The 287,856-nt window shown below is 48.7% G+C and overlaps 1 protein-coding gene across 1 annotated transcript; it reads left to right on the top strand.

The window, feature by feature from the left end:
- The first annotated feature begins 46,704 nt into the window (after positions 1 to 46,704).
- F2R (coagulation factor II thrombin receptor) lies at positions 46,705 to 197,015 on the top strand. Its single transcript, XM_086960755.1, has 2 exons — positions 46,705 to 47,044; positions 192,863 to 197,015. Exons 1-2 carry the CDS (start codon positions 46,960 to 46,962, stop codon positions 194,059 to 194,061), a joined length of 1,284 nt encoding a protein of 427 aa, XP_086816881.1. The 5' UTR covers positions 46,705 to 46,959; the 3' UTR covers positions 194,062 to 197,015.
- Positions 197,016 to 287,856: the final 90,841 nt, after the last annotated feature.

Raw genomic sequence — 287,856 nt, 5'->3', positions numbered from 1 at the left:
CATAAGGAATCGCTATTACAGACTCGCAAAACGGGATTCATGTAGGAATCGCAAAATAAATTGCGATTCCTACACATTCCTTATTTGCGATTAGCAAATTGCTAATCGCAAATAAGGAATACTCCCCATTCATTCCTATGGGTCTAATGGCTAAAGGCCCATAGGAATGAATGGGGAGTATTCCTTATTTGCGATTAGCAATTAGCTAATCGCAAATAAGATAGCGATTTCAAGGGTACCAGGGGTGTCCAAAGGACACCCTGTAGCACCCCTGAAATGCAAATTTAAACAGGTGTTGCCCACACACATGTCTAAAGGGCATGTGTGTTTGTAACATGCAACAGAAAAAAATGCACTAAAGTGCTTTTTACTATTTTTTCGCTATTTACCACGAAGTCAGACTTCGTGGTAAATAGCGACCAAATATTGCGAATTCGCAATTTCAAATTGGTTAATGAATTGCATTTAAGGAATCTCTAATAGAGATAGACAAAACCCTCTTTCCTGCCCTAGGTAGTCAGAGGAAGGTAGTTACAGCCTTCCACATCGGGCAGTCCATCACCTTGCCCACCTTCTTTCCGCCTCCGCATCCCTCAAAGGAGGTGGAGCGGCTCCACCGTCTGGACCCAAAACGTGCGCTCTTTGTTGGTTACGTGGGCACTAAGAAAGGACGGGCGGTGCACAAACGGACCATCTCTCGGTTGATCGTGTTGTGCATCCAAGCATGCTACTCTTTGGCTAAAATGGAACCTCCTGTTGGGCTGAGGGCCCATTCCACTCGGGCCACGGCAACTACTACTGCCCTGGGCCGGGGAGACCCCTTGCAGGACATTTGTCAGGCAGCAACGTGGGCCTCGCTGCACACGTTCGCAAGACACTACTGCCTGGACAGCCAAGTCCGGAGGGATGGCTTCTTTGGCCAATCCGTCCTCCAGGACTTTCTGGTGTGATTATTGGTTTGCAGACCCACCACCGGGGTTGTTATTGCTGGGGTATCTATTCTAAGGTAAGGAATCTATCACTAACGTGTCTCTTTCAGATGCACAAGTTAATACTTGTGTAATGATATATCTGTAAGAGACATTAGTTAGTGATAGTATCCTTACCGACCCACGCATCCTCCCAGTTCTGCGAACCGATATCTAGGGTTAAGGTCATCCCCTTTCAGGGCCCTAGTTTCAATGGCACCAGTGTTGGTTTTTAACATGGCTCTGCATTTATGGCGCGGAAAAGCTGTGTCTAAGAACTGACGTCAGCACACGGAGGCGGCGTCTAAGTACTCCGACGACATCATCACGGCGCCCACAACGGACGTGGAGCCGCAGACGACGCCTACCGACACGCAAGGGTACTACTACGCAAAAATTTCCGCATCCAGTCGGACGCTTGGGGATATTCTAAGGTAAGGAATCTATCACTAACTAATGTCTCTTACAGATATATCGTTACACAAGTAGTAACTTGTGCGACAGTGTCGAAGGTTGTGGAGAGGTCTAGTAGGATGGGGCAGCAATGTGGCCTTGGTCGAGGAGCTTGCGGATGTTGTCTGTGGCACAGGGCCATTTCTAGGTGTTTTGCCGCCCTAGGCAACAATTGAAAAATGCCGCCCCCTCCCATTTACTACCATCACTCTCTCCCCCTGTCATCCAGGCTAGAGAGGCACACCCTCTACTGTCGAACCCTTCTATGTTACTCTCATTTACTATCAGGAAGCACGATCACAACAGTCAGTCCTGCAAACGACCTCAATGAAAGGCCCAAGCCAGACCGTTACGGTAGCCATACACTCACAGAACTATTTACATGGATGCCCATTAGCCCCTTGTGTTTAAATACCACCGAGGCATCAAGTGCACCTCGTTTTCAAAACCAGAAACAAAAAAAATAGTAACTTGCATTGCTCACTCACCCAGTACCTGTCCTCAGTACCCCTCAGTGAACACAGTCTTCAATGCTCACTCCGTCAGTACCTGCCCCCAGTACCCCTCACTCAACACAGTCTTCAATGCTCGATTGGTCCGCATCAGTCCTAAGAGACCCTTGGTGAGTATCAATCCTTAGTGCCCTTCGCTCGGTGAGTACCAATCCTTAGTGCCCTTCGCTCAGTGCCAGTCCGCATAATCTCTCTTCAGTGACTCCTTAGTCCTTAGTGTCTCTCTGTTAATTGCAGTCCACAGCGCCAGTCTTCGGAACACCTCACTCAGTACCAGTCCACAGTGCCCCTCTGTGAGCACCAATCCTCAAGACAGTCTGTGAGTACCAATCGTCGGTGCCAGTCCTCAGTGCCCTACACTTAGGGTGACCAGGCATCCCGGATTTGCCCGAACGGTCCCTGTTTTTCACCGGCTGTCCCAGAAGATTTCATGAAATTCAGCTCATGTCCCGGTTTTTAGAGAGGGTCAGCTGATAACTGCAATTGTGCATTTTTAGGTTTTACAGTGCAGGAATAGTTAGCAGTTGTTTCAAGAAAGTAATTTAATTACAAGGCAAGCTTCTTGGTTTAAAAATGGCTTTTATGTATGTTCTAACTGCCTGTTCTGTAATTCGCTGCTGAGGAGCGCTGTCATTATGTATGCTGGCTTGAAGTAAAACTGCAGTCCTTCTTCTATTTTAGTGAAATGTCCCGGTTGTTGGCTTAAAAATTCTGGCCACCCTGCCTACACTATCATTCAATCAGTGCCAGTCCTCAATGCCTCTCCGCAGGTAGTACCCCCTCAGCACCTCTCTCTAAGTGACAGAATGTTCGTGTTTGTGAGATGTCTTGTATCACCAGTACTTTTTTCGAGTTCAACAATTACCCGTGCTAAAGCACACTTCCTCTTCTGACGCATTAGGTAGTGGTAGTCAGTAGCGTGCATGGCCTATTCACCATAGAGCATTTACATTTTGGTGTATATATATAGATTTTTTTTGTTTTATAACAGACTGAACTAATGCATTTTTCTTCTATTTTATTATCAATTCTAATTTGTTTAGTAATATTTAAAGAGGAGCTGGCTAAAATTAACAAATTATGTTAATTTCTGGCGGAATTATTCGGAGTTCTGAGCTTTCCGTGCGAGAGTAGAGGTTTTCGCTTTACACTCAGGGATTTGTAGTCCTCCTGTTGAAAATGTGGACTGGACTATCTACTCTCTAGATATATCCATCTACTCTCGACTCGAGGCATGCCCCCCCCCACCCAACAGGCCATAAATGCAGCAGTTTTGTAATTAGTCAACTGCACATTCAGTCCTCCTTCACATGTACTATCGCATATGCATATCTCCACAAAATAATTACCCATATCAAACACATGCAGTCCTTGAATTTGCTGAAGAGTTTGTGCTTACTCTGATAAATTTGCCACAAGAAGCTAGAGCCTGTTTTTCTTATACCCGATGCATAACAAGGATTTATCTAGACTCGTGTTATGTTTTAACATCAACAATCATGTGAAGGTGGCGTGGTCAATAAATATGGCAGCGTAGACGTGCCATGTTAAAGCTCCCAATGTGGAGGCCCAAATATCTGATCCATCCTGCGGCCCTGGTTGAGCAAAGTCCCTGCAGAGTGTGACATTACACCCCTGCACTCCGCCTGCATTTAGGGACAGAGCCTCTGAAGCGGGCCTGTGAACGGTCCTGAGACTGGGCCGCGGGTACAGTCTGGTGCGGCACTGTGCTATCGGGGGTCGGCGTTCTCCGGGGACAGGCTGGAGTGCCTGGAAGTGAGATGCTTGCGCTGAGTGCCGAGAGGTGGCACCTGGGCTATTGGTGGGCTGATGCCCCAGCCGCTGAAAACAAAGGATAGGTGAGGCTGAGGCAGGGGCTGTGCTGCAGTGGAGGAACAGGGAGGCAACTCGGGTGAGTTCTCAACGGGCAGAGGACAGACAGGGAACTGTGGAGCTCCGTTATTTATACTGTGCCTCTGCCCTATTCAGAACTGCCTCTCGCCTGGAAGGGGGCGTGGATGGCTCCCAGACACAAACAGATTGGAGCCGGCTGCATCGGGTGCCGGTGGTAAGCCTGATATGGCCATACGCAGCCCAGCGAACCGGCTTCAGCATTGTATTACCCCCAACCCCTGCCACCTTCTTGTATCTGCTGGGGGCAGGGCCGTTTCTACCATTAGGCAAGACTAGGTGGCCGCCTACCTTTACTTTCGTAGGTTCAAATTAAAAAGAAATCCCCCTTTTGCCGCCCTAGCCTTTTTGCCGCCCTAGGCAGCCGCCTAGTCTTGCCTAATGGTAGAAACGGCCCTGCTGTGGCAGCGAGGAGGACGGTCTCGGTGGTGTGGTTACTGTGAAATCCAGATTGGGAAGAGTCAAGGATGGTGTTCTCTTCGATGAAGTTTATCAGCTGGCCGTTGACTATATTCTCAGTGTCTTTGGTTGTGAAGGGAAGGAGAGCGATGGGTTGGTAGTTTTTCAGGTCTGTAGGGGGTTTTTCGAGGAGGGGCTTGACTTCTGCTAGTTTCCAGTCATCGGGTAAAGTGTCGGATTGGAAAGCGTTGTAGCTCGGGGGCTATGGCGGCGGCGGCTCTGTGGAAGATTTGTGGCAGGACGGGGGTCAGTTGGGGCTCCTAAGTGAGTATTCTTCATGGTCGTGGAGGTATCTTCGATTGTGACCGCAGTCAAGGCGGTGATGGTGGATTGACTGTCATTGCTGGAGGAAAAGGTGGTTTCTGGAGTCTGTTCGCTAAAGTTGTTGTAGAGGGCCTTGATTTTCAGTTGAAAGTAGGAGCCGAACATGTTGCAGAGGTCCTGGGAGGGTGTGATGTCCATGGCTTCATTGGGGGTGAGGGGGTTGGTGAATTTCTAGATGATGCTGAAGAGTTTCTTCGAGTTGCTGGAGTTGGTGAGTATTTTGTTCTGGATGAAGGTTCTTTTGGTGGATCTTATGAGTCGGTGGTATTCAGTCATGGCGTTCTTGTAGGTGGTCTGATCTTCAGTGGTTTTGCTATTCCTTCATCGTTTTTTGAGGCGTCTGGATTAATGGAGGTCGGTGGTGAACCAGGTGGCCTTCACAGATCTGAATGTTTAAAACCTCTGGCCAGATACCCCAGCATCAAAGGAATCAGGTGCAGACGAAATCTCATCAAAATGAACTGATGGGCTGAGAACAAGACCTCAGCTAAATAAGAAAACTCATTATCTGCCAGTGGCGGGGTCAGTGAGGTGCCGGGTTTTTAGGAACCCGGTGGTGCCAGGGGATAACACCCGAAGACCTCTGAGTTCTCCCTGTTCCGGACCACAGAAACCAAGAGTCTTCTAGGTGAAGTCAGAGATCGAGTTTTATTGGTTGCAACCAAGTAACATGCGTCCTAGAATTACAACAGCACGGGTCGTAAGTTCTCAGGAGACTGTTCGTTTTTACAGAACCAGCCTTCTCCTTTTATACGAAAATAACAGCTGCAGGCAAGAATTCTTGAGTTTATGATACGGTTATACACATATTTCTATAACAAGGCAAAGAGCGAAGTCATGCTGGCCAACCCATATTTTAGATGTCCAGTTTGTGATAGATTACCCAGCCAGGCCCAGAACTCCCATCAGATATCGATGAAACCCCAATAAAACAGGGCACCTCCTTGTCGTAAAACTGGCCATAAACAAGGAACATGGACAGGTGTATGTGTGTAGAAAACATGGTCTGTAGGTAGTGAATGGTTTATGGCATGTTATGCATTGATGCTATCTTATTCGGCCACTGGGTGAGGGGACTGCCTGAACAGGTTTGGCTGGAGGCAGTGGAGTCAGTTTGGCCAGGTCATGCCGAAGTCAGCTAAGGTGGACATTTCCTTTTAGATCAAGCTCGGCCTCAATCAATTGACTATATGAGGGCAAGCCATAAGATGGATGCCGTTCACAAAATGGAGTCCGAGGGTTCAGAACGGAAACCATGATTTAAGGGTGTTAGCATCGCTCAATCATGACGCAAATGCATAGGGATAATGTCCTAATCATTACCGGTCTGCCGATACCAAATTCGTCATGGTACGATGATATTTTGAGACACGAGTGTTGGACCTCGGTACCGGTATTACAGCAGGGCCCAGAATTCCAGAACCACAGCCCCTCCTTTTGCCCTCATATTAGGCAATAACTCATGCTAATCTGAGTCCAAATCTGTATTAATGAATTCATGGAGATGCTGCTGTAGCATCATTCTGTTGCTCAATTCGTCCCTTGACACAGGCTTCCTTACACATGAAGTAGCACAGAGGCCACATATTGCAGGAGTGCACTGCACAAACAGGCAGAACATAAACAGAATGGCTAAGATCATCCCAATGAAGATCAGAGTTTTCCATCCCTAGGCAGATAACAGTTCCCAGAACCACCCTAGCAAGGACCAATCCCCTTTTTCCACGTGAAGGGAATCAGAGATTTTGTGTAGTTTGGAGATGGCCTGGTACACTGTCGGAGCATTATCAGGGATGAAAATGCAGCAACTGGATTGGATCACTCTACATACACCACCACGGTCTGCAAGTATGACATCTAGGGCGACCCTGTTCTGAAGAGTCATAAGTCGGTCCGATTGAAGCTCAGCTGTCAAGTTACTAAGGCCACCGGCCGTTTCGGTCACGGCGGATTCGACTATCCTTGTTAACTGGCCTGATCACTGACCACCCTGCTCCACGCAGAAACGGTCGCTCCCCTCACCTCCCTCTCCTGGTGGTATTGTATACATTACTGCTAATCCACTAGCTGTTCTGTTTATATTCCATTCGAATAGCATTGTGCAGCGCTCGTGACTTCTGTTTATATTTCATTTTAATAGCATTGTGCAGCGCTCGTGACTTCTGTCTGTATTTCATTCTGATAGCATTGTGCAGCGCTCGTGACCTACGCGCCTCATATAGAAATTTAACAGTTGTATTTGGGCTTTCTGTGCAGCGCTCGTGATGGTAGACAACTGACATTGATAACAGATAGCTCTGGGTATAACGCTACTTGCCTCACATTAAACTCCGCTAGCGCTTTCATGGTAGTGCACCTCGAGGTGTGTAGCGCTTTGGATAAATAACTTTCGTGCATTTGTTTACCCTGCAGCCATTTTGTATTAACCCCTTGGCCCGTCCTAGACCCTCCCTGCACCTAGATCCCGCCTCCCAGCTGACCCTCCCACCCACAGAGGTAGAGCCTGCGCTTGCCCTCGAGTAGAGCTGTGACCACCCTGCTCCACGCAGAAACGGTCGCTCCCCTCACCTCCCTCTCCTGGTGGTATTGTATACATTACTGCTAATCCACTAGCTGTTCTGTTTATATTCCATTCGAATAGCATTGTGCAGCGCTCGTGACTTCTGTTTATATTTCATTTTAATAGCATTGCCCAGCGCTCGTGACTTCTGTCTGTATCTCATTAGCATAGCATTGTGCAGCGCTCGTGACTTCTGTTTATATTTCATTTTGATAGCATTGTGCAGCGCTCGTGACTTCTGTCTGTATTTCATTCTGATAGCATTGTGCAGCGCTCGTGACCTACGCGCCTCATATAGAAATTTAACGGTTGTATTTGGGCTTTCTGTGCAGCGCTCGTGTTGGTAGACAACAGACATTGATAACAGATAGCTCTGGGTATAACGCTACTTGCCTCACATTAAACTCCGCTAGCGCTTTCATGGTAGTGCACCTCGAGGTGTGTAGCGCTTTGGATAAATAACTTTCGTGCATTTGTTTACCCTGCAGCCATTTTGTATTAACCCCTTGGCCCGTCCCAGACCCTCCCTGCACCTAGATCCCGCCTCCCAGCTGACCCTCCCACGCTCCGCCCCCTCCACTCTCCATTTATGCCAGATGTCCCAACGCGCAGCGTCCACGCGCTACGGCCGCGCCGAAGGTGCGCCAAAGGTAAGCCCGTCTACGCCCGTCCGCGCCTGGACCGCGCCCAGCGCCAGACCCCCTGGCCCCCGTACCTCCCACACCACCCGCATTACATACGACGCCTCCACCCTCCTTGCCCTTAACCCCGGCCGACTCCCCAACTGCGCCCAAGCCGCTCCTGGACACACCCATGGACCCTTCTCCTGCAACTCCTGCAAGTTCGACGGCACCAAGCACATCTCCTCATCCACGAACACACAACAGATAACTGACTCCAACCACCTAAAATGCATCCTGCTCAACACCCGCTCAGTCCACAGACACGCCATCGACCTCTGGAACCTGCTAGACACCATTTCTCCCGACGTCGCCTTCCTTACAGAAACATGGATGAATGCCTCATCAGCCCCAGACATCACCATTGCCATCCCGGAAGGATACAAGATCATCCGTAAGGACCGCACCGACCAAACAGGAGGAGGCATCGCTATCGTCCATAAGAACTCCATCCGGATCTCAACCAGCTCAGACGTCAACCTTGCTAGCGCCGAACACCTTCACTTCCAGATCCACACCGACCCCAAGACCACAATCAGAGGCACACTCCTCTACCGACCTCCAGGACCCCGTGCACAATTCAGCGACGTTATCACTGACTTTATCACCCCACACGCCCTCCCCTCCGAGGAATACATTCTACTGGGAGACCTCAACTTTCACCTGGAAAAGAGCAATGACAGCAACGCCACCTCCCTTCTGGACAATCTCGCCAACCTCGGACTCAAACAACTTGTCACTACGCCCACCGACATCGCAGGTCACACACTCGACCCTATCTTCACCTCCAGCAAACATGTCTCCTTCAGTCACACCACTTCTCTCCATTGGACGGACCACAGCTGCGTACCCTTTATCTACAATAAGACCACAACTCACAACCATCCTCAACCTACTCTGCGAAGAAACTGGAACAAAATCACCATCGACCAGATCTCCTCATCGCTTCTTCTAAACCCTCCTGCCCGCTCTTCAAACCCCGACCAAGCAGCCATTAACCTCACCCAATGGCTATCCAACAGCGCCGACATCCTAGCACCGCTGAAAAAACGTCAAATCAAACTAGGCAGCAAAAACGCCTCCTGGTTCAACGATGATCTTAAGAAATCGAAGAAACTCTGTCGCTCCCTCGAGAAGGCCTGGAAAAAAGACCCAAACACCAGCACCAGGGACGCCTTCAAAAACGCCACCCGCATACACCACCAACTAATCCGAGCTGCCAAGAAAGCCACATTCAAAGACCGACTAGACAACAACGCCCACAACAGCAAGGAATTATTCAACATCGTCAAAAAATTTACCAACCCCTCAGCCAACTCCCATGATATCACCCCCTCTCAAGCCCTCTGCGACTCCCTAGCTTCGTCTTCCACAACAAAATCGCAGACATCCACAACAGCTTCGACAACCGACCCGGAGACCAACCCACCCAACCTTCTGCAGGACCTTCACCCCCCTTGAACATCCTTAATGACTGGAACCCAATCTCCACTGAGGACACCATCCACCTGATGACTCCATCCACTCAGGATCCCCCACAGACCCCTGCCCTCACCACATCTTCAACAAAGCAGACTCCATCATAGCACCACACCTCCGAGACGTCATCAACTGCTCACTCAGCTCCGCCACCTTCCCAGAAAGCTGGAAACACGCAGAACTTATCGCCCTTCTGAAAAAACCCACAGCGGACCCCACCGAACTCAAGAACTACCGCCCCATCTCGCTCCTTCCATTCCCGGCCAAAGTCATCGAGAAAGCCGTCAACAACCAGCTCGCCGCCTTCCTCGAAAGCAACAAATCCCTCGACTCCTCACAGTCCGGCTTCCGAGCCAAACACAGCACGGAGACTGCCCTCATCGCAGCAACAGACGACATTCGAACTCTACTGGACAATGGAGACACAGTCGCCCTCATCCTCCTCGACCTCTCCGCAGCCTTCGACACAGTCTGCCATAGCACCCTTCTACAGCGCCTCAAAAACATCGGAATCCAAGGAAAAGCACTGGAATGGATCACCTCGTTCCTCACCGGAAGAACCCAGAGCGTCTGCCTCCCACCATTGAACTCAGAGGCCTCTGAAGTCATCTGCGGCGTACCCCAAGGGTCCTCACTCAGTCCCACCCTCTTCAACGTTTACATGAGCCCCCTCGCGGCCATCTCACGCCAACACAACCTCAACATCATCTCCTACGCGGATGACACTCAACTGATCCTATCACTCGCCAAAACCAACCTACATGAAGGAATGAAAGAAGTAGCCGAGTGGATGAAGCACAGCCGTCTGAAATTGAACTCAGACAAAACAGAAGTCCTTATCTTAGGTACCTCCCCCTCCGCTTGGGATGACTCTTGGTGGCCAGAGGCCCTTGGAAAAGCACCCATCCCAACGGACCACGCACGGAACCTGGGCGTCATCCTGGACTCCTCACTCTCTATGAACAGACAAGTCAACGCTGTTTCATCATCATGCTTCAACATTCTTCGCATGCTCAAAAAAACATTTCACTGGATCCCCACCGAAACCAGAAAAACAGTCACCCATGCACTGGTTACAAGCCGCCTGGACTACGGAAACACCCTATACGCCGGTATCACCGCAAAACTCCAGAAAAAACTCCAACGCATCCAGAACGCATCAGCCAGACTCATACTAGACATCCCGCGTAAAGACCACATCTCTAGTCACCTGAAAAACCTCCACTGGCTCCCCGTCAATAAGAGGATTACTTTCTGCCTCCTAACCCACGCACACAAAGCACTTTACGATCTTGGACCCGAATGCCTCAACACACGACTTTCCTTCTACACCCCCTCTCGCCAGTTACGATCTTCCAACCAAGCCCTTGCTACCGTACCTCGCATCAATAAAACCACCATGGGAGGTAGATCCTTCTCCTACCTCGCAGCTAAAACCTGGAACTCACTCCCCACTCACCTTCGTCTCACTCAGAACCACCTTGCATTCAGAAAGCAACTTAAAACTTGGATATTTGACAAGTAATCCCCCCCCTTCTTCAAGCGCCTTGAGACCCTCCGGGTATGTAGCGCGCTATACAAATCCTTTGACTTGACTTGACTTGACTAACTGGTGAATGTTCCTGCTGTTCACCATAGGCCCCCAAAACGGCAGAAAACCCTTTGCGAAGTCCCCAAACCCTTGACCCGCAGTGTCGTCTTGACTCACAACACCCCTAACTGTCCTTGTCCGATGGTAATCTGCCCCGGCCGTGTAGGTGGGTGGCAGCAGAAACGAGATAAAACATGTGCCCGAGAAGTCAGGGGGCAACCATGTGTATGCTTTGTCATGGCAGACGAAGTATGTACCCTTAGCCGCTAAGAATGGAGGGGAAGTTCGGGATGCGAACACATACGTTTCCGTGCATACGCTCTTTCCCAACTGTGCTTTGAGATCCCTGCCAATACCTTGCAGACATAGGTGACCTCGGTGGGGTACTATCCAAACCGGGGAGGATTTCTGTGTTTTCTGGCTCTTACTCAAAGAAATCCCATACTGAGTGCTGTTCCATCTACTGTACGGGGTAAACTCATCTTTGGGAATTGTCCGATACGTGTCAATATCCCTGCTCATATTCCTTATTCCTGCCACTAGTGCCTTGTTGCTGGAATTGCTCCCTATGGGACGCGGGGGATATGGTTCTATGGCAAACAGGAACATTGTCTGGAAAGCCCACAGAGAACCATAGTAACTGAATGGCAGGACGAAGTAAGGGATGCCCTTATCGGTTGTGTGCGGCATAAGTCCACATATCCAACAGTTTGATGTGTTCATTATAGATTGGTGTTGGTGTAGGAGTTGGATGAATGAGTTATTTACAAATTCTAGTCTTCTGGCAGACTCGTGTTCTGGTAGGGGGTGAAAGGAGTGCGAGGAAACAGTAGGAGGAGGTGTGGGCTGAGTGTTATGTACAAAGGTAACTCGAAACGTGAACAAAGTATAGCCAATCAAGAACATCATTATGCTACACAACATTAAAACACACGTCATCAAGAATCTTTTTCTGGTTATCACAGTGCATATTTTCCTCTCAAAGTTCGTGGGTCTAGCAGGTCTCTCTACCCTAGGAAACTCCATCCTCTAGTTGCTGCCTGTGGTGGGAGATTGATTCTGCCAAGGAGTGCTTTCCGTTTGGTCCGGGGTAATTCCCTCAGACCAACCAGAACCGTTGACCTAAACGTCCCCAGCTGCACTCCCCAGACCGTCAACCGCGACCCTAGCAGCAGAACCGGATGGCGGTTCGAAAATCAAAAATGAGCAAGTTCCCTGGGCGAGAGAGCTGTAAAATCAAAAATAGTTCTTGGGGGAAAGGAGGATCGTATTAATTTGTTTTTATTAGTCTCTTGTTCTTGACCTCAGATTATATCGTCGTTTCCCAGGTACGGTGTGGTCTTCAAACAACGTTTCAGGTTCCGTAGTGTCCAACTGCATTGACGGTGGCACAAATCCTTGCAAAATACGATCACTCTCCTTTTCTGTGCCAGTTCCTTTCAATCGTGCATCGCTGAAGGGCGCAAAGCGCGGTACGGATTCGGTCTCAGAGTCAGCGATTCCCTCCTGGACCCATCGGTCATATGGAAGGGACAACGGGACCCGTTTGCAATGGGCGCCGTGCACCCAATGTTTCTTGCCGTGGACATGTACTGCAGAGCGGGGTAGTTAACAGGACCTGGAAAGGTCCGGTCTAGCGAGGCTCCTCGTTCTTGGTTCGCCTGAAGTTCCGGACTAGGACCCAGGAGCCAGGTTCAATGGCGTGGCCTGGATCGTCAGACGCTGGTGGAGAGGAGCTGTGGACCTGTTGGTGAAAAACACGCAATTTAGTTGATAATTCACACAAATAGTCAAGCAGTACAGGGTGCTCTATTTCACCCAGTTTCTTTGGCCTTGCCACTCCCCATATGTTTGCGGGGCGCCCAAACACGATTTCGTAGGGGCTAAGTCCTAGTCTAGAGTGGATGATCATTCTGGTAGACAGGAGTGCTAAAGGCTGGGCGTCAGGCCATTTAAGACCTGTGCTGGCTTGGATTTTGGCTAGTTTTAACTTTAACGTGCCGTTGCAGCACTCTACTAATCCCGCTGATTGGGGGTGATTTGCAGCGTGGAATTTCTGGTGTATGCCTAGACACTCACACACTCTCTTCATCACTCGTCCCACAAATTCACTTCCGTTATCACTCCAGACAATTCTAGGCATGCCAAATCTAGGGAAGAATTCCTTGACAAGGGCTTTGGCAGTTGACAAGGCGGTGTTGTCCTTAAGGGGATACGCTTCCACCCACCTGGAGAAGGCGCAAACAATGACAAGCACGTATTTCAGGTTGTTGCACCTCTCCATGTGGATGAAATCGAGCTGCAAAACCTCGAACGGATATGTTGGAGGCGCAAAATGACCAGCTGGAGTTGGGGTTCCCTTACCGGGATTGTACTTCAAACACACCATACAGTTCCTGACCAAATTCTCCGCGCATTTTGGGATACCACTATTCTGCCATACAGGGGCCAACAGTTTACAGATTCCTTTCACACTGATGTGCGCCATTCCATGGGCCATTGTCACCACTGCAAGTACATATGCGTCAGGTAATAGCCAACGCTGATGTTCTGACAATTCGACCCAACAACCATTTGCATCCAATCTACCCTTGCTTTCTCTCCATTCGTTCACCTCTTTCTCAGTGGCATCAGATTGTATAGACTTCACACTTTCAATAGTGTCCTCACACATACCCACATCAGTAATTCATCTCGCAGGACCTACAACGTACATTCGACTCATTGTGTTCCTTGCAGTCTTTTTCGCAACCTCGTCTGCAAATGCATTCCCACGACCAACATCATCTTGAATCTTTCTGTGTGCACTGCATTTCACAATCGCAACTTGTAGGGGCAAGGTCAGTGACTCGAGAAGCTTGTTAACTAATTGACCATGTTGGATTTTTGCACCATGTGACGTCAGGAACCCTCGTTCACGCCACAATCTTCCAAAACTGTGGGCCACGCCGAAGGCGTATTGGCTATCAGTATACACAAGTAGAAAAGGGAAGGGAGGTCTCCTTTACTATATAATAGGGGACAAGGAGAATAAGTGGGAAGAACAAGGAAGGTCCCTGAACCATTCAGCGTATAAGAAACCCAAATATAGTACTCATATACCTCAAAATGCCAGACTTTGACTTAAAATATGTACCCTAAACAGAAAAAAGAACCTTAGAAAGTGTGTTTGTTATCAAAAAATATACAATTTATTACAATTCAACGGGTTAAAAACATTTTGCACAATAATAGTGCCCATGGACACCCATAGTATTAAAAACATTAAAACATCACAATTTGGTTTCAAACAATAAATGCCAGGGTTCACAGTTTTGTTGTTGTTGTCGACGCAGCGTTTCGGTGAATCAGTGATAACACCTTCTTCAGGACAAACAATTCTGTGTGTGACTTCTGCAGATTCCTCTCTCATTCAATTTAGAGGAATATTTTCATTCGAAATGAGTTATGTAGAGCTTCTGGTGTCTTACATTCCAGTTAGCAATACCTTCTTCTATTTGGAGCTCTGTATTGTAGAGGGTACCGGAGGGGGGCCACCGTATTGTATGTGGAGACCACTATATTTAGGATTGTTTATAATCCTTCTTTTTGAATATAAAACACGCCACTGGATGCCTTCAATTATGTCCGCAGCGTGGAGTAGTGTCGATCACGGTTGTTCCTAAATCCAACCTTTTGACTTGTAACCGGCCTCCCTGCTCCCCTCTCGGTCCTTTCCGCATCCGATGGCCTAGACGATCAGCCAAGAATATTCAATATTCAAAAAGAAGGATTATAAACAATCCTAAATATAGTGGTCTCCACATATTCCTCTAAATTGAATGAGAGAGGAATCTGCAGAAGTCACACACAGAATTGTTTGTCCTGAAGAAGGTGTTATCACTGATTCACCGAAACGCTGCGTCGACAACAACAACAAAACTGTGAACCCTGGCATTTATTGTTTGAAACCAAATTGTGATGTTTTAATGTTTTTAATACTATGGGTGTCCATGGGCACTATTATTGTACAAAATGTTTTTAACCCGTTGAATTATAATAAATTGTATATTTTTTTATAACAAACCCACTTTCTAAGGTTCTTATTTCTGTTTAGGGTACATATTTTAAGTCAAAGTCTGGCATTTTGAGGTATATGAGTACTATATTTGGGTTTCTTATACGCTGAATGGTTCAGGGACCTTCCTTGTTCTTCCCACTTATCAGTATACACATTCACTCGCTTTCCTGTTGCCAGCACACACGCTCTTGTAAGTGCGATTAACTCTGCTGCTTGCGCAGAATTGTGGGGAATGCGTGCGGCCTCTACAATCGTGTGCAATGTCGTTACGGCATATGCTGCAGTCGTATCACCATTTGGAAACTTGAAACATGAACCATCAACCCATACATTATCATTACATTCAGGAAGGGGAGTGTCCTGCAAGTCTACTCTCCCTTTTGTCTCTTCTTCTGTCCTAAAGCAGCAATCATGTTTTTCAACCTCATCTGTCTCTGCTGAAAAGGGTAATAACGTAGCAGGTTGAGTGTATCACACCTCTTTATGTGTATGTGACTCGCTAAGAGTGTCAACTCATAGCTGGACAGTCGAGCACTAGTTAAATGCTGTGTTTTTGTTCTGTTTAGTAAAATGTCTACTGCATGTGGGACCATAACGATCAGAGTATTATTCATGACTAACCCAGCAGACTGTTGAATACAGACAGCTGCTGCAGCAGTGGCCCTCAAGCAACTTGGTAATGCCTTAGCCACAGGATCTAGAGTCGCTGGGAAATACGCACATGGGCGCTGTTTGTCCCCAAAGTATTGTCAGGACTGATAATGCGCAACCTTCCTTCTCATGGACATATAATGTAAAAGGCTTACTGTAGTCGGGGTTGCCCAACACAGGAGCCGAACACAATGCATCACGCAACTCGTGGAAACTTGTCTGACAACCTTCAGACCAGGGCATAGGATCGGGTGTGTCTTTACAGAGTAGTGCCAGCAAAGGTTTAGCCAGTAGTGAGAAATTCGGTATCCATTGTTTACAGTACGATGTAATGCCCAAGAAAGCCCGAACTTCTCTCTGTGTCCTGGGGCACTCAATCTTGCAATTGCCTGTATTCTTTCTGGGGTCAGTCTCCTTCCCTCCTTCGATAAGATGTGACCTAAGTAGGTCACTTCTTGTCGACAAAATTGCAGTTTTGAAAGAGAGACTTTGTGCTTCATGTCACATAAGTGACGCAATAACGACAATGTGGCTTGCTTGCAAATTTCTTCAGTGTCTGCAGCGATCAGCAGATCGTCCACATACTGTATCAGAGTTGCACCATCAGGTAGAACAATCGTGTCTAGTTGTGTTTTCAGAGCCTGACTGAATATTGATGGACTTTCGCAGTAGCCTTGAGGAGCGCGCTTGAAGCAGAAGCTTCGTCCTCCTAGATTGAAGCCAAAAATATCTCTGCTCTCCTCAGCAATCGGGATGCTGAAGAAAGCGTTCTTCAGGTCAATCACCGAAAACCAAGTGGCTGAAGCTGGAACCATTGTCAATAAGGCAGTAATGTCGGGGACAACTGGAAACTGTGGTACAACAATCTTATTCACTTCTCTGAGATCAATCACAAACCTGTACACAGGTGGCTGCGAAGGATCAGTACGCTTTAAGACAGGCAAAATAGGACTGTTACAAATGTTGCCTGTTGTCTCTTCAATGACATCTTTCTCAATAAGATCGTAAATAATCGTCAACAATGCTTTCTCACATTCGCTAGAGATCTTGTATTGGGGAATACGTGGCAACCTAACATTGGCTTTCAATGTTATGACATACGGTGCTATCTCCAAACGACCTACATCATTAGAACCACTAGCCCAAAGTATATCTGGAAGAGATGACAATTCAATTGGAATATTCTCCTTTGCCAAATACATTGGAGAAATCACTTTCTTACCAAGTGTAAGTTGTACTCCAGAAGGAGAACAGTACAAAGTAGCATATAATCTCTTTAACAAATCCAAACCTAACAAATTTTCGCCACAACCTGTTGTAAGGATGAGGGGTGCTTCTAATTCGCATTGGCCAACAGAAAGGGGCATAGGAATAGAGATCGGGTTTCTAACCGGGGCGCCAGAAAAACCTACTGAAACATTCATTTCGCCAGACAAAGGTGCGCCAGGAAGTTTTGAGTGCATAATCGAACTTTTTGTAGCACCAGTATCCAGCAGAAATGGCTCTGACACTCCTTATGTAATCACCTCGACATAAGGTCCATTCTGATCTACTGGAACTGAAACAACTCCCTCTCTTTGTCCATGGCTGTCCTAGCAATTATTACCCTCATTCTCGTTTTCTGCGTAATAGTCATTAGCATAATACTGAGCTGACCTAGAGGATGCATTATTTTGTTGATCAAAGCTATTCATAGAATTCTGAGGCGGAAAGGAAGCGGTATTCTGGGGGAAATTTCCACGGCCCCTACCCCTAGGAGCCTGTTGAACACCTCTACCTCATGCACCGGAAACACCATTTAGACGTCGCGCTAGAGCTGGACAATTATTTTTGAAATGACCCTCTTCTTTGCAATAGGCACACTGATTCGGGCCATAAGGCAAACGCTGATGGGAAAACTCGTTCCCTTGCGGGTTTCTCGAATACTGCTGTGGTTGTTGATAATTGGGCTGACTAGGAGTGCGAGGCGGATAGGCTTGCTGGAGAAGAACTTTAGTTTTTAAATCTTTAGTCTTTTTGTCTGCCTTATCTAGCTCGTCTTTGCGCCTATTTTCGTAGTACTGGGCTGTGGCTAAAATCTGCGCTGACGTGGAAACAGCCCAAGCACTCTCTGAATCTTTCAGTTTATTGCACAGTTCAAGAAGCAAATTATGTACAAATCTGTCTACAAACAATCTTTGGCCACCCTCGGTAGCCATATCCTGACCACTATGATCGACGAAAGTCTCTTCAAACCTTGTGAAAAAGTTAGACACATTCTCATCTTTCTTCTGCTTGCACGCAGACAACTTGTCCCAATTAACAAGCAATTCAGGCATTAAGGTCTTCATGTATGTGATGATTCTACCAGGAAGTTCAGCTACTAAAGGCTCAGGTTTAAAACCACCAATTTGTCTAGCATCTGTAGCAGTAATATTAGCCCATGTGTCGCCTAGTTCTTGATCATGATCTGTATGACGAATTTTACTCCATAGAGGCTGCGGAACGACGTTCCCAAACAACATGTCTACATCTGCTAAATTCATTATACATGAGCTGGCAGTCTGTGATAACTCCTTATAGTACCCTGCAGGATTTTTACGTGGATCAGGTAATGTCTGCTTGAGTGCTAAAACTTCAGATCTTTTCCATGGGACATGTACCCATACACGCTGGAAATGCGGTGGAACGGGTGGATGTGCATTCGCATCACCTTCCCTCCAAACTGGAGGAACTTCTCTCATAGGGTACTGTCGCGCCTTTTTCCTACCTGACACGTCATCTTCGTACAATGATCTAGAGACATTTCCTTTACTCCTATAGGATAATAACAGATCTATTGCTTTTTCAACGTCGGCACCTACAATCATGCCTTCATAGAACTTAAAACGCATACGAAATAATTCCTGCATTTTGCGTTTGGGATAATTTGTCTCCAAGTCTTCGCAAAGGTATACGCACATTTCCTCGAATACATATCTCTGAGTGGGTGCATCCCATTGTCGGAAGACCTCCATAACAGACTGAGCATCGTATCTAACAGTGTCAGTAACCCATTTGCGCGCTAACTCATTCAGCACTTCTCTTTCCTCGTAATCAGGCAGTTGACTACGCAACTGTCTACGTCCTGTTTTAGGGGTCGTTTTAGGCGACCCAAAGAAAGGTGAGAACAGACCAGTGACAGTACTTGCCACTCTCTGTCGAACAGAAGGAGAAGCTTGCGGAGAGGCAGATGTGCCGGAAAAGACAGGCTGATGTAAAGAGGAAGTCGAGGCAATAGCAGAGGAAGTCGAAGCAGTGGCAGAAGTAGTATCAGGATAAACAGTTGGAGCAGTAGGCAAAGTTGTAGAAGAAGTAGATGGAGTATGTAGCAAAGGCGGCGGCCCTTGAGAGGGCAGCGCCGGAGAAGTAGGAACCAGCTGAGGAGGAGCTGGTGCTTGTGCAAGAGCTGCATTTCGTGCGCCGGGGCGCGGTATAACAAAACGCTTCAGGGGTCCAGTAATACTCGATGTATACGGGGGTGGTGAATTCAATAAATGGGACATTAATGGATCTTTCTCGGATGTTCCCTTTGAATCTTGTCCTTCATGGGGCAACATCGGGTAGCATTTATCTACTGCTAATTTCTTGCTTCTGAGCATTTGTTCACCTTCCTGCTCTCCCTCATTATCCCTGTATGCAATGGCAGCTTGCACCATTGACATACCTCTTTTATTTTTCTTAGCTAATTTCATTTCTTTCTGTTTGGCTTCTTTGAGCCATAAGCGAAAAGAGTCAAACATCGCCGGCCGGGCTTTCTTCTTGAATAGTTTGACCTCGAGGTTATCTAAAATTTCTGTGTCAAAACTACCATATTGGGGCCATTTTAAAACACCATCCTTGCGGGTGTATTTTATCCATACTTCATTATACGTGATAGGACCTACTCCATGCTTTATGTACAGTTCATATGTTGGAGTCCCAATCGGAGGAACCGGACACGAATCCTCTAATCGGGAGTCCTTACGACAACCAAGACAAAACAAGTTTCCAAGTCTGCTAAGACCAGGCATCTTCGCTCACTGGTCTAACTTCAAACTTCAAGGGATTATCGAATACGATATTCTCGTGAATACACGAATCTCTCGGTTTTGGCGCTTGCACGTTCCAAACAAGGTGTACCTCAAGGATACCAAAACTAAGAACAAAACTAAGGACTGGGAGACGCTCCACTTATACTTAACTGAAGTATTGATGATCGATGACGTCACTAGAAGACTCGTCTATCGTTTCGCTCTACCAAGGATCACTGGGTCCAAAACAGGGCGATAGTCAGGGCAGCAGTCCTTCGTAGCCGTCGGGACGCGGGGAACCTTGCAGCAAAGACCTTCGGACCCACGTCGACATACAGGGGTCGCTGAAGTGGCTGGCCGTCCTCCGGAATTTTCACACGAAGCTCCTCACGAACATCTGGCTTGGACCGATGCCGCTTGATACCGCCCCGAGTTGGGCGCCAACTGAGGTGCTGGGTTTTTAGGAACCAAGTGGTGCCAGGGGATAACACCCGAAGACCTCTGAGTTCTCCCTGTTCCGGACCACAGAAACCAAGAGTCTTCTAGGTGAAGTCAGAGATCAAGTTTTATTGGTTGCAACCAAGTAACATGCGTCCTAGAATTACAACAGCACGGGTCGTAAGTTCTCAGGAGACTGTTCGTTTTTACAGAACCAGCCTTCTCCTTTTATACGAAAATAACAGCTGCAGGCAAGAATTCTATGGCAGGACCGGAGGCTCAGATTATGCTTTTCTTTCTTCGCATTTATTACAAATTAGAAAACACAGCAGCCTTAGAAAAGCTCATAATGCAGAGAAATGCTTCAAAACCAACAATAAAGCATTTTTTGTCATATAACTCAAGGAAAACAATGTCTCTTGGACTACAACTCCCATCACAATAATATAACAGTCCGAAACAGAGTCCTTCCTCTATGTCCACAATCCATAGATAGGCAGTCCTCTCTCCCTGTTCCTCCTCTTTCTTCGCTGCTTCCGCAGCCAGTTAAGTGTTTTTTGCTTTCCCTCTCACAGTTGTTGTTGTTAGGGGATTTTGTACAGTATTCATGCACTGTAATGTTAATTTTTCTTGGGGCTATGGGTCTCTGGTGTTTTCTTTCATTTCAGAGCCCCATTTAAGTCGCGGAAGCGCCGTTTCGCTTCCTTCGCGACTGTTCCCGGTGTGTGTGTTGCGGTGCGCAGTCGACCGCTAGGGGGCGCGGCCGCGTCTCGTTGGTCTCCAGCGCGAGTTTCTCCTCACTGGGGAGCCGCGCTGAGGAGACCAACCGCCGCGGAGCCGAGCCCTCTAATCTGCCTCATAAAACGCCCGTATACCGGGTCTGTACCTTCTTGCCCCATATGTGAACGCCCCGGTGGGGGTCTGTACTGCGGTGTTCTACCGCGTTGACGCCGACTTGGCAGGTTTTGCACTCGTGTTAAATTGGTGTGGCAGCGCGCGGTGAGGCAGCTGACCTGGTCCCCCTGGGGTGGGTCTGCGCGCTGGGGGTTGTGAGTGCACCCTAATTTTGCCAGTCCCTGGCAACCAAAACTGCTGCAGTCCTCCGGTCTGCCCTAAATTCTCAGTGACACCCAAGCTATTGGGTAGAGTGTGAACCCCCTAAAGCTTCCTGTGTACAGCATGGAGGACGACTATTATGGGGGTGATTCTCAGTCCTATCTGCAGGATGAGGAATTCTACCAAGCAGTTGACAGCTCCATCTACCGCTGCGTGACAGAGGTAGTAACCCCTATGGAGGAGCGTCTTTCGGCGCGCATAGTTGAGGAGTGCGCCAAGTTAGCGCAGGCGCAGTCGGGAATCCCTTATGCCCTCCCAGGTTCATCAGGTGAGGGCCCCCCTGCTCCTAAGAAACCCTGCAAAGGGGGGTTGTCGGAGGGTGCTCAGGGGGTGGACAAGGGTGCCTTTGAACGTCTGCGTGACGCATTCTTGGCTAAGGCGACCGAGTCCCCACCTGACCAGCCTGCGGCCCCCGCCTCGGTGGTGGCTACTGGGACTGCCCCTTCGTCTCCGAGGGACTCCCAGGATTCGGACGGGGACGAGGAATCGGTGCGTTCCTGGCGACCTTCGAGCTCGGCCACTGAGTTACCGCGGGACAGCTCAGGTATGCTGGACCCGGATGAAATAATGCATCCGCGGTCCGCAGCCTGGGCCCCGGGCGACAAGGTGGCAAAGTTCGTGGCTAGTCGGTTGCGCAAACCTCTGGAGCAGGAAGCCAGGGGATGTCTCCGTGGGGAATGTCCTAGGCCCACCTTGGAAGGAAAAGTTGCCATGACACCGGATTTAGACGCAAAGATGGCAACGTTTCTGGCAAAGTTTATGAAGGATCCGCGTAGGGGCATTGACAGATCCTGGCGGTCATGCCAAGACAAAATGCTCGACGCAGTAGGGCCCATTACTAAGATCCTTGACATGGCGGAGGAGGCTAAAGTTACTGGCTCCGCCATCGACCCCGACGTCTTGTCAAATTGGGCGCAGAGGGTGATTGTTTTCTTGGGCAATGCCAACTGCGCCCTTTCCACCGAACGGCGGAGGTCCTTCCTAATTAAGCTAGATCCTAAGTTAGGAGACTTGGCCTCTTCAGAGGCAGGAGCGGTTGCCCAAGGTGGTCTCTTCGGAGAACCGTTCATTAAAGAGTTAGGGAAGTTCGTGTCTACCTTCACGTCCCTTGACAGAGCTCAGTCCAGTATCAAACGCGTGTTCCAGCAGCGTTTCTCTCAAGGGGCCGGTCGCGGTAGGGGCCGCGGGACCGGCCGTGGCGGGCAGAATGCCGGCAACAGAGGGCAAGGCTCCGGGCGAGGTCAGTACAACACCTCAGCCAACTTCAACTCCTTCTATCCTACAAGAGGGCAGCGTTTCGGAGGTCGAGGCTTCAGAAAGAACTCCAACGCTTCCAACACACACGGTGAGTGTTATCCCCGCAGAGCAGGTTCAGATTGGCGGTCGACTAGCGGCCTTTCGGAGGGCGTGGGTGGAACTTACGGCGGATGCTTGGGTGCTCCAAACTATCCGCGGGTTTCATATCGAATTCTACGATCAACCTTTTCAGGAATGCGCCCCGCGCCCTATAACCTTTTCAGTGGCCGATGCCCAGTTGATAGACGAAGAGGTCGCGGAACTTCTCCGCAAAAGGGCCGTTCGCCAATCAACTCGGCATCCGTCGGGCTTCCTCAGCAATCTTTTCCTAGTGGACAAACCCGGTGGAGGTCGTCGGCCGGTGATCAATCTCAAAGAATTCAATGGGTGGTTGGTCTATCATCATTTCAAAATGGAGGGAATTCATCTCCTTCGAGATATCCTCCTTCCACGGGATTGGTTTGTACGGTTGGATCTCAAGGATGCTTATCTTGTGGTTCCAATCTACCCTCCTCATCGTCGCTTCCTCCAGTTCCTTTGGCGGGAACAGGTGTTCGAATTCACGGCTCTTCCGTTCGGTCTATCCTCGGCCCCGTGGTGTTTCACCAAAGTGTTACATCCCGTGGTGGAGTTCTTGCGAGCGCAGGGAATTCGCCTAATTGTCTATCTAGACGACATTTTACTGATGGCGCAATGTCCACACAGCTTGCTTTCTCAGCTGGACCGGACGGTCGACCTACTCCAAGAGCTCGGTTTCGTCATCAATGGAGACAAGTCGGTTCTCGTACCCTCTCAGAAAGTAGAATTTTTGGGGTTTGTCATAGACTCCGTCGATGCTTCCCTGAGTCTTCCGCCCCGGAAGATGTCCAAGATCAAGCACGTCTTGCGACAGACAATTGCGAGGTCTCACACGTCGTTGCGTCAAGTTGCCAGAGTGGTGGGCCTGCTGTCGTCCTCGATTCAGGCCATCTTTCCGGGCCCTCTGCACTACAGGGCCCTCCAGCGCCTCAAAGCTTATCATCTACGCAGGGGCGTGTCCTACGACCAAATGGTTCCCCTATCGGAGGAGGTCAAGGAAGAAATGTTGTGGTGGCTTACCCACATGGAAGCCTGGAATGGTCGGGCAATTTTCGGATCTTCCCCGGACCTCGTCATCGAATCCGATGCCAGCAGAGTCGGTTGGGGAGCGCGCTGTGGGGATTTTTCAACAGGCGGCACTTGGTCCTTGGAGGAACAGAAGTTGCATATCAACTGTCTGGAACTTCTGGCGGGTTCCTTTGCAGTACGCTGCTGGACCAGGGACTCAGTGAAGTCGTGCGTACTATTGAAAATGGACAATGTTTCGGCAGTGCGGTACGTGAACCACCTGGGGGGCGCGAGGTCCCGTGCACTGGCGAATTTGGCAAAGCAGTTCTGGGATTACTGCCTAGATCATCACGTATCGGTGACGGCGGAGTACCTGCCGGGTCAGGCCAACCAGGTGGCAGACTGGCACTCCAGGTACCTTCGAGATTCCAGTCTGTGGATGTTGGATGTCCAGGTCTTTCGCTGGCTCAACGGGCTGTGGGGTCCTTTCTCACTGGACCTGTTTGCGTCCCGCTTGGATCACCAACTCCCGAGATTCTTCAGTTGGAGGCCGGATCCGCTGGCAGAGGCCACGGATGCGTTTCTCCAGGACTGGAGCAAGGAGAAGCCCTTTGCGTTTCCACCTTTTTCGATGGTGATGCGAACGGCAGCGCAGGTTCGCCGGCAGGAAGTGGAGCTGGTGTTGGTGACGCCGCTCTGGAGGTACCAAGTCTGGTTTCCAGTTCTTCTGGAACTTTCCTGGGATTCTCCAATCCTACTCCCCCGGTCTCCTCACCTGCTCCTCAATCCGGATCGGGATCCTCATCCTCTCATTGTTCACGGCTCTCTCCGCCTCATGGCATGGAGGCTTTCAGGAGACGTTGGTCGCTCCCGGGCCTTTCGAGATCAGCTGAAGGTCTGTTATCCAAGGCCTGGGCTGCCAGTACGTCGAAGCGCTACAAATCCGCTTGGTCTAAGTGGGTGCGTTGGTGTCTTCGACGGAGTTTGGATCCCTTGGTCGCAGGACTCGTACCCGTGCTGAATTATTTGACGGAATTGGCCGTGGGTGGTTTTGCCTACCGCACGATTAATGCTGTGCGTTCAGCTATATCGGCGGCGCATCACCCAGTTGACGGTGCTCCGATCGGAGTACACCCTTTTGTATGCCGACTTTTGCGGGGCGTCCGATTAGCGTTGCCACCAGAGCCCCGGTACTCAGTCCTTTGGGACGTCAATTTGGTTTTGAATCTTTTTCTGTCCTGGCAACCTAACAGGTACCTATCGGTCAAGGAACTCTCGGCGAAACTGGCTATGTTGCTGTGCTTGGTGTCCTGCCGGAGAGTGTCGGATGTGCGTGCTCTAGATGTCTCAGCACGAGTGTTCTCACCAGATGGTGTCACATTCACAATTGGTCGCCGCACAAAGTCGGCTTCTAGAACGATTTCGTACCCGGCTTTCATGGATGTCCCGAAGCTATGTGTTGTTCAGTGTCTGAAAGCTTATGAAGATATGACTTGGGACATTCGCCCTCCTCCGGGCGAGAGACAATTGTTAATTGCCTTGCGTAAACCACACCATGCGGTCTCTTCCCCCACCATAGCCAGGTGGGTGCGTTGGGTCATGCAAGAGGCAGGTATTGATACTAAACGTTTCGGAGCTCACTCTGCCAGAGGGGCCATGGCCTCTAAGGCTTTCTCTGCAGGAACTCGTTTAGAGGATTTGATGCGGGCCGCGGACTGGTCCTCCGATTCCACCTTTAAGAGGTTTTACTTTAAGCCGGTGGTAGATATTGCAAGTTTGGTGGTAAGTAAGCTTTGAACTAGCATAATCTGAGCCTCCGGTCCTGCCATAGAATCGAAATTTGCCTAGCATTTGTAACGGTAAGTTTCAATTCTATTAAGGACACGGAGGCGAGGATTATCCCACCCAGTATATCGTCAAGCGACACCCCCCCGTATGGCAGTAAGTAATCAGGTTTTGAAGTTTTCCATCATGGTTAAATCTGAAACCTTGCATAGTTGACTCAATTGTGAAATCCAGGGTGGTGTGGAGTGCAAAATAACGATGGATTTAGGCCCAGATCCTTGGACTGGGGTGAGTGTGTGACATTGATCCACATTCTGTCCATCACTTGTTGTGTTTGCAATTTCCGCCCAGAATTCCAGAACCACAGAAGTTGATACAATGAACCATCTGTGCTCGTTAGTTCCTCTCTCTATGATTGTATTGGGTCCTCATCTTAAAAGTCTCGACGAATCTATGCCTGGAAAATTTCTTATACAAGTCGGGATCATTGAAAAGATGTGACAAACCTAAAGCATTAAATTCCAGCTCGACATATTTTAACCTTCTACTCTTGCTGTGGTTTTCCAGATTTAGCAAATCGCTGATAATCCTTTTGTTCAAGGGGACTGAATCCCTACACCAAATTGAGAAACACAGCAGAAGTGGGGCTATACGAATTGAGTCCGTAATATATGGGAGACCCAATTCCAAATGGGTAAAACAATTTGAGTAAGATTGCGGGAGGGAGGTCAATGGTTTAAAAAGTTTGTTTTTGATTGACTGGAGAGTGTCTACGAGGACCACCCCCCATACCCCTGCCCCATAGGTCACAGCTGATATTGTCTTAGATCACTCTGGGGGATACCGACTCAGGGCCAAGCAAAGTCTAGCAAACCTTCAAGATGGGCCAAACTTCTGCTACAAGAATTAGAGCATTTAAATTTAAGAGCACTGAATGGCCGCTTCTTGGAGGATACTCCACCTGTTGCTACTTTTCACTCCTCAAAAACATCCTCCTATCTAGACTATACGTTTGTAACACTAGCCATGTTTGATAAAATAGAATCCTTTAAAATAGGTGATAATGTTCAGAGCGATCACCTCCCACAAGAAGTATTGCTAAAGGCAATGCCAGCTGCCACACCAGACATCTGGAACTCGATTGAGATCGAAGAAGTTTTGAATTTAAAGCATTTAAGGTGCAATGTCAACAATATTGAAGGCCTATCGGCCACCGCCAAAACTTTATTTGAGCGAGAAAAAGATACACGAACTACAATAGTAACAGCATGGGAAAACTTTATTAAGACCTTCAGCGGCAACTTTGCGACCGGGAATAAGCCACGAAAATTAGATGTACTAACAAAAGAGAAATTCAGCCCGGAAACTAAGAGCCTCAAACGCACTGTAAACCAAACACTTCGACAACTGCGAAAAACACCAGGGAGTTGCAGCTTACCCTCCGACAAACGAAGGTGCTATTGAGAAGGAGGAAGTGGAGAAAAATAAGGCCAAAAAACTACAAAATATGGGCTAAATGATTGTATGATGCCAAGCAACACAATAGTGCCAAGTTCTGGCAAACAATCCATAAGTTAGAACGACCGTACCACCTAGGAATCAGCTCCAATATAACAGAGTCTGTCTGGGTAGAGTACCTCTCCGCTCATTTTAACAACAAGGAAGGGAATCTAAATAAAAGCGTGTGCACCGCGGTATCGGACATCGAACCCCCCAACAAGGGAAATGCGATACAAAAACGTACCACCGAAGGTCACTTGGTCAGTAGTAATAGCATCCATAAACAACAGGGGTCCCTGTCGGCTGGTGATTTAGACTCTACAGGCTCCGTCGATGATGAAGGATATGCTCCAACAGAAAAACAGATAAAAGGCTTAATAGCCAAGGGTAGAGACACAGGAGCAGCCGGTCCAAACGGGATTCCACCGATATTGTATAAACATGACGCCGTCTTTTGGAGCAAGGTTCTACTACCAGTCTTCAAGGGCTTAAACACCACAGTCACCATTCCGGAATCTTGGAAAGGATCAATTATTAGCCCAATTTTGAAACAAGGCAAAAGAAATGACCCGAATAACTATCGACTAATTGCCCTTCTTGATATAAATGCCAAATAATACGCCGGAACACTCAGGGAGGAGCTATCATCCTGGGCTTCAGATAACTTCATTATCCCCACTAATCAAACTGGGTTCTGTAGTGGCCAAGGAACCACAACTAATATACTGGCTCTCACGTTATTAATGGATGCAGCCTAAGTATCAAAAATGCCTCTCTTCCTGTGTTTCATTGACTACACTGCTGCGTTCGACCACGTTGATCGATCCAAACTCTGGGAAAAACTGGAAAAGTGGGGTCTACCAAACACACTTTTGGAACAGCTAAAACAGCTGCACACAAACACATGGATCAGGGTCAAATTAGGTACAGGGACGCAAATCTCTTAACGAATCATGATCTCGTAAGGCCTCAAGCAGGGGTGTGTCCTTGCCCCGATCCTTTTCAATCTCTTCTTGGCTGACCTATCTGGACAGCTGGACGGTTGTGCATCCCATGCACCAAAACTGGGGAACAAGCTAATGTCAAACCTATTATATGCTGATGACTTGGTTCTAATTAGTCGGACACCAATTGGCCTTCAGCACCTACTAAATACAACAAGCCGCTTTTCTAACCGGAACTCTCTTAAAATCAACCTCAAGAAGACCAAAATCATGGTAGTTAATTGCCATAAAAAGAAGACCAATTGCTGGATCCTAGATGGCCAACGTCTGGAACAAGTACAAAGCGATAAATATCTGGGAATATTAATGGATGACAAATGTTCATTCAAACCTCAGCTAGAGGCCATGCGAAGAAAATGGACCACAACGTATCTATCATTGAAGTCACTGAAGAGGCGGCTACCCGATCTTATGCTTGATCCCTTCCTACAGGTCTTGAGAGCTAAATTGCTACCGACATTGTCATATGGGAGCGAGGCCCTAATGGGCAAAGATGCAGCCGTTTTAGATGTCATAATAGCCAACTCATGTAGAGCTTTTTTCCATCTCCCTAAATATGTCTCTCCGGCTCAAATCCGGCTAGAATTTGGGATTCAAAAACAAGTGGTGTAAAGAAGGAGCACCTACGTTAAATGGTGGCATAAAATCCGAAACAGTGAGGCAAGATCTTTAAATTCCCATCCCTGCACAATCAAGAAAGATGTCCAGCAAGGGATTATCTGTTTCAATCGATTGAACTACTGGGCCTGTCCGAACTCTGGGCCGGTCCAACGGATCACCTAACCTTTAAAAAAGCAGTGAGAAAAACAACATCTATGCTATCAGTTTTAGAAGATAAAGCAAGTCTCACTAAAAGGCACACAGCTGGATAGTGCTCAGTGACTATTTAAGGCTGAAACCCCAAGCCTCCTTGAGTGCTGGATTTAAGACAAGCAGAAAGGAAAACTTTCTAAGACTGCGCTTGGGGGTAATTGCAATTAAACCCCATCTTCCACCATGGGAAAGGAAAGGAGGCACCCAGACTTGTCGTCTATGTGGTAGCGGGAAGGAAGACATTATTCATGTCATCTGCAACTGCTCCAACTGAAAGGACATAAGATGCACCTTGTTACGTCCTTTCTTTAGGTATTACGGTATCCGGTCATGTAGGCAGGCAGTAAAGCTTTGTTTTAACCCTACTGACGTCCAGCTCAACTGTCGGCTAACAACATTTTTTGAGATGGCAACGAAAAGATTTAAATCCCTGCTGTTACCCGAAACTCGCTAATATGCTTTCAAATGTAATATTAATTTCCCATCTCGCTTTAGTCGTACTTGCACTTCCCCACTAAACCCCTAACTTGGACAATGGACTTGGTTAAGCTGTGCCGTGTGCCCTGAGAAGTTGTGGCAGTTACTGTCAGTATTAATTAAGATGTAATACATCTTAATGAGAATCTCCTTTAAAAGCAGCTAAACTGTATACATTAGGAATATTCAATTGACGACCTTGTTTTAATATTATGTGGTTTTTAAATCTTTTTTAATTGTATTTATCTATGGACAAATGGGAACTTTTCGTTATGCATTTGCAAAGATTTTAATTAATCAAGCAAAAAAAAAAACTATCTATATCTATATCTATCGATATTGTCTTAGCATGATAGATCTTATATGATTGTTAAACAATGCAATCATTTTCAATTAAAAAATAGTTATTACTTAATTCTCAGCCCACACTATACCCCCACTAACCTAGCAGCCCACCCATAAAATATAACTAAATAAGTATAATACAATTGACACAATTAATAAGCAATTAAATACTTACTATTAAATTAATGATGCACCTAATATATAACTTTTAAAAAACATATTACACAATTTACATAATTCATAATCAATTAAATGGTGAACAATAAATTAATAATTAATTATTACATATTTACGACTTAACTTCCCAACCTATACCTAGTGCTTAGTTTGTAAAAGAATAAGTGTCAGGGTCTTTGCCCTGCACCGCCCATTGCCACTGCAAGGACTGCCAACGACAGTACATACACAACTACTACAGACTGTTTGAGGCCCCAAATCTATAGGAATGGCTTGGGAGGCAGGTTTTAGTTGTTTTTATTTTATAATTAATAAACAACTGTTACTCTGCTTATCTCTAGATTTCACATACAGCCACCATAATGTGGCAGCTGTCATAAGTACTGGTGTTGACAATTAAGTGCTGGTCCTGAGCACTGGACACCACCAGCTCAAATTAAACTACCTATTCCCCTACAAACCCTGCAACCAGCACCTAAAATATAAGTTAAACTCTAATAATTACACAATTTGCATAATTAATAATCAAATAATTAAAAAAATTACTAATTAATTGTTAATTTTCACCTAGTTGACTTCCCACTCTACACCCTAGAAAACCAGCAACCCACACCTAATATATAACTAAACAATATAATATTACACATTTTTTACAATTATTATTATTATTATTTTTATTGTTTTTATTTATTGCAAGAGGAGAAATAAACATAATATTGAAAACACATTAGTTGTACATATAAATATGGTTATCTATACAATTTAAGTCTTTATGTGTAAAGGAAGAAAAGAAAAAGAGACAGGAGATTACAAAATAAATATTCACAAGGTTCTAAAACAGCAAAAAAAAAAAAAATACTAAAAGAAAGATTAGCATGCCGGTCACACAATAAAGTCCTCTGTTTAGTCCATAAATGTTCCCCATATTTTTTCCCTTCCTTTCAGTGCTTTTGGGCCTCTTAGTTTAGCCAATGAAAGCTCCATGGTATATATTTCGTGCATTAGATACCACCATTCCATAACACTTGGGGGGGTCTGTTGATATCCAGGTCCGCGGAATGGCCAACCTGGCACAAGCAAATATTATTGTTAGTAAGTCGTTGAAGTTGCTACTGGTATCTTGTATATCTAACAGAACTAAGTGGGCGGAGAGAGTGGGTGATATTATGTGTTTTTTGTTTAGAACCTCGGTTATTCCTAGACAACAAGTCGAGAGTTTCGGACAGTGATAGAGCATATGTTCTATGCCAGCAGCTTCCTTATTGCATTTTAAACATTTGGTCCGTTCATTAGAAATGTTGCCAGAGGTCCATCTAGCGATTCTTTGCGGTGTGTAGAATATTTGAGTAATTGTCCTAAAAAATTGTAACCTTAGATTTGAAGAATGCACCACCTGATTTAATTGTTTAAGTGAGCCCGCTATCTGGCTAGGGTTAATATTAATACCCAACCTGTTGGTCCATTTGTCCGCCATTTTCCCACAGTCACCCACTTGTCCTTTATTTAAAAGAGTGTAGCTTTTGCTAATGAGAGATTTAGTGTAATTCGAATAGATACATTGGAGATTATCTGATCGCTCAACTGTTTCAATTTTCATTTTATTAATCAAGAAGTCTTGTATCTGCATGTATTTGAAATATGTAGTATCTTTGATTTTATAGAGTAATTTTAATGTATGAAAACTTAGGAAGCCTTCCGGGCTGTAGAGATCTCCTAGGGTGTTAATACCCTGATCTATCCATTGGGCACAAGCACCGTCAGAGAAAATGTTTGGCATCCCTGGGTTCCCCCATAATGGCAATTCGGCGTTAAAAAAAGATATTTTATCGATGTCCATAATTTGTTCCCAAATTCTTTTGATTGCTCTAGCGGTCTTGAATGTAACTCTCTTGTAGTAATTTAGATCATGTACCCGGAATAAAAACTGATTGCTTTGTGGGCCTAGCATGAATTGGTGGTAGAATAGAGGAGCTTCTTTGGACAAGAGACTACGTATGCGTTGAATAAAGGTGGCAAAGAAGTAGATTTTAAGATCTGGGAAATTAAGTCCCCCTTTTTCGATTGGCAATTTAAGTGCTGTCATTGACCTACGATTCAGAAAAGGGGGTGGTGATGGACAGAGTATCTGAATTCAGCAGAACACTCCTACCCAGTCAACAGATCAGGGCTTGATCCATCACTGTTTTTTAGCTCACTGCACCATCCCAGTTCAGAACCTGGCTACATGCAAATTAGTCTATCCCTGGCCCAGTGCATCATGGGAACAGGGCAGACCAAACTACCAAGCCAATTCTTTTACTGGAAAGGAAACAAGCTTCCGGGGACCGGTTTCTGGCATTACAGCCGTCTTCGGCCCGGCTTGCTTGAATCCTGATGGTGCAGTGAGCATGGGACTCATGTCTGAGCATACCCTTCCACGCTTATGGTGGACAAAATGATTCAGAAAAGGGGGTGGTGATGGACAGAGTATCTGAATTCAGCAGAACACTCCTACCCAGTCAACAGATCAGGGCTTGATCCATCACTGTTTTTTAGCTCACTGCACCATCCCAGCTCAGAACCTGGCTACATGCAAATTAGTCTGTCCCTGGCCCAATGCATCATGGGAACAGGGCAGACCAAACTACCAAGCCAATTCTTTTACTGGAAAGGAAACAAGCTTCCGGGGACCGGTTTCTGGCATTACAGCCGTCTTCGGCCCGGCTTGCTTGAATCCTGATGGTGCAGTGAGCAAGGGACTCATGTCTGAGCATACCCTTCCACGCTTATGGTGGACAAAACGATTCAGAAAAGGGGGTGGTGATGGACAGAGTATCTGAATTAAGCAGAACACTCCTACCCAGTCAACAGATCAGGGCTTGATCCATCATCGTTTTTTAGCTCACTGCACCATCCCAGTTCAGAACCTGGCTACATGCAAATTAGTCTGTCCCTGGCCCAGTGTATCATGGGAATGTTAGGAATTAGCCGATTTTCTTCCTTCTTTGCCTGTGTGTGTATGGTGTTCCCGGTGTCCTCTTTCTGTTTCTTTCTTTTTCGGTAGCCTCCGCCCCTTTTTTCCCCTCCTTCCTTATCTGGGATCCAGCGCCAGTGTTTGGTGCTTGGTTTCTAGCCTGGTTGGTTTTTCGCAACTGGCCAGAGTGAGTTAAGGGGAGTTAGCGTTTTCTCCCTCTGGGTTTTTTCTTCCGCGTTCAGTCTCTAGACGCTGGGAAGCCTGCCGTGCAGAACGAGGCTTCGTTCTGCCTTCTGGATTCGGTGTGCGTCGGACGCCTGCCATTCAGCTGTTCTCCCTCGGAGTTACGTTGTAGTCTTGATCGAGGGCGTACTGGTAGGGATCGGGACATTTCTCTTTGTTTTTGGATCAAGTTTATTTTCCTTATTGGGTGACCCTCGGCAAAGCCGATTTCCGGGTTTGGTGTAACCTTATTCACATCGTTATGTGAATTGTTTGGACTATTTTTCGAAGCAGTTTTGCTACTGGCGTTTTTCTATGAACGCGCTTTAGTTTGTGGCCACAAGTAGGAAAAACGCTATGCAAATACAGCGTTTTCGCTGTTAATAGCCTTTCAAGGGTTTTTTTTTATCAGTATCATGATTTTTTCCCCTCTTTAAACAAAACGCTGGGCAACAAGGAGTCTGTTGAATTCAGTTTGTTTGGACAATTCCTCCACAAGGCTCCTTTCTGAAGATTCTTCTATGTCGCACTGGTAAGGAGAGGAATTGGGATGTGTTGGGCAGTATAAGGGTATAGGAGGATTCAGGTAACAGGACACTGGGAATTGAAGTGACTTTCTGTGTTCTCTTTTGTTTCTTCTCTTGTTTTGCTGCAGGTTGGAAGACCTATACATATAAGCAAGAACTGGGTCTGCCTAGCTGAAACATAGAAAGAGCCTTGGCGTTTTCTCTTTCTTTTTGTTTTTTCCTACCTTCTCCCTTTGTTCGGTCCGCTGTCACGCTGTGATACGTATGGGCGTGTGGCGGTCCGAATAGGGGTAGAGGATTGGGGCCATCCTCGCTTCTGTGGTGTGGGTCAAGCTGGGTGAAATCCAACAGGGAACAGGGCAGACCAAACTACCAAGCCAATTCTTTTACTGGAAAGGAAACAAGCTTCCGGGGACCGGTTTCTGGCACTACAGCCGTCTTCGGCCCGGCTTGCTTGAATCCTGATGGTGCAGTGAGCAAGGGACTCATGTCTGAGCATACCCTTCCACGCTTATGGTGGACAAAACGATTCAGAAAAGGGGGTGGTGATGGACAGAGTATCTGAATTAAGCAGAACACTCCTACCCAGTCAACAGATCAGGGCTTGATCCATCACGTTTTTTAGCTCACTGCACCATCCCAGCTCAGAACCTGGCTACATGCAAATGAGTCTGTCCCTGGCCCAGTGCATCATGGGAACAGGGCAGACCAAACTACCAAGCCAATTCTTTTACTGGAAAGGAAACAAGCTTCCGGGGACTGGTTTATGGCATTACAGCCGTCTTCGGCCCGGCTTGCTTGAATCCTGATGGTGCACAGGCCTGGACTGGCTGTAGCGGGCACCGGGCAATCCCCCGGTGCGCCGCTCGGTTGGGGGCCGGTTTTGGGCCCCTGTAGGCCGTTTTTGTTACAGGGCCGTTGCAAAATCGGCCAAAAACCGGCTCTGGCAAAGCGCTGGGCGGACGAACCTCCTCTGAAACCCCCCCCCCCCCTCCTTAGGAGGGGGGGGGGGGGCGGACGAGCACTTTTCCAGGGCCAGGGCCGGTTTTGGTTCCCAGTCCGGCCCTGATGGTGCAGTGAGCAAGGGACTCATGTCTGAGCATACCCTTCCACGCTTATGGTGGACAAAACTATTCAGAAAAGGGGGTGGCGATGGACAGAGTATCTGAATTAAGCAGAACACTCCTACCCTTTCAACAGATCAGGGCTTGATCCATCACCGTTTTTTAGCTCACTGCACCATCCGAGCTCAGAACCTGGCTACATGCAAATTAGTCTGACCCTGGCCCAGTGCATCATGGGAACAGGGCAGTCCAAACTACCAAGCCAATTCTTTTACTGGAAAGGAAACAAGCTTCCGGGGACCGGTTTCTGGCATTAAAGCCGTCTTCGGCCCGGATTGCTTGAATCCTGATGGTGCAGTGAGCAAGGGACTCATGTCTGAGCATACCCTTCCACGCTTATGGTGGACAAAACGATTCAGAAAAGGGGGTGGTGATGGACAGAGTATCTGAATTAAGCAGAACACTCCTACCCAGTCAACAGATCAGGGCTTGATCCATCACCGTTTTTTAGCTCACTGCACCATCCCAGCTCAGAACCTGGCTACATGCAAATTAGTCTATCCCTGGCCCAGTGCATCATGGGAACAGGGCAGACCAAACTACCAAGCCAATTGTTTTACTGGAAAGGAAACAAGCTTCCGAGAACCGGTTTCTGGCATTACAACCGTCTTCGGCCCGGCTTGCTTGAATCCTGATGGTGCAGTGAGCAAGGGACTCATGTCTGAGCATACCCTTCCACGCTTATGGTGGACAAAACGATTCAGAAAAGGGGTTGGTGATGGACAGAGTATCTGAATTAAGCAGAACACTCCTACCCAGTCAACAGATCAGGGCTTGATCCAGCACCGTTTTTTAGCTCACTGCACCATCCCAGCTCAGAACCTGGCTACATGCAAATGAGTCTGTCCCTGGCCCAGTGCATCATGGAAACAGGGCAGACCAAACTACCAAGCCAATTCTTTTACTGGAAAGGAAACAAGCTTCCGGGGACCGGTTTCTGGCATTACAGCCGTCTTCGGCCCGGCTTGCTTGAATCCTGATGGTGCAGTGAGCAAGGGACTCATGTCTGAGCATACCCTTCCACGCTTATGGTGGACAAAACGATTCAGAAAAGGGGGTGGTGATGGACCCCCTTTTCTGAATCGCTTGCTTGCTCACTGCACCATCAGGATTCAAGCAAGCCGGGCCGAAGACGGCTGTAATGCCAGAAACCGGTCCCCGGAAGCTTGTTTCCTTTCCAGTAAAAGAATTGGCTTGGTAGTTTGGTCTGCCCTGTTCCTATGATGCACTGGGCCAGGGACAGACTCATTTGCATGTAGCCAGGTTCTGAGCTGGGATGGTGCCGTGAGCTAAAAAACAGTGATGGATCAAGCCCTGATCTGTTGACTGGGTAGTAGTATTCTGCTTAATTCAGATGCTCTGTCCATCACCACCCCCTTTTCTGAATCGTTTTGTCCACCACAAGCGTGGAAGGGTATGCTCAGATGTGAGTCCCTTGCTCACTGCACCATCAGGATTCAAGCAAGCCGGGCCGAAGACGGCTGTAATACCAGAAACTGGTCCCCGGAAGCTTGTTTCCTTTCCAGTAAAAGAATTGGCTTGGTAGTTTGGTCTGCCCTGTTCCCATGATGCACTGGGCCAGGGACAGACTAATTTGCATGTAGCCAGGTTCTAAGCTGGGATGGTGCAGTGAGCTAAAAAACGGTGATGGATCAAGCCCTGATCTGTTGACTGGGTAGTAGTATTCTGCTTAATTCAGATGCTCTGTCCATCACCACCCCCTTTTCTGAATCTTTTTGTCCACCACAAGCGTGGAAGGGTATGCTCAGATGTGAGTCCCTTGCTCACTGCACCATCAGGGTTCAAGCAAGCCCTGCCGAAGACGGCTGTAATGCCAGAAACCGGTCCCCGGAAGCTTGTTTCCTTTCCAGTAAAAGAATTGGCTTGGTAGTTTGGTCTGCCCTGTTCCCATGATGCACTGGGCCAGGGACAGACTAATTTGCATGTAGCCAGGTTCTGAGCTGGGATGGTGCAGTGAGCTAAAAAAACAGTGATGGATCAAGCCCTGATCTGTTGACTGGGTAGTAGTATTCTGCTTAATTCAGATGCTCTGTCCATCACCACCCCCTTTTCTGAATCGTCATTGACCTACAAGCTTTTTTGTATCCCCAGATGTAGTTGCTACAGATGCTTTCTATTTTCTTGATGTATTATTTGTTTAATTGTAGCGGGATGGATCTGAAAAGGTAAAGTATTTTGGGTATTATCTTTATTTTGATTGTATTAATGCGTCCGATCAGGCTAAGTGCGATTGTATGCCAATTTTTGAGTATAGACGTAATATCTTTAAGAAGAGGATCATAGTTTATTGGAATAATTTTGTCGATATTAGAGGTAAGTTTTACCCCTAAGTAGGTAGCATTAGAGCATAGCCCTATTATTGGATGTAAAGGTTGATAGTTGGCTATCACTTGAGTTTTATTAACATTTAGCCGATAGCCTGAGACATCTCCAAAATCGCTAGCTTCCTTAATTACATTGGGTATAGCTTGTACCAGGTCAGTGGTGTAAATAGCGATGTCATCGGCGAAGGCGGTGATTTTTAAGCACTTGCCTTCATGTTCTATTGGGGTAATATGCTCTTGAGCTGTTAGTGCATTTAGGAAGGGTTCTAAAGCTAGAGCGAATAGCAGTGGTGAAAGAGGGCACCCATATCTAGTGCCCCTGCTTATTAGAAAGTTATCCGAATTATTTTCAAGATAGCTAACTATGGCTGTTGGTGTCTCATATAGAGATTGGATCCATCCCAGATATTGACCCCGTATGCCAGTTGACTTTAGTGCTGCCCATAGGTACTCCCACCCCACTCGGTCAAATGCTTTCTCTGCATCTAGCATGACCATTCCGAGTGGTGCAAGAGTGATAGACGCAACATCAAAAGCAGTTACCGTGGTGTTAATGTGGGCAGTGGTGTCTCTCCCCACCATGAATCCGTGTTGTTGGCAATTAACCAAATCGGGCATTATAGGGGCGAGACGATTGGCAAGTATTTTGGAAAAAATGTTTGCGTCGGTGTTCATTAATGAAATTGGTCTATATGATCCCTGTTCTTCCGGTGTTTTTTTTTTTTTTTTTAAAGAAAATTATTTTAGCAGTGCGCCATGAAATAGGAGCACTTCCTGATTCCCCAATAGAGTCTATCACCTGTTGGAATAGAGGGAGTAATTCTTGTTCACAGATCTTATAGATCTCCATGGGTAAGCAGTCTTCTCCTGCGGCCTTACCTAGGGGAAGTGATGGTATAGCCTTGCTTATTTCCTCAGTAGAGATTTTAGTACCAAGTTGATTGGTTATTTCTTGGTCCATTATTTCGGGTTTATGTGTTTCTAAATATAGTTCTATTGCTTCTAGAGTGGATGTGTTCTCTGGGGTATAAAGATGGCAATAATATTTAAAGATGGCAATAATATTTAGCAAATTGTTCCAAAATCTGCTCTGGTTCGTTGTAATTTTTAGAATCTAATAATTGTATTGTTTTTATAGTAGTTTTAGCCTTCTTGTCAGCTACTTTGTAAGCCAGAATTTTTCCAATCCTGTTTCCCCCTTCATATTGTGAGAGCTTATATTTGTGCATTTTGCAGCTATATTTTTCCCTGAGAGTCTTCTTTAATGCTTCTCTTAATGAAACTAATATTAAACTTAAATCTTTGGTGTTTGTTTTGCCTTGAATAATAGCATCTGAAAGTTGTTGTTCTGCTATTAGGATATTAGATGTGACAGATTTTACTACCCCTCGCTTTTCAGCATTGTTCCGAAAGATATATTGTTGTGCGTAGCCTCTAATGCTGCATTTACATGCATCCCATACGTAGTTAAGAGTGGTAGAATTGATATTTAATAATATATATTCCTGTATGTGATTCTTAATACCAAGGATGAATTTAGGGTCAGAAAGTAGATATCTGGGAAATGTGAATTGCCGGGTAGTTTGTTTGGAGTTCAGAATTTTAAATTCAAACAGTATCGGATTATGATCTGAGGTGACTTTAGGGCAGATCTCTATTTCATAGTTTTTTAGAATGTTAGCTGTTGTCCATACCATGTCGATTCTAGAAAGAGTTTGATGTGGGGATGAATAAAATGTAAAGCCGGGAATGGTAGGGTGTTTGGTGCGCCAAGCATCTTTCAAATTGTGCACCCTGGCTAATTCCTCTATAGCGGATCTCACTTTAGCCATTCTATTTCTAATTCCTTTACTAGTAGAATCTATAGCGTAGTTCATGACGCAGTTAAAATCTCCCATTATTAACAATTCCCCTTCCCAATCGAGTAGCTCAATAGTCAATTTTTCATACAGTTTGGGAATATCAACATTTGGTCCATAGATAATACAAAATACATAGCTTTTTTGGTTAAATTGTAGTTGAGCTGCCTTTATCATCACCAACAGTTTTAGTAACATTCATTTTTAGCCATTTTTGTTTCAGAATAGCAACTCCTCGAATTGATGCACCCATGGTAGAGCGAACAACAAGGTCAACAAGGTGGAGAAGTGTGGCTCAGGGGTTAGAGGCGGCAGACCCGGAAGCTGAGATCGGTCCTGGACCAGGGTTCAATTCCCCGCCTCGGCGGGTCTTGGGCTCAAAAATTCCACAGACTCGATAATTCTCGTTCCGGTGCCTACTTGACTCATGGGTTCACACTCTGCGACTCTGGGCAATAGCTTGCTTAATCTCCACTACGGCCCCTCGTGGCGGGATGCCTGACTTTCACCTTGTGGATACCCTGCTGTGGTTATCTCACAGGGGAATACCAGGACGGGTTCCCAAGGCAAGCGCCTTGATGCCTTCGGGTGATACGTGCGCTATATAAATCGCAATACATTTACATTTACATTTACATAGCCCATTTGTGATAGTAGTTTGCGGTCATGATATCTAATATGCGTTTCTGTAATAAATGCCATATGTGGTTTGTATAAGTTCATTTCTTCTTGTACCAATTTTCTTTTACATTTATTGTTAAGACCGGCAACGTTCCAAACCATGCATCTAAGAAAAGACATATCTTATATTAATATCGTATAATCTCCTTCGCATAATAGATTCAATAGTATTGTTGCAACTTTTTGTGCGTTTTTCCCCCTTTTCTCCCTTGCAATAATTTTTTCCCCTTTTTTAACCCCTTCCAACCCAAGGAGTTCAAACCCACCCAACCAGCCCCCCGTCTGAAAGGCCCCAAGGGGGGAGCACCCCTCTATCCCTTGCTGCCGCTGAAGGGGCAGCATAGTGAAGTTGTGAGCATGGAGTCTACTCCTTTTCAGAAGTGCTTAAAGGTGCATATCAATCAAAAAAAGCTAAAGAAAGAAAAAGAAAAGAAGAGGGGAAGAAAGAAGGAGATATAAAGAAGAAAAGAGGAGGAAAGAAGCCCTAGAGAGATATTTAGAGTAATTATATTCTAGTCCAGATGCATCGCCATTAATAATTGGGTTTCAAATAGACACGCGTTGAATTTATATCTTGTAGAGTCTAATTGATTCTAGTTAAATATTTTTCACATTTTTTTTTTAGACTTTCTCTCTCGTGAGTTTTTCCAAAGTTTAGTGGCTTCATCTGGGTCCGTGAAAAATAGTGACTGGCCATTCCTGATTACTTTAAGGCGAGCTGGTTCCTGTAAGTACACAGTGCAACCAATGGCTTTAAAAGAGTCTATTAGTTTGCGGAGTTCCCATCGCCGGTCCATTGTGGCCTTACACAGATCAGAGCGTACAAAAAAAGTAATGTTGTCTACAGTGACTGGGTTATTGACTTTAGCTTTGAGAGCAACCGCTTGTCTTAATAAGAAGTTCCCAAAGTAGATTAGAAAAGGTCGAGGGAATTTGTTATTTTGATTCCTATGGAAGGAGGGTAGTCTATGTACCCGTTGGAGTTGGGAGTCCCAATCCCAGTCAGAAAGGTCGCAGAAAGCTTTTTGGAAAAGTTTCACAACAAAAGATCGGAGGTCACCCCCTTCGACACCCTCAGGGACCCCAAAAAGACTTAAATTGTCTGCATGCCCTATTCTCCAAATCTTCGACCTTGGTTTCTAGTTGAGAAATGCGGGCTGAATGAGTTCTCGTAGTTTCTTCTGAGCGTGAGGTACCTTCTTCGACTCCCACCACTCGTTGGTTCAAGTCCTCCATCTCTTGTGTGACTCCACCAAGTTTCTGACACACTTCACTCATAAAGGCCTGTATTTTTGTATTGTCCTCTCTCAGTTGTAAGTGTTGTTGGTGGCTTTCTTGCCTCTGTGCCATAAGAGTTTGCATAATTAGACCCATAGAGATATTATCAGTTTGGTTATAAGTCTCTTCCCCTAGCTCAGATATTGAACTTTGTATTTGGTTCATCCTTTGACTGGATTCTAGTGCTGGAGTCAAGGCATTGGTGACCCGTGAGATCTGGCTAGGATTTGAAGTCATTGTCTCCGTCATGTGTTCAGAAGAAACAACATTTGAAACCTCCAGTGGGTGGATGTCAGTTTCAGTCAGTATTGACCTTGTGCTAGCGTCTATTAGAGCGGTAGGTGAATCAACAAGCTCTCCTTAGTCGAGTTATCAGATAAAGGAATTATCGAAGTATTTGGAGCAATAAGTTGTACAAAAGTTGTAGTTTCGTTGGTAATCAAGCTATTCCCAGTTGTTAAAGTTGGTGTGGTTGTTACATCTGGTTTTAGTTTTGTGTTTTCCATATTCTCTTGTCTAGGGACTACAATTTTGTCATGTACATGTAAGTCGTCAAAACTTGCTCCAGATAACCTCAACGCCCTGCCCTTCACTCCTCCCTTAGCTTCAATCCATTTCCTCAATGGGCTATCATCTACAATGGCCTTACGCTCTTTTTTATTGGAGGTCGTGTCTTTGGTCAATAATTTGCGAGTCGTGAGTTTTAGCTTGGTTTTAGCTTTAAGTTTTGCTTTTCTTGTGATTGAAGCTTGTCCAACGTTGTTTCTATTGGGAGGTATCTCCTTGTCTTGCTCGCCCTCTTCAGAGATTTCTTCGTATTCATATTCGTAGTTGGAACTTTCTTCTGCCGTTTCATTTTCCTCGATTAGTAGCATATCATTCTTTCCAGTTAGATTGTCCGCCACTGATTTCTCAAATATAATTTTACTCGTAATTGTCTCAGTCTCAGTCTCTTGTGTAAGCGGTGAATTGCAAGTTTGTATGCTCATTTCAACCTCATTCCCCAGATTTAGGTTTGATATCTGAGGATTAGCAGTATTGTCAGTGTTATCAGTATTAGAAGTATCTCCATCAACAGAGTCATTAGTATCAGTATCGAGAGAATTAATTATTTTGTCTCTCTCCATAACATTTACCCCATCAGTTACCGAAATAGAGTCTTTATTGGCATGGGTGTTTGGTTTATCGGTTTTATCAACGTTCACGCTTTGATGTTGGTTTTTCTCTTTATCCTCCACTGTAGTGCCGGCAGAGCTGGAGTCTGAGTTGTGGGTATTTTTAGCTATATTACCGGTAATATTTGATTTTTTGATGCCTATCTCAGCTAGATCTTTTGGGGAGGAGAAATTCTGTGAAATCTGTGAATTTATATCCCCCGTTTGAAGACTCATCGATTCAGTGGTCTTGCTAGTGTTATCATTAAGTATCGTCACATAGAGTGTTTGCTTTGCTGTCTCAGCTTCTGCCGAGCTTTTTTCCCCTATTAGGACAGGGGTCGGAGCTCCCGCCATAAGTCCCATAGCAGTCTTAGGTTTGATAGCGGACCCCCCCCCCCCGCAGGCATACCTGGTTCGTCATGTTTCCTTATTTTGCCCGTCCTGCCGGTTCTAGTAGAGCGGGGTGCCTGTCGTGAGGTCATCAGCGCGGCAGCGGCAGCAGCAAGGTAGCCTGAATCTGCTAGCGGCGTGCAAGGAGACGCCGTCTGATCCTCGGCGAGTACAGGCAGCTGTGCGAGGGTTAGTCCGAGGCCCGCCCTGTAGCCCGTCAGACCGAGCACTCGGAGGGAGCCGGTGTTTCGGAGTCTCCAAATCGGCACCACCCCTCTGCACAAATGGTGAATGAACTGCAGCATCCAGGTTAATCCACAGCTCCGACCACGGTGCTCCCGACGTAGCAGGTAAGCGCTGTACAGAAAATGCGCTAACAGTTTGATATCACTCCGGTATGCTTAGAAACGCTGCTCGTGTTCACAGGCATTCAAAGTATTACAAAGTCACTTTATACGCTCTCCCGGCTCTTTCCTTCAAAATTCTCCCCAGAGTACGATATGGAGCGACTCCATGCAAGCTCCTTCACTCGGCAGCTTCAACCCGCCATCTTGGCCCCCGAATTATCCCTCATGCTGCACACACTTTTAACAACTAAACAGTTAAATCATTAAAAATAAATATATCATTCACTGTTAATTATCACTAAATTAACTTCCCACCTAGACCCCTACAAACCCAGCAACCCACATCTAATATATAACCTACAAAATGTAATGAATGCACAATTTACATAATAATCAATTGAATAATAAAAATAAATGAAAAATGTATTGTGAATTAATTATTACTTAATAACCTTCCCACTCTATACCCCTACAAACCCAGCAACTCACACCTAATATAGAAGTTGAAAATATAATTATTACACCCTTTACTTAATTATTAATCAACTAAATTATTAATAATAAATAAAACATTGCTTGTTAATTAATTATACTTAATTAACTTCCCCCTGTATACCCATTGAAACCTAGCAACCTGCTACAACACTGTAAACTACTATTAGCAATTAAATTACAAATTATAAATCATTTACAATTACAAACTTTATTTAAAAATATTATTAACAATTATACAATAATGCATAAAATATTATATGAACTAAAACACAAAGATAATTAAAAACAATATTTTTACTTTTTAATTTTTTTTAAACGATATAAACAACAAAGATATTCTTAAAAGCTATATTACTTACCTGAAAAATTGATATTCCATGGCAACAATATTTCTGTATCATTATATTTTTGTATCACAATATTTCTTTTCGATATTTTATCTAAAAACCATTATATCCGAAGATGTTCTGTTGAAATGTGTGCCCTTTTGCTCTGGTTTAGACATGAAAATGTTGTCCATCACAGTAGAATACTGAACAGACGCAACCCAAGATCTCCCCACCCCTGGGCCTTGCGGCCATAGTCCAGCACTGTGAGGCCTAAAGAAATGGGTCGGTTAGTGAGCCTGCCTCACTGCATTAATGATTTGCCAGGGGCTCTATTATGTATAGGGCGCACTATCCCTGTTTGCGCCACGGTGCAACTTCAAACAGGCGCAAACAGGGAAAGTGCACCATATAAGGTTGAATGTGCTGCCCTCAGAGCAGTCGCGAACTAGTGCTGCCCTTGGGGCAGCGCATGCAAGTGAAATATGGAGCGGCTGCTTCAAAGCCACTTCGTGTTTCACTGTGCAGGCAGCACTCACCTGTACTTTAAAGAGGGGAGAGGGATCCCCTAGTAGGCGGGTGTAGTGAGTGACTGTACCCGCCTGCAAGGGGATGTGTGGGTGATCCATAGGGCCCATTATAGAGTGCTGCCATAAGGGAGCGCGCTGACAGTGTACCAAATTTTTTGTGAAGCACTGCCAGTGCGCCCCCTAACAGCTTATTTATCTTTGCGCCCACGTCCATAGTACGGGGCGGATGCAGAGGTAAAGAGATTCCCTCATTTGCATGGGGCCATGCCCCCTAGCAAATAAGTGACCGCCCTGCACCACCGCTGTCCGTGTAAGTCTGCAGCCTCTTCTGCAATACCAAACTGCCCTGGGGTGCAAAAAGCGTTCGCAAACACCTGTTGAACCACCGGGGTCACTTCTGTAATACCCGCACAGGTGTTCTGCATATAGCAGAAATTGTCATATGCAGGTGAAAGAAGATGCATCTCAAAACTGTAGAGTGATTCTGCATCATTCTAATTTGCAAAAGGAAATGCACTCTGGAGCCATTTACGTGTACACTAATAATTAGTATCAGAACATTTAACGGCTTTAGAGGGCATTGATAGGGGTGTTGTAGTCATGGCTCATGGCACGTTTTTAGCCTACATATGATTGTATTCTGGTGGTTTCTGGTGTTTTACAGTGACTTGGTTGATGTCTTTAAAAGAAGTAAAGCTATTTTCAACAGTTTTATTTGCTTTGATATCTTTTTTACACATACCTTACCTTGTTCTGGGTATCTGGGAAACTATCTACCACACTACACCCCTTAGGTCATTCTACATGCTGCAGCATACCTCACTAGGGAATGAAGGAATTTGATCACATCATTCTAGGTGATGGAACTCCACAGGTTCCCCTTATCAGCCCCCATCTTGAAACCCAGCTTCATCATCTATAGTGCCACCACAATGGGGTTTGGGGAGGCAGCCGACCACATGGAAGTCGGACATTGGGAGGGTGGTGTAGTCGAGGAGACTGCCATCTTGTTCGGGCTCTATAACCATGTTTATGTAGCCCAATGGTTTTGTAATGGGCTATTTTGGTCTCCCTGCCACCATTTTAGGTACAGGTGACCTGGTGACTGGTGGCAGGGAATCCTAGTCTGGTATTTTTTGTGCCCACCCGGCCCCATGGTCACGTTTTCCTGGGGGGTTTTCTCCTGATTCGTTTTTTTCCTTTTTGGGCTTCTGGTCGGGACTGGTGCACAATTGAGGGGCCGTTGTTTGTAAAAATGTTTAACGTTTGAGGCAGGTGCTTGTCAAGGGCCTGGAAAGTTTTGCATGAGTTTAAAGAAGTTTGATGATTGCCATTGCCGAACCACATGGAAAGGGAGTGGGTGAATAACTTCTCACCTGGAGTAGGCAATAAGTTAAAGGTTGGGTATAGGAAGTTCATTTGGTTAGATGTTAATACATCCAGCCATAGGCTGTAATGAAAAGTTTAGGTTTCTAACTGTTGAACTGCAGTAAAATAGGTAGTGGATTGTTGTGGGTGGGGTAGGTGGATGGGACGGTAAGCGTGGGGTAAGGAGAATGGATAGTTTAGTTGATGTATAGCAAGGCTTTAGTTTTGTAAGGAGGATTGCCAGCGGTGACTCCTCCTTCATGGCGAATTTCGTAGCGCGCCCTGCATCGCATTTTGCGATGCAGGGCACGGAACGAAATTCGTTTTTATTAATTTAATTGTTTACTTACCTGCAATCATCCATATTCCGGTGTTTATCACCCCCCACTCTGCCCCTCCCCCGCCCCGTCTGTCTGCCCACCCGGATCTCCCTCCACGGGCTGCGGCTGCCTTTTGGCTAAGTTTGTACTGAAGAAGATCCATATATACACTACTGACGCCACTGACTACTTGGATGACAATCTTACCATTATAAGTGGCTCTCCATACACCCACAGCAGGGACCTTTTTAGACAGAAAAAGAAGTCCTAAAGAGAAAATAATTAAAAGGCCTTTCCCATCTATGCTCTACGGATTTGGACCAATATCCCCATATCGGACAGCCCAAACCCAGCTTCAAATGTAATTAGCAAACATCTGAATACTGAACTCTTTAAAATAAAAAAATAATAATAATAATACATCATTTTGTAGTAACAGTCCATAAACCATCTATTCCTCCTATTACATGTTGATTGTGTCAGGCTCTGACCCTGTATAGAATTCACAGCCTTTCAGCTAGTTTTGCACTATATAAATATTGCATACATACATACATATATACCTAATGCAACCTGTAAACAAATCGTTAACATGTATTAAAGATATATGTTTTGAAGAGACATAGATCAAACTTTTCCAACTGGTTTGATAAATAATATATTTCCAGTTGAGAGAAATGTAAAATATATTTGCTTATTTTATTATTGTAAATATGTATGCTTTTATTGTGTTAATGATATTCACACCTAGAAAGTTGCTTTTTGGGAAGCCGCTTTGGCAATAGTCATTACCTGTGATTTCACCTTGTTTGCAAATTAGAGGGGGCTCCCCCAGTCCCTTTCTGCCCAGGACCCCAAAAGTCCTAGAACCGGTCGTGCCTGTTTCTGGGAAGTTTGGGGTTTTACTTGCTGCTGCAGGTCACGCTCGTCACCCCTGGCTGGTATTTTTCACAAACACAATTGCAGTAATTTAATTTTTCACTTCTGGTCAGAGGCTCCATTCCGAGACCCCAGAAGGGGGCGGGTGGACGGCGGGTTTCCCACCACGCCCCTGCTCCGCTCTGGCGCGGTATCCGTGCACTTTCAGTTCTCGCCGTGAGTTGGCAGCGGGTCGGCGCTGTTTGTCAGTCGGGAAGGACACCGCTCGCGCCCTGTCCCTGCGGGCATCCTCCCGAGGCGCTCGCGCTGCTCGAGGCTGATGGCGGGAGGCTTCTGCGGCGGCAGTCCCCGTGCCTGAGGCGGCTCTCCCTGTGACCCGTGCTTACGAGGCGGTCAGGAACGAGAGGTTCAGGCAGGTGTTAGGACAACACAAGGAGGCGAGATGGAGGCCAGGCTGCTGCTGGTGGCCGCCCTGTGCTGCGAGTACAGCCTGATCACACCCGGCTGCTGCGCCATGAGACCCAACGGTGAGACCCGCTCTGCTGTTCCCTGCGCCATAGGCGTTCCTGCGGCCCCTTTGTTCAGCAGCCTCCGGTGTCGGCTGTGTGCGAGCTGCGCAGAAAGTTGTCCACAGGAGACTGGGCACACGTCCCTTCTCTGTAGTTCGCATCGCAGTAGTTGGTAATTCTGCAAGAGTACATTTGGAAGTAGTTTTAGCAGCTTGGAATTTTTGTTATCTTATCTAACTGCCTGTGGCATTTCAACATTTATTTTTGAAAGAGGGGCAAAAGCGAGTTGTGGGATTTGTTTTGCCTTTTTGCATGCAGCGATGACCGTGAAAGAGCGGTCACCCCCCCCCCCCCCCCCCCAAACACCGAAGCAATATCGCCTGCTGTTGCTTCAGGGAACCGTCAGGAGTCTCAGATTTGATGGGTGACAGTTGCATGTTTAAAAAAATATATTTATATATTTATTTATTTATTTAAAATTGTGACCTGGAACAGTAATAATGTCATTACTTTTTTAAATTTGATGAAGTGCCTTTAATCATACTCGTCGGTTACGCAGCATTTGCTAGGATATTTATTTGAGTGGGGTTGCAGGATGATGTGATGTATGTTCATTCATAGGAACACACAGCTTTGCATTTACCTGTTCCCTGCTGATTGTGCATGTGTTTGGAACTACTTCATTTTATATGGCACATGCCATTGTGTTCTTGACAAACACAACATATTAGCATTCAGACCCTGAGGTTCCACAGAAGATACTTTCTAGAGTTTGGAACCAGAAGTTAATGTTTTAGAGAACAATATTTCATCCCATTGAGACTCCCTTAAATCCAGGGGGCATATATGCTGCTTTGTAAAACCCAAGGCCCATCTCATAGTTGGTCTTCCTTTTCGCATGATTCAAATTTATAAAGTCCAGAACTTTTGCCATATACCTGAATCTGGCTTCCATCTAAATGCCTTCCTCAGCATCTCAAACTCTCATATATCTGTCCTTGAACAATATCCCCAGCAGTTTACATCCAGACATTTCTGTGTCCTTAAGGGTGTGTTTTCTGCTCTGTCAAATGTACTGCATCCACTGGTCTGGGAAATTTGCATGAAAACCTCCTCGTCTTATAGCCATCCACTAAATCTTCATGTGGTCCCTATAGTTTGGCGTATTGCATTGCAGGTCTGTCCTCAAACTTCTGGGTGACATCGGCCAGGGTTTCTGCATCACATCTTGTTTATCATATAAGTTTCCATAGAAGCCGTATCCGTTTTTACCATGTTAGTAAAAAAATTGTATCTGTTCTATGTTGTCTCAGAAAAACGAAACTGAGCAGCCAGGCCTTGCCTCACATGCTATTGCAATTTGACTTAATGAAATCCTAAACTGCGTTCATTCCAAGACTAATGACACATTTTTAGGTCTGGCGTTAGACAAGATCTTTTGATTTTATAAAAATATGTTTAATATACTTACATATTGGGGTTTTCAGCCACCTCCCTTCACCCATTGGTCTGTTGTGTCCTACACATTTTGCTTCTGCCCACTACAGTATACAGATGGGGGCAATGGGTCAGCCTGCTTCAGCCACTAATAAAGTCAATTTTGAGTGACTGTATTTTGTTGTCTCACAAGAAGCACATCCACACACAAGCTAGTTACCTTCAGTACCGGTGTTTTTGTTTTTAATTTATAATTACTTCAGTGTTGCCTTTGTGTTTACAGTCTGATGTGATAGTAGGACACTTCTGATGTACATTCCATCTTTATCTAATTGCATCAACTGCCAATGCTGTTGTAAATTTCTTTTGGATTGTTTTTACTTTTCTAACTGCTGCTATTTCACAGCATATCATTGCATCCATTTGAAACGGTTCTGTATTAAGTTTTCCTCCTTAGTCGTCGTCTTCCTCTTTTTCCTTTCTTTCTCTTTTTTAATTCTTGTCTTTCATTACCACATTTTTTCTCTTTCCTTCCACTTGCTTTCCCCTTTCCTTTTATCATTTCCTTTTTAATTCCATTTTCTTTCCTTTCTTCTCTTTCCTTGTTTCGTTCGTTCATTTCTTCTTTCTTTCCTTTTCTTCTCCCTTTTTTCTCTTTCCATTTTTTCATTTTTTTACTTCCTTGTTTCTTTCTTTCCTTATTTAATAGATTTCCTTGCCTTCTTTTAATTGCTCTTTCTTTGTTTGTTTTATTCCAGACTGATTGACGTTTTAACTCTTTCGATGCTGGTGACGGAACCGCTCCGTCATCAGCTGCAGTGGCGCTGTGCTGATGACGGAGCGGTTCCGTCATGGCCCGCTCGCCACGCCTGCGCGGTGCGGATTCCACGCCTGCGCTGGGCGTTCCATTGAGCGGGCGGGGCCATGACGGAATCGCTCCGTCATGAGCACAGCCCAACCGCGGCTGGTGACGGAGCGGTTCCGTCACCAGCATTCACTCGCCGCGCAGCCGCCCCGCCCCCTTAGCGCTGCGGCCGAATCGCCGCCGCAGCAATGTGGTTAAGTAGTTCCATTCATTGCCAGGGAGTTCTCTGTGTGTGTGTGTGTGTGTTTTTAAGACAAAAAAAGTTTTTGGCCGGAAACAAATAATTTATTTTTGAAGATTGATCCCAAACAATAAAGTTAATCGAAAACCATGACAAAATAAACAAAAATTGCCAACAGGCTAGTGACTGGCCAACACCAGACCTAAAAGGCTTTGTCAATGCTTGTTTTATTCTGTGCTATGAAATATAGAGTTGTCACTATTAGTAGATGCAAATTTGACTACTTAGGCTGACAACTTTCAATTGTTTATACTTTAAAGGAAGCCATGTGAGAGTGCACATAGGCTCACATAGGTGGCCCTCTTCAAAGTGCTTGTGTATTGATTTAATTAAAAAAAAACATTTACAAGTGACTAACTGTGTGCATGTATGGGTAGCTATGTTCATAATATTTTATTACAAAATAAGCATTGGTAAAGCATAGAAATTGGCAGCCAATGCAAAACTTACCAGCTTCACCAAAACTTGTTACACCTAGGTGTTTAGAAAACAGAAAATGGGTCCAGAAAAGTAGCATATTGGCTTGTGAATTAAAAAGCAGACAAGCATTGGTGAAGCCCTTAGACTGGCGTTATTGTAATGCATTTAAATAGAAGCATGCATATACAGAAAACCATCCACACATGCAGCCAGAACAAACTTTACAGTATACATGCACACTAAGGCCAGCATTTAGGGTGTTACCGACTCAGAGACAGACATAGATTCATGCTCACAGAAAAATTACATATAGCCAGACACCCAAGTACACATGCAAATGGAAAGGCACATAGACAACTAACTCGCAAGTAGGCACACAGTCACTGAGGGTATATGTGTCCAAACAGATGTACTAACTTATTGTCCTCTTTTCTGGCCTCCCCCTTGTACTAATTCCCTTTCTATCCCCTATCTTTCGTTTCTCACATTTCTTTCTCTGCTTCTTCATTACTTTATTCCGTTTCCTGTTTTCCCCGCTTTAACCTAGAAATACCACTACTCGAAGTTTAGCCAGTGTTTGTTTTTGAATGCAGGAGATTGTAATAGGAAAACTGCAATACTATTGTAGCGTCTCAGACTGTGATTGATGTACTTATGGATCGTTATATTTATTACTTTTACTTATTTATTACTTTTCTTCTAATTCAGCATATCCAATGCACTACCCTATTTTTCACCATATACAGCTCTCAATATTTCATCTAGCTCAGCTCTGAGTTATCTCAAACCTCTTTCTACTACTCTTTCCGATGCATTTCCCTATTGCCCACCCTATACTTCTATCAATATATCAATTACTTCCACTCTCTTTCATACCAAACCCCATACCACAACTATGAGCCCCCAAAATAACCCTCTCGAGACTCTTCCCTACTCCACCCCGCACCATCTCATGCCTCTTTTTACTATTCCTATCCCCCAAAACAAGCCTTTCTAAACCCTCCCTTTGACTCTTCCCCCTCCACCTCCCTTTTACTCATTCCAAGCTTCCTCCTACTGCTAAAAGATCAAAAACAAGCCATAAAAAAAACTCAAAATCCTTCCCTTCTATCCCTCCACTATCCTTTTCATTCCAAATAACAGACTAACTTTTCCACCACGCAAATGAATTTCAGATTTCACTATACTAATTCACCACTAATCCTTTATGGGTACCCGTGTAGTGTGCTACTCACCGAAAATGCACTTGAACACCTCATCAAGGGTTGCAAGCGCTATATAAAGGCAAGCCTTTTTCCCTCTTCTATCCCTCAGCTATCATTCTCAATCCAAATAACTAACATATCCGCCACTCAAATAACTTTCATATTTACACTATACTAATTCACCACTAATCCTTTATGGGTTCCAGAGTAGGGTGCTACTCGCCAATAAAGGACTCTGACGCCTGTTCAGGGGTAGTAAGGACTATATAAATGCAATTACAATACACTGTTTGTGGCTTCATTCATGCTGTACTTTAAGGAATTAGCATAATTTCATATAAAGTCTGCACAAAGCCACTACGTAGAAGAATAAGGGATGTCACTGTTGCAATGGTACGGTAGTGCTCCCAAGTTATTTCTTTGCTGTTGTGTTGACTACCATGTTGACTACTATTGGAGAATCATAAATCGCTATGGGGTAACCCAGTATCCCTCAGAACCTGGGCAAAACAGTTTAATATATACAATGGTTCTGTCGGGTATATAGATTGATTACTTCAAAATGCATATTCATTTTACAAAATTATTTTCTTCTATTGGAGAATGACAATTGTTCTTATCGGTACTACATTGTTAAAGTGAGAATTGGGTTTTCCCCAATACTTTAGATTTTGACAAGGTGCCTCCTTTGAACTGGCCTTCGTGAAAAACTTTCAGCACAGATGTTGTTCTCTGATGTCCTGTCATATTCGGAACCTTCCACATTTTTTTCTGGGCGTTACCCTCATGCTGTCCGTTCCATCCAGCACTGGTGGACTGTTTTTATCTATAACCTGTGTAACATACTAACGATAGAACACACTGCAACAAGTGATAAGCAGATGCATTTAATGTGTGCAACACACCAGCATAGGACACACTGCAACATTCGGTAAGCAAACTAATTCAGTGTGTGCAGCATAACAAGGATAGGACACACTGCAACAAGTAAAAATCAAGCACATTCAGTGTTTGCAACATGCCGACGATAGGACAAATTGCAACAAGCGGCGGGCAGGTGCATGTAGTGTGTGCAACATACCAGCGATAGTATAAAAACTGAAACCAGTGACGGCGGGCAGATTCATTCAGGGTGTACTTTTCTATTCAGGCACGCAGCCAGCAGGGGTTTGGGGGATTTGAGGCTCAGTTCCGTACTATTACCCTGTACTATTAACTCTAAATGTAATCTGTAATACCCCAGTCTGAGTTGTTGTTAGGTTGGGAGCATGCTTCAAGGTTCAAAAGCAAGCTAGTCACTGTGCACCTTACCGTCAGACCCCGCAGCCCATCAAGAGAACAGATATATACTCCGTCATTTCACGAGTTGGCCTAGAGTTAAACTGAGACATGAAAGTATTGTACTTTCTCAAGCTTTGCATTTATTTATTGAATTTATAAAGCGCTCTAACACCTAACAGGCATCCTGGCAAGGTGTGTAGATGTACATATGTACTTAAACTAATAAAGACTGTTTTTGTTTTTTTTGTAACTAAATAATGGTATTAATTACTACCAAACGCTCTCATTTTAGCAAATACCTCGTACATATTCAAACGTAAATCTCCCCATTTGCATGGAGATGTTTGCTCCAAAGACATAGCCCACTGCGTTATTTTGCAAGGACTGGAACTTGTTACCTGCAATTACAACAAGAACCCCTGCTATAAACAAATTATCCCTCTGTGGTATCTTCTCTAAATTCAGTGATCGCTTCAGGTTATTCACAACCCTCGGTATCAATCAGGCAAGTTAACTGTAAGCTGTGTCTGAGACCTGTGGCCAGAGGTCAGGCGCGCACACACATTTTCTCTCATATATTGCGCGCATTAACCTCATGAGTTATCCTGTCTGAGCTTTGCTTGATACCCCTAAATGTCTTGAGCGTGTTTCTTGACCCGCAGAGGGCGCAGGCTAGAGGCGATAAGTCATGTTTACGTTTACAGCACTAGCTGTGTGAATTTGATTGTATGGGGGTTTTGGTCGGTGGGCAACTGGGCCTCGGTGTGGGTGACCCAATTTTAACGTAAAAATCCACACGCAGCAAATTTGGCTTATTTCTTTATCACCCACACAATTCTCGACTGTTCATCAAATAAGCCTGGTATCTTTTCTGGGCAACCACGACTTCCGAAAAAACAAACTATTGACATGATTTGTCCAAACAGGCCACCGGTCCTCCTCTGCGAACTTGACTCTGAGCTGTGGGACTGTGTAGCTCTTCTTTCTTTTTCTGCTAAAAGTAAACCGCCTCAGACTCACTTCCTGTAAACAACCCGCGAGACTTCACACCTCCCAGGGTGAATAAAACCAGTTTTGCATTCACGCCTCTAATCCAGAAGATACGAGTCGGGGAGCTTCTTCGTACAAGTTGGGCTACAAACTTCTTTTCTATCGATTGCTTGAGTTAGAAGTTCTTTTAGCGTCTGAACTATGTGGCGGGCCACACGGCACCTACTCTGGCGATTTATTAATTCCTACATACGATTAATATGTGAATTATGAACCTCTGCACATTTTCAGCTGCTAGCTTGTAAACGAAGCCTTAACAGAGCAGTGATTTAATACAGCAATGAAGAAACGTCTAGTATAATAAGTCACTCTTCCCTGATGTGGTTTGTGGTATGGCTTGCTGCTTTCTCCATAAACACAGTTTGGGCAAGTGTGTGTGATTATGGGTGTGCTTTGTGGTAACTACCTGATGCCCAATGTGCGTGCTTAGCCACATGCTTTCTGTTAACTCTTTGATATGCCTGTCTTCCTCCAAGAAGATTTAACCGGCAATGTTTGTTTTACCCGGTTAATTTCTTACTCTTCCCCCGTATTTTGTCTGTGGTGTACCACCTTTCATCGGGTTGCATGCAGATGGAGGACGCTGTTAATGGAAGGTGGATGGTTGTGTCGCCACAGGGCGACATGACTGGGGCTGGTGCTTAATGTTTCTCAAAGCAAACACACCAAGATTATGGACGGAGGGCAGAAACTTTTCAACCATTCCCCCACAGTCTAGAGATCCGGGTTAAATCCTTTGTTCTTTTGCTCACTTCGCCACTCCAGTTTGGACCCAGCCATAGGTAAATCAGTCTTGACCCTGATCTTCATGGGAACTGTCCAGCCCAAAATGCCAGGCCAGGTTCTCCCTGACCAGAAACAAGCATCCTGCGACCAGTTTTGTGATAACAGCCCTCATCAGCCAGGGTAGCTTGAATCCGTTGGCACAGTGAGCAATAACGATGGATTAAAACCAGATCTGTGACTGGGGGTGAGTGGTTGAAAAATGTCAGCGCTCCATCCTTCATCTTGTTGTATTAGCTATGTTCATACTAAGTTGGCAGGGTATGCCCAGGCGTGCTTCCCATGCTCTCTATGCCACTGGATTCAAGCTAGCCTGGAGGGTCAAGGCTGATTTACATATGGCTGGGTCCAAACTGTGGTGGCGGAGGGAGCTAAAGAAGAATGGATTAAACCCAGGTCTATGACTGGGGTGAATGGTTGAAAAGCTTCAGCACTCCGTCCATCATCTAGTTATGTTTGTTAAATGTTACTCACCAGCCTTGAAATGTTAAGTACTTTTCCTCTTCATCACCACCAGAAACTCGTGGCCAGAGTAGGATCAGCCCCAAAGGCCTGTGTGCTAGTGACATCCGTGCCATGCGGGGGTGGTAGTTAAGAGGGATGAAAGGTTCCTTCTTTGCAATGAGGGAAGTGTGTTTGTCATTCTACTGGACATGTGTGGAGGGGCATATAATTTACCTGTAATACTGGTTGGTGGGAGTCTGAAATGGGCCCACCATTGCAGGGTGTACGGTGTATCCCCCCACCCCCCCTCCCCCATCCCAATAAAATGTGACAAGCGCTGGCGAGGTGTATTATGAGGATAATGGTTTTAAGGAGGCTGTGTCTGGTGCCAGTGGGATGTGGGCCGTATTCTGGACATGAACAGCATTCTTGATGTCATGAAGGGCTAGAACCATTGACCACAACACAAGAAAATCCGATTGAAGCTGTTCTGATGCTACACTCTGTTAGCAGAACTAGTTAGCAGCCTGCCTCCAAGGTCGCGATACGTAATGCGTCTACCCCTACTTGCTAGAATTTATTATAGACCAATGTTTGCTAAAGAGGGATTGATGGGAAATATAAACAGATACATCTCTAAGCATCTACTCTGGGAAACGGCCTATACAAGAAGGTGGTTACCATGCATATACCTTTCCCACACAACTTTACAACAAAAATATGCTCAGTTTGCAGGTAAGGGTGAGTGATATATCTATTTTAATTCTTCGCTTTGGTCCCTCAATGAGGATGGGTTTGGCTCTCGCTTCTCCGTAGGGCCAGGCCCTTCTCACTAGCAGGGCCATGCCTGCAACTATTATCAGAGTTTCGGTTGCTGCGGTGGCTAAGATTGAGAACGCACTCACAAAAGCTTTTCTCTTCTTTGCGTATTTCATACAGGTACCAATGCTCAACAAGTTTCTGTCTGTGCTTGGACATTGATCACGGGTTACATTTGTTTTGTCCCTCACCATTGTTTATTCCCCTTTGCGATGTGGTCACGTCTGTATTGTACCCATGGTGTTATGGGAGATGAAGTTCATTCAAATGTCCTCAAAGGACTTTGTTGCAAAGTCCGTTAGTGCTCATGTGCAAATATCATCACAACATGTTATTAATTCAAAGTGCTCGTGCTTAGTGTAATGGGTGAAAGTTCCTTAAAAACAAATTAAGAGCTCAATTACAGGCATTCCACTCAGTTTTTAACTAAGCATATTTTGTAAAACAATGTAATTCTGAGGCTGTTTCACATATATTTTTAGGTTTCGCTGGGGGGCGGAGCCGTTAGGCTCCTCCTCCAGCGAAATCTGTAGTTTCTAGTATGGGTGACTTTAACCCGCCTCTCTGCTTCATTGGCTAGCTCCATAAATGGAGGCTAGCCATTGGAACAGAGAGGCGTCCGTCAATGCCGGACCAGACACGGGGGCGTTCCCGAGATTCTTTGGCTTTTGCCGACGTCACGCGACGCCGGGAACGCCCCCGTGTCTGGTCCGGCCGGGCCGTGTTTGCTGTTCCCTCCTCCCTCCCGACGTCCGTGTCCTTTCCCGCCCCCCTCGTCCTCTCCCGCCCCCTCGTCCTCTCCCGCCCGCCCCCCTCGTCCTCTCCCGCCCCCCCGTGTCCTCACAAACAAATATTGGTATCCCGTCCCGCCCGCGGGTTTCTTCAGCCGGCCGGCCAATCCCAGCGCGGCCGGCCGGAAGTGCCCGCCCCCCCCGCCGCCCAGCGCGAGAAGAGGAGCCACGGCGAGCGCTGAAAGTCTGCGCTGCTCCCGGCCGGGTGACAGCAGACTGGGAGCCCAGAGAGGAACTCCCGCAGCACCCGGGTGAAGCGAGGCGGGACTGGCCTGCAGCGCTGCCACCCCGGCCGCCTCACTTGGAAGGAGGAAGAAGCGGGCGAGGGTGGGGGGCTAACCGGACAGGAGCGGAGGGCCGGCCAGCCGAGGAAGTCCAGGTGAGTGGTTCCTTTCCTGTCCCCCCTCCGCTACTGACGCTATAATTTAAAACTTTCAGTGCCAGAATGCATAGTGGGTTTGATAAGAGTCTGATTTTTTTTTAACTCTGTTTTTATTGTAGGTTTAAAAGACATGAGCATATCCATCAATGAGATTTAAACATACAAGATGGCAATACAGGGTAGTTCAGTACAACATCTTACTAGCACGTCCAACAGCGCTAGTTCGCATCAGTCCTACAGCTAATTGCTCCTTACATAACAGGATCAATCCCAACGCATGTTAACATATTTCAGCATAATACAAAAAACAATAACACCCATCCCTCTCCCCCCAGCACGCCCTGAAGCAACCCAACCCGGAAATAGCTAACCCACTCTGACTATACCAAAAGCATATTCCTGCACTCTCTTACCCTGTTACTCATCTCTTTATCCATCGGGTATTGTGTGTAGCAGCACTCACTCTACACCATCCCTCCAATGCAGTCATCATCCAGTCCTTGGGAACACTCGCCATCCGTGGAGTCCCCTTCTCCAGGCAGGTGGTGAAGCATGTCCGCCCAATCCCTGGGCTCTTCTTTTACCGTATCATCTGTGCAAACCTGCTTGTTTATGTATTTGCTTAGTCTTGGTGCTTTTGATAAAACCCATTTTGCGTGTAAATGGCAGTGTCTACCGAAACTCTTAGGTTTCATTAGGAGTTAGTTACAATCTAAGACCGAGGTCTATATGTTTGATTGTGGTTGAGAGTTTGCATCTACCTGGCCTCTTGCTCCCTTTTTTTTTGCATGTGCTTGTTTTTCAGTCTGCTATGTTAGAACTGTAAATAAAAAATGACCGTAATGAGTCAGATTGCTTGCACGCATAATGAAGAACACCTCACAATGCATGTGTTATAATCAGAGGCCATCGTGAAATGGGTCTTCTTTATGATTGCTGGACTTGCATGCGACCTATAAGCAAATAACTCCGCGTTCTAGAGCAAAGACCGATTTGCTTTGCCAATGCCTGTTCTTTTAATTAAGCATATCGGTTGCGGAAGTAGCATTTCTACAAAGAGAAACTCATTCTATTACTGTCCATTCTGTATCATATGCTTAATAGTCTTTTGCCTTTTTAGTGTCGTACGTTCCACGGACATATGTGTATTCTGACTGTTACACATGTTATAGTATGTGTTATTTAGCCTTCCTTGTCATGCCCACAAATTTGAAGACCAGGTCTGCAGGTCAGAGCAATTAAACCTGATGCCCAGTTAGTGACCGAAGCAAGTTCCTGTCGCTTTGCCTTTGAATAGTAGTTGTTAAATCGGAGTAAGAAGTTTTTTCTGTTTAATTTTTACTTCACCTGCTCTGCCTGCAGTCTGTATATGAGATAAATGTAGTAAAATATTTGCATATTTTTATGAGAAATTGTCTTTGGCGCAGAAGAACTGGCAGGGCATGTTTGCTGTCTTAAAGCACATTTTGACTCCTAAGGTAGAGGGTTAATGTGCGTGTTTCTGGTCCAAGGAGGACCTGGCCTGGCCTGGTAGTTCGGGCTGGATTGTTCCCACAGGGAACAGGGTCAAGACTGATTTGCATATGGCTGGGTTTAAACTGGGCTGGCATGGGGGAGCAACAAAATGATGGCGTTAGGCCCTGATCTCTGTACTGGGGTGAATGTTTGACATTGTTCAACATTCTGTCCATCAATTCTTCTTTCAGCTTGTTCTCTGTGCATAGCCTGCCATCCCCATCAATTTCAAAAGGATACCACATGTTTGCAGATGCTCTAAGACGATGCTCTTTCTTTGGCATCAGGCAGTGCAGCAGCCAAAGTAACTCGTGCCAGTACAGTAGGCATGGTGGATCTGGGGCTTTCAACTTAGTATCCATATTCTTTCTCTTCTGCCCCACACACAAAACTGCTTTAGCTCATTCCTGAAGGAGTACTAGTGGCCTGTGGGAGCGAGAGTGTCTTACCACCTGTCAAATTGACAGGATTTCTTGGTGGACTACTGGGTTCTTCAAATAGTGTGTTCTCTTTCCAGGAGTTTGCCTCTCACCAGTTCCTTCCGTCTCCTATGCCACTTTGGTCAACCTTGCCCTCATTCTGCAGCAGAAGGTCTCAATTCTCTTGAACAAACAAGTTGTGGAAGTCAGCCTGCAGAACACAAAAGTTACTCTTTTCTTTCTTTTCCCCAAGAAAGATGGAGGGGTTTCATCCCATTCTCGACCTTGGTTTTGAACAACTTTCTCCACAAGTAAAAATTCTCATCAATACACGTGTTCCTCGGGCTCAAGAAAGCAAAAGTATAAGGCTTTTCTGCCCTCTTCTCAAAAGGTTTTATCTACTATTCCGGGGTGCATTCTGGCAGCCAAATGGGTATTGGTGTGTACGTTTAGTTACACTATTGGTATTCATGTGTTTATGTACCTGTTCGTAATTCTCAGAGTTGCCTACCCAGAACTGTAAAGTTCACTTTCAAACACTAAAAGTCACAGCCTTATTTTGGGGATTCAGTCATGAAACCTACACCATCTTGCTTTCCGCGATTCATTATTTCATATTTCAGGGCTTCTTTGGTCGTGGTCGAGTTCTACGAACACATTTCAGAGACGTGCTCCTTTACTGAGTTTTCTAGTACTAAAATCAGAAGATGCTTTGGGCGTCTGCTATGATGGAGTAAATATTTGTTGTTGATGTGATGTCTAAGTAATAAACGCAGCTAGATCAGATTAAACCAGGGAAAAACTGGATACAGTGCCTCCTTTTTTAAAAACATACTTTATTAATTTTCATGCTTAACAATCCGGCGCGACAGCGAATCATAAATTGTAGGGTTCATATAGTTGTACCATACTGTAATCACAGGTTGATCGTTACAACTTATACAGTCTACAGAAGGTGTATTCACAGTAGGAGCAGTGGTAGCAGGATTTTAAATTGCAGTAACAGTATTTGTAGCGAAGGTATATTTATAAATTGTATGCCAGAATAACATGCCCCCCCCCCAACACCTCCCAGGAACTAGCATTCTAAACATTCCCACCCCCTCCTCACCCCTGTCCTCTCCTAGGCCAATAAATCGAATGGTTTTGTTTCTGTTCACACATATATATATATATATATATATATATATATATATATATATATATATATATATATATATATATATATATATATATATATTCCCAAATGCATGGCTTGCAGCTGTGCGTGTATCTGATTTGTTAGTTTTGGACTGATAGGTGAGTGTTTATACTACAGCGTCTCAATGTGATGAAGGTTCAGAGGATGTAAAAAGTTCTAGCATTGTGTCACCCTCCAATGAAATTGAGTTCTTCCGTAAGCCCTAATGTCTACCCTCCTTATTACCATACTTTCAGCCCTTCACCGTGCCAGTTGAGCACTGCAGGGGGCAGCGTGGATTTCCACCGCATCGTGATTGAATTGATACAGTGCCTCCTTAGTCTAGACTTGCTGTCTACCTTAGATTTATTCCCTACACCCTCGAGGTAGTTTCTCATCCTTGGATCAATGTCACTGTAAACCTTTTCCTTAACCCCATAGTTCATGGCAATTAGTACGTGTGGAACTAAACACTTGATATGTAGCTGGTTGGCTTGCTTTCAAGAGTGCCACCACCAAACTCCACTATCGAATAATGCTGTCTCTACTTGCACATCTATACTTGTCTCTATGTAGTACCTGGGGACAATTAGCCCAGATATATGCCAGTCCTCTGGTATTTGTTTTATGCTTCCTTCCGGTACCATCGTGCTTGAGAACACAGGTAACAAGCATTTACAATGCAACGGTTTCGGGGGGCTCTTGTGTGGTGTGTGTGGGGGGCTCTTGTGTGTGTGTGTGGGGGGCTCTTGTGTGGTGTGTGTGGGGGGCTCTTGTGTGTGTGTGTGTGGGGTGCTCTTGTGTGGGTGTGTGTGTGCAAATGCAATACGTCTTGCATTTGCGACAGAGTAAGCTATTGGCATTGTAAATGAGAATGCCATTTATTTATCTGTTTTCAAAACCAACACATAAATAAAAAGTTTGCCATTTACAATGCCAATAGCTCAAACTTTTCCGAAGGCGAAACCGTTGCATTGTAAATGCTTGTTTTAACGTTATAAACCTGCTGAGACTTTTAAGAAATTAGAAATTTTCAGGTAAAACTATATCCCATTTTTGATGCATCGCCAACCTTGCATTTCTAAAATTATTTGCCCTTCAGCGGGCTGAGTCTAATGTTCAGTTGTTGTTTCCTGTCATGTCCTCTTCAAATCGTTTTTGTTCTTGCCCAAGAGTGATTGATTGATTAAGCCAGGCACAGAATTTACCGATTTTGTAATTTTAACGCTTTCTTGCCCTCCATTTGGCAGCAGTTATCCAAGAATCACATTTTTATGAGCTGCTGATTATCTTCATTTTTATTGTAAATGTTTTAATGCTGCAGAATTTTGTTTTTAAAATGTGTTGGTGTTGCGTCTCTCAATCAGGTTTCTTGTCTCTTGAGATTATTCTATTGCAGTGATTTACTTGAATGCCGAATATACATTTCCATTTGTTCAGTTTAATTCTTTGTGGTGATCCTGCTATTTTTCTTGACCTCCAGTGTTTTTACTTATATATTTTAAGCTTTTCAATGTAATCTATATTCATTCTAATGCCCATTTCTCCTTTTTGGACTCTTCTGAGTTATGAGATTTTTGAAAAACAGAGTCGATACATAAAATAATATAATCGAGGGACCCGTGCCCCACTAGCATGCAAATTGATGACAGGAGCACATAAAAACATAATAGCTTCCGTGAATTTCAGGGTGACAGTGCAATGTACAGCATGCACATTCCATTCTAGACAGTTCCTTTTCAAAATACATTGTACATCAAAACGGGATAGAGGAAAGTACATACTGGATACATAAGATAAAAGAAATTGGGGACTTCTTTATTTATGTGACAAAGAATACTGGCCATTTTGCTAATTGCCGTGAAGTATGTTAATCCTGAAAGTTGCACATTCCGGTAATATACTGGTCAAGTAACCTAATACATAAATAGATGCATATCTGATATTTACATTCCATTGTTCCCAGCCAAGTGGCTAAACCTGTACATCCCCTATTTAAGCATCAAACTTAAACACACTAGCATTGCTACTCATTATTCTGAACCAAAGCCCTCAACATCAATGCATACTTCCTCCAAACGTGTGTAGGAAATAATTGTGCAAGCTAATTCATGGGGAGGTCTGTCTACTCAAATTAGTCAAACTAACATTTAGGTTAAGGAGAGGTACCAGACAGGGATGTCCATTATCCCTGCTGATATTTTCTCTCATGTCGGAACCCCTTGCGGCATGGGTGCGCCGAGATGTTATGGTGCGGGGGCTGTGGTGGGAAGATGATGTGGAGGATCGTATATCCCTGTATGCTGATGACATACTGTTCTATCTAGCCTCCACATACAAGTCTATACGTGTAGTGCTTGACATCTTCACAAACTTTGGGAAATATTCTGGATATGCGATTAACTGGCATAAGTCCATGTTGTTTATGCTGCGGGCCAGGTCCCCCGGCTCCCAGTTAACTGCACCATAGCGGTGGCGGAGGAGGGGTTTCGATATTTGGGGGTCTTTGTCACTTCTGAGCCGGTTCTTTTTTTTATAGCTCCAATTTAGCTCCCCCACTTGCTAGACTACGCGCTGACGTGAAGCACTGGAGGCCCCTGCCTCTTTCATTGTTGGGTCGAGCTGCCCTCTTTAAAATGTTGGCTCTCCCTCGTTTTCTGTACATTCTCCATAATTGCCCTCACAGAGTTCCAGATTCTTATTTTAAAGCAGTAGAGAGCGAAATCTGCACACTGTTATTATTAATTATTAATGGCGTTTTGTTAAGCGCATACTACCCGGAGGCCTCGTAGCGCTACATTGTTGAATCATGAAAAGACACAGAGCCAAGTTTAGGTGAAAAGAAGCGTTTTCAGTTCCTTACGGAACTTCAGCAGGTTAGGTTCGCCACGGAGGGTGTCAGGCAAGGAGTTCCAGGCTCTCGCGGCATTCCAGGAGAAGGATCGTCCACCCCATCTTGCCCGTTTAATTCTGTTGACGATGGCCAGGAAAGCTGAGCTGGATCTCAGACTTCGTTTAGGAAGATAAGGGTTTGCAAGTGAGCAAACCATGGCTGGTCCAGTTTTCCACATGGCTTTGTGCATAAAGCACATGGATTTAAACACAATTCTGGCCTTGATGGGCAGCCAGTGCAGTTTCTTTAATGCAGCTGTGCCAGAATCTCGTCGGCCCAGATTTAGGAGAAGGCGAGCCGCTGCATTCTGTGTAATCTGCAGTTTTCTGGTGGTGGAGACAGGGGCTCCTAAGTATAATGAGTTTCCGTAGTCCAGACGAGACAGGATAATGGCTTGCACCATGATTCTACGTGCCTGGAAGGGTAGAAGAGGCAGCACCTTCCTGAGCATCCGCATCAGGCCAAAGCAGGTGGCGGATAGGGTAGTAGCTTGTTGCTTGAAGTCCAACTTAGAGTCCAACCACATGCCCAGACTCTTTATATGGGTTTTAGGTTGAGGTGGGGTCCCCATACTGGGGGGCCAGTCGAGCATAGGGCTCGGAATTGGTGAGTTGCCCAGAATCATAAGCTCGGTTTTCTCACCATTGAGCTTTAGGTGAGAGGATGTCATCCAATGATTTATTGCTACCATGCAATTCATGAGATTGGGGGGGGGAGGTATTAGTCTGATTCATGGATACCACTAGTTGTGTGTCGTCGGCATAGGTCACGATATCTAGGCCATACGAACGCACAATATCTGCCAGAGGTTGTAGGTATACTTTAAATAGAGTAGGGCTCAAAGACGAGCCCTGTGGTACACCTTGCTCAAGAGGCCAGATTTTAGAGTGGGCATCATTCTCGACTACCTCGAAGGAACGGTCCTCCAGAAAAGATTGGAGCCATGTTATGGCCTTCCCTGTAATTCCTATGTGACGTAGGCGGTCAAGGAGGATGCTAGTGTTGACGGTATCGAAGGCGGCACTGAGATCGAGCAACATAATTGCTACAGTGCCGCCCTGATCCATTTGTTTCCTAGCCATCTCCGTCACAGTCAGAAGGGCCGTTTCTGTGCCTAATTTTGGGCGAATGTTGTGGGATGTTGTGGGATGGAAGGGCCCCCAGGGTGGCAATCAAGAAACTAACAAAAGGCTGGTACGACGGGGGCATAGCACTGCCTGACCTGCACCTCTATTATTGGGCGGCTCAGCTGGTGACTATTAACCATTGGCTATATCACCCCCCTGATGACCCGGCATACGTTCTTGATAGGTATCAAACCGATCGCACCGGTTACCTTGGGGCCTTATACTCCAGCGATCGGAAGAACAAAAGGAAATACTTTGGGCCCACATTACATACACTAGAAATATGGCGCATAGCAAATTCTCGTTTGGGTTGGGTGGGCGTCCTGTCTAGAGCAACGCCATTGTGGCATACACAGAAGCTGGGCATGCTGTGATATCAGCCTGGGTTCGACAAATGGGACCTCATAGGTATCTCAGCAGTGAAAGACCTGGTGAAAAAGAGTTCTGTACTTACATTTGGAGACCTTCAGAGCCAATATCACCTGACCTAGGGAGAACTATACAGATACTTGCAAATACGACACGCACTTCAGGCTGTATTTCCGATCCTTAAGGACATACCGGAGTAGTCCCCATTAGAGGACAGCCTGATGGACGAGCCTTTACTCTACAAAGCTATATCTCTCACATATAAAAATTGAGTAATAAATTGCCAGACACGTTTTCAAAGCGTAGAGAGTGGTGGCAGGATGACCTGGGCCTGATAAGCTACGAGGATTGGCAACTGGCTCTTATGTCCCCCAGAGAAGCAGCCATCACACTCCGATTTAGGCTTATACAACTTGGGTTACTTCATAGATCATACATGACAGGGAAGACTTTGGCAAAACTAGGATCCAGACCTAATGACCTTTGTTTGAGAGGGTGCAGACAACAGGCCACCTTTTATCATACACTTTGGAGTTGCCCAGCCATACGTAACCTTTGGGAGGAAGCCTGGAATCATAGGCAGACTGCTTTGGGAAAGGAGTTAGTTTTGACACCACAACTAGGACTGCTGAACATATGGGCGGCAACAGATCTCACTGAAGTCGAACGGCAATTAACTACATTGGGGTACACGTTGGTCAAACAGGAGCTGGCGAGAGGGTGGGGGGGGAACAAACCCGCCATACACTACCATGTGGGCGAAAGAGCTAGACAAGTGCATGTTGGCGGAGACAGAAGTCTTGGTAGATAGGGGTTGCCCCAAAAAATGGGATCGGAAGTGGTTAAAGTGGAATGTGTATCGTGGAGATATCTGTGTGCCCCCTACAGTAGAACTAGAGATGTGCAGAAATGCAGATAGAGATGGAAGTGTTTGATGTATATCTTTATTTTTAGTGCACAAATCCAGTGGTCTGTCTGTGCAACGAAGCCAGGAGTGACGGAGGTTTTGTGTATATATATATATATATATATATATATATATATATATATATATATATATATATATATATATATATATATATTCAATGAAAAAACCATAGGTTATAGGCCATATATAGTTAGGAATTAGCATTTACAAAACCTTATTTTACTCGCATAAAACCATTGAAATTCCATATATAGTTAGAAGCGCTAACTATATATCGCGCACCCGCAATCCACTGCTGATGATGTCACATATTACATCATTCATGACATGGTCAGTGACATCACTGATGACATCACTGATGACATCTCAAATGACATCACTGATGACATCACTGATCACAACATCCAGTGATTGTATGTGTCTGTAAAGTTTAAATATGTTTCACATATTGAAGAATGAGTGGATGTATAAGTGTCTGGATGAAGAATTTAGTAGGTGCATGACTGACTGTATGAGTGAGTGATTAAATGTGTCTCACTGAGTACATGGGTTAGTGACTAAACTGTCTTAATTCGTGCATCAGTATGTTTGTTGTTGTGTAAGCTGCTGCATGTGTTGATCAGTAGCTATAAGAGTGGCCATATGGGTTATTGATTGGTTGCCCAAGTATTTGAATGGGAGGCTGAGTGTGTGTGTGGGTGGCTGGGAGGTGCGTGACTCTGTGCATAGATGTGTAAGCAGTTGATTCACTAGGAGTATGAGTTCAAGAGTGCATGTGGAAACAGCTATATGGGCGGTTGACTGTGCATGGGTGTGTTGGTGAGTGAATGGATTTCTCATTGCTACATGTGCAAGTAAGTACGTATGTAAAACACAATACATGTGAGAGTTGAGATATATAAATAACTGAACATAAGAGCCAGTGAATGTGTGAGTGGCTGTATCGATCACTGTGAGCTTGTATCAGGGATTATATAAGAGAGTAAATATGTGTTATTATATGTTTGAATAAGTAAGATGTGTATAACTGTATAGTTGAGGAAATGGAGGTGTGATTGATTCTTTGCATGACTGACTAGGTGTGTGAGTAACTCCATGGATGACTGACAGTCTGTGAGTGTCTGTTTATACTGAGTGTATGTAAGGTTATATTAGAGTCTGAAGAGGTTCATTGTATTATCACATGAGTGATGTGATCAGTGATGACAAATGAGATGTCATCAGTGATGTCATTTGAGTTGTCATCAGTGATGTCATCAGTGATGTCATTTGAGATGTCATCATTGATATCATTTGAGTTGTCATCAGTGATGTCATTTGAGATGTCATCAGTGATGTCATCAGTGATGTCACTGACCATGTCATGAATGATGTAATATGTGACATCATCAGCAGTGGATTGCGGGTGCGCGATATATAGTTAGCGCTTCTAACTATATATGGAATTTCAATGGTTTTATGCGAGTAAAATAAGGTTTTGTAAATGCTAATTCCTAACTATATATGGCCTATAACCTATGGTTTTTTCATTTAATTTTCAAGGTTTTGTAAATGCAAATTCCTAACTATATATCCACTATAACCTATGGTTTTTTCTGTGAATTTCATTGGTTTTTTAATAGCAAATATGAAAAGCTTTAAAATGTCAAGTACGTGATAGATAAAAACATTTTCGTATTTATGCACGCTGATGTGCTTTGAACGCTGCACCCCCCCCCCTCCCCTCTTTTGCCTTAGTAGTACTCTCTCTTTGCAGATACTGAAGGGTAGTTAACGCAGGCCTTTACCCCCGTTGTAATCCGTCGTGCCTCCTTGTCTCTCCATTTGATTGATTGTTGTCCAAGCATTTACTGTTTTAGAATTGGTTCTCTTTGGATCATTCTCTATTTACAAACAAGCACAAAGTCGCAATACTCTGTTTAGTCTTTGCAGATAGTGAAAAATCGTGTAAAAAAATAAAAGTAATCGAGCAAAATCAGTAGGCCACTAATTGGATCTCTTTTTGACCTCGCTAAAATAGAAATATTAGGAACAACCCTTCTTGAGAAATACGAAAATAGTGAGATGAACTGAGCTCCACACCATGAGGGCTGCAAGACAGCTCGGCTCCATCACCCATCCCGCACAAAATAACGACAAACCCTATGCAAATATTAAAAATATAGACAACACACCAGCAAAGAAACAGGGTAAAACATTTTATTAAAAAACTATTTACATAACGTTGGTTTATAAGATGATGTCAGTAGTGGACCGATGTGTGAATAGATCGAAAACAGCACAAGGCTCCAAGATCCGGATAGCAAGCTCCTGGATGTTGGGTGCCATAGTTTAGAGTTCTGAATTTCAGCCTTTTTCAATGCCTGTGCTTTGTTGAATCAAAATGGCGGCTTGACACAAAGCTGACTCAAGCGTTGTTACTGATGCTATGCAGACCAAAACTGGTTTTCACTTTGTACATTTTTCTAGATTTTTCAATCCAAGTTTGGTTGACTTTGTAGAACGATGGCTTCAGATTTTCAACATACGGTGTGGTGGCGCTGACTGGGAGGGGGCGCTTCGCTCCTGCCCCCTCCCCAAGTAAGATTTTCATACGTGAAAGTACGTTAATGGTTTTGGTCCCTGAGATGCTTCGATGTCACTACCATTCTCAAATAGCATAAGTTCTGGATGTTGGGTGCCATAGTTAAGAGTTCTGAGCAGTGCTTGTAACACTGTCTGAAGCTTATTTCCACCTACTGCAGCTTCACTATTCTCAAAGTAAGTGAGTGTCGTTTGTGGACCTGACTGCATTAGAAAACAATGTGATATGTTACCTTCCTAAACAGCTTGACGGAGGCCCCTGAGGGGCGGTGTGATGGCCATGGACTCGGAGAAGACGCTTGGCTCCGACACCCTCCCCAAGTCTTATAGCACTGGTGTAGCCTGAGATCGCCCCCGACATAGGCGGCCGGCTCCCGGGGTCCGGCGGAACTTTTTGCCTTTTGATGACTCTTCAATTCTGGACCTTGTCCCACAATCCGTTTGACCTGAAGACAAGCTGTAGTGGGGCGCCCCTTTATCGTTTTAGTTGCCATTCCGCCCGCTTTTGCTACACTGTGCCTCTTCCGCCATTCAGCTGTTTACCGCCCGCTCTTGCGACTACAGCGTCTCGCTCACCATGTAGTTGAGATGCGCCCGCTCTTGCGGTGCAGCGATAGGCGGCTGCCACAGGACTCTCAAAATGGCGGCCGGCTCTTCGGTTTTGGGCCTGGTCCACTAAAATGGCCCTTGGACACCTTGGAACTCGGACGCTTGTCTGCTAGGGCTTGGGTCCCATTCTCGAAAAGCGTCCCCTCAGCCGTGAAGATTCTACAAAAGTCTTGGGGGCCTCCGACTCCCGCAGGCTTCTGGTGGGGAGCGGCTGCCATGATTGCTCGTGGAATGGCCACGATGGAGCTACGAGATGGTAGTGGTCTCATGCTGACGCCAGCTTTAGTCTGAAACATCCAGAAACACTGTAGACTACCAATTCGATCAGTTCCGGTAGCGCCCCAACATGACCCGGAAGAGAAGAACTTGCCCTCCCCTCTTTGACTGATGGTTCTTGTTGCCTGTCCCCTCTGTTGTCATTTAACAGAACTTTTTGGACTGCTGAAAGGGGTTGTGTTCTGAACGCTGGTTGGTGGAGACATTTAGACTATATTCTTGACCTACGTTGTCGCGTAATGCGTTTTATGACACGCCGCGTTAGCGCACCCGGAAGTGATCCGAGGCGCGGCGCGCAGCGCGTAACGTAAGCATAACAGGTCATGTGACTTGTTAATAAAACTTTTCATTGGTTCATTTTACTTTTGTTAATTTAATGATGAAAAGCTTGGTCATATGACCTAAAAATTACGCTTTTTATTATTTTCGAACAATATTTTTTTTTCAAACATATGTTATAATATTCCAGGCTAATGTACTTTCCCGGAAAATTTACAACTGTCTTGCAAGTAAAATATATTCCTTTTTCGAGAAAAAGGGCGTTTCTTCCTTCCATGACGGAGCCGTTGAGTAAAAGAGATTCGGCCTGCTGTCTTAGTCGCCGATACGCCTGATTATCAGATTCTTATCGATCACTTTATGTTGCAGACATGAAAAACACAACTGCCCTTGACCATTTATCTTTACTGCGTTCCTACATATTATACCTTTTATCCGTCATGTAATTGGACTGCTTTATTTCACTTGCCTTTTACTGATTCGAAAACAGTCACTAAAAGTAAAAACTTTACAAATGAAAATACTACTACCGTGTTTTGTTTTAAAAACCTTTATTGTGAAAATGTCAGTATACAAATACGGGCCTATAACCACGTGGGCCGGCCACGGAGCAAACTGAAATCGTATATGATGAGGAGACATTTACACTGTAGAAGAACGTAACGAGCGGGCCATTAGGTGACAAGAACAAAGGTGTCTAACAGTTGCGGAATCGGTGGACGTACATTTTGTAATTAAAATACGACAGGGCCACTTACAATAACATTTTCTAGATATACATTTGCGGGCAAAGAGTTACGAGTCCCATTTATACCGGCGCCATTTTGGGCGAGGCCGGGCAGGTCCAAGATATAGTCAAAATGTCTCCACCAACCATCGGCCAGACCAGAACCCCTTTCGGCCCTTTATGCTACAAGATGGTGTCTTCCATTCAGAAAATATTGGTGGCAGCATTTTGAAAGGAAACAGAAACAGCCGTTCTCCTAGTGAGTTTCACATTGTTACATTTAGGAAGAATGTTGAAGAGTAGTATGTGGAAAATCTGAAGCCATTTTTCTACAAACTCTCAATCAGACTTGGATGGAAAAAAAAAACCTGAAGAATGTACAAACTGAAAACCAATTTTTGTCTGTATAGCACCAACAGTAACGCTTGAGTCAGCTTTGTGTCAAGCCGCCATTTTCATTCAATCAATAGCGTCCCCCTGCACACATTCAGGGACCTGGTCGTGTCTTCAGATGAAACGCATTGTAGGAAAAGAAGCAGAAAGGAAAAGGAAAAAAGTTCCGCCGGACCTAGTGAAGCTGCAGCAGGTGCAAATAAGCTTCAGACAGTCTTACAAGCACTGCTCAGAACTCTCAACTGAGGCACTCAACATCCAGGACTTGCCATTCGGATCTTGGCGCCTTGTATTTTTGTTTTGTTTTTGATGGAGGGGAAACAACAAAAAACAGGCATTGAAAAAGGCTCAACAGTGCAGGGCGCCTTTTGCTGGTTCCGACCTATTCACACATCGGTCCACTACTGACATCACCTCATAAACCAACGGGGCACCCCACGCCGACTTTCGGCGCAGCATTGTAGGATGGCCACACCAGTGCGGCAATTTGCTGGACACCACCTCGGTGCCATCCAGATCTCGGCGCGTTCATTCAATCAATAGCGTCCCCCTGCACACATTCAGGGACCTGGTCGTGTCTTCAGATGAAACGCATTGTAGGAAAAGAAGCAGAAAGGAAAAGGCAAAAAGTTCCGCCGGACCTAGTGAAGCTGCAGCAGGTGCAAATAAGCTTCAGACAGTCCTACAAGCACTGCTCAGAAATCTCAACTGAGGCACTCAACATCCAGGACTTGCCATTCGGATCTTGGTGCCTTGTGCTGGTTCCGACCTATTCACACATCGGTCCACTACTGACATCACCTCATAAGCCAACGGGGCACCCCACGCCGACTTTCGGCGCAGCATTGTAGGATGGCCACACCAGTGCAGCCACTTGCTGGACACCACCTCGGTGCCATCCGGATCTCAGCGCGTTCGAGTCACTGTGCCGGAAGAGTGACCGGAACTCAGCTGAACACGCCGTCTTTCGGCGCAGCATTGTAGGATGGCCACACCAGTACGGCAATTTGCTGGACACCACCTCGGCGCCATCCGGATCTCGGCGCGTTCGAGTCACTGTACCGCAACAGTGACCGCAATTCAGCTGGACACGCCGTCTTTCGGCGCAGCATTGTAGGATGGCCACACCAGTGCGGCAATTTGCTGGACACCACCTCGGTGCCATCCGGATCTCGGCGCGTTCGAGTCACTGTACCGCAACAGTGACCGCAATTCAGCTGGACACGCCGTCTTTCGGCGCAGCATTGTAGGATGGCCACACCAGTGCGGCAATTTGCTGGACACCACCTCGGTACCATCCGGATCTCGGCCCGTTGTGCTGCCTTCGGCCTATTCGCACATCGGTCCGCTACTGACGCCGCCTCACGTGCCAACGGATTTTCTACGCTTTTTGTAGCCCTATGTCGCATAACAGGTCATGTGACTTGTTTATAAAACTTTTCATTGGTTCATTTTACTTTTGGTTTCCTAAAGATGGAAGGCTTGGTCATATGACCTAAAAATAACACTTTTCATTGGTTTAGAACATTTTTTTTTCCCAAACGATGAAAGCCCCACCTTGTTTCTGGATCATTCAGACTGAAGCTGGCGTCGGCATGAGAGCACCACCATCTCGTGGCTCCGTCGTGGTCATTCCGCGAGCAATCATGGCAGCCGCTCCCCACCGGAAGCCTGCGGGAGTCGGGGGCCCCCAAGACTTTTATACAATCTTCACGGCTGAGCGGACGCTTTTCGAGAATGGAGCCCAAGCCCTAGCAGGCAAGCGTCCGAGTTCCAAAGTGTCCCAGGGCCATTTCAGTGGACCAGGCCTAAAACCGAGGAGCTGTCCGCCATTTTAAGAGCCATGTGGCAGCCGCCTATCGCTGCACTGCAAGAGTGGGAGCAACTCAACAACATGGTGAGCGAGACGCTGTGGCCGCAAGAGCGAGCACAACTCAGCTAGATGGCCGCCACCTGGGGAGGCCCGTTCACGCCGGCTCCCCCACGCCCCTCCCCGAGCCGCCGCACGCCAATTTTCGGAGCAGCATTGTAGGATACCAAAACCAGTGCGGCAGTTTACTGGACATCACCTGGGTGCCTGTCGTACATGTTGTGTCAGCCATGTGACACTGGACACAAACCGCTACTGACGAGGCCTCCCCCCGCACCACCCGGGACGCCCCACGCTGTTTTTCTGTGCTGCATTGTAGGATCCCTAAACCAGTGCGGCACCCAGGCGACATCACCTGGGTGCCGTCCAGAACTCTGCACGTTGTGCTGCCTTGGGACTATTCGCACAACAGACCGCTACTGACGAGGCCTCCCCCCGCCCCACCCGGGACGCCCCACGCCAATTTTCGGAGCAGCATTGTAGGATCCCTAAACCAGTGCGGCACCCAGGCGACATCACCTGGGTGCCGTCCAGAACTCTGCACGTTGTGCTGCCTTGGGACTATTCGCACAAAAGACAGCTTCTAACCATTGTTGCTTTTTGTGTTGAGAAATGTTTAAATGTTTTTAGTTTTTGTTCCGTTTGTTAAAGTTAGTAGTTAATAAAGTTTTATAACCTTACTTTGTTGGAGTGTTATCTATTTTTTTAAAAACGGGTGAATGGGGCCTTGAATCGGGTTATTGTCATGTGTGGGCTTTGGAAGTGTGCTGCTGCAGGATCGGACATTTCAAACTCAAATGCACGTTCTTTTTCTTACCTTTCCGAAGCATGGAGCGCAATAGCAGGCAGAGAAAGGGTGATGCACGTGTTGAACACTACCTGACCTGGCAAGTTGCTGGCAGTGCCCCCCCGCCCGCTCCTGAAAGAGGGCACACACACACCGCCGCCCCGAGTACTTCACAAATCTTTAAAAGACCATGCGCTTGTTCATGAGGCTTAAATGGTTTATCACCTCTTCTAGAACCCCTGCATCGACCCTCTGACGTTTCATGGAAAAATTACCATGTAACACAATACCAAGCCCTGTCAGCTGAAACCCCCAAGGAATCGTGGGGCATATTATCAAGGGGGTTTATCTCCGCTTTTTTGGCTTTAAAAACCATGAAAGCGGAGATAAAATTATTTCCCTATTATCAAGCTGTCCCTAACACCAGTTAGTGACAGCTAAAAGGAGATAGCGACCATCTTGGGCCCCGCTTTGCATGTCAGTGATACTTATCACTAATGACATGCAAAGTGGCGTGCCAAGATGTTAGCGACTGGAAACAGTCCCTAACATCGCTACCTTCTATTACCAACTTTTGGAGATATTCGCGCTAAGCGCGAATATCTCCAAAATCTAACACCTGCCCTGAGCAGTTCTTAGCCATGTTATCCAATGGGAGGTGGATAACATGGCTAAGAGCATTTGCTCGATAATACATGAATATCGCTGACTTTTCTGCGATAATAGCAAGGTTTATCTGCGATAAAAATCGCCGATGTGCGGCGATAATTTTTGTCTCTAAACAAGTTAGAGACAAAAATTATCGCTAGTTGTTCGTAATATGCCCCCGGGTTTTTGCTTGCAGAAATCGGGAGGCGGGAGACTAGCACTGAAATCAGTACTCACACGCCTGAATCAGGAGGATTGGCATGTCTGAATTCTCTACAGCTGGGGCCATAAACTACATCCGCAGGGTTAGGTGATAGCCTGGAACCAGCCTGGCATCTAAAATGGCTGCCGTGCACGACAAAATTGTGGCATTCGAAAAAAGGCAAGATGGCGCAGCCGCTGGAAGAGATGTATCAACATATATCAGCCTCCTCAGCCACCCTCAGGAAACATAGGGGATTAGGATATGTCTCCCGCACCCCCTTATACCTAGTACTTTAATTAACGAAGCACAAAATGGCGAATTCCCGTTTCGCTACCAGTTTGCGGCCCAGTTCGCGGCCCGTGAAGCGCTTCTACCGTGAAAAATCATTTTTTTTTATTTTCCCCACGGGACCCTTTAATAACCCCAACAACATTCCTAGGGGGTCAAGAGGGGGATACCTTGCCCCCTTTCATTAAATTCCCCCTTAGTTTTTCACCTTTTCTTCTCTCTCGATCCTACCGAGAGACAAGATGGCGGCCGCTCCGGACTGTCACGCAGCAAAAAAAAAAAAAAGCTCACACACAGCCGCTGGAAGAGATGTATCAACATATATCAGCCTCCTCACCCACCCTCAGGAAACATAGGGGATTAGGATACGTCTCCCGCACCCACTTATAACTAGTAATTTAATTTACGAAGCACAAAATGGCGAATTCCCGTTTCGCTACCAGTTCGCGGCCGCGCTTCTACCGTGAAAAATCATTTTTTTTTTATTTTCCCCACGGGACCCTTTAATAACCCCAACAACATTCCTAGGGGGTCAAGAGGGGGATACCTTGCCCCCTTTCATTAAATTCCCCCTTCGTTTTCCACCTCTTCTTCTCTCTCGATCCTACCGAGAGACAAGATGGCGTCCGCTCCGGACTGTTTAGAATGTTGACAGACACCGGAGCACATATATTGAGACCTAGCAAAGGCACATCGGGCTAACAGTCCCTACAATTTTGCCAAGTTTCGTGCAAATCCATTCAGCCGTTCGAGCTAAAAGTGAGTCCAACCGCCCTATGGAAAAATGAATGGGAAAAACGCGTTTTGGGACCCCCCTTTTTTCTCAGCCCCCCCTTGACGAAACCCCACCAAATTTTCAGGGGCTGCTCAGAAACAAAATGTGCCATTTTCCTGAAAATTTCAGCCGATTCCGTCCACAAACGCCAAAGTTATTAGACATAGAATTTTCAAAAGTCCCATAGGGAAAAAATTCTAACTATATATACCTACTGGCGATAGCCAGTAGGTAATATATATATATATATATATATATATATATATATATATATATATATATATATATATATATATATATATATATATATATATATATATAAAATCCTTCAACGCATTGACTGCCCTGACCCAATAGTTTGTCCTTGGTACACTGGCTGCAGCGGCCATAAGGGGACACAGGACAGCGGCCGTTGATTTTCTTTCTTCCCAAGGCATTTACCTTTCATCGCCTACCTGTCAACCAGCGGGACCCACAGTCTGCCTCACTCCCCCACGCCATCAACCCAGCCGTGCCGGTACAGTGCCTCCTGGGAGTTGAAGTCCAGTGTTGCAACGGACTCCAGCAGGATGTGTCGACCACATTAGGGGGAGGAGCGTTAGGAGCTGGAACAAGATATAGAACAGGAGGGAACATTTGTGAATAGGACATGTTGCAATGCTGGGCGCTGAAGAAGGCGTGAGTTGCCGAAATGCATTCGCCGCCATTGCTGGAGTGAGAAATAAACGTGCTACCTGACCTGTAATCCCCTTGGCCCTCTGCGTTCTTCTTTGAGGGATGTTTGTGTGATATATATATATATAATCCTTCAACGTATCCGCTGAGTGGCCTCTACCTGTTTCCTGATGGAGAGGGTGTTTCTTGGATATGATTGCGTTGGCCTGAGGCACGTGGGAGGCCCCATTCCGAGAAGAGGCCGGAGCTTTACTGGCATCCGCTGCGTGCAGCTCGTGTGTTTCAAGGGATTGAACAGACTCCGGCCCGCCCCGAGGCACACGCCTTTTCCCTGGACCGCTGCAAGGAGCAGCGTGTCATTGACATGGAGAGCGGGTTCACTGCAATTCCGTTCCACGGTCCAGCCGGCACACGTGCATCAAGGCTGGAGCATCAAGGGGGACCGGAGGAGGATCGATGATTAATTCCCTGCAAAGACTCACAATTTGAATACCCTGCACCATCCCAGTATATTACCCTACATCAATGGGGATTATTCTATTTAGTCACTGCCGAGTAACATTCACTCAAGCCTACAGCATTCTTTGAGCTGTAGTTGTGGCAGAACTACAGTGAGGTTGTACACACATGACCATTGGTCGGCGGATTGCCGCCAATGGCAGTGACTCTGGACAGCTAAAGGTGGGGGTGGAGTTACTCTCTGAAATACAGCCACATCTGAGGAAGGCCGAAAGGCAGAAATGCATCATGCACACGCTGTTTAATTTTAATTAAAGATCCTTCAACGTTATCTCCGAGTGGCCTCTACCTATTTCCTGATGGAGAGGGTGTTTCTTGGATATACACAATATACTTACTGGGGAATTACTTAAATTTTTGTTGTAACGGCACCTGTGGTAAGCATTTGCATGGTAAAGATGTGTTGTAAGCCATGCGTTATTCCGTCCTACATCCATCTTCCCTGCTTTACTCGTATAACCATAAAATAACTAGCATTGGAAATGCAATAGGTCTCGCATTAGGAACGTTTGAGCGATTGGTATTGTGAACAACACTTTTTTTTTATTTGTGTTGGTTTTAAAAATAGCAAAATTAATAGCTTTGTCAGTTACAATGTCAATAGTTTTAACTTTCGCAAATGTGACCCCTATAGCATTTGTAATGCAATGTGTGTTGTATTTACGTGACTTAGATGTATTGATATTACAAATAACAATGGCTTTTAATTTTGTAAATAATTAATACTTAAATAAAAGTTATTGTAATTTATAATGGCAATAGCTTAAACGTTTGTAAATAACTTTTGTGAAGATTATGTTCAGTGTATTTTATTGTGACGAAAATCCAAGAACATTGCATTTGCACCTACACACACACAGAGCCACACACACATATAGATGTGGTGATGGTGGATCTGGGGGATGTGGTGATGGTGGATCTGGGGGATGTGGTGGTGGTGGATGTGGTGGTGGTGGTGATTGTGGATGTGGTGGTGGTGGTGATTGTGGATGTGGTGGTGATGGTGGTGACTGTGGTGGTGGTGGTGATTGTGGATGTGGTGGTGGTGGTGGTGGTGGTGATTGTGGATGTGGTGGTGATTGTGGATGTGGTGGTGATTGTGGATGTGGTGGTGATTGTGGATGTGGTGGATGTGGATGTGGTGGTGGTGGATGTGGAGGTGGTGGATGTGGAGGTGGTGGATGTGGAGGTGGTGGAAGTGGTGGATGTGGAAGTGGTGGAGGTGGTGGATGTGGAGGTGGTGGATGTGGATGTTGTGGATGTGGTGGATGTGGTGGTGGTGGATGTGGTGGTGGTGGGTGTGGTGTGGATGCGGTGGTGGATGAGGTGGTGGATGTGTTGGTGGTGGTGGATGTGTTGGTGGTGGTGGATGTGTTGGTGGTGGTGGATGTGGTGGTGGTGGTGGATGTGGTGGTGGTTGCGGTGGTGGTGGATGTGTTGGATGTGGTGTTGGATGTGGTGTTGGATGTGGTGTTGGTGGGTGTGGATGGATGTGGGTGTGGATGGATGTGGTGGTGGATGCGGTGGTGGTGGATGCGGTGGTGGTGGATGTCCCACATAGGATCAAAAGCAAGACAACCTCCATCCACCCGGTGCTTGCTCCTACTAATGTAGCTAGTCGCTTCAGAGCCCCAGAAAGGGGTGGTAAGTGCTATATAAGCGTTACTTTACCGTCTGAAACGCACACAGGGATGAATAGACTATGCAAATGAGGAAACAGGCCCTTTTCTTGCAAGTTTTTCTCAAAAGGATGTTTTCCAGATTTATGGCGCTTGAGTGAAACTGGGAGAAAGTGAAGGAGTGAAGGAGGGGGTAAAGACGGAGACGGGGGGCGAGAGGGGTCGCCCAAGAGTGAGGGAACATTGAGTGAGTGGAAAGAAGAAAGGGGGGTGAGAGCGAGCAGCCAAGTGGGGAGACCCAGAGGGCAGAGTGCTTGCAAGAATGCGGCCCCACTGGGGGGCTGCTGGGAGAGGAGGAATGGACAGGACAGCCTGACAATAGCGCAGGGAGGGGGCAGGATGCGGGGCGTGAGGGGCAGAGCGAGGGGCGCAGCGTGGCGGGGGGAGGTGCGCCTGTGTTTGCATTGTGTGTGGCTTGTGCCCTCAGCCCAGGGAGGACGAAGGACACCTCCACGCACTTAAGTCGGTTGGAGGAAGGCGCTGATAAGCGCAGCCCATGTCTTGTCTGTTAACCCTTTGCCGGCGGGGGGACAGACCGGAGGGCGTCACTCACTGACTGCGCGTGCGGCCTCTGGGGCTGGGCACCAGCGGGGGGTGACGGTGGTGCCTCCCAGCACACGGTGGGCAGCTTGAGGGGCCCCACTGTGTGTGTTTGTGACTTTGTGGTTGGTGGGAAAGCACGTTTGTGTCTCATTGCTTGTGGCAGTGCACGTGGGGTGCACATCGAAACCAGTGCGGTGGTGCCACGGTGTCTAATAGCAGGGAGAGCAGTGTTTGTGTTTACATTGCGTGTGGTTGGCCACGAGGGCTGCACCCCTTCTCCCCCCGGTTCACAGTCTCATTCTAAGGGTGGAAGGGTACTATGTTTGGTTACATTGCTTGTGGCAGGCCGTGTGTGGGCTGTACCTCCCAGCACTGTGTCATTTAAAGATGTGGCCATCTCCGTGTTTCCCTTTTGGCAGGCAGGCCATGTGAGTCTCTGGTGTGCCTGTAGATGGAGGGCAGGTGATGGGGCGCACTGAGGAATGCTTGTAGGTGTGTGTGTAGGCGAGGAGGGTGTGAAGCAGCAGGAAAAGACAGCACCAACCCTAACGAAAACGAGTTAAAAAAATAAATAAAACAAGACGGAGGGCATTGCTGTGGGGAAGGGGGAGGAGAAATGCGACATGGCGGGCAGGGGAGGGGGCGGAGCGGGGAGAGCGGCAATGAGGGTGTGAAGCAGCAGGGGCCTTTGAAGTGAAGCTAAGCTTCACTTCAAAGGTGTGGGAGGAGTGCGGCTGAGGGAACAGATGGCGATTTGATGATGTGCACGCGCATTTTAGGTCAATGCGCTTGCGCATTGACCTAAAAGCCACGGGCACAGCACCAAATCGCCCAGTTGGGTAAAGTCTGTTTAAGACGCTATAGTCTCGCTCTGCTCAATGCACATGCGCATTGAGAGGTGAGACCTAAAAAGTGATGTTCTGTACTTGAAAAAATAAAGTAAAGAGCTGCAGAATGTAACATTTTTTAAAGCATGATTTGTTTTTCTCTTTGAGAGCTATCGGAAGGTGTCAATCAGGGTAAGCACTCTGTATCGATCTGCCATGTGGTGCAGGTGTGTGTGGTTGTGGTCAGATGGCATGGTAGGGGTGGAGTAGTGGTGAAAGTATACACGGCAAAGGTGTCTGATCCAGGAGACACTCGCTCAGAGTACTGCTGATCGCTGGGGTGCCCTGCACGGAGGCCAGAATTCCAGCCGAAATTGCATTCGTTTACAGGCTGGGGGAGAACCCCCTCCCTCTAGAGAAAGGTCCTCCGTTTGATGTTGTCTGCATCTGTTTAGGTTGTTATGGCTGAATGTGTCCTCAGTGGCATGCGTTATATACTAGATCATTAGTGAGTGAGTCATGAATTTGCTTGCTTTCTCTTGTTGTCCATTGTTTACTAGCAGTCTGAACGGCAGATATTTGGTCAGGATGACTGCATGATTCACGACCCTCACGTCTCTGTGCCCTGTGCAGAACATCGCAGGAATCCGCTTGAATTTCTTCTCTACACACAGTATAATCACTCTCACATGTCTGGGTCAAGGAATGGAGGGCGTCCGATGTCTGCTGCTGAGCTTTTTAGGTCAAAGCTTCTCCTTTTCTAACAACATCTTCGGGATTCCGCAAAGCTTCCCTGGCAATGCATTCCACCCATTGCTTACTATTGGCTTTGGGGTTTGTAGCTCTCGTTTGCTTGCTTTCTATTTGCTGGCTTTATTTCTTTTAGGCTGTCCAGCCTGAGTTCGTCTCTTGCCTGTCCATAAAATATTTACTGTATTCTGCCACCACCACTGAATTTCTTCTGTAAACAAACCTTTAAATCTTGTTCTTATCTTGTCACATTTGCTGTACATTCAAAGACGGAGGTCAAATGTCAGGCTCCATCTTCCAGGAAGCTTGATGTTTGCTTTTCTTTCTGTGACTTCAAAGTGAGAGGATTTGTGTGACAATTATGCTGGCTACTCGATTGTGCTGTATAATGCTACTTTTTTCTAGAGCATATTTTTTTTAAATGTCTGTTAATTAACTGTGCAGATATATCCGAATATGAAAAAAATGAACCTTTTTGTTCATTCTGAAGTGCGATGGAAACAAATATTTTATTTCATACGATCAAAACAAATCAATACACTAGGTGATGACATTTCCACACTTTGCTTGTGCACTGTATACTTTTATCAGAAAAACTGTATGTATCTGCAAATGTAATTGCCTTTTCAATTGAGGATGTGTTTTCTGTAAAGGCAGTGCGCTACGAACCATGCATACTCCACTTTACCCCACTCCAGTCTACTTGCACCACTCCACTCTCCGCCACTGCACTCTACTCTGCACAATTCCACACTGCGTCACTGCATTCTATTCTGCACCACTTTACTCAACGCCTCTCTGCTCTACACCACTCTACTCTGCCAATGCACTCTACCCCATTCTGCACTCTACCCCATTCTGCACTCTAAGCCAACTCACTCCATGCCCCTCATATATACTCTACACCACTGCACTCTGCTTCTCTTCACTCTGAAACAATCTACTCTATGCCACTGCACTCTACTTCTCTTCACTCTGAAACAATCTACTCTATGCCACTGCACTCTAAGTCACTCTATTCTACTTTGTGCCATTCCATTGTATGGCACTGCAATCAAACCTGCTCCACCCCACCCCACTGCACTCTACGCCACTATGTTCTATTCTATGCTGCTGCACTCTGCGCCACTTTACTCAAGACCAATACACTGTACACCACTGCGCCAAATTCGCACTGCACCACTGCATGCCAGTATACTCTACTTTGCACCACTCCACACTATGCTACTGCACTCTGTGCCACTCTACTCTACGCCATTAAACTCTGTCACTTTACTGTGCACCACTCCATGCCATTGCACTTTTCAGTAATGCACTCTGCAACACAGCACTCTCTGCCACTGTAGTCTGGGACACTCTAATCTGTGCCACCCTGCTCTATGCCACTGCACCCTGTCACTGCACTAGAGCATTCTACTCGATGCCACTCTACTGCATCTTTTGCAAATTCACTCTATGCCACTCTAATCTACTGTGCAACACTGCGCTCTGTGCCACTTCATTCTAAGCTGCATCATGCCACTCTACTCTACACCTCTGCACTCCACACTGCACCACTCCATTGTGACACTGTACTCCATTAAACTGTACTCCATTCTGACACTCTACTCCACTTCACTGTACAATACTTTACTTCACTCTATGCCACTCTCCAACACTACTCCACTCCACAATGCTCTACGCAACTCCCTCTATGCCACCCCATGCCACTTTACTCCACTCATCTATGATACGCTACTCCACCCTACTCCATTGCTCCACTGAATGCCACCCCATTCCACTAAATGTCACTCCACAGCACTCTACTCAACACTCCATACCACTCCATGGCCCTCTACTCCACTCTACACCTTTCTACTCTACGACACTCTACTACCTCCACACCACTCTACGCCAGTCTGTCAGTCCACTCTACTGAACTCTACTCCACCCCATAACACTCCACCTTACGACACTCTACTCTCATTTACCCCTATAAACTTTAGCCGTGCAGCAGTCACACTGGTGAACAACATGGCTGCTTTTAACATTGCTCTGCTATTTTATACTTGTTATGCACATTGGCACTTTTGTACTCACTTGCCCGGTGACAATCTTCCCCTCAGCCGATTAGGCGGTGATCAGGTAAACGACATAGCCGCCACATTGGAGGGAGGCTGGGGTTGGAGGTCTAGTTGTTTTCTCCCCACGCCCTCCACTGCATAAAATGGCTCCACCCTCACGGCCGCGCCGAAGGTAAGCCCGTCTGCGCCCGTCGCGGCCAGAACGCGGCCGGGGCCAGTCAAGCTGTCGGGTACACTAACCGGGTAAGAACCACCTACAGTCGCAGGGAACTATATGCATTACGACCCTTGGGCTGCTCTCACGGCGGGGCCAACCTGCTGGAACCCTGAAGTGTGGATATTCTCTGTAAGCAATGTGGCTTCTCCTCAAACACTTTTAAGGATTTTAATAAGGGATTATCCTGGCCACCCTCACGGGGCCCCAAATTGACTATTCTCATTAAGATTGCACTGATAAATTGTAGGTCTTTGGCCAAGCACTCCTCTGACATTCAGCAATCCCTTTTGGATAATGATTGGGACTTTCTGTTTCTGACCGAGACCTGGCTCAATGAAGAGACTAGCCCCGCCACTACCTTGGCAATCCCTGAAGGCTCTAAAATTATTTGTGCAAACCGACAGGGCGGTAAGAAGGGGGGCAGACTGGTCATTATTTAAAAAAATAAATGGACGATCACCTCTCCGCACTTTGACCCTATTGATAGTATTGAAGAGCTTCCTTTTTGTATTAAACTTTCAGCATCAGTATCATTCTCGGGCCTTTTGCTATATCGCCCCCCTAATTCTAACCCTTCTCATCTCCCGGCACTATTAGATTACATAACTCAATCATGTTCCCGTTATGCTAATTTTACGGTCCTTGGGGACTGTAACTTACATGTTGATGATCCAGACTGCCCTATAAGCTCGAATTTCATATCTACTCTGGCTGCTTGTGAACTGCCCCAGTTAGTTGTTCATCCCACCAATAGAGCTGGACACACATTGGACTTAATCTGCTCCAACTTTTCTGACATCTCGATTGATGACCCGATACTCGTAATATGGGCGGACCATTTTCTTATCCCTTTTTCTATCCTTCTGACTCTTATTGACAGACCTTCCTTTGCCCCGAGGAAACTAGGCAGAAACTGGAGTAAAATTTCCCAGACCTCTCTCGAGGAGTATTTTAAAGATAGCTGTCCTACACCCGCTGAAGATCTGGACTCTCGCATTTCTAATCTCAATGAGTGGGTCTGCAAGGCAATTGATTCACTGGCTCCTCTTAAGCCGATAAAAACCTTTAGGGCTTCACCTGCAGCCCCCTGGTACTCGGACGAACTACGACAACAGAAATCCGCGTGTAAAATCCTGGAAAGACGCTGGAGATCTGGCTACTCTATGGAGATTAAACTAGTTTACCGTAAAGCCCTTAAGGAATTAGCCCACCAGCAAATTGCTGGTTTCATTGAGAACCATGGTCTCCTTCACCATTCCCAACATGGCTTTCGGAGAGGCTATAGCACAGAGTCAGCCCTCATTGAGATGGCGGATTCAGTCCGTTGGACATTGGATCGGGGCTTAAGGGCGGTGTTGTTGCTGCTGGATTTATCAGCAGCATTCGACACAGCCTCTCATCCCATACTGTTGGAAAGACTGAGGGCTATAGGAATCCAGGGTAAGGTCCTCAAATGGATCAGTTTGTTCTTGTCAAATCGAAGGCAACAGGTCCAACCCCCACCCCCCTGTGCTTCTACAGCTAGGCCATTGAAATGGGGTGTCCCCCAAGGCTCCTCATTAAGCCCTCTTTTATTTAATGTGTATTTCTCTCCTTTAGCTGATATGATTTCTCGGTCAGGCATCAAAACAACATCTTATGCTGACGACATTCAGCTGCTTTTTACTTTTGAGGAGCCCTCCCTTTTCACTTTCGATCCCCTTAAAACCTGCCTCAGAGAGATCGCCAAATGGATGGATCTTAATTTTCTAAAACTGAACGCAGGTAAAACTGAAGTGCTTTTCTTTAACCAGCCTTCCCCATTAAATTCGAATTTATGGTGGCCAGAAGATCTGAGCCAAGCCCCTATCCCCAAGGACTCCGTTAAAATTCTCGGAGTCCGCTGGGACCACCAGCTATCATTTGAGTGTCAGGTCCAATCAGTCTCGGCAGCCTGTTTTTCTAAGATTAAAATCTTGAAAAAACTCATAAATTATCTGCCCTGTGCTAACAGGAAAACGATAGTCCATGCGTTAATAATCTCTCATTTGGACTATGCCAATGGACTTTATCTAGGATTATCCACCGGCCTTTGCCACAAACTCCAAAGGGTACAAAATGCCGCTGCTCGCCTGATTGGGGGCCTCCCACGTAGGCAGCACATCTCCCCATATCTGCGTGAATTGCATTGGTTACCCGTGAACAAACAAATTGAGTTTAAAGCCATGACATTAGCATACCGAACCACGCAGGGCAATGGGTCTGCCCATCTTAGATCCATTCTTCGCCCCTACTGCAATGCGAGAGCCCTTCGCTCTAACACCAAATCTTTACTGGCAACCCCCAGATTCAAAAAAGTTCGCTCAGGAGGCAAAACTTTAGAATTATGTGCCGCCCAAAGATGGAACAAACTGCCGCTTGACTTGTGCATGAGTAAAACTGAACCTGATTTCCGTCGTGCTCTAAACTTTCCTATTTCGCCTGTAACTCTATGCTTTGAGAGATCCTTCTGTTAATCAATTAGCGCCGGGACACCCCGTTGGGGTAGCTCCGCGCTTTACAAAAGACACAATAATAATAATAATAATAATAATACCAAGAGAACTCTGCCTACACCTGCCATGTCCCGAGGAGGGGAGGGGGGGGGGTTAATATGGGTAATATCTACAACAAAATGGTGCAGGTAGCTGAAAACGAATGGGGAGAGGAGTTTCGGGCAGTACATGCAAATACTGAAACACACATATAAAAGACTTAAAGTAATTGCTGTTCGCCATCGTTATACCGAAATCCACTATTGTAGCAGTACTGACCACAAACAAGCGCCAATCTATTCCAGCTAAGCCCTGGAGTAAGTCAAGAACCGGACCCAGCCAGTCACCGGTGCTGCAGCACTCACATATGTATCAATGGAGGTATGGAAACATACTAACACCACATAAGGGGAAATAAAAGGAACAAATGCCACATTCCTAACCAGGTTAATAATATTTTTAAAGATTTTTTTTTAAGGCAATTTTTTGCTATAAGTAATGAAAGAAATATTGCAACAGAGCTTCAGTCGCAGGCTGCACGCCAGTTACTGCTAAGCTCACTACAAAATCAACCAGAAGTACAGTCTGCCCATGTACAGAAGCATGTCATACAGAAAAGAAAATTGGTTCACCATGTCAGGTAAATATCTTTGCTGCTTTGACCCTCATTCTGAGGAATGCTTATTTGGAGAGGACAGAGGATTCACAGGCAGAGGATCAGCGTCTTTGGCATGTCCATGGAAGTATTCACTGCTATACACCGCTTTTCACACATGTGATATTCAACATGATTGCAGAGAGGGAGTCAGTACTCCATTTACCTACAGCCTGTTCCCAGGCCCTCTTGCACATGTCAATATACTGGTTGTATATCGTTTCCTGCCCACTCGGTCTTAACAGAGGGTTAGTGGGAATAATATGAGCATCTTACAAGAAAGCCATTGACAGCGCCTTCTAATTCTCACTGGGGCTGCCTATATGCCTACGAGTGGCATTACAAAAATGGTTCTTCATAACTTCACTGATCGTGAAATACAATCCTGAGGTTAACATGAAATAAATGCATATATAGATTGCCTGCACCATTTTCAATTAAATGAAATCTCAGAGAATATGACCTATTGCAAGTGACACAAGGTTGTCCCTCCCTCCTTATCCCCTCACCCCATTTGGACAATAACCACACAGACTCAGCAGAGGTTCAACAGTGCACATATCCTTATGGAAACAATCATTGAGCACAGTTTAGGTATTTTCAGCTACTTTGACCTTATTGGGGGTGGAGATGTTGGTGTCCTAGTCCATGTTCCCTCTAATTTTTTCCACGGTGTGTAGCATTTTAAGGTCTCTGTGCGCTGCAGCCAATGTTACATGCGCCAAGAATGACTATTCACACGAGTCAAGAGCAACTACCAAAATCAGTGGCATTTGCAGAGACATTGCCTGAATAATTAAACTACACGAAGACAGAAAAGTCATGTTACAAATTATTACTGGCTTTGTTTTCTAAATATATGTCCTGTTTAGGTATTACATGTAGGCCTTTGCTCATTCCTAAAACATGGATATATGATGTTACCACGCGTACTTTTAGCACACATACCATTACCACGGATTTTTTACAACGCAGGTCATTTTACAACGGAAACCTTTACAACGCAATACACTACAACGCAGATACTATTACAACGCATACCATTACAACGTAAGTATAGGTAAGTATATAATATTAATATATAATGTAAATAATTATTTTTGTATTTAATTTTATTATTTAATTATTAAATAATTTTATTAATAAAATTACTTTTAATTTTATTATTTGTAAATATATATTAAAAATACCCCTGTACCCCAAAACCCAAACCCAGCCCTAAAACCTAAAAATACCCCTGTACCCCAAAACCCAAACCCAGCCCTAAAACCTTAAAATACCCCTGTACCCCAAAACCCAAACGCAGCCCTAAAACCTAAAAATACCCCTGTACCCCAAAACCCAAACCCAGCCCTAAAACCTAAAAATACCCCTGTACCCCATAACAAAATACCACTAATAAATGTTTTTAAAAAAAGATAAACTTACCTATAATTATACTTACGTTGTAATGGTATGCGTTGTAATAGTATCTGCGTTGTAGTGTATTGCGTTGTAAAGGTTTCCGTTGTAAAATGACCTGCGTTGTAAAAAATCCGTGGTAATGGTATGCGTTGTAAAAAATCTGTGGTAACAGTTACATACCCTAAAACATGATCAACAGGCTGTAATTCTTTTCTGTTTTAGAGGTGGCAATCCAGCCTTTCAGTAGGGGAAACTATATATAGATATTTTTATTTTTTAAGTTAGAAAGGAAGGAGACAGTAAACACATAGGTTTGTCATCTGAAAAATAGGGGCCTTTTGTTTGGAAAGTCCCAAATAATACTTACTGAATATAAAATCGCCTCAAATCATTTGGAAAATTAGCTTTCTGTAATTATTCGGCGGGGATTATTAACCTAGCCCATGAACAATAAGAAGAAATATAAGGGGAAACGCATTTAAATGTTCCTGAGCAATACTTAAAGTCAACAAGGCTGAAAAGTCATTGTAAAATACCTGTTAAGTTTTCCACCTTTCAAAGCGAAAAATACCAGTCATTGGTATGCAGAGGCCTAACGTCTATGTAAACATCTGTAGCATGAAGATTCTGCGTGGGGTTACTTTAGGTGGGTTTACTTTAGGTGGGTTTACTTTAACTATTCGAGATCACTAACGTAACCTTGGAGCAATGCATGATACGAAACATTAATAGAAAGCAAATTTAAATATGTTCTAACGCTTGTGTTAATGAACTCTGACTAATAATTAAAGTAAACAGACAGAAAATGAATAGAAAAAAATGTGTCACATTTGTTACAAATTTAAATGGCACGAGTTGGTAAAGCTGCTAAGCCATCAGTATCGGCTGCCAAGATAAGAGGTAATTAGCGGTGATTGTCTGTAACGCAGACCCTCCTTGAATGCCGCCTGCCAACCTGGATAATATAACAGCGCAAGCTGTATATGTAGGAGCCGCTTGCTCTGAACTCCGTGTGACCCTTCTGAAACTCTGAGGCCTGGAAGAAAACTTACCTGCTGCAATGTCCTGCTGCCCTCTGCAGGGATCTGCTCCTTTGCAGGGGCTGCCAATGCACGTGCTGCTTTGCTGTGAAGAATGACCAATGGTTGGCGGTGTTTGTTTTTTAAATGCAGCGCTGATGAACTCTCCTGATGCAGGCAGTGGGAGGCTGTGCCGTGCGTGCTTAGAAGTAGTGTCTGAGCGCTCTGGAAAGGTCGGGTGCTCACACCCTATCGGGAACACTGGCCCTACTACTCCTCAAGAGTACTCTTCATGAATATTGCGGTCTATTGCGTGTTTCTCAGCGTCGCCATGCGACTGGGTTTACACATAGCCCTTACCCTGAACTAAGTCTCCATCCAGGTACCTATGGTGGAACACAGAGTAGAGTCCGGATCTGCAGGTGTGTGGCCAACTGGTGGCTTCATTTTTAGGTTAAGCCTTTCTAAAGGGGTAAAACGTGTGATGGGCATAGAAAGAACATAGAGACGCTTGCAACGCACCCATTGGTTGGGTTTAATGCCACTCATTTGTGTGCTTCTTAGTTGTGCACCAGCTCGTCAATCTTGTGTTTGTCCTGCCCATGAGCATATCTCCTCTTTACCATCTCTTTTGATTGGCTGGCATGTATGTTTCTACTGCTTTCTTTTCAAGCACTCCTTGTTATTTTCGGTTAAGCACTGCATGCGAGTGTCTGTCTCCATGGTATGCTTCTCTCCCCCGGCACTCTGTTGCTCACTGTTGCCCTTGTGGTTCTCCTTACCCCTTGCATGTTGCGATATCTTGTGCCCTCCCTGCAGTTTTCTTGCCTGCGTGCTTGTCCCCAGCCCACTCCAGGTTGCTTTCTTCACCTGTTGTTTCTCTGCCTCATAACAACCCTATGTGGTGTTTGTCACCCCTCCCTCCAGGTTGCTTTCCTCACCTGAACTCTCCTTCTGTCATCTTTTGCTTCTTCTCTCCACCCCCTTCTGCATTGCTCCCCCACGTGCCCTCCCCGTTGCTTCTCTATATCCGCTATGTTTTGCTTCCCCACCTTCTGCTATTTCCACTCTTTCCCGCCACCACTCGTGCTTCAAACCAATTTTGCACATTCTTTTCTATTTATTTGCAATGTTTCTCATACCGCCCAAAAAAAGCAGCAGCACCAAAGGCTTTCTTTTTTAGGTCTCGCAGACCTGCGTTGTAGTGCGCATGCGCTGCTCGCGTCTGCTACACATATTGTGGGCGAGTATATTTCAGAAGGAGGCTTGAAGCCCCTCATTTTCATTAGGTAGCGTCACCATTATGGTAAACGGTGGTTTCCCATTGAAAATGAGGCTTCTGTTTTACCGCCCTTGGTCCTTTTTGGGACGGCCCATCCGGACTGGGTCTCCTGCTTTATGGCTGTGTGAAGCGATTTCTTATCTCAGAGGCGTGTTATGTAAACAAGCCTCTGAGATCCAGACCTGATGGCCTCCCAAAAGGCGACAGGGCGCCGCATGTTTATTTTTGCAACAAGCTTTTGCTTTCACTAAAAGTGAAAGCGCGATGCAAATATAAACAGCGCTATGGCGAGCGCGTATTCGCCCTGTCATCGAACTTTGTGCTGGCAGCAGTGTGAAGCATTATTATCCTAATAGAAACCCAGGGGAGTGGAATACTTCTGTCTTTCTCCTGTTTACCTTTCTGAAAGTAATCACATTTATTTCACCCAGGGGGGCGGGCTACAAGGTGGCTCTTGAACCGGAAGGGCTCATGCCTGCTCTTAGATTGCCTGAACTCAGTGCACCGCACCTTCCTGCAGTTTTACAATAGCTCCTTTGCCGGTGGCCCAGGGGCGCTTCCTGTGGGATGCTGTCTTCCAGGCCCTTCAGTGGGAGCTGCCAGATATAAGTCATTTTGGGTGTCTACGAGTTCCTTTAACCCCTTCCATGCGTCTGACGGCCCCCGGTCGCCCGACGTCACAGTGGGGGTGTGCGGAGGACGGCCAGGGGCTGTCCGAACCCCACCCACTTGTTATTTCGCCCGCACCGCAGCAGAATTTGCGCCGCGGTCAACGGGTTAAGAATGCTAAAGAGGAAGGGAATAAGTTGGCATTGTTTGAAAATTCTATGATGAGATTTACGGGTATGTGTTCTGGTGGCTATTCTTAGATATTCAACTGAAGAGGGAATGCATGGACCTCTATAGGAACCCCATAATGAATTGTAGGTAGATTTTTGATTCTGTCTTTGAGGGCTGAGTTATCCTTTTGTTGCTGAAGATTCAGAAGAATAATCTTCCCACTTAAAAAAGCATTTCTATAGGAATTGTGTGAATGATGTTAAGGGGTAAGGGTGCAAGATCAGGCAATACCACCGAGGTTGTGCTTCTGCTATCAGCTTTTTTAAAGGTTATTTTTCACTTATTGCTGCACAAGCTCCGTGTCTCCACTACGTCTAAAATCTTCTGCTAGTCTCTCAAAGGAAGGCTTTATTCATGGTGTGCCTCTAGTCTATAAGGTCTATAGGATCATTGCCATAAAGGGGGTTCTGTTCATAAGAAAAATATTTGGAATTTTCGCTGATTTTAAATATTGATAGCTTGAAATTAATTAATGGTATAAACGCTAACTGTGGGCTAACTGTTGTGGTGTTAGGGGGAACAGTGATGGATTAAACCCAGATCTTTTGACTGGGTGTGAGTGTTTGATTGATTCAGATGCTTCGTCCATCACCACCCCCTTTTGTACCGCTTTTGGCCGCCATAAGTGTGGCAGGGTATGCTCAGACGTGAGTCCCTTGCTCACTTTGCCACTGGATTCAAGCAAGCCGGGCTGAAGACGGCTGGAATGCCAGAAACCGGTCCTCGGAAGCTTGTTTCCGGTCCAGGGAAGACATGGCTTGGCAGTTCGGGCTGGACTGTTCCCATGAGGCACAGGGTCAGACTGAATTGCATATAGCCATGTCTGAACTGGGGTGGCAGAGTGGGCTAAAGAACGATGATGGATTAAACCCAGATCTTTTCACTGGGTGTGAGTGCTTGATTGATTCAGATGCTCCGTCCATCACCACCCCCTTTTGTACCGCTTTTGGCCGCCATAAGCGTGGCAGGGTATGCTCCGACGCGAGTCCCTTGCTCACTTTGCCACTGGATTCAAGCAAGCCGGGCTGAAGACGGCTGGAATGCCAGAAACCGGTCATCAGAAGCTTGTTTCCGGTCCAGGGAAGGCATGGCTTGGCAGTTCGGGCTGGACTGTTCCCATGAGGCACAGGGTAAGACTGATTTGCATATGGCCATGTCTGAACTGGGGTGGTGTGGAGTGCAAAAAAACGATGGATTTAGGCCCAGGTCACTGTACTGGGGTGAATGTATGACATTGTTCTGCATTCTGTCCATCACCTGTGGTTTTTGCATTTGTCACCCCGAGTGGGATGGGTATGCTCAGACGTGAGTCCTATGCACTCCACACCACTGGATTCAAGCAAGCCTGACTGAAGACGGCTGGAATGCCAGAAACCGGTCCTAGGAAGCTTGTTTACGGTCCAGGGAAGGCATGGCTTGGAAGTTCGGGCTGGACTGTTCCCATAAGGCACAGGGTCAGACTGATTTGCATTTGGTCATGTCTGAACTGTGGTGGCAGAGTGGGCTAAAGAACGGTGATGGATTAAACTCAGATCTTCTGACTGGGTGTGAGTGTTTGATTGGTTCAGATGCTCCTTCCATCACCACCCCCTTTTGTACCGCTTTGTCACGAAATACGGCATTTTTATTTTTTATTCCTGGCTGCAATTTATTCATTTTTAGGCTGCAAAATTTGGCTAAGACCTCAATATAGCAGGGAACTGTTTTCTTGGTGCTATTGCAACTTAAAACTTTAAAAAATCATCTCCATTGTTCCCCTTCTTGGATTTTTTTCATTTTGTTGACATTGTGTTAATTACATTTTACTCTATTGTTCCTATTCAATTTGGATTTTGTATTGGTTTTGCATTTGTTTATTACTGTTGTTGTACTACTTAAATACTGTACACATTGTTTCTAAGTTCAGCTCAGGTTTATTTAGTGACTAGTGGTTCGCCCTGATCTTGTGTTCTCATTTTCCTGCACTCCATCATTGGATCTGGTCAATTTCCAAAAATGTATGTTGGTGGTCGCGGAATGAATGGTTCGCCCTAGTGCGAGGGCTGGCGCCAGCAGAAGTCAGTACAGCATAGGGACCGAAGGAATGCACGACCTGTGAAGATTAGGAAATCCTCCCTAAACTGGGAGGAATGTAGAAGTGTAAAGGAGCAGCATCACCCACTAACTCAGCACACAGGGGCTTACCTTGGGTGTGCCTTCTTGCTCCCACAAGAGGGCGAGCGGCACACATTTGTCTTTTCAGGGAGAGAAACTCTTTCCACACAACCTGATGTAGTGAACCAAAGAGCAGAATCAAAGGATTCTGTGGTTCCATCTAATTCTCCATTGCTGATCCTTCTTGACCCATGCTTGCTATCACCTCTCCTTGCTTTTGCTTCCTCTCAGCACAACCCGCTTGCTATGGCTATACATATCCGTCACCTCCTAAATCTGCTTGCTCTTCTCTGCACTTGCTTGTGCTCCCTATCCCCACTTGCTTGTGTGCACCTTAATACTATCTCTCTCCCTTAATTGATATCCAGCCCACATCTAATTCTCACTTGCTCGCTCTGCCCTGTCCGTGCTTGCTCCTTTTTTCCCTGGTAGCTCTTGTCTATCCATGCTTGTTCTCCCCTGTCCATCGCCCCATCCCTACTTGCATCCCATGTCCCTAATTGGGACCTGCTTGCTCTTCGTGACCATGCTTGCTCTTCCTTGCCCCTGCTTCCTCTTCCTTGCTCTTGCTTGCCCTTCCTTGCTCTTGCTTGCCCTTCCTTGCCCTTGCTTGCTCTTCCTTGCCCTTGCTTGCTCTTCCTTGCCCTTGCTTGCTCTTCCTTGCCCTTGTTTGCTCTTCCTTGCCCTTGCTTGCTCTTCCTTGCCCACATTTGTCCCTGCTAGGTGTGTCCTGTTCCGGCTTGTTCCTCACTGTGCTTGCTTGCATTGTTCCTGTTTTCCTTCCCTGTACATGCATGCCCCCATATATGCCTTTTACTCTTACACGACTCTGTTCCTCACCCTTACAGTCTTTCCCATCTCCCGCTACTCATCCGCTCGGTTTTCACATTGACAAATGAAAGATGCAAGTCGGACCTGTTGACTTTGCTAGTGCTTGTTAGGTTTATTTTTTAATGCAGTCTTTATCCTTCAACGACCTTTGGCCCAAGATATTACGTGCCTCTTAAGACTGAAGCATCATAATTTTAGGCTTCACCCTCTGTATCATTTATATGCACTTACCTTTAATATATGAATTCAACCTGTGACTTCATTAATCTGTGTGTTTCTTTTTAAAAAGAATTGTGGTAGGCTATAACTCTTGGGCATGTTAAGGAATTATATGTAGATGCAGTGAGTGGGATAGTAGCCAATGTAACCGCATTTACTGAATATACTATAAAGTTTGCCCTATGCTATTTTCTGCCCTCTGCAAGTGCGTTATCGGGTTCCTCGTTAGTTAGAGAAAGGTTTATTTGTATTCATTAGACTGATATTGATGCCTTAGAAAGGAAATCTAGCAGCAGACGAGGAGGGGTGACTGTGAGAGGAGCCTCCTGAACCTGGAGTACTAGGAAGATGCAACTCTCAAGGACAAGCAGATATGTACCTAATTGTGTGAGGATGTGAATTTAGGGAGTTCACCGACTCCCAGTAAATATGTCCATGGGATTGGCTTTGGACTGTGAGAGCGAATATAGATGTCCTCCCGCCTTCGATTGTGCTTTTAATTAGTGTTCCATAGTTAGACAGACTTTTTCCCCCGACTCTGAAGAGAGCAGATCTCTCCAAAGGGTTTTCCCGAGTAGGAGGCTTCATACTAGACACTCCTTCCTTTCCCCTAAACTTCTACTGAGGTTCGCATTATGCTGGCAGCTTCTTATCTACGAAATCCCCAATGCTTTTTCATTGCCTTATTTAAACAGGGTATGCTTCTTTATGGAACACCTAATTTGGCTAATTTTCATTCTTTACATGTTGGTTGTTACCATGCTGTATTTTATAATGCTTGGAACATAAACCTTTATGTTTGAAACCCCTCCTATCTGTCGTCATTGTTGAGCCCGCATTGTTTTTCCCTGTCATTGAAATGTGTTTTCAGAGCAGGGGCGTAACACAGGCCCCTGCAGCCCCCGCAGTGCGGGGGGGCCTCACGCTCCAGGGGGGCCCCCTGGCCCCCCTCTCTCCCGGCAGAGGACGACTGCTACAAGCAAGGCAGCAACAGTGTGCACACGCCATGGAACAGTTACAGCCTCTATTTAAAAGTTAAATAACAGGGGCGTAATAACACAGGCCCCTGCAGGGGGCCCCACGCTCCAGGGCCCCCTCACGCCCCCCCCCCTCTTGGCAGAGGAAGACGACTGCATCACTGCAAGCAAGCCAGCCAGGTGTATAAACTGTGCCCACGGACGGTGACGTGCCGGCTTCTCTATTTCACCATTAATTATAGGGGGTATTAACACAGGCCCCCCTGCAGGGGGGCCCCCACTCCAGGGGCCCCCTCACTAGTCTCAGCAGAGGCAAGCAAGCCTATGAACAGTGAGAACACATCACGGGTGGTGTGACGTGCCTCGGGCTTGGCTCGGCCTCTATTTTTAAAAGTAATTATGGTGCCTGCGCTGTGCGCACGCCCGGACAGCCTGCCTGAGCCTTTTTCATTTTTTAAATATTTAGTGCGCACTGCACAGTACAGCTCTCTTGTTGTCTTCGTAATTAAAATGGTCCGTGGGCGTGGCGGCGCGCAGTTGTTTCTTGTCTATGAGTCTGCGCGCCGCGGTGCCGCGGTCTTCAGAGTGGGGGTGGGGCTGGTGACAAATGCGTGCTCATTGTAAAGTGCGCGTGACTTTAGTAATAGACTTCGAAGAAGGGTGCGACTGCCGTTGTCCCGTTGTTGCCCCTGCCTGGCCCTGCCCTGGTGGCTAGCCTCACCCAGGCCGGGCCCCAGTGTCGCCCTGTCTTCTGCTGCCCACAGCCCGCCCCGCTCTCCTTCAGAGCTGCAGGCCAGCCCAGGCCTAAGGAGGTGAGGAGCGATTAGTATGTGTGTCCTGCTGCTTAGGTCGGATTTTCGGAGGATGTAATTGAAGCCTGCCGGCAATGCATTCTGAGGGCGGGGCGGCATTGGTGGTATAGGAGAGGCGGGAACCGTTAAGGAAATAATATCCCTTAGCACCAGTTCTTCCAAGCTGAGTACCGGTACTCAGGGTTCTATTGAGGAGTTGCTGCCGTTGTCCCGTTGTTGCCCCTGCCTGGCCCTGCCCTGGTGGCTAGCCTCACCCAGGCCGGGCCCCAGTGTCGCCCTGTCTTCTGCTGCCCACAGCCCGCCCCGCTCTCCTTCAGAGCTGCAGGCCAGCCCAGGCCTAAGGAGGTGAGGAGCGATTAGTATGTGTGTCCTGCTGCTTAGGTCGGATTTTCGGAGGATGTAATTGAAGCCTGCCGGCTGCCGGCAATGCATTCTGAGGGCGGGGCGGCATTGGTGGTATAGGAGAGGCGGGAACCGTTAAGGAAATAATATCCCTTAGCACCAGTTCTTCCAAGCTGAGTACCGGTACTCAGGGTTCTATTGAGGAGTTGGGCACTAGACTGGTGCATGCCCTTTTTTGGCAGCATGTTGGCCGTTTACCGTCTTTCCATATTATTCAGCTGTGGCAAGCTGGCCGAAGGAGTCTGAACTACCTATTGGATGCCTGTCGCAGGGGGAAAATTGACTCTGGTGCCTCTGTACCACTCTAGTTGTCTGTCTCTCTCCTCCCCGGTGTGACTGCGTGCCTTCTCGCCCTCCGTCTTTTCTTTTATTTGTCTCTACTCTAGGACTGTCTTTTTATCTATTCCTTTTCTGTGCCCGTCTCTTCTCCATGTTACTCTTGCTTTCGACTGCCTCTGTGCTGCTCTCTTCTGTGTGCCTTGCTCTCGTGTGTGCTTCTCCCTCTGCCCCACTTCTCCCCCACTGTATCGGTCACTGATGTCTGTCTATCCTTGGTCCCTGTGTTTACCCCCCCCCTGCTGTCTCTTCTATCCCTTTGTTTCTCCTCTCTCCGTGCAGCCACTTCTCTGTGCCTGTCTCTCTTCTGTGCCTGTCTCTCCTCAGTTCTTCTGCTCCTCACACTGTTACCTCCTCTTACCCTTCATGTTTCAAGTGCAGCACTCAGCACGCCGCTCGCTTCCTCGTTCCTCTGCCACTGCCAGAGCTTAGCAGAAAGGTGCACAGGAGAGGGTGTCTCAAGAACTTGTATGACATCAGTGTTCTCTCTATTTCTCACACTTCCATCTTCCTGCCTTTCCACCTTTCCCTCCCTCTTCACATCTCATTTCTTCCTTTTCCCCCTCCTTCTGTTTCTTTATTTTTCTGTTTATTTCATTCTTTTTTGTTGTTTCCTACTCCTATTTCTTTTGTGTGTTTCTTTCTCTTCATTCCCCTTTTTCATTCTTCCTTCGTCTCTATTTCTTCCTATCACATATATTTTCCGTCCTCCTTTCCTTCTCTTCTTTTGTGTAGCACACTTTTACAACTTCTTTCTTTTTTCCATGTTCTGTGCCGGGGCTCCCTTTGTGTAGCGGCCACACTATATAAGCAGCATTCCACTCATTTGAGTAAAGTGAGGTGCACTATGAGTTCAGATTTTGAGCGGGAGGTGTCTACTTAAAACAGGCTAGAGTGTGTACAAACGCAGCAGAGCAAAGAGGCTGAAAGATTCAAACCTGGATGTGGTGCCACACAGTTTGGGAGTGGATAGTATGTGGTGGGCAGCAAAGTGTATCTAGCATGTGGGCATACAGCGAGAGCATGCGATCAGGTAAATAGGCCACACTTGTATCAGTAGTTGTTTGCAGACAAACACCAGGCATTGTGTATGAAAGAGGAGGCGAAACATTGTTTGGGTTGGTCAAAGAGGGTTTGATTGGCAAAGCTGAGGTCCTTGTCCAGTAAGGCAAGAGCATAACATGGAAGGTAGGAAAGGAGCTTTTACAGTTGTCTATTTTGCTCATTAATAAGGCATTGATTAGGCCTCTGCAGAGAGGAGGGAAGGTTTTGTGCGATTTCATGTATATTGCCTTGTATCCTGTTGCTGGGCAGTGGTGAGAGGAAAGCTTAGAAGCTTCCAGTGCTGAGTTTAACTGCACTCCTTTATTATTTACCAGTTACTTTCATTATATACTCTTCTTTTTCCCAGTCCTAAGAGTTGAGGAAGGATTGCCTTCAAACTCTCCTTCAAGGCAGCCACTAGACAGAGCTCTACCCTAAACACTTCCTGAAATTGTAAGCATAACAAAATACATCTATGCCTCTCACAACTTCAAGAGAGGGAGTAGGAATGGGGCAAAGAAACGTATACTCAGGATAATGAAAAGTGCCAGTACGTAATTAGGGCATTACTGCTTTGTAACCCCCCCTCCCCCCCCCAGCGCCTTAAGACCCTGCCGGCCGTGATTGATTGATTGATTACACTTCTTCCTCTCAGTTATAGGATTTGAGGATACAACAAACAAAAGAGACATGGTTGATCAAACAAAACAATTAATTGATGCTGCACCCATACATTTACCCTGGAAAATAAATAAAATGTGTTAATGTATTCACTGCTTCAAAGACTAAAGGAACCAACATAGCCTCAATATTTAACACATGCAAAGTGTAAAGTAAAGTGGCTGCTCAGTGCGCGCTAGACACTGAAATTCTTAGGGCCACTACCCAACAAGTAGCCATACACCTTATGGAGCAGCCCAAAATAGGAGAGATAGGAATACGTGACAACTCATTTGAGGTTAAAGTTTCATTTCATGCTCAATGACTAAAGGTAGCCACTGAAGGTTTATATTATTTTCTTACTGAACCAAAAGTCATAATAAATGATTTGATGAACGAAGTTCAGAAGTTCTCTGAAGGTAAATGCATACAGCTGTCAACATCTAGAGAGTGCAGAGGAATCTCCCCAGGTAAAGAAGTGGAAGGATAAAGACAAATAATTTCTTTTGGAATGAAAGCAGGTGAGAGACATAGGACAAGGACCACAGGAAAGAAAAGAAGGAAAAAATGTAGGGCACCAATTTGCTCTATTCTCCTTGCCAAAGGGTTGGCCTCCAGAAAAAACACCTTAGCAGAAAGGTTATTAAAAGGGGCCTCTTTTAAGGGCTCTAAATAGTCATCTGGAAAGCCTTTGCAACTAATGGAAGAGCTCGGGGAGGAACCAAAAAATCATATCTTAGGTCTTTGAAAGAAAACACTTTTAAAAAAATATATCACCATTTTGCTCCACTGCAAGGATTTCATCATGATTTATTAAAGAGACAACATCTTCCTCATTCCCACTCAGGTGATAACCAGGTTGAGAAAGCTGTTCATTTGGAATAAGACCAGGACCATGCAGATGCAGCTTACATTGGAAATACAGATCAATGACAGCATTCAGTATTTTCAATCATCAGTCTCAAAATATTTAACAGGACTAGAGTAGCAGGTGATGTAGGGAAAACAGACCAATGCTATTGCTCTCTCCTGTTATGCCTGTGTCATCTGTGTGAGTGAGACAGGCTTTCTTTCTTGATTTGCATGTTTCTGTTTTGAGAAACGCTTTCTAATGGAAGGGAGAGCGAGTTCATAGCGCAAAAAGAGATACTCTTAGCACAAAATATGCTTAGTAAAACTACTAACCATGTAAAACTGAGCTTCTTCTTAAATAAAGAAAGCTCCTGTGGAAAGTGTGTGCAAACACTACTGGGCTACAGCACAAAACTGGCCCAGAAGCATCAGTTACAACCCTCTGCATCTAGAGATCCACTCCACGAGATCAGCCAAGCAAGGCTCCATAACAATTTTCCAAATTTTACACAGACAGGGAAAAAAAGTTTTGTTAAACTCTCCCCACCATGCTGCTTGCAGTGCATTGTGGAGTAAATAAACTGTTTCTTGGCATCATGCCAGGGGAAAGAGGAGAAGTGGCATGCAGGAATCCATTGGCTGCTCACCTAACAAGACTTATGCCTTAATCATAAAGAGGATGGAAGCAGAGCAGCCTCCTCTTTAATTCATTCTCTTTGAATAAGTCCTCCAAACCACACTGAACTAAATAATAAGACAAACATCATCTTACCTGTCTACCACAGGAGACAAACAAGCCTGTGTCATGCTACAGCTCTGTTTTATCCCTCCCCTGGAGGCGTGGTGCAAAAATCTTTCAGATTTCTAGTTAAGGAATTTAGAAGTCAGTCCTTGGAGATTAGCACCCTTCAAATCTTTGGACTGGGAAGAGGAAGTCTTATGGAGTGATAATTCTAAGATTCCTAGCAAAGGGATATGCGTAGAACCAAGTGAACTCAGTGGCGTAACAAAAGCCCTTGCAGCCCCTGCGGTGCAGGGACCCAGAGCACTGGGGGCCCCCTTCACCACCCTTCAGCATTGGTAGGTCCCTGGCCTGAGTGCTCCAGACTGGGTCCGGAGCCGGGGGGCCCCCTGCATGTACTTTGCAGGGGGGCCCCCCTAAGTTTTGTTACGCCACTGTTTCAGAGTTGGCTCTCTCAACGCTTTCGACAATCGTACGTCCATACGACCAGCGGGGGACACTGCTGGATGACTTTACCAGGAGTTTGAGATGTAAAGATTCCCTCTACATCAAGACCATGAGCCTGCGTGTCAAAACTGGCCGAGCAGACCAGGGTACTGGCGGCGCTCTTTGTGTCTTTGTTTCTCGCCGCTTGCCCGTGTTTGCTTAAATGTTAATTGATAAAGACGTTGTTGCTCTTGCTGCCTTGGCACGCTCTTGGAAGCCGTCATCCAGGGCTAGAACAGCTTATGACTCTTCACCCTATTGGGGGCTGGTTGTACTTCGTGCTTTTATTGCAGGCCAGCATTCCACATCTTGAAGGGATGGAAGCCGGCTGTGCTGTGAGTCACGGGACAAGGTTCAGAATAGAGCTCATAAAATGGTTTTGAAAGTATCTGATAACTCCTGCTCAGTCTCAGCCCATTTTTGTATGATTTAACTTTCGCAGTATGCCATAAAAAGAATAGCTGCAGCGGGAACTGTCGTCATGAGATGCGGACTGCTGTGCTGTCTGCTTTTGATCATCTCTTTAGGACGTCCTCATGTTCTGCTCAAGTATACTCCCAACTGGCACGCATCCCTTCCAGCTTTGAGGCAGGTTTTAATTTGCACCTGGTGAGGGCTTCCGGGCAGTTTAGTGAGCCCTTGTTTGTCGCTAAACGCCCTTATTTTGATCCTCCTGGCCCAACACGTTGTAAATCTTCCCTTCCTGGAGATGCTAATGGCAAAACCATGTACACCTCGGCATCTTCTTACCCAGGAGATATGAATAAAAACCCAGGAATGCTGTGATGCAGCTAAAAACCCAGGAATGCTGTGATGCAGCTAAAAGGCAGCCTACCAGCCTACCAGTGCTTTAAAAACAACTACACAAATAGAGAAAATCATTTTCAATGAACAACCGATCTCCTACACTTTCCCCATACACTAGGAAGAACCGCCCCAAGGCAAAAAATCACCCCACACCTGCTCCAGCGACACAACCAACCCCACAACCATTGAGCAAAACTAGATGCACCGGCCCCCAAGAAAACTCCTTCCAAAAACCACAGCGCACCACAAAAAACCCCTCCTACGCTCTGAAGTAAAGCAATCACCCCTGCCCCCCAGGCCCCATACTTGAAAACACCCCCAATCGACTTGATCGAAACCCAGGGAGGGAGGGTGGGAAATCGATTACCTCCGCCACACCCCCGCCCGGCTGCTGTGTCACCAGCCACCTTCTATGTAAAATGGTGGCCTGTGTGTTGTAAATGGAAATAAGATCCAGCGAACAGGTACTTTTGGGAAACAGCTTTATTGCAGCACAGAGCAAGTAGGACCATCCCTCATCTGACCAGAGCTCCAACTGCCAACAAGGCGCAGGAGAACTCCAGAACTAGGAACCCCCACAGTAATCTAGAGTGCCAGCCCAAGGAAAGCTGTGGCAAGATGCATCGCCAGTCCAAGTCGCCAAATGTTGTAAATGGAAATAAGATCCAGCGAACAGGTACTTTTGGGAAACAGCTTTATTGCAGCACAGAGCAAGTAGGACCATCCCTCATCTGACCAGAGCTCCAACTGCCAACAAGGCGCAGGAGAACTCTAGAACTAGGAACCCCCAAAGTAATCTAGAGTGCCAGCCCAAGGAGAGAGCTAAGCACTGTACAACACTGTGACTCAAGATGTCCGGTTTTAAAGGGGGCCAGCCCAAAACCAGCCCATCCCAGCCCAAGGCTACCAAGTAGCCCAAAACCAGCCAACGTACGGTGCTGGCTCCACCCCCCCCCTCCCCGGCCCCAAAACTCCCCGGGGGTGGCAGGCCTCCCGCTGGTCGGCCGTCCGTTTCCCCCCCCCCCCCAAAGCCCCATTGACAGACTTGGAACTTTATTTCATCCTTATGTGAAAATGAAGAAGCCAATTTGTGTGAGGGGTATCGGATCACACGTGTATTCTCTTTCATGTATTGACTAAGGCTTGCGGTGGCGTCACATTCGCCACCGCAGTCCCCGTGGTGCGGGGGACCCTACCTTCCTTCAGGGGGGCCTTAGCACAGTACACTGGCTGTCGGTCAGACCCTCCAGCTTTTAGCGATTTCGTCAAAGGCCCGCAATGCCCACTTTATCTGCCGCAATAAAAGAAACTGTCTTCTTTGGGGTTTGTTCCCTATTCTTGGAAGTGATGCATTTCTTTTTGCTCTCTGCATTTTCAAGAAAAATAAATCGGACACCAGTAAAGAAAGGAGAAAGCTACGGGGAGATTGTTTACATTTATTTCTCTAAGCAGCGTGTCTGTGATATTAAAATAATATCACTTTGATGCGGAGTGTGCTCCTGGAGAATCCTGCCGCTGTTGATGTAGAGAGCTCTGCAGAGTCTGGAGGAGCAGGGCTCAGTGCCGCTTTTTCTGTCTGTCTAGCACTTATTGCCATAATATTTTATTAGCAACGAATAGTGCTTCATCCTCATCCTTTTTTTTTTCTTAATCTTTTTATTATAATAACACAAAACAGAAAATGAAAAAGAAACATTTGCATCGGGTATACAATAGTTGACATCGTTGTGAGGGTTATAGTTGTCATTCATAGAAATTATCAATTACCAATCATACGAAACTTGGGATTCCGGTAAATCTACTTCCCTCTGTAGCCTAGGGGGTGTACACAGGTCGCCTCGATAGCTATTCCATGCTCCCCATACCTTCCCCCACTTTCCCAGACAACCTCTGGCTACATACACCGCCCTTTCCCTGAACATACACCAGTCTAGGTCTACGGCCCATAAGCTGCACTAGTCTGAGCCTCATCTGAATTGCGACCACTTTCGGGGATGAAACCGCGTCCACCCAGTCTTCCTCGTCTAAATCCAGTCCATCTGCTCCCCACGCCGCCCTAATACTTCCCAACGGGTCTTCCATAATATTTATGAGCTTCATATAGATCAAGGAGATAGTCCTTTCTGGTATGTGACCATCTAGTACTCGGTCCTCAAGCGGAGAAGCCTCAGGAAGATCTGCACCTCTGGGCACGTGAGTCAGGAGAGCGTGTCGAACCTGTCTGTACCAAAAGTGTTCAGTAACATTCAAACTGTATTGTTTTTGCAAAATTCAAAAGTCAACACACCATCCTTTCCCCATACATCCTTGATCTGGCTGATTCCAATGAGGTCCCACTTATCAAACCCTTTAGTCTTCCACAAACTCCCACGTTTCCAGGAACCCAACAGTGGAGTGGCCAACGTCAATCTGCCCTCCCATCCCAGACTCCTGGTGGCAGCATGCCAAACCTGTACAGCGTGTGCTGTCTGGACCATCAGCGCGAACCTCCCGGGCCTGGCATATAAGGCTTTAAGAATATCACCACCAGGAGCCTGTCCACGTTCCATAGCATAGCCTGGGTCACTAGGGAGTCCATAGATCATGTGATTTACTGCCACAAGATGTGAGGCCCAATAATATTTCCTCAAGTCCGGGAGACCAATACCTCCATCATACCACGGAAGGGTTAGTTTGTTAAAGGCTATACGCAGTCTACCCCCCAAAGGAGCCGTCGCTGAAGCGCCTCAATCTCCTTAAAATAGGGCAATGGCACTGGGTCCATTGCATTTTGGAGCACATACAGGAATCTGGGTAAGGCCATCATCTTAAATAATACCGCTCTCCCAAGTAACGAGAGAGGGAGAGCCGTCCATCGCTCCACATCCTTCTTAAAACGGTCCAAGGGGGCCTCAGATTATTGACGTACCTCATCTTCGAATCTGAGGATATATATACATCAAGATAGGTGAAGCCCACCAGCTCAATCTTTATCGGGCACGATTGCGGAACTACGGGCGGCGCCCCTGACAAAACAAACAATACCGGCTTTGACCAGTTGATGGCAAACCCGGAGTACCTTCCAAATATGGCCAGGACATCCAAAAAGTTACTTAAGGACACCCTGGGATCAGTGAGGTATAGCAAGATGTCATCTGCGTAAAGCGAGATCTTATCCTCCCAGTCAGGAGGACACCGCAAGCCACGTATTGACCGGTCCCACCCGACCCAGGCCGCCAGAGGCTCCAGCGCCAGCGCGAAAAGGAGCGAGGACAGCGGACACCCCTGTCTTGTGCCCCTTCCGAGGGAAAAATCTGCTGACTTACAATTGTTAACTATCACCCTGGCTAGGGGAGCGGCATATAGCAATCTTACCCATCCGATAAACCCCGGACCAAAGCCCAACTTGGCCAAAACTGCAAACAAATATGCCCATTCAACCCTATCAAATGCCATGGTGGCATCCAAGGACACAAAGACAGCCGGCTCCAGTATCTTCGGGTAACCACCCAGGATCCCATGCAGTCTCCGCAGGTTCAGGGCCGTGTTTCTGAGTGGCATGAAGCCGGATTGGTCGGGGTGTACCAGGGACGTTATGACCTTGATCAATCTGGTGGCCAGTAATTTTGCTAAAATCTTCGGCTCAGCATTAAGAAGTGAGATGGGTCTATATGAGGAAGGAGCTGTCTTAACCTTGCCAGTCTTGTGGATGACCACAACATTGGCCACCCGCTGGTCAAATGGAAGCTGCCCTGACTCCCTACTTTCTAGGAACATGGCTCGGAGAAACGGAGCAATTTTATGGGCATTCAATTTATACAATTCTATTGGAATACCATTCAGACCCGTTGCCTTCCCTGATTTTATGCCTTTAATCACTTGTGTGATTTCATCGTCCATAAGAGTGGAGTCGAGATAGGCCCTATCATCTTCTGAAAGACTCGGCATGCCAATATCCTTAAGCATGTCACCGTTGTCAGACTCTGAGAATCCTCCAACCGAGGTATACACTTCATTAAAATATGTAGAAAACACATCCGCGACCGCCTGCGGGTCTGTGTCTCTATCGGACTCCGACCCCTCTATCTCCGGCACTAACCTAGAGGCCCACTCATCACGCTCCAACCAAGCAATCCGCTTGCCAGCCTTGTCCCATGCACATAGATCCGACTCTGCAGGACACCGTCATGCGAAACCGCCTTCTCCCTGGAGAGGTTACGGTATTCCTCCTGTTTTATAGTGAGTGTAAGTCTCCCCGATCAGCAGATTCAGCAACACGTTCTCCAACTGTATCACTTCCGTTCCACCCTATTCACCTCTGCCTGGTGCCTTTTTTTCTTACCTGCTACCAAGGAGAGGACCTCACCCCGAAGCACCACTTTATACGCTTCCCACATTTTCTGTGCCGAATCAATCGTACCTACGTTCTCCTGGAAATAGCGTTCCGAAAGCTGGCGTATCTCCTTCCTAGTGGCCGGGTCTTTCAGATGCCACGCCGCAATAGAAGCAACCCTTCCCACCGCTGGCTGCCCCACTTTGACCTCCAACCACACCGGAGAATGATTTGAAATGCCCCTGCCGAGATATCGTGCGTCTCTAACTGTACCCGCCAGTGCAGCCGGTATCAATATGTAATCTAACCTGGACATGCTATTATGCGTAGTGGATACATGAGTGAAGTATGTCTGGTGTGGGTTGCGCAACCTCCAATTATCAGTCAACGGCAGCGTTTCAAGGAAATCAGGGAGCCACCTCTGTGAATGGGGTAGAACCCGCGGCGGTTAGCGATCTAATCCCCGTCTAATACTGCATTGAAATCCCCCCCCCCCTAGTACTAAGAGCCCCACAGGCAAAGTTAGAAAAATGGCACTTAAGTCTCAAAGTATCAGACTGGAGGCCGGGTGGTACATAAATGGACAAAAATGTGACCGTCTTCCCCGCCAGTTGCCCCGAAACACCTACATATCTACCTCTCTGATCAGACCAAGTGGCTTGAATGTCCAGCGGAAAGGAATTCTTTGTTAGGATACCTATCCCCCGAGATCCAGACATGAACCCAGCATGTGCTGCAAGTTTATATCCCCCTTTGTGGAGGGCCATGCATCGATTTCCAACAAGGTCCGTCTCTTGTAACAATACGACTTCTGGGGAGTTTCGTCTGATCAGTTGATTCACCATACCCCTCTTTATCTTGTCACCCAGACCATTGACATTCCAGCTCAACACCCGTATCCCCGACCCCTGACTAATACATGACATTTACCCCACACCACTGGCATCTAGTTGCAATACTGTCACCCGATGCAAAAAACAGCAAAACTCAAACAAACCCCCAAACAATATCAACTTCCCGAACTCTGGATCCCCCCAACCACCCTGCACCCCTGCTTATGGCTTACGCCCATCCCCAACTGGCAGTATGCCTGTTGCCCCTAACTCAAAATCAACTCTCTAACTAAATATAGTAACGGGGAGGAGAATCGATGTATCACGCCCCCCCCCCCCCCAGCTAGGCTAGACACTAATCCAGTTTTCAAAGCCTCCCGCCCCCACCGCACTGCATCAATATCAATGTAGCACCTTGGAACCGCTTCTGAGCGATCATGGTCTCAGTGTCTCATCTCCACCATCCCCACTCACCCGCCCACCTACTGGTCTTCCCCTACACCACTATTCTGTCCTTCGGACTCAAGTGGAGTGGAAACAATGAATTTAGTCTGCCGCAACTTCAGGATTATCGAAGAACAAGTCTGTCCTCTCGCCTCCACTCGCAACCTCGCCGGGAACCTCATTCCATATCGCAAGCCCTTGTCCCTCAGCTTCTTCTTTACTGGCAGGAAACTTTGGCGTTGATTCTGCACAAGTTGCGTAAAGTCTGGAAAGAAGGAGAGCGGGGCGTTCTCATATTGGAGGGGTCCCTTTGCTCGGGCCGCCTGCAGTATCACATCACAATCTCTAAATTTTAGGACCCTCGCAATGATCGGGAGGGGCGCCGGGCTTGGGTCTACCCCCCCGGCACTCTATGAGCTCGCTCGACGGTAAAGAAATTGCCTAACACTTTGGGTTTAAGATGGTTTAGGATAATGTCTTCAACAAATAAGTCAGGCGCCGGATCCTCTGCCTTCTCGGGGCCCCCTTGGATACGTACGTTATTCCGTCTGGCCCTCCCTTCATAATCGTCTAGCTTTCTATCCATCAAAACACGGGAGACCTTAAGATCACGTACCTCCTGTTGAAGTTGCGCCATATCATCTACCAGACTGGCGGTCTTTATGTCCAAGGACTGGACTTTCTCATTTGCTTTGGCGAGGTCCGTACGGATAAGATTAACCTCTATCGTGACTGTGTCCAGTTTGGCATCAAGAGACCCCATCTTGTGCTCCAACGAAGTCTGTACTCCCTCGATGGCCGCCATCACATCAGATAGTGTTAGTTCCGCCGGTGCGACCGAAGAGTCTCCAGTCAGCGCCTGTGCCCGTTTCACTTCCACAGGTGATCCCTTTGGCAAGGTATATCTTTCCAGTTTATGGAATTGGACCGGCTTAGGACCTCTTGCGGATTTGGTCTGAGACTTATCTGATTCCACCCTGGCTGCCATGTTTATCACTCTTTGGCGAGACTCTGCGCTTCAGCACCTCCCCAGAGCTCTGCAATTCAGGTCAGTAATGCGACCCAAGGCGCAAACCAGCACAAGGCGACCCATGCAACAACAATAAAGAGAGCAGTCTCGTCTATGGTCTCGCCTATGGTGAGGGCTGTGGCAAGATTAAGTTCCCGTGCCAGCTCTGGCGCCAACCACCGTCGTCCGTCCTCACTAATAGGGGCAGTTGCGCGGTCACCGCACCACAACTGGGCTGAGCAGAGCACGTTCCCTCACGACTCTAAAGCCCCGAGCGGCCAGACTCCGGGCTTCCCCCACACAGGACCGCTGATAGTCGCAGGGGGCAGGTACCAAGGTCTTCTTAGGCGCTGGTTATTACTGCATTCAGCAACAACCGGGGCTGCCAGACTTCCCCCCACGAATCAGCGTTTCCCCGAAAGCACCCACAGCGCCAATGACAATCCTCACCTGCAACTGGTGCTTCAGAGCGGGCCAGACCGCAGCACATCCCGCCGGTATCTGCATGTCCTTTAATCAGCGCGGGGGGGGGGGCGAGTCCCACAGCCACGACACTCCCGACCCCAGAGAGTGCAGACAGACCCCCACAGCGGCCAATCCTGAGATCTCCGGCCGTTCGTTTATGGCGCACCACCTGTCACCTTATCGCCGGCTGCGATACAAAGCTATTCCTACCGCACTCGGGCACCACCTCACCGCTGTTTTGCACCGGTCCCCAGTTTACCGCGGGGCCGGCTTCGCAGTCCATAGCGCGTCCACCGTCACCTTGGCACCAGCTGTAGCTCGGGGCCGGCGCACCTCTCATCCAGGCCCGCCGCGCTGATAGTGCGCTCCGGCCCCAGGTGTCACAAAAGGGCCGAAGTCGCAATCCAAGGTCGGCACAAAGTCTGCGGGTGGCTCCTCCTTCTCGCGAAAAATCTCAGCGTGGTCTCTGTGCGGGCCGGTCCGGGCACTTCCGGCCGATTGTCCCGCTGGTATTCAATTACTCTACGGCCATTAATGTCACTCTGGTCCCCTGGCTCATCTGGCCTCCAGGCCCCGCTTTCAATTCGCACAGCACCAGTCTCCGACACCGCAGCGAGACCGGAGCAGCAGCCGGGTCATCAGCGGCGCTTTGGGAAACGGGAGACACACCTCGGTCACAGGATAACCATCAGGATCATCAGGCTGGGGGGGCTAGCTACACAGAGCCGAGGTCCTATGCGGCCATCTTGCTCAACGCGTAGCTCCTCCCTCCATCCTCATCCTTTTATGTACCAAACACTACATTTGAATCAGTGCTCGCCACTCTGTAGAAGGGGGAGAGCCAACAAATTAAGGGTCTGGCTTGGATCATAGAGCCCCTGCACGAGCCAGCCCTGAAAATGTTTGTTATATAAAGTATACAAAAAACGTAACTTAAAATATTATAAAGTCTCATCAAAATTCAAAAGTGTATTTCTTTTACATGCGGATGCGGAAACTTTGACATTAATACTTCACATTATAGCACTACACTGAGAGGTACAAATTTAAAGTGACAGTTTTTCAACGTGAACCATCTGTGAACTAAGAGGCAAGACTGTTGTCATTCATATCCTGCACATGGCCTAAATTAATATAAAGCAGAAATAGTCTATTAAATCATACCCAATGGGTTTTTGTACAATTGGTATTCCAAATTCGCATGTCTGAAAGTATTTTCAAACACAATAATGAAGAACAAGCATTTGCAATGCAATAGGTCTCGCATTAGGAAAGTTTGAGCTATTGGTATTGTAAATGAAATTTTTTTTATTTATGTGTTGGTTTTGAAAATAGCGAAATTAATAGCTTTGTCATTTACAATGCCAATAGTTTTAACTTTCGCAAATGTGACACCTATAGCATTTGTAATGCAATATGTGTTGTATTTACGTGACTTAGATGTATTGATATTACAAATAACAACGGCTTTTAATTTTTTTTTAATAATTAATACTTAAATAAAAGTTATTGTAATTTATGATGGCAATAGCTTAAACTTTTCTAAATAACTTTTGTGAAGATTATGTTCAGTGTATTTACGCTGTAATGTTTCAATTTGTGCAAAATCAGGGACATACAAAGTGAAAAAGAATCCTCATTTGACTAGACTTGGGGCCACTTGGATAGTCAAATAAATAAAAAGGCTGGTGTTACACACGCAAAGGGGGCAGAGTGCCTGTGTTCCTTCTGTGAGGCCAACGGATCATAGATTGATGTTTTCCCTGCACGTGAAATATGTCAATAGTTCACTTGTGCCAGTCATGAAGAGCACAAGTGCTCTCCCGAGCGAATCGATCCTCTGTGTCCGGCTGCCCACAGCTACGGGATGATAGATAGCGATACAACCCCCATATGGCAGAGCTCGCAGCGCCACAGTTTCCTAAAGTAAAAGCGGCACGAGAAACTAGAAACTCGCATTACAATAATGGACGCCACGGCTTAGTAAAGCGAAAGCACCGCCGTGTACTGTATGAAGTTACATGTGGTTAACTGCAAGAAAAGCGCATGTCTGTTTTACGCTGTGATTTTTCGATTTGTGCAAAATCAGGGACATACACAGTGAATAAATGCAGTACCAGTACCAGAAAGTAAACAAAAAGAGGACTTTCTGAGCTACACTGGCAAGGTGAAAAGAGAGACCAACCTGCTGTTTTCTTGATATTCTGGTCCTTGTAGTTTTAATTTTATTCCTAAATGCAGATTTGCAAACACTGTTCCAGGACCCATAGAAAATCGGACTGACTGAACTACCCATGCCCGACATCAGGAAATTGTAATCTATGAAAACAAGTTAATTTGATGCACATTCACATGCTGGCTTTAGCAAAAAATGTATCACTAACTCAAGGAACAAATAATAGTTCTGGCTGGTTATAGTTTTCTTGCAATTCAGTACCCTTATTTTAAAATCAATAATTTCAAGTAAAGTTATAATCTAAAGCTATTTCTGATGTAAAACATCTAGATAACCGGAGCAGTAGCTACGGTCGGTGAGATCACATGCTGTCACCCTCTAAGGAAGCAGCATTCCCGATGAAAGGTCTGGGGGCGCCTCCCAGCTGACTCTTCGCCTGAGTTCCCGTGCTTGCAAGGCAATGTGATATTTGGTAAAAAGAATCTGGCGGTGACTTATGCCTTCTAGCCTGAAAGTCTGGCCTCATGCAGAAAATTAGATTGTGCAAAGAAAGTGCATTATGCAAACCTCTGTATTAACTTGTGCACCCGCAGGCTACGTTCTTTCCTGCAGCAGCCATAGTAGTGAGTGACATGGCGGAAGTGATTCAAAGGGCAATTGAGGGGTGGGGCTACATAAGATCTACTCCACTGCATGCCCCAGAGCCTCACCCTGCTCGGTGTACATTTAAGAGCGCCGTTCGGTCTCACATGAGGGGGCGTGGTATCTTAAGTTGCGTCGCTTTGGGAGGCAAGATAAAAAAAAAGCCCAGCCATACTGAAAGAAAGGCGTGCGCCGCCTTGTGGAAAGTGACATTTAAGGGAGACTGCCGTGAGGAAAAAAGCCCCGCCCGCCATTGTTTGTATGCGCCGTGCTTTGCTCAAACATGAAGCACAGCGCCCAGGCGATGAGGAGTGCACGTTCCCAGAGCCTAACCCTGCTCGGTGTACATTTAAGAACTCCGTGCGGTCTCTCATGAGGGGCGTGGTATCTTAAGTCGCGCCGCTTTGGGAGGCAAGATAATAAATAAATAAAGCCCAGCCATACCGAAAGAAAGGCATGCACCGCCTTGTTCAAAGTGAAAGGGGCTGTGGCTTGCGGTGAGCTACTCGTAAATGCCCACGCAGTGGTTCGAGGGGCCCGCCACATCCAGAACAGGTCATAAGAAAAATTGGCCGTGAAAGTGATCGCGTGCACGTCACACGCGCGGTTGTGCGCGTGATAGTGCGCTGATCGACGGCAAAAGAGCATTTCCCAGAGCACCTACTAGAATCTCGGCCAGACCAGTGCATGCGCTGGATCAGGCCGATACCTAAAAAGCAGGAGTAAAACACAAGAGGAGTGAAACAAACCATTAATTAACCCAAGACCCCACCTCCACGGAAAGTAATTGTGTTAAAAATCTGTAAACCATAGTCATACGTGAGGGTTACAACAAAACCACAAAAGTGCCAAAAAGAATGAGAATCTGGAATGTGCATGTGAACATACCATGCATGAAAAATGAGGCCACCCATACAACAACGAAGTGAACGAGGCAATGAACTGTGCCCGATACCTCAGAAGGGCAAGGTCGAATGACATCTAGTCCTGCTATCTGGTACAAAGATCTACATGGGCATGAGATCTGTGAGGGAACAAGTATAGAGAGGAACTGTGTCAGAAATGCATGTACGGGATCCTCACTGTCAGAGAGACAGGGGAACGCGAGCGCTAAACTCGCCGAGACCAACTACTAAAAAATTTACAATCTGTAAGAAAACAAGTGCAAAAAGAAACCATGTCAGAGATGAATAAAAGCGATCCTCAATGTCAACGAGACTCACCGTGACCGTCTACCCGAGTTTGAAAAGAAACAAGAAGATTCGCGTCCTGCGCGTCGTCGAATAAGCGCTGCCTAATTTAAAAGAACGCGAAAGTGACATAAAGAAATAGACCCTGTGACTGTAGAACACTAAAAAAGGACTAGTGAACAGTGTACGTTACGAACAATGAAGTTAGAAGGTGACAGAAACAACAAGTAACACTCTACCACACCCTTGCCCCAATACAAAGTTCCCTCACTTATATGCGCGAAGCTTATCCCAGGCGTGGAAGAGATATACGGGGCCGGTTAAACATACTGCAGCGGGGCTCTTCACATGACAAATACCTTCCCGGGAATGATGAATAGACCGGAAGTCAGGCAGCCCTCCTCGAGACAGAGGCGGGGCCTGACCAGAAGCAGGAAGTCGAGCGCGACCGGAGCTTCCCAGGAGGCAGGCTGCAGTGGCTGGCGCAAGGCTCCGGTGCAGAGAGGAGAGCCCTGCGTGCAGCCGGCGTCCGCCCGGGAAGCCAAGGAGCGGAGTGCCGGTGTCCCTGTGCCCGTTGACGCCGGAGGGAGCAGCCCCGGAGCGGGACCTGACTGGGCACGTTGTCTCCCCGGAAGAGTCCTGCGGAGTAGAAGTCCCGGTGAGTGGGGCTCCGTGCTTGCGTTTCTGGGGACAGGAGGTACTCGGAGCATGTTGCGGGCTGCAGGGGCCATGGTATTTGGAGTCCCCAGTGTGGGACTCCAATGATAGTGCCGGCATCTCTCCAGAGCCAGAGGGCTGCGGCGGCGTGTGTATGCGTGCGTGTCTGTGTGTGTGCAGGGGGGTGGGGGACGGCAGCGTGTGTATGTGTGCGCGCGCCTGTGTGTGTGTGTGCGTGCATGCAGAGGGGTGGGGGCTGGCTGTGTCTGTGTGTGTGCACCGTTAATGCATGCGAGGGAAGCGAAAGCAGGGGCTGTGAGTTAGTCTGCGCAAGCGCGGCTCAGAAGCGCGCTCCCGCGGTCAAAACTGAGACTGCAAAGGCGCGCGTCTGAGTCGTGTCTTCATTCCTAAATACGGGTGACAATAGGTTTAAAGCAGACACAATCAATGCTTACGCATTGAATGTAGGTCTGCTCGACCTAAAAAGGTTGATTAATTAAGATATAAGCCTAAGGTCACACAATTTAAGTGAGGAAGACACAATTTATCCAGGTTTTCTGGTTTCATTTTGTACAATCAGCCTCTAAATGGTACCAATTTGCCTTTAGTTAAGTTAAGGCTTTATTTTTACCGCTTAGTGAATTTTTGTGCTGTTTTTATATACCACAAATTCAGCCCGACTGTATTGAAGCTCTTAACGTGGGCCCTAGTTCTATTATGCAAGGTAGCGTTCATTTTTTGTAGGTGCTGAAAATCTTAAGTGATTTGCTCAGAATTACAGGATGATTAACTGACGCCAAGGCTCAAACCTGGTTTCCCAGTTCCAAAGTCAGCAGCTGCGACCGTAGCGCCACATCCTGTGTAGATGGAGGGTGCCAGGCAGAAGGCACATGAAAGTTCAGCTTGTTATGGACTCGAGGTTCCAATAGGACCTTGAGCTGAACCAGAGTCCTGCATAATGCTCAAGTCTGGCTCGAGCTTTTCTGTGACTCGCCCACCTTTACCCCTCCACCCATATCCAATACCCAGAGCACAACACCCCAGTGAAGTGATCTCGGAACTTCACCCCGTTTCTGCCGTTACATTCACTCCAACATTCTTGGAACACTTATTTCGTTTCCTCCCGCATTCACTCTACTCCTCCATTGCTACATTAAATGTTTATAGTTCACTTGATTTCAAAAAAAGTTATCTAATATAAAGGGCACAATTGCCCATGTGCACTGCAACTGCCAAAAACGTGAAAATGTGTCGCAACGCAGATTTTCTATTTTTGTGCTTCTTAATTTTCTAACCCTAGCCACAGTATCCTAGGGTGGTTTGACTGACTCGATCTGGGACCAGTTCGTTTGATAGGCTTGTGTACACAGTCACATACTGCGTACTGGCTGGCGCGCCCCTGGCCTGAACTCATGGCTCAGGGGGGGCCTCCATGTTCTTTGCAGGGGCCCCCGCTCTCAAGTTTCGTTTCGCCACCGTAAATCGAATGTGATTTTATAAGACATCTGATGATGCACCACAATCATTTGCACCATCACAATGCTTGACACTCATGAGCTCCTTGTCCTATGAAGATCGACATCACCAGTGACATCCTATATCAACTTTACCGTTTCCACTTCTCATCTACTTCTGATGAAAGATTCAAAGAGTTTAAATAGTTTAAAAACCTTTCTTTAGTCTGAATAGTAAAATCTGAAGTACATTTCCTACTGCCATCCTAAGGTAAATCTGTTAACCACGGACATTTTTTGCCTATGACCATATACTTTGCTTTACTTCTCTTCTGTATCACTCTTGTGTGCTGTTGGTACTCGCCTGCCTTGACCATGAACTCAACTGTTTTAGCAAAACCATACCCATTTGCCCTGCTTTACTAATTTGCCGTACTGCGCTCTAGGGAGGGACACTGCCCTGGCCTCCCCAAGACAAACCACTCGATTCGCAAGTCTTTATTCGATACATGATCATTAAAGACATTTACATTTAAATCAATAATATCTTAACATTCCGTCCTCATTGTGAGGGAAAGCAATAATATAAAAAGTCCATAATTACTCCATCATTAAATACAATAAATTAGTCTAAAAAACACAATAAAAATATCAAAAATCACAGGCCATGGTACTTTAAGCCAGAATTTAATTTAGACCAGGTTAAATATAATCTCTTTTTGGGAGACCTAGCGTATCCAGAGGCAATTATAAGTTACTCGGCCTACGGGCATGAGTCATCCACATTCCATGTAAAAAGTTGGCGATCGCGATTACAGTTGATTCCTTACTGTCTGTTTTTAACATCCTTAATGCCTCAGTGCCTGAATTAATCCCCATCATCAAACAGATGGGCTTCAGCCATATGCACCTCATTTTTTTGTAAGCGGGACAAACAAATAAGATGTGAGCTATCGATAGAGTTCATCAAAGTGTTAACCACTAGTGCCTTTAACATGTTTAGTTCACATGTTCCAACTCGCTGTAGGGTATATAGAAAGGGTCCAGACCGGCCATATAGAAATAAACTACATATCCCAGGATTCTAGGAGTCACATGATTACTATTCACCTAGTTATCGCCAAATACGTTTGGCGCGAAAATCTACTAACATGACAGTCTTCCCGTAGACGGCAGACTGTACGGATGAGGTTTACCCTAAGCGACACTCTAAAAGTAAGTATGACCAGCCACAAAAACGGGAGACAGTTTATTTAATATCGCGCAACGCTAGTTAAGTAACAGCAGTATTTGTCTATTTCCCTAGTACGTTTAAGAGACCAGAACAGAGTATACGCCTTTTCATTTTTGCCGATGCGGAGCGGCAAACATTAACCGAAACGTACACTGCATAGTACACGACAGTAAACAAGTAAGTGTATATTGCAATGAGGGTGAGTTATAATCCACCAATCTTAATGATTGTAGCAGTAAGCGATAATAGCTTCACGTTTATTTTCATAGCACGCAAAGAAGTGTAGCACAGAGGTGAACCATTTGATGACAAGTCTCCTCACTCGCACTGCCACAGGGCTTTAACTACGAGCCGAATTTCTTAAAACAGAGTAAGTTATCACTCTAGAGATATTCCATCCGTTTGAGAAGTGATTTAGGTGCACAACATAAATGTAGATTATACTTTTAGTTGCAGGGAAAGGCGGATATGTCAGTTTGAATATCCCTTGAGGCTACATCACTAGGAAGGGTTTTCCTTCGTATTTTCGAGGTAAGCTACACCACCGGACATTGGACTACTGTGTAAACTAATAGGTGGACTAGGCATTTATTTTCTTGAATGAAAACCAAAAGCATGTATATTCTATATGTTATTAAACATAGGGACTTACACTGTATATGAATCGTCACTCAATATGGTCATTCTTTCTTCAATTTTCTTTAAAATGAGTTTAGAGCAGAGCTCTTCAAACTTTTTGATGCCGAGACCCCCCTGTAAAACCTTTTTAGGCTTAAGGACCCCCTTCCAACAATAGTTTCTAGAAACTGGTACTCCTCATCATCAACAACTATCGACAACCATAAATGCGCCTGTTAGACCTCATCACATCCATCCATCCATCATTCATCCACCCACCTTTTCACACATCCATCCATCCATCCACCCTTTCATCCTTCCATCCATACTTCATCCATCATACATCCACCCTTTCATCCATACATCCATCCTTCATCCATCCACCCTTTCATCCATACATCCATCCTTCATCCTTCCACCCTTTCATCCATACATCCATCCTTCATTCACCCACCCTTTCATCCATCCATCCATCCATCATTCATTCACCGACCCTTTCATCCATCCACCCATCATTCATCCACCCACCTTTTCACACATCCATCCATCCATCATCCATGCAACCTTTTATCCATCCATCTACCGTTTCATCCTTCCTTCCATCCTTACATACATCCTTCATCTATCCACCCTTTCATCCATCCATTCATCCATCATTCATCCACCCACTTTTTCCACACATCCATCATTCATCCATGCAACCTTTCATCCTTCCATCCATCCTTCATCCATCCACCCTTTCATCCATCCATTCATCCACTCATCATTCACCCACCCACCTTTTCACATGTCCGTCCATCCATCCTTCATCCACCCTTTCATCCTTACATCCATACATTCATCCATTCATCCTTCACCCATCCACCCTTCCATCCATCCATCCATCATTCATCCACCCACCTTCTCACACATCCATCCATCATTCATCCATGCAACCTTTTATTTATCCATCCACCCTTTCATCCTTCATCCATCCACCCTTTCATCCTTCCATCCATACATTCACCCTTCATCCATCCACCCTTTCATCCATACATCCATCCTTCATTCACCCACCCTTTCATCCATCTACCCATCATTCATCCACCCACCTTTTCACACATCCATCCATCCATCATCCATGCAACCTTTTATCCATCCATACATCCATCCTTCATCCATCTGCCATTTCATCCTTCCACCCATACATACATCTTTCATCTATCCACCCTTTCATCCATCCATTCACCCATCCACCCACTTTTTCCACACATTCATCATTCATCCATGCAACCTTTAATCCTTCCATCCATCCTTCATCCATTCTCCCTTTCATCTATCCATCCACTCATCATTCATCCACCCATCTTTTCACATATCCATCCATCCATCCTTCATCCACCCTTTCATCCTTACATCCATACATTAATCCTTCATCCATCCACCCTTTCATCCATCCATTCACCCATCATTCATCCACCCACCTTTTCACACATCCATCCATCCATCATGATCCATGCAACCTTTTATCCATCCACACATCCATCCATTCATCACCCACCTTTTCTGTGCCCCTCTCATAGGGGGGGGGGGGGGGGGAGGGGTCAGTATCTCTCTGCTTCTTCTTCTTCTTCCTCTCTCATGGGAGGGCATCTATGTGCCTCCCTGCTGGGGCAGGGGGTGGACAGGCTGTAACATCTCACCTGAAGAACAGACTCTCAGGCACATTTCTCCCACACAGGCGCCAGGTATGAGGGTTTGTGTTTTGTGCTTTACAGCCTCCTCCCCCAGCCACCCTCCCCCCCCCCCCATCCCTTCCCCTCCTCGTGTATGTGAGCCAGGCTGACAAAGCCGCACCCGAGTACTTAACAGGTCTTTAAAAGACCTTTTACTTGTGAATGAGGCTTTGTTGTTTTTCACCCCTCGGTGTAGGCAAACTGACAATCTGCGACCCCCTTCCTAGGACTCCACGACCCCCCTGGGGGTCGCGCCCCACAGATTGAAGACCCCTGGTTTAGAGTTATTTCCTGGTTGTTCAATATTTTCTAGATAGGCACTGGTAGGACAATGTATCTTAACTTTATGTGATTTTGACATTGAGTAACTATGTATTTTTGTGTCCTTTATGATTCAATCTAGTGAATAAGTGATCAGATAGACTGTCAACAGAGATGTATCTATATATAACATGAATATAGCAAATTAATTTTTTACAATTGCATTGTTAGACCCCGCACTATTTCAGAATCTATGTAGTGTAAATATGAACGGTTTTGACATGTGTAGAGTAATTTGAATTTTTTAATTTTCAGAAAACAGCCCCTGAGGAAGGAACCTCTGTTCCGAAATGCATTGGGCCAGAAACTAACTATGGTTCAGTAGCAAAACTATTATGTTAGATATTCAACGAGGGAATTTGTATGAGTACAAATAATATGGACAATCATTGAAAAACAGCAATTGGATGTTAAATAATTTAGTATCAGTATGAGTAAAAGTTATATGATCATGTTCTGAAAAAAAGAAAAATAAGTAAACAACAGTACAAACCAAACTGACGTTGTGGTATAATTATATTAAGTATGATTTGAAATTGAAATTGATTTATGTTTGAAACTGTGAACAGTTAGTTCATTAGGAACAGTGCACACTTGAGCAGGTCTTTCCTGTTCCGGGTCGTACTTGGTTTATATATGTGGAGCCAACACATGTTTTAAGTGTAGCACCCTTGTCAAAATAGTTTAAAGTAAGGAATAATACTAGAGTGCGCCTCTTAACCCCCTGTGGGGACACTTTTAACTATCGTTTCTGACCAGGTCGGGCAGAAGGGGCATTCCATACTGGTACCTGTACCCCACTTACCAGTAAATTATTTAGTCTGGAGGGTACTCATCCTAAATTGGTGGTACCATTTCCTGTCTTTAGGTACCGTAATAAGATGCCAATACGTGCGTGTTTGGTCTCCAGAAAGTCTCTTGACAGGGAAGGCCTAGTTTGAGACATGAACCATTTCATGTTAACCATGTTCCAATATAGTCCCCTCAAAGCCTTTCTAGATGGGAACGCACTATCTGCGGGGTTTTGCCACAGAGAATTAAGACCCATGTCAGGGTATGTGGCCTTTACCTGCCGCAACCATAAGATTTTGCTCGCACTATCAGCGTCCCCGATTTCAAGTAGGGCTTGTGCATACTGGGCGAGCTCAGGGGTAACCCAGGGCCTCCTCCAGTAGGCCACAGGTCTATAACGTGCCATATCTTCTAAAAACTGACATCCCAAATCATAATAGAGGGGAATTAGTGGGGTGGATTTTGGCAAACCTGTTATACCCCTCATAAATTTGTTTTGGGAGGTCGTTAATGCCGCTAAGTTGCTAAAACCCCATAGTTCAGCCCTGTACAGGACCGAGGCTACGATTTTTTAATTATAGATTTTTAGCAGAGGGGCAATCGGCTTCGTGAAAGATAGGCGCTGTTCTTTCAAAAGGGCACCAGATAATTGTGCATGTTTAAGTAGCTACTGATCTTTATGCGGGTTCCAATTTAGTTTAGAGCCTAGCGTAATACCCAGGTATGTAAAAACCTGGGTCTGCTCAAGTGTGACATTGTTCGTGGTGACTCTCCCTCTCACATTTTTTTGTTTGTGTAACACCACGAACTTGGTCTTATCTATGTTCATTTTAAGACCATAATCCCGGCAGAACATCTCAAATCTCCCGATCGCCTTCTGCAGGCCTTGTTGAGTTTTGGAAATTAGCAGGCTGTCGTCAGCAAACATTAACAAAGGAAGATTTCTACCATCTAAAGTTCGGGCGTCAGTAAGATGGTCCAGGAAATACTGAGTCACCATGTTAATGTAAAGAGAAAATAGTGTTGGTGCCAAAACACACCTGTAAAGAGAAAATAGTGTTGGTGCCAAAACGTGAAAATGTGTAGCAGATTTTCTATTTTGGTGTTGCTAAATTTTCTAATCCTAGCCACAATATCCTAGGGTGGTCTCACTGACTCGGTCTGCGACCAGTTAGTTAGATAGGCTTGTGTACAAAGTCCCACACTGCGTACTGGCTGGCTGGCCTGAACTCATGGCTCAGGGGGGGCCTCCATGTTCTTTGCAGGGGCCCCCGCTCTCAAGTTTCATTTCGCCACAGTAAATCGAATGTGATTTTATAAGACATCTGATGATGCACCACAATCATTTGCACCATCACAATGCTTGACACTCTTGAGCTCCTTGTCCTATGAAGATCGACATCACCAGTGACATCCTATATCAACTTTACAGTTTCCACTTCTCATCTACTTCTGATGAAAGATTCAAAGAGTTTAAATGGTTTAAAAAACTTTCTTTAGTCTGAATAGTAAAATCTGAAGTACATTTCCTACTGCCATCCTAAGGTAAATCTGTTAACCACTGACCTGTTTTGCCTATGACCATATACTTTGCTTTACTTCTCTTCTGTATCACTCTTGTGTGCTGTTGGTACTCGCCTGCCTTGACCATGAACTCAACTGTTTTAGCAAAACCATACCTATTTGCTCTGCTTTACTAATTTGCCGTACTGCGCTCTAGGGAGGGACACTGCCCTGGCCTCCCCAAGACAAACCACTCACTTATGTTGGGTTCCAAATATTGTCATTTAATGTTTTCTCAGCCTTGTCCAACATCCATACAGCGCTCCATTTCTGACTAAAGGTTTTCAATTCTAATACATTTAGAAACACATGGATAAGCGCTGGTTGATTGATTTTTATTGAAAGTCATTTGCCTTTCCATTCAGTTAGTCAATATTTGGATTAAAGACCATAGGGATTTGCGTTGCGTTTTCATGCTATCCTGATGACAGTCCTTGCAGTTTATACCAGCATACAACTTTGTTCATCCTCCTACCCCTGTGTTAACATTATTGTTATAGATAAGACTGTATTAGACCATTGAATCTGCTTGCATGCCCGTTCCTGCTTTATTGTTCACAGGTGTAGAATGTGAAATACAAATTAAGATGTCACTAGTTAGTTTGTGGTTCAAGATGGTTGTTTAAAGATGCATTTAAGGTCTTCGATGGTTGTAAATGGTAGTGTTGTACCCTGCACATAGAGACACTGGAAACCATGTTGTATATTTCAAGTCTTCTTTATTGGTTCCAGTTCAGGGTAGTATCAATCCTAGTTCAGCCAGTTGTAGTCCGGTACTAGCCATGTACCAGCTCCTACATCTCCTACACCAGCCCCACCAGGAGCAGCTTCCCTAGCTGCTCGGCCCATCTCCAACTGTCACCACTCATCCACACAGGCACCCAAGCATTCCATTCATCACAGTCACAGCAACATTCCATTACCATCTCTCACTTTAGCTGAGCAGCTAGGAGGACCGAGGCTGATAATATATAAATGTAATACTTAGGGTATAACAGGTAGGTTAGCCAAACCACAAGTACTCCTGTAAAGAGTGAGTGAGTGAGGTGGTGAGATATAAGGGATGGTGAAGGAAGCGCAGGAGTGGCCTTCATTCTCTGAGTTCGATGGTTGTACTGTAATTTTATTACTTGTAGATGACACATGCCGTGAAGAGGCGAGTCATCGGCTACTTTTACAAATGGGGAGTGAGGAATCTTGCATCTGTGTCAAAATGGATTCTAAATGTTGGGTGCATAGCAGGAAAAGGCTTGGCAGCTTCTCTTCTCCATCTTGAACTTCAGTCTCAAGTCTGGCAATGTCATTGCTTGGGTGTTGTGAGGGCTAACAAAAATCATGACGTGGCTGGCGATCTAATGAGACGTGTTGGAGAGCAAGAGTTTTAACAGGATGCAGAAGTTCTTGAGGATCATTGGGAGAGATACCAAAGCCAATTGAAGCTCCTGAGTGTGCAGGTGATATGGCCACACTTTTGCAATCACATGATGAGCTATGCGGCTATGTTTAGGTTGGTGTTCACGGTAGTCAGATGAAAGTCTAGGACACCGGTGAGCAGGACTCTGTGACTGGCTCGTTTGGATAGGACCTGTGTGGGAATGGCTATCCTTGCTCTTATTCCTGTTGATAGTCTTTGACTCTTCGGCCTAGGAAGCTGTTTCCATGGTGGCTACATCTTTTTAACAATGTAAGGCAAGAGCTGGAATCTGTGGCTATTGCTCAACACACTTTGAAGACGGACATTGCTGTTGGGAATAACATTCCACTAGGAGATATTAAAGTAAGAGTTTTTAGATTTACACACATTATGCATAAACTGAAATACATCTGCTATAATATTTGGTTACACTACTAAACATCAGTACCTATCCCACTAAGAGAATGTTATGTTTGGATTTTCAATAAGCATCTTTTGTTATGTTTTATTATGAGAATTGCTTTTAAGTCTATATTAGTAACCAAACTCTTGATCAATGTAGTTGTGGTTGTAATTAATTGGCTGTAATTATTAAACAGACTTCTTTTTTTGTATTAAGTGCGATTTCATATTATGAAAATGCTGATGCAGATTATGAAACAAGAGACTTTGGGTAGGATTTTCATTTCTTTGATTGCAGTAGATCGCAATGTGTCCTACGTTTGTTGCTTAATATGTTATTTGCAGTTCTTTATGCAGGTAGATTTCATAAGACTGAAATCTGAATGAACACCGGATATGACTGATCTCTTGTTTAGTCTAATGTTCTTCTTATCTTAGAATCTTGGGTACACTTTCCCTTCAGCGAAAACAGTGCAGCCTTTGGAACGAACAAGTATTGTTCAATCAGTTGGAGGGAACGACAGATCAAAAAAATGTGAAAAGACACGAGCTTGTGAGTTGTGAAATGTCAAGATCCTGGGGGAGCTAACTGCTTTACCTGGCTTTCTAAAGGATATAGATTATTTTTTTCAGAAGAATTGGAGTCCATGCTTCTTAAGTCGAGCCTAGCGTTGCAGCGCGCATGAGCTGCTTGCTCTGCAAAGCATGCTGTGGTAGGGTATGACGTTGAAGTGCTGTGGAAGCCTCACCCACTCTCCGCCCATATTTTAGATTGGCTGGTGTCATTGTCCTTGGTAACTGCTGAATTCCTATTGGTTATGAGGCTTCTCAGTCCCTCCTTGTTACCGCCTTTTCTCCTTTTGTGACCGCCCATAACGACTGAACCTTTTACTTGCGGTGTTACACCGTTGGTGTTATGTAGTCGATGAGCACTATTTTCTTCCAGGCACACACTACTGAGCGGCGCTGCTTCCCCATTGGTAGCCGGCTACAGGTGCGTGTCGCTCTCTGTACGGAGGTGCGCTCGCTGTTCCGGGTAAGATTCACGCTTCTTCATTAGCACCATCCGGTTCCACACTATTTAATTCAGATTGATAACAGCCACTTAGAAGTTTGTCGCCGCGGCGGTTAGCTCGTCATTATAGATGATGTTTTTATCTGGGATAACTTTAATTGTTTGTAAGCTGCTGAACAGTGAAAGTGGACCTGCATTGATTGATGCGGGGATAATTGACTTTTCCCATTACATAGCCTGCATTTCTCCATCCTGCGGGATCTCCCCGCCTGCCTCTTGTCGTCAGAGATAAGGCCTCACCCATATTGTGCTTGCTTAACCTGTGTGACTGGGTTTGTCAGCATTGAAAATGATGCTGCATTTCATTTTGCATTTGCCGAGTTCAGTTTCCTTGTAGGATGGTGGTTTTCCGCCTTTTCTTGCTAGGATTGCGTGTTAGGCAATAAAGACAACATTAATATGATGATCTGGTCTGAGCACTGCTCAGAATAACTTTCGTTTTGCAATCCATGTCTTAAGAGGCCACAGATTTACAAGCACTCATTTTGATTGTTACCCTGTGGTTTCACTCCCGCCGGAACACTAGTAGGCAGAGGCAGGGTATTTGGGTACCTGATTTAAACTGGAAACTATGATTTTTTTAAAGGCAGCTGTAGGAGACAATTTTTCAAGCAAATGTCATTCGCTGCTAAAGTGGGAGCATGTGGAATTTACATCCAGATGTGTGTGCGTTAGAACCATTCACTGACTGATTTACCCTTACAGTACACCAACAGAGGATGTTGTGGTTGCTGCTAATCATCTGATGCACCAAACCTCACTCATTGGGCGCAAGTCTCACCAGTGGCTAAACGCAAGGAGTGCCCAGTAACATTTGGTAATTGGCCCTATAAATGTGTGCATACTCCCAGCGCCTAGAAAGGCTTAGTGGCGCTCGGGGAGCGGGGTCCCTAAGACTCTCGAGTTCCACATCTTTGAGCAGGCTAACTCCCTCCTGCATCGCTGACTTTAGTCGACTGCCACCACTAAACAAGCATTCTAAATGCAATAGGTCTCGCATTCGCTAGAGTTTAAGCTATTAGGATTGTAAATGACAATGTCTTTTATTCATGTTTTAAAAATCAAAACATAAATAAAAGGCATTGTAATTTACAATGCCAGTAGCTCAAACTAACGTAAATGTGAGACTAATTGCATTGTAAATGCTTGTTTGTACATTGGATGTATGCCATAGTTCACTGAGTAATATCACAAACCTAAAACCCGAGGCAGAGCGTGGCCATGATGAAGATACTCTGATTTGGATAGCATGGCTAATCACCCGTGGGGGTCTCCAGATGCTGTTCCTAGGCAGGGGAAGATTAAGTGATTTTACCCAGAATCACAGGATATTGAGCCAAAGCCGAACCTCAAACCTGGATCCCCAGCTTCAAAAAGTCAGCAGCTCTAGCTGTAACGCCAAACCCTCTGCCTTTGAGGAAAGTCTGCGGTACTGATCATCGCAGAGTGCCACAATATCTCCAGTGAGATGGTAGGAGTAATTCTGAGCATATGGGGAAGGTTTAGAACGTAGATGGCACCTGCACAACCATTGTGCACCCATTCTGTGAGGACAGCCCCTAAATCTCCCCTGTGTGAAGCATTCCCACCCTTTCTGATGAGCAGATTTTGAGCATGTCTGAGAAGCTGTATCCTAGTGTAAGGGCTTTCAACTAAAAGGAACTCCAGGAGGGACTGCTTTCCTATTGGATCACACTCACCGGGGAAGTGGTGCTTCTTGGGGACTGCATCACGATTGAGCCTTCGCATTGATGAAACATTAAAACTGGGCCATGAGCACCTGGATCCTGACCTGCCAATATCCAATCTCGTATCGGTGGGTTAATAGAGCCGACAACTCTGGGCTTATAAGCATTTGAGGTGGCAGCCTCAGTCCTCGACCCACTATACAGAACTTGGAGTTCCGAGGTTTAACAAACAAATAGTGCAGCCCCTTCTGGGCCGCCCCTTACTCCACCCCCTCGACCACGCAGCCATTATGGAAAAAACTAAGGGTGGGACCGATCTTCCTATCATGATGTCATCTTACTCATTGTTTGACCTAGTACTGATCCTCCACCTTATAGCAGACCCAGTCTGCTTCGAGGGTTGGATTTCCGCTCAGCCACCCCCCATCAATACCCCACTTTTTCAATATTCTGGGCCAGAGAATACACCCTGCTTCCATGCACGGTTTTAATGGAACTCCTCCAACACATCTCACCCGAGAGCCGTAAAATCTTGCTTCATTGGGCTCCAATAAGCCAGACAGGTGCTTCAAATTGCTCAAGTACCCTGCACTTGCACCTATGATGGACATTGCTTTAGACGTCTTCTTGGAGACTAACTGAATGAGGAAAGATTGAAGAAAGTGAATGGTAAATATGGTCTCCTAGAACATGCTCTCATTTTAGAGATTGATTTGGAATTCCAGTTAATAATCTTAACCTATAGACCTGAAGTGCCTGCTTGACAGCGTAAAACTACTATAGGAATGCAAATCTCTTCCTTCCCGCCTGTTTGGAATCCCAAATCACACATACGATGCAGTATGGAGTATTCTTCTGTTGGACATGGACACATGCCCTGTCCTAGATGACTCCACACAGATGAACTCAACTAAGTGTTGGCTATCTTTGCCAAAAATTGGGACCAATCCAAGTTTCCTCCTTAAACTAAGGAGGATGTTTCAGCAGGCGATGTATTATCTTATCTACTGTGACACGGTCAGTCTCTACCCATTTCAGACTGTTATTGTTCTCTCCATTTTACTGAAAACAGCTGTAATCTGGTAGTCTCAGTGTTGAAACACCAGCTGCTGGCCTACACTCTCCCTCCAGCTACCTTTGAGGATGCAGCCCCATACATTGATCCACTAGGTGTTGCTCCCTCACTTGGCTCATACATGCCCCTCCCCAACCCCAGTCCCATTCAGTAGGGGTCTAATGGACCGCTTCATCTCTCAAATAGGAGCATCTGCATGAACAGCCATTGCTCAGGAGTGGTTTGCACTAGTCACATTGCCACCCTCTTCATTCTTCTGTAATAATGACTTATTTTACATTGCCTGATGGAGCATGCATTTGTTTTACTGGTCTCTTAAGGGCTATACATTATTTGGTAGATTTATTGCATTATTTTGACTCCTGATCCTACATAGATGTTACGCGATGTAAAAAAGATTTCTAAAGCTCATTGCTGTCTCTGAAGGGGGCTTACTGGTGCTGGTCACAGGTAAGACGGCAGCAGAAGAGGAAGGGCAGGGTAGGCTAAGGAGGAGGACTACCGGGTCTTTAGTTGCTTCCAAAAAACGTAACTGGTTTTGAGTCTTTCTTAGTGAAGATGGTAAAGAGTTCCATCGGGTTGGGGCAAGGACATAAGAACAAAATCCCCCCCCATTCTGGCTCTTTTGTGACTGGGTATGGAGGCCAGGTTCAAGTCTGATAAGTGTAAGGCTCTTGTTGGGGAGTAAGATTGTATCAGAGCAGCAAGACTTGGCGTTCCTTGTTTGTAGAGGATGTTATGGGAGTTGCATAGCATTTTAAACTTTATGTGCTTTTTAACTGGAAGCCAGTGAAACTTGGTTAAGAGCTGAGAGGTTGAACAGAATTTGGGGAGAGAGAAAAGAAGCCTGGTGGCAGCATTTTGTTCAACCTGTAATCGGTTCAAGGCTGATCTTTTGGTGCCCAGGTAGAGACTGTTGCAATCTTCAAGGTGTGAAATGACTAGGGATTGAACAATCAGTTGGTTAACTTGAGTAAAGAATCCTATGTTGGAGTTAAGGCTTCTAAGATGCCAAAGCAGAGGCCTGCTTGGGTTTTAACCTTGTTTTAAAGGGTAGCGAGCGATCCATCGAAAATCCGAGGTTTTTAAACACTGACTTAGGTTTAGGAGGAGGTCCTATCATTTCTGGTTACCAGTGGTCTCCCGTAGGTAGGTGTGTCTGCCCAACAAAAGGATCTCAGTCTTGCTGGTATTGAACTAGAAGCAATTTTCATGCATCCAGCTTGCGACAGCTTTAAGACCGGTCAATTTCACCGATTATGTTGCAATTGGACTGTTTAAGTAGGAGCGAAGTTGTGTGCTCTATTAAAGATTCCCTGAACTTTTTAACTAGACCTGGTGATCTGTAAATCAGAAAACTAGAGAAAGTACATTTGCATTAAAATACAGTTTAAATGATATAGCTTTGAATAATTGAGATACCGCCTCCCTTGCCGAGAGGTCTATTGCATATTTTGATGCTGTATCTTGGAGAGAGCAAGAACCTTGACTGGATCTTCATTTAAGTATTGAATAGCATCAGTCAATTGGTCTAGGATAAGATCATAGAAGCCAGTACAATGGCGCACTAGCAAATGGCAGTTGATATTATATAGTTTCAAGGTCGCTGGCTTAGAAGTAGTGTTAATAAGTTACATTTATTGAATGAATGACTGACAGAGGTGTCTAGTAGTTAAGACAGTTTTATGTTACTTTTTCCTCAAGGTTAGTTTGTTTTTCACATGGAGGACATCGGTGGGCAGTGCATATTCTATCAACACAATTTGAGAAGGCGGGGGGGACTAGGAGCTCTTTAGGAAAAGTAATGGAGGTCATGTACCAATGCTCCTTAGAGTATCATCCTAAACACTGTAACCATTTAGTGTTTAGGACGATACAGTGCATATTCTACACACAGGGTACCACCTTTGTATTTTCAGTGCCTCCTGGTCATGAACTGAATATTTGGGTTAAACCACATAAACAAGGACAGTAAAGATGTTAGTACGTTATATATTATTTTGCTGTGGAAGCTTTGAGAACCTTGATTTTGACTTATTTCTGCTTGAGGCGGGGATACTAGTGTCCTACTTGTCTGTAATATATGTTCTTTCTTTATTTTTCTTCTTAAGGAATGGCCACGGAGCCAAGCAAAGCCATGAATTCCAAGGTTCCAATTCTGGTACTCGTCTTACATGCATAGGCCTTGCTTATTGCACGGCAATGTTATACTGAAACTCTCTTAGCATAACATAACAATTCAGCCTATTTTATGTATTTCTGGGAAGGTCTTTCCAGCTTCAGCCGTCTTCCACCATGAATGTATGAGGCGTTATTTTCAGCAGTATTTATTTACTTCTTACTTTTGTATAGACATGTCCCCTTGGCTACATAGAGGCGCTTTGTAGGGTAGGTAAGAAGGCCACTGGAACACCGTAGGGATAAACTCTTACCTGGAAGTATCGTATTAGCGAGTACATTAGTGTTGCTGGCATTCATCTATAAGATAGTGAAAAGGCCTGTCTAATAAGATGTGTTTTTTTGGCTTTTATAAATCTTGATGATTGAATCATTAGTGGGAGAACATTCAACGGTATGAAACATTGCAACCAAATTCTTCTGCTGCCAAAATATTTGTATCTTTCAGTGCAAACAAAGTCTGTTTTGGGTGTCCTACCTTTGGTATCAGGTAGGCTTATCCAGTGTTATCAATGGCAAAGTTGTGAAAACATGCAGCCAAGAAGAGCCTTGTGTAAAAGGTTCAGAGTTTAACCCTTTCCGTGCGGGCGAAATTTCTGCGCTGTGTGGGAGTTTTCATTAGTGGGCGGGTTTTCAGACGTCCTCCGCACACGCCCACTGTGACGCGTGACCGCTCCTGCCCGTCACGAGCATACAAGGGGTTAAGTTCTACCCATTGTTTGTCTGGGAACAATTGGAGAGGCCATGCGGATGATGGGAACTAGTGGAGCCCCAGTGCAGGTGAAATGTGGTCATTGTGTTTAGTTCTTAAAAGAAGGAAGGTTCTAAGCAGTTTATAGACTTCCCATTGTAGGCTCTGCATATGTTCTGAGATAATCGGTTTTGGAGATGACAACTTTTAACAAAAGGAACATTTGGTGCATGGAGATGCAAGGGAATGGTGCACAGGTCACCGAGGAGGCAAATGGCAGATTGGTGATGTTCATATGGGGTATAAAAGACAATTTTAAGTCTATTATGGCTTACAAATGGCACATTTTATACCAAGGAAATGGAGTTACCCTTCTGGAAGGCCAGTTAGATTAGGGAGAAGCTTGTTTCTGGTTCTAAGCACAAGTGTGAAGTTCTTGCTTTTTACACGTTAGGCAGTCAATGATATGCTGGGGATTTCCTGTGTCATTCTAGGTGGTATCCTGTTTCTGGTGTGTGAAGTTCTCCATAGCAAATAAGTCTGCACAAGATGAATAGGATCCACCCCACAAATGCACTTCTTTTTTTAAACTGCTCGGAAATCCCACCAGCAACCTAGTGGTGATCCATTCCCCTTCACACCCTTGGAAGGAGGAAGGAAATTTATGCCAGTACTTCGATGGAGTAAATTTCGAACACTTTACATGTTGGAAAGGGAATGGTTTGAAGCTTGGCAACACACACAATTGTACACGTTTTTCGGCGTTCCAAAACGTCTTAGGCAAACCATGCCTTGAATTGCCCGTAACTTTAATGGAATTTATGTCTGTGCAGATCTTTACACTCGTGGTCGTGATTTCCACACACATAAATGGATTTACACCTGCCAGGAATCTCTTTGTGTACTCCCGGCAGGCAAAAAATTGTAAATTTGGTTAGGAATGTGTTACCTGTGTGAATAGACCCGCTGCTTGTTTTTTTTGCCTTATCATGGTCTTTTTTGGGGGAGGCTCGGTGTGCCATTTACCAAAGAAAAGATTTTAAACACAGAGTATGTGCTATTGTCTCGTAGCTGATGATGTCATCATCAGACATTAATTTTGCATGCATTTCTAATGCTGTTAATACAATTTGCTTGCATTTTTATCTCTTTGTATTACGATTGATAAAGTCAACTGCACACAATGAATAGCTTTCTACAATCACATCTTGTACAACTTTGTACTTAAGAGTCCTATGACTATCAACAACATGTCTCCTGCATAAAAAAATGTAATATGTGTTGGTACCAAAGAGGAATTGCAGTGAGGTTGACTTTCTGGCCTGTAAGATAGAAGATACCTATCGTCCATTTGGTTGTTTAGTTGTATGCTCAAATCACATGTACATAGGGACAGAAACAAAGTCTTCTGATTGTCTCATCCCGAACAAGCTTCGCCCAGAAGATCTGTTTCGGGCTCTGAATAAGGTATTTTAGCATCCGATATCTCTTGACTGCGAGATCTATCAACTGGAAGAACCAAACTTAAGTTAAAAGTTTGAGTTTATGTTCACGAAACACCCAAAATAAGCCTTTTTGCTACACTACAGCTCTAAGCTTTTTTTTATTTTTATAAAAACTTTATTGTGCAATTAGTTAAGATTACAACCATGGGCCTACAACCACAGGGGCCGGCCGCTAGAACACGTAAAAGCGACCACTGTTTAGCACAAAACTTTGGCCGATCTCCTAGAGGTCTGGCAATAATACAGGATACGATTCGCAGCAACACAGGATAAAAATCAGGATATAATATTATAAAAGGAACAAAGAAAAGAAACGAACAAATCCCAAGGCATAAAACATCATATATGAAGTTGTGCTCATACGGGGGTACCCTCAAATACAAGATGAACAAACAAGCGAGCGGTAGAGATGGTCAGGGGGGAGTCAGTGGGGAAGTCAAACATCAGGAAGGAAAGTAGACTACACAAGGAATGTCGGATCAGTAAGATAAGGAGATGTCTGGATTATCTTCAAACGGGGGTGTGCATATGTTTCCTCTATAGGCGTTCCATTGGCCCCAGATTCTAGTCCACACCCCAGGTTTGCCCCTAGCCAAATACACAGTCTTCTCTCTAAACATACACCAGTCCATATTCTCCTTCCATACTGACACGGTGGGGGGCCGTTGGGAACCCCACAACTGCGCGATATCTCTCTTGGCGATCATGTTCCCAAGGGCCGCCCACCAGGCCTGGGCGACATTGTAATCATTCGGCTCCCACACGTTCAACAGACATCTCCGGGCCTCAGGCAGCAGAGCAACTCCGGTGACACACTCCATTTCAGCATGCACCCGAGTCCAATACGCAGCCACCTCCTGGCATTCCTAGATGATATGAAGGAAAGTAGCACTCAAACCACATCCACGCTTACATAACCCATCTTCAGAGAAACCCATGGAGACCAAACGAGGACCGGTAACATATATGCGATGAAGAATTTTGAGTTGGACGAGACGGAGACCGGTGGTAATGGCTACCTCCTTCGGGGAAGACAGAGCAGACTGCCATTCTTCGTCATCCAGTTCCAACCCGTCCCCAACCCAGGCCTCCCTGAGACGCACGAGGAGATCTGCCAGATTGTTGATTAACTTCTTATATATTAGTGAAATCGTACTATCAGGCAGATGACCATCGAGTATTCGGTCTTCCAGTGGGGAGGACTCAGGAACATTGGCATCGGCAGCGAAGACCGACGTCAAGGCATGGCGGACCTGTGCATACCTAAAAAACTCTTTCACTCAGCTCATATTCATTCTGTAGCGTCTCCAAAAGTCTTAACCTCACCCTTCACCCAAAGATCACCCACTCTACTTATACCAATCATATCCCATTTCTCAAAACCTTTCGTTGTCCAGAGGCATCCCAATCTCTCCGACGCATACAAGGGGGTCGCACGTGTCAACCGATCCTTCCAGCCCAGGGCAGCATTTGCATCACTCCAGACGCGCACAGCAATCATAGTGGGCCCTGTTAAATTTCTACCTGCTGCCCTAGAGTAGAGCGCCCTGTTGTAATTCCCCCCCAGCAATTGATACTTGTCTATCTCAAATGCTGGATTTGGGCTGGCTGCATACATTGCGTGGTTAATCGCGCACAGCTGAGAGGCCCAATAGTACCGCCTGATGTCCGGGCGCGCCATGCCCCCGTCATAAGGGGGAGAGTTAGTTTAGCAAGAGCAATTCTTGCGCGGCCATCCCAGATGAGCCGCCTCTGTAGGCTTTCCACCTCCCGAAAGTAACTTGCCGGGATGATGTCAAACAAATTATGGAGTGCGTATAAAAACCGTGGCAGGGACATCATTTTAAAAAGCGCGGCACGACCGAGCGGTGACAGCGGCAATCTACGCCAACGAACCACATCAAGCTTCAGCCTCTGGAGAGGGGGGAGAAGATTGCGCTCGTAACGAGCAATAGGGTCGAGCGACACGAAGATCCCCAAATATTTGAAACCCGTCTGGGAAACCTGAATAGGAAATCTACGTGGCAAGGGAGGGAGGCCACCCGAAATTACATACACACAAGATTTATTCCAATTTATGACCAAACCCGAATTCTTGCCGAATGAGGTGAGAACGTCAAACAGGACATTAAGCGATTTACGGGGGGAGGTAAGGTATAAGAGAATATCGTCAGCATACAGCGAAATCCGATCTTCAAAATCAGGAGTCCACCGAATGCCCTTGATCGACGGCTCCCACCGGAGCCAGGCTGCAAGGGGCTCCAAAGCAAGCGCTAAGAGTAGGGGGGACAGGGGGCACCCCTGTCTCGTACCCCTCCCAAGAGTGAAGGAATTGGATACTCGGCCGTTAACAACCACCTGAGCCAGCGGTTCCCTGTAGAGAAGCTGGTCCCACCCTATGAACTCCGAACCGAAGCCAAATTTCGCGAGGGCGGCCCAGAGATACGGCCACTCTATCGTATCAAAGGCCATCGTGGCGTCCAAGGGAGTCAAGATGGCCGGCTCTTGAAGAGACCCTGCCCTCGCGAGAACACCATGCAAGCGCCGCAAGTTGAGTGCGGTGCTTCGATGTGGGATAAAACCAGATTGATCAGGTCACAAATCACCGTAATCAGACGATTGGCGAGAACTTTGGCCAGGACTTTAGGCTCGGCGTTCAACAGGGAGATGGGCCTGTACGAGGAGCAGCGATCCCGAGGCTTGCCCTTCTTGGGAATTACGACAATTGTTGCTAAACGCTGATCACAAGGGAGGGTGCCAAGGTCTCGTGACTCCAGGAACATGTCGCGGAGATATAGTGCTACCTTGTCGGGTCGCAGTTTGTACAGTTCAATAGGCGAACCGTTCGGACCCAAAGCCTTGCCCGAACGGACAGAACGCATAGCGATCGCAATCTCATCCGCAGACAATGGAGCATCAATTAACTCTCGGTCTTCCTCAGAGAGGCGGGGCAGTGCAATATCGCGCAGCAACAAATGGGTGTCTTCCTCATCTCTATCAGACACCTGGGAATACACAGTACGAAAATAATCCGCAAAACACTCCACAATCTCACTTGGGTCAGTCACACACTCTTCATTCAAAGTCCGAATCACGGGGACCACACGATTCGCCCTTTCTTTCTTATCAAGCCACGCAATCAATTTACCCGCCTTGTTCCCGACATCATACAATCTGCCCTGCTGCTCCCTGTACATTGTTTTGGCAGCATCCGTGACAAGGGACTTATAGTCCAGCTGCTTCAAACCAAGGGGGTGGAGTCCCTCCTGGGTGACGCCTGATTCTAGGTCATTCTCCATTTCAGATATTTCAGCCTCAAGACGCACAACCTCTTGATTCTTTGTTTTCTTGGCTTCAGAAATGAGGGATAAGTCCTGTCCACGAATAACAGTCTTGAAAGCTTCCCACAGGGACACAGAAGAGAAAACGGAACCCTCATTTTCAAGGAAGTCGTGGTCTAGGGACTTTATCAAACTGTTACGGGTCTTTGGATTACGCAGATACCAGGGGTTAATGGGGGCGACCCGCCCCGCACCGCACCATTCGCCCCAGTATCCATACAAAGCCACAATGGGGAATGATCCGAGATGCCCCGGGCCAGATGCCTAATCTCTCTGACAGAAGGGGACTGGGCAGCGGGCATGAGAATGTAATAGTCTGGAGAGACTTCCATGGGCCCCAGAGTGAAAGGTGTATTGACTCTGCGTCGGATGCATCAACCTCCAGCAGTATACCAAACCAAAAGTGTCCAAAAACCCGCCAAGCCATGATTGGGACTTAGAAAGATCCCTAGGGGGGTGACGATCTACAGTACCAGAAACAACAGAATTAAAATCCCCACCCATAAGGAGAGTACCATCAGGAAGCTCCAGCATCACACGTCCGATATCTGAAAAGGTGGAGATCTGGAGCCCCGGGGGAACATATACAGTGAGCAAAGAAAGAGTCTTACCCTCCCACCTACCAGTGAGGGCGGCGTAGCGCCCCCCTATTGTCGAGGATTACATTGTCAATCTCCAGGGGGAGTGAGGACCGAACAAGAATACCCACCCCTCTAGAACCAGTGGTGAACCCGGAGTGTGCAACCAGGCGATAACCCCACCTATTCATGGCCTGGTACATATTTCCCACCAGATGCGTCTCCTGCAAAAGAACCACATCGGGGGACAGGCGACGCAAGAACTGCAGTACCACTCCCCGTTTTATTCGATCATCCAATCAATTGACATTCCAAGATATTAACCTCAACCCACTACCCCCCATCCCAACAAGTGATGCAGAATTCACCCCACAAAGAGCAGAACATTAGAAGCATGAAGAAAACCAATACGGTGCCTTGAGAAAGAAAAATGAACCCACAAACACTCCTTCCCACCCCCCCAACCAACACCCGTTACAACTTCCCCCTCGCTGCACCCTAAAAAGCCACCCCAACATGCAGTGTGCCTGTCGCCCTAACATTTCCCAATCTACAAAAAGACCCTGGAGGAGGAAAGAGGCCCATCCCCGCGCCACCCTAGGGCGAAAATCTGCAGGATAGCATCACGGTCTCTGAAGTGAAAGAGCTTGGCGATGATGGGCCTCGGAGGGGCACCCGGTTTCGGCTTTCCACCCGGGACGCGATGGGCACGCTCCACTGCAAAGAACTTGCTCAGTCCAGAAGGGGCAAGGTGGTTCAGGACAAGGTCCTCCACCAGGAGATCCATCGAATGATTCTCAGGGTTTTCCGGGACACCTATGACGCGGATGTTGTTGCGTCTTGCCCTATTTTCGAAATCCTCCAGACGATGAGCCATGAGGTCATTAGTTGATTTAAGATTGCCAAGTTCGGTTTGAAGTTCCGACACATCGGCCGTGAGGTTAGAAGTCATCAAATCCAACGATTTCACCTTCTCCTTGGTTTTGGACAAATCGGCTCTAATCAGGGTGACATCGATGGCAACCGTGTCGATTTTGTGAGCAAGAGCCTCATATTGTTGGCCGATGGTCTCCTTCATGCTGTTGATGGCACTCATGACATCCTGAAGAGACGGCTCAGTAGGCGCGGTCGAATCTTCCTTGGCGTCCTCCGGGGTAGGGCTGGCGCCACCAGGGGATCCTTTAGATTGAGTATACCGATCCATAGTGTTGGTTTGGACCAGTCCCCCGCGAAGGGACGTCTTAGTTTTCCGTTTCTCGGCTTCGGCCTTGGCCGCCATACTGGAAGATGCGCCCCGAAGGGGCCCGTGAGACCTAGTGAAAATGGCCGCCTGCGGGCAAGTCACCAAATGTCCACAAAAGCAGGCTCGTGTGGCCGAGGCAAAGACACAGTCCGACCGAACTGCGTGGAGGGCAGAGTCACACTCTGACTAAACAGAGACTGGACAGATCTCCGACAGAACGGAACCGTCCCGCAGTCAGACAATGCCAGGACCCAAAAGCGAAACTGAAAGTTGATGCAGGGCTACTGGGGGAAGATCCCTCAGCCGTTGTTGTTCAACTTCGTCCCGGCATGCCAATTTGCCTAGTCCCCGGCTTACCGCAGTGTGGGCCTCGAAAGTTCGCATTCACGTAGCTTCGGTTCCCAGAGTCCGAATCAAAATTTTGAAAAAGCTAAGAGATCAGCCAAGGTTCCACTTCAATAACCCATCTGAAAATTCAGGATGTCGTCAGGATAAGTTGCGAAGAGTGGCGAGCGTCCCGGGAGCTCTGTGCTCACGCGGCCATCTCGGATGCTCGCGTAGCTCCTCCAATTTTTGTTTTTTTAATACAGTTTTCTGGCATACATTCGAATACTGAGATCTTGATCACATTTACATCATTGTTTTACGAACGTAATTAATTACAGACATAACTTTCCAACAAAATAAATCCAATGCTAGTATGAGGGAGTTGCATGTATAAAAGATAGATATATGTTAGAATTTATACTCCTTCTTTTCTCAAGGCGTTTGTCTTTCCTGTGCTTCATAAGATCTGGTTTCAGTCTAGTATATCAGTCGCTGTCACTAGTCTCGGCAGGACCAGTCCCCCGTAATCCGCCCATCTCTGCCAAATTCTGGGATGTTTTTGCGGGCATCCACAGGCTTAGAAGACCGGGATCTCCAGACCCATTCAAAAATCCATTCCATTCCACCAGGCCCTGATAGTGAGAGGTGTAGCTAGTTTCCATGCTCTGGCGATATCCCGCTTGGTAATGGTAAGGCTCAACCATAGGAGCTGTTGCTTATATTTATTACTGCAATAAGTATCTGTTATATGTAGTAGTGTCAGTTTAGGGGATCTAGGTAGTTCACATCTGAGCACCTCGGCCAAACAGCCAGCAACCCTGTCCAAAACCTATCCAGCGATGTGCATTCCCACACCGTATGTATGAAGGACTCCTCATCGCTTTGACAGCGTAAGCACGTGGAGGATTCTATTAGGCCTGCTCTCCATAAGCTGTAGTGTGTATAGTCAACCTTATGTAGGTACTTAAATTGAATGAGTCACAATCAGGAGGATATGGCCTCCCCTCTGGGGGACTCAAGGGCTTCAGTCCAATCGTCTGGATCTAAGGGGCGGATATCTGTTTGCCAGGCATCTTTAAGTTCCTTCAGGGTAGGGGTGCTATGTGTGATGAGAGATTGATATATTTTTGAAATTTTATGTTCGCCCAGATTCCCCATAAGGAGTTTAGCCTCCAATGTGTTAAATTCTGGAATTGATTCAACTCTGTCCATGTCGGGAGTAATAGCATGACGAAACTTCAGGTATTTATAAAACTGAGATTTATGTAGGGAGAATTCGTTCGTAAGGGCCTGGAACGATTTAAGGATGATGCCCTGAAAAACATCGCCATTAGTAGAGATGTCCAATGTAATCCCATTCGCGGTACCCCTGGTGTCCTGTCAAATGAAATAGTAACTGGTTAGGCCAATGGTGAGGCCCCACCACCCCATTTGTCGAAGGGATTGTCGCCAAGAAATAAGGACTACTTTGGTGGCAGGTAATAGCATGCAGTGATTTGAATTTCTATATAGATGGGAGATAAGAGTCGGGTCATTTAATATCCATCATTCTGTTGCATCTGCTGGGTCGTCACTAGGTCCATAGCGCCATTCATTAATCACCTGAAGATGTGAGGCTGTGTAGTAGGCCCGCATGTCTGTAGCTGCAATCCCACCACAGTACATAGATTGAAAACATGTATGGAGCGCTACTCGGGATGCGCCACCCCCCCCCCCCCCCCCATGGGAACTGCACCTACAAGGCATTAATATGCCTAAACCAGGAATGCTGGATCAGAAACGGGTGATTCTGTAAATGATAAATCAGCTTTGACAGGGAAACCATCCGTATAGTGACAAGGACTGCCCGCCTAGAGCTTGGGCTGGACCGTACCTTTCCAGCAACAGCACCCAGTTTCCTATCCCACAAGAGCTGAGGAGACTCAGATAAAAACACACCCAAATATAGTAATCCGTCCTTTGCCAGTTGCAGGTTCTTGGCCCATCTGCCCTGTCCCAGGGTGCTTCTTAGTGGCCAATTAGTGGATTTTCGGGGGTTCAGGAACAAGACTGGCGTCTCAACAAATATCTGCATAATCTGCAGTATTCTGGGCCCAGTTTTGTGTGGATCAGTGAGGAAGAAAAGCACATTGTCCACATATAATACTATGCAATCGGATATGTCCATTCAAATTCCTGGATTAGTGCATCTTTCCGTATCCAAATGGCCAGTGACTCGACGGCCAGCGCAAAAAGGAGATGGGACAGGGGGCATCCCCGTTCCAGAGGAAAATAAGGTGAGTAGCAATTGGCGACTTGTATTGTAGCGATCAAATCAGTGCATAGGAGTTTGATATATTTAATAAACTGTGTGCCAAAGTTACTGTGGCAGGAATGTGAATAGATCTGTCCAGCTAATAGAATCAAAAGCTTTATCCATATCTGCTAGAAGTAATGCCACTGGTATATTAAACCAGTCCACGGCTGCAATCTCATTATGTGCTCGGTGGATGTTATTACTGGTAGAGCAATGGGGCATAAAGCCGGCTTGATCTAGGTGGACAATATCCAACATATATGGCAGTAGCCTTTTTGCTAGAATTTTAGCTAGGATGTTTGCCTCTGTGTTTAGGAGAGATATCGGACTGTAATAGGAGCGTTGTTCGGGTGGTCTGCCTTGTTTGTGGAAAACCACTATCTCAGCGTGTTGCCAGTCGGATGGGTGGCGAATCTTCTCTACTGATTTTTGAATCGTATTAAGGATATGGGGACTTTGTTGAGATATAAATGCTTAGTCGAACTCGCTGGCGTATCCATTAGGGCCAGGATCTTTACCTGTCTGTATTTCGGACATGGCAGCTATGAGCTCCTCCAATGTAATAGATGAATTTAGGGATTCCGGTGAATCCTCTGGGACAGTACACAGCGGGATGTCACTTAGGAAACTCTTGATCAGTGAAACATGTACTACCTCTCTATGTCGATACAGCTCACTGTAGTATTGCGCAAAATTACTGGCAATTTCTATTGGGTCTTAGATAGTCATTCCCTGTACATACCGAATAGGGGGAATGGGGGTAGATGTTGTTTTCTGTTTACACAGTTGATATAGTAATGTGCTAAACTTAATTTCCCCCCTGATCTATTCGGCTTTGGGATACCAGCCAAGCATTCTTGGCGTCTTCCATCAATGTACTTTGATATTATTGCTCAGCCAATCATAGATTCCTGCCCGCTAAGGAGGAGTCACGCTCGTGACAGCGATGTTCGTGAGTCGCAATTTTTGCTTTCAAGTGTAGGAGCTCCTGCATGCGGCATCTGCGCTCCGCCGCAGTGTAGCTTATGTCTACCCCCGTATAGTGGCCTTCATGGCTTCCCATAGTGTCTCGAACGAGGAGATGGTATTCTCATTCTGAAACTGCTCCATTTATATGGTCCCTGTATTGCCACCGGAATGGGCAGCGGGGTGAGCCAGTCGTTGGTGTTAATGTAATGGGAGAATGATCAGATAAGCCGCGGGCCAGGATTGTGGTTTCAGCTATTCTCTGAACGTGACACCCAGGTATGAATAGATAATCTAATCGGGATGAGGTGTTCTGCACAGCAGAGTACTATGTGTAGCCCTTGTCCTGGGGATGTTTCGTCCTCCACGTGTCTACCCACCCCAACATGTGCACCAGAGTTAGCAGTTTGGACGTCTTGGCATTCTCTTTGGCCCCTGGGGGGCAACCCCTGTCAGCATGGACGTGCATTATATCATTCCAGTCGCCACCCATGATTGCGAGACACTCTAGGAGGAGAGCCTACATAGTTATGAAACAATCTATGAATGTTTGAGACAACGGGGGCATATCTGATAGTTCTCCCATGGGTGTCAGGCCATTGGGAAGTGAGTATAAACGGAGCGCGATGATGTATGAGAATGGCCACACCCTAAGAGCCCTGAGTTAAGCCTGCATGGTACACCTGATCATATCCACAGGGTTATAGGCACGGTGTCTTGGTGCCCATAAGATGTGTCTCTTGCTACATCCCAATGTCTGCTCTAGAACGGTTTGGGTGGCGAAGTATCGCGCCCACTTGACTTTATCAAGTACCCCTCTGACATTCAAACTCATAACGCAGAGCTGCCCCGGTGGGGTCTCATCTATCGGCAGGGACATTGGTATGCTTTTAGGTGGCATGGTGTATACTGTTGCACAGTAGGACATCTATCTAATATTACATTGTCTAAGCACTGGATATGAAAAACTTAAAACCATCTTCCTGTCCCCCTCCCCAATACCTCATTGAGCTTGAAGCATCTGTCACGGATTGGATGCCCAGACGGCCCCAATGGGGGAGAGGGGGGCGATGACACATGTCTCCAATGGATCCCCAAACATCCATGAGCCATAATGGCAACTGTACAACAAACGTGAGGTGCGCCTAAGTGAACCAGCCCGCAAACAAATAGCAGGTGGCGGACTTGATAAACCACAAATATCTTCGTTCATAGTCCTTGGATTTAGATATACGTACATTTAGACTGTGCAGAGGCACTCCGGCAGAGGCTTCATCTTGATCACCCACTTGTGTCTTGGATCGCCACGTAGATCTGGACTGGTGCCGCTGTCTATCCTTCTGCTATTTTTGTCAGCGTTGCGGTTCACCGGAGGATGAGTATGAATCATGAAAAGGAGGGATGTTAGGCTTGGGCCGAATCTGTCCAGCTAAAGACGGCCTCCGGCGTATCAAAGAAGAGAGTTCGTGATTTGCATATGACTCTAATTCGGGCCGGAAATTGAAGTGAGTACTCGATTTTAAGCTCTTGCAACCGTGCCTTGGCTGCCTGAAACGACTGGCGCTGCTGGATGACCACTCTTGTATAATCTGGGAAAGTCATAATCCTCTGGGAATCGTTGACGAGATTGCCCTTCATCCTGGCATGTTTAACGTTGAGTCTCTGTCATGATAATTAAGGATACGAGCAATCGTGGGTCGTGGCCTAGCTACAGGTGGTGGATGCTGCAGCAGGGTTCTGTTTGCAAGTTCTATGATGAAGAAGAGGGATAAGGCGTCCTCTGGCATCCATGAGGCCAGCCATTCTAAGAGGAGTCTTTACCTTCGCTGTTCTGCGGGAACCCTACGAAACGAAGGTTGTTTCTACCGACCCTCCCTTCCGCGTCTTCTACCCGCATGGCAAGGCCCTTGGTGATTTTCTCCAGATATGAGGCCTGCGCCTGCAGCCCAAAAACAGCATCCTCCACCCCTGAGACCCTCGCCTCCGCCTCAGTAATTCGCTCCACAGCCCCCCAGAGATCTTGGCGTAGCAGCGATTCTTCCGATCTGACCTAGCCTGTCTGGGCCTCCTGGGACGGTCTCGTCTGAGTAATCGCTGCCTGGAGTACAGAATTATCTGTTGGGTCACCCTCAAGTCCTGTGGATTTAGCACCGACCTCAGTGAACTTGTCCATGGTGCTTTGTTTAGGGCTTCTACTAGTAGCTTTATCTTTTGTCATTGTGGGGGGGCAGGGGGGAAGTATGGTGTTGAGTGCTTACACCACCCCGTATAGATGACCACCAGCAATAGGAGAGGAGGACGTCAACGGCTGTTCAGTTTCGGTCGTCCCACCGACAGCGAGCCGTGGTCTTATTCCAGTCACTAGGCTTTGATATTATGCAGCACCCGTGGTATTCACATTTTTTTTTAAAATATATTTTTATTGCAGAATTATAAACCACAGGATACAATTAATCAGCCAGTTCACTCGTGATATCCCCCCGTCCAATAAGAAATCCAAATCTTACACAGCCATTCAGCCCGCATCCCGGAGGCCGGGCGGCATATTACTTCATACAATAGGAAAACATCACGGTGCACCTCCCATAGGGACCATGGTTGAAATGTCGTTTTGCGTATCTGCTTTTACCCCCCCACCCACAACATCATTCCCGTCAGCCATCCCAGTGATAATCAGTGGTACCGCCCTTGTCGGGACCCGCCCTAGGCGCTATGGGTTGACACTCCTGGCCGCTCTCCCCAGCCATTCCACACTCCACACAGTGCCCACCATCCTAGTAGATCCAAGGTGCCCTAACGGGCTACCATCTAATGGCTTCCGGCCCACCCCAAACTCCCATTAACCAGACCCCCCAAAGCCCCCCCTCCCCTGGCAACTGCTAAGGTGTATGCCTCGTCCTGTCGAATTGGATGGATCCACTACAGTGCGTGGTACCATACTTTTGTGTTCGCCCCGCGGTGTCCACCGGCTCAGTTCTCACCATCCTCATCCTCTACCAAAGAATCACGCAAAGCTTGTACCACTAACTCCCATGCACGCGCTGCATCCAATGCCTTCTCATTCCCCATCTTGACAGCCTGCTTCATCCGGAGCACACTCTCGCAGTCAGACCACCGCAGCAATTCATTCTTCCATCTACGCAGTGAGGGTCCCCCCCTGGACTTCCAATGCCACGATATTTCCCTCTGCGCCAATATCAGGCCCAGGTCAATGAATTTGCTTGTCACCTTGGTGTGTTTAGTATGCGGGAACCAGAGCAGCAGGCACGCCGCCATATCGAATTCCACTTCCCTGTCAGTCACTTCGTTCAGGAGTTCCCCCACCTCCGCCCAATAGGCCCCCAGGTGTGAGCACCCCCAAAACAAATGGTCCATGTCCGCTCCCAGAGACGAACACCGTGGGCATCGGGCATCCGGCACCTGAAAGTACCGCTGTAATTTCTCAGGAGTTAAATAAGCCCTATGAAGCACATAGAAATGTACTTGCTGAAAGCGCGCATTTCTCGTGCCCTTCCACGTGCGCCGCAGGATGTGGCCCCATGCCGTATCCGGTATGAGCCGGCCCACGCTCTCCTCCCATTTAGCCTTGAGCCCTTGGAGTGGTTCCAGTCCCTCATTCAGCATCCTAGTATGGAGGCACGTCACAGCCTTGAACGTACCTGCCGCCCCCACCCGTGGTATTCACATGGAGGTTCCCCTGCCTAATCGGCCCCACAGGTCGCTGGCCAGCTACAATGTACACCTGGGCCCTTCTGTGGAACACAGAACTCCAGACACTCAGGACACAGTCTCCAGGCCATGCACAGCCACTCGCCCCCAGCAGGTGTCCAAGACCTAGGGCAATCCAGTGTCCCCCGGGCGTCTCTGCTGCACCATTATAGTCTCTGATTTCATAGCCATCGAGGCCGAGAACCCCAATGAGACAGTCACACATTTTTGGGCCTACACCTTAGGCCCCAGACTACAACTCCAAGACCTGCCACAAGTGTGGTAGCCCCTTAGCCACACCCCAGTAAGGCCACGGCAATCCGGTATCCCTCAGCGGCCAGCACAATGTCCGGAAGTACCCTGAGCACACCCGTCCTGTATTGGGCCACGCAGCCGCCAGGACCGAGCACTCCGGGGGAATATGCTTCACACCTTGTTGCCGCAAGAGGCCTCGTTTTTAGGCCCGGGTCACACCACTACAGTCCGCCGATCGACAATAAGTCAACAACCCAAGCCGCAGTAGACAAGGGGGCCGGAAATTGCGAAATGACTGCACCTGGATCCCCCGTCTCCGACTCACCGGCTGTCCCTGGTCCCACAGTGGCCCAGTACACATGAGTCTCCCTGGCCAGTAGTTCTGTTATTGATGTTGCGTCTCTATGGGTCCCCGCCACCATCCCCACAGACGCCTCCAGACATAGGCCAGTGCCGTGCACAAGCCAGATTCAGTGCAGCCAGGGCGGCCACAAAGGCAGCGCCAAGCTGGGGCTGGATTTGGTGTTGAGCCGCCACTGCGAGCCACGCTGCCATCCTCAGATCGCCAGTCCTCTCCACAGTCTCCCGGACTCCCCACCGTGGCACACGGGCCCCAAATGACATGTCGCTGCAGTCTTCATCCAGACCCTGTTCGGGGAACCAGAGCAGGAGTTTTAGGCAGCCAGCTGTCTTGTGATACAATGGATTTCAGAGTCGGGCTGGCAGAGCAGATCTAACTTATGTCCGCCATGATGGCCTGCTTAGCCACGCCCCCAACACCTCCTCTTTAATATTCCCTCATCCTAAACGTGCACAATTTTGGCCTCTTTTCCATGTTGGACTTGTGTTAATTGTATTCTATTTGTTTTAATGAAATAGCTGTCATTTCATGTGCATTGTGTTGGACTCTCATATTTTATTTTTAGGTCTCGCCTGTCGATGCGCATGTGCATCGAGCAAGGCGAGAGTATTGGGACTTATCCACTCTTTATCCACACTGCAAGGAATCGTGGCGATTCCTTGCAGTGCCCGTGACTTTTAAGCTCAATGCGCATGCGCATTGAGCTTAAAAGCGCGTGCACGTCCGTCTTTGTTTACCCGCTCCGCCCCCTCCCCTTCCCGCCGTGTCGCATTTCTCCTCCCCCCTCCCCTCTCTTCCCTCCGGCTTGTTTGTTTATTTGACCCGCTCCGCCCCCTCCCCTTCCCGCCGTGTCGCATTTCTCCTCCCCCCTCCCTTCCCTCCGTCTTGTTTTTTGTTGTTTATTTTACCCGCCGTGTCGCCGTGTCTCCGATCCTTTCGCTTGTTATATTAAAGGTTTAACGTGCAGAGCCGTCCCCACCCTCGCCTCCCCCACCCCTGCCAGCCCAGCAGCGGCATCGGGAATCCACGTGGGGGGTGAGGACTGCGTGCTCTCAGGGAGAGTTTTACTCACAGCTCTCCCGAGACACCTCACTCCCAACGTGCACGACCAGCGGCACGTCAATTGGGCTCACACTCGACTCCGTGCCATTACCAAGCCAGGCTTGACTTACATCCCAGTACTGAAACGCACACGCAGTTTTATATGTGCACCTCCCTTGAGGCAGGAACACCCCGGTTCCTGAACTTCAGGGTTATAAATTCCCAGGTCAGCCGCCTCATTTCAGCCCTGCTGAGGCATTTCCTGCTATTCCTGTACTTGTATCTACAAACAGCTCTCCCAATTCACCTCCATCATGCCCTGCATTTTTCACAGCTGGGAATCGATCACAGGCAGTGTACCTCAAAGTCCCTGATGATGTTGAACCCCCCACACAGCTCCACCGATGCCCCTCAGCCCTGCCCGGCTTCTGTTCCCGAGGGACGCCCGCCCTACCCTCACACACCCACTCACTCACAGAGCCATGCAGGAGGCTCACCCTGCACTCTGGCAGGCCCAGCGTGTGTCCCTGGCAGGCGCAGGCTGTGTTCCTGGCAGGCGCAGGCTGTGTCCCTGGCAGGTTCAGTTTGCTCCATATTTAACATTTCTTTTTTGTTTTTTTTATAACTAATTGCGTTTATCCATTTAATTATTTATTTGGGCTGGGTGGGTAACGCCTGTATTACTATTTAATCAGCAAAGCCGTGGGCTGGTATTCTGAGAGTGCGAGACATAGGGAAGAACCGGCGACAAAGAAATATCATGAACCCAGTGTGTTCGCGAGGCATCGCCGCTGGCATAGACTTGTAATAAATAAGTCCCCCGCCCCGAAACCCACGAACCACGCGCGCGCTGGCCCTGCGGGCGCTCCTCAGGGCTGTGAGCGGCGCGTGCTCGTGCTCAGTCCTGTGACGTCGCGCACAGCTAGTCAGAGCATAGCCATCTTGTTCAGTTTGTAACTAATGGAGACTTCTGGCTTTCCGGAGTGCATTTTTCTTTCTCTCTCTGACTTCTATTCCAAGTGTGTTTGTGTCCATCCTAAAGTTATGATGGTTTTGAGCCAACAGTCATTTAGAAGCGTTGTTGACAGTGCTGCCCCTTTCCAGGTAGAACTTCAATTTTGCATGTATAGAAACCTCTTTGAGGTGTTTGTATCGCACAGTGGTTTACTACCACATTTGTGGTTACAAATCATTGACGCATTAGACTGTGACTGCCAAACCTTTTTTACACCCCCTACTGTTTCTGTGCGAGAGAGAGAGAGTGTGTGTGTGTGTGTTTATATCTATATTAACTGAAAATAACACAAAGGTTAAAGTGATGTTATAGTTGGGTATTGAAATAACACAAAAACTCCAGTTTGAAAGCCAGAAAACACAGATTCACCATTTTTGGTATACATAGCTAACTATAACTTGTGTCCCTGCCATGTACTACTTATGATTCCACATATTCATCACTTATGACCTTTTAAATGGCATCACTGATGGTATCCGTGATAACTCCATAAGAATATTCAGCATAGTTACTGAGTACATATGTGCATTGATAGCACAGAAATAGCATAAGCCAGGGAAAGCAGTGTAATTGTGCATTTTAACTTTATTTATTTTTTGTCAGTTAAACCCTTTCCCGCTCACTGATTCTACCCAGCAGGTGTCCACATTTCTACTGTATACAAACAATTTTACTTCTTCTATTACCCTTCTTCCCAGTCTAGATAAACAGTGTTGCTTGTTAGTTGTTTTGCAAGGTCTTCTTCCTTTAAGCACACTTGATAAAGTTACAGATTTTTGGCCTTCAGAATGATAAGTTCGAGGCATGTGGGCTGCTGAATTCATATCTGTGCATAGATCGCATATATGGGCTAAAGGTACCCCCGCAATAGATTATTGGAAGTCATCAAGGAGTTCCATGACCAGAGGAACAAGGTCAAATGCAGAGTTCCTTTGTAAGGGTGTGGAACTACAAGGCGACATCTAATATCCTTATAAATGGCAGTAGGTACTTTATCCCTTATAATACATGGTAACACCATCATCTTTTCCTCAAACTACTTAAATCCTTCGTACGTAGTTCTTTCATATAAAAATGAGAGCATATTTTCAAATATGAAGAATAATATAGAATTTCTAGTGCAACATTAAAACAGAAAAACTGGGAAATGCTTATTTCAAGAAGATATATTAGAATAAGCTTAATACTAGTCTTTTTTTTTTTTTTTAAAGGTGCAGTAGCTTGAAATGTGTAGAAACATGCAGAAAGATTGTCACTTTCTATAATTTCTATGCCATAAATATATCTATAATTTCTGGGTCTGAACTGGGGTTTCTAAGTGAGCTAAAGAACGATGATGGATTCAACCCAGATCTGTAACTGGGGGTGAGGGTCTGAAAGGTTTCAGCGCTCCGTATATCATCTCCTTGTGTTTGCTTTGTGCGCCCTGAGTTGGCAGGGTATGCCCAGATGTGGGTCCCTTGCTCACCTTGCCACTGGACTCAAGCTTGCCTGACAGATGAGGGGTGTTACTGCAAAACCGGTCCCAGGATGCTTGTTTCCAGTCCAGGGAAGACTTGCCGTCTCAGTTCGGGCTCGACTGTTCCCATGAGGCACAGGGTCAAGACTGTTTTGCATATAGCTGGGTATGAACTGGGGTGGGGAATTGAGCTAAAAACAATGATGGATTCAACCCAGATCTGGGGGTGAGTGTCTGAAAAGTTTTAGCGTTCCGTCCATCATCCCCTTGTGTTTGCTTTGTTCGCCCGTAGTTCGCAGTGTATGCCCAATCGTGGGTCCCTTGCTCACTTTGCTACTGGATTCAAGCTAGCCGGACTGATGAGGGGTGTTACCACGAAACCGGTCCCAGGAAGCTTGTTTCCGGACCAAGGAAGACTTGGCTTGGCAGTTCGGGCTGGACTGTTCCCATGAGGACAAGGATCAAGACTGATTTGCAAATATCTTGGTCTGAGCTGGGGTGGCGAAGTGAGCTAAATAACAATTATGGATTCAACCCAGATCTGTGACTGGGGTGAGTGTCTCAAAAGTTTCAGCACTCCGTCCCTCATCTCCTTGCGTTTGCTCTATAATTTCTATGCCATAAATATATCCTTTTTGGTTCTCACTGGACAGTTAGAAAAACAGTAGAAAAAAGAAAAGCCATATTTAGTTTTTGTTCTGTAAACACCTGCTTTAATTATGCTCTGTGTCTTGCCCGATCTTTCTTCACGGCTTCTAGGTCTGGCAGTAGGAATTGTGATGTTTTAACTCAGCTATACCACAATTGAGTTTTGACGTCATCTTCTTTTTTAATCAGTGGCTAAGTATGCCACAAGTCGCCGATTATAGACATGTATTGTATTGCAAATGACAGCTGTTAGAACAGAAATTCTTGTTTATGTTAATTGCTTGCTGAAATATCTTGAATTATGATCTTAAAGGTTAATGCCAATATATTGGGCTGCTTTACTTTTGATCTCCTTTCTGTTCTGGCGATACAGCCTTCGCTCGGTGGGACTCTTCTTACAGCTGGGTACTCTCCATCCTGAATTATTGACCAGATCCACACAGACCATGATCCGGCAAAGATATACAAAAGTCTAGCCTCCTTAACCGCATCGCTGCTGCGGCGATTTTTGCGCTGTGCGGCTTTTTTTTAAAAGCCGCGTTACATGACGAGCTCAGCTCGTCATCAGCACACGCCACCCGTGGCTGATGACGAGCTCAGCTCGTCATCAGCATCGAAAGGGTTAAGGACACTTCTCATTCTGAACAAACAGACTACAGTCCCATCCTTCACCCTCACCATCTACCAAGTGGCTGTGCTACAGTAAGAGTTAGGAGAACCCCCTCTCAGTAAAAGGACGTAGTTTAATTTCTATAGGATTCCTGTCTCATCCGTGGCAGATGAGTGTCTAGGTTTCCTCCCTCCTGCTTCAGGAATGTCAGCAACACACTTCTACTGTCTGGGGAAACAACATCGCCCCCATCTTGAGCGTATGGCATGGCCATGCGCTTCCAAACGGAACCCAGAGGCTTCCTTTACTTTGCTTCACTTATACCTACAATGCATGTGTCACACTGGTCACATACCCAAACACTCATAATATACACTTGAGATGTTAGCACCAGGTACCTTTCATTGTCTGCTGTTGCTCTGTTATCCTGTAGAACAATCTAGAGTGGTATTCGGTAAAAAATAAGTTAGAAATCCGACTCTGTACTGCCAAGATGATCTCAGTCAGGGCCAAATAACTTATTTTTAAAAAGCGAGTGAAACATCCTTTTATACAGAATAGTGCAGGGAGATCGTTTAAATGAGAATGTCTCCAAAGAATGCGTCTGTGCCAGCTCCCCCCTTTCCATCTTTAGACCATGCTCGGAATACTGCAGACTATTTTAAAGGGCTGCTCTAGCCTTGGTACACAGCAGGCTCGAGCTGTTAATATTTAAATGATCAGTAACTCTGACATGCATGGCTGCTCAGGCATGGAACACGGTTTCTTTCTAAATCTTATATCCTCAGTTTGCTGGTTATCTCAGAAAGTCTCCCTCTGTGCCCCTAAAACCTAACATGAAATAGACCTTGACTTACTTCTGATTGATTCCTGTAGTTTGATTCTTCAGGGTGACCCTCCTTACATTCTGCCTTCTATATTTCTTCTGTTTGAGTATAACCCCCTCACCTTCTCATGGCAGTCTGCCTTCATCTTTTATTGTAATTCTGCAAACTACTCACACCTCATTTTATAGATCACAACTTCTGCTGTAAACCCTTATCGCTGCAACCTAACAATACCTAACCTCCACCAGCTTATTTATCTTGCCATTCATTTTCCATTCATTTGCCTGATCCCATATAGCCTGACTAATGATCACACCTAACTGGTAATAACTTTAATCTACCACAAGGAAATTTGAGTAAATGCATGGAATGTGTGTTTTTCTTGAAAGCACATAACTGAACCCAATAACCAACAATATCACTGGATTAGCCATTAACCATGGATTCCTAAGTAGTGTGCAGTAAAGCTATTCAATGAGCTATATAAATGCAAATACAATACTATATATTTTGATATATTAATTGGGATTACTAAATCATTTAAAGCTTAATGTAGTGTACTATTATAACCATAACCTGTAGAGTGCACACTTAAATTAACCATAAGTATTTTCCAGCTCTCCAAACAGTTTTACATTTTTATACTTTGTATATGCAAATGTGGAGGTCTCTAAATCGAAATTCAAAACTGAGGCCGTTTGACAAATCAGTACATTCAATAAGCCTGCAGCCTGCTAGGCTCCACATGTAGGGTAGTAAATGTGGAAGAGTAGGATCTGCTTACTATGGTTACCCTAACTTTTTGCTGGTGTTTCACTGTTTCTCGACTTTAGTCTGGCTGGGGCCCTGCTAACCAGGACCCCAGCCTCGCTGCTTCCTCTCTAAATTGCTTGGATGTACATTAGGTGCACTCCAGATTGGTTACTGGGTTACCCTTGTGAGTCCCTAGTAAATGGTACCTTAGGTACTAAGGGCATTTGTACCCCAGAGGCCTTCCAGGGGCTGAAGCATGTATTATGCCACCCCTGGGAAGCCTTCCAAAATGGCACCAAAGGTCTGCTATTGCAGCCTGGGTAAGGTGATGCATACTAAGATTTAGGCTACCTATATCTACCCTTAATCACTGACACATATGAACCTATAAGTTACTCCTATGGCAGGCCTTCTCAATCCTGAAGGCAGAGTGCTTGGTTTTGTGTGAGAGGGTTCCCATGCATGAGCAGGACCCCTATGCAACTTTTGGAATCTATTCTCTGTAGCTGCTCTGTGATGCAGCCAGACCATATACTCTTAAGTGCATTATAACCTCGCGGTAAATTCTAACTTTGGAATAGCTGCATGGAAACATGGCATGTTTGGTGTCAAACACTTTAGAATCCTAACCCCTCCCCCCCCCCCCCCCCCCCTCGCCAGTCTTGGCACCGCGGGTAAAATTCCACCCATCTAGAGGGACAAGACATGTGCACACTTACCCACTTACCTGACCGGTAATAGTTTAAAAGGGCCCCAGCATCACAAAAGGGATGCTGCAGCTACAGCCACGAGTCTGACCTCCTGTTGCTGGATGGACGGAACTCTGCCAGGGGAGGCCTGGTCAATAGGTTTCCTGTCACAGGAAGGTGTAACCACCTCCCCAGACAGGCTTTGGTGTATTTTGGCTGAGTGGGTGCATTCAGTGAATGCTTTTTAGACAGTGCTGGTTGCACACTAGGTGTCCCTGTGCATATCCCATTTCAAACCGTTTGCAAGTGCGCTCAGCCCCTGCTCTGGCGAGAAACTGGACAATGGAAAGAGGAGTAACCACCCCCTCCCTGGATCCACCCACAGGTGGGCCCCGAGAATAAGTCCAACCCCTAAACTTAGTATAAATATTGGAACCCAGTTCTTAGAACTTTAGATTACACCTGGACGAAACTCTGCAACATACATCCTGGAACTTTGACATTCTGTTTCGACTAGAAGACGGAAGAATCTCCCTTGGGGTCAAGGAGTGACTCCCCTGTTCAAACAGGCGCCAAAGAAGCATCTTGCCAGTCTGCATTTCCAAGGCTCCCGCCGGATTTGCGTCACAGGAAACGGACTTCCAGACATCTCCGAGGCCGACACGAAATCCCAGCAAGCTGAGACCCGCAGCCATCACGAGGAGACGTGGGATCAGAACTCCTGGACACCGGGCTCATTTGCAAGTGCATAGACTTCCGAGCTTTCCCGAAGTTGTGCATTGGGTTACTCATAGTCCAAGCCCCGAGCACCATTTGCACCGGAGATTGTGGGCCTACACTCCACGAGTGTTCCATGGGCCCGCTTTTTGCATTTACTCTCGAGGTTCCTTAGCGATCCCTGGCCCGTCAACTGGTGAGTCCCCACGAGGGTAACTGTTTCTTGGGCTGTCCGGTTTGCTCCAGATGTGCCCTGACTCCCCTCCAAAGGGTGAGTCCCTCAGACCTTGCTGGTCTGCACTGAAGCCAATCCCTGCTTTCTGCGTGGGTTGTTGTTGGAATCCGACACCGCAGCACTCGACTTCCTTCGAGGGACAGCTCGAATCCAGCACCAGGTCATCGTCAAAGCCTCCTGTTCCTCGTGGCTGAAGAGTCAAGCTTCACCTTCTTCACCTGCAAGCACCCGACATCGGTTGGCATCTTCTCTTCGCCTTCCTGGTCACTGGCTAGTAACCCAGACTCTGTCACCTCTGCTTTCAGGTTCTTCTCGACTCCGATCCAGGCTTGGATCCATCCGGACACTTTCCACTTGGTCGCCTGCAGCTCTTTTCAGCAGCTCACCAAAGAAAACGACGACGAAACCCGACCCTATAAAGACACCTATGCACCCGGCTTCCCTGGGTGAGGTAACATGAGTACTCCGGTGCTCCCGTGGGTATTGACTATAGAACTGCCTAGTTCTAAAGGGGTTTGCTCCAAGTCCTCTTCTAAGTATCCTTCCTCTGTAGTTTTTCCAACCGCGACTTTCCCCATAGAAGCAAATGGTGATTTGCATCTGTGTTTAGACACTGCACCCGTCCCCCATGGGTCTCCTGTGTCACCACCTTGGGTGGACCCTGGTGGCCCCAGTGGTTCTACAGGCTCTAGGCCTGATATCTATGCCCGTCGTGGTTCTTATACCACTTTCTTAGTGTATGGTTTGTGAGGCTCCTAGGGCAAAACGTATACTGTGCTAATTTACTGTGTGCTAATTAAGTTTACTCAATGTACTTTTGCCTCTAGCCTCATAAAGAGACTAGAGGAGTGTGTTTTGAATACATACATATAATATATATATATATATATATATATATATATATATATATATATATATATATATATATATATTATATAGATATGTATATATATCTGGTGTGGTTCTCCTTTCATTTGGTTATTAACAAGATTATAGACTGGTAAAACAAGCTACTTTACATTCCTTCAAAACTTAGCCTGAAGGCTGCTCTCCACAGCTACCACTAGGATAGTTTTCTATTAGGTTGTCTTTAACCTACCATCAATAAGGGGTCGTTTGGACTGGTGCAAGGTGCCCACTAGAATAGTGGACAGCATATGCCAGGCCCTCTTAGTTAACAATTACGTTTCAAACTAATAAGGTTTATTAAAAGTTAATGAATTACAGAAGGCAAAAATTAATTAATGATCAAATTAAAGTCCTATAAGAAAGAGAACAAACCAATATAAGATCACCTCAAATGGAAAATACAACAGAAATTCCTTTCATAAATATAGTACTTTAAATTTCTTATTCTGAGTTTGTAACTGTGAGCATTCGGCTCATCTCTTCTGACTCATCTACATTGCACTGGCTTAAATTACACAATCCTAGGTTAATACACCTACACATGGTTCTGATGAGACGGTCGAATCAGGTTAAAGCAATGTGGTACAATTATGTTTGTTAGCTTCTCAGGACCTTCCACAACACAGCTTTTCTCAACATCCTTAACATTTGTAGGGATACAGGGACCAGCCTCTACTCTGCAGGTGTTTTTGTGAATAGGCTACTAATTATAACATTCCATAATTATCGCAAAGAAAACATTTCACATGTTAAAGAAAACAAAGGATTATAGCATTCAATAATTTGGACTCCAGCCTCCCCTAGAAATAAAATGTTAATGTGTCACTTAACAAGATGGCAGCTAACAGCCATTTTAAAATACAGACCTATGTTAATGTCAGTGTAAACATGAATAAACATGAATTCTCTTCTAAACTTAACATTTGCTTCTCTGTTTATTAATGTCAATTTCATGCAAAAAGTTTAATACAAATAAAGTTTACTTGTTAACCTGCTTTTAGAGCCTCAATGTAGTTAATAGCTAAATCTTCTAGACTGACAAATCCCCATTTACCAGGAGGTTTTCTACAACACAGCTGCCATGACATATGTCACCCAGGCTGTTTCGCTGCCATGACATTTGTCACCCAGGCTGTTTCACAAGGATAGAAAGGGCAATCTGAATGTATCACCTAGACTATAAATAACTTCACCAGAATAATTTCGAAATATGTTCGTCATTCTTTTAGAAAGACGACACTGGAATGTGATAACAATCTAAATAACCTGCGTACAGTATTACTGTTTCCACTTTAGTGCCTCGTGCAGAGTTTTGCATACTCTTTAGCATGTATACAGCAAGTCAAACAACTCCCTGCCCCAACCAGTTCATACTCAACCAGTCACGTGCGGGTAAAAACATCAAATTATTGGCAGTCAAACATTTCCTAACCAACACACATCACAACCAGCAACTTAAAATCCAACAACTTTTAGCCAGCGCATAAACAACCAGTCACTTGAAATCAAACCACTCCCAAACAGCACAAACACCACTAGTCACTTGCAGTCAAACTGCTCCCAGCCTCCACCACCAGAAACAACCCCTACTTTTGACGCACAAATAATTCTTAAATGTCTAGTACTAGATCAATATACATTACCTTTTTTGTATGGAAAATGTATGATTTGGCCTATCAACGAATCAAGAGTTTTATTAATTGGAGGGTAATATTAGTACTGTAACTCTAACTGGCTTCTGACATGCATCCTAAGGCTTATCACTCTTGTAAATGGCTAGTGACCTCTGGCCTGCCCCAACCCCATATCACTTGGCCAAGAGTTGGCAGCTGTAACCACAACCTGCCTTTATCATCTATGCATTAGACAGCGCATTGTTCCTTTTCCATTTACTGACCAGAATTATTACTGTTAATGTCTTAGTTCAATTCTACATAAACTGTATATTCATTTCACTTAGGGCTCGCAAACAAAAATATTCAGCATCTCCATCGTATTCGGAATGCAGCGTCAGGAATTGAGCACTGTGAGAGAAAATTTGATCACATGAGAACACTCACTTAAGCTTCAGTGGCTTCCTTCACTAATATAGAACTAATTATAAATTAAATTGTTGTCTGTGCTGCATAAACACGTGTATGGCCGTGGATTCAAATTCTTGCAAAGTTCACAAGCACATACTAAGATCTAGAACCTGCCTGTTTGATATTCCAAAACCCAAAAACAAAAGATTGAACAGTAGAGCTGTCCGAGTCAAAGGAGCCAAAGTTTGGAAGAGAAAACGAGTCGAATCACTTAAAGGTCAGGATGAAACTGAAAACCTTGTTGCTTACATCCTAAATAGACAATGCCTGATAATAGACCAATAATCACTAATTAACAGAACAAAAGTACTCTGTCGGAGTATATGTGCCTTTAGAAAACTCCAATAATAAATTATAATAGTGATAAAAACATCTGGTGGTCCTGTTTAGTCTATAGGATCTCTTTTTTTAAGGTAGAGAAAACGGGGCCCCATCCTGATTCGTTGTTGGTCAGATGGTAGCCTGTTTGGTGAGTGTCTAGAAAATGTATCTTTACCAGTGAATGTTCCCGTAGGTTATTACATGTAATAGAACCATGGAATGTTGAGTGTATCATTGAAAACCATGGAGTGACCCTGAGTTTATAATGACTGGTGTAAGTCTTCCATTCAGAATTCCAATGTTTATGTTTTTCCCATTTTAATTTAGAACACTCTAAACTTATTGGGTGAATGTTCTAATAGCTTTATAGTCCTTCATCCTCTATTCCTGCTGTTAAAGTCCCTCTCCCTTGTTATAGGCCCTTGCCTGCGGCTCGGGCGTGTAAGTCTGGTTCAGGGCCTTTAACCAGTATAGCCCTCGGCAGAGGGCTAAGGCTATAATTGGAGTACTGTGTGATCACACTTAGACTAATTTAAAAAATCCTGTTGATGCTTCTAAAGCAGCAAATATTACAACAGGCAGTGATATTAAAGAGGGGTGCATTTTACTGGCAGATGTATTTAGCTATGTGGCAACTGTTTTGTGTGAATTTGATAAGTTGGAAGCCCCTCTCCTAACCTTCGTCTGTCCAAAAAAACGATCTATCTGCCCTTTATCCATATAATACTGCACCTTTATGCCGCTAAGGCATGCATAAATTATCTTTAATTGAACTCAACTGAAAATAAACAAGAAGCCAGAAACTAACAAGTCACAAATGTAATGTCAAACAAGGAAACTAGTTTGGAGGTTGTACCTGGTGCTGAACTCAATGTGACATCCACCTGTAGACACTAAAGCAGTTGCCTTAACATTAGCAAACTAGGTGAGTTTTAATCCACATCATGACAGACATTCCTATAGTTTACTGTAGGGAACGCATGTGCTACATGGGGAGCTCACATTACAATAATGTTTGGAATATATTGAGAATCTTGAAAAGTTTTGGCCAATCCATTTGCACATATGTAGGGGCACATTATAGAGATAGTATGGAATGATTTATCTATGCCTTTTATACTGACTTTTTCTTACTTTACTTGCTGTCCCTCGTGCTAAAATGTCACCCACTGCAAAAAATGGCCCTTTCACCAATGCCAAGATTCTCATTTGTTGTGCCTTTTCCTGAGAATCCTGCATTATCTTCTCGTCCCCCTTTCCTGCACATATATCAACACATGCTAAGTCACATCGTCATTTCCCTGTAGTAACCTTACAACAGACCACTTCGGATCATCTCCCACCTGCTGAATTCTATACAGGTTCTTGAAATGTGCGATTCCCCACAGAGCCACCCTCATGGTTTAGCTCTGCTGATGGAATGGTGAATCATTTGCAAAAAACCCTCATTAATCACATAAAGATTTGAGATTTACATTCTACTACTCCGCTTCGCTGCCATCCCAGAAACCTGGTTTGGTCCTCGAGGACACAAAACATGTAGCTCTCCAGAAAAAAACATGCAACCTTCACCCTGGACTCCCATCAGTAATGGGGAGCATTACCTGAGCCCATCCCTCTGCACCTAGACATAACCCGCAAGTACCTACCCTCGTTCTTTGTTCCCACCTCCCACAAATCTTTAATGCCTTCCTTCGATTATTCCTTACCTCACACTATCCACTCTGCACTTTTACCCCAGTGCCCTTCGCCTTGGATTAGACCATAGGTATTTACAAACCTTTTCCTAGGAGCGAAAACATTTGGTCTGACGTGTGAACAAGGTCCCTCCTGATGCCAGTAGGATGGTGGCTGGGCAGGGGGAGGGTGGGGATGGGGATAGTGCTGGTGAAGTGAAGCATGTACATCTAGTGGCTGAATGTAATTACACAATGGCGAACCAGAAAAGTTTTGATCCATACCGGCTTCCCCACATAACCAAATTGTGTGTTCCTAGGCAATTGTTTTATTTCACTTTCCCTTCTTTTGCTTTCTTATGACATATCAGAGGACCTCAAAATATATGTTGTTCATGTATAATAGCAACCAAGGCCACCCAAAGAGTGCACATTACAGTCGACTTGCTCTTAGATCACTACTTGCATTGTTGTCAGGGTTTTGGGTGTGGGTTGAATGTTTCTAAATTAATGTCCGATGACTATTACTTTAAAAAAAAGTATATCTCGATGCACTGATGTAGTCTGATTTACTAAGGTGAAAAGGTTCAGCATGTTAATGAAATACACTTTTTGAATTTTGATGAGTCATCATATTGTCACATGTTTGCTCTTAAGAGGTCTTTAAAAATTGATGTGTTTTTTAGGTCTCGTGACCTACAATGCGCGCAAGCGCATTGAGGGAACGAGAATTCAAGTGGCCAAAATCCTCTTCAAACCACGGGCTTTCAGCCGCGGTTTTCTTTAAGTTCACGTGAATCACGTGATTAAACATGCACGCGCATCGGCAGCATTTCTCCTGCAGGCTCGCAAAAGGCTCTCTTCCCTCCCCACATCAAAGGCATCAATCACCCTCCCACAGGCTTCCCCAGCGCTGCCCCGCCCCCTGCTTCACAGCCAGGCCATCTGTTCCCTGCCAGACCTCTCACACCTCCGTCACAGCATGCCTGTGTACTTCAAAGGCTTATCACTTCACACGGCCGGCCGCAGGCCCTGCAACCAGAGCACTTCAGTTGGTGCGCAGCCCCCCTCCCAGCACTGCCTTGTTACTCTCGGCAGCCGTGAGTCCCTAAACACTTTTTATATTTAATTAGCAGCAACAGCATTTCTCCTGCGCCAGGCCACATCAAAGGCTCTGTGCCACTTTCAACCACACAGCAACACTTACGCAACGCCACTCACACCCACGCAAGCCCACTATCATCCATGCAACACCACACTCACCCACGCAACGCCACTCACCCAAGCAAAACCACTCACACACGCAACGCAACTCATCCACGCAACCCCACTCACCCACGCAACCCCACTCATCCACACAACCCCACTCATCCACGCAACCCCACTCATCCACGCAACCCCACTCATCCACGCAACCCCACTCATCCACGCAACCCCACTCATCCACGCAACCCCACTCATCCACGCAACCCCACTCATCCACGCAACCCCACTCATCCACGCAACCCCACTCCTCCACGCAACCCCACTCCTCCACGCAACCCCACTCCTCCACGCAACCCCACTCCTCCACGCAACGCCACTCCTCCACGCAACGCCACTCATCCACGCAACGCCACTCATCCACGCAACGCCACTCATCCACGCAACGCCACTCATCCACGCAACGCCACTCATCCACGCAACGCCACTCATCCACGCAACGCCACTCATCCACGCAACGCCACTCATCCACGCAACGCCACTCATCCACGCAACGCCACTCATCCACGCAACGCCACTCACCCACGCAACTGCAACGCCACTCACCCACGCAACGCCACTCACCCACGCAACGCCACTCACCCACGCAAAGCCACACACCCACGCAGTGCCACTCACACCCACGCAGTGCCACTCACCCACGCAACGCCACTCACCCACGCAACGCCACTCACCCACGCAACGCCACTCACCCACGCAACGCCACTCACCCACGCAACGCCACTCACCCACGCAACGCCACTCACCCACGCAACGCCACTCACCCACGCAACGCCACTCACCCACGCAACGCCACTCACACATGCACATGCAACGCCACTCACACATGCACATGCAACGCCACTCACACATGCTCATGCAACGCCACTCACACATGCTCATGCAACGCCACTCACACATGCAACGCCACTCACCCACGCAACGCCACTCACCCACGCAACGCCACTCACCCACGCAACGCCACTCACCCACGCAACGCCACTCACCCACGCAACGCCACTCACCCACGCAACGCCACTCACCCACGCAACGCCACTCACCCACGCAGCGCCACTCACCCACGCAACTCCACTCACCCACGCAACGCCACTCACCCACGCACATGCAACGCCACTCACCCACGCACATGCAACGCCACTCACACATGCACATGCAACACCACTCACCCACGCAACGCCACTCACCCACGCAACGCCACTCACCCACGCAACGCCACTCACCCACGCAACGCCACTCACCCACGCAACGCCACTCACCCACGCAACGTCACTCACCCACGCAAATGCAACGCCACTCACACACGCACATGCAACGCCACTCACACACGCACATGCAACGCCACTCACACACGCACATGCAACGCCACTCACACACGCACATGCAACGCCACTCACACATGCACATGCAACGCCACTCACACATGCACATGCAACGCCACTCACACATGCACATGCAACGCCACTCACACATGCACATGCAACGCCACTCACACATGCACATGCAACGCCACTCACACATGCACATGCAACGCCACTCACACATGCACATGCAACGCCACTCACACATGCAACGCCACTCACCCACGCAACGCCACTCACCCACGCAACGCCACTCACCCACGCAACGCCACTCACCCACGCAACGCCACTCACCCACGCAACGCCACTCACCCACGCAACGCCACTCACCCACGCAAATGCAACGCCACTCACACATGCACATGCAACGCCACTCACACATGCACATGCAACGCCACTCACACATGCACATGCAACGCCACTCACACATGCACATGCAACGCCACTCACACATGCACATGCAACGCCACTCACACATGCACATGCAACGCCACTCACACATGCACATGCAACGCCACTCACACATGCAACGCCACTCACACATGCAACGCCACTCACACATGCACATGCAACGCCACTCACCCACGCAACGCCACTCACCCACGCAACGCCACTCACCCACGCAACGCCACTCACCCACGCAACGCCACTCACCCACGCAACGCCACTCACCCACGCAACGCCACTCACCCACGCAACGCCACTCACCCACGCAACGCCACTCACACATGCACATGCAACGCCACTCACACATGCACATGCAACGCCACTCACACATGCTCATGCAACGCCACTCACACATGCTCATGCAACGCCACTCACACATGCAACGCCACTCACCCACGCAACGCCACTCACCCACGCAACGCCACTCACCCACGCAACGCCACTCACCCACGCAACGCCACTCACCCACGCAACGCCACTCACCCACGCAACGCCACTCACCCACGCAACGCCACTCACCCACGCAGCGCCACTCACCCACGCAGCGCCACTCACCCACGCAACGCCACTCACCCACGCAACGCCACTCACCCACGCACATGCAACGCCACTCACCCACGCACATGCAACGCCACTCACACATGCACATGCAACACCACTCACCCACGCAACGCCACTCACCCACGCAACGCCACTCACCCACGCAACGCCACTCACCCAAGCAAAACCACTCACACACGCAACGCAACTCATCCACGCAACCCCACTCACCCACGCAACCCCACTCATCCACACAACCCCACTCATCCACGCAACCCCACTCATCCACGCAACCCCACTCATCCACGCAACCCCACTCATCCACGCAACCCCACTCATCCACGCAACCCCACTCATCCACGCAACCCCACTCATCCACGCAACCCCACTCATCCACGCAACCCCACTCCTCCACGCAACCCCACTCCTCCACGCAACCCCACTCCTCCACGCAACCCCACTCCTCCACGCAACCCCACTCCTCCACGCAACGCCACTCCTCCACGCAACGCCACTCATCCACGCAACGCCACTCATCCACGCAACGCCACTCATCCACGCAACGCCACTCATCCACGCAACGCCACTCATCCACGCAACGCCACTCATCCACGCAACGCCACTCATCCACGCAACGCCACTCATCCACGCAACGCCACTCATCCACGCAACGCCACTCACCCACGCAACTGCAACGCCACTCACCCACGCAACGCCACTCACCCACGCAACGCCACTCACCCACGCAACGCCACACACCCACGCAGTGCCACTCACACCCACGCAGTGCCACTCACCCACGCAACGCCACTCACCCACGCAACGCCACTCACCCACGCAACGCCACTCACCCACGCAACGCCACTCACCCACGCAACGCCACTCACCCACGCAACGCCACTCACCCACGCAACGCCACTCACCCACGCAACGCCACTCACCCACGCAACGCCACTCACACATGCACATGCAACGCCACTCACACATGCACATGCAACGCCACTCACACATGCTCATGCAACGCCACTCACACATGCTCATGCAACGCCACTCACACATGCTCATGCAACGCCACTCACACATGCAACGCCACTCACCCACGCAACGCCACTCACCCACGCAACGCCACTCACCCACGCAACGCCACTCACCCACGCAACGCCACTCACCCACGCAACGCCACTCACCCACGCAACGCCACTCACCCACGCAGCGCCACTCACCCACGCAACTCCACTCACCCACGCAACGCCACTCACCCACGCACATGCAACGCCACTCACCCACGCACATGCAACGCCACTCACACATGCACATGCAACACCACTCACCCACGCAACGCCACTCACCCACGCAACGCCACTCACCCACGCAACGCCACTCACCCACGCAACGCCACTCACCCACGCAACGCCACTCACCCACGCAACGTCACTCACCCACGCAAATGCAACGCCACTCACACACGCACATGCAACGCCACTCACACACGCACATGCAACGCCACTCACACACGCACATGCAACGCCACTCACACACGCACATGCAACGCCACTCACACATGCACATGCAACGCCACTCACACATGCACATGCAACGCCACTCACACATGCACATGCAACGCCACTCACACATGCACATGCAACGCCACTCACACATGCACATGCAACGCCACTCACACATGCACATGCAACGCCACTCACACATGCACATGCAACGCCACTCACACATGCAACGCCACTCACCCACGCAACGCCACTCACCCACGCAACGCCACTCACCCACGCAACGCCACTCACCCACGCAACGCCACTCACCCACGCAACGCCACTCACCCACGCAAATGCAACGCCACTCACACATGCACATGCAACGCCACTCACACATGCACATGCAACGCCACTCACACATGCACATGCAACGCCACTCACACATGCACATGCAACGCCACTCACACATGCACATGCAACGCCACTCACACATGCACATGCAACGCCACTCACACATGCACATGCAACGCCACTCACACATGCAACGCCACTCACACATGCAACGCCACTCACACATGCACATGCAACGCCACTCACCCACGCAACGCCACTCACCCACGCAACGCCACTCACCCACGCAACGCCACTCACCCACGCAACGCCACTCACCCACGCAACGCCACTCACCCACGCAACGCCACTCACCCACGCAACGCCACTCACACATGCACATGCAACGCCACTCACACATGCACATGCAACGCCACTCACACATGCTCATGCAACGCCACTCACACATGCTCATGCAACGCCACTCACACATGCAACGCCACTCACCCACGCAACGCCACTCACCCACGCAACGCCACTCACCCACGCAACGCCACTCACCCACGCAACGCCACTCACCCACGCAACGCCACTCACCCACGCAACGCCACTCACCCACGCAACGCCACTCACCCACGCAGCGCCACTCACCCACGCAGCGCCACTCACCCACGCAACGCCACTCACCCACGCAACGCCACTCACCCACGCACATGCAACGCCACTCACCCACGCACATGCAACGCCACTCACACATGCACATGCAACACCACTCACCCACGCAACGCCACTCACCCACGCAACGCCACTCACCCACGCAACGCCACTCACCCACGCAACGCCACTCACCCACGCAACGTCACTCACCCACGCAAATGCAACGCCACTCACACACGCACATGCAACGCCACTCACACACGCACATGCAACGCCACTCACACACGCACATGCAACGCCACTCACACACGCACATGCAACGCCACTCACACACGCACATGCAACGCCACTCACACATGCACATGCAACGCCACTCACACATGCACATGCAACGCCACTCACACATGCACATGCAACGCCACTCACACATGCACATGCAACGCCACTCACACATGCACATGCAACGCCACTCACACATGCTCATGCAACGCCACTCACACATGCTCATGCAACGCCACTCACACATGCAACGCCACTCACCCACGCAACGCCACTCACCCACGCAACGCCACTCACCCACGCAACGCCACTCACCCACGCAACGCCACTCACCCACGCAACGCCACTCACCCACGCAACGCCACTCACCCACGCAGCGCCACTCACCCACGCAACGCCACTCACCCACGCAACGCCACTCACCCACGCACATGCAACGCCACTCACCCACGCACATGCAACGCCACTCACACATGCACATGCAACACCACTCACCCACGCAACGCCACTCACCCACGCAACGCCACTCACCCACGCAACGCCACTCACCCACGCAACGCCACTCACCCACGCAACGCCACTCACCCACGCAACGTCACTCACCCACGCAAATGCAACGCCACTCACACACGCACATGCAACGCCACTCACACACGCACATGCAACGCCACTCACACACGCACATGCGCCACTCACACACGCACATGCAACGCCACTCACACATGCACATGCAACGCCACTCACACATGCACATGCAACGCCACTCACACATGCACATGCAACGCCACTCACACATGCAACGCCACTCACACATGCAACGCCACTCACACATGCACATGCAACGCCACTCACCCACGCAACGCCACTCACCCACGCAACGCCACTCACCCACGCAACGCCACTCACCCACGCAACGCCACTCACCCACGCAAATGCAACGCCACTCACACACGCACATGCAACGCCACTCACACACGCACATGCAACGCCACTCACACATGCACATGCAACGCCACTCACACATGCACATGCAACGCCACTCACACATGCACATGCAACGCCACTCACACATGCACATGCAACGCCACTCACACATGCACATGCAACGCCACTCACACATGCACATGCAACGCCACTCACACATGCACATGCAACGCCACTCACACATGCACATGCAACGCCACTCACACATGCAACGCCACTCACACATGCACATGCAACGCCACTCACCCACGCAACGCCACTCACCCACGCAACGCCACTCACCCACGCAACGCCACTCACCCACGCAACGCCACTCACCCACGCAACGCCACTCACCCACGCAACGCCACTCACCCACGCAACGCCACTCACCCACGCAACGCCACTCACCCACGCAACGCCACTCACCCACGCAACGCCACTCACCCACGCAACGCCACTCACCCACGCAACGCCACTCACCCACGCAACGCCACTCACCCACGCAGCGCCACTCACCCACGCAGCGCCACTCACCCACGCAACGCCACTCACCCACGCAACGCCACTCACCCACGCACATGCAACGCCACTCACCCACGCACATGCAACGCCACTCACACATGCACATGCAACACCACTCACCCACGCAACGCCACTCACCCACGCAACGCCACTCACCCACGCAACGCCACTCACCCACGCAACGCCACTCACCCACGCAACGCCACTCACCCACGCAACGTCACTCACCCACGCAAATGCAACGCCACTCACACACGCACATGCAACGCCACTCACACACGCACATGCAACGCCACTCACACACGCACATGCAATGCCACTCACACACGCACATGCAACGCCACTCACACACGCACATGCAACGCCACTCACACATGCACATGCAACGCCACTCACACATGCACATGCAACGCCACTCACACATGCACATGCAACGCCACTCACACATGCACATGCAACGCCACTCACACATGCACATGCAACGCCACTCACACATGCTCATGCAACGCCACTCACACATGCTCATGCAACGCCACTCACACATGCAACGCCACTCACCCACGCAACGCCACTCACCCACGCAACGCCACTCACCCACGCAACGCCACTCACCCACGCAACGCCACTCACCCACGCAACGCCACTCACCCACGCAACGCCACTCACCCACGCAGCGCCACTCACCCACGCAACGCCACTCACCCACGCAACGCCACTCACCCACGCACATGCAACGCCACTCACCCACGCACATGCAACGCCACTCACACATGCACATGCAACACCACTCACCCACGCAACGCCACTCACCCACGCAACGCCACTCACCCACGCAACGCCACTCACCCACGCAACGCCACTCACCCACGCAACGCCACTCACCCACGCAACGTCACTCACCCACGCAAATGCAACGCCACTCACACACGCACATGCAACGCCACTCACACACGCACATGCAACGCCACTCACACACGCACATGCGCCACTCACACACGCACATGCAACGCCACTCACACATGCACATGCAACGCCACTCACACATGCACATGCAACGCCACTCACACATGCACATGCAACGCCACTCACACATGCAACGCCACTCACACATGCAACGCCACTCACACATGCACATGCAACGCCACTCACCCACGCAACGCCACTCACCCACGCAACGCCACTCACCCACGCAACGCCACTCACCCACGCAACGCCACTCACCCACGCAAATGCAACGCCACTCACACACGCACATGCAACGCCACTCACACACGCACATGCAACGCCACTCACACATGCACATGCAACGCCACTCACACATGCACATGCAACGCCACTCACACATGCACATGCAACGCCACTCACACATGCACATGCAACGCCACTCACACATGCACATGCAACGCCACTCACACATGCACATGCAACGCCACTCACACATGCACATGCAACGCCACTCACACATGCACATGCAACGCCACTCACACATGCAACGCCACTCACACATGCACATGCAACGCCACTCACCCACGCAACGCCACTCACCCACGCAACGCCACTCACCCACGCAACGCCACTCACCCACGCAACGCCACTCACCCACGCAACGCCACTCACCCACGCAACGCCACTCACCCACGCAACGCCACTCACCCACGCAACGCCACTCACCCACGCAACGCCACTCACCCACGCAACGCCACTCACCCACGCAACGCCACTCACCCACGCAACGCCACTCACCCACGCAACGCCACTCACCCACGCAACGCCACTCACCCACGCAACGCCACTCACCCACGCAACGCCACTCACCCACGCAACGCCACTCACCCACGCAACGCCACTCACCCACGCAACGCCACTCACCCACGCAACGCCACTCACCCACGCAACGCCACTCACCCACGCAACGCCACTCACCCACGCAACGCCACTCACCCACGCAACGCCACTCACCCACGCAACGCCACTCACCCACGCAACGCCACTCACCCACGCAACGCCACTCACCCACGCAACGCCACTCACCCACGCAACGCCACTCACCCACGCAACGCCACTCACCCACGCAACGCCACTCACCCACGCAACGCCACTCACCCACGCAACGCCACTCACACACACGCAGTGCCACTTTCACCCACACTGTGCAGTTCACAATAGGTCTCGCAGTAGGAAAGTTGGAGCTATTGGTTTTGTAAATGACAAAGCCCTTTATGTTTTTAAAATGAAAACAAAAATAAAAGGCATTGTTATTTGCAATTGTAATAGCTCCAACTTTCCTACTGCGAGACCTATTGGCAACGCCAGTGCTTAAGTTAAGAGGTGCAGGTCACCCGAGTTACTTCCTTTCTTTAACTGCAATTAACATTCAAATAAATGCTTGCCCGTTCATTAAATACCTTTTTATTGTTAGTGCTGAGTCGATTAAGCAGCATGCCACTGCTGCTGTTTACCAGGGGCCCACATGTAAAGGTCAGGAGGGCTGCATGCAGCTACCCGGATGTTCTTAGAGTATTACTGGATTATACCCTGTTTACTAAAGACCCAAATGTATATGTGTCTCTGCAAATCTTGGAAAATCTAGATTCTCTTAACATCTAGAAGGTTCATGGACAAACTTGCATCAGCCCTTGAAGATGTGCAGTCATCCTACTACAATCACCTCATTTCACTTTGACCCTTTCCCGAAAAAATAGCACACACTGTTTATTGCATACTCTCTACCCCTGGACTGCAGTAACATAATCCAGCCTTACTTCTAGCACCTTATGTCCTATTTTTTCACTCCGAAATGTACATTTCTAGAACCACACTAAATTCCCTCCTTACTGCCCCTTCGCCATGCTCTTATATCGCCTTCATCCTAGTCCCTTTGCCTATCTCCCCTGATTCTACTCTATAAATCCAGTTAAACTCACCTCCGTATAACTTAAGTCTGACAACCTTTTCCGCACCTCCCTCCAATCTTTTCACCCTTCCAACTGTTAAGCTTTTGGCTACTGCAGTCCTAAGCAACCTCACCATTCTTTTAAATCACTCTTGCTTTCATGTACCTGCCCACAATAATTCAGATCTGCAGCAGCACAAAAACTAAAAAGTTGGTGAGCCCAACTAGAACTTCTCCACTTTCCTTTCTCCTCTCCAAGCAGTGTTAGACTCGGGCGGTGGCACTCGCTGCCGATTTTAACATGGCAGGTTTCTGTCATGCATTGGAGTATGTGATTGACTGGCAAAGGATCTAACCTACATCAAAGTTTAACGAGGGACCTATTTCCGTTGCCGTCTCAATCACCAATAACCCGTCATTCACCCTGCTACTTTGAATGCATCCACACAAAAAAGCCAATTGCCTATTTGTTTGCCATGAACAGTGTTCCTGTAGCATAGTTTATAAAACGGAAAGCCCTCGATTTTCTTAGTCTCTATGTGCGTCGCCATTTCTTTTTTTTCTCCAACCTTTGCACTCTCTTGCAACTGCTGCCTAACACCGAAGACTATTTCTAACTGTGCATCCCCCTTGGTAAGGTACAGCTGCTACCTCGTTCCATGTCCTCATGCCACCATGTTTACAATTCTTGCCTCTTGCTTGACAGCTGAATGCATTCTGATGAAGTTGTAATTTGACTTGCTTCAAATCAATCAATTGGAAAGAAGCATTTACATTGCAATAGGTCTTGCATTAGTTAAAGACAGAGTTACTGGCTTTGTAAATGGAAAAGAAGTGGGGTGGCTGCTTGTCTTTTGGATTTTTTTATTATTGGTTTTCACAGCAATAGCAGCACGCTGCGCTTTAGCTTTAGATGTTTAAAGGTAAAGCGCAGCATACTGCCATTACTCTAAAAGTTAATAAATAAAGAAAAAATTGTACTGCGCCGTATTTGTTTCTATTTATTTACTACTGTAGCAATCACGGCACGCTGTGCTTTAGCTTAATATGTTGTAAAGTGTGGTGTGTTGCGACTGCTATAAAAATTAATAAATGGAAAAGAAAAGTGGCCTCCACCCACCTTTATATTTTTTTTAATTTATTGACTTGTAGCAATGGCGGCATGATGTGCTTTAGCTTTAATCTTTAGAGAGAAAGTGTGGCGTGCCGCCATTGCCACAAAAGTCAATAAAAAGAAGAAAAAAAGTTGTGCAGTCGCTGTGTTTTTTTCCCTATTTATTTACTATTGTAGCAATTTCAGCATGCTGTGCTTTAGCTTAATATCTTGGAAAAATAAAGTGTTGCATAAAAGTAAATAAATGGAAAAGAAATGCGACGTCCGTCCGCACGCTTGTATTCTTTTACTCATTGATTATTGTAGCTATGGCGGCACGCAGCGCTTTAGATTTAGATGGTTGAATCTAAAGCGCGGTGCGCTGCAAAAGTAAATTACTAGACCAAAAATGGATCGGCGCCTGATGAGCTAAAATCAAAGACCTGCAAATGCTGGACAAGACAAATATAATTATAGTTAAAGGATTGAGTGAATTCCGGCTCTATAAAAAACATGCCGATGAGAGGAGGAAGTTCACGGAGCAGGCAGGGGAAAGGCACAGAGCAGGCGCTATTGCAGTCTGAGCAAAAGACATGCAAATGCCATGTGTGTTACCTCCAAAAAGGATTAGTAAACCAAAGAGTGCTCACAAGGTATGGTAAATAACATGAAAGCATAACAGCACATTTAAAAGGGTCAGTCTTCATGGGAGGATACAAAACTTCAAAAGGAGAGATTACGAAGTGTATTCACCAATGAAAAGCCAGCATTTCAAAAGTACAGCAACAGGAACCAATGAAAAAGAGGAGCCTTTTTTCTAGCTCATGTCCTAGATACAGCATGTCACGAAGAGACAGCGCAAGGAATGCCTAGGTGAGACCTAAAAAAGGACCTGATATCCCTGATTAGGAAAGGGAAAGCCTAAATTCGACCCATGATGTCCTTCCTACAGCATGGAGTGAAGTGACACTAGGCCAGAGTTACCGGCGAAGGTGGAGTTAGGCATAGAGTGGTTGCTCTGGTACACATTCCTGCTCTGCCAGCTTTGGTTTATGGGGTTCTGACTGTACTTCTCTGACAAGAGAATTCACTTTTTGATGACTTCACCAGTCTGCCTTGTAAATTGTACTTCCTTTTATGCGTTAAATTCACTCGTGAACGCTGTGACGTTTCATCATGTTATAAACTATAACCTGCAGGTTACGTGTGCTTCTCAGGTGCATGTGGTTAACCCACTGAGTTGTAATTTCCCTCTCGGGCACATTAATAGGTGACCTCATTAACAGAATTAAACCATATTTTGAAGTTCGGGGGGAGGTTTGTTTTGATCCTCCAAAACCAGTGTTTATGCAGTTTCTTCTAGAGTGTGAATTTCACCGAAGACCTTACGGCTGAGGAATTACCCGCCATCATGCTGTGTGCTAGAGAAGGATTTCGACATGTAAACCATGGCTCCACCATAAATCAGGCCCTTTATATTTCCGTTGAACTGTGTCAAATTGCAAGATCTCCCTTCCTGCTCATCTTTCACTCCTGTATAATCAGGGTGCGTTGTTTGGACAGCTTGTTGGCTGAGCAGTGTTTTGTACGGATTCAGTATCAATAAGTGGCGGTGCAGTCGTGCATTTGGTTAACAGTTTATGAAGACCGAGACCTTTCTATGAAATGTAATATAGTACGCTAGAGTGGTGTTCACGGTTTCCAGATGTTAGGTGCTGGACTTTAAACAAAGATGTGGAACATTCCATGTATTGACGCAAAGACAGACTCGTGTCAAACCTCAGTGTCGACACAGGAGAAAGTCGGAAGCACAGACAGGCACTTAAAACTAATGTTGTCCTAATACGTGCGAATAAGCTACAAACAGTCCTCCCGGGGAGCTGACGCAATCCCCTTGAGAAAAGGCAGGTTGTCATGAAACACGCGTCAGAGATTTAAGTTTCAAGGTTGCTCCCTCTGGGCGCCTTCTCTACGCTTGAAACAAAATGCCTGCCTTTCAGAATTATTCTGCGGTTGTGGATCGGTTTAAGTGTAATCCTTTATGTGGTTGACTTGTGGCGTTTTCGTTGTTTTTATTTTAAGTCTGCCATCGTGGATTGATGGGGGGGGGGGGGGGTGGAGTTTGCCTTCTCCTTTCTTGCGAACAAAATAAACGATTTTGGGCCACCTGCAAGGGTGAAGAGGACCGCCAGCCTTTCCTTAAGGTATCCTAAGACTCGTAGTCCTGTCTAAAGGTTCAAGTGCATCTGATGAATCAGCCCTTTGATGGTGACACTTGTTTGAACCAGTGGTCGAAGTGGGGAATAAAAAGTAGGGGAACTGTGGGTGGAGAATCAGGGGGCGGGAATAACTGAAGATTGGATCAGTGGGCGGAGTCAGGGGTGTGGCTAGAAATCGCAAAACATACCAATTTTTAGTACGATTAGCATTTCACTAACCAGTTACAGCTTATAACGTTATTTAATTCAAACAATGGATAAACATGTTTATTTGAGGTTTAATTCATGAAAAAGAAATACTCATAGGGAATAGAGGTTTATGTAAAGCGTGGGAAATATAAGCAGGAACAATGGCATGGGCACAAATTCAGGATGGTGAATGTAAAAATTCAGGACAAGGGGTCAAAATTCAGGACTGGAGGTCAAAATTCAGCACACAAATTCGGGGCAACAAGTATGCTTTGCAGACACATCAGTGAATGTCATGCAATAGTATATAAATAAATAGGCAAGGAACATAAGTACAAGTCACTTCTACCCGCCACACTCCTTCCCTGTCATTTCCCCTGCCCTGTCACCGCTCACGCCCATTCACCACTCCTGCTTATGCCTAATCACTGCCCCTGCCTCGTCACTTCTCCCGCCGCGTCACATCTCCTGCCCTGTCACATCTCCTGCCCGGTCACATCTCCTGCCCAGTCACATCTCCTGCCCGGTCGCATCTCCTGCCCGGTCGCATCTCCTGCCCGGTCGCATCTCCTGCCCGGTCGCATCTCCTGCCCGGTCGCATCTCCTGCCCGGTCGCATCTCCTGCCCGGTCGCATCTCCTGCCCGGTCGCATCTCCTGCCCGGTCGCATCTCCTGCCCGGTCGCATCTCCTGCCCGGTCGCATCTCCTGCCCGGTCGCATCTCCTGCCCGGTCGCATCTCCTGCCCGGTCGCATCTCCTGCCCCGTCCGCCGCTCCTGCCCCGTCCGCCGCTCCTGCCCCGTCCGCCGCTCCTGCCCCGTCCGCCGCTCCTGCCCCGTCCGCCGCTCCTGCCCCGTCCACCGCTCCTGCCCCGTCCACCGCTCCTGCCCCGTCCACCGCTCCTGCCCCGTCCACCGCTCCTGCCCCGTCCACCGCTCCTGCCCCATCACCACTCCTGCCCCATCACCACTCCTGCCCCATCACCACTCCTGCCCCATCACCACTCCTGCCCTTATCCGTTCACTGCCCTTATCCGTTCACTGCCCTTATCCGTTCACTGCCCTTATCCGTTCACTGCCCTTATCCGTTCACTGCCCTTATCCGTTCACTGTCCCTATCCGTTCACTGTCCCTATCCGTTCACTGTCCCTATCCGTTCACTGTCCCTATCCGTTCACTGCCCCTATCCATTCACTGCTCCTGTCTGTTCACCCCTCCTGCCCGGTTTCCGCTCCTGCACATGCCTAATCACCGCTCCTGCCCCGTCACTTCTCCTGCCCCGTCGCTTCTCCTGCCCCGTCGCTTCTCCTGCCCCGTCGCTTCTCCTGCCCCGTCGCTTCTCCTGCCCCGTCGCTTCTCCTGCCCCGTCGCTTCTCCTGACCCGTCGCCTCTCCTGACCCGTCGCCTCTCCTGACCCGTCGCCTCTCCTGACCCGTTGCCTTTCCTGACCCGTCGCCTCTCCTGCCCCGTCACTTTTCCTGCCCCGTCACTTTTCCTGCCCCGTCACTTTTCCTGCCCCGTCACTTTTCCTGCCCCGTCACTTTTCCTGCCCCGTCACCTCTCCTGCCCCGTCACCTCTCCTGCCCCGTCACCTCTCCTGCCGCGTCACCTCTCCTGCCGCGTCACCTCTCCTGCCGCGTCACCTCTCCTGCCGCGTCACCTCTCCTGCCGCGTCACCTCTCCTGCCGCGTCACCTCTCCTGCCGCGTCACCTCTCCTGCCGCGTCACCTCTCCTGCCGCGTCACCTCTCCTGCCGCGTCACATCTCCTGCCGCGTCACATCTCCTGCCGCGTCACATCTCCTGCCGCGTCACATCTCCTGCCGCGTCACATCTCCTGCCGCGTCACATCTCCTGCCCGGTCACATCTCCTGCCCGGTCACATCTCCTGCCCGGTCACATCTCCTGCCCCGTCCGCTGCTCCTGCCCCGTCCGCTGCTCCTGCCCCGTCCGCCGCTCCTGCCCCGTCCGCCGCTCCTGCCCCGTCTGCCGCTCCTGCCCCGTCTGCCGCTCCTGCCCCGTCTGCCGCTCCTGCCCCGTCTGCCGCTCCTGCCCCGTCTGCCGCTCCTGCCCCGTCTGCCGCTCCTGCCCCGTCTGCCGCTCCTGCCCCGTCTGCCGCTCCTGCCCCGTCTGCCGCTCCTGCCCCGTCTGCCGCTCCTGCCCCGTCTGCCGCTCCTGCCCCGTCTGCCGCTCCTGCCCCGTCTGCCGCTCCTGCCCCGTCTGCCGCTCCTGCCCCGTCTGCCGCTCCTGCCCCGTCCGCCGCTCCTGCCCCGTCCGCCGCTCCTGCCCCGTCCGCCGCTCCTGCCCCGTCCGCCGCTCCTGCCCCGTCCGCCGCTCCTGCCCCGTCCGCCGCTCCTGCCCCGTCCACCGCTCCTGCCCCGTCCGCCGCTCCTGCCCGGTAACTGCTCCTGCCCGGTAACCGGGCAGGAGCGGTCACCGCTCCTGCCCAGTCAGCACTCCTGCCCCATCACCACTCCTGCCCCATCACCACTCCTGCCCCATCACTTCTCCGGTCCCATCACTTCTCCGGTCCCATCACTTCTCCTGCCCTTATCCGTTCACTGCCCTTATCCGTTCACTGCCCTTATCCGTTCACTGCCCTTATCCGTTCACTGCCCTTATCCGTTCACTGCCCTTATCCGTTCACTGCCCTTATCCGTTCACTGCCCTTATCCGTTCACTGCCCTTATCCGTTCACTGCCCTTATCTGTTCACTGCCCTTATCCGTTCACTGTCCCTATCCGTTCACTGTCCCTATCCGTTCACTGTCCCTATCCGTTCACTGTCCCTATCCGTTCACTGGCCCTATCCATTCACTGCTCCTGTCTGTTTACCCCTCCTGCCCGGTTTCTGCTCCTGCACATGCCTAATCACCGCTCCTGCCCCGTCACTTCTCCTGCCCCGTCACTTCTCCTGCCCCGTCGCTTCTCCTGCCCCGTCGCTTCTCCTGCCCCGTCGCTTCTCCTGCCCCGTCGCTTCTCCTGCCCCGTCGCTTCTCCTGCCCCGTCGCCTCTCCTGACCCGTCGCCTCTCCTGACCCGTCGCCTCTCCTGACCCGTCGCCTCTCCTGACCCGTCGCCTCTCCTGACCCGTCGCCTCTCCTGACCCGTCGCCTCTCCTGACCCGTCGCCTCTCCTGACCCGTCGCCTCTCCTGACCCGTCGCCTCTCCTGACCCGTCGCCTCTCCTGACCCGTCGCCTCTCCTGACCCGTCGCCTTTCCTGCCCCGTCACTTTTCCTGCCCCGTCACCTCTCCTGCCGCGTCACCTCTCCTGCCGCGTCACCTCTCCTGCCGCGTCACCTCTCCTGCCGCGTCACCTCTCCTGCCGCGTCACCTCTCCTGCCGCGTCACCTCTCCTGCCGCGTCACCTCTCCTGCCGCGTCACCTCTCCTGCCGCGTCACCTCTCCTGCCGCGTCACCTCTCCTGCCGCGTCACCTCTCCTGTCGCGTCACCTCTCCTGCCGCGTCACCTCTCCTGCCGCGTCACCTCTCCTGCCGCGTCACCTCTCCTGCCGCGTCACCTCTCCTGCCGCGTCACCTCTCCTGCCCCGTCACCTCTCCTGCCCCGTCTCCTCTCCTGCCCCCCTCACCTCTCCATCTCTGTTGCCTCTCCTGCCCCGTCACCTCTCCCGCCCCATCACCTCTACTTTCCTGTCTCCTCTTCTGTCCCTTCATTGCTCCTGCCCAGTTCACTCTGTGTATAACATTGACAAATTTCACATGGTTTAAAAAAAATGTTATTTAGTGCATTTTTATAAAGCGCGTACATTACCCGAAGGTGTCACAGCGCTGTACAATAGAGCCAGTTACGTTACAAGGGAACAGTGGAAAAACAATACAACATCACAAACTAAAAATGAAGGTTACATAAATACAAAATCCAACAAAGTAGTAAGGGAGCTACTAGCTCTCAAGCCACCTGTAGCTCTCCTATGTGCAGCCTAGCCAACCAAATTAAAGTTGAGCCTGCTAGAATAAAATATATGTATACCAAAATTGAAGTTACAAGACAAACATTTTCAGGACTCACATTGTGGTGTACAAAAATGGTTGAATTTCCAAAATATTCAAAGCATGCGAGAAGGTGCATCTTTCGGCATTGAGTTCAGTTACTATTACTGTGGCGTCTGCGAGGAGTGCAGCAGCAGTAACTTAGCAGCTAGAGGCATTTCAACTTGAAACCATAGACATTACAACTGGCAACCCTGTCTGAAGCACCAATGCAATCTTGTCATGTGCGGTCACTGAGAAACCTGACTAAGGGCACAGATGTTGCTATATTTCAAAGGAGAAATGTGGTATAGTGCCACCTTCTTACTCTCTGGTGGCTACAGCTGTAAGGATCTCCTACGATTGGCTTCCACCAGCATGTTTTTTGCTGGGGCTGCTTAGTGAAACCGTTTAGCATTGTACCAATGTTTCATCAGGGGATACATTCAGGGCGCATTTAAGCACTTGCAAAGATTAAAAACAGCCACGGTGTGGCTGTGGATCTACAGTTTCTGGCCCTGGTTGCTTCAAGACATTCGCAGGAATGGACATCTTCAAGGAGCTGGACAAAGAAGTATCAAGTTTAAACTAGATCAGTTGGCACGGACATTAAGGCCTAAAAACACAAGTCACAATTTTTCATGCTTTTGTTTTCCTAACAAACTTCTTACAAAGACATCTTACCACCGTAACTAAAATAATCATGCAGATTTCGCAGAGTTGGTGGCAAGTTCCCGACAGTCCTCTGTCTGGGGAAAGCTCCTCGGTAATCACTAACTCAGCATGATATGCTAAAGGCAAAAGGCGGCGCTGGCGCCCGGCTTCGCCATCCTCGGTTGTTCTGGACATTGGACATTTACAGGATTGGACCTTTTTGCAACGGATTTGCACTCGGTTGGACGGCCGAACGGGTGCCCGAGCACTGGAGGGCACCGGGAGCGGACGCCCTGTGATCCAAGTGGTGGCCCGCCTCGCGACTCCGCAACTAGCTACGTCTTCCTGGCCAGTCCAACTACATGGGAGGCGCGACACTCTGGCGCCACAGATCATCCGAGGGAGTTGGTGGCCCTCACCCCGGGGCTATAGTGGGTGAACGGGTCTGCCCGACTCGGCGACGGCTGTCTCCGCCCCCTCATCGGTGCCCTCGGACGCCGTGGCGGTGGCGTGAGCCGAAGCGGCGGAGTCTCCACAGGCTCTGGAGAAGGAGATCGCCCATACCCGAATTGAGGACAAGCACCCGGGAAGGTCGTGATCGACACCTGTACACGGAGACACCCACTCCGGGACCCTCACGGAGTGCCCCTGGCAGCATGGGGAAACCTAGAGGAGCCAAGGGATCCAACCAAACCACCTCGGACTCTGAAGCCCAGGACAAAGAGGAGCATGGGGACCCAAAAAGTTTTGGTAGCGCGCCACTGCAGCAACAGTTCGACCGTGTCCTAGAGGCGATAGAGGCTACGAGATCGGCCCTCCAACAGGACATTGCTCAGGTGGCGACGAGCCTGGGCCTCCTCAGGGCGGACCATGGCAAACTCTCAGACCGGGTCAAGGAGGTGGAGGGCACGGTGAAAACTTTGGAGCCGGCGCAGCGAACCTTGGCTGCGACGATAAAGGACGCCTTATCCCGAATCGAGACCCTCGAACGGAGGGCGGAGGATGCGGAAGGCCGCAACAGGAGGAACAACATCCGAGTGGTGGGCCTGCCGGAAAAGATCGAGGATGGCGACATGGTGCGATACTTGGAGACCTGGCTCCGAGACACGGTGGTCCCGGAGGGTCTGTCCTCCTTCTACACTCTAGAACGGGCCCACAGAGTCCCAGCACGGCCCCCACAGCAGGGACGTACCCCGAGGCCGGTGGTGGCGCGGTTGCTGCATTTTCGGGACAGGGACTTAATCCTCAATGCCGCCAGGCACAATGGCCCGTTCCAAGTTGCGAACAGTCAGGTGAACATCTTCCCTGATTACACCTACGAGACGCAGCGCAAGCGGTTCTCCTTCCTAGCGGTTAAGCGCGAACTCAGGAGCGAGGGCATTCAGTATTCACTCCTATATCCTGCAAGGCTCCGCATCATTGTCGACGACAAAACCCAGTTCTTCGACACCCCGGAGGAGGTCTGTGACTGGCTCGAACTGTACCGGACAGGGAAAGATGGTTTTGGCTCCTCGTCCCAACAGGCGGATGAGCCGGAACAAAGGAGGCGATCCAAGAGGGTCAGGAATCGCCGCGGCCGCACGGGAGGGCCCTCGACTGCGGAGACATCATCGGAACGGAGGGGAGTGTTGGAAGTATTGTCGGAACTGTCGGGAGCAAGAGACGAAGCCACCGAGGAGGAAGAAAACCCGGGTGCTCAGGGGGCACCGTCGGTCTCGGAGGATTCCGTGGCAGATAGTACCCATACACCGGTGATCACACCGAAATCGGTGGAGGACCTTCTAGATGGACAAGGGTAACGGGGTATACGGCCTTGTTTTGGGTGGGGGCCCGGCAGGGGGGAGGCGGTTGCGTCCTTTATTGCTGACAACGAGGGAGAGAGGGTTGGGGGGCCTCTGCTTTTGCCCCGGAAGGTTTTGACACTGTTTGGGGCTTGTTATAGTCCTGGTGACCTGGGCGACGAGGGCCCACTGCCTCCGCCCAGCCCGCACCTGGCCCATAAGGCCTTCCTACGGTGGCGACCGTAGGATTAGTGGGGGTTCTGGGGTTGATGTACGACGAGGTTTGGATGGGATCTAGATGGCGCAGTTTGGGTCCTGTTCTGGGGTGGGTGGGGGGGGGCTTTGTTGGTTCTTGGGTGGTTTGGTTTTGGTTGGGGAAAATGGCCGCCATCAGCGCTGAGAGGATTGATGCTTTTTCTTTGTGGGGACCCGGATGGGGGGACTGTGCAAGAACAATCTGGGACAATGGCTGATGTTGCTAACTTGAAATGTGTTACTTGGAACGTGAGGGGGCTTCACACTATGTCCAGGCGCCACAAGGTCCATGCTTATTTAGTGCGTAGGGGAGTGCAAATGGCGCTGCTGCAGGAAACGCATCTGAACAAGGCGGAAGTGGCGGCGCTTCAGCGTAGATGGCGGGGGCAGGTCTTTTCCACGTCGTACTCTGCTTATGCCAGGGGGGCGCTAATATGGATCAGGGCAGGGGTCCCCTTCCAGGTCACGAGGACAGTGTTGGATCCAGAGGGGCGTTTCGTGGCCATCTCAGGCACTCTAGGAGGGAGGGACCTGAACGTTTGCTGTGTGTACGCTCCTAATGTAGACCAGACTGCCTTCCTTTCCAGGTTATCGGGCTCGTTGGCCCACTTTTTCGCCGGGCCCCTCCTGTTGGGGGGAGACTTTAACTCCGTAGTGGATGTGGACATAGACCGCTCGCATCCCCCGCTCCCCGATTCCCCGGTCCGTCGCACGGCTAAGGGTCGTCAGGATTGGCAGACCCGCTGGGGTTTGACGGACATTTGGAGGGCGCATCACCCCGCATCTAGGGATTATTCATATTTCTCGAGCCTCCATGAGTTGCATGTCAGGCTAGATTGCTTTCTTGGTTCGCCCGAACTGGTTTCGGCAGCGGTCCGATCAGAGTACTTATCGAGGACCATCTCGGACCATAACCCCCTCCTGCTGGACATTCGCTGGTTTCCTGGGACGCCGGCGGTACCCACCTGGAAGATGAGACCCGAGATCCTCGAGGACAGTGTCTTCAAGGCGGACCTGGGGGAGAGAATATCGGATTATTTTGCGTCCAACGGCGGCTCCGCGAGTACTAGGGCGTTCGAATGGGACGCTTTTAAGGTAGTGGTGAGGGGCTACTGTATCTCTAAGAAGGTGGGCATGAGGCGCGTCATCCTGGCTGATTTAGACACAGCGGACCGGGCACTCCGCGAGCTTGAAGTTAGCCGCCCCGGACACCCGGAATTGCAAGCACAAACGGTGGAGGCGAGGGAGAGGGTAGCGGTGGAGGTCGAACGGCTCCGCTGTTTTGATTATAAGGCCTATACGGTCCGGTCTATCGCGGAGGGAGACAGGTCGAGTGCGTTGCTGGCGTGGTTGGCCAACCCTACGCGCCAGTCCCAGACGACGACGAATATGCGTGGAGCAGACGGGACCGAGGTATGCACCCAACCGGAGATTCTTAGTTGCTTCCGGCATTATTATGAATGTTTATACCGCAGTCGCTCCGCACGTGACCCAGACCGGCTTGATAATTATCTTCGGCCACTGGAGCTCCGCACAGTAGGGCAGGAAGTGGCGAAAACTCTGGGTTCCGATATCGACTTGGGGGAGATCCGCGGGGCCATCAAACGGATGGCGAGGAACAAGACCCCGGGCCTAGATGGCCTACCAGTGGAGTTCTATGCAGCTTACGCTGACCTCTTAGCCCCTCGGTTACTGGTGGTCTACAGGGAGGCGAAGAGGTTGGGGCGACTCCCGAGCTCGATGTGTGAAGCGTTGGTGGTTCCTCTCCTCAAACCGGGCCGAGACTCATCCGACCCGGGGTCCTACCGTCCCCTATCAATGTTGACGGTGGACTACAAAATATTGAGCAGCATCTTGGCCTCGAGGCTGCTGGGACATATGAGTTCCCTAGTGCATGAGGACCAGGCCGGCTTCATCCCACGGCGGAACACGACTATGAATATTCGAAGGTTGTTCCGCTTGCTTGGGGAACCATTTGTGGATGCCCCGTCCCCGGTAGTTTTGTCGGTGGACCTGGAGAAGGCTTTTGATAGCCTAGAGTGGGACTACCTCTGCACGGTGTTACGGAGATTCGGCCTCGGGGAGGGATTTGTCAGATGGACCGCGGTTCTTTATGCTTCTGCTTCGGCCAGGGTCCGATCGGGCCCATTGATTTCATCGCGGTATCCGGTGGAACGAGGCACGCGGCAGGGATGCTCCTTGTCCCCACTTCTTTTTGCGCTAGCGGTGGAGCCACTGGCGATGCACCTTCGCTCGGGAGCCCACTATACGGGCTTATGGACGGCTGCGGGCCCGCATTATGTTTTGCTATATGCGGACGACCTGTTGCTCTTCCTGGAGGACCCGGTCGACGCTTTGCGGGGAGCGGAATTGGCGCTCACGGAGTTCGGAGCGGTCTCAGGCCTCCGAGTGAATTGGTCTAAGACCTGTCTTTTTCCGGTACGCAGGGGTACCCCCACCCCTGCGCTAAGTAGGGAGATCAGATGGGAGCCCGACTGCTTTAAGTACCTTGGGGTATTCGTTTACCACGACCAACCCGACCTCCTAGATGGGAACATTGCCCGCTGCATTCGAGCACTCCGAGGTTGCATGGACTTTTGGGCCACGCTGCCGCTCTCAGTGGCGGGACGTATCGCCCTGCTCAAAATGGTGGCGCTTCCCCGGTTATTGTATTACTTCCGAACTTTGCCGATCTGGGTCCCGCCGGCCACGTTTCGTCGCTTGCGCTCTATGGTGGTCGGGTTCCTCTGGGGAGCGGGCCGGCGGCGGGTGGCCCTCAATACCTTGATGAGGCCGAAGGACGAGGGGGGGCTCGCTGTGCCGGACTTCGAGAAGTACTATCTGGCGGCGCAGCTCCAGACTTTCGCCCAGGAGATCGCCAGGGAATTCAGGGGCCCGGAAGACGGTAGAGGGACGGGTATGGCCAGGCATGTTCTCTCCTTTATAGCGCTGCGACAACGCTTGGTCCTGCGGGACTTGTCGATGGAGGAGCGGACTATCCGACTGTGTTGGAATCGGGCTCACGCCAGAGACCAACTAAGAACACCATATGCGCCTGAAATACCGTTGGGGATGCTGACGGCCCTCCCCCATGGAGGGGATTGGTCACGATTGGCGGCCTGGGAGGATTCCGGTTTACAGCTCGTCGGTGATCTGTACGAGGACGGAGCGCTCCTGTCCTTTCAGGATCTCATTGACCGCTTCGGAATCTCCCGGGGCGACTTTCTGCTACACTCGGCCATTGTGCGAGCGATCCAGGCACACTGGCAGAACGGGCTGGAGGAACCCCACTTGTCTCAAGTGTGCCAGTACGTAATGATGTCGGCGGGCACGGTGAAGGCGGTCACTTGCCTCTACGGCAGGTTGATAGCCGAGGGATTGGCTCCTCTCACCACATTGAGGACCCGCTGGGAGGAGGACATTGGTAGGGAGATCCCGGAGACGACCTGGGCCCAGTTGGTGAGACGTGCCTGGAAGGGCACACGTAGCGCCCGTTTCCAACTGGTCCACTATTATGTTCTCCATAGAGCGTACCTGACCCCGGTGAAGATCAGGCGTTATTTTGCCACGGCTTCAGCGGAATGCCCTAGATGCCCGGCTCAGGAGGCGGACCTCCTACACATGTTATGGGCCTGTCCAGGACTGACGTCCTACTGGCAGGAGGTAGCGACGACTCTGGAGGAGGTGACGGGGAGGCGCTTATCATTCGATGCGGCGGTGGGGCTCTTACACTGGTTCCCCCATACCCCCCGGAATAAAATTTCCAGTAAATTTATCGACCTGGGGCTCCTCCTTGCTAAGCGAGAGGTGACCAGGAACTGGAAGGCACGAGCTGGTCCGGCAGGCAGCAGATGGCACAGTGAGCTTTTGAAATGGGCGGCGGGAGAGAGCGCGCTGAGATATCAGCTGGCTTGGAGGCAGGGCAATGAGAAGGCGCAGGAGGCCGCGTTGGAGTGGGAAATGCTGGTGCAGGCCCTCAGGGATTATTGTGCCCCCAGCGACTCCGAAAGTGAAGAAGCGACTCGCCCCGAGTCCCGATGAACGTCAGCACTGACAGTCCTATTACCTTCCCCGGGGGTCAAATAGTAGATCCTATGTTGATAAGCTCCCTGGCGCTGGTGGTGGGGGGGGGGGGGGGGGGGGGGGGGGTCACAGTTAGTAGGTATTTTGAGGGGGGGGTTTATTTTGGGGGTTTTGGGTTTGTTTGGAAAAGCAGATGACGGACAGTGTATTATCCGGACCAGCTCCAGCATCCTACTGACCCCTGTTGCATTTCGCCGCCCGACCCCAGGGTTGTGGGCCGGTTGGCTGTGTACAGACTTTACGGAGGGGGGCCAGAGGGCTTTATTCTGTATATGTTGCTTATAATACAAGGCTGGTCGCTACTGTACTGATTTACTGATTCCTGCAATAAAAATATATTTAAAAAAAAAAATAAAATAAAGGCAAAAGGCGTCGCATTGTCATTTGAAAGGTTTAATCTTCCTCAATCGGAATGACAATGGGCCGCCCTAAGTCTGTGAGAGCTCAGGGAGGGGCTGCTGCAGCCTCTGGAGTTCAACAGAGAAGTGCGAGCAGCCCCTGGAACATGAAAGAATAATCGCTTTGTAAGTTGGACTATTCTTGCCGTCCCTGGATGATGTTTTGAATGAAAGAAGTAGGGGAACGGACTGAAATTTTTTTCAGTAGGGGCACGCCGTGCCCTTCCGTCCCCGCCCACTTCTACCGCTGGTTTGAACCCCAATTAGATGTGATTGCAGAGCGGATCACGCAGGACACCGAGAAATTGCTTTGCAGCTCTTCTGCTGCATCACATGATTTCCGTAGGCCACAGACGATTAAAGTATCCATTCTTATGCCCAAAAGCCACCAGTCTTTTACATAACAAAGATAACAACTGGCACCAGCTGTCCCAGTGCTATGTAGGCCTGGCGGTAAATTCCATTCCGCTTGCAGAATTTGGGCAATTTCGCGTTCCGCGGAGAACGCGAAATTGCCCAAAATTCTGCGTTCCGCGACTTTGCAACATTTTTTGCTTGTTCGCGTTCTCAAAATGCGTGTTCGTGAGATATTTCCCCCTGAGCACGCAAACAGAAATTGCGGACAGGAAAACAGCATTGCGAACAAGCAATTCCGTGTGTCCGCAGAATTTCTGCGTGTTCGTGGAGATTTTTAACCGTTTCACTCTGATTGCATAACGCGGTTACGCAACTTCCGCCCACCATCAGTGCTATTACAAGTTTATAGGCAGCACTTGATCCCGAAAGTAGCTGCCTCAGGATAGGTTTCTTTACTGACAAGCTATTGATCAGTTACCCCTTCCCTCCTCCCCCATTTGTAAAACACGTTTTACCAAAATTGAGATCTTTCCCTCACAGATTTGACAAAAGATCTTGAGAGATGGGTGTTTGATGCAGTCAGAGACAGTTGCACCCAATTTGACCAGCAATCACGTCAAAAACTCAATACCAGACTCCATCATTTACAGTGTTTAAAAAAAAATATGTATTCATTAATGAGGAATAGCGCAGTCAAAGAACTCTCATCATCAGAAAGGGAAGGGGTAAGTAGGCAGCGTGCTTTCAAATTAGAGTTGAAGGTTTTGGGTATGGGGCTACAAATAGTAAAGTTCCTTTTAGATCTGTAGGAAAAGGGTGTGACTTTTCTGAGAGGTGTGACAGGTTCCTAGCAGCTCTCTTGGCTGGACATCTCTTGACTGGCTCAAGCAACGTCTAGGCAGCATTCTGAGACACTCTTTATCTATTGCTGTCTTGGATGCTTTAAACTCCAGTAAAGAAATTGGTGGTGATGGATTGTTGCCAGCCCAGGTCTACCAACCCCAGTAGGTTAGAATGTGTTATGTAAGGCTTTGCTCCAACACTCGTGGTGTGTGGGTCGCCAGTGAACCAGACAGGATGCCAAATCCTACCCATGATTCCTACTTGGGGAATGTAGGATTGCTTGAAGTTCAGTGTAGCCACAATGGGTGATGAATGTTTCTTCCACATACCATCACAGCACACCCAATTGTGCCTCATTTGCCATGCTGAAGTATGCGAAAAATGATGGATAGAATACTTGAATTATTCTTAGGAACTAATTACTCCGGGCCACATCGCAATCCATCGATCAGTCTCAATCCTGCTCCAATAGGAACAGTCCAGCCCTAACTGCTATGCCAGGTCCTCCCTTAACAAGCAACCCAAGACTGACTTTGCCCTAATTGAGGATCGTCAATTGGGTGCAGCATGGTTGTAGTGGCCCAGTAGGCATGGGACCCATGTCTGTGCGTCTCCATCGCACTCAGGGTACACAAAAAATGGATGGAATGCTTGATTTATTCTTAATGACTGGTAATTATTAGAGACCGCATCCCAGTCCATGGTTATTTTGCATACCATGCCACCTCCATTTGAACCCAGTCTTATGCAAATCAGTCTCAACCCTTCTCCAATAGAAACCGCCCTGCCTGATGTTTACATTGTCTGACTCATGTATTCTCATGTGCACATACCCAACCAATACACAACAATGATGGTATGCACTTATTGTGACTATGAGGGAGGGGTAAGAATATGTCTGAACGATTGACAATTTAAAGGTCCATGCATGCAAATTATTTATATGGACCGTTTTTTCTGGATGATAACAAACTTTATATTTGGCTTGAAAAAAAGTGTCCTGGATGGTATTAACAAGATATGTATTGCTGTATAGATAGCTACAGCAAAGGTCAGGTATTTTTTCAGTCTCCACATGACCCACTGCCGAAATCATTACCAACACGGAGGACGGATTCCTCCCCACTCATCAGGACACTGATGGTCCTAGGCAAGCAGTGTAGCTTTGAGCATCTCCCGGACTGTCATTAACAATGACAGTTAAGTACCATTGTTATACACATGTGCCACAAGCCTCTTTCTGAAGTAGTTATTCAACTTGATCGATGCCCATGCCATCTGATAAACCGACCATCGGATAATGACTGACATTGTACCATGCGGTCTATAAGGAAGTTGATGACCCTAGCCCGCTGAAGGTGAATATCCATATCCCTTCTCTTCTACACCGTTTGACTGCACGAGTCCTTTACTTTCTTATGTATATACATTATAATTTTTGTAGGCGGCGCTATTGCAAAAACTGCTGTTCGGAATTACACCAAATTTGGCAAGAAGCTAGGCCTTGGTCCAGAAAACATTATTTTTGTGACTTGGTGTAAATCCGTTCAGTAGTATATGAAATACTAAGGTACAAAAATATTTTTTTCTATCTGCATGGATGCTGGCAGTTCTTACAGGATTCAGAGACTTAGTCCCCTATGGTGCAATTAAAAATAAAAATAAACATAAGTGTGCAGCTTAAGGATGCGCTGCCCCTAAAGCACCTGTGGATTGGCCCCAGACTCCCCAGGCCCAAACATTTTGGGATTCCTTTGAGATTGCAGCAAAGATAAAAAATTGTCCGCCCAACTTTTTTAAAATAAATTAATTGGGGAGGAGGCATGAATGGGCCCACCCATGGGCTTGGTGACCCTGCCCCCCAGGGCCAGGTACCATAATTATGGGGAGGGAGGTGCATTCCCACCCTTTTCGTGCCAATGGTAGGTCCGGGCCCCCATAGCTGAATTTATAAAAAAGGGTAGGGGCCATGTAGCCTCCCTCACAAAGCCTTAAAAGGACCTGGGGACCCATCCACATGGGGTTGGCTCAATTGGTGTGTCCTGGGGAGCCCACCTTGAGACACAGTGGTTTCCGTGCTCGCAAGAAAAAAACAGCTGATCTCAATGGGCCGGGGCAATGCCGGCTCCTGCAGCATGTGGGGAGCAAGCCTGGTGCACCCACCTAAAAGAAATATGCGACCCGTGGGATGGGGTCCCTAGGGCCAAAATAGGCTTGGGGAGGGGGGGCCGCATGCCCCCTCTCCATTTAAGCTATCTGAGGCCCCAAGGTATGGGCTCCCTGCAGACTTTAAAGCTTTATAGCTCTTTAGGGCTCAGGCAGAAGGGCTCCGCGGCCGCACTTCACTTTACAGAGGAATTCAGCCCGAGGGAATCCCCAGGGACTAATAAGGCTCAGGGAGGGGGACCGCATGCCCTCTCCTCATATAATATATTGTTTTGGCTCCCGGGAGTAGGGTCCGCAAGGCCAATAGTAACTTGGGGAGGGGTGTATATGACCCTCTCTCCCAACAGCGAGCTGGATGCCTGGGGGCTAACTCCATGCTGCGCACAGCCAAAGGCCATGCAAGGTGGGGGAGTTTGCTTTACATATGTTAATAAAATATAACTTTTCGTTACAATGTAGAAATTCACTGAAAAAAACAAAGGTTAAGGTAACATTATAGTTGAGTGAAAATTTCAGTGACAATGTAAAGATTTAAACTCAAAAACACTGAAATTTACTCGTTATAGTTATCTCTAGTAACTATAACCCGTGTCCTTGGGTAACTGTAACTTGCGCCTTCACCATGCACTGCTAATGACCTCACATTTTACATTACTTATGACATCTTCAATGATACAAATGGTCACACCCACACACCTGTTTGAACAGTAGGAAGTGTGTTCAATATAATAACAAAGCTAGCATTTCTCATTCTATGGGGCAAGCTGGGCTGATAGTTTCATCAAGTGAAGGCTGACAGCTTTTCCCAGGAGCCTTCAGTTAAAGGATATGATGTGATTATATATGGTCTGTCTTGTTGCCTGGCATGAAGGTTCCTCTCTACCCCGTAACACCCTATGCTCAGCTTTTATGGCGTTATTTAGTCGGTGTTGAATGTTCTAGGATAAACAATTGATAGCAAATGACCTAATGCCCTATCACTTATTTTCAATCTGCAAACCTTTGTTCTTCGAATTTCGATAACAAACAAGACACGCAGGTATCAGCTTTCCATTAAACTTTGCTGATAACGCATTAATAATTATTTGAACCAGCACAGTCGGCACATATTTAATGCTATTATTATATTTGAGCAATCTTGTCTATGCTACTGCAAGGAAAAATAAGAAAGTGAATATGCATCTCTCAATCACCATTTTCACTTTTTATTGGCTAGCACACATAACTCGAAGGGGAATACCCAGAAGAGAAAAGTCATAATTATGACAATGGTACACTATAGGAGAGGGTTGATATCACAACCATGGTGGAAAATATGGTCTCGCAGCCAAGACCTATGCCCTGATATTTTTGCATAACTGGTTAGGCCCACACAGGTAGACCCCAGAAAAAAGATAGAGAAACAGGGTAGTAAGAGAAAATACTATTGCTTCCAAGTTGGTTCTACCACTAAAAGTGAAGGCTTGAGAGGTTGCTATAGAGCTACAATTGGAGTTCTCGTGAAATTATTAGGACAAGAATGTTGTGAGGTGAATGGACATGTTTGCAGAAAGATCTAACTGCTGCTATCCTCATCTGCCCACATTCTGTGGAATCCACTTTTTTTTACACGGGTTGCACAGCTTGAAAAAGTTTAAAGAGACAGTATGGGACCTTGGAGAAGAGGGAATATCTGTTACTTTTTGAAAACTGTGGAGTTATTTTTACTCTAGACAGTAGACTTGTCAGCATATTGTAATTTAAGCATGAAGAATTAAAGCATGAAGAATGAAAAGTTAATCAGCAAGTTGAAATAGCTGCCCTTCATTCCAGACTTGAAAAATTTGAAGAGTCGATGTCAGGACTTCCTAATAGACTACACGAGGCGGAGGAAAGGATTTCGACTCTGGAGGACCACATAAATCAATTCAGAGCAGAAGCTAAAGAGACAGCCAGTAAAAAGAGTATGTTGGAGAGCAAACTTGAGAATAAACTCGAGGAATTAGAAAACTATTCTCGTAGATCCAATCTAAGGATAGTGGGGGTCCGAGAGGGCCTTGAAGGGTCAGATATGCTCTCATGGGCTAACTCCTTTATCCACCAAAAAGTATTACCGGAGTTCGAGGGTGACTTAACTATCATGCGAGCCCACAGGGTTCCTGCACAGAGATTTGCAAACTCGACTTTTCCTAGAACTATTTTGATGAATTTAGCGGACTACAGGATAAAGGAAAAAATCCTATCAAAGACGCTCCAACAGCGACAATTTTCAGCAACTGAGATAATTAAATGCAGAATTTTCTCGGACATGACTGCGACGGCAGCACGACGGAGGAAAGAATTTGTCAAAATACTTCATCTTTTTAAATATCAGGAGGGCAGGCTTCTATTGCCCATCAATCAAAATTAAAGGTCCTGGTGAAGGGAACGTTTTATATGTTTTCTGACATAGAGGAGGCTCAATCTCTCCTCAAGGAGATCTCTTCAGGGTCGAATGCCTGAGCAAGTATATAGCTCTGTTTAGGAGGGTGTCATGAAGTTTAATTATATACGTATTTTGTGTTAGGTATTTGATTCACCCTTCTATTGGAATATTAGAAAATAGGATGTAGTTTTCTTTTGCTGGAGGGGGTTGGGGGGGGGGGGGTTCAGGGTCACGCAGGGTGTAACAAGAAGACACCCAGGTCAGGAGGAAGGGGTGAAATGTGGTTAGCGTGGGGGGGACAGAAGGTTCCACATTTCAGTGGGGGGCGGGGATCCATCTGGGGTTGGGCGGCTGGGGGGGTTGGGGGGAAAGCAGTTAAAAAGAGCAGAAGGTGCAAGCAGGGTTTGTACTTATTCAAATATGAGAACGTAAAATTGGGGGAAAATTCTTTTTTGAAATGAATAAATGTGGTATCCTATCAATGAACGCCAATGGTGTCTTAAACAAACAGAAATATGGCGCTCTTATAAAATGAGCTGTCTCCCAAAATCCCCATGTGTTATTTCTCCAAGAGACCCACCTAAAATCAAATGCTCCCAATCTATTTATTCCAAGATACTTTTCCCACGCTGTTTTTGCATCAGCTGCAGGGGTCGCCCAGAGAGGTGTTGCCATTTACTTCTCCAGAAGACTTCCTTGGGAAGTTATACAAACTCAAAGGGATCCTAAAGGGAGATGGATATGGGTTGTTGCCAGATTACATGGAAAGGTGATGAATTTTATCAATTATTATGGCCAGGTATCCGATGAAGTCTCCAGTATCTTAGAAATCATTGATTTTTTGAGATGGGCTCCTGGACAGATTATTTTGGGAGGAGATTTTAACTATAAACAAGATCTAAAAAAGGATACCTCCAATAAAAATGAGAACAAATTAAAACCTAACACCAAAAAAGGCTTAGGCACCTTAATGTCAGAATACCAACTCATTGACCCTTGGCTCCTGTTGAATCCAGATGGGAAGTACTTTACTTGCTACTCCCATCGCTTCAGGACGGCATCCAGGATTGACTTTTTTTTAATATCTAGATCCATCCAAACCCTTGATTCATCTATTGGGTGCAATCTCTTTTCCGACCATGGGAAGGTAGAATTGGAAGTTGGCATTAGCGTAGGAAGCAGAGACCAATTCAGGTGGCAGCTGGACCGAACTCTGCTCCAGAACCAGGAGTGGGTAACTGGGTTCGGGGCATGGATTGTGGAATATTTTAAAATCAATAACGATACAGCTGAACCATTTGCGGTCTGGGAGGGGTTTAAGGCAGCGGCTCGCGGTCAGATAATATCTTTTACTTCTGCCTTGGCTAAAGAGAGGAAATTAAAAATATCTATGCTCCAAAAAACGGTAGATAAAGAATATGCCCTCCAGCTCCGTTTACACCCAAATCAATTGGTACAAGCAAAGGCAGAGTTAAGAGACTTTTTTGTTCTGGAAGAAATTAATAGTTCTAAAACCTTCCAGCAGAGGTTGTATGAGATTAGCCAGTTGGTGGGCAAGCTCCTGGCTAATTCCACGAGGAAGAGACAGGAGTCTGCTTCGATAGTTAAAATTAAGGATCCCATGAGTGGCCAAGAATTAGTAAATAATAATCTGATTCAAAAGGCTTTTTTGGAGCATTTTGGTCATATTTATACCACCGAATATCCGGTGGGGGAGGATCAAATAGTGAAGTATTTTTCCAACATTGAAATCCCGTAGATCTCGGCCAATCAGGCTTTTGAACTTGGGATTTAAATTAGTATAGGGGAAATAGACTCTATCAAAGTCACAGCAGGGGCGAAAGCTTGTGGGCAGGATGGATTTCCAATCGAGTTTTTTAAAACCTTTATAAAAGAATTATCGACACCTCTCAAGAATTTATTTAATCATATTAAACAAGGTGGACTGGTACCTGCATCCTTTAAGGAAGCAACTATAGTATCATTTGTTAAAAAAGATAAGAATCCAAAAGATATTAACTCCTATCGGCCTATTAGCCTTTTAAATTCAGATTATAAGATCTTTATGAAAATCTGGGTTCGTCGCCTTGTATATACTGCACAAGAGGTTATACATCTCGACCACTCTGGATTTATAGCTGGCCGCTTTATGGCCTCAAATACTGAATTTTTAATTCAGGCTTTGGATTTCATTAACATTAACTCAACCCCTGCCTGCATCTTAATGGTCGATGCGGAAAAAGCATTCGACCTAGTAAATTGGCCAACTTTGTTTTATTCCATGGGCCAGTTTGGGTTTCCAGAACATGTGATTAAGCTGCTTCAAAATATCTATCAGGATGCTTCAGCGAAGGTTATAATAAATCCAGAAAATGCCGGTTCCATTAAAATCAATCGCGGGACCAGGCAGGGTTGCCCGTTATCTCCCCTGCTTTTTACTTTTTTTATTGAACCCTTGGTGATCAAAATAAGAAATAATCCTTCTATTTCCCCCCCTATCCATGGGATGGCGAAGCTCAAGCTCTTCGCAGACGATATTATCCTTTATTTAAGGCCAAATAAAGAGAATTTAGATTGTATCTTGAGGGAATTTAAGGCCTATGAACAAATAGGAGGCTACAAAATAAATCCAAAGAAAACTGAAGTTCTCTCGCTAAATACTAAACTCAGACTCTTTCCATCTTGCCTACGCGCTCAGTCTGCCAGCCGATAAGATACCTAGGTATTTATGTGACATGTGAATATAATCAGTTGTTTTCTCTCAACTATGGGAAAATGATTAATAAAATTAAGAATCTGTTTGCTCAATGGCTTTTACTTCCCCTCACTCTGATTGGCAGGGTATCCCTGATTAAAATGTCGATCCTTCCCCTACTTATATTCTTGTTTTGCAATGTTCCTATTAAATTGAATTGTATTTTTTTGGAGACATGGAAACCATGTTTAGAAGGTTTGTTTGGGGTGGGAAAGCACCAAGGGTGAAGCTGTCCGCAATCCAACTTCCAACTGAACAGGGGGGACTGGCTCTGCCACATGTTAAAACGTATTATGATGCGGTTTTTATCGATATAATGGCAGGCCTGATAGGTGCAAAAAACATTCGTGATTGCTTCTTCTTAGAAAAAATGCTACAGGAGGCTGACTCTCAAGTCCAGGTGTTTTTAAAAACTGCAAAGCTCCCAAAAAGGACACAATATAAGACTCTGAAAGACTACTTACTCAGAGTGCAGTCCTTTTTCAAGAAGAACCTTGGCTCCTCAGCCTCTAAGTTTTTGAGCTTACGAGAATGTACTTGTTTAGGCCTGCAAATCAGAAATAGTCATATAATAAATTGGGAGAATTTGGGATTTAGGGAGATAAGGCATTTTATCATCAATAATAGCATTATTACATGGCAAGAAATATTGGCTAGAACATGTAATTCTGATAGACCCATGTTTCTTGAATATTTACAAATTGTTCACTTTCTAAGGAAAGATATAGGCGGCTTACTAGACTCAACAAACGAGATGGCAATACTTTTGTATGAGTCTAAAATCCGCGGGATAGGAAACTGGTACTAAAAGCTTCATTACGAGGGGCAAGCCGCTATGATAGATGGTCATCTAGTCAAAATAGACACCCTTACACAATGTAATTTTACACATAAAGACTGGGAAACTTTAAGTGTGTTGGGTTATAAATCGTTGCGTGCTGCCAATTTTAAGAGAATGGCTTTCTTGTCCCGCTGGTTGACGTATTGGACTCCGGAGGCACTTGGGAAAAGGTTTCCTGAGGTAGTGATCAAGTGCTTCAGATGCCAGGCGGAGAGCCAGGGTGGCTGGCTTCATATTTTTTTCACTTGTCCCCAGCTTGCATCTTTTTGGGAAGCCATTTTCGCAGATTTAGAGGTGGCTCTGGGTGGTAAAAAACTTCTTCCCACGTCAGAGTTGGTCCTTTTTGGGATTAGTAAGGACAGAGGGTTCCTTAAAAATGCTGAGGAAACATTCGTATTTATTTCTTGTCATTGCTCGCTCCCAAATTCTCCAAAATTGGAAAACCAAGGAAGTTCCATCACATCTGAAATGGCTTAATAAAATGAGGAGGTCAAGGAGTTTTGAAAAAGCTTTTGCCTTGAGGGTGGGTGCAGTCAGGAGATTTGAAAAGAACTGGAAATACCTGGAGACTCTTGAGGTTACGAGGGGGGTTTCATTAAATAAGCTAAACATCTCAGATTAATGTTGATATTAAGTTAAAATGCACGCTAGCAGTCTTAAGTTTTGGGACAGGTTCAAGTGACAAGCTATTAAACTTTCTTTGACGCATTTTGCACCTTTCGAAAATTCGTAGGCACTGGCACTTTTTGTCTTCATTTGGAATGTACTGTAATTGCATTTGCACTTTAGGATTGAACTTGCGTATTTTGCACATTGCTTATAAATTGATAATGTGTTAATACTCTACAACTTGACTGCTAACGGACTACATTTAGCTGAAGAGCTTCCCCTCGTCCCTGTTTTTTTAATATGAAGAAGCTTTTTGTACGTTTTTTGTATTTCATTTCCTTGCTTAACATTCTACTGTCTGAATTGTACTTTACCTGTGCTCTGCTCAGTAAAAAAATGTTTTTAAAAAGAGGTTAGCTACCACCTTTCTGCATTCTCTTCGGAGGCAGCTGTTTGAAGATGCTCATTTGTTCAACGGGCCCTTGTGGCCGAATCAGAAAGGAAAGACTTGAGACGGCCATGGACGATTGCTCTTAACTTGCTGTACTTATTTCAGGATAATAAAATGTATGGGGAAGAGTTATTGGGAAATCTGAGATTGTTGTATTTTTTTTCTGTCTCCTATACCTCTGTTGTAGAATATACACATACAGTGATCTTCCTCTTTCCTTCTCATTGTTTGCCACTTGCTATTCCTCACGACCTCTCTTCTAATCTCACGTATAGCGCCCTTCCTCACACATGTCATTCTCTCGTTATTGCTCTTGCTCTAGCTCTGCCCACTGGGGACCCCAATTCTGGCCAGCTGAACTGGGCATTGCCCCTACTCCATCGAGTTCAGTAAAAAGTCTGGGTGTCACCATTGATAGAGATCTCTCCTTGAAAACTCATGTTGGAGCCATTATCTCTGCTAGTATGTTCCAGCTTTGCAAAATCCGGAAAATTACTCATCTGCTCTCTCACGAGGCCTTGGTGCAAATCGTCATCTCCCTCGTTCTCTCCCGTCTTGACTTTTCCAACGCCCTTTACTGGGGCCTTTCCAGGTCCCTGCTCCACCGCCTCCAGATGGTGCAGTACCAGGCAGCAAGACTCATATGCAAAGTCCCCAAATGGCAATCTGCTAGACCTCTCCTGGACAAGCTGCACTGGCTTCCCATTGAGCAAAGGGCCGCCTTCAAAATCGGATGCATAACCTACAAAGCACAGCACACCAACTGCCCGACCTTCCTGAAATCCCTCATCAACCCTCATCGTCCGACCCGAAACCTCCGCTCTGCCCACCTTCATCTTCTCACCTCCCCAGTGTTCAAGTTAAAAAAATTGGGCGGACGGAGATTTAGCTTCCTGGCACCCAAGCTGTGGAACTCCATCCCCCTACACATTAAAACCTCTGACACCTTGCTGAGCTTCAGAAAAGGCCTAAAGACCTGGCTCTTTTCAAACTCTCACTAGCCCTTTTCTCCTGCCCCAATTTCAATCTCAGCGCCAAGAAACCTCCGGTGTCAGTGCGCTTTACAAATGCAGCCTAACATTAACATTAACATTAACATATTGTCCCTTCCCTTACACAGTCGCCTGTTTTGTGTCTTCTCAAGCACTCCCCCTCATTTCCTACTTCATTTTGTACTTCCTGGTCTCTCTCTGTCCCATTCTCTTTGGATCAAGCACCCCTTTCATACTTGTCAGTGTTCGCACAGTACACCTCTCCTTTCCTCTCACAGGTACCCTTTTATTTCTATTTCCCTTCCTCCCTTACCTTTCTCAACGTTCAATAGTGCTCACTGAAGCTCCTCAGTAGAGACCATAGGAGAAGTACAGGACTAATTGAAATTAAATCCATAATGAAGATATTTATCTTAATAGTCAATGACGGTTGTTGTAAAGTAAGGCCTGTGTGTGCTGTGCACTGTACTTGTACTTCATATATATTGTACGGTGTATGAAACAAAATCTAGTCCATAAAGTAGTGCAAATTATCTATAGCGCTACCAATGAAATTTCCAACTATATCTTTTCTCCCACTGAAGTTCTTTTCATTCTTTCTTTGTAGGTTCCCAGGTGTTGAACAACAGCATTATAAGAACCTTCTACAATTACTACAAGCACGAACCATATGAAACAATTCCACTTTCAGACTTGGAGGGTGAAAATGATTCGGATGAAGGATCAGGACTTCGGAATGTACCTTTTCCTCGTATTGTCAAGATCAAAACTGAGAAAGAAAAAGCGATCTCAGAAGACGCAAAAGGCTACCTGACCAGCCCGTGGCTCACTCTGTTTGTTCCCTCTGTGTACACGGCAGTGTTCTGCATCAGCCTCCCTCTCAACGTCCTGGCGGTTCTTATGTTCTTATTCAAAATGAAGGTTAAAAAACCAGCTGTGGTTTACATGTTAAATCTGGCATTCGCTGATGTCCTTTTTGCTAGTGTCCTTCCATTCAAGGCGGTATACCACTTCTCTGGCAATGACTGGGGTTTTGGCCCAGGACTGTGTCGCTGTGTCACAGCGGCCTTCTACTGTAATATGTACTGCTCAGTCTTGCTGATGATGTGCATAAGCGTTGACCGCTTCCTAGCAGTGGTTTATCCCATGCAGTCGCTCTCGTGGCGTACTCGAGGCCGCGCCTCCCTCATGTGTATACTGGTCTGGATTTTGTCTGCTGCAAGCACTATCCCTCTTCTGGCCACCGAGCAAACTGCAAAGTTACCAGAGTTGGGTATAACCACCTGTCACGATGTTTTAGATCTTGCCGACCTCCAGAAATTTTATATGTACTATTTCTCTGTCCTCTGCTCTGTTTTCTTTCTTTTGCCTTTAGTGATCACTGTGGTCTGTTATATAGGTATTATCCGATGTCTTAGCACCACTAGCATCGAAAATAGTGCAAAGAAGACAAGAGCCTTGATTTTGGCTCTAGTCGTCTTCTGTGTTTTCATTATCTGCTTTGGACCTACCAACGTCATTATGCTGATCCATTATGTACGCTATTCTTCTGGCTCCAGTGAGGTGATGTACTTTGCCTATATCCTCTGTGTGTGCATCAGCAGCGTGAGCTGCTGCATTGACCCCATTGTTTATTACTACGCTTCCTCCCAGTGCCAGAGACACCTCTGCAATCTCTTGTGCTGCAGGAAGCACTCTGACACAAGTAGCAGTGGCAGCACTGGCCCTCTGATGATCCGGCCTAGTAGAATGGACACCTCCTCCACCAACGTCAACAACAGCATCTACAAAAAGTTGTTGACCTGAATAGCTTAACCACACACAAAACACTTATTTGACCTTGAGAACAGTTGTCAGACAGCTACAGCACATAGCAATTTATACTTAAACTTGTGTTCAAGTTTTTTTGTTTTACAGTAGCATAAGAGTTAGTAGCTGTCTTTGCCACATATGGATGTATAGACAATAAATGCATCCACCATTTCGTGGGCATGAGACGCCTTATGTAATAGGTGCTTAGTTAATCCAAGGACAATGCTGTTTAAAATGTAAGTTTTTTTTTTTTGCTTGAGATAGTGTGATCTAACACAGTCAGGTTTGCCAGTCTGTGCTGATAATCTGATTAGTTGCTACACCCCACAGCCAGGCACACTCCTGCTTGGTTCCTAGGTTAGCAAAATGTAATGTAAAGCTCCAAACCTGAAAGGACCAGTGCCTTGATCTCAAATGTGCAGGTGCAATCAAGACTTCCATTGAAATGAGATGGACTGAATAACAATTTGTGTACAGCTGCAGTAGCATGATGTCCACAGTTTGAATTATTCACACAAAGGTTCTCTCCATTTACCTCTCTTGACTACTTCCACATTCCTAGAGAAGCCCGTTGCGCAGGAATATTGCACTCCGCTGGATGCGGTGTAGTGGGCAACAGATATGCACTATTCACTAATTCTCACACACTCCAAGCTAGATTTTTTGTTTAATGGGGGAACTAATGAAAAACCATTGGTAGTTTCTTTTTTATGATAAGAGGTTGAAAAGGTGCTCCAAATGGAGATTTGGAAGAACATACTTAGCAGTCTCTATGAAAAAACCCACTTCTAAGCATGCTTAGTTGACGGCTCATTAACTGCTGTTTACCTATGACCGCTATGAGCAATTTCTTCAAAACAGCTCCTTGAATCAAGCGCCAGAGCCAAGACTTGAACTAACAACTTTTTAACTTCACCCTAATTAATAAAACACTTTAGCATGCATAATGTTTTCCATTCCTTCTTTCCCCACCTGCACCCCAGACTTTGGGCACATACAGTAACAGTGTAATAGAGCTAGACAAACACTGTAAGCTCAAGTGGACCCTTAACAAAACATATCCTTTTGTGCTAGGGCCTCTCCACAATTGAAGGGACATTTTCACAAAACATGATGGGTGTTTTGTTTGGCACAACTCCAATTACATCGAGTGGCATTTGTGATTATTGCACTTACAGAGGAATTAAACTCATGAATAATCTTATATTGGGAATTAGGAAGCCTGAAACAAAAAAAAAAAGATATATATATGCTGCCGCACACAAGTTTTTTTTTATTTCCCATATTCTAATTTGTTGGGTGCCTTTACCATTCATCTGGTTCATTTTAAATTCATTCTTCAAAAGTACTTATTCATCTAACAATTGTTCAATCGAATGCCACAGTTGATTGCGTAATTCATCCTTTTTTAGTCTACACACACAAATAATCTCTAGGCATTTCGATATGTCCTCTGTCCCTTTTTCATGACTGTTTATATTATAAACTGCAAAACGCAAACATTGTACATTTTCTTTAACCACATAAGACTCACGTTTCAAGTAATGTTGGTGATCTCTTATTTCAACACCATATAAAAGCATACTTCAAACCTCGATGAAAAGAAAGTCAGCAGGGCGTATTCAGCTAAATGCAAGCCTCTAGTGGCTTCCTGTAACGTTACGGTCCCCATGTACTATTCTGTTCTCTTACCCATTAGCCATCACATTTAGGAGGACTGAGTTACAAAGATATATTTTTTGAAAACCTAAATCTACTCAAATTTTCCCTCCTTTCATTTCAAGTAGTTTTGTGTTTTTTGCGGACGCAAATCTACAAAAAATGAATATTCATTTGAGTTTAACTATATCGGTATTTTTTGTCCAACTGCCCACTTGTGTTCTCTACCTCCGTCTTTTTTTCATTGACTCTCAAGAATTATTCTTCCCTGTGGAGAAAAGGACACTGCCTATAAATACAGGGACTTTTTCACTCCATTTGCACATTTTCTAAAAGCATTTTTTAAACCTTTATTAGGAATGTAAAAGAGAAGGATGAATCAGTGGGACATGCTAATGTACAGGCAAAGTTACACATTTATGGGTGTTTACATTTGTAGTGGTTACCCTATCCCTCTTCCCCAGATAAGCTATCTTATCTCCTGATCCCTAAATTTAGAACATTTGCCTTAGGGACACACTTTCTGCTATTTTACGTGTAGTTTGCCCCCAGTAAAATTCTACTGAATCTAGTTCTGTAAATCCTAACGTGGCATTTCAAACATAAATGAATTTGTTACCATATGCCTGCAACGTAGATGCACAAAATGTTTGGAAATCGGGCATTTAGTGATTGAAAGTAGCCCTGCTTATATAGAAACCAAAGGTGCATTTCTTTGTAAAATATTGATGTCTTATTCAATTCCTAATCGGGTTAATAATCAATTTTTGGGAAGTACTTCGGCCAGATGGGCATAGACTCTCAATACCTTTCGCTGCCTAAACATCAATCATGAAAGTAGCTTTTTGAGAGCAGTAAGATCTCAGTCCCTGATGGTGGCACGCTTTCTTTCAAGGATATTAGTATTGTCAGTCCGCGCGTCAGTGAGCATTACTATATCACATGTTTTTGTTTATCTCCTTCCACGTGTTTAGAACTTTGGACCCACATCAAATAAGCATCAACAATTGTGTCCTTAAAATGTATGCAGATATTTTCTATCATTTTTACTTGTGCAAACCAACAGTTATTTTTGTACTATTTAATGAAACCGTTTGTTTACAGATTATATTGTGTAATGTATGTACACATGTTAAAGTATTTTGTGTAATTTGTTACTGATGCAGAACTTTGCTTGCAATTGTCTTGGATCATAATATCGCAGCTTCCAAATGGTAGAATGCAAAGCAGGTACACTCCTTATGAGGTTATTCTTTAGCTTTAATAAATGTGACATGTTTATATACAAATGTGTTATGTGACCTTGTTTGCCTTGAAAAAACGAACTCCCACTTCTCACTCTACAGCCCCGAAACCAGTCACTTTATCAACCTTAAATGGGATGCCTCATATTTGTGTGCATTTTCAAGTGGCTGTATCATTTCCAAATACTTATTTCTTTCTTTTCTCTTTTTTTGTCTTTTTATATCTTTAAAAAAGGATTGAGGTTTCTGTCTCTTTTTCTGCGTAATAACATGGTGTAAAGTGCAGCTGCAGTTCCTTGGTATCTTGAGGTAATGTGACATCACTGTGATTAACCAGCTTCTTTCACAAGGAAGTCGACAAGAAACACATTCTGTTAATTTCCACATAAAACATTGTTTGATAAAAAGGAAAAAAGGAAATTTTCATTGTGCGTGTGTTGGGCATCAGCTCTCATACCTACACCTGTGTTCCTTCATAGTTTTATCCTCAGGCTGGTCTGTACTTTTTACTGAGTTAACATTCCATAGCATATGGATTATCTGATAGAGACGTTTAGCCGCAGGTTCCTTAACTTAGAATTATTCCCAGCCATCAGACTGGATCCTGAATTTTATTTCAGAATGGTACCCCTGCACATCAGTAGGTGACATTGTTTAGTTCCGCATGGGGTCGTTCGCGCTGGAAGTGATGCGTGCAGTGCCTATAGGAGCGCCACCTCAGTGTGCTGACAAGTTCTTTTTTTTCTGCGCCAGTCAGAACAGATCCGGAGAGCGATCTACCCCTCCAGCCTTTTTTTTTGACCGACCTTTTTTGACATTTTGTTGAAGCCTTTTTAAAAAAAATCTTTTTTGAGATCTCCTGGTGTGGCATGATGTCAACTAGGATGGCCAGTTACAGGCCTTTCGGCACTTGTCACCGGCAGATGTCTGCAACAGACCCGCACCTTGTTTGCCTCTGGCACCTCGAGAGTGACCATGACTTAAAGACCTGTATCGATTGCCGCCCCATACACCCCAAAACCTGGATGGGTCGTTCCCTCAAGCTCCATGCAGCTGGACGTGCGACGGTCTTGATCCCGGTAGAGAGGAAGGTCCCTGGATCGCTCACTGGGTTTGAGATCCTGGTCGCGATCTCAGTCTCCTTCGGGTAAGTCCCACAAGAAAAAGAAAAATTAGAAGTTGGAGAGGCCTTCGACTTTGCCCTGTTCGTCAAACTCTTCTGACGAGACAAGTATGCTTCGTCATTTGAGGCCTGGCTCCGCAGTTCAGCCTGGCCGAGCTTCGTGCCTCCCTGAGCGCACCCACACAACTTCGTGGGTTGTAGGAGGCCATGTACCTCACATTTGGGTGGCCCGTGTCTGGTTGTGCGCCTATGGGCCTTGTAGGTTCTGGAGGACCCCCACTAGTTCTCCACCAGTGGGTCCATTCCCAGCTCCTGTCGGACTCCGTAGATCCACAGATGGGTCCAGACTGCTGCCAGTTGTACCATCTTGACCTGCGCCGGTACCGATGGCGATGCTCATGACTTTGTCCTCATTCTCATCCTGACTACGACACAGAGCTGGAGGCATGCCATCTGGCACCGACTGGAGTCATGCCTTCCAGGCTGAAGGCTGAGCCCTATTCCTATGGGCGGGGACTCTGGAGGAGTGGCAGGGTCGCTGGACCCTGAAGAATACCAGCCTCTAACATGTACTGGTATGAGGAATTGGCAGATGCCAGAGAACAGGACACCTCTCCAGATACTTATATGGTATCTCCTCCTACCGTGGTTACGGAGGAGGGAGCCTACCCTCAGCGGAAGTCAAGACTAACGTCTTGACCGAAGTGCTTCACCCCCGAGTGATCCCCCAGAACAACTTCTACAATTTAATGAAGCTCTCATAAACATCTTGCTTGGGACCTGTTCCAAAACCTGCACCGGGGCTCCTGTGAACAGGACTATTTCCTGCCACCACCACCCCACACCAGGTAACCTCAATTTCTTCACGCAGCACCCCACCCCGGAGAGCTTGGGTCCAAGCTTCCACCTCCCTTGTAATTCCTGACACATTACCTACTGCTCCCTCAGATAGGGAATCCAAGAGGCTGGTTACCTTTGGAAAAAAAATGCTTACACCACCAACCTGGCACTGGTCTGGTAACGCTGTGTGCCATTTGGGCCATTACACTGTGGGATTCGGTTGCACAGGTGCTGCCCATGGGCCCGTAGGAGACTCAGGCCCTTAATCAAGCTATTGCAGATGGGAGAAATTCAGCCAAGTTCAAGAACCGATGTGGTCTGGACACCACCGACTATCTGGGCAGAGAGGTTTTGTCGTCGGTGGCCTTATGGCGCCACACCTTGCTGAGACCAACTTGCTTTTCCGAGGATGTCCAAGTGTGACTTATGGACATGCACTTTGATTGCTCCTCTTCAGAGACAAGGTGGACTTGGCACTAGAGCGCTTCAAGGATAGCAGGGTCCTTATGCCTTTCCATGGCCTCTCGCCAACCCAAGTCCGTCCTTCGCTCCCTACGTGGTCACGGAAGGGGCTTCCAGCCGCGATTCCACATGCCGAGCCACCACAGCGTACAAGTTTCTCAGGCTGTCAATGGCAGAGCATGCAGTATCTACAGACCCTGTGTATCAGGCAGCCAGAGATCGGGTTAGTCCAATGCACCCCCAACGGCAGCTGCAGCCTCCAAACCCCTTTAGTTTGCCCTCTTATCTTCATAGGAAACCACCAGAGGGCAGGATACGACATCACCTGCCCCACTGGAGGTTGATAACTTCAGATTGTCCAAAGGGTCTACTCCCTCCCCTTCATGGCCTTCCCTCCACCCATGCCACCCACTTGCTACAGGCTGACGGAGGACCATCTCTCCTTGCTTTGCCAGGAAGTGACAGGTCTCTTTGCCAAAGGATCCATAGAGAGGGTGCTGACACCAGAAGAAGGTTGGGGTCGTTGTTCCCGCTACTTTGTTGTGCTCTAGACCTGTGCCCGCTCAATTTCTTCCTCAAAAGGAGAGGTTCAAAATGTTTATGCTTGCTCAAGTCTTGTCTACCCTGGATCCGGGAGACTGGGTGGTATTTTTGGACTTGTAGGACTTACTTCCACATTCCCGACCTGCCTGCCCACAGGCGTTACCTATAGTTAACGGTAGGCAATGAGCTCTTTCAGTTTGCTGTGCTCCCTTTTGGCCTTACCAGCGCTACTCGGTTGTTCACCAAGGTGATGGCTGTGGTTGCAGCTCATCTGCACATTACGGGGTGCAGTCTTCCCCTATCCTGACAGCTGGCTTTTGAAGGTGGGCTCACCCCAGGCTGTCATCCCCCACACCCCAGACTACAGAAGACCCCCGCACTTGCTGGGGTTCATTATCAACGTGCTGAAGTTGTGCCTGACTTCCTCTCAAACTCTCCCTTTCATCGGAGCTGTTCTGGATTTTGGTGAGACTGACTCTGTGGTTGCTGGGACTTGTGGCCTCCTGCTTGTGACACACATATGTAGGCTTTTCAGTGGAACCTGATGTTCCAGTGGTCGCAGCATCAGGGGAATCACTGTGACATTGTCCGATCTCAGAGGGAACTTCAAAAGATCTGCAATGGTGGTTAAACCGCGATTAGGTCAGCCGTAGGCCCTCCTCCCTTCCCAGCCTACTCAAACAGTGGCAACAGATGCATCACTCCTGGAATGGATCGGCCATCTCGGAGAGGTGGAGATCGGAGGCCTCTGGTCTCCAGCAGAACTCTGATTCCACATCAACCTTCTGGGGCTCTGGACGATCTGGATGGCATTAAAAGCCTTTCTACCCTCTATCAAGGGAAGGCTCGTACGGGTGTTTACGGATAACACCAACGTCGTGTGGTCCTTAAACAGACAGGGTGAGTGGGGTTGTGAACGCTTTTTCAAGAGGCCCTGCATCTTTGGACATGGTTGGATGCCTGACATGTCCCTGGTGTTTTAACACCTGGTGGGCTCTGGACGCCAGGGCGGACAAACTCAACCGAAGATGCCTAGCAGATCACGTATGGCATCTCCTACCGGAGGTGGCGTAAGGTTTCTTTCACTATTGGGGAGTCCCTTGGTTATATCTGTTTGCCACTGCCGAGAACGCACAATGTAAGCAATCCTGCACCCTGGAGTTGCCAAGGCGACTCTCACTCAGAGACGCTTTTTGTCTCGAGTGGAGTTCAGGCCTCCTGTACGCTACTCTGCCCCTACCACTCCTGCCCAGAGTTCTCAAGAAGATCCGAACAACTGTGCCCAAGTCATCCTTGTGGCTCTGGCCTGGGCTCGGAGAGTTTTTCTCGAGCTGTTGAGTATGGCCATCGGTCCTCCGAATGGGCTGCCCCTTTGGGAGTATCTTCTGTAACAGTAGCAGGGGAGGTTTCCCCACCTGACCTGTCAATGCTCAGCCTTCAAGCGTGGACATTGAGTGACGGTGGCTAACAGCTTTCGATCTTCCACCCGAAGTCTTCAATGTTATTTTAGTAGCCAGACATCCCTCCACTAAGACTATATGCCTGTCATGGAGGCAGGTTTGTGGCATGGTGTGCAGAGAAACACGATGGCCCTCGTTCTGCTCCCCTCTCTCATGTCCTTCTCTTTATCCTTTCTCTTGCCCAGCAGGGCTCTGCTCTGGGCACCTTAAAGGGATTTCTGCCATCTTAGCCTTTCTGTGGTTGCCAAATCAGCCATCCCTCTTCAAATACCCTGTTTTAAATAGGTTCTGCGAAAGGTTTTTAACATGTTTCCACCTTCACCCATCATTATGTCTCATTGGGACCTAAGTCTCATACTTACATTTCTGATGTGCAGTTCCTTTGAGCCACTGCACAACTGCCCTTTCTGGCTCCTTACCATCAAGCTGCCTTCCTAGTGGCAATAACTTCCCTGAGGGCCCATGAGCTTTAGTCTTTATCATCCAAGCTGCCATACCTCAGCATCTACTCAGCCAAGCTGGTTCTTCGAACTAGAGCTTCCTTTCTGCCGAAAGTTGTCACTCCTTTTTATGTAGGCCAGTGCTTCACCCCGCCTACCTTTGACTCTCCACCTTATCCCTCTTTGGAAGAGGAGTGTCTTCATTGACTGGACCGAAAAAGACCATTGTTGTTCTACCTTGACCGCACAAAAGAGTTCTGGGTGGATGACGTACTCTTCATGGGGTATGTCGGAGCGAAGAAGGGAAAGGCTGTGCAGAAACGGATCTCCTGATGGATCTTACTTTGCATTAAGATCTGCAGCACATTGACCAAGAAGTAGCCCCCTGAGTGTTTGAGTGATCATTCCATCAGAGGTAAGGCTGCCGCCACTGTTGGCATGCAGCGTTAGGTCTTGGACATCTGCCAGGCAGCAACGTGACCCAATTTGCTCACGTTTACAAAACACTACTGCCTGGACAGTCTGGTCCATCTGGACGTGCACTTTGCTCGTTCAATCATGCTTGACTTTTTTTTTGTGGGAAACAGTTTTGCAGACTTGCTTCCAGGGATGTATTGATCGGGTACTTATTCTATGGTAAGGAATCTGCAGATATAAGTGTCTATCAGATAAACAAGTTACTTACCTTCGGAAACGCTGTATCTGTTAGAGACTCTGTCTAGCTGCAGATTCCTTACCGACTCACCCATCCTCCCTTGTCTGCGAGCAGATTTCTAGGAACAGGGCTATTCCCCTTTCAGATCCCTAGTTTTCCACACCAGTGGTCAGTGTTCTTCAAGGCGCCTCGCTCCTGGCATGAGAAGTCAGTAAAAGAAACATGTCAGCGCGCTAGGGTGGCGCCTGTATGGGCATGTCACTTCCAATGCCGACGATGCCACCTACCGGCATGCATGGGTACTGCTCACGAACAACTTTCTGGATCCAATCTGATGCCTGGGGATAATTCTAAATTCTAATTCTAAAGTAAGGAATCTGAAGCTAGATGGTGTCTACCAGATGAGGTGTTACCAAAGGTAATTAACTTGGTCAACAGCCGCTCCGTATCGGGCTCAGCTGAAGCATACAAGCAACTCATAGATTGAAACCTCACATTAATCAATACTGTTGGTATTCAATCTGGGCAAATTCCAGTACATCGTTTTTTGCCCACTATGCCACTCTAGACCGAGACCTGCCATATGCAAATTGTACTTGGTCCTTCTCTAATGGGAAGAGTCAAGCAACACTTCTAGGTCACATCCCCGCCAGACAGGAACAAAAGCAACCACAGACTGCTTTGAGCCTACTTTGGTCTCTTGTGGGTGAACTATATTTTGAATCTACCGCCGAGACACCTATGGGTATTTGAGCGCTTTACAAATTTCTAACATACATAAAAAAATCTTGTGCTACAGTAAGCATAGGGTCAACAACTGGGCATGTATGTCATACTTCAGTTATCAACTGCAACAATCAGTAAGGTGACAGAATGAATGGTTGTATTAATCTCAGCCGCTGGTGATTGTTTTTTCCCCCATCCACTGAGCCACTCTAGACAGAGACCTGCTACATGGTAATCACTGTGAAATCCCGTGGCGTAGTCCAAACGGGACCCATATCTGGGCACACCCAACACAGTTAGAATGTTAGATGCAACAAACACTAAAGTTCTGGGTGGCGTGCACAAATTAGTCTTGACCATTAGCCATTGCTTGGGGGACGCTTTTCGGTTCATAATTTTTCGTTCACTGTGAAGAGTCTGGGATTTTACTCAAGGTCTGCAGTGGTTGGATTTCTAACCTGTAAGTGCAAGGAGTTAGTTCAAAACACTACGATGAGGGAGAAATACCATTCGAACCGCAACATGCACCACCCACTTAGCATCTTAGCACCCACTGTGAGGGAGTTGTTTTCTAGGTAACTAACAGTCTACTTAAAAGGTTTAGAAGCACAGTGATAATCAAAATGATATTTTATTGATGGGTTACACACGTGGAGATCATCAGCAATGGAAAATGTAATTTAAAATATTTATTTATTTTAATATTGATTTGAAAATTCCTAAATCTATTGCACCCAGTTTTAACATCATATAAGATCAAAATCAGAAGCACCTAAGCCTTTCATTAACGAGGAAAACAAGGAGAAATTGTAACATCATTATAACAATTTGTAGCTTTAACACCCTTACTTCACCATCTCTAGGCGCTATGCTAGTTCTAGCAGATCAATAAATAGTAAGCCTGTTTCTCAAATTCATGCACATACATGGGACAGCAAGATTTGCTGTCTTTCTGGAATAGCTAGCCTGTTATTTCGAGTACAAGGGAAAGAAGATTATTCCAGTGAAGGAACACAATACTGACACCAGTCAGTGAAGGGAAAATGCTTCACAGACCCTCACCGGAGCCTTCTTTGGTTAAGATGGAATCTGGTGTCGCGCCAAACATGGTCTTTGCTCTGGGAGAAGCTTCTCCCTCAATCAGTGGTCAGTTCCCTGCGTTTGTATTGAACATTGATTATTATCTTATGTTTTCAGCATCATATGGGTATTTTAAGGCGCTAGATCTGAATGGTCTAAATGAGTGGGATGCAAAATATATCACCTATGTAAAAATACCCTAAGCATTTGCGTTATCTTAATCCAATGTTTACTTTCAGTGTCTGCTACTAAAACTTGATAAGTAGGTATCAAGGGGATGTACTAGACTTGTGGTGTCTAATGTATAAATTGAGGAAAATGGGTGTTTACACATGAATACCACTTTCTAACTGAACTGAAGGACAAACATGCTAACTAAAATGGAAACCGTAGCTAAATTGGAACCTGCCCTGCATGTTTTTGAGGCACCTCAACTCTCTACTGCAGTGAAAATGAAGAACCCTAAAAGCAAGTGATTAAAATAAATACAATGAAATATTAGAATTATGAAGGGGAACGGTCATAGTGTTGTTATTGCATAATCTCCTTTATTATAACACCATGGCACATTTTCAGAGCAGAAGAATATGCCAGAAATATGCATTTGATGGAATCACAGTGCATTACTTGTTGCATATTCAAGAACTTGGTTTTCGTGCTGTAATTAAAGGGGTCTCTGCATTGGATGACACAAGATCACAACACCTACTAAGAAAAACACATGACTATGTGCAAAACAATATACATGAGAAAAATTGTAAAGGTTATAGCAAAAATTATATATGCAATGATCAATGAAAAGCACACTGGATGAAGTTTTACATTTTCTGATTATTGTGCCTCGGTGCGAAAAGAAAAATATTAAGTAGACAAAAAAGGTATTAACTGTCCCATAAAAAAATATATATATTTATGTAACATCAAAAAAAGGCAGAACGCGTTATTATCTTGCATGGGTAAGCAGTCGAGTCCCCTTTGTTTCTTTCCATGGGAAGATATCGGCGTGAGCTTTCCACATAATTCAGAGGTTGAAGCCATAGAACATAGTTTGCCCTCAGTCATTGAGCTGAGGCTTAAATGGCTTGTGAAAACAGCAGCTGCTGAATTACATTATTAGCTCCCGATGTTGCTGGAGCAGTGGAAGCACATCATGTCGACGAAATCCAGTGAAGAAGAGATGTCCTGTAGCCTGACAGGCAAGAGTTGGTGCTGGCACTGCTGGTGGATCAGTAGTTGGTGATTTTGATGACCCCGCAAATTCTGCATGCTTCAGGATGGACAGATGCAGTGCAATAGAACAGGTTAGAGCATCTTTAATGTTTTAACCACATCGCTGTGGAGGCTATTCCGCCGCAGCGTTAAGTGGGCGGGGCGGCCGCTCGGCGGCCGCATGCTGATGCCGGAACCGCTCCGTCATCAGCCGCGGTTGGGCTGTGCTCATGACGGAGCGGTTCCGTCATGGCCCCGCCCGCACAATAGAACGCGCCGCGCAGGCGCGGCGGCAGGGCCATGACTGAACCGCTCCTTCATCAGCACAGCGCCACCGCAGCTGATGACGGAGCGGTTCCATCATCAGCATAGAAAGGGTTAAACAGTTCCTTTAGTTTTAATCCATTGTACAGTAGTGCAGATAATTGATTGTCACGTTCTGAAATACAATGCCATACCTTTATGGCACAGCTTCTCCATAGATAACTGTATTCCAAGTTACTTGTTTAAAAAATAGAAACTGGAGGGGGTGGCTTGAGACGCTGGCGGACGCGCTGTAAGAGAGCTCTGCCACACCACGCCAAATATCAGACATCTGCTGCTGATCCCCAGAGCTCCATAGTCTGAGTTGATCTCCAGGTTGCAGCGATATTGTGGAGCCCACCTGGGACCCCGCCGAATCGGGCGACGGAGAGTCACATTCGCCACAAGCCCAGCCCTGCCAAATATCACACATCAGGCGTTAAGACACACATTTCGTTGTGGTGTAGCTGGCTGCTACAATGTAAGTGTGTATACAACAAAAGGAGGGACGATTTGGGGACAATATTTAAAGGGGTCCAGTGTACCTGTCCTAACAACGTGAAACAAAAGAGTTGTACAAAGTTCCCCTGGGAAAAACCTTTACAAGGGGGGGTTTTGGGTTGGTCTCCCTCTCTAAGTTGGATAATGCAATGTAATCAGTGTTCAGGGAACTAGTCCGGTCCCTTGTCGGAACTAAGAAACCTCACACAACTAATAGGCTGGATGACTTGTTTCATTTAGCCCTTGTGGTGTTGTATCATCATTGGCTTCCTGCTCCTGCGTCAAGCTGGCGCTGCAATGCCTGACGGGTAACAACAAGTGTCACACTTTTGTGGAGATCTTTTGTTCCTTGCCGTAATTTGATACTGTGTGAGGGATTTAGAAAAGGAAAGGGAGTGAGCGTGGAGTGAGTTTTAAAAAGGGTTGGTTAGTCCACTTAGTGACCTTTATTCATGTGGTAAGCCACCCTATTAAAAAGTGCAATGAGGGGTATGGAGAACCAAAATAAAATTAGGTTGGTCTCTGTTCAACCCTCAGGTGTGGTCAACATGTTTCATGCTCATAGGGGCAATTCATCAGGACCTAGTGACGCTCATAAACTAATCAGGGGCCCGGGAAAGGGCTCTAGTGTATGTAATATACAACCTGGTAGGTCTATTACTGGGGCAAGCTGGTAGTCCTGTGATCCCGTCAGACCTAGGGGAGGAATAGAGGTATTAGATACAATCTATTTACATTCCAATACATCGTAAGTTGCTGCCTTCCCAAATTTAAATATATATGCCACCGAGCATCAGTGGTATCTGTAGTGCTCATTGATACACAGGTGAAATTTATGAAGGAAGAGAGATATGTTGTGAGGGACTCCAATGCATATGTGAAGACCGATTGCTTTTAGTAATACAATAAAGACTAACTCAGGGAGGGAGTCTATTATTTGAATAATACGATGTAACACATGTCCTCACCTCACTGACTGACACGGTCTTCGCAGTTGCCAAAGGGCGCTGACTCCTGACCTTCGTAAAATGTATTTCCCTGTGAGGAATCTTAGGATTCGCCCCGCGGATATACATTTCAGTGACGTCAGGAGTCAGTCCCCATTGGCTACAGTGGAGACCGTGTCAGCCAGTGAGGTGAGGCCATGACTCCGGTAGGCGCCCATGACTAGGGTGACCAACCGTCCGTAAATTTTACGGACTGCCCCTAATTTGGGCCTCTTGTCAGTTACCAATCAGGGTTTCCCTTTTGTTCGTAATTTCAGACATTGGCATGAGCTGCCCCCTGCAAGCAACCTGTAACTCTCACTGCAGGGGCCAGCTCACGCTCCTGCTGTGATCTGTGGCATGCAGCAGCTCCTCCCCGACCTGGTACAGGCTGTTATCGGCCCATTATCATTCTGTATGTTGGCCTAATTATCACATACAGAATGATAATGGGCCTTGCTGCCCAGTAACAGCATTTCGGATCAGTTTTTTTTTTCAGTGGAGTAGAGGGGGCATGTAAGATCTGAGAAGCCTTCAGTTTTGATCTTTTTCTTCACTTTTTTTTTATAATATGCAAAAGCAAGTGTGTTTCACTCGCATACACAACAGATGCACTGCAAGTTTCTCCCAACCTTATAAACTTATTTTGACTTGTGCTTGTGTTGGTAGTCTATTTACTTATGCATTATTGCGCAACTTCCTCTGATGTGTATGCAGAACATACCTTTTGTCCTGAATTCTGACCTTCTGCCCTGAATTTTTGTCCTGAATTTTGACCCTTTGTCCTGAATTTTTGCACTTAGTGTCCTGAATTTGCACCCAAGCCACTTGGTCACTCTACTCATGACCCTAGTGGCAGGGTCGGATTGGGATCACAATTCGGCCCGGGCACTGACGAAAAAAGTGGCCCACATTCAAGAGGCGTGGCCCATATTTAAGGGGCGTGGCCCACATTCAAGGGGCGTGCCCTTTCATGAAACACTATTTGCACAGACAAGGAATGAAAGTGGGAGGATACTGTTCTTGCACAGGACACAGGGCCAAGGTGCCAATGGCCTACATGCTGAGCAACTAAAAAAAATAGCAAGGCCCCTTCCTGTCACAAAATTATTCCAGCCCTCCAGCACAGGAGCACCGGAAAAGCAGCAAAGCCCCTGCTATTACTAATCTACTTAGCCCTCCCCAGACCTTCAGCTCAGGAGCACATGAACAGAGGTAAGGCCCCTGCAATTAGTAAATTAATCAGCCCTCCAGGCCTTGGGAAAATGTCCTGGCAGGGGTGCACAAAACACAGCTTTCTGGGTCATCCAAGGTAGCCAGGTAGCCAGGGGAGGCTGAGGTGAAGCTGGTGCATGGGAAGTGCCTTCCCAGTGTTTTCTGGCAGTTTGAGTGTTTACCATTTACTGTAGTATTACCCTTGTACCGGTGTATGGTACCCTTTTGTAACTTGCACACGTCACTTTTCTCTGGTATCACACTGTATGCTACCTCTCACTTTTGTTTAGATACTTGCACAAGTGCCACCATTGCCTACGTAACGTTTGTTCTTGTGCTGGAGTGTCTGCCATTTAATTTATTGCAGTATTATACCTCTACTTGTACTTTGTACGCTTTTGTAACCTGCACACATATCACTTTTTCCTCCTGTAATGTACTGATTGCTACCTCATGTATTTTGGTTGCTCACTATTGTCACTTTTGATTCATGTAACTTAACGTTTGCTTTTGTAATTTGTCCACTTATAATTTTCTCCTCATGTATTATTGCTGTTCCTAGTGTGAAGCGCTCTGACACCTTCGGGTAAAGTCAGCGCTATATAAAATCGCATAAATAAATAAATAAAATAAAAAAATTCCAAACATCACCTGGCCCCCACAGCAAGACCCATTCTTCCTCGTCCACTATGCCCTGAATGTGAAGGGCTGTGGGCGAGGTGTTAAGAATAACACCCTTTCTGGGCTGCATGGGCGCCAGGGGGCCGAGGTGCAAATGGCTCAAAGGCCTGAGAAACACCTGGCCCCCAGGGAGGCCGATTCTTTCAGACAATCACCCCTCCCCAGCCCAGCCTCAGCTTGATTGCTTGGCAGGGCAGGGGGGCAAGGAGAGGCCACAGCTGACAATCGCTGTCTGGCCGCACAGCCAGGCTGCTTTCATTTTCTCTGTCTGTCTCCGTGCAATCTGTGGGCCGTTTTTTTTTCTCCCCTTTCCTAGTCCACTCTCTGTGGACTGGGACAGGGGAGAAAAAAACGGCCCACAGGGGGCACTGAGGCACCGGCCCTTCGGCCCATTCCCGAATGCCCGCCTTGCCAATCCGCCCCTGCCTAGTGGGTGCCAAGGTAAAAGAATAAAGTTGAAAGAATAGCATTTTCGGCTGCCCTGCGGTAAAGAATCCAGCGGCTGAGTGAACTACGAACTGCATTAGCGGGCCCTGAAATGGTTCCTCACTCACTAGTCCCCAGAGCACACCCCACTGTGCAGGCAAATTAGCTCAGCCTCAATCATGCCCACCTGGTGTTGCCACAGGCCGGTAGTCTGAGCAGGCATTGCGGCAGCCAGCTCCAGGTTGGCCCAAACTGCAAAAACAAAGTAAGTGGTTAGCCTGGAGTGACGTAGCATTCCTAAATTGCTGATTCTAAAGTGTTTTAGAATTATGGGGCAGCTTGTCAGTCACACTCCAATGTCCAACATCTACTTTACTTTCAGCGTGCCACCGAGCGGGAGTGTTACTAAGTCACAGCCTGGTTCTGTGGCACAGACAGGCTGCTGGGCAGGTAGCGGCGTGCCAACCCGAGCGGGCCGCACAGATTGGGGTAATGGTTTTTAGTTCGTGTTTACACTGCTAAACTAGTCTTTTTGAAACCAATGCAGGGTGTCTGGTGAGTGTTCAGTTTGAGGAGGAAGATTTCTTTCTGCATGCAACCCCTTTTGTTATCATGGAACGGATGGGTGCTCTGCCGACTCCCTGTTGTTTTCAGAGGGGCTTAACTCTTGTTCTTGTGAGGCTATTGCCCTGAAGGGTTTCCTCTGTGACTAGTCACGTTTTTGAGTTTTGAGAAGACTAAATCCAAGTTATGCAGATGTAATACTTTTAACATGACGGTCACCTATACACAATACTGTATTTGTCAAAGATCACTCTTGCTCTGTTAGCAGGCGTGCACACACCTTTCACTAAAGAACACTCCGGGTTCACATAGCGCTTTAGATACGTCTTGGATCAGTTTTACTTTGCATCTGTTTGGTATGTAGGTTATGCGTCAGTGTCTATCTAGATGACAACTAACACATTCGCCAAGTGGCTCGTCTTGATTGTTAGATAACAGCATCTTAGTGGACATCTAATGCTGCGGAGTATGAATGAGAAGGAAGCACTTCCTGCGAGTGCCAGTTCAGCCAGGCACCAGCACTACCTTCAGACGGCAAGACAACAGTGGTTCAGTAGCCCTTCTACCAGCATTCACGTGCTCTAGATGACTAGAGTAGCCCTGTCACTCCCTCCTAATTGCTAGAAAGTGGGAACCAGTTCCAAGTGACTATTTCAGGTTGTCTGATCCGCGCTTATACAGCTAAAAGAAGTGACAGAGGCTAAGGGTGCGGGGGTGAATTCATGAGACACACTAAATACATTTTGGAATCAAAGGGGAGCATTCAAAAATATTTGTTTCCCGCGTTTTCATTGCTTGATTTTTGCTCGTGAGAAAAAGTCACTCATAGTTGTTGAAATGTTTCTCATAATTGCACTAAAATTAGGAAAGTGTCACATACCAGTCTGAAACCTTGGCAGCTACGCGTGTCCAATGAAGTATTGAGCGGCTGTCGCGAGTGTGAGCGGCAGGCTGTGGTTGCCCAGAGGGCCTGGACCTGCCGCCCTTCCAATTTTGCTCTGTGCAGAGTTGGCCCTTCTAGAGTTGTGACTTGGGCTTCGATTGGGTGTAGCCCACCTTTGGGGCCTAGGCGAGGCCTACAGGAGACTGCGACCCCACATCCTGTGACGCATCACCGCAGCACTTCACCTCAGAGCGGTGGCGAAACAACCGCCATGGGCCCCAGGAACGATCTGCCTATGGCATTGCTCCCTAGGACAGCAAATCCCGCTGTTCCTCCGAGATGAGATGCGGGCTGCTTTGGCTGAGTTATGTGGCTTAACTAATCATGGGGGAAAGGATCACTTGTCCTGCATAACCTGGGTATGCAGAAGAAATCCGGGGTGTCTCCGGTAAAAAAACCCTTATGCACGTGTTTTCAAGATCGTGGTAGCGGTATATGTTGGTTCTCTGCTCTTTATACACATGTGTGCATAATCATAGGGTTAGTTTGGTTATGCAGCCTCCAACAGGAGGTTCTTACCTATGGTTAACAAGCATTGGAAATGCAATAGGGCTCGCATTAGGAAAGTTTGAGCTATTGGTCTTATAAATGACATTTTTTTTATGTATGTGTTATTTTTTAAAATAGCTAAATTAATAGCTTTGTCATTTACAATGCCAATAGTTATAACTTTTGCAAATGTGACAGCTATAGCATTTGTGTTGGACAGGCCTCGTGGCAGACCCAACCCCTCCCCGCATGGCGGGTCGCGGACTGCTGCTACCCCTGTTCCCCGGACAAGAACAACACCTGCAACCCGCCGGGTCAACCCACGGCTCTTCCCCGACGGAACCTTGGCTCCTGATCACAACAGTCTCGGCTGGCCCGGGTCCCTTCCCGAACCACCGTCTCCGGCCCAGCCGCCATTTTGGACACTCCACGACCAGGCCTCGTGGTCTCGGGTCGACCCCGGCCTCGGGCCCAGCCAGGCCCCGACATCGAGGCACCACCATCCACCCAGGGGGTAGAGAGACCACTTGGCAGGTCAATGGGAGAAGGAGTGTCGATGGCTCCCCTCCGCCAGGCCTCCCTGGGCGCTGGCTCCACCCCCCTGCTGGGTGTCTGGACTCCCTCATCCCGGACCTCCCGACCTCCAAGTGCGAGGGTCCGGACATCAAAGGGCGCCAGACCTATAACTGGGGCAGCTCCAGAGCAGGAAGGCAGTTGTATCCTGGAGTCGAGAGACACCGAGACAAACTCATCCTTGGAGGCCTGCTGGCGCTGCCGCGGCTCCTCATCTTGAACCATCTTGAAGGCCTGCTGGCGCTGCCGCGGCTCATCGTCGTCGTGAACCATCTTAAAGGCCTGCTGGTGCTGCCGCGGCTCATCCTCGTCGTGAACCATCTTGAAGGCCTGCTGGCGCTACCGCGGCTCATCCTCGTCGTGAACCATCTCGAAGGCCTGCTAGCGCTGCTGCGGCCCCTCCTTGTGAACCCTCCAGCTCGAGGATTGTGAGCTCCACCCCTGCTACCCCCGTACCGGACCGGTACCAAGACTGTCCCGCTACCCCTTTCCCCAAAGAGACTAGAATTGACGGGATCCTCAAATCCTGGTCCCCACTGTATCGTCAAGTTAACCTGCTTAAGAATACCTATAAACGTGTACGTAACCCATCTTGGTTTGGTGTCCATCTGTGGGGGGAAGGTTGCTCGTCCGTACGATTACAGGAGAGGGCCCTCGCCAGGAGACCTCTCCCCCTTGCTCGGCCGACCCTCCAGGTCCCCGTCTAACAATTTGTAATGCAACATGTTTTGTATTTACATGACTTGGATGTATTGATATTACAAATAACAATGGCTTTTAATTTTGTTAAAATAATTAATACTTAAATAATTTATTTAATTTGTAATGGCAATAGCTTAAACTTTTGTAAAGAACTTTTGTGAAGATTATGTTCAGTGTTTTTTATTGTGACGAAAATCCAAGAACAGAAGTGAAATATTAACATCTTTTTATGATTTGTAATAAAGCGTGAAAGCTTGAAAACAGCTTGAAACATTGAAAGAACATATTTGAACCAGTGATGCTGTGGTTGCGCGGAGTGATGCTGTGGTTGCGCTGAGTGGTGTGTGCATCGGTGGAGCTTAGTGGGTGCATTGGTGGAGCTGTGTGGTGGGTGCATCGGTGGAGCTGTGTGGTGGCTGCCTCCGCAGAGCTTTGTGGTGGGTGCATCGGTGGAGCTGTGTGGTGGGTGCTTCGGTGGAGCTGTGTGGTGGGTGCATCTGTGGAGCTGTGTGGTGGGTGCATCTGTGGAGCTGTGTGGTGGGTGCCTCGGTGGAGCTGTGTGGTGGGTGCATCGGTGGAGCTGTGTGGTGGGTGCCTCGGTGGAGCTGTGTGGTGGGTGCCTCGGTGGAGCTGTATGGTGGGTGCCTCGGTGGAGCTGTATGGTGGGTGCCTCAGTGGAGCTGTGTGGTGGGTGCATGGGTGGAGCTGTGTGGTGGGTGCATCGGTGGAGCTGTGTCGGTGGAGCTGTGTGGTGGGTGCATCGGTGGAGCAGGGTGGTGGGTGCATCCATGGAGCTGTGTCGGTGGAGCTGTGTGGTTGCTGCATCAGTGGAGCTGTGTGGTGGGTGCATCGGTGGAGCTGTGTGGTGGGTGTATCGGTGGAGCTGTGTGGTGGGTGCCTCGTGGAGCTGTGTGGTGGGTGCATCGGTGGAGCTGTGTGGTGGGTGCATCGGAGGAGCTGTGTGGTGGGTGCATCGGTGGAGCTGTGTGGTGGGTGCATCGGTGGAGCTGTGTAGGTGGAGCTGTGTGGTGGGTGCATTGGTGGAGCTGTGTGGTGGGTGCATCTGTGGAGCTGTGTGGTGGGTGCATCTGTGGAGCTGTGTGGTGGGTGCATCTGTGGAGCTGTGTGGTGGGTGCATCTGTGGAGCTGTGTGGTGGGTGCATCTGTGGAGCTGTGTGGTGGGTGCATCTGTGGAGCTGTGTGGTGGGTGCATCTGTGGAGCTGGGTGCCTCGGTGGAGCTGTATGGTGGGTGCCTCGGTGGAGCTGTATGGTGGGTGCCTCAGTGGAGCTGTGTGGTGGGTGCATCGGTGGAGCTGTGTCGGTGGAGCTGTGTGGTGGGTGCATCCATGGAGCTGTGTCGGTGGAGCTGTGTGGTTGCTGCATCGGTGGAGCTGTGTGGTGGGTGCATCAGTGGAGCTGTGTGGTGGGTGCATCTGTGGAGCTGTGTGGTGGGTGCATCTGTGGAGCTGTGTGGTGGGTGCTTCGGTGGAGCTGTGTGGTGGGTGCATTGGTGGAGCTTAGTTGGAGCATCGGTGGAGCTGTGTGGTGGGTGCATCGGTGGAGCTGTGTGGTGGCTGCCTCCGCAGAGCTTTGTGGTGGGTGCATCGGTGGAGCTGTGTGGTGGGTGCTTCGTGGAGCTGTGTGGTGGGTGCATCTGTGGAGCTGTGTGGTGGGTGCATCTGTGGAGCTGTGTGGTGGGTGCATATGTGGAGCTGTGTGGTGGGTGCCTCGGTGGAGCTGTGTGGTGGGTGCATCAGTGGAGATGTGTGGTGGGTGCATCGGTGGAGCTGTGTGGTGGGTGCATCGGTGGAGCTGTGTGGTGGGTGCATCGGTGGAGCTGGGTGGTGGGTACATTGGTGGGGCTGTGTCGGTTGAGCTGTGTGGTGGCTGCATCGGTGGAGCTGTGTGGTGGATGCATCGGTGGAGCTGTATGGTGGGTGCCTCGGTGGTGCTGTGTGGTGGGTGCATCGGTGGAGCTGTGTGGTGGGTGCATCAGTGGAGCTGTGTGGTGGGTGCATCGGTGGAGCTGTGTGGTGGGTGCATCGGTGGAGCTGTGTGGTGGGTGCATCGGTGGAGCTGCGTGGTGGGTGCATCGGTGGAGCTGTGTAGGTGGAGCTGTGTGGTGGGTGCATTGGTGGAGCTGTGTGGTGGGTGCATCTGTGGAGCTGTGTGGTGGGTGCATCTGTGGAGCTGTGTGGTGGGTGCATCTGTGGAGCTGTGTGGTGGGTGCATCTGTGGAGCTGTGTGGTGGGTGCATCTGTGGAGCTGTGTGGTGGGTGCATCTGTGGAGCTGTGTGGTGGGTGCATCGGTGGAGATGTGTGGTGGGTGCATCGGTGGAGCTGTGTGGTGGGTGCATCGGTGGAGCTGTGTGGTGGGTGCATCGGTGGAGCTGTGTAGGTGGAGCTGTGTGGTGGGTGCATTGGTGGAGCTGTGTGGTGGGTGCATCTGTGGAGCTGTGTGGTGGGTGCATCTGTGGAGCTGTGTGGTGGGTGCATCTGTGGAGCTGTGTGGTGGGTGCATCTGTGGAGCTGTGTGGTGGGTGCATCTGTGGAGCTGTGTGGTGGGTGCATCTGTGGAGCTGTGTGGTGGGTGCATCTGTGGAGCTGTGTGGTGGGTGCATCTGTGGAGCTGTGTGGTGGGTGCATCTGTGGAGCTGTGTGGTGTGTGCATCGGTGGAGCTGTGTGGTGGGTGCATCGGTGGAGATGTGTGGTGGGTGCATCGGTGGAGCTGTGTGGTGGGTGCATCGGTGGAGCTGTGTGGTGGGTGCATCGGTGGAGCTGTGTGGTGGGTGCATCAGTGGAGCTGTGTGGTGGATGCCTTGGAGCTGTATGGTGGGTGCCTTGGTGGAGCTGTATGGTGGGTGCCTCGGTGGAGCTGTGTGGTGGGTGCATCGGTGGCGCTGTGTGGTGGGTGCATCAGTGGAGCTGTGTCGGTGGAGCTGTGTGGTGGGTGCATCGGTGGAGCTGGGTGGTGGGTGCATCGGTGGAGCTGTGTCAGTGGAGCTGTGTGGTTGCTGCATCGGTGGAGCTGTGTGGTGGGTGCATCGGTGGAGCTGTGTGGTGGGTGCATCGGTGGAGCTGGGTGGTGGGTGCCTCGGTGGAGCGGTGTGGTGGGTGCATCGGTGGAGCTGTGTCGGTGGAGCAGTGTGGTGGGTGCTTCGGTGGAGCTGGGTGGTGGGTGCATCGTTGGAGCTGTGTGGTTGCTGCATCGGTGGAGCTGTGTCGGTGGAGCTGTGTGGTGGGTGCATCGGTGGAGCTGGGTGGTGGGTGCATCGGTGGAGCTGTGTGGTGGGTGCATCGGTGGAGCTGTGTGGTGGGTGCATCGGTGGAGCTGTGTGGCGGGTGCCTCGGTGGAGCTGTGTGGCGGGTGCATCGGTGGAGCTGTGTGGCGGGTGCATCGGTGGAGCTGTGTGGTGGGTGCATCAGTGGAGCTGTGTGGTGGGTGCATTGGTGGAGCTGGGTGGTGGGTGCCTCGGTGGAGCTGTGTGGTGGGTGCATCGGTGGAGTTGTGTCGGTGGAGCTGTATGGTGGGTGCATCGGTGGAGCTGGGTGGTGGGTCCATCGGTGGAGCTGTGTGGTTGCTGCATCGGTGGAGCTGTGTGGTGGGTGCATCGGTGGAGCTGTGTGGTGGGTGCATTGGTGGAGCTGTGTAGGTGGAGCTGTGTGGTGGGTCCATCAGTGGAGCTGTGTGGTGGGTGCATCAGTGGAGCTGTGTGGTGGGTGCATCGGTGGAGCTGTGTGGTGGGTGCATCGGTGGAGCTGTGTCGGTGGAGCTGTGTGGTGGGTGCATTAGTGGAGCTGTGTGGGGGGTGCATCAGTGGAGCTGTGTGGTGGGTGCATCGGTGGAGCTGTGTGGTGGGTGCATCGGTGGAGCTGTGTGGTGGGTGCCTCGGTGGAGCTCTGTGGTGGGTGCATTGGTGAAGCTGTGTGGTGGGTGCATTGGTGGAGCTTAGTTGGAGAATCAGTGGAGCTGTGTGGTGGGTGCATCGGTGGAGCTTTAAAAATTGTGAGTCTCATGCATGAATTGTGTGTTCGCACGTATGCTCCCCCGTGTGCTGCTTGTTCATTTTTAAACTATTTTTTAACTGCCTGCTTGGGCCTAGCAGCTGCAATTTGCTGCTGTGACACTCCTTTGTTAGAACGTACTTTTTCACACCTTATGTTTGGTTTTTTTCGGTTTACATCTCCAAGGGTGTTTGCCATTTTGTGGAGGGGTAAATTAAGACAACCAAAATGTCTGCACTAGCACATGCTTATTGAGGCATGCATAGTGTAAATCAATGCACTTTTATTTATTCATTCGTTTTTTTCCCAATGCTGTTTAACATTTGCAATAACTATTTTCCCCAGAAACAAGTGGCAAAGCTAAAAAGCAAGATCAATTGACTTTAGCAACGCTTGTAAATTCTTTCGAAAGAGCATCTTGAAAAAGGCTATGAGCAGCTGTGTGCCACTAAGTGGAAACCCTGTGATGCGCAGCCCGTTAATGAGCTGCACACACTCACCCTCAAAGAGGTTTGTTAGCAGAGGGTACTTTACATAATGTTCCATGCATTTGATAAAGATCCAGCAAACTGAGTCCTATCCCCCCACCAATAACCAATTACACTCTCAGTCATCCAATGGCAGAAGAAATAGTTCATACACTCACCCCACCCACATGGTTGGGCGGAGTCACACGTGAAATATATCTGAGCGCAGATCAGTCTTATTTAGATTTCCTGCACGATGGCTGCATAGTGTTTTTGTACTTTCTTATTTTATTTGCAAGAAACCAACATTGAAAGTGTGCAAGATGAGAGCCATAGCGTAAAGCAGCCTGGTATGAGAATGTCATTGGCAGAATATTGTCTGAAATAAAAAATTCCATCCTGAATATTGTCTACAAAGATATCGGCAATAGCAGATAATAGAAAATCCAGACCCAGTGAGACACCAGGACAATATGTATAACAGATAATATATTTCTATACGATATTCTGACATGTGATGGGGAAGATGAGGAGAGATGGGGGAAATGTTGGGAAACAACTTTGGCTGCTGCACAACATGGCTTTCAAACTGCGGGCTGCAGTCCCTAAGGAGCCATGGAGCTATTTAAGGGGGAGTGTGGCGCAAACAGAAAGTAAAATTAATAATAATGAGACAATGAGGATACAGCCACCATCTCCTCACTCCTGAGGGCCTGCTTCCTGCCCTAAAGCACAGCACACATTAGGGAAGCATAATGCATAATTCTTTGTCCTGCACTTAAACCATGTTATGTATGTTATGTTATGTCATGTTATGTTGGTGGGGAGGAGGGGCGGGGAGAGGCTAGAAGGGAAGAATAGGGGAGAGTAAGCGTGACGAGAGACGCACGGGGAGCAGCAGCCTTTGATGTTCCGGCCGGCCGTGGGCAGTGACTAATTAGGGGAGGAGAAATGCCAGAGCGCACGGTGGGGTAAGCTTGTAGGGAGAGGCTGATGGCTTTGATGCTGTGCACGCGCTTTTTCACGGGCAAGGCATTAAATTGCCGGTTTAGTTAGGCTCTGGATAAGTCCCCAATATGTTCGACATCTGCAATGCTTGCGCATTGGCAGAGGTCGAGCCCTAAAAACAGTAGTGATCTAGTGATGTGGGTAGTGCTCGGTTTAAAATACCCGGACAGCCAGATATTTTACTTTATTAGTTCTGGATTCGGATAGCCCATGAGGGAATTTTGATATACATGCGTTCTGTGAATATATTAGGAATTCTAACGCACTAGTAGTCAGTAAAAATGGTCGACATGTTTCAGCCCGATCTGCCAGATTAGGACTTATGGGCTTTCTTCAGGACCAACTGTGATTAGTGAAAAAGTCAAGAAGTTACAACAATCATTTGTCTTATTGTAAACAGTGTGAGAAAAAGGGAAATTTTCAGCCTGTTTCTTTTGAATGTGGTCACAATGTACCTGTAAAATATACAAATATAAATGAGGGTGAGGGGAGACACACACATGTAGCGATTTTCTACATTCGTTTTAAAATCATGGTCGATTTTTTTAGCAGCTAAAAGATTGCAATACTTTACAGACCACTTAGTAAATGGCAGTCAACTCTCTCTTTCTCCACAAAGTGTGACATGCACGAAAGTAATCTCATTACGATGTGTTTTGGCAGTATATTTAGGCATGCCTATGAGACGGTAAAACTAGCATAAATGCTTAAGTGCCCTGCTCAAGGTAAGACATGTGCACGCGTTAGGTATCGTAAAAAGACCTGCAACGGCATGCGGAAGCATTATCTTCACCGGGTGCACTACGTTAGTGGCGTAATAGATGGTTTTGGGCAGTTGCCAAAAAACATACCTTCAGTGTGGAAATTTCACACACCCTTCGGGTGTCAATGTTTAAAGGGAATTTTTGAGCCGCAATCAAAACTGTAAAAAGACTTGGTTTCTAAACGCAAGTCTTTTTTCGAGCTACTATGCCTACATTTGTTAACAGAAAAAAGGAAATAGTGGACCATGTGGATGATTATTATAAATCTATCTTTATACAGAATATTATTATAAATGTTCCTATGTTTTTGTATGGTGCTGCCCATCTCATCTAGTGATATTATCACTGGTGCAGTTGTTATTGCCCGGGACAAATTACGTTAGTAAGACGTTGTCACTTTTAAGATTCTTATAAAAGTAAGAATATCTTGGAATGGCCTTCATTCGGGCTCCTATACGATATAATGATGGAATAGGAGATTAATTTCGTCAATAAAGAAGAGGGGGAGGATTTTACCAAAATTGGGCAGGACTCAATGTGGTCCGCGGGGATGAGGAATAGGGTAAGTATTCAGGAAGGTTCCTCATTATGACAATAATTCAGTAACTATAGCTGTCATTGCATCATACAGTTTATCCAGGTGGAGGAATGGTTTTATTTTACCAGGCTCAGCCAAGGAATATTATCATTGAGGCCTATGGAGTCCGTTTTGAGTCTGTGGGCCCAGCGTTGTTCCTTTTCGAAGAGGATCTTTTCTGCATTCCTGTCTTTGTTGGTTAGGGTTTCTAAAATGACCCAATTGAGTTCTTCTACTGTATGGCCTTTTTCTAAATAGTGATTGGCCATTTTGGTGGTGCTTTTTTTACATTTCACGTTACTCCGGTGCTCGCATATCCTCTGCTTCACCTTTCTACATGTCATCCCGATGTATCACATGTTGCACGGGCAAGTTATCATATACACCACGTGACTGGTGTTAGTTAGTGTGGTTCCTTATGGTCCATTTGAAGTTTGGGAGGAGTTGTAGTTCTTTTGTTGGTTGGGTTATGCTGCAGGCCGAGCAGGAGCCGCAGGGGTAGTGACCAGTGACCGATGGATGTCCCCATAGAATTCTTGGTTTAGTGGGGGGGTGGTCTCGTGTGGACAAGAATGTCTTTCAAATTACGGCTCCTCTTGTTTGCGAACCTTGGTATTGGCCATGTCAATGTACCTGACGTTAGAATCCTCCAGTTCTTGTTAATTATCTTCTTGACATTGTCACAGGGCTATATGTCGTGATGCATATTATCAATTCTTCTTGCGCTGTTTTTTCTGTAGTTTCCAGTAGACCCTCTCTATTCTAGTTGTGAGCCCGTTTCTTACACTTGCTGATTACATTTCTGGGGTAATTTCGATCTGCAAGTTTCTGGCAGAGGTCATTAGCTTGCTCTCTGTACTCATTGGTCTTGCTGCAGTTTTTACGCAATCTGAGAAACTGGCTGTAAGGGAGATTCTCCCTCAGAGAGTGGGGGTGGAAACTGTTGAATGACAGTAAGCTGTTCTTCGCTGTTTCCTTAAAGGTACGTGTTTGCAGAATTCCTGCTTCAGCATAAATTGTAATGTCTAGAAAGTCCAGACTCTGTCGGTCAGCACTATAAGTGAATTTTAGGCAATCGTCTTTGGTGTTGATCCAGGAGTGGAAGTTTTGTAGACTGTCCATATCCCCATTCCAGATTAACAGGATATCGTCAATGTACCTTTTCCAGAATAGTATTTGACGAAAATAGGGATTGTTCTCATTCTGGATATATGTCTTTTCAAAGGTATTGACGTAGAGTCCTGCCACGCTCTGGGCAAATGTGCTGACCATTGAAGTCCTGTGGCATTGCAAGTAGAGGGTCTCTTTATACTGGAAGTAGTTCTCCATCAGCGCAAGGCGGCAACATTACAATAGGAAGTGTCTAGGTGCCTTGTGGGGCCAGTCTGTATTAAATACGATGGTCTCCAGGGTGTCAAGTATTTTCTGCTGGGGTAAACTCATGTAGAGACTTTCACGTCACGTCCTACTAACAGCATGGTGTCTGGTGAATATTCTACATCTCTTAATTGGTTTAGGAGATCTCTGGTATCTTTCAGGTACGTTGGTGTTTTTTGAACGAGCGGTTTCAGAAATTGGTCAGAAAATTGGTAAAGAGGTTCCAGAACTGACCCTATACCAGAGACTATTGGTCATCCTGGAGGGGGTATTCGGGCTTTGGGCGTTTTAGGCAGAGAGTAGAAATATGGAATTCTAGGGCATCTGGTTTCTAGAAATTCAGCCTCTTTTTGAAATCCAATTATTCACTTCTGCTTCTTCAACCATCATGCCTATGGTTCTCTGTAATCTTGTTGTGGGATCTGTGGCAATGATTTTATAGAATTTATCATCAGAGAGGAGGTTCAAGCACTGTTTGTCATAGCCACTTGCCGTGAGAAGTACCACACCTCCGCCTTTATCGGCTGGCTTTATGATGATCTCGCCATCATTTTTTAGCTCATCAAGTGCTATTTGTTCTGCCCTTGTTATATTTTGGAAAGGCTTGTGGGGGTTCAGATTGAGTTTGTCTACTTCTCTCATGATAGCTTGCCCAAAAGTTAGGATCTCGATGGGAACTTGAGAGTTGAGTGGACAAAAATTGGATGTGTTCCTCAAAGTGGTGTCGCAGTCCGAAATAGAAGCTGGTTGGTCCTTAAAAAATGCTTTGAGCTTAAGTTTCCGGCAGAATTCTGCTAGTTCACATTTTGTCCTGAAAATATCAAGGTTTGGGGTAGGAAAATATCCTAGACCTTTGTTCAGGACACTTTCTTGTTCCCTGGTAAGGACTTTATTGGTGAGATTTATGATGAGGTTGTTGTGCCTGACCCTGTTTTCGCCTTGGTAACACTCCTTGTTTGGACCTGTCGGGTTTGATTGGACCAGGTTACCCCTCTTCTCCTTATCCGTTGTGGTGTTGGGCCATTCCTTAAAAAAGGAACCCTTTGTTGGAAACTTTGGCTCTGATGATGTTGTATATGATGATTCATTGGTTGCGGCCCTTGAAAATATGGGTTCATCCAGCCCTGAAATTGAGGGTTGTAGGGTTGAAAAGGCATTCCTTGTGTGTTTATCTGGAAGAACGGGGGTCGCCACGAATTTCGCCCTCGGCGATTACCTCTTCTGTTCTGGTGTTTTCCCCTATTATAGTTAGGAAGTTCATCCCCACTTTGGTCTGAACCTTCTCCTGAGGATCCGCTGTTTTAATCATAATTGGAGACATTGTCGTTGGTTTTGTAGTCTTTGCTACTGTAGGGGTGTACCCGTTCTAATGAGAATCTCTTCAGTTCTTTGGCCAGTTTTTGTAGCTTTGTCTGAGTAAGGTATTCCTGTGTTTCGTTCATTTCCTTATTGATTTCTGCCAATCTTTTCGTATAGATCGTGATATTAACCATGTTGTTAAGTTTTCTCTCTAAGATTTCAATTTTGACAGTAAGCTCATCTGTAAGTCTTGTTGCTGTTTTGATGATTAATACCAAGTAATCCCTTGTGCACTTCCACGAGATAGCTGGCCAGTCTTTTCTGAATGCCAAGTCTTTCAGAAAAATGCGGGGAGCGTTGGTTGAGTTATGTGGCTGGCATTAGTCTTGAACAGTGGCGCAATCCTGGAGGCACATCGTCGGGCTCATGGTGCACCCCTGGCGATTTCGGCCCACACACCTGCACTGCCATTTTGGAGGTCGGGGGGAAAACCCCTATTCCTACAGGGCCTGCCTGCTTTTGCATCGTGGACGTCGGCTGAATTCCCATACTATGCATATTCCGCCATCGAGTCGTTGAAGTTGGAAAGTGCTGTTTGTATTTGTTTTTTTCTTCTCTTCTGATGGGTGTGTGTGAATCCAAATCCACCTGGCTTTGGCTACACCCCCTTTGTGTGTGTTTGTGTAGTCCTCAGATAATTTTTTCCGGCAAGGATCGGAGGTGTCCCGCAGACTGCGGAGAAAATAAAGCGACAGAAAAATGCAAGAAAGGAAGCCCATCTGAAGGGAGATGGGTGGTACGAAGGAAGGTTGCATTAGGGGGGTAATCTTGAGCAAAGCCGCTTGATTGGTGCTGCTTGCATTTTTCCTCATGTAACAGGCAAGTACACGTTCTCTGCCTTTTTATGTCTCGGCCTGCGTAGGCTGCGCTTGCGCAGTATCGCTGGCGAGATTTTATGTCTTAGAGTTGGGGGCTTAAACCCGCCCCTCTTCTCCATTGGCTGGCTTCCTAAACGGTGGCCAGCCATTGGAGAAGACAGGCGTCTTTCCGTTTAAGCCCTGTCTATTTCGGATTGAGGGGTGTGTTTTTAGGTTTCGCCTATTATCATTCGCTTGCGAATGTAATAGGCGAAAATTCAAGTGCTCAATCGACTCGTGAAACCACTGCGGTTTTCTCACAGTGCATGTCAGTCACGTGACCACAAAAGCGGGTCACGTGACCACACAAGCACGCACATCTCCCTAATCCGCAAACAGCATTCATTCAAAAACACAGAAACCCCCGCCCCCATCCGGCTTCCCTCCGCGCATCTGCCTGCCACACTTCTCCTCCCCTCGCTCGCATTCCCGCCCCCCCACCAGGCTCTCCCGCCCCCATCCGGCGTCCCTTGTACCCGTGTAGTGAAAATGAGTGGTAATCGGTTCCGTGCTCCTGTTTCTTCTTTTTTTGCATAATATCTCCTGCCACATACCCTCTTCTCCCTTTGCTCTCTCTTCTCCCTTGCCATCATTCTTTCCGAGAAATTCATCCACACTTCTCCCGCTCTAAAGCGCTTGGTTGCCTGAGAGGGATTTTGGCGCTTTTGAAATGCCAACAGCATAAAATCTTCCCTCTTTGCTACACAACCTTCATCTCTTCCCATCCCCCCTCGCTGTCATTTCTTGACTGTGAACCCACCCTCACCAACCCGCTCCATTCACGGTGATTCTGTTTGTTTTGCCTCGCATTCCCGCCCCCCCACCAGGCTCTCCCGCCCCCATCCGGCTTCCCTTGTACCCGTGTAGTGAAAATGAGTGGTAATCGGTTCCGTGCTCCTGTTATTTCTTCTTTCTTTGCATAATATCTCCAGCCACATACCCTCTTCTCCCTTTGCTCTCTCTTCTCCCTTGCCCTCATTCTTTCCAAGAAATTCATCCACACTTCTCCCGCTCTAAAGCGCTTGGTTGCCTGAGAGGGATTTTGGTGCTTTTGAAATACCGACAGCATAAAATCTTCCCTCTTTGCTACACAACCTTCATCTCCTCCCATCCACCCTCGCTGTCATTTCTTGACTGCGAACCCACCCTCGCCCACCCGCTCCATTCACGGTGATTCTGTTTGTTTTGCCTAAATTGCAAACAAACACAGAAGGCACCCCCTTGAGGCTTGTGGCAACACTGGCAGGGCAATTACCACCTCACATAAAAAATAACAACACAGGCTCTTTGCAATGGCGCCTGTCACTTCCTGGAGTTAGTTAAGAGCTTCCCCGGATCAGCTTACTACTTTCACACCGCTTATCACTACCCCCTCAGGAAGGCTCTTCGACAACTCGTACATTATTTACTTTCTGTACATCATGGTGGCGCGAGGTGTCTTCATTCCCCGAGTTGTGTGGACGTGCCACCATGCAGTGTTGTCGTCGTACTCACCCTGCTGTTTGTCAGTTCCCCCATCAAGTCTGGATGCTTTGCTGGTGTTCAGATGGCAATTATTTCAGTTAGAATATGTACTCAACTATTGTATCACTATCTGCTCTCCTCAAACCTGCAATTCCAACAATCACTGGCGTTGCCAATAGGTTTTGCATTTGGAAAGTTGGAGCTATTGGTTTTGTAAATGACATTTTATATTTATATATTGTTATTGACAATGCCAATAACGATATATAAATATAAAATGTCATTTACAAAACCAATAGCTCCAACTTTCCAAATGCGAAACCTATTGGCAACGCTAGTGCTTGTTTAATTTCTTTCACTCATCTTCTCATTGGCTGAAATTTTACATTCCAGCCAATGGGAAGAGGAGAGAAACAAAAGCACGCCCCCAAGCCGAAAATGACGCTGCGTTTCTCTGAGGCATTTCTGCTTCGCCTCGGAGAAACATGGTGGGAAATGAAGGGGGCTCTCGTGGCCACACGATCCGCATTGTGCCCAAAGGCCTGGCCCAGCATGGCACTGTGCACGAGATACCTGCATGCACAAGGCTTCTGAAGGTAAGGGGGTGGTGGGCCCTCTAGCGTGGCTGGCGGGCTCCTTACAAGTCCCCGATGCTCTCTGCAGGCTCACTGCACACAGCCAACTGGAAGAAGCAAGCGCTTGAAGAGGGACCCGCTGAAGCTGCAGAGCACAAGTAGTTACTCAAAAGCAGTGGATGACTGACATACTGGGATCGGAGCATTAAATCGGCAGTGCGTCCCTATCCTCACAAAATGGCGGCTACGGGTAGGAGAGAGAACCCCTTAAGCTGGGGCAGGCGAGCGGCCCCAGAGAACTGTGGAAAAGGCGCGCTACTGTGGCTCAACATAAGGGGAGCAGCACAGATTAAATCTATAGCTCAGCGATTTAGCACAGCACCTGGGAGAGCTGGCACAGTGCCTCCCAAGATGAGATTACCTAGCGAAGATGAGGGCACCCGCAAGCAGATGACCCGCAGGCAGCGGCGAGCAAATGGTGAGTGGTGCTCCAATGGATTTACACCCTGCTGACTGTTAAGCGCGGCACCCCCGTAGGACTAAGCCTGCATCAGCTCTAAAAGTCCTGAGGCCGCTGCATCAAATGCCAAGCGCACCCCTGCAGAGCGCCGAAATAAGTTGCAGCCCCGTCTCCCACACTGCTGAGGAGACTGCCGCTAGTAACTCTTTTACTAGCACGCTCACTTTAGCCCTTACCGCTGGGAGCGACCGCTCTCTTTCGCCGGCGTCCCCGTGCTGCCCTCTCCGCTGCCACGCTGCTCTCGGCTCTTCTGAGGCTCTTGAGCTCACTTTGCAGGTCGGCTCGAGTCTCACTCCGGCACTCGATGTTGTGAGACCGCGTACCCCTGCTGCAGCTCCTGGCTCAGCTCAGCTCTTCGTTCAGGCCACTGATTCGTGCTGCGAGTTCACCGGGTAGTTCCTCTTGATTTCCACAGCTGCCCCAGCATCCCGCCGCTTCTGAAGAGGGAGCCGACCAGCGAGGAAGGGAGACCGGCCGCACAACAGACAGAGACTCCCCCTTGAGCCAGTAAGTTTTCTTGCCTCTGTTCCCTGGCTGTGCTAGTCTTTTCTTGTCTGCCCTCTGTTCCCTCGTTGTGATCGTTTTTTTGGCGTCTGTTCCCTCGGTGTGATTGTTTTTCTGCCCTCTGTTCCCTCGTTATGCTTGCTTTTCTGCCCCCTGTTCCCTCGTTGTGCTTGCTTTTCTGCCCCCTGTTCCCTCGATGTGCTTGCTTTTCTGCCCCCTGTTTCCTCGTTGATTGTTTTTTGTGTGTCTGTGTCTGTCTGTGTGTGTGTGTGTGTGTGTGTGTGTGTGTGTCTGTGTGTCTGTGTGTGTGTGTGTCTGTGTCTGTGTGTGTGTGTGTCTCTGTGTCTGTGTGTCTCTGTGTGTGTGTCTCTGTGTGTGTGTCTCTGTGTGTGTGTCTCTGTGTGTGTGTCTCTGGGTGTGTGGCTCTGTGTGTGTCTCTCTGTGTGTGTGGGGCTCTGTGTGTGTGTGGGGCTCTGTGTGTGTGTGTGGGGCTCTGTGTGTGTGGCTCTGTGTGTGTGGGGCTCTGTGTGTGTGTGGGGCTCTGTGTGTGTGGGGCTCTGTGTGTGTGGGGCTCTGTGTGTGTGGGGCTCTGTGTGTGTGGGGGGCTCTGTGTGTGTGTGGGGCTCTGTGTGTGTGTGGGGCTCTGTGTGTGTGGGGCTCTGTGTGTGTGTGTGGGGCTCTGTGTGTGTGTGTGGGGCTCTGTGTGTGTGTGTGGGGCTCTGTGTGTGTGTGGGGCTCTATGTGTGTGGGGCTCTGTGTGTGTGGGGCTCTGTGTGTGTGGGGCTCTGTGTGTGTGGGGCTCTGTGTGTGTGGGGCTCTGTGTGTGTGGGGCTCTGCGTGTCTGGGGCTCTGTGTGTGGGGGGGTTCTGTGTGGGTGGGGGCTCTGTGTGGGTGGGGGATCTGTGTGTGTGGGGGGCTCTGTGTGTGTGGGGGGCTCTGTGTGTGTGGGGGGCTCTGTGTGTGGGGGGGCTCTGTGTGGGGGGGGCTCTGTGTGTGGGGGGGGCTCTGTGTGTGTGGGGGATCTGTGTGTGTGGGGGGCTCTGTGTGTGTGGGGGGCTCTGTGTGTGTGGGGGGCTCTGTGTGTGTGGGTGGCTCTGTGTGTGTGGGGGGCTCTGTGTGTGTGGGGGGCTCTGTGTGTGTGGGGGCTCTGTGTTTGTGTGGGGGGGCTCTGTGTTTGTGTGGGGGGGCTCTGTGTGTGTTGGGGGCTCTGTGTTTGTGTGGGGGGGCTCTGTGTGTGTGGGGGGAGGCTCTGTGTGTGTGGGGGGAGGCTCTGTGTGTGTGTGTGGCGGCTCTGTGTGTGTGTGTGGCAGCTCTGTGTGTGTGTGTGGCTCTGTGTGTGTGTGTGGCTCTGTGTGTGTGTGTGGCTCTGTGTGTGTGTGTGGCTCTGTGTGTGTGTGTGGCTCTGTGTGTGTGTGTGGCTCTCTGTGTGTGTGGCTCTGTGTGTGTGTGGCTCTGTGTGTGTGTGGCTCTGTGTGTGTGTGGCTCTGTGTGTGTGTGGCTCTGTGTGTGTGTGGCTCTGTGTGTGTGTGGCTCTGTGTGTGTGTGTGGGGGGGCTCTGTGTGTGTGGGGCTCTGTGAGTGGGGCTCTGTGTGCGTGGGGCTCTGTGTGCGTGGGGCTCTGTGTGCGTGGGGCTCTGTGTGCGTGGGGCTCTGTGTGCGTGGGGCTGTGTGTGTGTGGGGCTGTGTGTGTGTGTAGCTCTGTGTGTGGGGGGCTCTGTGTGTGGGGGGCTCTGTGTGTGGGGGGCTCTGTGTGTGGGGGGCTCTGTGTGTGGGGGGCTCTGTGTGTGGGGGGCTCTGTGTGTGTGTGTGTGTGGGGGGCTCTGTGTGTGTGTGTGTGTGTGGGGCTCTGTGTGTGTGTGTGTGTGGGGCTCTGTGTGTGTGTGTGTGTGTGGGGCTCTGTGTGTGTGTGTGTGGGGCTCTGTGTGTGTGTGTGTGTGGGGCTCTGTGTGTGTGTGTGCGGGGCTCTGTGTGTGTGTGGGGCTGTGTGTGTGTGGGGCTTTGTGTGTGTGTGTGTGGGGCTCTGTGTGTGTGTGGGGCTCTGTGTGTGTGTGGGGCTCTGTGTGTGTGTGTGCGGGGCTCTGTGTGTGTGTGTGCGGGGCTCTGTGTGTGTGTGTGCGGGGCTCTGTGTGTGCGGGGCTCTGTGTGTGTGTGTGTGGGGCTCTGTGTGTGTGTGTGTGTGGGGCTCTGTGTGTGTGTGTGTGTGGGGCTCTGTGTGTGTGTGCGGGGCTCTGTGTGTGTGTGCGGGGCTCTGTGTGTGTGTGTGCGGGGCTCTGTGTGTGTGCTGGGTTCTGTGTGTGCTGGGCTCTGTGTGTGTGCGGGGCTCTGTGTGTGTGCGGGGCTCTGTGTGTGTGCGGGGCTCTGTGTGTGTGGCGGGCTCTGTGTGTGTGCGGGGCTCTGTGTGTGTGCGGGGCTCTGTGTGTGTGCGGGGCTCTGTGTGTGTGCGGGGCTCTGTGTGTGTGCGGGGCTCTGTGTGTGTGCGGGGCTCTGTGTGTGGGGGGGCCCTGTGTGTGTTGGGCTCTGTGTGTGTGCGGGGCTCTGTGTGTGTGTGTGCGGGGCTCTGTGTGTGTGTGTGCGGGGCTCTGTGTGTGTGCGGGGCTCTGTGTGTGTGCGGGGCTCTGTGTGTGTGCGGGGCTCTGTGTGTGTGCGGGGCTCTGTGTGTGTGTGGGGGGCTCTGTGTGTGTGCGGGGCTCTGTGTGTGTGCGGGGCTCTGTGTGTGTGCGGGGCTCTGTGTGTGTGCGGGGCTCTGTGTGTGTGTGGGGGGCTCTGTGTGTGGGGGGGGCTCTGTGTGTGTGGGGGGCTCTGTGTGTGTGGGGGCTCTTTGTGTGTGTGGGGGGGGCTCTGTGTGTGTGTGGGGGGGGCTCTGTGTGTGTGTGTGGGGGGCTCTGTGTGTGTGTGTGGGGCTGTGTGTGTGTGTGGGGCTCTGTGTGTGTGGGGCTCTGTGTGTGTGTGTGTGTGTGCGGTGCTCTGTGTGTGTGTGCGGTGCTCTGTGTGTGTGTGCAGTGCTCTGTGTGTGTGTGTGCGGTGCTCTGTGTGTGTGCGGTGCTCTGTGTGTGTGCGGTGCTCTGTGTGTGTGCGGGGCTCTGTGTGGGGGGGCTCTGTGTGGGTGGAGGGATCTGTGTGTGTGGGGGGCTCTGTGTGTGTGGGGGGCTCTGTGTGTTTGGGGGGCTCTGTGTGTGTGTGGGGGGCTCTGTGTGTGTGGGGGTGGGGCTGTGTGTGTGTGGGGGGGGCTCTGTGTGTGTGTGGGGGGCTCTGTGTGTGTGTGGGGGGCTCTGTGTGTGTGTGGGGGGCTCTGTGTGTGTGGGGGGAGGCTCTGTGTGTGTGTGTGGCTCTGTGTGTGTGTGGCTCTGTGTGTGTGTGGCTCTGTGTGTGTGTGGCTCTGTGTGTGTGTGGCTCTGTGTGTGTGTGTGGCTCTGTGTGTGTGTGTGGCTCTGTGTGTGTGTGGCTCTGTGTGTGTGTGTGGGGGGGTGGCTGTGTGTGTGTGGGGCTCTGTGTGTGTGGGGCTGTGTGTGTGTGGGGCTGTGTGTGTGTGGGGCTGTGTGTGTGTGGGGCTGTGTGTGTGTGGGGCTGTGTGTGTAGCTCTGTGTGTGTAGCTCTGTGTGTGGGGGGATCTGTGTGTGGGGGGCTCTGTGTGTGGGGGGCTCTGTGTGTGGGGGGCTCTGTGTGTGGGGGGCTCTGTGTGTGGGGGGCTGTTAGACGGACAGGGAGGGTCGGCCGAGGATAAGGGGAGAGGTCTCCGGGGAGAGCCGTCTCCGACGATCGTACAGACAAGTAACTTCCCCCCCACAGACGGACACCACACAAGGGCAAAGTTCAACGATACTTTATAGGCAATTCTTTAGGTACGATGAATGGTACAAGGAGGTCTGGACTCAGGGGTCCCCTCGATTCTGGTCTCTGGTTTGGGAGAAGGGTAGCGGGACAGTCTTGTTACCAAAAGATGGAAATAGCTCTCAATCCTCGAGCTCGGCGTTCTAGATGATCGGGCCGCGGCGGAGCCAGCAGGTCCCGAGATGGACGAAGGAAGCGACGGTCCGCGGCGGAGCCAGCAGGTCCCGATGAAGATGGTAGTTACAAACGGTCCGCGGCCACGCCAGCAGGTCCCGACGACGATGAGGGTTTACGAAGGTTTACGAAGGTTGCGGCAGCGCCAGCAGGCAGGACGATGATGCGCAAGGCAGAGCTACGGCAGCGCCAGTAGTCCGTCAAGGATGAGTTCTTCTCTGCGTCTCTCGACTCCAGGATACAACTGCCTTCCTGCTCTGGAGCTGCCCCAGTTATAGGGCTGGTGCCCTTTGATGTCCGGGCCCTCGCACTTGGAGGTCGGGAGGTCCGGGATGAGGGAGTCCAGACACCCAGCAGGGGGGTGGAGCCAGCGCCCGGGGAGGCGATGGGCGAGCGGCACTTGGCGGGGGAGAGCCATCGACGCCTCTTTCTCCCATTGACTTGCCAAGTAGCCCGCTCACCTCCTGGGTGGATGGTGGTGCCGGGATGTCTGAGGCCTGGCTAGGCCCAGGGTTGAGGTCGATCGGGGGCCAGGCGGCCTCGTGGTGGAGTGTCCAAGATGGCGCCCAGGCAGGGCGCGCGGGCCAGTAGTGGGTCGGGCCCACGAGGTCGATATGTTCAGGGGCCGGGGTCCCGGAGGGGACGGAAGACGAGCAGTGGTGGTGTGTGGCACTTGTGTGACCGGGCTCGGGCCTGGTCGGGCCGAGGGGGGAGCGGCCCTTCATGTGGCCTGTCCAACAGGGGCTCTGTGTGTGGGGGGCTCTGTGTGTTTGTGTGGGGCTCTGTGTGTGTGTGTGTGTGGGGCTCTGTGTGTGTGTGTGTGGGGCTCTGTGTGTGTGTGTGTGTGGGGCTCTGTGTGTGTGTGTGTGGGGCTCTGTGTGTGTGTGTGGGGCTCTGTGTGTGTGTGTGGGGCTCTGTGTGTGTGTGTGGGGCTCTGTGTGTGTGTGGGGCTCTGTGTGTGTGTGTGCAGGGCTCTGTGTGTGCGGGGCTCTGTGTGTGTGCGGGGCTCTGTGTGTGCGCGGGGCTCTGTGTGTGCGGGGCTCTGTGTGTGTGCGGGGCTCTGTGTGTGTGCGGGGCTCTGTGTGTGTGCGGGGCTCTGTGTGTGTGCGGGGCTCTGTGTGTGTGCGGGGCTCTGTGTGTGTGCGGGGCTCTGTGTGTGTGTGGCGGGCTCTGTGTGTGTGGCGGGCTCTGTGTGTGTGCGGGGCTCTGTGTGTGTGCGGGGCTCTGTGTGTGTGCGGGGCTCTGTGTGTGTGCGGGGCTCTGTGTGTGTGCGGGGCTCTGTGTGTGGGGGGGCCCTGTGTGTGTTGGGCTCTGTGTGTGTGTGTGCGGGGCTCTGTGTGTGTGTGTGCGGGGCTCTGTGTGTGTGTGTGTGCGGGGCTCTGTGTGTGTGTGGGGGGCTCTGTGTGTGTGGGGGGCTCTGTGTGTGTGGGGGGGCTCTGTGTGTGTGTGTGGGGCTGTGTGTGTGTGTGTGGCTGTGTGTGTGTGTGTGGCTGTGTGTGTGTGTGTGGCTGTGTGTGTGTGTGGGGCTCTGTGTGTATGGGGGGCTCTGTGTGTGTGTGTGGGGGGGCTCTGTGTGTGTGCGGTGCTCTGTATGTGTGCGGGGCTCTGTGTGTGGGGGGGCTCTGTGTGGGTGGGGGGCTCTGTGTGGGTGGGGGGCTCTGTGTGTGTGGGGGGGCTCTGTGTGTGGGGGGGCTCTGTGTGTGTGGGGGGGGCTCTGTGTGTGTGTGGGGGGCTCTGTGTGTGTGGGGGGAGGCTCTGTGTGTGTGTGTGTGGCTCTGTGTGTGTGTGGCTCTCTGTGTGTGTGGCTCTCTGTGTGTGTGGCTCTCTGTGTGTGTGGCTCTCTGTGTGTGTGGCTCTCTGTGTGTGTGGCTCTCTGTGTGTGTGGCTCTGTGTGTGTGGCTCTGTGTGTGTGTGGCTCTGTGTGTGTGTGGCTCTGTGTGTGTGTGTGGGGGGGGGGGGGGGCTCTGTGTGTGTGGGGCTCTGTGAGTGGGGCTCTGTGAGTGGGGCTCTGTGAGTGGGGCTCTGTGAGTGGGGCTCTGTGAGTGGGGCTCTGTGAGTGGGGCTCTGTGTGCGTGGGGCTCTGTGTGCGTGGGGCTCTGTGTGTGTGTGTGTGGGGCTGTGTGTGTGTGGGGCTGTGTGTGTGTGGCGCTGTGTGTGTGTGGGGCTCTGTGTGTGTGGGGCTCTGTGTGTGTGGGGGGCTCTGTGTGTGGGGGGCTCTGTGTGTGTGGGGGGGCTCTGTGTGTGGGGGGGCTCTGTGTGTGTGGGGGGCTCTGTGTGTGTGGGGGGCTCTGTGTGTGTGGGGGGGCTCTGTGTGTGTGGGGGGCTCTGTGTGTGTGGGGGGCTCTGTGTGTGTGGGGGGGCTCTGTGTGTGGTGGGGGCTCTGTGTGTGTGTGGCTCTCTGTGTGTGGGGCTCTGTGGGTGTGGGGCTCTGTGGGTGTGGGGCTCTGTGGGTGTGGGGCTCTGTGGGTGTGGGGCTCTGTGGGTGTGGGGCTCTGTGGGTGTGGGGCTCTGTGGGTGTGGGGCTCTGTGGGTGTGGGGCTCTTTGGGTGTGGGGCTCTTTGGGTGTGGGGCTCTGTGTGTGTGGGGCTCTGTGTGTGTGGGGCTCCCTGTGTGTGGGGCTCCCTGTGTGTGGGGCTCCCTGTGTGTGGGACTCCCTGTGTGTGGGACTCCCTGTGTGTGGGGCTCCCTGTGTGTGGGGCTCCCTGTGTGTGTGGGGCTCTGTGTGTATGGGGCTCTGTCCGTGGGGGGCTCTGTGTGTGTGGGGGCTCTGTGGGTGTAGGGGGGGGCTTGTGTGTCTCTGTGTGTGGGGGGGGGGCTTTGTGTGTGTGGGGCTCTGTGTGTGTGGGGCTTTGTGTGTGTGTGGGGCTCCCTCTGTGTGGGGATTTGTGTGTGTGTGGGGCTCTGTGTGTGTGTGGGGCTCTGTGTGTGTGTGGGGCTCTGTGTGTGTGTGGGGCTCTGTGTGTGTGTGGGGCTCTGTGTGGGGCTCTGTGTGTGTGGGGCTCTGTGTGTGTGTGGGGCTCTGTGTGTGTTTGGCTCTGTGTGTGTGTGGGGCTCTCTCTGTGTGTGGGGCTCTGTGTGTGTGGGGCTCTGTGTGTGTGGGGCTCTGTGTGTGTGGGGCTCTGTGTGTGTGGGGCTCTGTGTGAGTGGGGCTCTGTGTGTGTGGGGCTCTGTGTGTGTGTGTGTGGGGCTCTGTGTGTGTGTGTGTGGGGCTCTGTGTGTGTGTGCGTGGCTCTCTGTGTGTGTGTGCGTGGCTCTCTGTGTGTGTGTGCGTGGCTCTCTGTGTGTGTGTGCGTGGCTCTCTGTGTGTGGCTCTCTGTGTGTGGCTCTCTGAATGTGTGGGGGGCTCTGTGTGTGTGTGGGGGGAGCTCTGTGTGTGTGGGGGGGGGGCTCTGTGTGGGGGGGCTCTGTGTGTGTGGGAGGGGGCTCTGTGTGTGTGTGGGGGGGCTCTGTGTGTGTGTGAGGGGGCTCTGTGTGTGTGTGGGGGGGCTATGTGTGTGTGTGGGGGGGCTCTGTGTGTGTGTGGGGGGGCTATGTGTGTGTGTGGGGGGCTCTGTGTGTGGGGGGAGGCTCTGTGTGTGTGTGGGGCTCTCTGTGTGTGGGGCTCTCTGTGTGTGTGGCTCTGTGTGTGGCTCTGTGTGTGGGGGGAGGGCTCTGTGTGTGTGGGGCCCTGTGAGTGGGGCTCTGTGTGTGTGGGGGGCTCTGTGTGTGGGGGGCTCTGTGTGTGGGGGGCTCTGTGTGTGGGGGGCTCTGTGTGTGTGTGGCTTTGTGTGTGTGGGGCTCTGTGTGTGTGGGGGGCTCTGTGTGTGTGGGGGGCTCTGTGTGTGTGGGGGGCTCTGTGTGTGTGGAGGGCTCTGTGTGTGGGGGGCTGTGTGTGTGTGTGTGGGGCTCTGTGTGTGTGTGGGGCTCTGTGTGTGTGTGGGGCTCTGTGTGTGTGTGGGGCTCTGTGTGGGGCTCTGTGTGTGTGGGGCTCTGTGTGTGTGTGGGGCTCTGTGTGTGTTTGGCTCTGTGTGTGTGTGGGGCTCTGTGTGTGTGCAGGGCTCTGTGTGTGTGCGGGGCTCTGTGTGTGTGCAGGGCTCTGTGTGTGTGTGGGGCTCTGTGTGTGTGGGGCTCTGTGTGTGTGGGGCTCTGTGTGTGTGTGCGTGGCTCTCTGTGTGTGTGTGCGTGGCTCTCTGTGTGTGTGTGCGTGGCTCTCTGTGTGTGTGTGCGTGGCTCTCTGTGTGTGGCTCTCTGTGTGTGGCTCTCTGAATGTGTGGGGGGCTCTGTGTGTGTGTGGGGGGAGCTCTGTGTGTGTGGGGGGGGGGCTCTGTGTGGGGGGGCTCTGTGTGTGTGGGGGGCTCTGTGTGTGTGGGGGGCTCTGTGTGTGTGGAGGGCTCTGTGTGTGGGGGGCTGTGTGTGTGTGTGTGGGGCTCTGTGTGTGTGTGGGGCTCTGTGTGTGTGTGGGGCTCTGTGTGTGTGCAGGGCTCTGTGTGTGTGTGGGGCTCTGTGTGTGCAGGGCTCTGTGTGTGTGTGGGGCTCTGTGTGTGTGGGGCTCTGTGTGTGTGGGGCTCTGTGTGTGTGTGCGTGGCTCTCTGTGTGTGTGTGCGTGGCTCTCTGTGTGTGTGTGCGTGGCTCTCTGTGTGTGTGTGCGTGGCTCTCTGTGTGTGGCTCTCTGTGTGTGGCTCTCTGAATGTGTGGGGGGCTCTGTGTGTGTGTGGGGGGAGCTCTGTGTGTGTGGGGGGGGGCTCTGTGTGGGGGGGCTCTGTGTGTGTGGGAGGGGGCTCTGTGTGTGTGTGGGGGGGCTATGTGTGTGTGGGGGGGGCTCTGTGTGTGGGGGGCTCTGTGTGTGGGGGGAGGCTCTGTGTGTGTGTGGGGCTCTCTGTGTGTGGGGCTCTCTGTGTGTGTGGCTCTGTGTGTGGCTCTGTGTGTGGGGGGGAGGGCTCTGTGTGTGTGGGGCCCTGTGAGTGGGGCTCTGTGTGTGTGGGGGGCTCTGTGTGTGGGGGGCTCTGTGTGTGGGGGGCTCTGTGTGTGTGGGGCTCTGTGTGTGTGGGGCTCTGTGTGTGTGGGGGGCTCTGTGTGTGTGGGGGGCTCTGTGTGTGTGGGGGGCTCTGTGTGTGCGGGGCTCTGTGTTTGTGGGGCTCTGTGTGTGTGGGGCTCTGTGTGTGTGGGGCTCTGTGTGTGTGTGGGGCTCTGTGTGTGTGGGGGGCTCTGTCTGTGGGGGGCTCTGTGTGTGTGTGGGGGGGCTTTGTGTGTGTGGGGCTCTCTGTGTGGGGCTCTGTGTGTGTGGGGGGGGCTCTGTGTGTGTGGGGCTCTCTTTGTGTGGGGCTCTGTGTGTGTGTTTGTGTGTAGCTCTGTGTATGGGGGGCTCTGTGTGTGGGGGGCTCTGTGTGTGGGGGGCTCTGTGTGTGTTTGTTTGGGGCTCTGTGTGTGTGTGTGTGGGGCTCTGTGTGTGTGTGGGGCTCTGTGTGTGTGTGGGGCTCTGTGTGTGTGTGGGGCTCTGTGTGTGTGTGGGGCTCTGTGTGTGTGTGTGGGGCTCTGTGTGTGTGTGGGGCTCTGTGTGTGTGCGGGGCTCTGTGTGTGCAGGGCTCTGTGTGTGTGGGGCTCTGTGTGTGCGCGGGGCTCTGTGTGTGCGCGGGGCTCTGTGTGTGCGCGGGGCTCTGTGTGTGTGCGGGGCTCTGTGTGTGTGCGGGGCTGTGTGTGTGTGCGGGGCTGTGTGTGTGTGCGTGGCTCTGTGTGTGTGCGTGGCTCTGTGTGTGTGCGTGGCTCTGTGTGTGTGCGTGGCTCTGTGTGTGTGCGCGTGGCTCTGTGTGTGTGCGCGTGGCTCTGTGTGTGTGTGCGGGGCTCTGTCTGTGGGGGGCTCTGTGTGTGTCGGGCTCTCTGTGTGGGGCTCTGTGTGTGTGGGGGGGGGGCTCTGTGTGTGTGGGGCTCTCTCTGTGTGGGGCTCTCTCTGTGTGGGGCTCTGTGTGTGTGTGTGCGGGGCTCTGTGTGTGTGTGCGGGGCTCTGTGTGTGTGTGCGGGGCTCTGTGTGTGTGTGCGGGACTCTGTGTGCGGGGCTCTGTGTGTGTGCGGGGCTCTGTGTGTGTGCGGGGCTCTGTGTGTGTGCGGGGCTCTGTGTGTGTGCGGGGCTCTGTGTGTGTGCGGGGCTCTGTGTGTGTGCGGGGCTCTGTGTGTGTGCGGGGCTTTGTGTGTGGGGCTGTGTGTGTGGGGCTGTGTGTGTGTTGGGGCTCTGTGTGTGTGTTGGGGCTCTGTGTGTGTGGGGGGCTCTGTGTGTGTGGGGGGCTCTGTGTGTGTGGGGGGCTCTGTGTGTGTGGGGGGCTCTGTGTGTGTGGGGGGCTCTGTGTGTGTGGGGGGCTCTGTGTGTGCGGGGCTCTGTGTGTGTGCGGGGCTCTGTGTGTGTGCGGGGCTCTGTGTGTGTGCGGGGCTCTGTGTGTGTGCGGGGCTGTGTGTGTGCGGGGCTCTGTGTGTGTGCGGGGCTCTGTGTGTGTGCGGGGCTCTGTGTGTGTGCGGGGCTCTGTGTGTGTGCGGGGCTCTGTGTGTGTGCGGGGCTCTGTGTGTGGGGGGGCCCTGTCTGTGTGGGGCTCTGTGTGTGTGTGTGTGTGTGGGGCTCTGTGTGTGTGTGTGTGGGGCTCTGTGTGTGTGCAGGGCTCTGTGTGTGTGCAGGGCTCTGTGTGTGTGCAGGGCTCTGTGTGTGTGTGCGGGGCTCTGTGTGTGGGGGGGGCCTGTCTGTGTGGGGCTCTGTGTGTGTGTGTGTGTGGGGCTCTGTGTGTGTGTGTGTGGGGCTCTGTGTGTGTGTGTGGGGCTCTGTGTGTGTGCAGGGCTCTGTGTGTGTGCAGGGCTCTGTGTGTGTGCAGGGCTCTGTGTGTGTGTGCGGGGCTCTGTGTGTGTGTGCGGGGCTCTGTGTGTGTGTGTGCGGGGCTCTGTGTGTGTGTGTGCGGGCTCTGTGTTTGTGTGTGCGGGGCTCTGTGTGTGTGTGCGTGGCTCTCTGTGTGTGGCTCTCTGTGTGTGGCTCTCTGAATGTGTGGGGGGCTCTGTGTGTGTGTGGGGGGAGCTCTGTGTGTGTGGGGGGGGGCTCTGTGTGGGGGGGCTCTGTGTGTGTGGGAGGGGGCTCTGTGTGTGTGTGGGGGGGCTATGTGTGTGTGGGGGGGGCTCTGTGTGTGGGGGGCTCTGTGTGTGGGGGGAGGCTCTGTGTGTGTGTGGGGCTCTCTGTGTGTGGGGCTCTCTGTGTGTGTGGCTCTGTGTGTGGCTCTGTGTGTGGGGGGGAGGGCTCTGTGTGTGTGGGGCCCTGTGAGTGGGGCTCTGTGTGTGTGGGGGGCTCTGTGTGTGGGGGGCTCTGTGTGTGGGGGGCTCTGTGTGTGTGGGGCTCTGTGTGTGTGGGGCTCTGTGTGTGTGGGGGGCTCTGTGTGTGTGGGGGGCTCTGTGTGTGTGGGGGGCTCTGTGTGTGCGGGGCTCTGTGTTTGTGGGGCTCTGTGTGTGTGGGGCTCTGTGTGTGTGGGGCTCTGTGTGTGTGTGGGGCTCTGTGTGTGTGGGGGGCTCTGTCTGTGGGGGGCTCTGTGTGTGTGTGGGGGGGCTTTGTGTGTGTGGGGCTCTCTGTGTGGGGCTCTGTGTGTGTGGGGGGGGCTCTGTGTGTGTGGGGCTCTCTTTGTGTGGGGCTCTGTGTGTGTGTTTGTGTGTAGCTCTGTGTATGGGGGGCTCTGTGTGTGGGGGGCTCTGTGTGTGGGGGGCTCTGTGTGTGTTTGTTTGGGGCTCTGTGTGTGTGTGTGTGGGGCTCTGTGTGTGTGTGGGGCTCTGTGTGTGTGTGGGGCTCTGTGTGTGTGTGGGGCTCTGTGTGTGTGTGGGGCTCTGTGTGTGTGTGTGGGGCTCTGTGTGTGTGTGGGGCTCTGTGTGTGTGCGGGGCTCTGTGTGTGCAGGGCTCTGTGTGTGTGGGGCTCTGTGTGTGCGCGGGGCTCTGTGTGTGCGCGGGGCTCTGTGTGTGCGCGGGGCTCTGTGTGTGTGCGGGGCTCTGTGTGTGTGCGGGGCTGTGTGTGTGTGCGGGGCTGTGTGTGTGTGCGTGGCTCTGTGTGTGTGCGTGGCTCTGTGTGTGTGCGTGGCTCTGTGTGTGTGCGTGGCTCTGTGTGTGTGCGCGTGGCTCTGTGTGTGTGCGCGTGGCTCTGTGTGTGTGTGCGGGGCTCTGTCTGTGGGGGGCTCTGTGTGTGTCGGGCTCTCTGTGTGGGGCTCTGTGTGTGTGGGGGGGGGGCTCTGTGTGTGTGGGGCTCTCTCTGTGTGGGGCTCTCTCTGTGTGGGGCTCTGTGTGTGTGTGTGCGGGGCTCTGTGTGTGTGTGCGGGGCTCTGTGTGTGTGTGCGGGGCTCTGTGTGTGTGTGCGGGACTCTGTGTGCGGGGCTCTGTGTGTGTGCGGGGCTCTGTGTGTGTGCGGGGCTCTGTGTGTGTGCGGGGCTCTGTGTGTGTGCGGGGCTCTGTGTGTGTGCGGGGCTCTGTGTGTGTGCGGGGCTCTGTGTGTGTGCGGGGCTTTGTGTGTGGGGCTGTGTGTGTGGGGCTGTGTGTGTGTTGGGGCTCTGTGTGTGTGTTGGGGCTCTGTGTGTGTGGGGGGCTCTGTGTGTGTGGGGGGCTCTGTGTGTGTGGGGGGCTCTGTGTGTGTGGGGGGCTCTGTGTGTGTGGGGGGCTCTGTGTGTGTGGGGGGCTCTGTGTGTGCGGGGCTCTGTGTGTGTGCGGGGCTCTGTGTGTGTGCGGGGCTCTGTGTGTGTGCGGGGCTCTGTGTGTGTGCGGGGCTGTGTGTGTGCGGGGCTCTGTGTGTGTGCGGGGCTCTGTGTGTGTGCGGGGCTCTGTGTGTGTGCGGGGCTCTGTGTGTGTGCGGGGCTCTGTGTGTGGGGGGGCCCTGTCTGTGTGGGGCTCTGTGTGTGTGTGTGTGTGTGGGGCTCTGTGTGTGTGTGTGTGGGGCTCTGTGTGTGTGCAGGGCTCTGTGTGTGTGCAGGGCTCTGTGTGTGTGCAGGGCTCTGTGTGTGTGTGCGGGGCTCTGTGTGTGGGGGGGGCCTGTCTGTGTGGGGCTCTGTGTGTGTGTGTGTGTGGGGCTCTGTGTGTGTGTGTGTGGGGCTCTGTGTGTGTGTGTGGGGCTCTGTGTGTGTGCAGGGCTCTGTGTGTGTGCAGGGCTCTGTGTGTGTGCAGGGCTCTGTGTGTGTGTGCGGGGCTCTGTGTGTGTGTGCGGGGCTCTGTGTGTGTGTGTGCGGGGCTCTGTGTGTGTGTGTGCGGGCTCTGTGTTTGTGTGTGCGGGGCTCTGTGTGTGTGTGCGGGGCTCTGTGTGTGTGTGCGGGGCTCTGTGTGTGTGTGCGAGGCTCTGTGTGTGTGTGCGAGGCTCTGTGTGTGTGTGCGAGGCTCTGTGTGTGTGTGCGGGGCTCTGTGTGTGTGTGCGGGGCTCTGTGTGTGTGTGTGCGGGGCTCTGTGTGTGTGGGGGGCTCTGTGTGTGTGGGGGGCTCTGTGTGTGTGGGGGGCTCTGTGTGTGTGGGGGGCTCTGTGTGTGTGGGGGGCTCTGTGTGTGTGGGGGGCTCTGTGTGTGTGGGGGGCTCTGTGTGTGGGGGGGGCTCTGTGTGTGTGTGGGGCTCTGTGTGTGTGTGGGGCTGTGTGTGTGTGGGGGGGCTCTGTGTGTGTGCGGTGCTCTGTGTGTGTGCGGGGCTCTGTGTGTGTGCGGGGCTCTGTGTGTGGGGGGGTTCTGTGTGGGTGGGGGTTCTGTGTGGGTGGGGGCTCTGTGTGGGTGGGGGATCTGTGTGGGTGGGGGATCTGTGTGTGTGGGGGGCTCTGTGTGTGTGGGGGGCTCTGTGTGTGTGGGGGGCTCTGTGTGTGTGGGGGGCTCTGTGTGTGGGGGGGGCTCTGTGTGTGGGGGGGCTCTGTGTGTGGGGGCTCTGTGTGTGTGGGGGCTCTGTGTGTGTGGGGTATCTGTGTGTGTGGGGGGCTCTGTGTGTGTGGGGGGCTCTGTGTGTGTGGGGGGCTCTGTGTGTGTGGGGGGCTCTGTGTGTGTGGGGGGCTCTGTGTGTGTGGGGGGCTCTGTGTGTGTGGGGGGCTCTGTGTGTGTGGGGGGCTCTGTGTGTGTGGGGGGCTCTGTGTGTGCGTGCGGGGCTCTGTGTGTGCGTGCGGGGCTCTGTGTGTGTGTGCGGGGCTCTGTGTGTGTGTGGGGCTCTGTGTGTGTGGGGGCTCTGTGTGTTGGGCTGTGTGTGTGTTGGGGCTCTGTGTGTATGGGGGGCTCTTTGTGTATGGGGGGCTCTGTGTGTGTGTGGGGCTCTGTGTGTGTGGGGGTGCTCTGTTTGTGTGGGGGTGCTCTGTGTGTGTGGGGGGGCTCTGTGTGTGTGGGGGGGCTCTGTGTGTGTGGGGGGGCTCTGTGTGTGTGGGGGGCTCTGTGTGTGTGCGGGGCTCTGTGTGTGTGCGGGGCTCTGTGTGTGTGCGGGGCTCTGTGTGTGTGCGGGGCTCTGTGTGTGTGCGGGGCTCTGTGTGTGTGCGGGGCTCTGTGTGTGTGCGGGGCTCTGTGTGTGCGGGGGCCCTGTCTGTGTGGGGCTCTGTGTGTGTGTGTGGGGCTCTGTGTGTGTGTGTGTGTGTGGGGCTCTGTGTGTGTGTGTGTGTGTGGGGCTCTGTGTGTGTGTGTGTGGGGCTCTGTGTGTGTGTGCGGGGCTCTCTCTGTGTGTGTGTGTGTGCGGGGCTCTCTCTGTGTGTGTGTGTGTGCGGGGCTCTCTCTGTGTGTGTGTGTGTGCGGGGCTCTCTGTGTGTGTGTGCGGGGCTCTCTGTGTGTGTGTGCGGGGCTCTCTGTGTGTGTGTGTGTGTGTGTGTGCGGGGCTCTCTGTGTGTGTGTGTGCGGGGCTCTGTGTTTGTGTGTGTGCGGGGCTCTGTGTTTGTGTGTGCGGGGCTCTGTGTGTGTGTGCGGGGCTCTGTGTGTGTGTGCGGGGCTCTGTGTGTGTGTGCGGGGCTCTGTGTGTGTGTGCGGGGCTCTGTGTGTGTGTGCGGGGCTCTGTGTGTGTGTGCGGGGCTCTGTGTGTGTGTGCGGGGCTCTGTGTGTGTGTGTGCGGGGCTCTGTGTGTGTGTGCGGGGCTCTGTGTGTGTGTGCGGGGCTCTGTGTGTGTGTGCGGGGCTCTGTGTGTGTGCGGGCTCTGTGTGTGTGGGGGGCTCTGTGTGTGTGGGGGGCTCTGTGTGTGTGGGGGGCTCTGTGTGTGTGGGGGGCTCTGTGTGTGGGGGGCTCTGTGTGTGTGGGGCTCTGTGTGTGTGGGGCTCTGTGTGTGTGGGGCTCTGTGTGCATGGGGGCTTTGTGTGTGTGGGGGGGGGGCTCTGTGTGTGTGCGGGGCTCTGTGTGTGGGGGGGCTCTGTGTGGGGGGGCTCTGTGTGGGTGGGGGGATCTGTGTGTGTGGGGGGGATCTGTGTGTGTGGGGGGCTCTGTGTGTGTGTGGGGCTCTGTGTGTATGGGGCTCTGTCTGTGGGGGGCTCTGTGTGTGTGGGGGGGGCTTTGTGTGTGTGGGGCTCTCTGTGTGTGGGGCTCTCTGTGTGTGGGGCTCTGCGTGTGTGGGGCTCTGCGTGTGTGGGGCCCTGTGTGTGTGGGGGGGCTCTGTGTGTGTGGGGGGGCTCTGTGTGTGTGGGGGGGGCTCTGTGTGTGTGTGGGGGGGGGGCTCTGTGTGTGTGGGGGGGCTCTGTGTGTGTGTGGGGGGCTCTGTGTGTGTGGGGGTGCTGTGTGTGTGGGGGGGGCTGTGTGTGTGGGGGGGGCTGTGTGTGGGGGGGGCTGTGTGTGTGGAGGGCTGTGTGTGTGGGGGGCTGTGTGTGTGGGGGGCTCTGTGTGTGGGGGGCTCTGTGTGTGGAGGGCTCTGTGTGTGTGGAGGGCTCTGTGTGTGGGGGGCTGTGTGTGTGTGTGTGGGGCTCTGTGTGTGTGTGGGGCTCTGTGTGTGTGTGGGGCTCTGTGTGTGTGTGTGGGGCTCTGTGTGTGTGTGTGTGGGGCTCTGTGTGTGTGGAGGGCTCTGTGTGTGTGTGTGGGGCTCTGTGTGTGTGTGTGGGGCTCTGTGTGTGTGTGTGGGGCTCTGTGTGTGTGTGTGGGGGGCTCTGTGTGTGTGTGTGTGTGTGTGTGGCTCTGTGTCCGCTAATACGCTCTACTACTCTCTAATGCTCACCTATTGCCATTGTAAATGACAATACCATTTATTTATGGTTTAAAAAAACAAAAAAGGCCATTTGCAATGCCAATAGCTCTAACTTTATCAAAGACGAGGCCATTGCATTGTAAATGCATGTTTAAATACTCTCAAGATAGTTGGAAAATGGGTGGCAGAGACCTCATGCTTCATTTGAAAAACCAGGGAGGACGAGGTAAGAATTTACCCTTTTTAGGTCTCGCCTGTCGATGCGCATGCGCATCGAGCAAGCGAGACTATGGGGGCTAATCCACTCTTTGTCCAACTTGCAAGGAATGGTGGCGATTCCTTGCAGTGCCCGTGACTTTTAAGCTCAATGCGCATGCGCATTGAGCTTAAAAGCGCGTGCACATGCCCCCAGCCGCCTGCCTTGCCTACTCTCCCGCCCCCTCACTTTTTGATTGCACGGCCGCTAGGCAGTGCCTCCCTACTCTCCTCCCCCCTCCTCCTCCTACTCTCCTTGCACGGCCGCTAGGCCGTGCCTCCCCTACTCTCCTCCTCCTACTCTCCTCGCCGTCTGTTCCCGCACTCCTCCCACACCCCCGCTCCGCCCCCTCCCCTGCCTGCCATGTCGCGTCGCATGGAAAGGGCTTATCTGGTATTGAATGATCGCAACTTAATTATTGATTATTGGCTAAACAGCGGTATTATCCTTGCAACATAAAATAATTTGTACTCTTCATTAAAAATAAAAGTGTATTTTGTGTAACGCTACCACAGAGTACCCTTTAAAATTTCGTGTTTTGGGAAGGTAAGCTCACCTCGCATGATGTTTTTAACAGTTACATTTTACTTCACCGGAGTCTCGAGTTTATATTAAATTAAACCTCTGGGCCCTGTCCACTTATATTCCGTCCATACAGGGCTAGGTGAGCAGTGTCTCAAGCTGTGCGCAGGTGTAAAAGAGTAAAGTATATTTGCGCGCTTGTCTGAAAGAGTAGTTCATCACAGTGTAGCCTCCTCCCTCGAATCACGCTGTGCGCATGCGATCAATATTTCATGTTGCGCATGCCTATGGGATACACGCATGGTACCTTGATGAAGCTTTTTTTCAGGGAATTGTACTCGGCGGTTTGCCCAGGGTCAGGAGAAGCAGCAGCTGTTGGGACCCTGCTGCTTTCACACCCTCTCCCCGCTCCGCCCACTCCCCTGCCCGCCGTGTCGCATTTCTCCTCCCCCATCCCCTTCTCTGCCTGTTTCAGCCTTCTTTCCTTTCCGTCCATTTCTCTTCCTCGCTCGTGACTTTGCCGACTTACACCTCCCCACTTTCTGCCCTGGCCCCTCCCCCTCTCCTTGAGGTGAGCTCGGCATCACCCTCGCTCATAGCCTCGAATCCATCACCCTGCTTTCAGTATGCACACCCCTCGAGCACGTCCTCGAAACACATTTCCATTCTGTCCATTCCTATGCATCATTCATTTATCACGCAGACACCTCTCAGATCCGTTTCAAAGCCAAACTGCAACTTTCTTGCACTCTCACTCCTCCTCACTCACCCTCAACCCCTCACTCACCCTCACTCACCCTCAACCCCTCACCCTCACTCACCCTCACTCACTCACCCTCACTCACCCTCACTCACCCTCACTCACCCTCACTCACCCTCACTCACCCTCACTCACCCTCACTCACCCTCACTCGCCCTCACTCGCCCTCACTCGCCCTCACTCACCCTCACTCACCCTCACTCACCCTCACTCACCCTCACTCACCCTCACTCTCACTCACCCTCAACCCCTCACCCTCACTCACCCTCAACCCCTGACTCACCCTCACTCACCCTCACCCACCCTCACCCACCCTCACCCTCACTCACCCTCAACCCCTCACCCTCACACAGTGTAATAGGTCTCGGAGCATTTGAGTTAGAGCTTTTAGAAATGTTTATGGCTTTCTTTTTTTTTGTAATTCTTTAGCATTGGCTACAGGAAACAAAAATGCTAAAGATTTACAAAAAAAACCCATAAACAATTCTAAAAGCACTAACTCTAATGCTGCGAGACCTATTGCATTTCCAATGCGTGTTACTATTTTATAGGAGGAGCAGGAACGCACGTGACCTGCACTAGGCATGAGTGCAAAAAAAATAAAAAAACATGTCAGGCAGACCTATGCTTACTGAAAGGTGTTGTTGTACACTTTGTATTACACTTCATATTACTTAGATTTTTTTGTACTTGCATTTGAAACACCCAACAGTGTTTTCTTGGGGATGTTTACTTCATTCCCAATCTTTCCTTACTTTTCAAACATCACTAAAGACTTAGGCCGGACATGCGTGCTAGCCTTCCCAGCGCTTACTTCCAAGAGAATATGGCTGTGAGCGTTTATTTTTTGGAGTAATAACCGCAGCATATTTAACAACTTCTGTAAATATCAGCATGTCTAACATGCCTATGCTTACTGCAATGTGCGGTTATACACTTCATATTCTGCTTTATATTACTTTGGGAACGCTCTTAAAGGTTTTTATAGCTGCATTTGGAACATGCTATGGTGTTTGTTGGGGATCTTTATTTGTTTCTCAAACTTTCCTCACTTTTCAAACATCACTAAAGTCTTAGGTCAGGGAACAATGCTTATCATTGCCAAGAAAATATTGCGTTGTTGTTTTTATGATTAAAATAGAACTATTTAACAATATTCAACCAAGTGGGGGAAGGAGGTGTTTGTTCCCTAGGCATCAAACATATAGGTATAAGAATCATTCATTCGCTTGACAACACAAGTCTTTTGTTGCACTGATATTAAACACGAGGGCAAAAATTCCATGCTGCTTGAATGTAGCTCACATCGGGGAGGCTCTCACAAGGGGTTGTGAAGATCGTAAAACTCCCTTTCAGCTCCACACACCAAGGGGGGGGGACTTGGAGGGTGGGGGGGGGCGGAGGGGGTAAACATTCCAGTATGGGATAGAAAACGTCATAAAATTGCCTTCAAGCCCAGTACAGATACTTCATAAATCACAGGCTTATCTCCAGAAAATGCATACCTTAGCTACCCATAAGGGAAGAATTACAGTTACAGAGAAGAAACAAGCATTGTAATAGCCAATATGTCTCGCCTTTGGGACCTTATAAGTGTTTAGCCATTATCAGAGTAGCCAATGTTTCACAAAAACCCAAACATTTTTATGAAAATTGCCTGATAATTATCCACTACCTGGATGGTCTTTGTTCCATCATCTGTCCAGCGCCAGTCTGACTATGCCCCGGGGCTAGTGTAGTTTGTGCACAGAGATAGCTATTTACAGCTGTCACAGTGAAACACAGAGTTACTCCAAGTTGCAGCCTGCCCGAGGCTCAGCCAATGAGAGAAGAATTAAGGTGGGCCTGCCGAAACCTGTCATGTCCTGGGCCAAAACCAGATGAAGCGAGTGTAATACTGCTAGTCTTTCTAACCAATCCATAACTGGTAAGTTTTCAAAACAATTTTAAAGCACAATACAGTTTATATAACCCCGACAGCCTATAAACCACTGACAAGCTCTCACCAGCCGTTGAATTCTGGGGTTTGTGGTGCTGCTGGTTATAACGGATAAGCAAGAGAGCAAGCCCAGAATGCAAGAGCCTGCAAACTTTAGCGTGGCGTTTGTGTCTGGTATGGGTACTGTTAGCCCCAAAATACACTATTTTGCTGAGTGGCACGTGGATCGACAGGGCCTCAGGACTGTGTTTGTGGGATTGGGTGCATCACCTCACTGACATCCGACACTTGAGGGAACAGATTACGTGTTTGGCCCCGGCTGGGACTGTTGTGGTAACAGGTGTTTTTGTGGCTATATGTGTGTTCACTGTAAGACAAAGGCGGGGCATCTCAGCCAGCCTGAGACACATGGCGAGAGATGGCGAGGGTGTGTGAGGGGCCTCGCATATAAAGCGCTAGCCAGCTGGGCTGTCCCTCGTTTATCAAACTGTGAATCGAACACAGAGGTGCCGCTGAAAATATTATATTGCAAACTGCTGAAGGCCAGATATTAGGCACACACCGGAGAATTAAAGCGAGGCACTGGAAAATAAGCCATTGTCATTATCGTTTGTTGCATTTAAAACACAATTCTGCGTCATGTGCAGATTTGAACAAAAAAGACGTTTCAAGCTCCAAACAAGGTTCAAAAGTTACTAAAAACATGGCAACACATGCTCCCGACAGGTAGAAGGCCCTTTGCAAAGGTTGACTGGCCATCTTTCATTCCTCATGGCTGTAATTGGTTGTGAAACCGGTGCTAATGAGGGGAAATCTTTGCTCAAACAGTGTTACTATGAGTAGAAATGCAAAAATAATGATAGAAGTAATACCATCACAAAATGTACCTCATTACGCTGCATAATTGACTTTTTCTTGCCACATAATTTAGTCAACCACGCTGCATAATTTGGTCCTTCCTTGCTGCATAAATCGTGGCCCTAGTATGAAATCACTGAACATATGGTGCAATGATTGACATCACTTGTAATCTTTGACACCACTGAAGTAGGCTGTTCGTTGCTGGGATGATTGGAGGTTCAAGATTGTCTAATTCACTCGTCCGTGGAATAGTAAAGGGGCCTTGTTGTAAATTAGGAAATCATTCCTGCATTGGAAGCCAGAATGACATGGCATGATCTGGTGTACAGGAATTGGAGAGAGTTTCGGAAGTGATACAGCCTCAGAAAGGTCGCCAGGCAGCAGGCCCGCCTCGGTTCCTTTTTCGTCCAAGCAGAAAACAAACATTTAAATACTGAGTGTGTTTCTAGTTTTTTTTTCAATATATGTCTGTCGAACATGGTGCAACATATTCACCAGCCTAGCGCTTCAATTACACTTTCTGGTTTTAGCGCTCTATAAATTGAGATGGAATGTTCTTATACTCCCATAGTAAACTACGACGCCTCCCAACTTTACAATTTTGTCCCGCAATTACAGTGGCCATTGATCCATAGACTGGGGTATGGGCAAGTAGAGTGGGAGAGGAATGTAGTCAGCCCGCATGCACTGGCCTCCACAGACTACATTACATCCTCCCCGGAGACCTGAACTTCCACCTTGAGAACGCCAACAACAGCAACTCCACCACCGTGCTCGACAACCTTGCCAACCTCGAACTCAAACAACTCGTCACGACACCCACGCACTCTGCCGGACACACGTTCGACCCCCTCTTTTTCGCCAGCAACCACGTCACCTTCAGCCACACCACCAAACTCCACTGGACCGACCACCGATGCGTCCACTTCTCCTTAAAAAAAATACACTGCACACAACCACCTGCAACGAATCCCCCACCGCAGCTGGATCAAGGTCACTGAAGACCAGCTGATTACCACCCTCGCCCCAGACCCACCTACCGACCACACCAACACAACCGCATGAAACCTCAGGCAATGGATCGATTGCGCCAACACCCTCGCCCCGTTCAAGAAACCCTCAAACAGATGCACCGACATAAGGGCCATGTGGTTCACCACCGTCATCCAAGCAGACTTGCTGAAGACTCGTGAAGTGGCGCCACAAACAGACACCGGACAACCACGCAACCCTCAAGAACCGCCAAAAGGACCTCTTTCAAGGAACGCATCAACAACAGCGCACACAACACCAAACACCATCGTTATGGAACTCGCCAACCTCCGCTCCAGCTCTTAACGACATCCTGCATCACAAGACCTCTGCGACTCACTAGCCACCTTCTTCCACCGCAAGATCAAAGACATCCACAACAGCTGCAACACTCTGACCCTTCCGACAGCTGCTACACCTCACTCGCCGCTCCCCAGCCACACCGGCCTCCTGATCTTCTGGGACCACGTCAACGACGACGAGACCATCCAAATCATGAGCACCATCCACTCCAGCTCACCCTCAGACCCCTGCCCCCACCACAACTTCAACAAAGCGAGCTCCATCATCGCACCCCAACTCCAGAAGATCATCAACAGCTCCTTCGTCACTTTCCCGGAGAGCTGGAAACACGCTGAGATCAACGCCCTACTCAAAAGACCCAGGGCAGACCCAGCGGACCTCAAGAACGTCCGGCCTATCTCCCTGCTCCCGTTCCAGGCAAAAGTCATCAAGAAGGTTGTCAACAGACAACTGACCTGCTTCCTCGAAGAGAACACCACCTTAGATTCTTCCCAATCCGGATTCCGCAGCAACCACAGCACCAAAACCACCCTCGACGACATCAGGACCCTGCTAGACATCGGCGAAACTGTGGCCCTCATCCTCTGAGACCTCTCAGCTGCCTTTGAGACCGTCTGCCACCACACCTTATGCACACGCCTCCACAATGCAGGGATCTGCAACAAAGCCCTGGACTAGATCACCTCCTTCCTCACCGGCAGAACCCAGAGAGTCCGCCTCCCTCAATTCCGATCCGAAGCCACTAAGATCACTTGCGGCATAACCCAAGGATCATCCCTCAGCCCGACTCTTTTCAACGTGCATATAACAATGCTCGCCAACATTCTCTGATCGCACGCCCACAACATCGTCTCATACGCCGACGACACCTAGCTAATCCTTTCCCTCACCAAGGACCCCACCACCGCCAAGACCAACTTCCACGAAGGAATGAAGTCTGTGGCCGAAGGGATGAAGAACAGCTGCCTGAAGCTGAACTCGCACAAGACGGAGGCTCCACCCCCTCCGCCTGGGACGACTCCTGGTGGCCGGCCTCGCTAGGAGCTGCACCAACACCCACCCACCAACCACGCACGCAACCTGGGGTTCATTCTGGATGCATCACTGTCAATGACCCAGCAAGTCAATGCCGTATCCTCCACGTGCTTCAACACCCTACGCAGGCTTTGCAAGATCTACAGATGGATCCCCACGGAAACCAGAAGGATGGTCACCCAATCCCTCGTCACCAGCATGCTAGACTACGGCAATGCCCTCTACGTGGGAACCACAGCCAAACTCCAGAAAAGACTTTGACGCATCCAGAACACCTCCACACGCCTCGTCCTCGACATCCACTGCCACATCACTGCCCACCTGAGAGACCTGCACTGGCTCCCCGTCAACAAGAGGATCACCTTCAAACCCCTCACCCACGCTCACAAAGCGCTCCATGAGGCCAGACCAACATACCTCAACAAACGACTCGCCTTCTACACCCCCAACTGCCAGCTTCGATCCGCTGACCTCTCCTTCTCCACCGTCCTACATATCCACTAAACTACCACCGGCGGCATACCTTTGGAACACCCCCCCATCCACCTGCGACAGACCCAGGACCTACTGACTGTCGGGAGACTTCTCAAGACCTGGCTGTTCGAGCTGTAGCAGTTTTTCTTCCCACCCCTTATTGCCTTGAGACCCTCGCGGGTGAGTAGTGCGCTCTACAAATATTTGATTGATTGCATGGGTAGGGAGGCTGTGGAAACGAGGAGTAGGAGGCATGCAGGGAGCGTAGACAAGGGGCGGAGGAGGCATGAGCCAGGACTACAGCAGGCAGAGAAGGGGGGAGTGGACATGGGGACAGAGGACTTGGTTGCACCCGTGCCTCTAGCCACCTGATGCGGACAGGAGCGGAGAGGCTAGTCGGTGACAACAGAGAACACCGCCAGGAGGCTGGGAGCCTCAAACCCGGGAAACAATAGCCTGAAAAACACGCGAGACAGGCAACCGAGGAGAGTAGAAACTAGACTGTGACCCCAACGGGGGAGGTTGCAGATAGGCTGGGACCTGCTACTACAGCTAGGAGAGCTTGGTGTAGGCTGGAACCTGTGTCTGGGAAAGTACAGAGGAGGCCCAGGAATGCACACATGTAACCTAACCCACAAGGAATGCAGCTGCCCCCCTGTGCACCGCTGCTCGCTCCTGAGAGCAAAACGCTCTTGGAGTGAACGTTTGCTAAAGAGGTGGGACATGCGGCTGCTTTTAGCCATTTGCAGGCTACGAAAAATAAATGACGCTGGCAACAACCGACCAAATGCGTGGGGAAGTCCTAGCCACACAGAGAAGTTTGGAGTGCTCACACGAAGCCTCAACCTAAAAAACAGCACTTCATTATTTTATTTAGTTTTGGCTTCTCAAAGGGCAACTAGGGACTAAAGTTTTCAAACTGCAAATATACTTTACAAGCACAGAAGTGATTTTTCATTTCACATAGCGATACTAGACACAGGTACTTAAAGAACACACTAATATATCAGCAATTAAAACACTTATCAGTTGCTACAACCAGTCTGTAAAATATTTAGCTGGGTGACATCAAGCGCAGGCATTGGCAGACAAAGGTGCATGGAGCAGGTAGTAATGCACGCACAGGGTGACTTTTTTCAGCAAACCACGAAAACACAGTAAACCAGTTCCATTAGTATAATTTCTGTACAGTAACCTACTGTACAATAAGCATTACAAGGAATCACCTAATGACCCCGTAATCACGGGGGGGTAGTGTCATGTCGTCTCGCCTGACCCTGTCCCAGGACAGGACAGGCGAACAGGAAACAGGAACAGGAAGTGACGTCCAAAAGGAAAGTAGTTTTGTAAGCCAGTGTGAGGCTGGCAGGGAATAAAGAAGCATGCAATGACCTTACCTCTGACTCGGTGTGTCTTATTGCAAAGAGCGCTGCGACAATGGCGACGAGGGTGGGATGTCAATGAAACCCACAAGCAGCACCATCGCTCAGCCAACCAGTGTGGCCGACCACCGAATCGTGCAGCAGAAATCCCGACTGCGCGGAAAAAGCGCGAAAAGCCGAGATCGGCATCGGAGCTGCCACGAGTCACGGAGCGCCAAGCTGTCCGCCGAGAAGCCGGAGCGCGTGTGCCAAAGCGCCACTCCGTGTACCTTCAAACGCTGCCTGCCTGCTGAGAGAAGGGCGCGTGTGCCAGAACGCTGCCACCACGTGTCCCCAGACGCGAGCAATCGGCTCCGCGCAGCGCCGGAGAGCAGTGCCCGGCCCCTAGACACGAAGCAAGGAGCGAAGGGCCAGAAACAAAGACAGAGCGAGGAGCGAGGGTGAGTCCAAACCCCGCCGCCTTCATCGCGCGCCCAAACATAGATAAATGCAGGTGCAAGGGAAGAATAGAAGAGACACGATGTCCCACGCGGCGGCCATTTTGGGGTCAGGCGCCAGTGCTTAAACCAATCCACGCACCCTTGATGGCGGCCATCTTACGGTCAGGCACCACTCATCTTCAAGGACTTTGCTGAAAGAAAAGGCGGGCAACACACATTTAAAGCAAAGAAAAGCCTCCTAACATAAAGAGAGAACCGTTGCGAAGCCAGCAACAATACAATAAAGCCTGGATGACTTCTCATCCAGCTATCCCGGGTCAGTCAGTTGCAGATGTCCGATACAAACCCTGATAGCTCGTCCGGAGGGAACGACATATCAGGCCCAGCAAGCACAGGAGGCCCAGCTCCCCTAGCCAACGTGCCCACAATGGCCAACAATCCCATTGGAGCCTCGTTCATGCGTCAACCACAGCCACTGCCACTGACGCCAGGCAACAGTATGGGTCCAACGTGGAAAACCTGGAGTGAAGACTTCGAAGATTACATGGTAGGATCCCTGGTACAGGACCCTAAGCAAAAACTAGTGGCTCTGAGAAACTTGATAGGCCCAGACATTGCGCAAATTATCAAAGAACTACCTAACGCAGCAACTGCCACCTATGAAGAAGTAAAAGTTGCCCTTGATAGACGTTTTCTTCACAAACGCAACGTAGACTACGAACGCCGCATGTTCAATTTAGCCACGCAAGAAAAAGACGAATGCATGAGCGATTTCATCATGCGCATCAAAAGACTAGCGCGGTACTGCGATTTCGACAATTTCAAAACAGAAGACGCTCTGAGACTGCGCATCATTGATGGATGCCAATCTGAAACCCTCCGCCGGAGACTCCTAAAAAAACCGTCTACACTAGAAGAAATTGAAGAACTAACAAGAATCAATGATCAGGCGGAAGATTATGCCAAACGAATGGGGACGCAAAAGTCATCAGATCGAAAGGACCATGCTCTGCGAATTCAGGCGCACAAGTCTTCCAAGACTACCAAGTCCACGTCTAAATCCCACAAGTCCCACACTACCCGAAAGACATCTTCAAAAAGAAGCTCGCGACACACGAGGTCCACAAAGTCTGCGCCCACCTGCTACAGATGTGGACAAGACTACCCACACTCAGGACAATGCCCAGCAATCGGTCAGCGATGTCACCGCTGTGGGAGAGATAACCACTTTGAGATTGCATGTCAAGCTAAGCAGTCAACTCACAGATCATTGGCCAAAGGACACGACACGCGCCATCACGCACGAGCCATAAAAGAGAGAGGAGGACGCTCATCCAGCTCGTCAAACTCCAGCGTCCAGTCAGCTTACTCCTATCAATCGAGAGGTCGCTCCGGAAGTGGTCACCGCACCAGGTGTCAAGCGGCAGAATCCTATCGGTCACGCAGAGACACCTCCAGCGAATCATCATCACATACCCCAGCATCACAAGACAGTGATGAATATATCTGCATGGTATCAGACCCGGACCGACTGAAGCGATATCCAAAGCTTGACATCCTGATAGGAGACCATTCAGCCAAATTTGTCCTGGACTCTGGAGCCTCTTTAAACTATATCTGCGCCCTAGAATATCATAACATGAAGCACAAACCCAAATTGGAACTCGCAGCTGTCCGCATATTCACGTGGATGTCACGCAAGCCATTACCCTGCCTGGGCCGCTTTCACTCTACTCTCACGTTCAAGGTCCGGAAAGTCGATGCCTACATCCATGTAGTAGAAGGACCAGATGTGGCAGACTGTCTGCTCAGTCTACCCACAGCAGAAAGACTCAAACTTGTAGAACTCCTCTACATGACGGAAGATGCTCCTGACATCGTAGCAAAGTTCCCAAATCTGTTCAAAGGTCTCGGGAAGCTAAATCACTTCAAGGCGAAGCTCCACATCAACGAAAACGTGACACCTATCGCTCAGCACCATAGGAAGGTGCCGTTCCATCTACATCAAGCCGTCGACGAAGAGCTCCAAGACCTCCTTCAAACAGACATTATAGAACGCACGACAGGACCCACTCCATGGGTACCGCCAGTCGTGGTGGTCCCCAAGGAGGGGCAGGACAACAAAGTCAGACTATGTGTCGACATGCGTGCACCCAACACCGCCATCAAGCGGGAACGCCACCCCGGACCACATATCAGCGACATGATCACAAAACTCAACGGCGCCACAGTATTCTCCAAACTCGACCTAAACAAAGTTATCACCAGTTGGAGCTCCATGACAAATCGAGATACATCACGACCTTCACCACGCATCAAGGCCTGTTCCGCTATAAACGCCTGAACTTTGGCATTTCCTCGGCCACCGAGATCTTCCAGGAAGCCATCAGATGGGTCATACAAGTCATTCCAAACGCCTTTAACTACAGTGATGATCTGCTGGTATTTGGAAAAGACCAAACAGAACACGACACTGCCCTGGACAGGGTCTGTCATGCGTTAATGACTGCCAACCTAACACTTAACGCCAATAAATGCGAATTTCACAAAGACACTCTAAAGTTTTATGGACACATATTTTCCAAAGAGGGCATGAGACCAGACCCTGAAAAAGTAGCGGCTCTTGCTGATACTCCAAAGCCCCGAGATGTGAGCGACCTCCGTTCTTTCCTTGGCATGGCAAGCTATTGCGCACGCTACATTCGCGACTACGCCACGATCAGTTATCCACTACGAGAGCTCACTCGCCAGGGTCAGCCATTTGAATGGACTGAAGCATGCCACCAAGCATTCTCTGTGATCAAACTTCATTCAATCAATCCTGAAAAGTTAGGAGTCTTCAGTGGATGAGTAGTAACTTCTTTATTTAATTCAAAAAGCATGGATTCTGTCTTCATAAAACAATGTTGTAGCCGGTGCCTACGCGTTTCGTCCAAACGGACTTCTTCAGGGCAGGTCAATCACTGTCTTTATTTGGGTAGGTCTTATCTGTTCCTCCTTATAGGGAGTTAGTCACTTCCTTGGTATCCTTTCAAAAAACATTGTAGCGAATATCTTGTAATCTGTCAAAATGTCACCTATCTGTTTATGAAGACAGAATCCATGCTTTTTGAATTAAATAAAGAATTTACTACTCATCCACTGAAGACTCCTAACTTTTCGGGATTGATTGAATGAAGTATTGTTACTTTAAGGTGTACATCCAAAGAGAATATTGTTTTTTGTTACCATACTACATAGAAATAGATTGCTCCTACATTGCTATAGAGTGCTGGACATTGTGATAAACTGTATATGTTTGAGACTTTCTGAAGTCTCAGGGAGACCTAGGGGTCTGGATCTCCTGTCCTTAGCACCTAAAAATTGCAGATACTAGCGTGACACTAGTGGATAGGTGCAATATCGCATAGCCTCAAACCCCTGTGCTCGGTGTGTATAACTACGTCAGGGAGTCGTCAACCTGGCACATGAAGGCCACAGAGGCATCAATGCAACCAAGAAAGCCCTGAGAGAACGAGTCAGGTTCCCCACCCTTGATCACATGGTAGAGACAACTCTGAAAGACTGCATGACATGCCAAGTAGTCAGTCGGGAAGAACCACCCGCACCGTTACAAATGTCAGAGCTACCGGAAGGAGTATGGCAACAAGTTGCGGTCGATTTTTTCGGACCACTACAATCAGGGCAGTACATCATCGTTGCCATGGATGAATACTCCCGATTCCCATTCGCACACCTGATATCATCTACCCGAGCAACAACAGTGATTCCAGTGCTCGATGAGATATTTGCAGCCTGGGGCATCCCACTGCGAGTAAAGACGGACAATGGGCCTCCATTCAACGGCCATGAATTCACAAACTTCGCGACCCATCTCAACTTCAAACACCAAAAAATCACTCCGCTATGGCCGCAGGCGAATGGCATGGTGGAGCGATTCATGGGAACACTTAAAAAGGCAATTCAGCAGGCTGAATTAACCCACCGGGATATTCAACAGACACTAAATGAAGTACTAAGAGCATACCGAAACACGCCACACAACACCACCAATCAGTGCCCAGCTACTGTGATGCTAGGAAGGGCGCCTCGAACCAGACTACCCATGCTAAACGCGGCTCCTCAACAACGGAATATCACGGTTGATCATAATACCCTAGTTGAGATAGACCATGAAAAAAAGCGCAAGATGAAGACATACGCCGACCAGCGTAGACATGCCAAGGACTCCAATATCCAAGAAGAAGACTGGGTGATAGTGCGAGGTGATCGACGAGCTAAGGCAGACAGTCGATATCTCGACACTCCCCTGCAGGTCATCAAGAGAAAAGGAACCATGGTCACAGCCAAAGCTGACCACAAGCAGATAACGAGAAACATATCACACTTCAAAAGATGTAATCGGCGCGACCGACATGAGACCTCGTCGAGCCAACGCCCAAGCGACTCTTCCAACCAAAGCGACAGCAGTGACTAGAACCACCGCAGCCCCACGCGAATGGTGGAAACCACAAGTCACCACAGTCCAGCACCAAGGCGAGAGAAACGTCCGCAACGTCTAATAAGAAAACCTCGACGCCTTGTTGAGGAAATATAGAGGAAGTGAGACTTTGCAAAACAGGGGAGATGTCATGTCGTCTCGCCTGACCCTGTCCCAGGACAGGACAGGCGAACAGGAAACAGGAACAGGAAGTGACGTCCAAAAGGAAAGTAGTTTTGTAAGCCAGTGTGAGGCTGGCAGGGAATAAAGAAGCATGCAATGACCTTACCTCTGACTCGGTGTGTCTTATTGCAAAGAGCGCTGTGACAGGTAGCTTGTTTGCAGCCCCATAGGTGCATGGGCAATGGATGTGTATACACACACATAGCCTTCTACATATCATATGCACACCCAGGGAAACATCTGGGTAATAACAGGATTATTTGCCTGCACCTAATGGGACAAAACATCACTATTAAAGTCAGCTATTGGGAAAAAAAGAAAAAGAAAGGCTGCAATAATGCCTACATAAAGATAAAGCCACCATTACCAGTCCCACACGGTATTATGCCTAATTTTCAGTGCTGTAGGTGAGCACAAGTAAGTGGCTCGACTAAGTCGGGAGTAGCTTGCGGTCTTGCTCTGCGTGCCCCACTCACCTGTATTCAAATCAAGACTCGCTGACTCACAGCTTATAGCTCCTGTTATCACAATTTATCTTAAGAAAATTCCTGTAAAAAAAATACTTCGCAGATTTGGAACCTATAAAAACCTGAAGCCTATCTTTCTGGTGATAGCTCACGTTGGCTCCTTCAGAGCAGCACATGTTAATAGGGAAATAAGCAAACCCATAGAGGCTACAGAGAGAAGTGAGAAGTGAACCAGCACAGATAGCTGCTGGTTACAGGAGGCCAAATCGCACAGCCTAGGACCGGCGCAAATGGGGGGGGCGTCCAGCAGCCTGTATTTGCAATCATCACTATCACCAAATTTCCGCTGAGAACTGCCAAAAGGCCCCCAATAACAACAAAGTAACACTCATTAAATACATCTAAAAAAATCAAAAATCAATAAAATAGAGAAGTCGTGCACGGATTATTGCTTGAGGCAGCTGGGTTCAGCTTGAGTACAGCTTACGGATCATCTTTTGACATTTAAACACAAGACCGAAAAGACCGGTGGAGCAAAGGAGCAAAAGAGTAAAATCGAAACTAAAAAGTAAGGGGGCATTTAACATCATAGAAAGGGAAAAGGTAACGGCAAGAAGTGCAAAAAAGGTGCAGTAAGGGAATCACAAATGTGCTCAGGAAAAAATAGAGCCACCCAGGACCAGGACCATGGCGAGGTTTAGGACCAGGGTCACAGCCATTCACAAGGGAAACGGAGACATCCGAAAAGGATAAGGAAAGACTCTCCCAGACAGGAGCCACAACAGGATTCAGTTACAACCCTGAATGTCATAAATGTAAAGAAATCTCCCAGCAAGGTTTCTGCCATGAAGAAAGCAAGGTTGGTCCATAGCCAAAGGAAAGAGGGATATAAGATAACAGACTTCCTAAATGCCAAAAGGTCAACAAGCAAGGGAACTTCAAACAGCGCAACACTACTGATGGAAAACAAATCCAAAGGTGAATCTCTAACAAAACAGCAGTCTGATTAGGAAAATGGAAAAGACTTACATCTAATAAGTGATGCAGTAGCCACAATGGATGGACAAAGCAAAGAAGGATCCGCGGACACCTCAACTCAGAAGTGCTCAGTCAGCATGCACACAGCAACAAACTCAGTAAGGAAAATAACAACTAACGCAGTAATTCACAATCAAATCTTAAGTGAAACTCTCTTTTCCTTCGACCTTAGTAACTGGGACGAGCAGGGGCAGGGGGAGGGATTCAATCAAATTCAGCAACAGGAGCCATCAAATTCAACTGCCCAAGGAAAAGCACGTGACCCCAATCCATTGGAATTGTCAGAAACAACCTCTCCTTAACATAAAAGGAGGATACAAAATTGCAACAACCAATGGACCTCATCGGTTATATGAGAGGTTGTGTCAACTGGGTTTGGCTTGTCCCCCAGGTTTTAAAATCATCCACACCCCTCGGCCGAAGAACCGTGGTGGTGGGATTGGTATTATTTATCGTGAATGGTGTTAGACGGACCGGGAGGGTCAGCCGAGGATAAGGGGAGCGGTCTCCAGGGAGAGCCGACTCCAGTGACCGTACAGACAAGTAACTTCCCCCCCACAGACGGACACCACACAAGGGTAAGGTTCAACGAGATTTTATAGGCGATTCTTAAAGTACGATAAAATGGTACAAGGAGGTCTGGACTCAGGGGTCCCCTCGATTCTGGTCTCTGGTTTGGGGAAAGGGTAGCGGGACAGTCTTGGTTACCAAAAGATGGAAATAGCTCTCAATCCTCGAGCTCGGCGTTCTAGATGATCGGGCCGCGGCGGAGCCAGCAGGTCCCGAGATGGACGAAGGAAGCGACGGTCCGCGGCGGAGCCAGCAGGTCCCGATGAAGATGATGGTTGCAAACGGTCCGCGGCCACGCCAGCAGGTCCCGACGACGATGAAGGATTACGAAGGTTACGAAGGTTGCGGCAGCACCAGCAGGCAGGGCGATGGTGCACAAGGCAGAGCTACGGCAGCGCCAGTAGTCCGTCAAGGATGAGTTCTTCTTTACGTCTCTCGACTCCAAGATACAACTCCTTCCTGCTCTGGAGCTGCCCCAGTTATAGGGCTGGTGTTCTTTGATGTCCGGACCCTCGCACTTGGAGGTCGGGAGGTCCGGGATGGGGGAGTCCAGACACCCAGCAGGGGGGTGGGGCCAGCGCCCGGGGAGGCGATGGGCGAGCGGCACTTGGCGGGGAGAGCCATCGACACCTCTTTCTCCCATTGACTTGCCAAGTAGCCCGCTCACCTCCTGGGTGGATGGTGGTGCCAGGATGTCTGAGGCCTGGCCAAGCCCAGGGTTGAGGTCGATCGGGGGCCAGGCGGCCTCGTGGTGGAGTGTCCAAGATGGCGCCCAGGATGGGCGCGGGGGCCAGCAGTGGATCGGGTCCACGAGGTCGATATGTTCGAAGGCAGGGGTCCCTGAGGGGACGGAGGACGTGCAATGGTGGTGTGTGGTACCTGTGTGACCGGGCTCGGGCCGGTTTGGGCCGGGGGAGAGCGGCCCTTCATGTGGCCTGTCCAACATGCGTCCCCCCCAGCTGAAGGCGGGGAGAGTTACCCATCCTCTTGGGGACTCTCCTCGTCGAGGCGGAAGAACCGGGACAGGCCATCTGCGTTGGCGTGATCCGGCCCAGGCCGGTGTTCAACTGTGAAGTCCATCCCTTGTAGGGAGATGGACCAACGTAGTAACTTCGGGTTTTCCCCCCGCATCTGCATCAGCCACTGCAGGGGTCGGTGATCGGTCTGCACCCGAAAGTGTGTGCCAAAGAGGTAGGGCCGGAGCTTCTTGAGGGCCCATACCACAGCGAAGGCCTCCCTCTCTATGGTGCTCCAGCGTTGTTCCCGTGGTAGGAGGCGCCTGCTGATGAAGGCCACTGGCTGATCAAGGCCTTCGGTGTTCACTTGAGACAGGACTGCCCCAATGCCATGGTCGGAGGCATCCGTCTGGACGACGAACTCCCGGTTGTAGTCGGGGGCCTGGAGCACCGGGGCGGAACACATGGCGGCTTTCAATTGTTCGAATGCTGTTTGGCACTCCGGGGTCCAGTTGACTTTTTTGGGTTGATTTTTTGACGTGAGTTCTGTGAGGGGCCCCACGATAGTACCATAGTCTTTCACGAACCTTCGGTAATAGCCCGTGAGGCCCAGGAAGGCTCGTACCTCGGTCTGGGTGATGGGTGGCTGCCAGGACTGGATGGCGGCAATTTTGAGCTGCAGAGGGGCCACCAGGCCGCTTCCCACCTGGTGCCCGAGGTAGGTCACAGATCCTTGCCCAATTTGACATTTGCTGGCCTTGATCGTGAGGCCAGCTCGCTGAAGGGCTTGTAGCACTGCTCGGAGGTGGTGGAGGTGCTCGGACCAATGGTGGCTGTATACAGCGATGTCGTCTAGGTAGGCGGCACTGAACCCTTCGAGCCCCGCCAGGACCTGATTGACGAGCCGCTGAAATGTTGCTGGGGCATTTTTCATGCCGAAGGGCATGACCTTGAAATGGTAATGCCCATCGGGGGTGGAAAAGGCAGAACGTTCTTGGGCCCGGGGTGTGAGGCCGATTTGCCAGTAGCCCGCCGTCAGGTCGAAAATGCTGAGGTAGCGGGCAGCTCCCATGCGGTCGATGAGTTCATCCGCCCGGGGGATGGGATGTGCGTCTGTTCTGGTGACCGCATTCAAGCCCCGGTAGTCGACGCAGAACCGGAGTTCCGGTGGGGTGCCAGGGGCGGCCGCTTTGGGGACCAGTACTACAGGACTGGCCCAGGGGCTGTCTGAGGGCTCGATGACCCAGAGTGTGAGCATTTTGGCTACCTCTTCCTGGATGCAGGCCCGTACCCGATCTGGCACGCGGTAGGCCCGGTGGCGGATAGGGGGGCTGTCCCCCGTGTCCACATCGTGCACACACCAGGAAGTGACCCCTGGGGTGAGGGAGAACAGGTTGGCGAACTGTGACAGGAGGACTCGACACTCCTGGTGTTGCTCTCGGGTGAGGGCCTCCGAGAGTCGGACCCCATCCACGGAGCCGTCTTTCTCCTGAGTCCGTAGGACGTCAGGGAGGGGCTCGGAGTCTTCTTCAACCCCATTGTCGGTGGCCATCAGGAGGCCGAGTTCGGAGCGCACAAAGTGGGGTTTCAGTCTGTTAGCGTGGAGGACCCGGAGGGGGTTCCGGGAAGATTCCATGTCGATGAGATAGGTGGCAGGCCCCTTGCGCTCGACTACTTTGAAGGGCCCCGTCCACTTGTCTTGCAAGGCGCAGGGTTCGGTGGGGGACATCACCCATACCTGTTGCCCAGGTTCAAATTCGATGGAGGAGGCATTCCGGTCATACCACTTTTTCATGTCCTCTTGACTGGCCTCTAGGTTGGCTTTTGCCAGCTCTCTGAACCGCCGGGTCTGGTTGCGGAGTGTTAGGAGGTACCGGAAGACATCTGGTGGGTTCTTTAGAGGGGGCATCTCCCAGCCCTCTTTGACTAGGCTGAGCGGCCCCCGCACTGGATGTCCATATAGCAGTTCAAACGGGCTGAAGCCCAGGGACTTCTGGGGAACCTCTCGATATGCGAAGAGGAGGCACGGCAGCAGTACATCCCACTGGCGACGGAGGGGTTCTTCCAACCCCCCGATCATTCCTTTGAGCGTGCGGTTGAACGGCTCAACGAGTCCGTTTCCTTGAGGGTGATAGGGGGTCGTGAATCGGTAGGTAACCCCGCACTGTTGCCAGAGGGACTTCATATATTTAGAAATAAAGTTTGTGCCTCTGTCGCTGACGACTTCTCGGGGGAAGCCCACACGGGAGAAGATCCCCATTAGAGCCCGGACGACTACCGGGGCTGTCACAGTTCGCAGGGGAACAGCCTCGGGGTAGCGGGTGGCGTGGTCCACTAGCACCAGGATGAACCGATGACCTTGTTTTGTGCGCGGGTCCAGGGGCCCCACGATGTCTATCCCGACCCTCTCGAACGGGGTGGTGACCACGGGAAAAGGTTGCAGGGGGGCTTTTAGTTTGCGGCCGCTCTTTCCACTGGCTTGGCACGTGGGGCAAGATCGGCAATGCTGGTGTACATCGTTCCTCATTTTGGGCCAGAAGAAGTGGGTCACCAGACGACTGTAGGTTTTATCTTGACCCAGGTGTCCCGCCAGGGGGACATCGTGGGCCAGGTTTAGCAGAAAGTCTCTAAAACGGAGGGGCACCACCAGTACTCGGCTGGCCCCCAGCTCCGCGATTCTTTGCTCACTTTACAGCAGGTCATTGTCCCAGTAGACCCAGTGAGTGCCGGAGGTATCCCCTGCGCCTTGGGCGAGCGCTTGCTGGCGGAGTCCCTCGAGGGAGGGACAGGTCTTCTGTTCTTGGCGAAATTGTTCTTGCGTGGGCCCCCCCTCTTGAGGCCACTGGTCGAGGTTAGTGAGGTCTGGAGGTTGAGCTTGTTCTGGGGGGACGTCACGGTCGGTGGTTTCGGCTGGGGCGACCGGAGGCGGTGGCGCCGGCCATTCGGGTTCCTCTGGGCGGGGGCTGGCACGGGCGGCCATGGACCGGGTGGTGACGCACGCCCAGTCCGGGACGCCTAACATCCCCAGGTGTTCTCTTCGTTCTACGGCGGCCCACGGGGAGCTTTCAAGGTCATTCCCCAGGAGGCAGTCTACGGGGGCATCGTCTCGGACCGTGACTTTCAACATGCCGGAGACCCCCCCCCATTCGAAAGGGACGCAGGCCATCCGACACAGACTTTCCGAGTTATCGGCTGAACGTACAGGGCAGAGAATGTTCGGTAGATACTGTTCCGGGGTCACCAGGTGACAGCGGACGGCTGTTACACTGGCCCCAGTGTCACGAAGGGCTTCAGCCCGGCGTCCATTGATGCTCACCCATTGGCTGTACTTCTGGGTGTTAGCGGGTAGGGGGACCCGCGGGACCATGTCTTTCCCCCCTAAGCAGGCTAGAGCCATGGCGGCTGGCTCCCATTCCTGATGCTCTTGCTCATATTCTTCTTGCTCCTCGGAGATCTGTTCTTCCCCCAGGGCAGCAGCAGCCACCTGGCGGGGTCTTGGGCTCTGGTACTGTGGGCAATTTGGATCGTTGGCATAGTGGCCGACTCGTTGGCATCGATGGCACGTAACATTGGCTCGGTATCCCGGTCGCGCCGGGGTGCTGCCCCGGTTGGCCGGGGGGGTGGTGCTGACCGCGGGGGCGACCGGAGCGTTGTCTCTTCCGCGTCCTTGGCCTCCTCCTCCTCCTCGGGGACGGTGCTGACCATTTTTGTTCCGGTTCTGTTCGTAGGACCCATTCCGGCCCACTCTGGTGATTTCCCATCGGTCAGCTTCGGCTGCGAGCTGCCGGGGATCGGTTAACTTGCTGTCGAGGAGGTGCTGGCTGAGTTCAATAAAGCAATTGTTCGATAGGTGCTCCCATACCATGAGATTGAACAGTTGTTCGTAGGTTGTAACCTTGCTTCCTTTGATCCAGCCCTCGAAGGCTCGGCTAAAGTACGTTACATAGTCCACCCAAGTTGTACCCGGGATGCGGGTGCAGTCTCGGAACCTCTGACGGTACATTTCGGGTGTGAGGCCATAGCGGGTGAGGAGGGCAGCTTTCATATGGTCATAGGAGGTCATCTGGTGGTCCGGGAGCTGTAGCAGGGTGTCGCGGCCCTCATTGAGGAATCTCCCCCATAGGCCGGCTCCCCAGTCGTTTCTATCGATCCGGTGTGCAGTCATAGCGATTTCGTAGGCTTTAAACCATTGCTGGATGTCGTCCTCTCGGAAGTATTCTCGAACGACATCCTTGGGGATGTGTACCTTTTTCTCCGTTGTCCCTGGGGTGTGGGGTTGCTCGAACACCCCTATTTCTTTATTCTGCTTGCGTAAATCAATCTCAGCTAGTCGTCGCTCGTGTTCATATGCCAGTTTCTTTTCCTCGAGCTCCCTTTGTCTCTGTTTCTCCTCTCTTTCTTCTCGGAGACGCAGGTGCTCTAAGTTTATTTTCTGTTCGGCCAACTTAAGTTCAACGTCCATTTTGAGCCGAGCCATTTCTAGCTCGTGTAGTCGGGTTCTTTCTCGTTCCTGGATCTCGTCTTGCGAGAGACCCGTTCTTTGCTCTTCAGGAGCCATGGTGGTTTTTGCTGCGATGCTTCGATCGGGGGTTCCGGCGACCCCGGTCTCTGCCCAAGACTCTAGGGCATGCTTGAAATCGTCTTTGGTACTTAGTCCGGTGGTAGCGATACCTAGTTCGATGCAGAATTGTTTTAGTTCACGATGGTTGTACTCGTCCAATTTCTCCATCTAGAATTTCTCGGTGGATCCGCTTTCTTTAGTTGTCATCTTGATTTCGTCGTGGGGTGAGCTACTGTCTGTACGATATTGCGGTGATTCGGATCGCGCCGCTGGCCACCAATGTTAGACGGACCGGGAGGGTCGGCCGAGGATAAGGGGAGCGGTCTCCAGGGAGAGCCGACTCCAGTGACCGTACAGACAAGTAACTTCCCCCCCACAGACGGACACCACACAAGGGTAAGGTTCAACGAGATTTTATAGGCGATTCTTAAAGTACGATAAAATGGTACAAGGAGGTCTGGACTCAGGGGTCCCCTCGATTCTGGTCTCTGGTTTGGGGAAAGGGTAGCGGGACAGTCTTGGTTACCAAAAGATGGAAATAGCTCTCAATCCTCGAGCTCGGCGTTCTAGATGATCGGGCCGCGGCGGAGCCAGCAGGTCCCGAGATGGACGAAGGAAGCGACGGTCCGCGGCGGAGCCAGCAGGTCCCGATGAAGATGATGGTTGCAAACGGTCCGCGGCCACGCCAGCAGGTCCCGACGACGATGAAGGATTACGAAGGTTACGAAGGTTGCGGCAGCACCAGCAGGCAGGGCGATGGTGCACAAGGCAGAGCTACGGCAGCGCCAGTAGTCCGTCAAGGATGAGTTCTTCTTTACGTCTCTCGACTCCAAGATACAACTCCTTCCTGCTCTGGAGCTGCCCCAGTTATAGGGCTGGTGTTCTTTGATGTCCGGACCCTCGCACTTGGAGGTCGGGAGGTCCGGGATGGGGGAGTCCAGACACCCAGCAGGGGGGTGGGGCCAGCGCCCGGGGAGGCGATGGGCGAGCGGCACTTGGCGGGGAGAGCCATCGACACCTCTTTCTCCCATTGACTTGCCAAGTAGCCCGCTCACCTCCTGGGTGGATGGTGGTGCCAGGATGTCTGAGGCCTGGCCAAGCCCAGGGTTGAGGTCGATCGGGGGCCAGGCGGCCTCGTGGTGGAGTGTCCAAGATGGCGCCCAGGATGGGCGCGGGGGCCAGCAGTGGATCGGGTCCACGAGGTCGATATGTTCGAAGGCAGGGGTCCCTGAGGGGACGGAGGACGTGCAATGGTGGTGTGTGGTACCTGTGTGACCGGGCTCGGGCCGGTTTGGGCCGGGGGAGAGCGGCCCTTCATGTGGCCTGTCCAACAAATGGCTGGGTCTTTTCCAGCTTAAAATCAGCGAGGTATCGGGCTTTGAATTGATGGGGTTCTCCATTAAAGATATGGAGAAAGCACTGATTTCGGGTGTGCTTTGTTATCGGTCGCCGGGCTCGGCTTCCTCTCTATCAGAGTTCCTCGACCTAGTGTATGATTTATCTAACACCCACTCGAAGCTGTTAGTCCTGGGCGACTTCAACCTATGGCAGGGGGTTCCAGCAGATGGAGCGTTCACGTCTCTTGGCCAAGCTCTTGCTGACATCCAACTGCAGCAACTGGTCCGCTCGGCGACACATAGGGGTGGTCATGTTTTGGACTTGATTTTCGCTGATGGTCAATCGGCAGTGATTAACGACATCCTAGCCCAATGCTGGACTGATCATGCGCTTGTGGCGTTTTCTCTATATTTAGGGGATTACTGCTCTGAAGGCGCCGGGGTAGGACTTTCGAAATTGGGCAGACCTTGGTCCCGATTGCTCAGCTCATCTCCTATGCCCTCCCTAATACCTGCTAACTTCCGCTTGAGTAATTCGGTGGAGGAAAGTTATTCCTCTTTGTGTCGGTCGATTACTGATACGCTTGACAAGGTGGTGCCCATCCGTAAATCTAGAGGGAGAGTGAACAGGGCTTTTCCCTGGTACACGGAAGAGTTACGACAATTGAAGCTGAGCTGCAAACGTGCTGAGAGAGTGTGGAGGAAGCAGTACTCCGCCTCGGCAAAAATCTCGTACAGGCTTGCACTGCAAGGTTATAAGGTACAGATTAAGAGGGCCAAGGCGGCCTTCTTAGAAGCTTCCTTGACTCAGGCGTCCAATAAATCCCAAGCCCTGTTCAAAATTGTCAGGGACCTGTCCCACCCTGTTTGTGCGGCTAACATGGTCCGTGCGTCGCAGGCACTTTGTGACTCGCTGGCGATTGCTTTCGAGGAGAAGACTGCTAAGATCCTAGAGGGCCTAACGCACCCTTTACCTACTGCCTTCGGCTCGGGAGCTCCAGTTGGCTCGCTCAGTCGACCCCAGCCAACTGCTTTTAGCACTGGCTTGGGAGCTCCGACCGTGCCACCCAGTCGACCCCGGTCGACTGTCGCTGCCCTTCTTCCAGGAGTGTCTGGTACGGGAACTCCGGTTGATCTGCCCAGGCGACCCCGGGCCGATGCCTCTGGCCCGAGTCTCGGAGCTCCGGGCAGCTCACCCAGTCGACCCCAGCCGACCGGCTCTGCTTGCATATTAGGAGCCCTGGGCGCGGGAGCTCCGGTGGGTCTGCCCAGTCGACCCCAGACGGGTGGCGCTGACCTGGGTCTGGGAGCTCCGGGCAGCTCATCCAGTCGACCCCAGCTGAACGCCCCTGACCTCGGTTTGGGAGCTCCGGTCACCCCCTCCAGTCGACCCCCAACTAAGGTTTTTTCCTTCCCCTTCCTTCGAGGAATTCTGTAATGTGGCACATACGGTGTCCTTGGGGTCCCCGCTTGACCCACTGCCCCCTAAATTTTGGAAGCCTTTCTTGCCTTTGTTTTCGATCTGTCTCCAATCTTTGGAGTTGGCATCGGTGCCAGAATGCTGGAAATTAGCAGTAGTGTCACCTCTGCTTAAAAAGCCAACTTTGGACCCGGCCTGTCTTTCCAACTATAGGCCTATCTCCTTGCTCCCTTTTCCGATTAAGATTCTGGAAAAATGGGTGACTCGCTCACTCTCAGGTTTCCTGGAGAACATCGGTTGGTTCGATGAGGACCAGTTTGGCTTCCGCCCAGGACACGGGACGGAGTCCGCGCTGGTGACTGTGTTGGACAATCTTCATTCGCGTGTCGACAGTGGCCGGGCAGCCTTTTTAGTACTGCTCGACATGTCGGCCGCGTTCGACACGGTTTGCCATTGGACCCTTGTCAGGAGACTGGAGGAGTGCGGGGTCACTGAGGGGGCAAGAGAGTGGCTGACATCCTATCTTGGTGGCAGACAACAGTTGGTTTCACTTCCACCATTTAGCTCTAAGCCATGGAGTGTAGGACAGGGGGTTCCACAGGGCTCGGCCATCAGCCCTATACTTTTTAACCTGTACCTCTGCCCTCTAGTCCAGCTAATAAAATCTTTGGTGTCTCGGCATTTAATTATGCCGATGACACCCAGCTGGTCTTTTCTCTGGAAGGGAATAATGCGGTTTCGCTGGATACTTTCCATCGCTGCATGGCAGCCACAGCGGACTGGTTACGAGCTAACTCCCTACAATTTAATAGTTCCAAGACGGAGGTGCTCCACTGTTCCATCGACCGGATTCCGCGGGCACTCCCAGAGAACTTTTGGCCTAGTACCTTCCTCAAGCCAGTACTGGCGGCGGAATCAGCCCATAACTTGGGGGTGATTTTTGGCCCTAACCTACGGCTTGACATACACGTCAATAAAACCACTTCCACGTGTATGATGCTGCTGCGCATGCTGCGCAAGGTTCTGCCTCTTCTCCCCACTCAAGCTAGGCCGACAGTCGTTCGTGGGACCATATTAAGTCGCCTCGACTACTGCAATGGGCTTCTTTTGGAGGCCCCAAAAAACCTGACCGGGAAGCTAAAGCGGGTGCAGAACATGGCCGCCAAGCTGGCTGTCTCCCGCCCTAGGTCTAGCTCCTCCACTCTTGCATTAAGAGACCTACACTGGCTCCCGGTACATTTGCGGGTACAGTATAAAGCTGAGTGTCTGGTGTTTAAAGCTGTTCACCAACAGGGCCCTATTCCTTTGCAAAAGATGTTCACATGGTATTTCGCTTTGCGGCCCCTCCGCTCTTCTTCGGCGCATCTTCTTGTAGTTCCGAGGTTTCACGGAGTGAGGATGGGTGGCCGCTCCTTTAGTGTTGCAGCGGCCAAACTTTGGAACTCCCTGCCACTCTCTTTGAGAAGCCACAAGGACTACTTTCCATTTAGAAAAGCGTTAAAAACCCACTTGTTTCCATAAATGGCCTGAGTTGTTAAAGTGTACGGTTTCTTGATCAAAGCGCCAGGATGCCCTTTGGGTGACAGGTTTTGCGCTCTACAAATACACTAAATAAATAAATAAACTCCATCATCCCAAGTAGAAGGGATCGACGTGTGCAAGGCAGAAAGCCCTCTAACTTTAGACAAACGGTCACCATTAAGCTCCCACCCATTAATAACGGAAAAGTTAAAGGTCTCAGACATCTCACCTCAGTTAGGGGACCAACATCTAGAACCAAGTAATCCTCTCTCCCTGATCAAATATATCCACCAAACAAACATGGAAGATCAAGCCCCACCCAGTACCTGGGGCATCCTATTGTCAACATTGGAGTCAATCTCAACAGCAATTTCCCATCAAGCGGCTAAACACGATCTCCAAGTGGATCTATTAAACATAATGGAAATATATATATAGCAGGTATTGACAAGAAGCTACAGACACTTAACGACCTTATATGCGCAGCAAGTCAACTGCAAGTGCACATCAACATGTGGAAATCCGCAAATACTAACAACTATTCTTTTTTTTTTTAAACGTTTTTATTCACATTTTGACATTTTAATACAATACAACCCCCCCCCCCTCCTCCCCCTAGCAGACCAAGAGGACAAGAAACAAATTCGGTTGAACCACCTTAAGTATATAAGTTGAAGAAGTAAACTCTCACAGCTCGCAAGACTTGATAACCAAGAAAAAGAAACAGAAAAGAAAAGAATGAAGAAAGAGATTCACACATCCGCTTTCTCCTTAGGGATATTTCCTTGAATAGATTTCCCTTAACTGTGGACCTCTATCCAGAGTATCAATGGTTCCCAAATCATCATCCCTCTTTGTTTTTTTTTTTTTTATCCCTTGTTTTTATATATGGCCATTTCCACGCTACATATGGTGTTAGACGGACCGGGAGGGTCGGCCGAGGTTACGGGGAGAGGTCTCCAGGGAGAGCCGTCTCCAACGACTGTACAGATAAGTAACTTCCCCCCCACAGACGGACACCACACAAGGTTGAAGGTTAACGAGACTTTATATGCAATTCTTAGGTTACGATGATGGATACAAGGAGGTCTGGACTCAGGGGTCCCCTCGGTTCTAGTCTCTGGTTTAGGAAAGGGGTAGCGGGACAGTCTTAGTTACCAATGAGTACAAAATAGCTCTCAATCCTCGAGCTTGGCGTTCTAGTTGATCGGGCCGTGGAGGAGCCAAGCAGGTCCCGAGATGGATGAAGGAAGGACGACGGTCCGCGGCGGAGCCTGCAGGTCCCGGTGGAAGATGACGGTTACAACGGTCCGCGGCCACGCCAGCAGATCCCGACGACGATGAAGGATGAAGGTTACGACGGCTGTGGCAGCGCCAACAGGCAGGACGATGGTGCACAGGACAGAGCTATGGCAGCGCCAGTAGTCCGTCCAGGATGAGTTCCTCTTTACGTCTCTCGACTCCAAGATACAACTGCCTTCCTGCTCTGGAGCTTCCCCAGTTATAGGGCTGGCGTGCTTTGATGTCCGGACCCTCGCACTTGGAGGTCGGGAGGTCCGGGATGGGGGAGTCCAGACACCCAGCAGGGGGGTGGAGCCAGCGCCCGGGGAGGCGATGGGCGAGCGGCACTCGGTGGGGGAGAGCCATCGGCACCTCTTTCTCCCATTGACGTGCCAAGTAGCCCGCTCACCTCCTGGGTGGAGGGTGGTGCCGGAATGTCTGAGGCCGGGCCAGGCCCAGGGTTGAGGTCGATCGGGGGCCAGGCGGCCTCGTGGTGGAGTGTCCAAGATGGCGCCCCAGGCTGGGCGCGTGGGCCGGCAGTGGATCGGACCCACGAGGTCGGCAGGCTCGAGGGCAGGGGTCCCTGAGGGGACGGAGGACGTGCAATGGTGGTGTGTGGTACTTGCGGGACTGGGCTCAGGCCTGGTTGGGCCGGGGGAGAGCGGCCCTTCATGTGGCCTGTCCAACATGCGTCCCCCCCAGCTGAAGGCGGGGAGAGTTACCCATCCTCTTGGGGACTCTCCTCGTCGAGGCGGAAAAACCGGGACAGGCCATCCGCGTTGGCGTGATCTGGCCCAGGCCGGTGTTCGACTGTGAAGTCCATACCTTGCAAGGAGATGGACCAGCGTAGCAACTTTGGGTTCTCCCCCCGCATATGCATCAGCCATTGCAGGGGTCGGTGGTCGGTCTGCACCCGAAAGTGGGTGCCAAAAAGGTAGGGCCGGAGCTTCTTGAGGGCCCATACCACAGCGAAGGCTTCCCTCTCTATGGTGCTCCAGCGTTGCTCCCGTGGTAGGAGTCTCCGGCTGATGAAGGCCACCGGTTGATCAAGGCCTTCGGTGTTCACTTGAGACAGGACTGCCCCAATGCCCTGGTCGGAGGCGTCCGTCTGGACGACGAACTCTCGGCTGTAGTCTGGGGCCTGGAGCACAGGGGCGGAACACATGGCGGCCTTTAATTGTTCAAATGCAGTTTGACACTCTGGGGTCCAGGTGACTTTCTTGGGTTGGTTCTTTGACGTGAGTTCTGTGAGGGGCCCCACTATGGTACCATAGTCTTTTACGAACCTTCGGTAGTAGCCCGTGAGGCCCAGGAAGGCTCGTACCTCGGTTTGGGTGATGGGGGGCTGCCAGGCCTGGATGGCGGCAATTTTCAGCTGTAGCGGGGCCACTAGGCCGCTTCCCACCTGGTGTCCGAGGTAGGTTACAGACCCTTGCCCAATTTGACACTTGCTGGCCTTGATCGTGAGGCCAGCTCGCTGAAGGGCTTGCAGCACTGCTCGGAGGTGGTGGAGGTGCTCGGTCCAATGGTGGCTGTATACAGCGATGTCGTCTAGGTAGGCGGCGCTGAATCCTTCGAGCCCCGCTAGGACCTGATTGACGAGCCGTTGGAATGTTGCTGGGGCATTCTTCATGCCGAAGGGCATGACCGTGAAATGGTAATGGCCATCGGGGGTGGAGAAGGCAGAACGTTCTTGCGCCCGGGGTGTGAGGCCGATCTGCCAATAGCCTGCTGTCAGGTCGAAGATGCTGAGGTAGCGGGCAGCTCCCATTCGGTCGACTAGTTCATCTGCCCGGGGGATGGGGTGCGCGTCTGTTCTGGTGACCGCATTCAAGCCCCGGTAGTCGACGCAGAACCGGAGTTCTGGTGTGGTGCCGGGGGCAGCTGCTTTGGGGACCAGTACGACAGGGCTGGCCCAGGGACTGTCTGAGGGCTCGATGACCCCGATCGTGAGCATCTTGGCTATTTCTTCCTGGATGCAGGCCCGTACCCGATCTGGCACGCGGTAGGCCCGGTGGCGGATAGGGGGGCTGTCCCCGGTATCCACATCGTGCACACACCAGGAAGTGACCCCTGGGGTGAGGGAGAACAGGCTGGCGAACTGTGATAGGAGGGCTTGACACTCCTGGCGTTGTTCTCTGGTGAGGGCCTCTGAGAGCCGGACCCCATCCACGGAGCCGTCTTGCTCTTGAGTCCGTAGGAGGTCAGGGAGAGGCTCGGAGTCTTCTTCAACCCCAGTGTCTGTGGCCATCAGGAGGCTGAGCTCTGTTCGCACAAAGTGGGGCTTTAGCCTGTTAGCGTGGAGGACCCGGAGAGGGTTCCGGGAGGATTCCATGTCGATGAGATAAGTGGCAGGACCCTTGCGCTCTATTACTTTGAAGGGCCCCGTCCATTTGTCTTGCAGGGCGCATGGTTCAGTGGGGGACATCACCCATACCTGTTGGCCAGGTTCGAATTCGATGGATGAGGCATTCTGGTCATACCATTTTTTCATGTCCTCTTGACTGGCCTCTAGGTTGGCCTTCGCTAGTTCTCTGAACCGCCGGGTCTGGTTGCGGAGGGTGAGGAGGTACCGGAAGACATCTGGAGGGTTCTTTAGCGGAGGCATCTCCCAGCCTTCTTTGACGAGACTGAGCGGCCCTCGCACTGGGTGTCCATATAGCAGTTCAAAGGGGCTGAAGCCCAGGGATTTCTGGGGTACTTCTCGATATGCGAAGAGGAGGCACGGCAGCAGCACATCCCACTGGCGACGGAGGGGCTCTTCCAACCCCCCGATCATTCCCTTTAGCGTGCGGTTGAACCGCTCAACGAGTCCGTTCCCTTGAGGGTGATAGGGGGTTGTGAATCTGTAGGTGACCCCGCACTGTTGCCAGAGGGACTTCATGTATTTGGAAATAAAGTTCGTGCCTCTGTCGCTGACGACTTCTCGGGGGAAGCCCACACGGGAGAAGATCCCCATCAGGGCCCGGCCGACCACCGGGGCTGTCACAGTTCGCAGAGGAACAGCCTCAGGGTAGCGGGTGGCGTGGTCCACTAGCACCAGGATGAATCGATGGCCTTGTTTTGTGCGTGGGTCCAAGGGCCCCACAATGTCTATTCCGACTCTCTCAAACGGGGTAGTGACCACGGGAAAAGGTTGCAGGGGAGCCTTTAGTTTGCGGCCGCTCTTCCCACTGGCTTGGCACGTGGGGCAAGATCGGCAATGCTGGTGCACATCGTTTCTCATTTTGGGCCAGAAGAAGTGGGTCACTAGGCGACTGTAGGTTTTATCTTGTCCCAGATGTCCTGCCAGGGGGACATCGTGGGCCAGGTTTAACAGGAAGTCTCTGAAACGGAGGGGTACCACTAGTACTCGGTTGCTCCCCAGCTCGGCGATTCTTTGCTCGCTGTACAGCAGATCATTGTCCCAGTAGACCCAATGAGTTCCGGGGGTATCCCCTGCGCTTTGGGCGAGCGCTTGCTGGCGGAGTCCCTCGAGGGAGGGACAGGTCTTCTGTTCTTTGCGAAATTGTTCTTGCGTGGGCCCCCCTTCTTGAGGCCACTGGTCGAGGCTAGCGAGGTCGGTAGGTTGAGCTGGTTCGGCGGGAATGTTACGGTCGGTTTTTTCGGCCGGGGCGACCGGAGGCGGTGGCGCCGGCCATTCGGGTTCTTCTGGCTGGTGGTTGGCACGGGCGGCCATGGAACGGGTGGTGACGCACGCCCAGTCTGGGACGCCCAACATCCCCAGGTGTTCTTTTCGCTCCACGGCGGCCCACGGAGAGCTTTCCAGGTCATTGCCCAGGAGGCAGTCTACGGGGGCATCGTCTCGGACCGTCACTTTCAACATGCCGGAGACCCCCCCCCATTCGAAGGGGACGCAGGCCATCCGACACAGGCTCTCCGAGTTATCGGCTGATCGTACAGGACAGAGAATGTTCGGTAGATACTGTTCTGGGGCCACCAGGTGACAGCGGACGGCTGTTACACTGGCCCCGGTGTCACGAAGGGCTTCGGCCTGGTGTCCATTGATGCTCACCCATTGGCTGTACTTCTGGGTGTTAGCGGGTAGGGGGACCCGCGGGACCATGTCTTTCCCCCCTAAGCAGGCTAGAGTCATGGCGGCTGGCTCCCACTCTTGATGCTCTTGTTCGTACTCTTCCTGTTCCTCGGAGATCTGTTCTTCCCCTAGGGCTGCAGCGGCCACTTGGCGGGGTCTTGGGCTCTGGTACTGCGGGCAGTTTGGGTCGTTCGCATAGTGGCCGACTCGTTGACATCGGTGACACGTGACATTGGCTCTGTACCCCGGTCGCGCTGGGGTGCTGCCCCGGTTGGCCGGGGGGGTGGTGTTGGTAGCGGGGGCGACCGGGGCGTTGTCTCTTCCTCGCCCTTGGCCCCCTCCTCCTCCTCTGGGTCGGTGCTGACCATTGTTGTTCCGGTTCTGTTCGTAGGACCCATTCCGGCCCACTCTGGTGATCTCCCACCGGTCAGCTTCGGCTGCGAGCTGCCGGGGATCCGTTAACTTGCTGTCGAGGAGGTGTTGGCGGAGTTCAATGAAGCAATTGTTCGACAGATGCTCCCATACCATCAGGTTAAATAGTTGCTCATAGGTCGTGACGTTGCTTCCTCGGATCCAGCCCTCGAAGGCTCGGCTAAAGTATGTTACATAGTCCACCCAAGTTGTACCCGGGATGCGGGTGCAGTCTCGGAACCTCTGACGGTACATCTCGGGTGTGAGACCATAGCGGGTGAGGAGGGCCGCTTTCATATGGTCGTAGGAGGTCATCTGGTGGTCCGGGAGCTGTAGTAGGGTGTCGCGGCCCTCATTGAGGAATCTTCCCCAGAGACCGGCTCCCCAGTCGCTTCTATCGATCCGGTGTGCAGTCATAGCGATTTCATAGGCTTTAAACCATTGCTGGATGTCGTCCTCTCTGAAGTATTCTCGGACAACATCCTTGGGGATGTGTACCTTTTTGTCTGTGGCCCCTGGGGTGGGGGGTCGCTCGGGCACCCCTGCTTCTTTATTCTGCTTGCGTAGGTTGATCTCGGCTAGGTTTCGTTCGTGTTCGTACGCTAGTTTTTTTTCCTCGAGCTCCCTTTGTCTGTGTTTCTCCTCTCTTTCTTCTCGGAGACGCAGGTGCTCTAAGTTGATTTTTTGTTCGGCCAACTTAAGTTCAACGTCCATTTTAAGTCGGGCCATTTCTAGTTCGTGTAGTCGGGTCCTTTCTCTTTCCTGGATCTCGCCTTGCGAGAGACCCGTTCTTTGCCCTTCCGGGGCCGTGGTCGTTTTCTCTACGGTGCTTTGATCAGGGGTTCCGGCAGCCCCGGTTTCTGCCCAAGATTCTAGGGCATGCTTAAAATCGTCCTTGGTACTCAGTCCGGTGGTAGCGATACCCAGTTCGATGCAGAATTGTTTAAGTTCACGATGGTTGTACTCCTCCAATTTCTCCATTTGGAATTTCTCGGTTGATCCGCTCTCTTTCGTGGTCATTGTGACTTCGTCGTGGGGTGAGCTACTCTCTGTACGTTTATGCGGTGATTCGGATCGCGCCGCTGGCCACCAATGTTAGACGGACCGGGAGGGTCGGCCGAGGTTACGGGGAGAGGTCTCCAGGGAGAGCCGTCTCCAACGACTGTACAGATAAGTAACTTCCCCCCCACAGACGGACACCACACAAGGTTGAAGGTTAACGAGACTTTATATGCAATTCTTAGGTTACGATGATGGATACAAGGAGGTCTGGACTCAGGGGTCCCCTCGGTTCTAGTCTCTGGTTTAGGAAAGGGGTAGCGGGACAGTCTTAGTTACCAATGAGTACAAAATAGCTCTCAATCCTCGAGCTCGGCGTTCTAGTTGATCGGGCCGTGGAGGAGCCAAGCAGGTCCCGAGATGGATGAAGGAAGGACGACGGTCCGCGGCGGAGCCTGCAGGTCCCGGTGGAAGATGACGGTTACAACGGTCCGCGGCCACGCCAGCAGATCCCGACGACGATGAAGGATGAAGGTTACGACGGCTGTGGCAGCGCCAACAGGCAGGACGATGGTGCACAGGACAGAGCTATGGCAGCGCCAGTAGTCCGTCCAGGATGAGTTCCTCTTTACGTCTCTCGACTCCAAGATACAACTGCCTTCCTGCTCTGGAGCTGCCCCAGTTATAGGGCTGGCGTGCTTTGATGTCCGGACCCTCGCACTTGGAGGTCGGGAGGTCCGGGATGGGGGAGTCCAGACACCCAGCAGGGGGGTGGAGCCAGCGCCCGGGGAGGCGATGGGCGAGCGGCACTCGGTGGGGGAGAGCCATCGGCACCTCTTTCTCCCATTGACGTGCCAAGTAGCCCGCTCACCTCCTGGGTGGAGGGTGGTACCGGAATGTCTGAGGCCGGGCCAGGCCCAGGGTTGAGGTCGATCGGGGGCCAGGCGGCCTCGTGGTGGAGTGTCCAAGATGGCGCCCCAGGCTGGGCGCGTGGGCCGGCAGTGGATCGGACCCACGAGGTCGGCAGGCTCGAGGGCAGGGGTCCCTGAGGGGACGGAGGACGTGCAATGGTGGTGTGTGGTACTTGCGGGACTGGGCTCAGGCCTGGTTGGGCCGGGGGAGAGCGGCCCTTCATGTGGCCTGTCCAACATATGGCAAGTAATCTAGCCCTCCTTGTGTGAAAGATGGCGGTTAAGGATCGAGCCATGCGGTGGCTATACACAATCTAAGAGCCGCCATAGCTACAATAATCAGCCCCTGTTGGTATATTGGACGCTCAGTTGCTGCCACTCCTAAGATCAATTCTTCAGTGGAGATAGTAATTTCTACCTGAAATATATCCAAAATGAAATTGGATACTTCTATCCTAAGGTTGGTAAGTGCTGAGCACGTGGCGAACATGTGAATATCATTAGCTGCCGCCAACGAACAGCGTGGACAAGCAGTTCCCGAGCCGCTGGCCCATTTGCCTATTTTATACGGTGTGTAGTAAAGGGCAAAAAATGTTTTGTAAAATTGTGCTTGCAATTTTATTTACATTAACGATGTTTGTGCAAGCTCTAGCGCACGATCTGGTGTTGCTTGCTGTACGGATAGGTTGGCCTGCCACCTAGCAAGATGTTTGTCTAGATCATCCGGGAGAGTACTAATAAGCTCCTTATAAATTTCCCCGATTCTAGGGGTAGTTTCCGAACATAATTTATCTATTGCTACGATATTTTGAAAATTACAGCGTCCCCCCATTTTTTCTGACAAGAAATCCCTAACCTGTAAGTACTTAAAAAAATCCCTATTGCTAACATTATAGTCATTACGTAGCTCAGAGAAACTTTTCAGTCAATGTTCAATATAGAAGCAACCTAGTTGGGTAATCCCTGCCCTAGCCCACCTAGACATACAGCCATCATGAAAAATCTCTGGGAGATCGGAGTTGCCACTAATTGGAGTATAGTATGAGGAGCGTCCCAACCCTAGGAGTTTACGGATATTGCTCCAAACTTTCCAAATTCCCAAAATGGTCTTGAGTTTAGTTTTCTTGAAAAAGTTGTCATTAATATGTCGCCATAAACACCCTTTGCTTCTATCTCCTAGAACCATTTCCTGAGGGGTCGGGATCGCACGATTACTAAAGTCGATAGCTATGAGATTTGTACAATATTTGGCCACTGTTGCCGAATAATAGATCCTAAAGTTAGGCATCGCTAACCCACCTCTTTCTTTTGGTAGCATAAAAACTCAAGACAAATTTTTCTAAAGAAGTATAGAAATTTAGGTAGGATCAACATTTTAATCAAATTGCACCTGCCACCAATAGTCAAGTGTAAATTATCCAATCTAATTAGATCTTTTCTGGTGCGCCCTATTAATGGATCGAGGTTTATCTGTACAATTTTGTCTACCTTGGCGCTTATATTGACACCTAGATAAGTAGCGTGTTCCACAACTCTAACGTCCTCCATCTCTACTTTGTCATTTATAACTATTTGAGTTTTCCCCGTATTCAGTTTGTTACCGGAAGTTTTGCCGAATTTTGTTGCTTCCTCCTCAACAATCTTGATAGCCTCCTTGGGGTTGGTAGTAACTAAAGCTATATCGTCCGCGTAAGCTAGGACTTTGGTTTCATAATTATTGATCAAAATAGATGGCACGCAAGGATGGCTATCAAGTTTGCGTATAAATTGATCGATGTATGTCGCGAATAAGAGAGGCGAGCAGGGACACCCCAGCCTAGTTCCCCTCGTGATCATGAAACTCTCGGACATACTCCCGTTTATCACCACGCTGGCACTTGGATTGACATAGAGTCCTTGGATAGCTTTAATAAATCCCTTCGTTATTCCCCGATCTGACATTGCAGCCCACAAAAACTTCCAGGAGACCCTATCAAATGCCTTTTCTGCATCCAGAAGAATAAGGGCCATAGGGTCTCCTGTAGTGTTACGAGTAGTCCTCAGGATCGGTTTGTTGATAGGTAAGCCCACCTCTGAATCTAGCCAACACCTGAAGAGCTTTTATAGCACAGAGTGTTGACCGGATTGAGTGAGGGGTAATAAAAAATAAGGAATAGTCAGGAAGGAAAGGATGGGGACAGCAGGGAGGGAGATCTGGAAGACACAAACAAACACAAGCATAAGACACAATCACTACACAGTAATTGGGCAACTTATATCCCTATTCCTCTAAGAATTCATACCTGTAAAAGAAAAGATAATGCCTTGAGGATGTGAAGAGGCACGTAGGGTTTGTAGATGCAGTAACTATATAGATACAGAAGATATATGTCAGCAATACATATTCCAAGGAAACAGATAACACAATGCTCGGTATGACAGCTCAGTTCCAGCACTAAGCACCTACCTATATAAGACTCCACTAAACCTCACAGGGGTAGAGTGTACTCCACACCTCCTAATCCCCTGTTAATAGAGAAGCCAAAGAACAAGTTACATACATGTACAGATAAACGTTTATACTCCGATGCTCTTTCACACAGGTGTTTGTTATATCTCAAGAGTACTTCTGAGAATTCCAATGAGGGAACCCCCCAACTAATGCCTCTTAGCTGGCTTCCAAAATAGTTATAATGTCAACAAAGAATAAGCACTCCAAAATTAGTAACTATCCAACGTTATATAGTCACAACTCAAATCACCGCCGTTGGCCGACAATACCAACCGGGACAAATCCCAAAAATGAATCCCCAAAGCAAAACACCAGAACAAAATCAGGTCTCTAGATGCGCCTTACCGCTGGAGAAGGATAAGCAGCAAACCGCCGCTGTTAGAAGTACGCAGCGCCGCGGTACACCAACTCTTACCCCACCAGCTTCACAGGAAACTCCAAGAACGAGCCAGGCTACTGGTCCGGAATTACCAACAACTCGCTCCATCCGCCAGTCCCTTCTTATTGCATCTCGGAAGCGAGATGCGCCGCAAGGGACGCCGGGAGTTGTAGTCTTGTCCCGGAGGATGCCGGGAGTGGTAGTTCGCGGTACTTCCGCGATCGTAACATGTAGTTTCTGAAGAGTCAAATAAAGAGATAACGCTCTGTATATGGTCACTTGTTGATCTGCCGGGGATAAATCCGTGTTGTCGGACTGATACTATTTTATGAATTATAGGCGCTAATCGCCCTGCAAGGAGTTTGGAGTAAATCTTTGAGTCTCCATTAATCAAAGTTATCGGGCGATACGAGCCCATTTCCAAGGGATTTTTATTTTTCTTCAGGAAGATCATAATCTTTGCTAGTGACCAAGACGGTGGTGGGTTTCCTCCCTGAAGTATGGACTTAAAAAGTTGTAACATGATAATTTTCATTTGTTCTGCAAACTCAAGAAAAAACTCAGTAGGGATCCCATCTACACCTGCTGCTTTACCAGTGGTCAGGGATTTCATGGATAATAGTATTTCCTCCCATCTAATTGGAGAATCCAATGAGTCCTTATCTTCTTGTCCCAGGGGCTCCCCTAGCTCTTCATCCAGATAATCTCTAGCATCCTCTTGCCCTCCTAACGGTTCCTCGTACAGTTCTAGATAAAACATTTGAAAAGCAGTTCTAATATCGAGTTCTTCTAGTCTCAATTCGCCATTAATATCATTTATAGCTTTTATCATATTTCATGTCATCTCCTCCCTTGTGCGAACAGCCAGCTGGTGCCCTACTTGCTCGCTGAGTTCATAAGTTTTTTCTTTGTAGGTCATAGCTTTAGTGATCGCTTTTTCCGTAAAGATCTCAAATATCTTATTTCTCGCGATTGCAACTTGCGCTAATCCCTCGGTACCCTGACCTGTTTGTACAGCTACAATCAGCTCTGCTTCAGCTTTATTCAGATTCTGATGTAAAGAGGCTAGTTGTTGTTTACCTTTTCTATTAGTGCGTACTGAGAATTGCAGTGTCTCCCCTCTGATGCCAGCCTTCATTGCATCCCAAACTACTTCGACAGGAGCACTACCCATATTTATTTCTAAGAAAGATGATAGCCACTCTCTCATAAGAATACGGTACTCCTCATTTCTTAAGAAGGCTCTTTCAAAAGTCCAAAGGTTTCTAGTACGGATAGTACTACTACATGCAATATTCAGTTCTAAAGGGTTGTGGTCGGATAATACCCTTGGAAGCTTCCTTATAGTGCAGCTATCCCTAATTGAATTCGATAGAAGAATATAGTCTAGACAGGTATGACGAGAATGGGGATGGGAAAAGAAAGTATATCCTTGGTCCCCGGGATGACCTAATTGCCATCCATCCAATAGGCCATGTTGTTCACACAAATCTTTAAACGCTCTAAAGACTTTAGTTTTTCTCCCTTGATAGTTAAATGCGGGGTCCGCAGTCCAATCTCCTGGTAGGTGAAGGTTTAGGTCACCACACACAATAAGAGGTAAGGGCCAATGTACTAATTCATTAGAAATGCTTAGTAGGGTATCAGGGTCATCCCCCAGATTCCCATAAGCTGTACATAAGGTCACCGTGTTCTGCCCACTATTGTATCGGCACTCTGTAATGGTCCATCTCCCAAACTTGTCTGCAAGTGATCGACTGAATTGTAAACCCCCTCCTTTAGCAAGGATGGCCACTCCCTTAGTACGAGTTCTCTGAGTGGATGTAGCTATAAGTTGGAACCCCAGGGATTTTAGCAGATGTTGTTGGCCTCTCTCTATATGGTTCTCTTGTAAGCAAACTATATTGGCCTCCATGGCATGGAGACCTTCTGCTACAGTTTGCCTCTTTTTTAGGTCGTTGAGTCCGCAAATATTTAAGGATACAATTCGTAATCTAGCCATCTATCTTATGAATCTTTCGTCGAGTAAAAGCAATAATAATTATTTTTAACCACCATACTCGTCCTCCCTGGGCCTTGATCAGTTCTTTAAATCCTACTGGCAAATTTGCTTCTTTTAAAGTACTAAAGGTAATCTCTTCACTGATTGTCTTCCCTTGGTCTTCCCCCCATCCCATCCCTTCCCTTCCCTTCCACCTGCTTGCCCACCCCCCGCATCCCCCTTACCACCCTATGAGGCATCCTGGGTCCTGGACTACCCAGGTGTGGGCGTTGGTATAATCAGTGCGCCTACACTTGCCCCCTGGCCTAATCATATATACCCTAGATATATCGACTGGAAAGCGGTAGATGGTCATTTATCCGTTCAGACATTTTGTTGCATATTATAGAACAAAGCCAAACTATTCTAACAGATATATTGACGGAAGTCTACCAGTTCCTCTAAAAAAGATAAAGGCTGGGCAGTGGAGGATCCGCCCAAGAAAATAACAGGACTGTCACAAAAAGATCAAAAGTCCACTTTGGAAATATCCGTCTTAACAGCAACAAGTGAAAGCTGCTCTAAGGGAAAAGATATTAACCCCAACTCAAAAAGAACCATGGATAACAAAAATACAGAAACAGCGGAGTTCAAGTCCGAGCTCTCAAAAAAAAAGAGGCAAAGAAAAGCCCAGAAAAAATGGAAAAGAGCTCAAAAAAACAAAATATGGCCTTTATTCTTGCAACATAAGAATGTCAGGTCACCTACTTTAAATAACGAAACAAAAACAGAATCTGAATCTATAACCCCACAAACTAACACCCAAGTAATCAATCCTACAAGAAACAAGAGAACAGCGAGCTCACCTTCTAAAAATGCTATCGAAAATGGTTAATCGTCAGTAGCAGTAGAACAAGAGATATCACCCAACAGGCAAAGCCTTATGGCCCACAAATGTTTGGAATCCTCCATTACCCAAAAGGAAGGTAATACTATATATGAGGGAAATGTCCAATGGAGATCAGGGAGCCCGGTAATTACCAAAGAAGAAGTTAAAACAAGATGTTCCTCCAGGTCAGAAGGTCAGGACACCCCACCAGGCAGCAGCAATGTTTAAACACACCAAGTGTCAATGAATCAAAAAAAAAGTGTTACTCTCAAACTTCATCTCAAGAGGTAACTTTGACACCTTAAACAGAGGAACAATTATAAAACTAATAAAGGAAGTACGGGAAATAGCCTATATCAATTCTTCAAATTTGTTATTGATTGAATTCAAACCACATCCATCTATGATTAAGAGGGAGGTAACAGTAACAACTTGGTCTTCACCGGAAATTGCAGAGCATATATTGACTCACCAGCAACAGTTTAAGGCTTGGGACATAGATCTTCAAAGGATAGAGGCCCCACGTTACCCAGGTACACTTCTCCTCAAAAAGGAAAGTGAGGGATTCCTACTGAGAGGCGCCATAGGGGAAGCAATAAATGAGAAAGCCTTTGATAATTTAATATTTACAAACTCCCTGAAAACAGCCCCCCTCTAAAGGAGTACAGATGAATTCAACACGATCAAACAGGTGACCAAAGACAATAGGATGGGGCCACCAAAACATTGTCAACTCGCATTCCTGACGAGCTAAAGCCCCACAAGAAATTAAAAGATTCACTAACATTTCTTCCTGGAACACCCAAAGCCTAGGAAATCCCCGTGTATTGGAATTCCTGCAAGCACACAATATCATCTTAGCCCAAGAAACTTGGAGCATAACTCCCAACAATATTATAGGCTTTACCGGTCATCACGAGCCAGCAATAAAATCAACAAAATTTGGACACCCAAAGGGCCGTTTGTCCTTGTATTTTTCCACCAAATTGGATTGGTCATTAGAAAAGCTATCCATAGGGACGAATTGGGTTCTTGCTACCAAGCTAGAACAGCATAAGAATGATGGGACTGTAACAATGCTAATACTACTTAATGTCTACATTCATCCAAGCGAGGAGACAAAAGACGAGCACATGAACACGTTGTTCGGAATAATAAAATCCCTACAAAGGCTGTATTGCCAGGCACAGTTCATCATCTCCGGTGACTTTAATATCAATTTATGTATTACCCCAGGGAAGCTGAATAAAAAGGGAAACAACTTTAGATGACAACTTGAAACATTAGGACTGATTAATCTTAATGGAAATACAAAAAAAGGATTCACCGGCAGCAATGACCTTTTTTAGGCGGATCTAAAAGCTCAACCATCGATCATACTTTAGTGAGTGAATCTGTAGTGCGACAGACCCAAAAATTCCAAATTGTGTTATGCATAGAGAGCGATCATATGCCACAATCATTGCAATTGGAGCAATTTACAGCCAGGCTGACAGCAACTAAAAATCTACTCTTCACGCCATGTGCTCACTACTTATAAAGAGTGAAATGGCATGGAATAGGGATTGAGAAGGTAATGGCAGAAGTATACCGCCAGGCGGGCACAAGCAAAGGAAGTTTAGAGGAATCTGCAGGTTCAGAGCCACCGCAAGCCGGGGAGGGAGAGAGATTAAGAGCCTGGGAAAATCTAACGGGAAAGCTTTGCGGACAACAAGAGTCAATATTCCGCTAAGCCACACAGGAAGCCAACCCAGACAAGCAGTCACCCTCCCTGGTTCAATCATGAACTACGTAAGCAAAAAAGCCTAATAGTGCGCGAAATAAGAGCAGTCTCAAACCAGTTAAAAACAGGGGGGAAATCCGACAGAAGCAAGCTTAAAAAATTAAGGCAACAATATAAGAAAAATTGTTGAGTAGCCAAAACCAGATATCGAGTCGCAATATGGAATAAACTCCTTCTGGCCAGTAAACAACGGAACGGAAAACACTTCTGGTATCAGATAAATCTACTGACACTCTGAAAAAAGAATAAATGTGAAGGAACTCGCACAGCTTGTGTGATTCAAATGATAATGATTTTAAAGCTTTGTAGTGTGCCGCTGGGGAAACACTGTCTGGCCGGCCAGTGTGGAAAGTGAATACTGAGGAATAGCTCTCCCGCCTAGGGAGAGAACGCCCCTGCGCACAACTCTAGCGAGACCAAGAGGTCTAATTCCATAAATTCAATAGTCAATCAATGATATGTCCCACACTAGTGTTGTCTTCTTTCCAAATTTATTGGAGTATCTTTTTAATACAACAAGGAGGGGTGCCGGACTGTTCCTAGGCGTGATTAGGGAGAAAGTTAATTGGCGTGACCGGAGGTGTAAGTGTAACACCCAAGGGCATCCATTTTGTTGGATGGATTTGCCTCACACACCCCGAAGGATGTCATGCTTCATGCTAGATCCCGCCGACCCCTCATGTGGCTGTTAGTTCTTGACAGTTTGGCATAGGACAACTCCCACAGAGGTAAACACACACAAAACTCACACATGACACCAGCATGTTTTAGATCACCTTGTTAAAGGTCCTGATGAATCGCGGGCAACTTTTGCCCACAGCGAGAAACATGTCGACCGTCTTCACCACTAGCCCCATCTAGGTTCACCTGACCTTACTCGTTGAGTCCAAATGAGCTAGCCCCCTGGTTTTAATTGCAGCTAGGGACCCCCTGAATAAAGTTGATTCCGGTACCCTGAGCTACATTTTAAATATCCCTTTTCACCGTCACATACCTCCCTGCCCACACACCCACACCTCACCATAAGGCTGTTGGAAAAAGATCTCCGCCAAAGAGCCCCTCTTTGAGGTGAGCCCGTCGGGGATTGCACCGCCTCCCCGACGAGGAGCAACCGCCGATGATGAAGCATGACATCCTTCGGGGTGTGTGAGGCAAATCCATCCAACAAAATGGATGCCCTTGGGTGTTACACTTACACCTCCGGTCACGCCAATTAACTTTCTCCCTAATCACGCCTAGGAACAGTCCGGCACCCCTCCTTGTTGTATCTGCCGATACGGGCACACGCTGTGACTGGACCTTCCACTCCCCTGAGTGGTAAACAGTGTCCGTAGATCAACCGATCACTTCTCCTTCCTCCCTTTTTTGTAAAATAGTATCTTTTTAATGAAATCTTCTTAAGAATAATGCATATTAGAATATGTAATCCAAAGCAACGTGCATAGTTGTAGGTGTGTTCTTTATCACACAACCCAATGCATTTCGGGCGGAGCCCATCGTCAGGGGAATACTCTACAACGAAAACAGAATATCTAGCTGTAATCAGTGAATGAAAACGGAGGTAAACACAAAGAAATAACTGCATGCAGCAGGTTGAAACAGTGACAGGCAAAAAATGCCGAAAATCGAGCGTGACAAGAAACCAGAGTGAGTATGTAGAAAATCAGGTGGGTAATAGCGGAAAACGTAAATACGGGAAACAGAAAGATAAGCAATATGCATGCGTGCAAACAAACGCCTCCACCCAGAGACGATGACATGTAAAGCACCGGTACTCCGCGTGCGAGCCAAGCGTGTGGCTCCATGCTCGTGGAACAATGGAAAACAGTGTAAAACCTCACCGAAGGTGAACTCAAAGATAGCAATCAGATGGCCGTGTACTTACTTGTGTGATAGATGAATTCGGACTCCGAGGAGTTCCGAAGAAGTTGGCTACCCGACGGGGGAAGTGAAAGTGATCAAATAGCGTGTCAAGGAAAGTGAAGAAGGACTCCCAAAAGACTAGAATGTCCAAGAGATCAGGGTGTGACTAGAAGTGTAAGCGCCATGTTGTAGCGGACAAAAAGAGTAAACATAAAGAAACCACCCTGGTGAAAGCCTAAAAAACAACCCTGGAAGTAAATAATGCGCAAAGTAAAACAAATGCAATATCAGAAGTAAATGTAGGAACCAGAACAATAATTATAAATAACACAAAAATTCAATTCGGTCATTAAGCCCCAAGGGCGCCATCGTAGACAAAAAACGGATCCAGAAGTTCTCCCTTTTAAGTAGAAGTGTCTTATTGTTCAAAGTAATGGGTACTTGTTCCAAAATTTGATATTTCAGTTGAGCCACTGAGTGTCTATTTTCCAAGAAGTGGGTGGCTATGGTGGATTTTAAATTGCAGGTGCGAATATTGCTTTTATGCTCTAAGATCCTGGTGCGGATCTTTCTCTCTGTGTGTCCCACGTAGCATTTGCCGCATGGGCATTTCAAGATATATATAACATTTTTGCTATTGCATGTAGCGTTGACTCTCAGATTTATGGCATGGCCTTTCATGGGATGGTTGATTTGATTCCCTTGGATACAATTGCTGCAATTACTGCAATTATAGCAAGGCTTGAGTCCAGAGTACATGACCTTGGCTTTCGGTCCGCTGGGATGGCTCAGAATTTCTTTGAGGTTTTTGCCCCTGGTGAATGCAAAGATAGGGGGTTCTATGAATAACCCTTTAAAATCTGCTTCCATGGTCAAAATCGGCCAGTGTTTTCGGATGATTTTTTGGAATTGGGTGGATGCTTTGGAGTACTTGGAAACCACCACTTGGCGTTCGGAGGGAGTCTTCTGTTTAGGTAGGAGCAAAGTGGCTCTGGTACATTTGTCACTCCTCTGAATAGCCAAGTCGAGTATAGGTGTGGGATATCCTCGAGCTCTCAAACGCTCCAAAACTTTCTGTATTTGGATTTTGCTTTCATCAGGTTTAGAAACTATTCTTTTTACCCGCAAGATCTGGGCATAAGGTAGGTTGTTTTTTAATCCCATGCGATGGAAGCTCTGATAGTGAAGGGTTGAGTTTCTATCGGTCGGTTTCCTGAAGATGGTAGTGGACCAATCTCCGAGTTCTCTCTGTATTTTAACGTCCAGGTAGTGGACGCAAGAAGTACTGTAGTCCCATGTGAATTGAATCCGTTGTGTCACTTGATTCCAGGTGTTGAGGAAGGTGACAAGTGTTTCGGAGGAGCCTGCCCATAAGAGAAAAATGTCATCAATATACCTGAGGTATAATCGTCCGTGTTCAAGCCAGTTTTCTTTGCATAGTATGTGTGTTTCTTCAAATATTCGCATGAAGATATTGGCGTAGCAAGGGGCCGCCGAATTTCCCATGGCCGTCCCGTTGAGTTGTAAGAACCATTTGTCAAAGATGGTAAAATAACTGTGGTATAGTGTAAAGATAGTTAGTTCCATCAAGAATATTTTTAGATCATGGTCAATGTCTGATTGAGCCAGTGTTTTTTCGACGGCCTCAATCCCTTCGTCATGAGGGATTGACGTGTAAAGGGAGCTAACGTCCACCGTACACATAATGAGGTTAGAGTCCTTGAGTTGATTCATGATCGGTTCCAATTTTAGAAGAAAATCAGTTGTATCTTTTACAAAAGAATCTGCAGTTATAACAAAAGGTTGATAGTATTTATCCAAAAATTTCCCTACGTTTTCATGCATGCTGGTTCTTGTCGACACTATAGGTCGGAAGGGAGGATTCGTAGGATGTTTATGTAGTTTGGGTAACATGTACAATGTAGGAGGTTTCGGATTCATGGGTGTAAGATACCTCTTTGTTCTTTCATTTATTGTCCCGTTTTCAAAGGCTTTGTTAATGATGGTGATCAAATCTTTCGTATACTCACTGGTAGGATCTCCAGGGAGAATATCATAAGTGTTGGTGTCTCCGATATGTTCTGTAACCTTTTGTTCATAAAAAGAGGTGTCCATGATTACCAGGGCACCTCCTTTGTCGGTGTTATGGCAAGTGATGTTAGGGTTGTCCGCAATTTTTTGTAGGATGTTTCTCTCCTTACGAGAAAGGTTACCGCGTGTGGCTGGTTGTAAAAAAGGCAATTTCAATATTTCTTGCTTAACCAAGTTTTCAAAAGCATCAATGATTTTATGGCTTTGCGGGGCCATGAAAGTGCTGTGGGGGCGTAGACCTCTGAGCATATCTTCCTCCTGGTTGGTAGTAGGACTGATGTTTTGAAAATAATGTTTCAAGCGGATGTTGCGGGTTAATTTGAACATGCTCACTTCAAGTTCCAAGGTATTGGTACCAGTAGTGGGAACAAATGATTGTCCTTTTTGTAAGATGTTAATTTCTTCTGTTGACAACGTTGTAGAGGAGATGTTGATGACCAAATTCTCATTACTGTTCAGCGTCTTCCTTTCGTTTTCTTGTTTTTTGGAGGCGGAGTTTTTTCTGCTACCTCGGCGGGTTTTTCCCCCCCGGGGTCTTTTTGTAGGTTGGTACCCGAGTCTAAAAAAGGAACCGCAGGATCGGTTGAGGTACTCGGAGTTTGAACATCAGTGTTTGGTTTGTCCGTTGCAGGTCGTGTTCTTTGATCATCTTCAGATGAGGAGGTTTCATTGGCAGAATAAGGATTGTACGGTTTATTGGTGCGACGGCGGGCATAAACCTCGGCCCAGGTGTAAACCTCACCGAGTTTATAGTCAATGGTGTC

Source organism: Lissotriton vulgaris, chromosome 3_1, assembly GCF_964263255.1.
Source record: "Lissotriton vulgaris chromosome 3_1, aLisVul1.2, whole genome shotgun sequence".
Classification (NCBI taxonomy): Eukaryota; Metazoa; Chordata; class Amphibia; order Caudata; family Salamandridae; genus Lissotriton; species Lissotriton vulgaris.
Note: the sequence above shows the minus strand (reverse complement) of the source record. Positions and strands in the feature narration are given on the sequence as shown.

Bases quoted from the DNA above. Each gene is read 5' to 3' on its own strand.
- F2R (XM_086960755.1), top strand. From the start codon at position 46,960: ATGGAGGCCAGGCTGCTGCTGGTGGCCGCCCTGTGCTGCGAGTACAGC. The intron at 47,045-192,862 runs GTGAGACCCGCT...CTTTCTTTGTAG, and splicing joins CTGCGCCATGAGACCCAACG to GTTCCCAGGTGTTGAACAAC.